The sequence below is a fragment of the Lontra canadensis genome, unplaced genomic scaffold (assembly GCF_010015895.1).
Source record: "Lontra canadensis isolate GAN:19392208 unplaced genomic scaffold, GSC_riverotter_1.0 scaffold5, whole genome shotgun sequence".
NCBI classification, from domain to species: domain Eukaryota; kingdom Metazoa; phylum Chordata; class Mammalia; order Carnivora; family Mustelidae; genus Lontra; species Lontra canadensis.
Window position 1 is genome coordinate 5105979 of NW_022630999.1, and position 252401 is coordinate 5358379.

Sequence of the window (252401 nt, forward strand, 5' to 3'; positions counted from 1 at the left end):
TGGGTGGCTGGCCATCAGGGCAGAAGGAGGCATGTGGGACAGTAGCTGGGACTGGGACTGGCCGATCGTCTTGAGTCTGGTATGCATGTGAATCAGACTTTCAGCTCCAAAGCTCCTTGTCTCCAGAGTCCCAGAGACTCTGCTGCTCCTTGTTGACTTTCCCACCAGCTTGCCCTTTGAGATCTGGTTTCCTCTATGACTGGCTCAACAGGGTAACAATATTCACCTAGCTCCTAGCCACTAATGAATGAGTTTTACACGTAGCAGTCTGTGAATGAGTCCCTAGTCTCTGTACCACTCCCCTCAGTTTATAAGTACTATCCCCTGACTTCCACTCCTAACCCTTGTCATGCAGGTACCATGCTATATCTTGTCTGAGTGACATTCCTTCTTTTTTACCTATCTATTACCTGTCCAACTTCTAAGACTCAAATGGAATTTCTTTTCATCTCTATTCTTAGAAAGAACAATTCAACACCCAAAAATGGTCAGGTTCCCCCACGTTAATTTATAAATAAAAATACCTAAAACAAATACCAAATACCAAAAAGTTTTTTCACAATGGAGCTACATAAGTTGATAGTAAAATTAGAAAAACGAAATAAGAAAAGATATAAGAGGATTAAGGCTATTAAAACATATTATAAATCCTCTATAATTCAAACAGTATGGTACTGCTGTGTAAACAGACAGGTAAATGAGAAAGGAATAGAAAAAAAAACTAGACCCAAGTACCGATGGAAAATTAGTGTATGAAAAAGGGTAGTATTTTATTTAATTTTTTAAAAATTTTTAATCATTTTATTTATTTATTTGACAGAGATCACAAGTAGGCAGAGAGGCAGGCAGAGAGAGAGGGAAGCAGGCCCCCAGTGAGCAGGAAGTCCGATGTGGGGCTCGATGTGGGGCTTGATTCCAGGACCCTGAGATCATGACCTGAGCTGAAGGCAGAGGCTTTAACCCACTGAGCCAACCAGGCACCCCAAAGGGTAGTATTTTAAATCAGTACACAAAGATGAGTGTTTTAATGAAGCTGTGAGACAAACTGGATAGCCATTTGGTAAAGGATAAAACTAGACTCATATCTCATGTCATAAATAAGAAAACATCAATGAATCAGAGACAAAAATGAAAAAAATGAAACCACACAGATGGGAGAAGAATACGTGGGTGAATTCTCTATAATTTTGGTGTAAGGAAAGACTTTTGACTGTGACTTAAAATTCTGAGGCAAAGAAGATTTAAAAATTTACAAAAAAATGTTGCATGGGAAAAAAAACCCTTTATAAACAAAGTCAACCAAGACAAACTGGAAGCATTTTGCATATATGTTATAAATAAAGAGTTAATATCCCTAATCCATAAAATATTCATTTAAAAATCACAGAAGGAGATCTGGTAGGCCTGACTAAAACAGAACAACAATAAAAACAAGCAAAAGACATAAACAGAATACGCACATAGTCATATCTGAACACCTCTTGAACATATGAAGAGAAATAAAATTTTAAAAGACTGAGGTACTATTTCTCACCTATGTGATTGGCAAAATTTTTAAAGTTTGACACTATATTTTGTGGGTAAAGTTTTGGGGAAACAGGAATACTCAATACCTTGCTGGGGAGAATGAAAATTGGTACAACCTTTAGGAGGAGAGTGTTACAGTATTGAAAAACATACGTGTTTACCTTTTGACTCAGCCATCCCATATCCTGGAACTTAATTTAAAGATACACCTCTGGAAACATGCAAATATACATACAAAACGCTACTCATGAAGCATTGTTTGTGACTGTAAATATTGGAAATGTAGCCAAGTCATTAAATCAGCTATGTTTTAGCCACATGATGGAGTACTACACAGCCATAAAAATAACTGAGGGTGATATTTGTGAATCACATTTTTTAAACTGAAAAGAGAAAAATATAAGAGGATATCGACATGGTGCTGCCTTTTCTACAAAAGTGGAGAAAATAAGAAAATACACATGTCTCTCCTTAAAAAACAAAGGATACTCAGAGATACAAGAGATAAATGTGAAGGTAGAAGAAACAAGAGGTGGGGAGGGACACTTCTCTGAGTATTTTTGTATGGCTTTGACTTTTGGAATTATGTTTATATACTCAAAACAATTATGCAATAATGAAGTTTTTATAAAGGGGGGAAAACAAAACCTAAAATGGAATGCAAACAAAAACAAATAAACTTAACTGTATTTCAAATCAATGACATAATCTCAGCAAAGGAGGGGGAAAAACCAACCCAAGTAATTTTTGAACACAGTATCATATACCCTCAGACTAAATATAACAAGAACTATAAATAAATATGAACTCAAGTTAGATGAATTTGCCACAGTTTGTCACAGTCATATGGGTCAGTAATTTTAAAACTGCTTTCAGTACAGTAAATACATTACAAAATGTACATTACATACAAAGTAAATACATTGAGGATAATGGGGCCAGATTTCTCATTGTCAGAGAAGGTTGTATTGGATTAGAATTGGTATTTTCAGATGGCCTCATGGTTTATTTTATATCTATACAATACAGATACATATTTTACTTCTGTATCTTTGTAGGTATATAGACATCGATGTTATATCTACACCTATGTAGACACAGGTGTGTGTACACATATATCCATTTTTGTGTCCACTGGGAAGACCCAGAAGCCATTGCACTCCAGTAGCAATGAACACTACTATGCCCAGATTTAGTTTCTGAATTTCAAACCATTCTCCACTAAAAGAAAACAGAGTCACTTGGAGATATGGCTGTTTTCACAGCCAGCACAGGAAAAGTTCAAGATGAATCTGCAGTATCTTCTTTTATAACAAATTAAGGAAATTCTCCAAGAATAAGAGCACAGAAGGAAGTCAGAAGGGGTTCCCACTGCCAAATCTGGGATAATATGGGCATCAAAATAAATAATACTTACAGATTATCTATTGAATAAAATAGGAATCCATAAGTTCATACTGATATGAATGAATGAAGTAGGAAAAGCTATTCCCTATCATATATTGCCACAAAATAAATAGAGAAGAAATAAAAGAGTTTTAAAAATCATTTCACAAATATCCTTGTAATAACCTATTCAGCAAGAATCATCAATAGATGTTAAAACTAGTGGGTGAAAGTTTGATAAGAAATGGTATAACTACACAATGGGATACCACCTTACACCACGGAGAATGGCAAATATTAACAAGACAGTAAACAAAATGTGTTGGCGAGGCCAAAATCAATAAAGAACTATAAAGGTCTATAAAGAACTTCTCAAACTCAACACCCGAGAAACAAATAATCCAGTCAAGAAAGGGGCAGAAGACATGAACAGACACTTCTCCAAAGAAGACATACAAATGGCTAACAGACACATGAAAAAACGTTCAACATCACTAGCCATCAGGGAAAACAAAACAAAACCACAATGCGATACCACCTGACACTCATTAGAATGGCAAAAGTTAACAAGACAGGAAATAACAAGTGTTGGTGAGGCCAAGATCTACAAAGAACTTATCAAACTCAACACCTAAAAAACAAATAATCTAAGAAATGGTATATCTACATTGTCTCAAAGTATCTTCTCACAAAATACATATTAATGACAAGGAGAAATGGCAAATTTAAAGAAATGAACCTGGTGAACACCTTCTGACCCTTGTAATCCAATTTAATATTGCCAGTAATGGGACACATTGATATCATGTATCTACTGGTGTGATGCACTAAGAAGGTCACATCTGTGGGGCTCCTGCCAAAAATGCATAAACTTACTCTCATCATGAATGAACATTATGGACACTGAAGTCAGAGCTTCCTCTTTGGTTCATATTTCTCTGCAAAGATTTCCATCATGCATTTATCACATGCATTGCAAATATGCAAACAAAGTTATTTGTCTCTGAATCCTTCTACGTATGTTGCCTTCTTATGCACAACTCAATAATCACATTTATTATACTATATTTCAAAACTCCTTTGCCTGGTTTTCTCTCTCATTTTAGTAAGAAAACCTAACTAGTAATGGCTTAAATAAGACAAGCAGTTGATTGCCTTATAGAAAATTACATCTAGATGCAAGTTGGGTCAGCAGTTTAATGATTTTATGGGGTTTCATGAGCATCTCTCTGATTCGACTGGCCTTTCCTTCAATTTCAAGATGGCCATTACTGCTTTATACTTCATGGTCTTGGGAACAGGGCACCAAGAAGTAAGAAAGTAGGTGGTTGGCAGGCCTTTTATGAGGAGGAAAATGCTTCTCTAAGTCCCTGGTAGATTTCCCTTGAAGTTTCATTCACATGCTAACCCCTAGATAAATTACAAGTCATCCTCTTTGGCCAAACACATGTTACTATCTGAACAAAATGGGGGGTCTGTTAAGAAGAAAGAACAAGGAGATCTACTGAGTGGGCAACATTAGTGCCTGCCATATTCATTCACTAAACTATAAGTTCTCTGATGGCAGAAACTGATTCTTACTCATTTTTCTTTATTTATTTTTTACCTCCAGGGTATAGCATAGCTCCTGGCAGCAGATGCTCAATAAATGTTTGCTGAAAGAACGAAGATGACCAAGCACGGATAGAGTAAGAAAATACCAAACATGGGGAAGTAACAAAGTTACAGAAATGTACAAAATCTTATAATCCTGGACTAGGGCCTCAAATTCTCAACTCCCTTCACAGAAGGTGACTCGAAGAAAGGAACGAATCATAAACATGTTTCATGTCTCTGGGTGGTTGATCTTGCATAAGTATGAGGGGAAGTAGGAAGCTTCTAGGCAGAGAGGCTGGTCTATCTGTGGAGCTGGTTCGTGTTGAAAAATGGACAGCTGAGACTGCACGTAACGAGAAATGCAGGAGAAGGGCAGGCTCCATGCACCCCCCACAAGGAATGGTTGTGGGAGGTTCCGCCATCACACCCAGAAGCCGCACACCCCAAAGAGGCAAAGATGGACGCTTCGGCATTTTAGGCCCAAAGAAACCTTTGCCAAAAGGCCCACAGTAGACCTCTTGTCCTCACACTTCTTTGAAAAGAACATGGCCACGTACCCATTCCTAAACCAGTCCCCAGAAGGGGGAACGGAATCAGTGCGACTGACTTAGGTTCTTCGTTCAGGGTGGGGTGGAGGCCGACGAGAAAATCTGCATGGAGGCTCTTCCGGTTGAGAAGTCATTGCCACCGTGTAGCTTAAGGAATTCCAAAAGTCTGAACTTGTTTTATTTATTGTGGGTAAAAATAGTTATGAAAGTAGGATGGAAGAGACATTTGCAAGAGAGGACAATCATCCACTGAACACGGAGGGAAGGGCAAGCGAGAGGGGGAAATCAAAGAGGTTCTGACATTGAATTTCTCCTCAAACTTGATCTACAGCAACAACCGAGAGATAGGGAGCCACTTACTATTTCCAGAAACTTGGAAACTATTCCCAGACTGAAAGTTCACTTGTGGTTAACAGGGAACAAACAAACAAAACCCAAAGCGACTCTCAGAATGCGGGGTTCAGAGCACTTCGTTATGTGGCAGGACAGGGGTCAGGTCAGCTAAGAACAGCGCAGGCAATAAATTCTTCATGTGGCTCATGACCACTTCACCTCCCAGATGGTTGAAAAAGTGAGAAGGAGACACATTCTTCTGCTCCAAATTTTGATCAGCTGGGACAAATTAGGTAAGAAGAACAACTCGGCAGAAAGTAGCCGCTCTCAGTTTGGGAAAGCACGGAGGAAAAGCATTAGCTCGCTCAGACGGAGGCCTTCAACATTGGGAGGGTGGATGCTCAGAGTTCAGAGAAAGCTAGGAGGTTAGAGACTCGCATGAAGACATTCTGACTACAGTTCCATCTGGTATGGATGGCGTAGGACTGGGAGGGGAGCCACAAGACATTTTGTGGCTTCCCAAGGTGCTTTCTGATGATCCCCGATTTTCAAAGAGTATCTATTAAAAGATGGAAGGAATTATCATCCCAGAATGGCTAAAACCTTGACCATGGCGTTAGACAGAATATGGGGTAAATCCTGCACTGACTCTTAGTCGCTGTGTGGCCTCAGACAAGTTGTGCAACTGCTCTCTGCCTTCATTTCCTTATCTTTAAACCGCAGGTAAGAAGTCCTTCCCAACTGGGTCATTTAGGATAAAGAAGATCATGTATGTAGAGCACCTTATCATGATACCCGGCACAATGTAACTGATATGTTACATTTCATGTATCATATGTATCTGTATTCTACAGATTATAGAATCCACAATGTAGATTGTAGAAACTATGGTAATAAAAAAGTAATTAAAAAGTCAGAAACATTTTCTACGATTCTATTTTCTAGAGGAGTCTCTTCAGCATGCCCAGAGAATTCAATCAGTAGACAAAAACGCCAAAGAAAAAAAATGGAAACTCTTTGCCCGCAACAAGCCTGCTGAGCTCCCCTCTCCAAACGTAACCACTGCTAACAGTTTCTTATGATTACTTCTAGAAAACATTCCAAAACAAGTTTTATTTTTGATTAAATGCCACATAAATGCAAAAAGAAAAAAAAGAAGTTGGTCAAATACGGTGTGTGGTGAAATATAAATTAGCAGTAGAAGCGAAAAAAAACACATGTCCAATTTGCCTCCGCATCCTCCTTCCCTCCCTCTCCCCTTCTCCTCTTTTCTCCCTTCTCCTCATCTCTTCCTGTCCTTCCTTCTCTTTTCTCCATGCCAAGTAGGTAGACTGGAGCCCAGTGGCCTGAGACAATGGAAGATCCAGCCAAGAGAGGAGGCCGCCATGTGCCTGGCAGAGCCACACGAGGTCAGCAGGGGGGCCTTGGTGATGTATCTCCAGGAGCTGGGAGGACCCGGGGAAAAAAGGATGGAAGCGCTGCTGCGAGCATGTGAGGAACTTTGGTGACAGGAGAATGGGCTCCCAAATCTCAAAGTACATCAAAGTGGATGCCCCCAGTAGTCTAGTAGATGAGTCACGTCAGCACAGAACCTGAGCACCCTCTAGAATGGGTCGGTAAAGGAGATGTGAGCAACTGGGAAAGGAGATGTAGAAAGCCCAAAATGGACCCAACACCTTCTCTTCTCTGACTGGTTCACTAGACCTAGAATCTACAGGGAATGTTGGAGACACAGTGGATCTGGGTGTCACGAGGCAGTAGACCAAGTTGGGAAAGTAGAGAGTGTGATCTGGGGATAAAGACATTCATGTGGCTTCCTAATTAGCTGGGGCCACCAGAGGTGAAGGATGCTGAGGAGGGGACCTGACAGGTGGCAGCCAGGAAACCATCCACATCATCCTACCCAGCAAGCCCATGGTTGGCAGGAGACCTTAGCCTTATCTGATATCCTTTTTTTTTTTTAAAGGAGACTGTGCTTTAATGTTACATGTATAAATCAAAATGAAGTTCTAATTTTTAAAAATATTTTAGTAATAAAATGTTTTACTATAACTTTATAATAAAATTTCATTATTAAAAGAACATAATAAAATATCCTTTTGGTGTTTCCCCACCTCTCTCTAGGGAAACTCCAAACGTCTAAGTTCCTTGTGCCTAAATGATGGCAAAAATGGCTAGAATTATGCCCCCGTTCCTATATAGCCATACTTTGCACCAAGACCTTGCAGCATCTTCCATCAAGAGCTGTCCCTGTTCCTCGAATGGCCGGGTTAGTGACTTGCTCTGGCTAATAAAATGGAAAAGGGTGGTAGGACAGACCCATTCTGAAAGAACTGTGCTGTTCATTCCACAGGCTCACAAATGGGAACCCTCTGCCCGATTTATCCCCCTCCTCCCTCACCCGTCCTTCATCTAGCATGATTCCTCCTCATCCCTGGACACTCATCTCAGGCACCACCTTTGCCAGGCAGCTTTCCCAGGGCTCCCTTCTCCAAGGCTCATACCCTCCTTAATGTCCAAAACCCAACCACCCTCTCCCTCCCCACTCCCCCTGGCAACCCCCCCCACTCCCCCCACTCCTTCTTTGTGCCGATGGTCCTCATGGTGCCTCCAGCCCAAGCCATCCTCCTGGGTTACAGCGTCTCTGCATTCAGCTTTCCGTTCTCACTTCACTGTGAATTTGCTGCAGGTAGAAATTGTGTCCTTGTCTGTTACCTCAACAACGACTTCAATTCCTTATGCTCTCAAAGTGTCTGTTCCACGGTATGACTAAGTGTACAAACAAACCCAAAACTAAAGAGAGTGTATTTAGTTTTGAAAAGAGAAGATATAAAGGATATTAATAGTATCAGTTTAGTAAATATGCCAGGGACTTGGGAATAGCTACAGGTTACCAGTCAGATCTTCAAGGTCCAGGGTAAACCAGCTGATACAGTTTCGAACTTTTAGCCCTCCACCCCTGGCAGGCAAAACACATGTTCCCCAATGCAGAGGTCACCACTGATGAAAACCACCCTATCTATAAGGGGCCCCTGAAAATATCCCGTGAAATCCGTCTTTTAGTTGGGGATCAAGGTCATGCAGCCCCATGTCTGGGAAGCCTAGCTTCCATCCACAACCAAGTTGCTGTTCCCATCACTTTGAGGAATCAGGGAAAGGCAATCCTCCGCACCATATGATGAGTGCACAGACAGCACTTACTGGTTCCCCAAGGAAAGGACTCCAAAGTAACATGGTAACTTTCTTCAAAGAATTTTTGAAGGGTCATCGTATGGAAGAGGAATTCTCTATCTAGGATCCTAACAAAGCAGAGTGAGGACCAGTGGAGGTTGAAGTCAGATAATGTGCACGGGCTGGTCTCCTGGTCATTCAATTTGTTTTGTTGGTTTTTTAAAAATTTTTTATTAACATATAATGTATTATTTGCCCTAGGGGTACAGGTCTGTGAATCATCAGGCTTATACAATTCAAAGCACTCACCATAGCACATACCCTCCCTAATGTCCAAAACCCAACCACCCTCTCCTTCCCCACTCCCTCTGGCAACCCTCAGTTTGCTTTGTGAGATTAATAAGAGTCTCTTATGGTTTGACTCTCTCCCTATCTCATCTTGATTCATTTTTTCCTTCCCTACCCCCGGAGCCCTCCACTTGCCTCTCAGATTCCTCATATCAGAGAGATCATATGATAATTGTCTTTCCCTGATTGATTTATTTTGCTCAGCGTAATACCCTTTATTTCCGTCCGCGCTGGGGCAAATGGCAAGATTTCATTTCTTTTGATGGCTGCGTAGTATTCCATTATATATATGTACCACATCTTCTTTATCTATTCATCTGTTGATGGACATCTAGGCTCCTTCCATAGTTTAGCTATTGTGGACATTGCTGCTATAAACATTCGGGTACACATGCCCCTTCAGATCATTACATTTGTATCTTTAGGGTAAATACCCAGTAGTGCGATTGCTGGGTCATAGGGTAGTTCTGTTTTCAACTTTTTGAGGAACCTCCATGCTGTTTTCCAGAGTGGCTGCACCAGCTTGCATTCCCACCAATAGTGCAGGAGGGTTCCCCTTTCTCCGCATCCTCGCCAGCATCTGTTGCTTCCTGACTTGTTGATTTTAGCCATTCTGACTCGTGTGAGACACATGAAAAAGTGCTCCACATCAATGTTTTAAAATGGAGTGAACAACGCTTAAGAAACAGTGCCTTTGTTGGTCCTTGGAGATGTCCACAGAGAAACTGGCTGACAGCCTATCAGCAAAGTTGCAAGAAAGTTTCATGCTAGGGAGTCCCCTCTGCTGGGTGATTCAGCAAAAGATAGCGCTATTTGGGAACTACCACGTGCCCGCTTCCCGCAGACTCTCTGCCCTGATGACAAGTACCTGCCCAGGCGTGGTAAGCACACGAGATGACAGCGGCCCAACTCTGAGACTCTCTTTTCACACAAACAGCGTCTCAGCCTCAATCATATCTACAGAGCACACCATCCTCCCGCCAGCCGTCACGGCCGGGGGTGGACACGTGACCCATTCAGCGATGGGAATTTGGGTGTTGTGAGGCAACTGCCTTCGGACATGCCCATCGCAGGACACAAGCTGCTCTTGCTGAGAAGTACACAAATAAGTGCTGACCCAGCGAATGCTATGTGCCAGGCACTGTGTGCTAGGCGTGGGCAAGCCTGCAGGAAACAAACCAGATAAAATCCCTGCTTTCATGAAACTCGCATTTGCTACAGGGCCAGGAAACAGAGATAAGAGGCAGAGAGAGAGCGAGAGCAAAGGAACAAGGCCTGAGTTTCCTGGCAGGCCCCTGAGATCTGCCTGTGGGTTCTATGAGAAACCCCAATGGTCCTCCAGTAAACTCCCTGCTGGCTTATGCTGACTGGAGCTGGTTTCTGTCCTTTGCAACCCCGAGGGTCTTGAACTAAGATTCCATATGAAATGCATTTAGCTTCACACATGTCCTCTTCACAAGCACTTGGGGGCAGGTGAGCAGAGGATCTTAGTGGGTCAGAAGCTAATGGAAGAGAATAAGAAAACTTTTCTGACCATCCTTCCACCTACCCGTTCTTGAATTTAGGGGCTCTGGCTCTCTACTTTCCATCAGAAGGAAGACTGAGGGAAGCGGCTTCCCAGATATTCAGGATGGCAGAGCAAGGGTTACACGGACGGCAGAGTTTCACGCACCCCCCCATCCACGTATTATTGTTATTCAATATTCCTACAGAAGTGTGTGATAAGCAAGGAAGTACATTCTCCACCCAGGCTTACAATAATAAATAAAATCATTCCAAAACAAGGGGAATAAAAAGTTCATTCCCCCAAGAGCTTACAGGGGGAGAGGCAAGTCAAATAATACAGGACAGCAATGTGCCCTGAGATGTGTTCAGGAAGTTTTCAATAGACCGTGTCCCAGCGTGGTCAGGTTTCCAGGGACTTTCTGAAAGAGCTGAGGGAGAGCTGTGTGGATGGCCCGGGGCTGGCATGCTTATGGGGGAAAGTGGGGTGCAGGTCCTAGGACCGTGTGTCCCCCTCCTCCAAGGAGCCTCTGGTCCTCAGGCTTTAAGTTTTGGAATCTTTAATTTATTAAGAAAGAGGGTAGGAGATTTAAACATTTTTTTTTTTTAAAGCACCTTCTCAGTTTACCAAAACCTGCTCTTATTTTAATGACTCTGAGATGCGGATCTTCTTTCAATATTCTGCTTGCTGATTAATTTCCTGTTGACTCTGAAGGTAACTAAAAACCTTTTGGATGAAGCAGAAATTGCCCTAATGCAAGTGATTCTTAGTAATGAGACTGAGTCACTTGGGACCGCCTTTGGGGGCTTCCTCCAAGCTCCATGTGAGTGGGTGGTTTCTGGCACTTGACAATTTACAATGTGTCCACTCATAAACATGTTCAACATAAAATCATTCCCCTCTCTCTTTCAGCGTCCTGGGAGGGTCCAGCTTATGTTCAATTCTGGAGGAGCAGCCCTCATCCAAGTTGTGAAATCAGCTCTGTCTGCCCGAATCCACCTCCCCGGCCCACATTTCTTTGACCTTTCCCATCAGTCTTGACACTTACCTCTCTCTCCACGTCCAGGTTCCTCTTTTTTCTGTATTCACCCCATATCACAACCTGCAGAAAGAAAACACTTTTATATCAGTCATGTACACTTGAGTATGAACTTAAGTTGATTACTTCTCCTGGAGGCACCCCCATATATCCTTGCATTTGAAGGGCAGGGAGGTTTAAGGGAAAAAACAGGAGGATGGTTTTTCAAAGATTCCAAACGCCCTTCAGCTGGGTTTCCTGGGCCCGGCACTTCACTTCTTAGCCTTGACTTATTTTAATTCTATACTATCAGATGTTTAACTGGATAATTTCTAATCACAGGGGGAGAGGGATATTTGAGGAGGGCTGCAGCCTTCCCAGGTCTAAGAGCCAATCACACTGTGTTCAGCCTCTTCCATCTAAATGCCAAGGGATCCGGAGTGGCTGGGTGGCTCAGTGGGTTGAGGCCTCTGCCTTCGGCTCAGGTCATGATGTCGGGGTCCTGGGATCGAGCCCCGCGTCGAGCTCTCTGCTCAGCGGGGAGCCTGCTTCCTCCTCTCTCTCTGCCTGCCTCTCTGCCTGCTTGTGATCTCTGTCTGTCAAATAAATAAATAAAATCTTTAACAAAAGAATAAAAAAAATAAATGCCAAGAGATCCGAAGGCACCTTCCAGCAGCTGAGATCCAATGTCTGCAGATTTTCTGTCTGGGAAATTTCCGGCCAGGATTTTATGCAGGGAAAGCCACGTTTATTATTCTGGATATTTACTCACACCTAAAGTTCCTAATACTAACTTCCTCACGCTACCTAAAACAGCGTGAGCACCATGAAGTCAGTTTACAACTAAGAAATGTCGGAGCACACACGCCCAGAGCTCTCCACGGAACTGCCAGGCACCTCTTGGCACCACACGGGTGCTTCCCACATGGCTCTGCAGACGGGATGGCGGTTCCCAACCTTGGTCGCCCATAAATCCCCCGAGGAACATTTAAAAGAAGTGCGGTGCCCAGGTCACCTCCTGGACCAGCTTCGTCAACGTTTCTCTCTGCAGTGAGGCCAGACAACCATATCTGAAAATCTTCATAGTTCCAGTTTTCCTCAGAATCCAGGACCCCTTTCAGGACCCATGCAGGACCCAGAGATCCATCCGCTGCGCAGCTGAAGGAGCTACTCTACCTCACCTTTCTTCTTTTTCTCAAAATCTATGTAGATAAAGGAGTCTCCACTTTATGACCTTGTTTCACTGGGGAAATCAGACTTTGCATGTACCTTCTTCAATCCCAACTTCATTTTACCTCGAATAACCTGTGTGTCAGCCTTTGGGCCATCCCAGTCCCTCAGACTCTGGGGTCTTCCTGTCCTTTAAGTTGCTCAATTAAATTTCTTTAAGTGTTTGCCCAATATATCTGAGGATTCCTAGGGATCTGCCTTTCTGTCCACACCTCTTCTTGCCTTCCATGAACTGTCTCTCTCTACTCTCTGTGTTACCTCCTGCTGCCATCATCCATTTTTTCCCATTGTTCTCCACGGTCAACATACTCCCTATTCCTTCATTTTTTCAAAGCACGATTCAGGAAACACTGCATGTGTAACAGGTTTTATGGATAGTTTAGTGCTAATAAAGGGCATTAGCACATAGGACAGCACAGGCATCAATCTAAAATTGAACATCAGACTTCATCATCCTAAGATCCAGAAGCCATGGAAAATTCCAGTCACATAGAAGTATTTTTTTTTTTTTGGCCACACCCACACAAGAGACTTTGTCATCCCTTCTCTTGCTATTAGACTCTGTTCCTCCAAATTCCGGATCACTTTTTTTTTAAGATTTCATTTATTTTCACAGAGAGAGATCACAAGTAGGCAGAGAGGCAGGCAGAGAGAGAGGGGGAGAGCAGGCTTCCCGCCAAGCAGAGAGCCCTATGCGGGGCTCGATCCCAGGACCCCGAGATCATGACCCAAGCCGAAGGCAGAGGCTCAACCCACTGAGCCACCCAGGCGCCTCCCCTGATCATTTTTTAATGCAAGGAAATTCACCTTTCAAGATCTTAGGCTAACCTAGTGTCTGCTGACCTTAACACATCTCTCTGCTCATTTGCTTGGCAAAAGAGAGGGCCAAAAGCATAAAGGAATGCACGGTGATTAACATAACATTTTCCTTCTAGCCTGCACTGTTCTGAGCAGAGACAGCCAGTTGCCAATGTCATGGCTTCCATAGGTCCGCTCTCCTAGTTCTACGGCACCCGTTCTGGTCTGATCTTGGTTCCCTGATATAGCCATCACCCCAGGACTGAGCAGCAACTTGGCAGTCTCTGCTAGGGGCTGGTGGGGCCAGCAGAACACCAAAGCTGGGCTGGGGGGCTCAAGGAGAGTCCAGCTCCTCCACTCAGGGATGAATAAAATCAGGAACAGCCCGGCATCAGCCTAGGACAGTGGAGTGGCTCGTGGAGGGCACTCGGGGCTCCTGGATTCACATGCAGATACACAGCAGTGTGGCCTTGGATGAACTCTGTGTGTTATTATTAGCTTTGAGGCTAATAATAGAGTGCATCTCATCGTGCCAATAGGATAAATGAACTATTGCATGCAAACGCGCTGGGAATAGTATTTGGATACGGCACATGCTCAGTCTTCTTATGACCTAAGTTCCCACAGCCAGTGAGGAAAGAAAAGAACGAGAATCCAAGCCTTTTGACCTCCTGCCCCCCACCACCGTGCCTTCTACCCTGCCAGGTAATAAAAGATAACACATAGGCGAGTTCACAAAATCCTACCAACTAGCTGGGTGAACAAAACCAAAACATCTAAAACAGTCAGGGGCGACCATTAAGAAATGACTGTTGGAATAAAGCAGTGATTCCTAATAATACATCTCTTTATACGCATGCACACATGCACACACACCCCGTAAGTTCTGTTCCTCCTGAGAACCTGGACTAATGGGGTCCCTCATGTACCTCCCTATTTCCTAACTCTCTTTCTTCTCTCCTGCAGGAGGGGTTCTGGGGGAACCAGAGCCTGGGGCACAGAGCATTTACCAAGTTGTACCTTTGGTGTCCACAGCTGGGAAAAGGACTTCATTAGGGGCCAGGCTGGACCCTTCTGGAGCCTTCCCTCACTGACACAGCACAACGATCCAGGGAGGCTGGTTCTATGAGACCTGCCTTATGGAGCTGGAAACCCAAAGCTTGGAGGATGAAATGACTTGGCCAAAGTGACACAGATAATGTTCTTGGAGCTGAGACTTAGGCTTAGGCCTTCAGACCCAGAGCCCAGGGGAGCAGACCATGACTCCCTCTCACTGCTCTGCCCCCGGAAGCATCCTTTCTCAGAAACGCTTCTCTCTGCTGCCACCCACCTTCTGCAGGCAGAACATTTCCCACTTTGTTGCCCTACCTCTACCCTCTTTGGCACCGTGACCCAAACACTGGTGTAGAAGATAGAGTTCTGCTTTTGCCTTTCCTTCACTCCCTCCCCAAGACAGACCAGCTACCCCCTCTCCCTGTCACAGATACTTATACAGCCTTTTTCTTGCTAATTCCCAGGTTAGTTTCCTTTCTACTTCTAGTTGCTTTTCTATCGGGACTGCTGAACTCCCAGCCTTCTTTACAGCCGCCCAGCCTACTCCTACGGAAAGTATTCAGCACAGTGTAGGCAAACCTTTGTCCTCGGCTGCTGTGTTTCCATCCCCAGTCGTCCAGAGTATAATTCTCTCAGTCTGAAAAGCCTTCACCAAAAGAGCATGCTTGCATTTTCTTTTCCTTTCTAAGGCTAAATTTCTTACTATAGATGTATTAATTATCTACTGCTGGGTAACAGTACTACAGCAAAATTACTGGCTTAAAACAGCACACATTAATTACCTCGTGGTTTCTATTTGTTAAGAGCCCAGGAACAACTCAGATGGGCCCCCTGGTCAGGGTCTCACAAGGCTCGAATTGAGGTGTGGATTGTGGCTGCAGTCTCATACAAGGCTTGACTGGGGAAGGATCCAGGGGGAAAGAACGCTGTGGCTGCAGCGTTCAATGCCTTACAGCTGAAGGAGTGAGCACTTTGGGTTCCTGTTGGCTACTGGCCAGAGGCTGCCCTCAGCTCCTTGTGGTAACATACCCTCTGCAGACTGGTCACAGCAATGGCAGTTTTCTTCTTCAAAGGCAGCAAAGGAGGGGGTCTCCTTGTACTGGGATCACCTACAGATAATCATAGTCCAATTACCTTTCCTGTGTCCTACCAGTTAGAAGGAAGCCACAGAGTCTGTCCACACTCAAGGGAAGGGATAAGGGCATGCAAGGCCAGGAGGCAAAGATCATGAAGATAAGCTTCCTGAGGCCTCCTCTGCTACAATGGAGTGTGAGCACCTCACCCCCTCCCTGCTCCTTCTGAGGGTTCTCTCTTCTTTCCACGTGTCCACTTCCTGCCTCCTGGTCTTTGCCCAGATTGCCCCAAATTTGGAGGGCAAGGGAAGTAAAATTTCTTCCACCCCCAATGCTTACTCTAAGGGCAGGAAAGGTATTTATTTGAGAAGAAGCCATTGTCAGTTAAGATAATAAAATTTGGCAATGTAATCCAGGGTAAAAAGGGGCCAAATTCTGCCCAACCTAAAAGAGATCAGCACAAATTTACATGAAATAGAGTCGAATGTATGTAGATGAGAGGAATATGAGTTTTTCATGCTAATCCAGTGGCTATAGTTGGAAAGAAATGAATGCTGTTATAATGAGGTGAGTTTAGTTTTTGGAGATTAGAAGAGGGAATAAACCACAAGTAGAGTGGGAGCCCTTCCACTCTTCCCCACTGGTCCAAATCCCCCCTATATACACACTGCCCCTCTCCAGGCCTGTCATCTCAGAGACCAGGATTCACTCTTTCTGCGGCTGAGCCAGCAGAAGTTAGGCTGAGGGAAAAGGCCATCACAGAGGATGCAAAAAACAAGAAAGGACCAAATGGTATAGGGCTTGATTATCTCTCTAGGGAGTGGTGAGTTTTACCTTGGGGGAAAAAGGTATCTGAGAGTGCAAACCAGAATTAGTTTCAGCTGTAAAAACCACAACATTCCCAGATAAGAATGACTTAAACAAAAACAAAGGTTGTCTGTCTCTCGCCTTCAAGAAGTCTGGAGATAGCCAGAGCGGGTTGGTAAATAATCCCCGGGGGCAGAGAAGCAGACTCCTCCCTCCATACTGCCATGCCCAGGGCAACCTCCATTCCCAGGTAACTGCCAGAGCCCCCTTCTCTTACTCCATGTAGGGACACCGTGTAGAAGCTATACACGCAGACTTCCATTAACATCGCCCTGGTCAAAAGCAAGTCATATAGTCACACCCGGCCGATAGGGTGGCTGGAAGCTGGAGTCTTTATTCTGGTCAGCTAAGTCTCTAGATAAAAATCATTCACTTCGTGGGGTGCCTGGGTGGCTCAGTGGGTGAAAGCCTCTGCCTTCAGCTCAGGTCATGATCTCAGGGTCCTGGGATCAAGCCCCACATCGGGCTCTCTGCTCAGCAGGGAGCCTGCTTCCCTCTCTCTCTCTGCCTTCCTCTCTGCCTACTTGTGATCTCTGTCAAATAAATAAATAAAATCTCAAAAAAAAAAATTCACTTCGAAGGAGGTCAGTAAATGCCTGCTGGTAGACATCAAGCATCCTCTTGCCCAGGTATGGTGACTGAAGACGCAGCCCCTGCCTGCCCCTGCCAGGGAGGATGCACTGCCTCCCTCCTGGGGCTGCCATCAGCTCAGGTCCCTGCAGGTCTGCCTCAGCTGCAGGGAGATGCCCGACCCAAGGACTTGTCCACAGCGAGCAGCTGAGATGCAGGCATGGAGACTGGCCCTTTAGCCAGGTGTGGGTCAACTCAGACAGGCCATTGTAGCTCCAGAGCCCCTGTGGGCTCGGCTAAGGTTGCCGTTGGGGAACTTGGAGGTTCTACTTCTCTTTTATCTCAATCCTGCTCCCACTTCCTCCTTTTCCCAGCTGTGGACACCAGGGGTACCACTTAACAGACACTTTGTGCTCCAGGCTCCGGTTCCCAGAGACCCCACCTGCAAGATCAGGGGGAAGAGGATTTAAAGAGAAAGGACCACAGGAAGTAAAGTGAGAAGAGAGAGAGTTAGGAAATGGGGAGGTTCGTGAGGGACCCCATTAGTCCGGGTTCTCCGGAGGAACAGAACTTACAGGGGGTGTGTGCTTATGTGTATAAATACAAAGTGATTTATTATAAAGAACTGGTTCGCACAAATTCAGGTGGTGATGAATCTCAAATCTGCCACGGGGCTGGCAGGCTCAAGACGCAGGACAGCCAATGGTGCAGATGAAGCCCAAAGGCAGTCTGGAGAATTCCCTCTCACTCGGGGAGGCTCGTGAGGTCCTCCGAGCCTGTTTAGACCTTCAACTGATTGGATGAGGCCCGCTCACCTTATGCAGAGTAATCTGCTTACTCAAAGTTCCCAAATTTAAATGCTAAACTCATCCAAAAACACCCTCCAAGTTGACCTGTAAGATCGAGACCCAGGAAGCTTCCTTCTGGAAACTCCACGGTCCTCCCTTCATCCCCCAACACACACACATACATGTACCAGGCCAAGGTGGTGGACATGGGCACCTTGGGTGGCTCAACCGAGCCAGACCCCTGATTCCAGCATCCCCTCTGCTGCCCTGAAAGGCTGTCAGACTTCCCAGAAAGCCTAGGGAAGGAACATTCCAGGTACGCATACTAGCTTCAGGAAAGGTCACAGGGGTTGGGATCTAAAAATACAAAACGGAGAGTGTCTCCCTCCATCCAGGGCAGAGACGGCCACAGCTAGAGGGGTCACGGAGCATTAATGTACAAACACTAACCGAGCCGCCAAAGCCCCTTCGGCCCTGCTTTCCATGCCCCGGTGGGAACAGAAAAGAAGAGGCCACCAGGAAAATTCAGCAAGTGTCTCAGCTGATGCCCATCACATCCCCCCAGCTCAGGGCTGGCCTGACACCTGTCAGGTTTCCCTGCCCAGCTCCAGCCCTTCCTTACCCTCCTCCGACTCTCTGTCCTCTTCCAACTCCTTTTTGTTCTGTTGGAGCTAAGTATGTATTGTGGTCATTTTTGTCTTTCCTGTTAGAGGATGGGCAACCCAACTACAATGATGATGTCCACTCTTTCGTAGGTACTTACAAGAGCCAAGGATGATTTTGCTTCTCGTGTGCACTCAAAAAGGTCAGGACCAAGACCTTGTCGTTAGGAATGCAGGGTACATCAGAAAGGGTGCCGGTCCTACGTTACCATGTCTTTCCTGACCCCACCCCCCGCACAAAAGTGTATATACTCTATAAATGATAGCGGGAGGTATAGAAAAAAACAATTACTTGGCCTCCTTTTCTTTGTTAGGATATATCTAAGATACAAGAAAAGAAACTTAGAAGACACAGAAGAGAGTTTAAAGCAGGGCGGCTTGTCCTGATTAAAAAGCCCCAGCCCTCCTGGGAACTGAAACGGAGCAATAACATGATTTGTTCATCGTCAGCTCGTTAGTTGTGGAGCTCGGTTTTTAACACAAGTCTTAACTGCCATGATATGCTATAAACGGTACTCAGGTTTCTTGGCTTCTTATTTCCATTCAATAAACCCATCATTTTCACAAAAGCAGTATTGCGTGCCAGTGGGACTTTCCGGTGTTTGCTGATGGACTGGCAGATGGTACACAGACCCTCACTGAACGCTGACTCTTCTTCCCATCACGTCCACAGCAGGGTCCCCAGGACCCTTGCCGGGCACAGGGCAGGGAGAGGATCCTACTAATGCTTCCCAGTAGTGGCCCCAATAGCCCCAGTCTTTAGGGATTTGCAACACCTGGCATTTTATTGGATTACAGAATAGTCATCTCCTCCCCACCCCAACCTCCGTCTGTGATCAGACACATCCAAACAACTTAAAAAAAAAAAAAAAAAGATGGTTAGTATGCCTCCTTGAGACAAACACAGCTATACCCCTGGTGTTGCAAACGAAGGCCCTCGCAGCCCCTCCCTCCAGGAAAATTAATAATACATGAGGATTTTCAGGAATTGCTAGAAGTGTGACACCCCCTTTCCAGATTTCCTGGAAGAATCATTTGTTTCTGACAAATAAGTTCATTTGAGCATGTAATGAAATTTGATTTGATTTTTAGACCTTTGCAAAGGTTTCATGTCCATCAAACTGGGCATCAGAACAAATAACTCTGCGTTGGACCTTGTGGGGGCTCCAACCCAGTATAAAGAATGAACTAGAGCAGGAGAAAGCAGCCTGAGCCCCTCCACATGCAGGTCTGGTCTCCAGCTCTGTACCCCCATTCTGGCACCCAGGGCACGGACCACAGGAAGGCAAACACCTACATTCCCATCTGGCACCCAACCATGGGGAGCTTGCTGCTCTCTTCCCGCAAAGCAAATTTCACTTGGCCTTTTGCAAAAGATGAATGTGACTCATTTTCCCTGCAGAGGGCTATGTGATGACCAGCCATGAGCCACACATTCAACTGAGTCATGAGTGCTGACATGCCAGTCGTGCCCACTCAATCACATTTAATGCTCAGACGTTCTGTAAAAGCCCTAAACCCACAAAAGCAACTTGATGGCAGGGCTCAGACCAGATCAGCTGTGGGGGGCAGGGAGACACTCACTGCTGTTCCCTCAGCCATTTTCCCCTGAGCCCCGCCCAGACCCCTCCCCATCCTTCCCTCTCTCTCCACGCCTGCATCTCCAGGCTGGTCAAATCTGGGTTTAAATGCACCAGCATGATTTACCCTTTCTTGAGGAGGAGGCTGCTGCCAGTTTCTGGCTGCAGGACCGGGGACCTCACCAACAATCCTCAGCCAGAGCTCACTGTGCTCCCAACCTTTCTTCCTGTCACCTTCCGATTCATTTCCTGTACACCATGACCCCTTCTGGGGAACATTAATTAGCCACCATGTTTTTCATTATCAGAATTCTAGGAAAGTGACATCTGTATGACTCACACTTCTGCAGTGTAAAAAGTATTTACTATAGTTGATTGAGGCAGATACGTTTTGTGCTAGATACGTACTATACGGATTTATGACCGTCTGTAACCATTTTGGGAAAGGGAAAAAAATCAGCACTATTAGCTGTGAAGAAGGCTTCACTGTATCACTAAAACTAAGTGAAAACATATGGGATGAAATATCTCTAAATGATCTCATAAATGTCTTTACTTAGAAATACAACAGACTTCCTCTATAATGCTAGTTTCCAGAATAAAGTTAACACCGCCCTTAGTCATCATATTCTACCACTCGTGGCTCGATAGGATAAGAGGATGATTTTACAACCTCTACTGTCATCTAGCTAAAGGGTTTTACAATCCATACAGTTGTGAGCTTGTAAAATAAACTATGCAGATTTATGTGGACCAGGGTCTAAATTAATTCAGGTCTAAATAAATCAAACCCTAGCTAGACCGTGATTTAATTAAAAATTGAAAATATGACTCATGGCACTTAAGTCTGCTGGTGTGTCCTCTGCCAGAAGAGGCATCCTTGCTGTAAGAGACACAAATGCTGGGAGGGCTGGCAGATTCTTAAAGGTCTAAATAGAGGGGGGTGGGGGGCATCCAGATAAACGTGGCATTCTGAGAGTTCTGTAATTGCTCAGATCGATGTCTCGAGGGCCATTTCAGAACAAGGAAGCTCACAGTGTCATCCGGCAAATACGCATTTTTATTGTCAGTTTCTCTCCCTCTGCTTTTGGGTTTTTATGGTTCTCCATACCTTCTTGTGAATATGTATATATTTTTTTCAAACTTGATCTTTGTTCCGTTTTAAGTTTGTATATGATTATTATCAACTCTCTTCTCCCTTTCTATTTTCCAAAATAGCTTCCCTGCCCGCAGTGCCCCTACTGTGTCCCAGGGGCTTGGACAAATCTGACTGTTTAGGAGGCTTCCCTCCCTGGCTGGGCTCCTTCTTCAGCCCGGTGCTCCCAACAAGGACCTGTGACCACCGTTGGGTGACCCTGGGCATAAAGCAGATTTCGGGGAAGGGCATGTGGGCCAGGGATGTCTGCACCCCAACCAGGACACAGGGGCAGACCGGTACGTGTGAGCCTATAAAGATCCTGGGACAGTCTCTGAAACCTTGGTTCTCCTGGAAACCTTGGAGCACACAGTTCCCACGTCCCCGATGGTGCAGGTGGAGAGGAAGCTACCCCACTCAGGACTGGCTCCTCCCCGGAGGGCTCTCTGGGCAGTGCCATCTTGCAATAGATTCTTCTTCCAACGTTTCCAATTAAAAGCTTGCCATCACATTGGTGCTTTGAGAAGAGTCTTTCATGCCTTCAGGCAAAAGGGTCAGGAATTTGGAAGTCTGGGGTCTCTGGTAGGGTGAGAAAGGGGATTCTCGTTGAAGTCAAAAGGTATATGGGTGTCCACCAGACCAGACAGGGCTTCTGGACCTGTGTTGTACCTTGTCTCCCCAGCCTCCACCCCACACCCCTAAGCAGGGCCTTCCATTCCTCTGCATAAGGGCTGGCTCGGAGGGCTGCTCAGATTGGGAAAGGTTATCCCGTGGAGGCTGGGAAACACTGGGCTCACAGGGGAGGACAAGGGTCGGGATTTCCCCACATGCTGACCTTGCTCGGAGAAGGCAAGGGAGCTGATGCAAACCTCTGAATTACTGTCCCTTCCTTTGGTCCTGCTTCCCAAGCTCCTGAACAAACTTTGAGAGACTCAGAGAGAAACAGGGCTTTTGGGATCAAGTTGAAGATGCCCCAGAATTTTCCTCAAGAATAGCCAAAACCGAGGGCCTAGACACCCCATCACTGCCAGCTGTGACCAACCAGGCAGAGGAAGGGGGAAATAAAGAGTTCCTAAAACGACAGAGGCCAAAGCCTTGGCAAATGAATCTCACCTCCTGTCAGCTGATTGATGGCCCTGATGAACTCCCAAGGAAAAGTGCTGAAGCGGAAGCCTCCTTCTTCTCTTCCTTGCACCATCCCACAGAAGGTGGCTAACCGGGGAGCGGAGGAAGGCCCATCCATGAGCCTGTGGCGCCACCTAGCAGAAACCAGAAGGTACTGGAGAAATGCCGACCTGGGAGGTTTTTGGGTTTTGTTTTGGTTGTTTTTCCACCATCAGAAAAAGGGGGTTTCCATTTCATTCACGGAGTTCTGGGAAATGGAATTTGTATAAAACCTTTCTTGCACATGATGGAAAACATGTATTAGCATCTAATGAGAGAACTTGGCCCAAAGGCAATTATAATCAAAACATGAGGATAAGAGTTTAGTTCTCTAAACTTGCATTTTTTCCCCCCAGTGACAGCTGTGACTCTGCAGTTTTTGCTTCCAGAAGAACTGGATTCTGTCTTAAGTATACATTTTGGAAACTTACAGAGCTACCATTTCTCCTGTTTTCTTTTCTTTTCCTTTTTTTGCTTTTTCCTCCTATTCTCTCCCAGATCAGAGTTACTTCTGAGTGATGCCTGTAAGTCCTGCAGGGAACACAGGCTCAACAAGGACAGATTCCACAGGCAAGTTTAGGTACTGTTCAGTCGAGGGGACATTCTGACAATTTTATGATGTCACTGTGCCCCTCTGGGTTCAGGGGACAGAGATGAAGTTGCCTCTGTTTCCACAAACCCAGTCCCATAAGGAAACACTTGCCATGCATCATGAAACCAGAGCTTATCAAGGGATACAGGTACACCTGAACCGTAAATGGACATGGCCTGGCACAGAAAGCTGCAGCGGCCTCCCATCAGAGCTGCCCAAGGCTCCAGAGGAAAACAGAGACTCAAAAGAGGCCGCTCAGCATCCAGCCAAAAGCTCTTGACAACCACATTGGGAAGAGGCGAGTCATTGCCTTTGAAAGGGTCAGGAGAGCATAGAGGTTGTGACTACAGACTCTGGAGCCAAATACCCAAGGTCCATGTTTGCTTCTTTTAATTTAAGCCTCACCTCAATTCTCTAAACCAAAAAAAAAAAAAAAAAAAAAAGGTCATTCTAGTACCTAATGTTTCCACCAGGTGAAGTTTCACAGGGTGAAGATTAAATGAGATAAACCATATAAAATGCTTAATTAGGATAAGGCCTGGCACATGGCAGTTGCTTCATAAATGTTAACTAGTGTTCCGTTATCTCAGAGTTTAAAGAAACACACCTGAATTCCCTTGCACTCTAATAAATCATTCGTGGTTTTCTTTTGCATCCGAAGGTTTTCATTACCTAGCATGGCCAACTGTTTGTGCAGCACACCCCCCTCCTTCAGGGGAAAATTTTCTGGATATTCCCACACTGGCAGCAGAAACAGGAGGAAATAAGCAGCCTTAAAAAATTCTTTTAGGAGGAAGCATGCAAAAAAATTTGAAGACCACCAATCTATCTCAAATGGATGTTCGATTAATGCCATTAGGGGATTGCCAGTCAGCGCGGTTTCTTTTCTTTATGATGTTCTGCAAACCCCAACACTGTCCCTGGTTGATTCAGTGAACATTCCTCAACAGTCCAACCACAGTAAGTCTTTCTTTCAGGCTTATCTATTAGATTTGATGTTTCCCAAGTGCAAGGATCCTACTTAGCCATTCCATGCCCGAAGTGACTAGAAACTGTTTTGTGCTTTTGGGTTAAACACCTAGACAACTGGAAAAGTGGTGATTTGGAGGCGGAGAATCCTTGTCCACTGAATTGATTCTACAGCCAAATGGAAGTAAGCCTTAACTTTCAGAGCATCTCTGTGGGGTCTGACTCTGTGTGCTGTCCTTGAACCTGGTCCAGTATCATCGTCTGTGGGTGCCTCTCAAGAATCAGATTACAGCACAACATTACAGACAGCCCATTTCATAGGAAGTGGCAAACTGATGGCATTTCCCGCAAGGTGGGGGCCTGAAGAATTTACCAGAAAGCCTTTGACAAAAGTGAATAATGCCAATGAAACAGCACTTAATCTTTAGAAGTCATGGGATACACATCCACATACAAGACTTTTCAAGCTGAAGCCAGAGTGTAGTGCGTCCTCGAGTTTCACTGACTAAGACAAATGAGGTTGTGCTCGGGCACTGGTGGTGGGGAAAATGGCATGACAAGTTTCAGAGGTCTCCTATCTTAGGCTTCACGTGGCTTTTTAATGCAACTCTAATTGAACTGCAAAGCAAAGATTATGAATATTGATTTGATCTAGCAACAGGGTCTACCTTCTTCCTATTTTTTACGCTCATCCCGCTGCTCTGTTGCACGATCACACATTCTCATCTGAATCAGGTCAACAGTCCTTGATGAAAAAGTCTCACAAACTCTTTAAGGTGGGGAAGACATGGACAGATGGAAAAGGCTTTCTTGCCTACTATGTTATTTAGCATCTGCTTCCAAGTCTAGATGCAGGGTTCATGCGAGGCATACCCAGAAATACCCTCTTCACCCATTATATTGGCATACTTGTGTAAAAGCAGTTATAATGCTTGAGGTCTTCTGGCTTAGGAAACAGCTCTTTATATGTGAAAACTCTGTCCATGCTGAGTTAAGCACAGGATCTCCTTCTGTGTCATTACCTTATAGTGAAATACTGCAGCCAGGAAAGAGATATGGGCTTCATGTACCTTCTTACCAAACCAACCCCCTGCCTCTGATATGCCCCAGGATCTAAAGAGGTATAATGCTGTACAAATGAACTGTTTGCAAGATAGATCAGTTGCAAAATATGGTTAAGTTCATATGCACATACACTTGAAGATATACGACTTTCTGAATTCAATAGAATTCCAATCAAAATTCCCCTGGGCTTTTGGGGAAACTTGCAAGCTGATTCCAAAATGTGTATGAAAGAGCAAAGAGCCAAGAATAGGCAAGACACTCAAAAAGAAGAGAACTTGACTTCCAGATATTAAAATTATTATTAAAATTATTCTAGGGCTAAAGCAATTGAGATAGCATTGTACTGGTGGGGAGAAGTGTAGATGGACTAGGACAACAGAATATAGAGCTCAGAAACAAGTCTACATTTGCATAGAAATGGGACCCATTTTTTCTAGAGCTGACATTGCAGATGCCTGGGGGAAAGATTTTTTCAGTATATGGGTATGGGGAAAACAAATTACCCATATGTTTAAAAAATAAAATTGAAACCCTCACATTAAAATTTCTGGTGTATTAAGAACTCAAATGTAAAAGTAGAACTATAAAACTTATCAAAGATTAATATACTGGTATAACTTTATGTTTTTCTGGTTTGTAAATATTTCTTTGAAAAAAATATGTACTATAAATGATTCTTAAGATGAGATCAACTATATTAAAATTAAGAGTATATTTCCTTAAAAGACACAACAAACAAAGTAAAAGGATAAGGCAGAAACAGGAAGAAGGTATTTGTAACACAAAGGATTAATCTCCAGAATATATACAGAATCCCCATAAACCAGTAAGGGAAAGACAACTTAACTGATAAATGGGGCAAAAGTGTTAAATGTGTATTTCTCAGGAGAAGAGAAAGAAATAGGTAATAATGTATTATTTTGAGCAATTTTATTAGATATTATAAAAGAAAATTAAAACCACAGTGATCAGATACCATACACACAAGCAGTAAGAATCCTGATTATAACCAACATCACTGAGAACGCACAGCCAAAGTTCCACTTTGGAAGATAATCTGGGACTATCTTCTAAGTCAGAAAAGTGGATGAACTCTCTGACTTGGGGTCATTCCACCCCAAGGTATAATCCCTTGGGAAATTCGTGCAGTGTGGACTAGCAGACATTTGGAAGAATGTTTCATAGCAGCACTGTTTGTTTGTAATTGGGGAAAGAACTCTGATAACAGACCGAATGTTAATAAACAAAAGAATGGATAAATAAACCGCGGCATATTCACAATGAATACATCAATGAACAAATCAAAAAACTGCACTCATTATGGACGGAATTCGAAAAGAAAACTCGCTGAGTGTTAAAGCAAGTAGCAGAATATAGGCAGAATGACTTCATTTACGTAACATTTGAGAACATGCAAAACTAAACAGTATGTTCTGTGGGGATGTAAGTATACGAGATAAAGCTGTAGAGAAAAGCAAAGGGGTGATGAATAGAAAAATCCAGATAGCAGTTCTCTCTGCCAGAGAGTCAGGAAGGATCCCATGGAGGTTTGCAAATAATGGTAATGATCTTTCTTGAGCTGGGCCATTGGTAATGGACTCCTATTGCATGTTTATTATTTAAACTTCCCACATTTAAAAAATATTTTTATTTTGAAATTTTAATTGAAATATCTTGAAATTTATTTATTTATTTATTAGGGGGAAGCAGGCTCCCTGCTGAGCAGAGAGCCCGATGTGGGGCTCAATCCCAGGACCCTGAGACCATGACCTGAGCAGAAGGCAGAGGCTTAACCCACTGAGCCACCCAGGCACCCCAAATATATTTAAAAATATATTTTTAAAAATATATTTTTATATTCACATAGAAATCTTCAAAAGAGCAAAGTGAACTCCCATGAATCCTCCAGTGATTAGTGTAGTTCAATGACCAAAACCAGAAAGTTGACCTTGGTGCCACACGATTAACTAAACTGCAGACCTTATTCAGATTTCACTGTTTTTCACGTGGACTCTTTGTGCGTGTGTGTGTGCATGTGTGTGTGTGTGTGTGTGTGTGTGTGTGTATACTTCCAGGAAGTTTTATTGCAGGTTTAGATTCCCGGAACGGCCACCGCAGTCAAGATACAGAACTTCTCCATCATCACAAATAAACTTGATGGTCACATCCTCCCCCCCAGCCCTAATCCCTAGCAACTGTTTGTCTGTTCTTATTACTGTCATTTTGCTACCCTGTTTATTTTTTTAAATGTTCTTTTGTATTTCTTTAAATAGTTAAAAAATAAATAAATAAAACAAAACCTCAAATTCAAAAGGGAGGAATGCTTAGCTCATGGACCGGAGATCCCCACCATCTGCCTTAGCCTATGCAGTGTGGTTTGCTGAGTCCCCAGGCGCCTTGTGGTCCCGGCAACTCACCTTCCTGGCCGCCTAAGAGGCCATGCGTAAAGATAAAGTACCTGTCCGTACCACCCTGTCTTCCCCAGCTGGCCCCTCCCCCTTGACCTCTGGCCCCTGTCAGCGGGTAGCAGCAGCTCCTGACAGTTTCTGTTCCAGAGCGTGAAGTTAGCCCCGCATCGGAACGCTCACCACACAAATGAGACACAGACAGTGATGGTACAGGTGCCCTTTGAGTCACGTGACTGACTGACAGCTCAACACCCAAGTCTTATTTTCAGTGTCCATCCCTGCGCCCGGCGGCGGGCTGGGTCCTGCTCACGCAGCGTCCCTGCAAGATCTCAGGCGGCTCCAGACCCAACCAGTTTAGGTTGAAGCGAAAATGTTTCCATCCATTTGAACCCCAGCCTCCTGGCGCTTGCCTGCCCCACTGCCCCACCTGCTCGATAATGTGCCTCCTTCTCCTCCAACGAGCCTCTCGGGGATGGAGCCTTCCCCTGCTCTGTGCCTTTTTACTTAAAAACAAAATTGTATCTCATTTGTGCTCCTGTAATTCCCGTGAGGTTTACTGCCGTCTTCCAAACCTGGTTCACAACAGCCTCCCCCTCCTCCCTTCTGTTTTTCCCTCTTTCTAGTTGAGGTGTGTTTTGTTTTGTTTCCATTTTATAGTGCTCAGGCAGGCATGTGTAGGCAGACCCTGTCTTCGCCACCATCGATCAGTTCTTGGAATCCTTCTCATAAGAGGAATCACATTTCCTTCTAAGAACAATGCCATAATTGGAGATTGCATTCCTGAAGAAAGTCCAATCACAATTAAATAAGCTTATTAAAGTGTATTCCTTAAGAGAGCAACACGTGATTTGAGAAAGGGGTTGTAGACAAATAAATCTGGGAAATATTGGATTTAACAAAGTTAACCCCTGACCCGTGTCACTGGGAGAATGCTCAGATCTTTCTGTGACCCACAGACCTTTTGGGGGTTAGAAAGGGGAGTTTTCTATGGACCACTTGAATGTAGAACCACCACCAAATTAAAGCATATATATGACAAATATGTATCATTTCTTAAAAAGCAAAAAGACCTGAAGAGACTATTTTCCAACTCATGTAAAAAGGAGCACAAGCACGTTCCCTGCGCTGACGACACCCCTGCTTGCTCTCCAGACCTTCCCTCCACCTCGCCATCTCCCCACCCTGGCGAAGATATGAATGGCTCCCCTGCCCCTCACTCAGGTCTTGTCTACAAGCTTTGATCCCAGGAGCACTTCCCAGAAAAGGCGTTCCAGAGGCCTCAACCACAGACAAGAGTCAAATTGCTCTACCGATCTCATGAGAAGACTCAGCTCCTCCCTTTTCATTTCTGTTTTCCAGAGGCAAGTAGTTCCGGCTCCCTTGATATATTTTTTGCATATCTGTGAAAAAAATACTTATGTTGCTATTTTTTAATAATTCCGTTCTCGGTATTACCTATCAGATTTCTTCCCTGGAGATAGGATATTGCTCTCTTTCTCGCACACGCACACACACACGTACACACGCGCACGCACGCGCGTGCACACAGTGCACACTTCTCATCCACCTATGATGTCGGTAAAGTTGGAATCAATACTCAAGGTCACCTGAGAGGCTCAGTCAGGTAAGTGTCTGCCTTCTGCTCAGGTCGGCTCAGGTCCTGATCTCAGATCTTAGGGTCCTGGGATCAAGCCCCGCATCCAGGTTCCCCGCTCAACAGGCAATCTGCTTCTCCCTCTCCCTCTGCTCCTCCCCACTGTTCTCTCTCTCACTCTCTTTCAAGTAAATAAATAGAAGCTTTAAAAAATCAATACTCAATAAACATTATTATGACTATACATAAATGATAAATAAAGTTAGCAGTGTAATATAACATGACTTGCTTTTTTCCACTCACATTTCCTTTCCTAAATTTCCTAAAGTTAGTGTGTCTTGCTTTCCATTTGCTCAATTTTCAATATATTTATTATTTATTTATTTCCAAATCCTTCCCCTCTGGATAAATCTCCTCTTGATAAATACAAATAAAGCAACATTCCATCCACTTCATCTTCTTGAAGATATCTCTCTTAGAGACTCTGGCCTGCAGTTACCTGATTGGGTTGACGTGTAGTTCTGTCCCCTGTTTTCTTGGTCTCCTTCCCCGTCACTTCCAGGACTTCCTTCACATCTGTCTTGCATTGGATCTACTCTTTTCCTCTCCACAGTTTACTTCCCTGTTTTGATGGATCACACCATTCAGTAGTTTCCTTAGCAACAATATATGGGAAGTCAAGTTTTTGAGATCTTGTTTGTCTCAAAAATGACTCATTTTACCTTTGTACTTTGCTGACTCAGGATGGTAGCAGGTCTAATGCCTCCTCCTTCTCTAAGCATTTGTCTTTGGCAAAAATCTCTTCTCCCCTCTATGGTTTCTCTATCTCCTTAGGTATCCATGCAAAAGGAATCTTGAACCAAGACCTCAGTTTATAAGTTAAACATGTCCTCAGGAGAAGAACTTGATTTTCATACCATAGTCAAATACCAGTTAGGTTATGTGAAGAACCAATTATTTTTTAAAGTCAAGTTCACTTTTACTTAATGGTTTAAGCTTAGATGTCCAATTTCAAATATTTTCATTCCTCAAGAAAGCCTATATTTCATTATCATTGATATTAATGAAAAAATATAAATTCCCTCCTGAAACACAGAGGTCTTAGTGATCCTACAAAAAGCATGAAAAGCTAAAGAAGTGCCAAAGTAAGACTTTTCATATTAGGATAAATATACAGAAAAACAGTTATATCAGACATTACTGCATTTTATTATTTGTATATATGTATTTGTATGTATATGCATATTATACACACATACATATGCATATTATACATATATATGTATATATGTGTAATACACACACACACATACTTGATCCTCGAACAACATGAGTTTGAACTGTACAGGTTCACTTTTATCAGATCTTTTTGATAAATATAGTACAATACTATAAATGTATTTTTTCTTCCTTAGGATTCTTAATAACATTTCCTTTTTCTCTAGGTTACTTTATTGTAGGAATAGAGTATATAATATAGATAGCATACAACATATGTGTTAATCGACTGCTTTGTCAACCAGGAGGCTGTCAGTAGTTAAGTTTTGAGGGAGTCAAAAGTTATAAGAAAGGGTCATGTATGTCTGGTTGGGGGGGCGTTGTTCAAGGTTTAACTGTATGTATGTAGCTAATGCATCTACATCATTCAAAAGTCAAGGGGTTCTAAGAGTACACAATGAACGGTTTTTTTCCCACCCAGTTTCCTAGCCCATAGAAACCATTACTTGTTTCTTGTGTATCCTTCCAGATATATTTAATGTACTTGAATATTAGAAAATACATTAATAACTTGAAAGAAGTGTAACAAATACATTATTCAAAAAGGTATGAACAAGGTAAGAGGAAATGACAATCTTCCCATGATTTCTTCAGAGCCCACCCGGGCCAGTGTTCCCCAAGGGACTGTTACAAACCAATGGTTGTGCACAATACAGTTTAAGGTGAGGCAGGGATGAATGTTCATAATTTGAAAATTTTTTGAAAGAATGGCAAACTACACAGAAAATTTATTGCTACATAGAGAAGAATATTTTTTTCCCTGAGCCATTAGGTAAATGGCTAAACTAAAGCCCCATTACCACCAAATTCTTTAGTATTTTTCCTACAAACAAGGGCATTTTCCCAATACAACCACCAAAGTCAGGATACGTTGTTACCATTCAGTCCTCAGACTTTTGAAAAACCTAATTCCCAATGTGATGATATTAGGAGGAGGGACTTCTGGGAGAGGATTGGGTCATGAGGGTGGAGCCTTGTTAGTGAGATTAGTGCCCTTATAAAAGGTGCCCCAGAGAGCTTCCTTGTCCCTTCTGCCATGGGAGGTTTGGGTGAGTATACAGTCATCTAATGAAACAGAGAGTTTGATCCTGAACCTACCAACATCTTGATCTGGAATTTTCCAGCCTCCAGAACTGTGAGAAATAAAGTTCTGTGGTTTATAAGCCACTTAGTCTATGGTATTCTGTTATAACAGCCTGAACAGACCACAACAATTACGTATATCAGGGATGCCTGGGTGGCTCAGTGGGTTAAGCCACTGCCTTTGGCTCAGGTCATGATCCCAGGGTCCTGGGATGGAGTCCTGTATCAGGCCAGCAGGGAGCCTGCTTATCCCTCTGCCTCTGCCTGCTTCTCTGCCTGCTTGTGTTCTCTCTCTCTGACAAATAAATAAATAAATAATCTTTTTTAAAAAATCTTAAAAAAAAAAAAAGAATTACATATAGCAGAAGGCATATGGGGTTAGAGCAACCAGGCTAGGCGAAAAAGATTCAGAAAGCAGTTCTAAGAAAACATATTTCTTCATTGTAAAGGCACATGTCAACTTCTTAGTTCCTGACAGGCTATTGCAAAAAGGGCCAAATAATTGTAAAGAAAAACAAGAAAGAAGTACCACATGGCAGTGAAAGTTTGGTGTTGTTGTTGATGATTTATTGAACGAAAGGGCGAGCAAGCCACCGCCGCTTAGAGCTAAAATGGAACCTCTCCAACACACACCACTCTCCTCTTTTCAATAAGCCACTTTGTTACAATATTAAATGTCTTGGGATTTAAGTCTTGGACACTTGTCAGAGAGGCAGCGATAGACTAATACAGCAACTGAGGCCGAAGTCTGAGCGCCAGCAGGTGAAACCACTTTGAAAATGTTTTCTTTCTGTACAAAGAAAGAATGAAGCTCAAAGGAAATTCTAACACAGACACTATGAAAAACAGTTTTGTAAAGATAAATAATTCTCCAGAAAATTATTCAAGAGCAGTAACAAGAAGCATTTAACAAGCTGACAGCTGAGCAGAATGTGAAAATCTCGTTTTTAATTTATTTAAAATATACAGAATTGAACTGTTCCAATTAAAGTGAGTAGCTAAAGTGACAGGCCCAGTGACAGATTTTATAGATTAATGCCTCTGTGGTTAACACATCCTGACACCCAGAGAGGACTATTTATTGTAGTTATTTGAAAACTTTGTAAGCTGTGTCCTACGCCAAGAAATAACTGAATGTTCTCTTTAATAGAAATGTATACATTGCACTTAGTTAATATATGATATTGGATTTTTTAAGTATCTGTATCTTTTAGAGATGAGATCTTTATAGATGAAATGATAGGATGTTTCAGATTTGCTTCAAAATTGCCCCGTGGAATGAAGGAAAGGAGATAACTATACAGATGGTGGAACATTGGCCAGGAATATATCATTGTTTAAGTTGAGTGATGACTATGTGGGCTCCTTATACTACCTTTTGTTACTTCTGCATAGGTTTGAAATTTTTCATAATACGAAGTTTAAAAAAAAAAAAAAGATTAGATCCCTTAAGTAAGAGTCTAGGGAGTTGTGGTGGTTTCAATGGTCATAGTTTCTAGAGGGCTGAGCATAGACTATTTCTCTTGGTCTCCAGACACGGCCTGTGGGGTACCTCCTCATGCTGATGCAGCTCTCAGGGCCACCTGCAAAGATGAACATGGCCCCCATATTGTTGAATAACTGCCAGTTTGCAAAACAAAGTCATCTTTCTGGTGGGTGACACATTCAATCCTTGGAAAGATTAAAAAAAAATAGGGGGTGCCTGGGTGGCTCAGTGGGCTAAAGCCTCTGCCTTTGGCTCAGGTCATGGTCCCGGGGTCCTGGGATCGAGCCCCACATTGGGCTCTCTGCTCAGCAGAGAGTCTGCTTCCCCTCCTTCTCTCTCTGCCTGCCTCTCTGCCTGCTTGTGATCTCTGTCAAAAAAATAAATAAAAATCTTTAAAAAAAAAAAAGAAAGAAAGAAAGATAAAGAAATAAAATTTGGGTGCATATTAAGGGGTCTTTAACCCACTTATATTTACTCTTGACTCACACTAAGGCCAGGGCTGTGGGTCTCCCATGACTCCGTTTTCCTAGGCATGGGCTGTTCTTACCTCCAAGACAGGCATTTTCTTGACTCAGAAGCTTCCCACCAGCCTTTACTGGGGATTCTGCTAAAATATAGAATTGCTTCAGGCAAAACCATGAAGCCTTCAGAATAAGTTCTTTTTGAATAATCTGTTAAAAAAATAGATATATTCCTTTTAAACGTTGACTTCTTCCGAATCAGTCTTCCTATTCCAAGCTTCCTTGATTCCCTCTGTCTCTCCCCATGTTTTCATGTCAGTCCATCTGACTGACAGAATCTAAAATATGTCGGGAGTCCTAGCTGCAGGGAAGGTTAGCATAGGTAACTCTAGCTTTCCAGCCTTTACAACCTAGAAGGAGGCTGTAATGGGACTTGAGTGAGTCATTTCACTTTTTCTAATAGACCACTGAGAGGAGGGGGAGTTCAGGGAGGAAAATGAAAAGATGAAGCCAGAGAGAACTGGGAGAACCTGGGGTCATAGAAATGATGGCAAGATGGCGCATGAAGAAGTAAATTGTTAATCACTTAGATGATGCAGAAGACCACCATATACAAGTGTAAAGAAGCTATTGAAGTGGGCAATAACCAGAGCCCCACAAACATTGGTATGGTGAAAAGATAAGGTAGAAACAATGAGGCCTAAAATAGTCCTCTTTCCAGAAACTTTGGTTGGGAAGGGGAGGGGAAGGATGTGGTTACCATCCATGGGTTCTGTGTAATAGTGAATCATTCCTCACTAAGGGATTCGTAAATTTGGTCTGCCCTGAATTGACTAGAAAGTCTTAATTTATCTCTTCCTTGCCATTTTTTTTTTTTTTAACTTGTTTTCTCCTTGTTTCCTGAATCAAGGATGTTCTTCTTGGGTCTCCCAAGTCTTCTTGTGAGTCAACAGAAATCACTCTCAGATTCCCTGTGCATTTACTTATTGTCAAATGATCACAGCCCACAGCTGTGGGAAAAGTCCCTGAATTTGCTGCCATCGCTATGTCTGTGCTCCCCTTACTCCCCGGCCCACACAGTCTGCATCTCATTATCTCCTGGCCAGGGCCTTCTCTCCTACTCACTTTCTTTGTCCTACAACTCACACTAACTCTCACGTTGTGCTCACAGAGCTCCGGCCTCACAGTCTTCCAAGTCAAACCACGGCCTCAGGGCGTTGGTACACACAGCAAATTATTTCCCAATATCCATCTCCCCTTCTTCCTCACCTCTAGACTGTTAAATGAGTAGGAGATAAATGCAGGTTTTAAGTAAATCATAAAGTTTGTTTTAGACTGTACCTTACATAATACAAGGACCACAAGACAAATCGCTCACCTTGGTGACAATGGCTGTGTGGTCCAGCTGCCACACAACATGTAGGATTGGCTTCACAATGACTCCTGTGTCTTCTGAACCAACCTCCATGATTTGTTCTCTGCCTCTTATCGGTCTCCTCTGACTAGAACAACATCTAAAGATGTTTCACATCTATTATGACATTTGGAGATTTGGGGGCAAGAATGAACAGTAATTGGTAAGATTCTTCTGGAAGCTCTGTCCCCTTGGAAACAATATACACACGGCCCACGATATTCTGGTGTTGGTGTCAGTTAGCTTGCAACGATTCCAGGCTCTACCATTTAATAGTAATGCTATCTAACCTTTTTGTGTCTCAGTTATAAAATAGAGATTATTATCACCGTCCCTGTCTCCAAAAATGGCTACAACAATAGTTTGAAGTGAATACAGTTATATTACCTTACTTTTGCACGTTTTAGGACAAAATATGACCATTTGGACCTCTCCCTGGATCTTGGAAAATTCTGCGCCATTATCTTCACAGTAAACTGATCTCTGTCTACCCTCTAGGGTCATTCCAGGGTGACACAAGATGGACCCGGGGCCACTAGCACCTAACACACACTTTGACCCCCCAGACTGACACAGACAGAGCTTGACTGACAGCCGAGTGTGGCTAGATTTCAGCCCTCGCTCTTCCCCCTTGGCTGGAGCCTTCAGCTTTGCAAAACTTCAGGCCGCTGACACAGTGTGAGGTGGGTGCGCGCCACCAACGGGTCCAGCCGACTGGGTGGAGTGGGTGGGAGCTAAACTCAAGTCCCCTCCTCTCACCAGCTTGTGTGACTCAGCACGCAGGTATGCATGCCTGGGAAGAAGGCATTTTTGGCTTAACACAACGGCTGTGTCTCCTGCACCCACTTTTCGCTAATGAGCACAGAAGCACCTTAGAGTTGCGGGTGGCCCAGTAAATGACACAGGGTCCTGTGGCAATCCTGATGATTGGTTCACACGCCACCCTCTGCTCTTCCGGGCCCCCTAGTCTTTCTTCCCAGGGTATCCTTCTCCTTACTTGTTCAATCCTGTAGAACTCAAGGCCATTTCAAAGGTTAATTTGCGCATTTCCAAGGAAGATGGAAACCTAAGTTGCTCCAGGGTGTTGCTTTACGAGTGTGTCCCTGGGCTGCATGGAAGGTCTACAAAAGACACGGCTCTGGGGGATGCGGCCGGCTTCCATGGCTATCTGCACTGGCACACTGCTGGGAAGGAATGCTGGGCTGCGCCACCTGGGGAACACCCTGACCTCATTCATGGCCAAGTTGAGCCGAAGGGCTGTTCCTGGCCAGTACCAGAGTCTGGGGGTGGAGAGTGGGGGAACAAGCATCAGGATCCTGTTAGGTCAGACTTGGCTTTTAGCGCCAAGGTGGGAAGACAGCCAAAATTCCTAAAAGAGCCTGTTCTCTAGACAGCTGGTGGCCACTAGAGGGCTCTACAGTATCTCTCTCTCTCTCTCTCTCTCTCTTCCCAGCTTGTCCTGCTATGAGCTGAGAGGTTGACTGAGCTGCTTTGGATCTTACCAGGTCGGCTAAGGGATTAAGAGGGATAGCTATATTTTACAGATTAAGTTATGAAAAAGAGTAGAGGCCTGGCTCACCCCTCCCCACCACCAACTTTATTTCAGCTGAGGGAGTTACCCTGAGGCAAAGGTGCTTCTTAGAAGCTCAATCTCTCCAAAGTAAACATGTATTTAATGACCAACTTATACTTCTACCAACAACATTTGAGAATTAACTGTTGTCCCATGCTCTCATTAACATTGGACATGATCAATCTTGTAAATTTTCCAACACAATGGATTAAAACTACACATTGAGCAAATTTCCTTGTTCTTGTATTTGTCTTATTTCTATTCTCTCAATGTTCTTTGCCCTATAATTAAAAATAAGTAAATAATTAAAAATTATTTTACTAATAAAATAATTAAAGATAATTAAAAATATTAATGATAATTAAAATAGTAAAATAATTAAAGATAATTAAAAATGATATCTATTTTTTAATGCACAAAATATCCCCACACAAAGGAAAAATGACTTTCATGTAGCCCTTTCCTACCAAGATATCCAAGCATTTTGGCCTAGCCCTCATTCTCTCCCTAACACACTGTGGCTGTCTTTCTACAAGGACAATGTTCACCGTGTGGACTGCTTTGTTCTCATAGTTTTGTGACTGAGCCTGTCAATATGTGAACTGTCCGCTTTAGATTAAAACCGCCTAAAGGGCAGACCTGGTTTGCTGATTTGCTCTGTTCAGCCAAATGTATCCTTTCAGTAAGCGTTGCAACTGCCAAAGACAGGTTTCAAACTTGGCTTCTCCTTCCCAACACAATAAATCTAATATGCGATTTTGGCCACAGTTAATGTGTAAAACAGGGGATTTGGTTAGCATCTATGCCAAGAGGAAAAATAAGCACTAAAGCAGAGTGCCGCCCTCTGCTGATTAAAGGGGAAAAAAAAGGCTTACTAGCATAAGTTCAAATTCATAGTCTGTAGCAACTTATAAAGGAATGTGAAGTGTTAGCTCTGGTTTCAGATGCTCTGAGGATTTCTTCTCTACTATGAAAAAAAAAAGTTCTGTTTTTTAGATTATACATATTTCTTTTCAAAGAAATATATGATCACTGGAGAAAATCAGCCATTTCTTCAGAAGTATAAAAAATGACTTATAACCATGTAAAGATAACCACAAATAACATATTTTATATTTCCTTCTCCTCTGTATAAGCATGCATACTCATATATAAATACTATGTTTTCCAAAGTTAGTAAGATTCAGTATCTAGCTCTTTGCCCTGAACACTGGCATTTTCCTGTCATTAAATACTCTTCAAAACCTGATTTTTCATGGCTGTTTCACTTTAAAGGTGTATCGGTAATTTGTTAACCAAATTCTTCCCATGCCCAGACGTCTTCATGCCTCTCTGCTTCTGCTTCCTCTTCTTCCCGTCTTCAGAAGCCAAATCTGAACACAGGATGCTTCCATATCCCAGCCTCTCTTGCGGGTCTGTTGGGACCATGTGACCAAGGCCCAGCCAATGGAATATGGGGAAAAGTGGCCCCGGCCTTCCAGCCAATCTGCGCCATCCTCCCGCCCTCTCTTTTGCTACTGCAGCAGCTCCAGCAGTCTTGCCTTCAAGAGGCTCAGCTATCCCTTGGAAGCAGCCTTCCAGCCACTTGGAAGGGGGCTGCCTGGAACAAGGGACCGCTCTGCCCCATGGGAGGATCTGTGCCCCAACCCAGGCCCCTGGGGCTTAGGGACTTTCCTTCGCCCAGCTCTGTGAGGCCAAGTTCTAAAACAGGCATCGGGGGCCAGGAGACACATTCTCAGACTCCTGTTGCACAGCCTGGGTCTCAACACAGACTACTTGGAATCTCAGGTCTGTCTGTTCGTGATGAATAAAGCCCACAGTTGCCAATCTGGGCCCATTTACACACTACATTCAGATAAGTGCGTCCCATTGGGGAGGGGCGTGTCGTCATAGCATTTTAAATTTTAATTTTTCCAACCAAATATATTTACGTATACAAAATTTCAAAAGATACAAAAGGGTAGAGTTAAAGCTCTCCCCTCTGCTCCTCAGTCACCTAGTTCTCTTCCCCAGAGGCAATTTTCATTTCTTCTATGTCCTCAGAGGGATTCTAATTGATTATAACTTCTAAAAACCAAACTAAATAAATGTGGTCCCTTCTCAATCAAGTAGGGCATTCTTTGATTTTTAAAATTATTACCTTTTATGGTGGACATTGCTGCTATGAACGTTGGGGTGCGGGTGCCCCTTCTTTTCACTACATCTGTACCTTTGGGGTAAATACCCAGTAGGGCAATTGCTGGGTCATGGGGTAGCTCTATTTTCACCTTCTTGAGGAACCTCCATACTATTTTCCAGAGTGGCTACACCAACTTGCATTCCTGCCAACAGTGTAGGAGGTTGCTCTTTCTCCACATCCTTGCCAATGTTTATTGTTCCTTGTATTGTGTAGCCATTCTGACTGGTGTGAGGTTGTATCTCATTGTGGTTTTGATTTGTATTTCCCTGATGCCAAGTGATGTGCAGCATTTTGTCATGCATCTGTTGGCCGTTTGTATGTCTTTTTTGGAGAAGTGTCTATTCATGTCTTCTGCCCATTTCTTGACTGGATTATTTGGAGGGGGTTATGCTGAGTGAAATAAGTCAATCAGAGAAAGACAATTATTATATGGTTTCACTCATATGTAGAATACAAGAAATAGCTCAGAGGATCAGAGGGGAAGGGAGGGAAAACTGAATGGGAAGAAATCAGAGAGGGAGCCAAACTGATTGACTCCGGAAAACAAACTGGGTGTTGTGGAAAGGGAGGTGGGTGGGGGGATGGGGTAACTGGGTGATGGGCATTGAGGAAAGCACAGGATGTGATGAGCACTGAGTGTTATATGCAGCTAATGAATCATTGAGCACTACACCAAAAACTAATGATGTACTATTTGTTGGCTGAGTTTAAATAAATAAATAAATAGAATTACTACTTTTAAAAGGTGACAAAAATCCAGTCTACACAGCCAGGTCTAAAATGAAAGAACAAGCCTCCCTTACACACCATACCTCATTCTTAGACCTTCTCCCCAAGAACCACCACAGTTACCAATTTCTTGTAATCCTAATCAAGACAATCCTATGTATCTATAAACATCAACAAATTAAATAGGTGCATGGACATACCAAACGCACATTTCTGACTCTTATTTTTTTCACTTAAGTATATATCTTGGGTGTTATTTCCATAGCAGTACGTACAGATAATCTTTCTCTTGAAAGATTAAATCATAAAGTTTCCTATCTTCTGTTGGAACCTCTTTAGGCTTTTGCTACTAAGCAAAAAATGCCCTTTTCTCCCACCCTTGTATCCCCCCATTTTTCCCACAATGTTTTTCTAATGAGTGCTGGGGTGTGATGTTTGTGTGTGTGTATTACAATTTTACCACTATGAACATTTGTAAGCCTAAATTTCCAGTCACATAGAATATTCTCTCTTCCTAAGAACAGGGGAGAGTTTCAGAAGAAATTGTCTATTATCATTATTTTTCAGAAAGTTTACAACTTCATCTTTAGGCATCATTTTCCAAAAATTTTGAGGAAGACAAGTTCTTATAATTATTTTTGCTACAAGGTTTAATAACATTGACTGAATAACATTTCTGTCCTTTTGGGCTGTTTCATCTTATTCTAGTTTAGTTCAATTATTTTGTATTGAATTTCTGCGAATATTTCTCCTAAAATGCCTTGGGTGTGAGGAAACTACCTGATCATTATTCCAAAGTGACTAAGCATCATCTGATATTTGGTAATGGACAAAATAATTGCTGTTGTGTTAGAATTGGATGAAGATGGTGACATTTGAGAAGCTGACAAAACCTAATACAAAAGTGAATGTCTTTGTGAAGTTTTCATTTCAATCTGGGTGAAATTAATTTGGTTTTGGCTTTTGAACAAAGTTCAGAGGAAATACAAAGGTAAGTCTGTTAAGCAACTTTGTTGCTTAAAACTCTTTCCTTCCTGTTATAGTGCTATTGAGATGTATAAATCTTCATTCTAAAGTGATGCTTAACACAATGGATTGACCTTATTGATTCCACCTGTTTTCATCAATTTCCAGATTGAAGTCAGAGGCAAGTATATTTCAATCTTTTGAAAAACTGGTTTGTTTCCAGAAAATTTTATGGGAAAGAAATCTAACCTAGCAAAGGAAAGGCGTTGACACCACTTTCCCTTAACAAGCTAGTCACTTAGCAGGTGAAAACACAGCTAGAGACGTGCCACTTCTAGTCATCGATAGGTAACTCCTTCTTAAACTGACCTCCTTCACATAACAATATAAAGGACTAGAAAAAACACTTCTTAAAATTTTTTTAAAATTTATTTATTTGACAGAGCGAGAGTGGGAACGCAAGCAAGAGGAGTGGGAGAGGGAGAAGCAGGCTTCCCACTGAGCAGGGAACCTGATGCAGGGCTAGATCCCAGGACCCCAGGATCATGACCTGAACGGGAGGCAGATGCTTAGCCTTCTAAGATGCTTAGCCTGGCCACCCAGGCACCCCTCTTAAAATTTTTAAGAAAAAAATAGCTTTAAAAAACCCACATCCAAATGAAATGGAAAATAACCAACAGTAGAAATAATTTTTTGTTGGGGGAAGGGGAGCATCAACACTTGGAGGAAGGGAGAGTCAGTTTCCTACATTTTATAACCTTTAGTCTGAGACCAGCCCAAGTCTGGATAGTGAGGGGGTGAGTAAAACTCTGTCAGAAAATACACAATATTTCTGGCTTAAAGAACCAGAGGTCAGAGTTTGGGGAAACCATACCACTTGGAAAATGAGGGGAAATTGCAGAAAAGAGAGAGCTAGAGAGGAAGAAGCTGTGTGTAAAGTCCATATCATGCATAATGTCTGAACCATCCTTATCCAAGACAAACTCAAAGCAGCCTAGCTGAGCCCCAAAACACTGAATTCAGGCTACAGCTATTATTAATGCAAGCAACGTCAAGTTTGCAGCTTGAGTCTAACCATGAGAATTGTCCATTTAAAAAGAAAATCAGGGTGCCTGGGTGGCTCTGTGGGTTAAAGCCTCTGCCTTCAGCTCGGGTCATGATCTCAGGGACCTGGGATCGAGCCCCGCGTCAGGCTCTCTGCTCAGCAGGGAGCCTGCTTCCCCCTCTCTCTCTCTGCCTGCCTCTCTGCCTACTTGTGATCTCTCTCTCTGTCAAATAAATAAATAAATCTTTAAAAAAAAATAAAAAGAAAATCAGTACCATTGACAGAACATAACAGAATCCAGTCTTCATAACATTATATTTACAATGCCCACGTTATAATCCAAAATTACTAGAAAACACTAAACAAATAAACAAACAAATAAACAACCAGAAAATTGTGATCTGTTCTCATAATAGAAACAATCAGTGGAGACTGACTCCACCATTATCTAAATACTGGAACAATCAAGCAATGCTTTAAAAAGGAGCAATTATAACTATGATCAATGAAGTAAAAGAATATGCCCGTAATGAACTAAAAAATAGGAAGTATCAGTAAGGAAATGTAAAATATTAACAAAAGAATAAATAAATAAAAATTCTAGAATTGGAATATACATCTTTTAAACAAAATTTGCTGGATCGATTTAATAGGGGAATGAAGATGGTGGGAGAGAAGTCAGCAAACTTAAAGATAACTCAATAGAAATTATCTAGTGTGAAAAACACAGAGGGAAAAGATTTAAAACAATAGAGGGGCACCTGGTTGGCTCAGTTGATAGAGCATGTGACTCTTGATCTCAGGGTCATGAGTTCAAGCCCCATACTGGGTGTGGAGCTCACTTTAAAAAGTTAATAGAGCCACATGGGTATTTGGGACTATATGAAGAGGTCTAGCATATTTGTAACTGAGTCTCAGAAAGATATGAGAAAGATAATGAGGCAGAAAAAAACATTTCAAGAAGTACTGAAAATTGCTCACATAAAGAACAAATTTGCAAATTCAAGAAGCTTAGCAAATGCTAGGCAGGATGAATAATGACAAACAGCACATTATAAATACAGTGATCTGAATGACTGATGATTTATCAGAAACAATGAAGGCCAGAAGATCATAGAACAATGTCTTTAAATAGTTGAATTAAGGGGCGCCTGGGTGGTTCAGTGGGTTAAAGCCTCTGCCTTCGGCTTGGGTCATGATCTCAGGGTCCTGGGATGGAGCCCGCATTGGGCTCTCTGCTCAGCAGGGAGTCTGCTTCCCTTCCTCTCTCTCTGCCTGCCTCTCTGCCTACTTGTGATCTCTGTCAAATAAATAAGTAAAATCTTTAAAAAAAAATCGTCAACCCAAAATTCTGTATCCAACAAAAGTATCCCTTAATAATGAAATGAAATAACGACATTTTAAAATGAAACCAAGAGAATGTACTCTAATGGGCCTGCACTAAAATACTAACGCTAAAGGCAGTTCTTCAAGAAATGTCAGCAGGTGGAAATGCAGATCTTTGAGAGGGACTGAAGAATACTAAGGTAAATATATGGGTAAATATAAAAGACTATTTCTCCTCTTAATTTCTTTTAAATATATATCACATTGCAGATTTTATTGTGTTATAGATATATTTTACAACTGTAAGGTCAAGGACAGGTCGTGTGGGTAAATGCACCTATTAAGTGACAGAGTACAATATTATCTCAAGTAGACACTGAAAATTAGGCTATATATTGTAATTCACAGAGCAAACACTAAAGAATCATGCAAAGGCAAATTAAAATAGAATTCTAAAAAATATTCCCATAATGTAAGAGGACAGAAAATGACAAATACAGAGACAAAAACAAGAGGGAACAAAGAAGAAAACATATAGTAAAATGGTAGGCTAAACCCAACCATATCTATAAATGTCTTAAACATAAGATTACTACTACGCACTCTCTATCATATTAAAATAGAGAGACTATCAGACTGAACTTATTATTCTGTTTTATTTATTTATTTTTAGATTTTATTTATTTATTTGACAGAGGTCACAAGTAGGCAGAGAGGCAGGCAGAGAGAGAGGAAGGGAAGCAGGCTCCACGCTGAGCAGAGAGTCCGATGCGGGGCTCAATCCCAGGACCGGGGGATCCCAGGACCCCGGGATCATGACCTGAGTCGAAGGCAAAGGCTTTAACCTACTGAGCCACTCAGGTGCCCCAGACTGAATTTTTTAAAAAGTCCCAACTACATACTGTCTGTAAGAGACGCTATTTAAAATATAGATAGGACTATAGATTTAGTTTAGATTAAGTTTGGCAAACAGCTTTCAAAAGTCCCAAAAGTTCCCACTGAATTCTCTCCAAGTTCTACTCCTATTTTAATGATCTAGCCTTTAACATTAACTACCTCACTCATATTTATTAATTCTCATCAACACAGTCCAAGAAAATAAAGGAGCAATCTGAACAAACACATATACATCATTCTCCCTAAGCCCATGGGGAAAAAAAAGTAAGAGATTCAGAAAAGCTCTTCCACTGTCTGGTTTCTGATGATTTCTAGGACACAGTATGAACATAATTACAATATCTAGGAGAGAACAGATTGTGTAAAATCGATCAATTAATCCAACAATCAATCTTCAAGTAGTATTTAGTTCAAAAAAAACTTTTAGAACTATTAAGGATAATATTATCCTTCACTGAAATTCATTTCACAGGTATCGAAAGGAATGCAATTCATAATTAAGTAACAATAAAGAATTACCTGAAATTACAAAATATAAACATTCCATGTGATTCCAACACTCAACATCTTGCTTCATCATTGCTGGCAAAATTTTATATCTATATAGTTGGAAGTGACAGCTATCTCTTAACTAACCAAGCTTTATGATATATCAGACTAAAAATTTTTCTGAAGGCCTACTTAGTTTTTCACAAGAATACATGCACATAACATCATTTTCATCTCCACTGAGTTTTCTTAGAAATAATGCTGGTATCGCCCACAATCATACTTCAAGCAGTGGCATCACATACTTTAGGCATACTTTAAGACCTAAAAGTGAATCTTTAAAATAGCAAATGGGGTGTGTGATATATTGTCTCCCAAATAGATAATTCTTATCCACAAGGCCAATTACAGATCAGCATCTCCTACTTACCTGATGACACCACTTGCTTCAGAAAACTCCCAGCTTCTTCCAGCTCCATCAGTGTGGTTACAAACACTGCCAAATATGTAATTTTAGATATTTGTAGTAGTTGAAAAAAGAGAATCATGATTATATCTCACAATTTACATAACTGATTTCATATATCTCTATGTATATCTATACCCATACCCAGATCTAAGCTAGTGTCCCTGATAATTACGGAACTGTTTTTCCTCTAAGGAGTTGGCTAGGATAAGGATACATCCCACTCATGCCTTTATAATTGTTACACAAATGAGACCTTCTGGTGGATGATAGATGACGAGGATCATTTCCCAAGTCTTTTGACTTAGTGTCTACAGTCTTGGCCATTCACTTAATCTAACAGAATCATGTGGGGATAAGTGAAGAGTTTGAACTTGGGCATATTGATTTTGATGTACAAATAAAGTGGCCTGGAATTCAGATGAAATAATTGCAATCAAAGATTTGGGGTCATCAGTGCACAAGTGATCATTGAATTCAGGAGCATGGATGCATTCACTTGGGAGACTGGGGATCAGAGAAGAATGTCAAGGATGGAGCCCCGGACACAACAATGTCTAAAGGAGAACAAGAAGACCAAGAAGGTGATGGGGAAGAAAATCAGGGAGAGCGGGGAAGTGGAGAGAGTTGTGCTACTGAATTCAACAGGAAGAGAGAAGAGTGGGCAGGAGGGCAGATGGAGAATGAATATGTATTTTCCCAGCATAATCTTGTGGACGCTAAACAAGGAATGGTATTTCAGCTCTTAGCTTAATGCCTTTGGTATTTTTATCTTTTTCATTTCAGTTATTTTCGGGCTAATTTTTAATACTAACCTTCAGAACACGTATGTCATGCATGCTTATGTATCAGCTTGCTAGGCCTGCTATAACAAATTACCACAAATTAAAATACTTTGTTCTCTCATAGTTCTAGAGCCCAGAAGTCTGAAATCAAGGGGTTGGCAAGGTGAGTTCCTTTTTAGTGAGTAAGGAAAGGGTTAAAGCACAGGCAGGGAGAGACAGGAGGCCCCTGACTAGGCTCTGAAACTATTCCTGGCTCAGACAGAGCAGAAGAAGAGATAAGCAAATAGGATGGTTTAAGGGTCTTTGGCTCAGTTCACAATCTCCATCTTGGGGTTTTGAGATTGATCCCAGTGTCAGGCTCCCCGCTCCCTGCTTCTGCCTCTCCCCAGACTCTCCTCCTGCCTCTCCTGCTGCTCATGCACTTTCTCTGTCAAATAAATAAAGAGTATCATTTAAAAATATATTTAAAAAGAGAGAGAGAGAGAGAGAGAGAGAGCGCTAAGGGAACAAACCAGACCAGCCAGCCCTGGATGTTAGCAGGGTTTTTTGTTTTTTTGCAACTACATTTTAACCACAGAAAATGACCAGACCCCAAAGAAAAAGTAAGCCATTAGGGATATTATCAATAGTTTTGCTCAAAGAAAGAAGGCACAAGAAGAATCTCACGGCCACAAGCTTCCTAGTCAGTTGTCAATAAAAGACCGTCAGTAAAAGCCCACAGTGGCAACCCACTCAGGACCCCTCTCACTCCAGAAAGCGTTTTTTTCCTTCCTTTCTGTTCTCACCTTCGCTTAATAAACGTTCACGTCACCCTTTTGTGTCTGCAAGGTTCATTCTTCGACTCCGACGAGAACCCTGTGATGCTGCAACAGTAGGGGCTCAGAGGGAGACTGTTCTATAACTTTCTCCTGGCTTTTGCGAATGGCCAGCAGTTCTTGGCATTCTTTGGCTTGAGACAAGGGAACTCCAATCTCTGCCTCAGTATTCAGATGGCATTCTTCCCACGTGTGTGCGTCCATATTTCCCTCTTCCTATAAGGACACCAATCATTGGATTAATACGGTAGGACCTCATCTTCCCTTAATTAAATCTACAGACACATTTCCAAATAGGGTCATATTCTGAGGTTCTGGCCCAACATGAATTTTTGGAGGATACTATTCAACTAGTAGAATCACAAATTTACAGATACTATAGCTACTAGACTCTAGAAAGAGGGATACATTTAAGTTATTAGAATGGTACACAAAATAAAGGAATTTTATGTGGGCACCTGCTGCAGGAGGTCATTGAGAGGACATGACCTCCCGTTGACTTATGGACCGGACCTGGGGAAGCAGAGGCTCCTTACCGCCTTCTCTGTCCTTGGATGTAAATTCTGCCCACGGGAAGACCCTGCAAGGACTCTGCCTTACGAGAGTAACGTGTTACTGAGACCATTAGGACTCTACACGGACTGAACCCAGTAAGGCTTCTACATAAACTCTTAAGACTCTGGCGGGCGGATGCAGAGATCTACTCACCTTGCAGCGGCCCAAGACAAGCCTCGTATGTGAACTCCCTTATTAAACCCTACGGGTACTAAGCTGGAGTGGTCTGCCTCTTTCTTTGGCCTTGCCTTCCCTTCCAGTATGGGGTCAGTTTTGAAATTCATAGCAGGGCACTGGCCCAAGATTAAAACCAACAGCCTGGAATTTTTTGCAGCTTAGTTTCCTTCCTTTGTAGGAGGAGCTCAAAGTAAGTTTAGACTCGGGTTGCAGAAATTCTTCACACTCAATATTTTTTAATTTGGCATCACATCTGCCCTAAGAGACATCCCTCAGAACTCTTCCTATAAAGAAGAAATTAAAGTTGTTGTTGTTTTTTTTTTTTTTTTCCACTCACTAAAATATAGACTCAGAAAGCTTTTCCAACCCTTTGGGATCTGGTCAAGTAGTTTCCATAGCTGAGCAGATGACTAAACTAATGGACACTTTAAAACTCTGGAAGTAATGAGGTGTGGCAAAGGACCACATGTTTGTTTAGACAAAAGTACCTTCTCTTCATTTTCATCAAATATTTACGCTGCACCCTGGTCTTTGTGGCACCATTAGGTAGTAAATGTATCAAAGACTAAAACAAAACTCTCTCCTTGGGGGGGACACTGGGAGGAGCAAAAACTGCACAACCCAGAAGTAACGTTTGGGCTGATTCTGACATATTTTGAGCCATTGGGTCAATTCCAGAAGTGATCCTAAGATAGGATTCATCATGAGCAATCCTTCTTAATCACTCCTGGGTTCCTTCCTCTCCTACAGTGCTTGGCATTCATGATCCTGCCCAGGTCCCCAGACTGGACCAGAACAGGTCTAGCAAAGCTCCATGAACAATCCTCCATCAGCCACCCCAGTCCTCCAGACACTAGAACACACTGCTCTCTTCTCCGGGTCCCAGCAGGCCACAGAAGCATGGTGAACCACCCCCCTCCCGGGAGCTTCCCACCTGCAGTCTGAAACTGGCCAGTACTTGGAGGGCAGGCAGCGACCAAAGAGAGACACTGGCCCCTCCCCGGTGGTAGATGCAGATCTTATAAGCAAAGGGAACTTAGGCAGGAGGCTCATCTGGAGTGCCAACAAGATGAACGGATCCTGGCATCCCTCAGCCAAACCTTACAAGCTGATGCAGAGGCCTGAACCAGGTCTGGTCAGGTATATCCTGTAGGTGTTCTGGCCTCACTACCTCAAGGGCGTGTGCATGGAGCAGCTCCTGGCTGCCCAACTGGCAAGCAGAACCCACTTTCCAAGAACAGGGGAAGGGGCAAGGAGCCTCGGGTTGTCCAGGTGCAGCTCAAGGGTCAAGTGGAGGTCATGTCCCTTCCATGACCTCCCCCAACAGGGCAATACTAGGATGGTCTCCATTCCAGCTCAAGTTCACAGGGCTCGCCATAGTCCAACACATAATTATGAAAGAGGCGTCAACAGGTACTTCAAAGGCCCTGTATTTAAAATACGCGTTTCAAAGACTGGATGGCATTTTTAAGAGGAAAAGCAAGTTGTAATATACACGGCTCTTTTGGGAAACAAAGGCTTTAGGACTGTGGCTCTGGATGAAACTTGATCGGAGGCGTTTCGAGATAGAGAGGACAATCAGGTTCCTAGAACTGTCCAAACACATTTTTTTTTTTTTTTTTAATCGCTCTGGGCGCCTAATGGACACACAGTTTGGTTGGAGCTCTTGCCTTCTGCCTGAAGATTTTCTGCCGGGACCCCAGGGTTCTGTATCTCGCTTGGAGTAAGAAGTGGCCGCACGTGGTCGCCCCGGCTCCTGGGTCCCTCGGCTGCTCTCAGCGTCCCGCCGCCGCAGGGCCCGCTGGCCCTGGCCAGAGAGGCCTGCGCGCGATGCCTCTCCGGGCCCCACAGAGACTTCGGTTCCACTTCTTTCCAGGCCTCTCCCACTTCCTTTCCCACCACTCCCCGCCGGCCGCCCGCCAAGCCCCGGACCGCACCTCCGCGGGGTCTCGCCCGCCTCCCGCAGGGTCCCAGCCGCTTCCCCCGGGACCCAAAGGGGAAGAATTCCTGTGGGTCCCAGTAGTGCCAAGAGTGCGCAGCAGGACGGGAAATTGCAAAAGTTCTCAGCCCTCTGCCCTCCCCCGCGGTTTTCCCGTAATTCCCGCCCCTCGGCGCTCGCCCCGCAGCTGATTCATAGCCCGGGCGCGGGGCCGCCCCTGCACGTCCATACCGGCGTCCGCACCCGCGGCCCCGCGCCGCCCAGGACCCGGCCCGGCCCGCGGAGCCCTCCGCCCGCGCGGGGTGAGTACCCCCGCCGCCCGCTCTCTCCGCGCCCCGCGGCAGCCTTCCCCGCGCCCCGCCAGCTTTTCCCGCGGGCGGCCCCGGCGCGGCGCCCGGCGGACCCGACAGCTTCGCAGCCCCTTCCCGGTGTCTGCCCGGCCGGCCGCGACCCAGTCGCGGCCGCCAGCCCGCCCTGTCCGGCGTCGCCCCTGCCCCGCGTCGGCTTCGGCTGGCGCTTCGACCTGCTCCGGGACGGTGCTCGGAGGGGTCCCCTCCTCTGGCCCGCCCGCCCGGCTGCTGCGTGTGTCCTTCTCTCCCGAGCGCACGCTGCCGGCGCCCCCGCGGCGTCTCCCCCCTGCTGGAAGTTCACGGTCCCGTCACTTCTTTCTCAGTAGTCGGGGATGTTTATTGAGTTAAAATCCCCAAGCAACCCACTTTCGCGTCTCTCCCAACACATCGCCCCGGGAGTTCATTGTCCCCAACCACCCCCGCGCCCCCCGAGCTCCCCCCGAACATTCCCTCTTCTCCGCGCGGTCGGCGATGCCCCTCCTCCCCGGCTGTGTTTACACCTGGGAGTGGGCGGTGCTCACACCCGGCGGCGCGCGGAGATCCCGGGGGCGCGGTGCGCGGGCGGGCGCCTGGCCTCCTCCGCCACGTGAATGGAGGGGCCACCGAGCTGGCAGGTTGAGCAGCGGCGGGCTTGGAAATGCCAGCGCTCCACCCCTCGCCCGCGGAGAGGGGTTCAGGAACTTGTCCAAGACCATAGAGCGGGCCGCGGTGACTCCGAAAACTCCTCGTAGCCCTGGGGCACTGGCGCTGACACCGGGGGTCCCTTCTTGCTGGTCCCGGGCGGGCACTTCCTCAGCCGGTCCGTGCCTGCTTGCGTGCGGCCGCCTGCCTGCCCAGTGGTGGCAGGCACGCTCTTGGGTGCCACGGAGGACAGGCAGGCTCGAAGACACTTTGCGTGCGAAAAAGCTTATTCTCTGACTCCAGAGGGGTCCACTGTAGGGGATCGGATCCACGTGAGTGTAGTATATTTGATGTGAGCTGGAGGGAAAGAAGCTTGGGTCGTATGCCCAAGTCTAATGCTGACTGTGGGACTGGGCTGGAGTTACTCATCCGATCAGCCTCGGGTTTCTCCCGTGCAGAATAATGGTGGTTCGTACTTACTGTGGATCAGGCACCGTGCTAGGCACTCTACGTATGCCAGCTCCCTTAAGTTTCACCAATGAGCTAGGTAGTAGTTTTGTCATTCTCTTTTTATCAGTGAGGACACCAAGGCCTAGAGAAGTTCAGTAACTTGTCTGGGGTCACACAGCGAACAGGTGAGAGTCAGGAATTGGCTTTGGCCGCTGCTTATAAGCACTACGGTGTGCCTTCCAACTCTCGGACCCTCTTTGGAGTGGTCCTGGTTGTGGTGCTTCCTTACTGCTCTTCTTTGTCTCTTTCCTGGGCTGCTTTAAAAGGACACCTTTTGTGTCAGACACCTTTGAGGCTGAAGGGCTCCAGACTGAGCTGAGCCTCAGAATCAATCTTGGGTCTTTTTAAAGCCCTGGAATCCCACTTACCTATTTAGAATCTTCAGGTTATGCTCAGGTTGTGTCTGCCCTGGTAGCATTCAGAAGTATTAGATGCCAATAGTGACGGGGAGCTCACCACCTAATATTTGATTGCTGGACAAAGTGAATTCTCAGCTGTAACTTGCCTCCTGGTAAATTACATCTTGGTCCCAGTTCTGCCTCTTGTTGGCCCCACAAATGTGTCTGAGCATTTTGTATCAAAGGTCAGTTTGATAGTGTCCAACAGGACTCTGGCCATATGGGGCAGAATACTTTTTGCACACTGGGTCTCTCCTTCTACCCCTTTCTTTAACCTGGAAGACCAGGAGCACCTACAGAGGTTCGTGGAGGTGTTCCAGACTCTCTGATATTCCTTGTAACCCTTTTGTCCTGAAAAAGGAACCAAGTCAGGAAAGCTACTATGGTTTTGAAAGAGAGATCAGTGGTAATAGTTTCCACAAGAGGAAGGAGTATGTTTTCCTTGTGGGAACTGGGCTGGGGCGTTGTTATCTCCCGTAGAAAAAAATCTGAGCAAGTGTCATCTTGCTCACTTACAGAACAGTGAGACCTGGCACTCCTTTCCCTGAAGAGGGAAGCCCTTCTCGATTTAAAAAAAAAAAAAAAAAAAGAAAGAAAGAAAAAAAAATTAAATGGGGAAAAAATAAAACACAAACAGTATTGCTCCCAGCAGGCTTCTTTGTAGTTACAAATGCTCATAAAATGAGTGTTTTTTTCCCAGCAACTGTGTTCTGGGCTTCACAACCTTCCTTCCCTTTTCATTTTAGTTTCTGCAGTTGGCCCTGGAGCAATGCGGGGTCTAGGGGTGCCCAAAAATCTGCATGTAAATTTGGTCTCCCCAAAACTTAACTACTAGTAGCCTATTGTTGACCAGAAGCCTTACTGATAACATGGCTGATGAGTGTATCTTGTATGTTACATGCATGATATACTCTGTGTTTTCTATGAAGTAAGCTAGAGAAGGAGAGATGTTATTAAGAGCATCATAAGGAAGAGAAAATACACTTATAACTCCGTATTGTATTTATTGAAAAAAAATCTGTGTATAAGTGGACCTGTTCAGTTTAAACCCACATTGTTCAGGAGTCAGCCGTACAGGTTTTTCAGCATTTATTTATTCCAGGTTGTCAAAATTTCATTTTTATGTTTTAAAAATAATACAAGTAATAACTAAGTATGTTCTCATTCAAAAAATAGAGAAGTATATGGAATGAAATGTAGAACTACCATGTAGAACTCCTACTCCCACTCAGAAGTGGGAAGATGAAGTTTGGTAAATACCATTCTGAGATTTTATTTTGTTTTCTATGCATTTGCATAATAATGTGTTTATACATATATCTTCATATATGTAAATGAGATCTTACTATACATTATGCAGCTTACTTTTTCATTTTCCAAGTCCTAGAGATTTTCCCATGGCAGTACAAATCACTTTTGCTAAAGGCTACATGTTATTCTAAATTAGAGATATAATTCATCCATTTTTCTCATATTAGTGGACATTTGGATGGTTTAAAATTAGTCAGCATTAGCAACAGTACTTCAGGAAAGACGGTGCATTCGTCTTTGTGTGTCAGCCTGAATATTTCTATTCAATAGAGTTCTAGGGTCAAAGGGTTCATTCATGTTTCCACTTGATAGACACAGTCCTTTAAATGATAGCACTGCCCCACCCCAGGTACTAATTTAAAATCTGCATGAGATTCTGTTTCCGTCATCTTTCCTACCATCAGCCATTATCTTTTTTTTTTATTTAGATTTTCAAATCTGAAACCCAATATGGCATTTTAATTTGCATTTTACTGATTACTACTGCAGTTTAATGTCTCTTAATGTTTATGGGTCATGCAATGTCTTCTGTTAACTACTTGTTCCTGTCTTTTGCTCATTTTTCTATTGAGTTGCCTTTTCCGATTCCTGTTTACTGCAGATGCTCTGTACCGAGTCAGGATCTTAATTCTTTGTCTGTTATAGATGATTTAAATATTTCTTCTGCTGCGATGCTCTTTTTTCCCCCACTATTTTTTTTTTGTGGTAAAATACATAATATAAAATTTGCCATCTTAATCATTTTTAAGTGCACAGGTCAGTGTTATTAAATACACTCCGTACTGGGCAACCGTTGCCAGCATTCATCTCTAGAACTCTTTCCATCTTGCAAAACTGACACTCTGGGCCCATTCTCCCGAACCCCTGCCAACTAGCATTCTGCTTTCCGGCTCTGTGAACTTGACTACTCCAGGTGCCTCATATGCATGGTGGAATCATAGAGCACTTGTCTTTTTGTGACTGACCTGTTTCACTTAACAACATGTCCTTAAGACCTTCCATGTTGTGGCAGGTGTCAACATTTTTCCTTTTCGAGAATGAATAATATTTCATGGTTTGCATATACATATTTTGCTTATCCATTCATAATGTTTTCGTTTTAACTATCTTCTGCTTCATGGATGTTATAAATATTTGTGTAATCAACTCTGCAATCTTATTTTTTTAAAGGTTTTATTTCTTTGTTTTTCTTTGAGAGAGAGAGAGAGAGAGCTAGAGCGAGCAGTGGGAGGGGCAGAGGGGGAAGGGGAGAATCTCAAGTCAGATGCTGTGCTGAGCTCAGAGCCCTCCATGGGGCTCGATCTCATGACCCTGAGATCGTGACCTGAACCGAAACCAAGAATCGGTCGCTTAACTGACTGAACCACCTAGGCACCCCTGCAGTCTTGATTTTTGTGCTTCGTCCGGCTTGGGGAGATCTTTTTCACCGAAAAATTATTTTTTAAATTATCTTATTTTCTTCTAAAACTTGAATTATTTTGATATGTACAGTTAGCTCTTTGTAATACCAGATTTTTGTATGAAGTAAGAAGTAAGGATATAACTTAATTTCTTTCTACAATTTTAGGCAGCTCACCCGACACCATTTCTTTAAGTATTTGTCTTTTTTCCAACTCACTTGAAATTCTGTTTTTATAGTAAAATAAGGTCCTATTCATACACGAGTCTATTTCAGGACTCTCTTCTGTTCCATGGATCTGTTTTCTCTCTTCTTCTTCTTCTTCTTTTTTTTTTTTTTTAAAGATTTTATTTATTTATTTGGCAGAGAGAGATCACAAGTAGGCAGAGAAGCAGGATCCCGGCTGAGCAGAGAGCCCGATGTGGGGCTCAATCCCAGGAACCTGAGATCATGACCTGAGCCGAAGGCAGCGGCTTAACCCACTGAGCCACCCAGGCGCCCCTGTTTTCTCTCTTCTTATGCCAGTACCACCCTGTGTGACGTGCTACAGCTTTGTTCTTATATCTAGTCATATATATTTGTATTTTTTTTCCAAAAAAATTCTTTTGAAATGATTCTGGTACATTTTCTCTTTTTATAAATTTCATAAATAGCTTGTCAAGTTTTAAAAAATCCTGTTCGAATTTTTGTTAGGCTTTCTTGGGTTTATAATTGTTAATAATTCTTTATGCCTTGGAACCCATCCTGGTATGGGCTCCAAGGATGGAGGAAGCAGTGTGAGGTGGGAAAGTGCTGTGCTCTGGGGAATGACTCACCTGATTTCAAGTTCTGGATTAACTCTGTCAACCTGTACCAAAGTCACTTTACCTCCTTAGCCTTCATTTCCTCATCTGTGTGTGAGGTTAATAATAGAATTTCTTCCGTAAGACTCGTGTGAGGATTCAGTTAATAAATTCATGTAAATCACATCCCAAAGCCCCTGGCAGAGAGTTAACATCCAATTCGTACTAGCTAGGATTGTTTTCATAGTTACTTCATGTCTTACTATGAGCCTCTGCAGAGCCACATCATGGAAGGCACTGGTAGATCTTTCCTTTATGTATCAATAGTATCCTAAGACACAAAAATATGCAATAGATATTGAAAGTGGTGCTTCTCAAACTTTAGTGTTCCTTTGAAATCACCTAGGGATCTTGTTTAAATGCATACTTTTATTCAGTAGATCAAATGTGTGATCTCAGGTTTTGCATTTCTAGCAATTTCTTGGGTGATGTTTTCATCCACGCTTTGAGTGTCTGGTCTTTGACTGGTATTTAAAACCGTGCTGCTAGGGATACCACTTCCTGTTGGGTTAAATGTGGTTGACAGAACTTGTAAAGTGCTTTCTTTTAATAATACATGCTAAAGAACTAAATTATAGTTGTGTTGTTTCCTTCCTCCTCCACTTCTTCCTCCTTCTTTTCAGAGGAAAGAGGGTTTGAGAGCGCTAAATATGATACCAAGTTCTAGTCTTAGATCTGAAATCACTAAGGCAATTAATTCTCTGGATTATTTAAAACTTGTTTTAAGATGAAGTCAGCTACCTAAAATCTACCCAATCGGAGTATAAAATCTAAAGCCAACTAAAAGAAAAGCCATAATTTCAAATGTCTTACCAAATGGAAATGTGTAAGGTATAAGGAAGCACTTGGAAAAATGTAAGACAAAAAGCACTCTTGGAAAACATGGAATCTGGTCCCACCGTGTGAGAACATAGTGTGTGGCAAGTCTTGAGAAGTGGTACACAAGCAGAAGCTCTGCTACCGTGAGTAAATGTTTCACACAGAGATCATGTGATCTCTTGCTCGCCTCTTTCTACTACCAGGCTTCCCAGTGGGGGACTTTGAACAAGGTAGCTTCGTGTACCTTAGTACGCTGGTCTATCAGGAGGGAATGACAGTATATTTTTTTACCCAGGACTCTGATTACTTTCTGTGTTTGAAAATGCCTTTTTTTTTTTTTTTTTTTTTTTGCAGGGGAGGTTGGGGAGAGCAGAGGGAGAGGGAGGGAATCTTAAGCAGGCTCCATACCTAGTGCAGAGCCCGATGGGGGCTCGATCTCATGACCCTGAGATCACAACATGAGCTGAAACCAAGAGTTGGAGGCTAAACTAGCTGAGCCACCCACATGCCCCTGAAAATGCATTTTTAAAGTGCCCGTACTCTCTCGGGAGAGATCACATTTTTGTACAGAAACACATGACGTGCTCATAGGCTGATCCAGTACCTAAAAAATTCCAACCGTTTTTTAGGCCTGTCGGACAGCTCTGCATTGGTTTTGAATCACAAAATACCATCAGCTAGTTTAGCCCTGTTGGGATATATGGTTCAAATATGAAAATAATGGAATTGCAACTACTTGCATTCATAAATATATGTAAAACACACGCACATTTTGAAGAATGCTTTATGTGGCCGAATTACATAATGTGAGAGAGTTGACCACAGTGTCCCTCATCCTGCTCACCTCCCTTACCCCATCCCAACTCTAAATTTATAAGTGTTCATTGTTGGGTGTGTCTTTGGGGGCCAGTTTGGGTCCTTGAAGTAGAAGACAGCAAGGCAGAAATAGATGTGCAAGAGATCTGGGGGGAGAGCTCTGGGGAGGGATGCAGGGACAAGGGAGCAGGAGGAGACAGCCCCAAGGCAAGGTGACGGAACAGGGAAGCCTGGAAGGAAGAGCTTCCCCCTGCAATGCAGTTGTGAGAATGTTTGCCCAAGCCAATGGGAGACTTCGATCAAATGTTGCCTGTTAGAGGAGTCCCATGTTGGGCAGAAAAGGTTTGGTTTGCTCACTGCCTGGGAGCAGCCTGCAGGAACCGTGGGCTCGGGTGTGAATGTGCGTGGATCCCGATGTACAACAGGGGAAGCTGTCAGGCATCTACATTCCTGCAGCAGATCCTTCTAAAGAGAGTACCAAGTGGCACGGTTGCACACCCCTCTCCCAGAGGTGTTTGTGTGCACACGCTGTTCTGCAGCTTGCTTTTTCACTCAGTATTTTTGGGCTATTCTTCTATAGCAGCCCGTAGATCTGTTTCATTCTTTTGACAGTTTCATAGTTTTCCTTTGCAGAAATGCACCGTAATTAATTTTTTGGGTCCTTTTTCACAATTAGTTGGGTTGTTTTCATTTTTCCTAAATATTAATAATACTACAATGAACATTCTTTAAAATATATAACTTTTTTTAAAGATTTTATTCATTTATTTGACAGAGAGAGATCACAAGTAGGCAGAGAGAGAGGGAAGCGGGCTCCCTGCTGAGCAGAGACCCCCCGATGTGGGGCTCGATCCCAGGATCCTGGGATCGTGACCTGAGCCAAAGGCAGAGGCTTTAACCCACTGAGCCACACAGGTGCCCCTAAAATACATAATTTTTGTGTACAGACACACATATATAAGGATGCTATCTGTAGGACAAAATTCCAGAAATAGGATTTCTGGATCAAAGGGAAGGCACCCTGAAATTTTAATAGGTAGTGCCAAAATGACCTTGATAAAGTTATGCTTTTTGACCATCATTGAGTAGCAATACTTACTTCTTCAAACTCTTACCAGTACTAGATGGTAAAACCTTTTTAGGCTTTGCCAGTTGGACACCACACAGACACACACACAGACATACAACTACTATTATAATTTGCATTCATATAATTACTAGTGATATTGTCTAGTTTTTCCTTATTCCCTTTTGGTTATTGGCATTTCCTTTCTTGTGAATTACATATTCATATCATCTGCCGGGTTTTCTACAGGGTTGCTTGTATGTTTTTGATTGATTTCTAATTTCTAAGATCTCTTGGTATTGTAGGGGACAGTAACCCTTTGCCATCAGTATTGAAACTATTGTTCCCAGTTTCTTATTGGGCCTGACTGTAGCACTAAAATTTTTTGCAATGTTTATTTAATCGTTGTACAATCTTTATTGCTTCTAGGATTCATATCATGCTAAAACGGATTATACATGACCTTTGGCTCAGGTCATGATCCCAGGGTTCTGGGATCGAGTCCTGCATTGGGCTCCCTGCTCAGCATTCTTTAAAGTATTCCTTTCTCTCTCTCTGACAAATAAATAAATAAAATCTTTAAAAAAAAAAAGTGTTCAAAAAAATAAAAAAACAATAATTGGATTTTCTGTATATAGGTTCTCATAATCTCATGTAATCCTCATGCCAATCCTATGAGGTAGGTTCTTTATCCTCATTTTACAGGAAAAGAAACTGAAGCTTAAACGGATAAAGTACCTTGTCTCTGGTGAGACGATTCCTAAGTGTCCGAGCAGTGATCTGACCGTCAGCAGTCTTCACATCTGAGTCCGTGTACTGGACTGTTACTACCTCCTTTACCCACAAATGTCCAGGTTATTGTTCCAGTACAACGTGGGGGGAGAAATCTGTCTCTTCTTTAGTGATTTAAAAGACTGTCGTTAGCATATGCTAAATCCCTACGTATTCTTTGGGTCCGGAATATTCCTTGGATCGAGGTTTTCTCTTCCTTTCTTTGGTTTCCCTGACCATCTGGGGACTCAGCTTGAATGCTAGCTGGAGTCCCAAGGCCCAGGAATCCTCACCTGAATACGGCTTAAGAAAAAGAAAATCAGCCGTGCATAAGCCAGTTCAGTCTCCTAAATAAGGGATGACCTCACTAAACTGCTAGAAACACTTAGCCAGGTAGGTTTAGACAGAGGGGAAGGTGTGCTTGAACCTTTCTTTAGGAGGAAGAGGGTGGAAGGAGGGTTGAGGGGAAGGCTTACAGGTGATCTGCCCCATGCTATAATGGCAGTGCCCCTTGGAGGGGGTCCCCAATATGAAAGAAGTAAAGATAGATGGATCTGGGAAATGTGGAGACCATGCCGCCAGCCCTTCATACTGCCACACAGAACTCTCTAACAGGGAGCACACACCCAGCACACGTCCCAGATGAACAGCTTCTTTCTTGAAACTGGGATTTGCATATGACGTCAGGAGGCACCCGGCCAATTCCGCTGTCTTTGGCAACACACCCATGTTCTTGGGAAGCAAATGACTGGTCATGTTGCTTCTCAAGGAGTTATTTACGGTGAGGAAACTTCCCAGGAATAAATATTTTAGTAATGACGGAAAAAAATGCTAGCGAAGAAGGGCAGGCTTCTACCCCTGGCATAAGTTGTGTTTCGTTGCACAGGTAGAGTTTGTCCTGGGGGACAGTCGAAGGTGGCTTCTTTTTGCCCAGAGATGAGATTTGAATGGGAAGTTCTGCACAATGAGTGGGTAATTTTTCTTTGCTCTCCCTTTTCCTCCCCAGAGAAGACATGTCAATGAAAGACTATGAATTAGGCAATATTTGGCACTAGAAAAAGTGGAAGGGCCTGAAAAGAAATCTGTTTACTAAAATAAAATTGAAAGCAAAGAAGAACAACTGTGAGAACATCGCTACAGATATTTATTCATTCACAAGATATTTCCTGGGGAACAGCTGTGGCCTGGGACTATGATGGACAATGGGGACTGAGACCCAGGCCTGTCCTCAAGCAGCTCAGTCTGGTTGGGAATGGCGGGGATCTGAAAAATAGAAATAAAGAACCAGGTTGAGCGCAGTGTGGGTGAGGCGGGAATGTGGGTTTTGCCTTTCTGAATGCTGCCCCTTCATCCTTCCCTGACTTCCTTTTCCTACGACGCAGTAGTAGCCATGCTCCTCGCAGACAGTTGTGTGGGGAGGGAGGGCCTGACGAGAGAAGGAGAGGGCACGGTGGCCTTCTCCTGCCCGAGGCAGACCTCTCTTTTCTATGTGCGCTGCCTCTCCAGGCCATCATCCAGCCCCCGCGGTTTAAAGACCGTCTGTATACACCCAGGATGACTGAGCCCCCTGCCAGGTCCCCTCCCAGGGATTCCAAAGTGGTTGTCCGGCTAACTCGCTCCCTTGGACATCAAATCAGCAACTCAAATTGAGCATGCTGCCACCAGAGCCCTTGCTAGAGCCCATGACATCTGTGCTTCTACCTCTGTGAACGGTAATTTCCGTTCTGCCAAGGGCTCTGGCCATTAAGGGGGCTGTCCCTGATGTCTTCGTCTGTCACCCCCGGCACGTCCTGCCTGCTTTGTCAAGTCTCTCCCAAATCCCACCACTGTACCCACTTCCAATGCCTTCATCCCAGCCTGAGCCCGCACCATTGTCCCAGCCTATTGCATAACCTCCTAGCTGCCGTCCCTCCCACTACTCCTGTCAGTGGCCATTTACGCCTTTCCCAGAGCCCCCGGTGGCTCCCACCTGGCTCAGGGTAGAAGCCACAGCTGGAGAAATGTTTCCCGGGCTTCTCTCCATCCGGGGCCCTCTGCACCTCCTGCCTCTCACCTCCTTGCCCCCTGCAACACCGGCTCCTGTGGTTCCTTGAATAAGCCCAGCACAACTCGCTCCCTCGCCCCCAGATCTGTCGCCATGCTAGCGGGGAGCTCACCAGCAAACAAACAGCTGGTACCCTCCGAATAGGGCACAGGGTAACTAGAGGCAGATTTACGGGGGAGGGGAGGAGGGAGTCCTTGTGGGCCGTGCGGTCAGTCTCCTGGGGCTTGGAAGCAGCTGGCTCGGGGTCCTCAGTGGCCGTGTTCTTCCCGCAGCATGAGGCTCTGGCGCTTCGGGAGAACTGTTCATGCAGCATTTCCCAACGGCTGACATGCATGTCTCCGGAATGTTCTTCCAGTGGCCGACTCTCATTCTGAAGCTAACCTCCTCAGGTTCACAACCTGCCGCGTGGGAGGAGGTGGGGAAGGGCGGGACTTGCAGACGAGACTGTCCCCACGCTTCTCAAGAGTCCAAGAAGTCTCGTCTGGAAGTCAATATTCCTGTGATCCCCAGACCGTAGATACAAGTCCTTTGTAAAGACTCCTAGTTTTCGGTTTTGTTACATGACCACTTTTATTCTTTAATTTCTGATTACCCTTAATTCATAGGTGGCTACTAACTTGCCATTTCAAGTTTCTCTGTCTTAAGTTTCTCTGTTAAACACAAATTTGTTTAAATTCTGTGACATGTGAGATATTTGATTCATCAGAACTCCAAAATTTGAAAATAAAAAGAAACATTTTAAGTAGCCCTTTCCTACAGAGAACACAAAGCAACCTACATCACTCCCAGAATCGCCTGGTTTTCAATGTACGGGATGAGATTTCCTCACAGAGAGAGGCACCTTGCGCTCCTCAGGGTAGGCCGGCCTTAGGATAGGCTCCTGCGCCCATGGACTAGGACTGGAAGGATGGGTCTGTTGCGCGCAGAGTGTCACACACTTCATGCTGGCATTTTCCTTCAGTGCTGAGCAGAAACAACTTCCTCTTGAATTCCTTTTCTCCCTGGCTTTGATATTTAGTTGTAATAGGAGCCTCTCTGACGTGGTAAGTAGAGATTTTAGAGAGGCGTGAGTGACCTGTTTGCCAAAACTAGAAGTAGCAGAGAATAGGCCTAAAGGACTATGAGGAAAAGCTGTTGTTCGCAGACTTTCTGCTGGGGATTGGGTCCGTCTGTAAGCGGATGTGACTACCCTAGAATAATTTAAGGGCTGGCTGTATTCTTTTTCTGTTGTCACTGTTGTTCCTATTTAGTGGTGGGCAGTGAAAGGGAATGGTCTGGTTCGCTGAGTTTCTGGATTTGATGAAGTCTGCGTGGCTAGACCGAGGTGAAGGGGACTCTGAACGGTTTCGTTGCCCGTCAGTGGGGTGAGTCAGGCTTTGAAGTAGAAAAGTGAAACTCAGGGCTTCCCTTGACTAACACTATTACTATTAAATTAAGAACAAATTAGCCTCCTTGAGGTCATCAGTGTTCACTCTCTGTGCCCTCAGCTTGTCCTGTGGTCAGAGGACCCGATGAATCAGTGAAGCTCTTTGACCTTCCCTTTACAACCCTCCTCTAAAGCGAGGAAAACCGGAAATTATCTTGAACAATGAAACACAATGAAACATCTCTTCAGGTGGAATGTGCTGGGTTTTCTTTGGTGAAATTGTAACAAGGGAGACAAGGAAGAGTGAAGATGACTCCTCTCTAAGTAGCTCACTCAGATATAGCTCTTCTGAGACCATGGTCCACTTTTTTACGTTTCACTTCTGTTTCTTTGTTTTACCTTTCTTCACGAGCCTTCTCTGGGTTTGAAGAAATTGGTAGGCCACTTCTCTCTTGCCACACGGCCTCCGTGGCACGCGGCAGTGAGCATTCCTGGCTCCCGCATCTGGGACCAGTCACTCTTGGCCAGCGGCTGGCTGACCTGGGCTGATGCCGGTGAGGATGGGGGGCAGCCATGATGACTCAGTGCCCCCCCCATTGCTCCTCCTCCTCCTGGGTCCAAGAGGGTAGCCCAGAAGGGCTCTTTTCTTGCCAAAGGTGGAAGCACAGAAAAGCAAGCAGAATGACACAGGGGTTTTGAGGCTCACCATGGCTTCGGCCTCCGCAAGTCACCTGGAGCAGGGAAATAAACTCTTACTTTGGAAGGCAGGGGGTACTCCAAACTCTCATGACAAGAGGCATGGATGGATGAAAGGAGAGAAGAATGGGAACCTTTAATACCATCATCTACCACAATGAGGTCAAAGACACCTACTCAGAGCCAAAATTAAATGAAATTTTTCTCCTGTAATTTATCTTTTTCAGAAATCCAGAACCTATGGCTCTCTCTTCAGTCTCTCAGACAGCATTCCTCTTGGCATTGCTGTCCTTGAGGACTTACCAGAGTGAAGGTGAGTAGTGGGAAGAACAGTAAAGAAAAAAAAAAAAAAAACGCAGAGAAAAAGAACAAGGTAACTGGTACTTTGGAGGAAAGTTGCACAGGTCTTTTCTTTGGGAATTACTTGGAACTGGTGAGTAGCAATGGTTTCCTTAGTTTGGATTTCTTGATAGCTCATGGTAATAAAGCCACACCTTAGCCCTCATTTCCTAGCCAGTGCTCTGGTCATCCGGGCACTTGTGAGTGGATCTAATCCCACAGAACTCGTGGTAGATACACTGTAAGTGACATCTCCAAAGGAGTTGCCTTGTCCTGTGGGGCTGAGGTTCAACCAGACCAGTGCAGGCCACTGGCTTAGAACAAGTTGCGATGTCCTTGAGTGACATTCATTGAGAAACTATTTGCCGCAAGATAATATGCTAAGTACTGAAATGCTGTTTATGGGAAAAAGAAACAGCATTTTTCACTTAGCTACTCTCCCAGTGAGGGTATTTTTCAATAAACCAACTTTGTGAATAGTGTCAATAAGGGCACTTGTAAAATGTTCATAATGACTTTGGCTAGTACTTTGAACCAGGGGGAAGGTACTCAGGCTCGAGTCTGTTGCCTGTGTTTAACAAAGCTTTGCGCTTTCCTCATCCTGTGTTTACTCTTTGCTGTCCTCCCTTTGTAACAGAGAGCACAGATGTACGGCCTTGTAATTATTCACACAGCCCCCTCCATGGATTCCTGAAGTGATGTTTCCAGGAAACACCCACAGAAGGTTTCTATTTTCCCTAACACTCTGTGAGAAGATATTTGGAAAGAAAAAGATTTTGTTCTGATAAGAGCTCAGTTCTCTGCCGGGTGTTCTGCAAGTCTGGGTCTCTATCTTTCAGGTTCAGGGCACATGAGATGCTGCTGCTTTTTTGGCTTTTTAAAATTCATAGCTTATTGATAACCTTCCATAATCTGGAGCTGAAAGTTGGGAATTAGGACTTCTCATTCTCACCCTATCTATCTTACTTGCTAAATGTGAACAGCCGGGCTGAGGGGGTGGTCCATACCATAGGAAGGTTGGGTCCAGCTAGAGCCTCTGATTCTCAGACAGACCCATGCCCCCGGTTGCAGGCTCTCCAGAAAGTCCTACGCATTTAATCCCAAATTTTTGGCCCAGTTCCCTTCCCTAGTGAAGTCTCATTATCTGATCCAATGACGACTGTCTAGGTACCTTCTACGTGCAAGGCACTGTTCTCAGAAGAAATTCCAGGGAAGAATGGACCTTTTCTGCTTCTTTCATTTACAACAGACGTTCATTACCCATGTCTCTCTCCACCAGTCTTTGTTTCTGCGTCCAGCTTTCTCCGCTAAGCATGCCTGCCTTGCCACATAATCCTGTCTTTGTCCTAACACCACTTGGGTTTCTCATCTCAGTTTTTGCCGCCTCTGCCAGGTACCTGCTAAACATCCACTCAGATGAGTGGGCCTCCCACGTGATGGCCCAGCCAGGCTCAGAGCTGAGACTTGAGTTCTGAAGTCCTAGCTTCTCCCAACCCATGAGACAGAGCCCAGACTCACTTCCACTTGTTGCTGGGCCCGTATCTGCTTCAGTCAGAGATCGTGACTATAGCATTTGGTTTATTTTCTCCCATTCTCTTGTGTAAGTACCATATAGACCAAGACAGAGATGTAAAAATGCAGATTTTTTTTTTGTAGAAGTGAAATTACACTATATATGCTGGGAATATTTATACTATGTATGGACTTTTTAAACTCTATATAAAGTATGTATGTTGTATCTAGTGTAAATATATATACTGGGAAATTATACTATAATATGTAAATATAAGTAACATATAAAAATATATGCAGGTAAAGTATATATATTTTAGTATGTGTACTTCAGTATATGCTTTTTAAAACAATACAACATACAATGAGGCTTTTTAGCTTTGATCTCAAATGTTCTTTTAGCAATAACATTCTGTTTAATGGCTGTGTGATGTCCCAAGTTATAAATGAACCATGGTTTATTTTCTTTAGTAGTGTCGGGGCCAGACAAAGAGCCTGGTTGAGAGAAGTGGGAGAAGAGTCTGTGATTAAACCCAGGGCTGTCTGATCACCCACTCCTCACTGTAAAAAGAGAGCTGGGCTCAGGGCCAAGAACCCTGGGTTCGGGTCTAGTTGGGTGTTCTTGGGAAGTCACTTCCCTTTTTTTAAAACTCAGTTTCCTCATTGGAAAATAATGGGTTTGGATTTAAGAGTCTGCACAGTCCCTTAATCTCTCTGACTTTACCTTGACATCTCCCACTGTTTCCCAAGGAAGTCCTCAATTGCTTTTGACCCGAATTATTTCTGACTGATGTCTCTCCCAACTGCTTGAGTCACTCAGCACTCACAGATTGCTCACGTCAATATAGTGTTCCTCTTTTTTTTTTTTTAAAGATTTTATTTATTTGTTAGAGAGAGAGAGCACGTGGGAGCACAGGCAGACAGAGTATCAGGCAGAGGCAGAGGGAGAAGCAGGCTCCCTGCTGAGCAAGGAGCCCGATGTGGGACTCGATCCCAGGATGCTGGCATCATGACCTGAGCCGAAGGCAGCTGCTTAACCAATTGAGCCACCCAGGCGTCCCTAGTGTTCCTCTTTTACCTAAAGCATCACACAGTAGCTTTCTTGAGCCTCCAGAAGTAAAGTTGATACTGGTCGTTGACTCATCCTTTAGCAAGGAGTCACTGGGTGTCCACACTGTGACAGGTGTGTGATTGGACTTGGTTTCACTGAGCTGAGTAAGACTTAGTCCCGCCCTTGTCAAGCTCACAGTCCTTGGGGAGACACCGGGAGACACACTGTGATCAGTGCTCAAACAAGGGCTTAGAAAAGCAGCCCTGGGGAGAAGAGAATGCCACGGATGAGGAGAGACAAGCTGTTGCTTGTTGTGCTCTTGAGAACTTGTGGAGATCCTGAGTCCCTGTGATTTGAGATCAACATCCGCTGTGGGGAAGAGGTTGTGCCGAATGCTGGGGACAAGAGTCCATTCAAAGATGTCTCTGCTTTGGCCTCTGCCTTCCAGGAAGTTTGCATCTAGAGTGTGAGACTGAGAGCAACAAATTACTACCCAGACAAAATGGAATGAGGGCTAGGGGAGCTGGGATGATTTTGCAGACATCCAGCCTTCTCCGTGCTATTGGTTATTATTAATTATTAAAAATATTTCCTCCTATTCCCTAAGGGATCTGCTCTTTTGTCCCCCTAAACCTCCTTTTACTTAGCTTACATCTTAGGCTTGGAAGACTCACCCAACTGGCTGGTTTAAGGAGAGGATGAATAATGGCTATTGGCTTTAACTAAAGAGAAATTTTATTCACAAAGGAGAAAAAAAAATCTCTAACCAAATAATAATAGAAAGTGGCCATCATGTTTTGGGCTTCGAGTGTTCAGAAATTCCAGCTGACTTCATTTAACTTTGTATGTATGGAGTCTGATAAATGACTCACTCTGCCAAAGCTCATTGAGAATCAGAATGCAAAAAAAAAAAAAAAAAAGACTCAAAATGCCAATTCATTAAGTTGCAGTGGGAAGTAAAACTGGAAAAATGACTGGTGCCTAGCCTTTTGGCGCAGATTGACCCAGAGGACTAAATTCTGCATCCTGAAGTATCATCACAGTGGAGTGAACTAGGTGTCTTAGAAGACTAGTTCTTGTAAAATCTAGCGTATTACAGGGTCTGAAAGTAACGCATGCTTCTAAAGAACATTTACAAAATACAAAAAAAGCATAAAAAAGTAAAATCACTCTGCCTCGTCATCCAAAAATAATGAGTAGTAGCATTATAGCTTTACTTCTCTTTATAGCTTTCTGAAAAATAACCTAAGCACTTTAAAAAATATAAAATGGAATGCACAGTCTTATGTGTTTTTGAGTGTATGGGAAAGGTCGAGAAAAGCATATGATTTAAACATGGCAATAGAGTGGAGTTGGTAGGACGGTAGGGTCTCAATCTCTGTATCATTTGAACGTTTTGATCATGATCACGTATATGTAAAAAAAACTTTTATTGAAGGGAAATTCACATAACTTAAAATTAACCATTTTGCGGTTAAAATGAACAAATCAGTGACATTTGGTACATTCAAAAATACGCAACCGGCACTTCTGTGTAGTTCCAAAACATTTTTATCACCTCAAAAGGAGACCCTGTAATCATGGAGCACTTACTCTCAACTGCTCCCGTCCTCAGCCCCCAGCGATCACCAGTCTTCTATATTCTTCTATGGATTTACTTATTCTGAGCGCCTGTGTCTCTCCAGCTGGGGTCCTTCCTTGAGCTATGAACATCATCACAATTATTTTATTCCACACAAGTGCCTTGCTGGTCTTATCCACAGAGTTCAGTAAATTCTTTCCAGCAGTGTTTTAAGTGTAGTGCATTGAGATCTAAGCAATCATGTCTAGAGATAGGGTATGCTCCCACTTCAGTGTTATTTAATAATCTATGAAGTACTGATTTTCAAACAGAAAACTCATTTTTTATTTCCAGGAATATGAAATTTATAGCCAAGATACCTCTTTATATAGCCTTTCATTTATCTAGGCTTTAATTTCTTTATTTACAAATGATTTCCAAATTCCCTTGCAGACTTTCAAGATGGCTAATTCTAAGAGGCACCTGAGAGCATTATTTTCCAAAACTGGACGGTGGTGATACTGACCAGTTTATTATCTGTGACTCTTCAACTGTGTTCCTATTAAATGTTATTTCATATCTTATTTTTGACCTTTCAGTCTTGTCTGAGCCTTTGCCATGGGACCCTGAATCCCTGAAGGTTTCCGTCAATTCTACATGTCAGTGTTTGCATTTACAATGGACTGTCCACAAACTTGATCATCATCAGGAATTCAAAATGGTTTTTCAAATAGAAATCAGTAGAATTAAAACATCTAATGTCATCTGGGTGGTAAGTACTTTTTTTTTTTGGCTCAACATTTTAACAATCCTTTTCTGACCAAGATCTTTCTCTTATAACATCCACAAAAATCCCAATACAGAAACATTTTAGCGACTCAGCATGGTTTTCCAAAACAATTACATTTCTGTATTTTTAGTTAAGAGGCTATGGAACCAAATAACATGACAGCTTTGGTTCAGTAAGCTGGATACAATATGTTATGGAAACAGATCATTTCCTCATTTCTGCTCTATCTCCTAAGCAGGCTAGTGGGCCCATTCTTGAGTCCTAGATTCCAAAAATCCATGAACACCAACCTTCTTTTTTCTCTTCCCTCTTTCTTTCCTGTCCACCAGACATTTTCCTCAATTAGATGTAATTGTTTGGCAGCATTCTTCTTACTAGTGTGGCTTCCTGTCTGTTGCTTCTCTCCTACTGTGCTGAAATACAAGAAATGATGAGTCCAAGCACTGTGTGTTCTCTCCAGCAAAGAGGTTCTTCCTGGACCCACCATGTTGGAGAGTAACTTAAGATGTCCTTTGTTCCCTCACTTGTGGCTTTTTCTACAGCAAATCAAGTGATGAAAATCCTTCATTTCATGATCATTTTGCCTTTGAATTATGTGGGATTTGTCACTTGTCTTGGTGCAGATCATGGTTGGCCCATTTAGCTGACACTTCTCCATCTCGTGCATTAAGATACTGTGGTGGTTTCTTTCAGTTTCCGTTTTATGGTCTGGGGACCCTTAATGATCTACCCACACAGCGTGCTCATTCATTATCAGAGGATGCTGAAGGACAATGCAACGGAATGTTGTCTCCCTGAACAGGAACAGAGAATTTGCCTGGCGTGAAGGGAAACGCAGGGATGTGTCACGGCTGGGGATCTCTATTTGCTCAGCCAGAGGCTACTCTTATCTCAGGCATTGGAAGTGTGGGCGCAGGGATTTGGAATGGTTAGTTCGTTTAGGAAAGTGTAAATGTTACTCGTTTTGAAGCCTCCAGTTACTTTCCATATTCATGCATTTGAGATCTGGATGAGAGGTCTTAAGTATAACTTGGACTCTGTCAACCTAGATTGATAGCAGTCTGCCATTCCACGCCGCCAAGAGTCGTTTCCCACAGTGAGAGTTGTTTAGTGTTCTGATTTTTTTTTTAAAGATTTTATTTTTATTTATTTGTCAGAGAGAGAGAGAGAGAGCGCACACACAGGCAGGCAGAGGCAGAGGGAGAAGCAGGCTCCCTGCCGAGCAAGGAGCCCGATGTGGGACTCGATTCCAGGACACTAGGCTCATGACCCGAGCTGAAGGCAGCCCCCCAACTGACTGAGCCACCCAGGCATCCCTAGTGTTCCGATTTTAAGCAAAAGCATTGTGTGTTACAGCTACTCACTTTCCACCATCAGCATATCTGCCCACTGGACCTCATACTAATTGTTTTTGTACTTTGATTTATATATGTATGTATGTATTTTTTTTTTTTTAAGAGAGGAGAGAGACAAAGAGAGTGCATGCAAGTGAGCAGGGGAGGGACGAAGGGAGAAAGAGAATCCCAAGCAGGCTACATTCCCAGTGTGGAGCCTGATGTGGGGCTCGATCTCATGACCCTGAGATCTCGACCTGAGCCGAAATCAAGAGTCACACGCTTAACCAACTGAACCACCCAGGCGCCCCCATAGTTTTGTACTTTTGAGGGTTGCACTCATTGGTTGTCGATTTAGACCCAGTAAAATATTGCACAAAGGTCATATTGAGGCTACTTGTCTAAGAAAAGGAAGTTTGAGAGAAATGCTGGAAGAATTCATGGAAAACTAGTACTTAACACCATGAGAAGAAGTAATGCTAACCATAGACCAAGTGGATCCCGTTTTTTATTTTCCTAACAGGCACTTGTTCATTTCTGTTTTCACCTTTGATTGGTCTGAGAGCTCTTTTTTTCTGGGGAGAGCAGCTTGTCAAACCTGCTTCTGCAAACTACTAAGGCTCGAGATCTTCACGACCAGAGTTCTGCCTCGTCCAATATCTGGTCCCCATTATCACTCAGCTCAGCCCAACAGGGGAGAGGAGAGTGGTGTGTTGTGCCAGGCAGCTCCCCGAGCCAGGACGGTATCCTCCTTCAGCCACATGCCCAGACAGGGGTGACAGCCACGGGCACGCCCCAGGTAATCAGTGGCCAGAACAGACAATACCACATACCAATACCATACCTCCCAGAACAGACAATACCACAACAAGCCTTTGTCTGACCCTTCCAGACCTAAAGTCAAGGAGAGACATGAGATCCCCCTGCAGCTGAGGGGAAGAAAGCCAGCCGAGGGAACTGCTTCTGAAAAGAGCGCCGTCTCCTTTTTCGTAAGGTGGTTCCTCGTAAGGCAAGGCTGGCAGCTCGCTTTCCTGCATGCGGAGAAAGGACAGCTTTCAGGACTCCTGCCTCCGGCGGTCGTGTGCCTAACCAAGCCAAGGAGGACCGTCCTGGTCCAAGTGCTTGCAGCCGGGCTGGGGACCCTGGGCTGCCTCCCGGATGGTGCGGGCCACGCAGAGGCCTGCTGGCAGCCAGCTGCCTGCCCGCACCACACGGCCTCCCCTGGGCCTGCTCCTGCCCTCGGCCTGTCCGGCCGCTGGCCTTCTGGTTGGGTCAGTGGCCAGGGAAGGCGGTGTGGAGTCCTAGCACAGGCCCAGAAGGAGGCCGGGGGCTGAGTCTGCCAGGGATCTGCGCTTGCCTCAGGAACGAGTCTGTGACCTCAATTGGACTCCTGGAGAGATGAATGTGCCAACTTCTTGCGATTTACTAGTGTCTGCCAAATTAAACTTGCCACTTCAGTGAATGAAAACAGCCCCAGCACAATTCATCACATTAAAAAAAAAAATCACTGAATTGATGCATTCAAGGAAAGTTTTATCTCCTCCATGACAAGGCTGTGAGCAGCACAAAGCACAAGTTTGTGGTTAGACAGAATCCGCACAAGTAGCGTCTGAGGAAAACAGAGTCCACACTGCCTGTTAATGATGCAGTCACTGGGCGCATGGTTGGGAGACTGGGAGCCGGGATCCAGCCATTATTCAAGGCGTAGGTCTGTCGGGGCTGAGCAGGAATGAGGAGAAAAAACACATAGACCAGAGTGTCCTAAATGTGGGACGTGCAGTGCTGGCGGCTGACAAGGTGCTGTGGGGTTGTGACAAGGCCTGACCTTCTCCAGCAACTTGAAAGAAGGACTTTTTGAACCAAAATAAGGAAGAGGATTAGAAGCTAATTTAGAAGGGAGGGTGGAAAAGAATATTCTGGGAAGAGCCCACAGGTGTGAGCTGAGGCCCTGAGGGGAGGGCTGTGAGCTCCCAGGCCTGAAAGCTTGGAACACAGAGGGGCAGGCGTGGCCCCGGGTGGACCACACAGGACACTGGAGGTCGTGCTCAGTTTTCCTGTTTTATCCTGAGAGCCACGAAAAGAAGAGGAGTGAGGGGATCTGGCTGGAAGTGTTTGACATGTCTGCTCTGGCTCACGGCAGAGAACAGGTGGGGCAGTTGGAGAAGCCAAAGCACTACCCGTATGAAGGGGGCTGTGCAGTGGGCCCAGGGGAGAGGTGCCTGGAGTGACCGGTGACAGTCTGGGATGATGACAAAAGTGGCTTAATTCCAAAGGGATGCAGGAGGAAAAACCCAGACTGTGGCTTGTGGACAGCAAGGTCGCCATTATTGATACAGTTTCTGGGTTGGTTTTTTGGTATTTGCTCTTAAACAAGATTTAATCAAAATGGACTCAAGATTGCTTGTATTAAATAGGAAAAGTTGTGATCAGGACCTCAAATCTTGTATTTAAAACGTGTATTTTGTAGTTTAGGAGTAAAGCAACACGATAAACCAAAAGAGAAACATTTTGTAACTTAGTGTCCCACATGGAGGGTGAGGGCTGTGCACTGCGAGGTGGGCGGAGGTGCTCTCCCCCGAGGGCTGCACCAGCTTCGGCCCAGGCTCCGCTGCAGCCCAGAAGCCTGGAAAGGGGGGAAGGAGAAAGTGGAGGGAAGACCTCAGAGTCTGTCAGCTCTGGCTGTGTGTGACACGCACGTCACCCCCATCCTCATGACTATAGGGTTTTCGATTGGCCTTTAGAAATGGGGCTGCAGACTCAGTTTTCCCCAGGAAGTGCAAGCATTTGATGTTCCCATCATCCAGCGGTGGGGGCAGAAAGCAAGTGTCCTGGAGGGGCCCACTGGGGAGCTTGAGTGCCCGGAGCCTTGCGGGACGGGAAGAAGAATAAAACCCTGTGTCCGTTCTCTTGGGGCCATGCTCCAGCCAGGGACACAACCCAACCACAGATGAAATGCCAGTGACTATACCCAGTGTGCAGGAAGGCTTCTGGGGGGGGGGGTAGGGGTGGGTGTAGCCTAGACTAATTTCCAGTGCAGAGGGGGCATGGGGACCCTAAACCAGGGACGCTGGTTGAGCAGACACTGAGGTGTAAAAGTACAAAGCTATTCCCCAAGTGCAAGGTAGACCACTGTGTCCAGAGAGGAGGTCCCTGTGAGGGAGAGGCAGGTTGGAATCAGCATGTAGATGGCTGAGAGGGTAAGGTGTAAAGGAACCATTGAAGCCCATTGAATGAGAGAAAGAAGACACCAGAATTCTAGAAAGATCAAGATGAAAGGCTGTGTGGAGGGGCACCTGGGTGGCTCAGGTGGTTAAGCATCGGATTCTTGATTTAGGCTTCGGTCATGATCTCAGGTCGTGAGATCGAGCCCCACATCGGGCTCCACACTGAGCGTGGAGCCTGCTAAAGATACTCTTTCTCCATCTGCCCTTCCCCCACTCACGCACACTGTCTCTAAAGTAAATAAATAAATCTTAAAAAAAAAAAAAAGACTACGTGGGAAAGCAGTTGCAGTTCAACTTGAACAAGCTTCCCAAGAGCACAGTGTAAGACATCTTGTGTGCTTGACCTCCCTGGGGACTGAAGATTCTAACGGGCAGAGCTCAGAGAAGAGGACATGGCCCCTTGGCCACCATATCTGCAAAGACAAGTAGACAAATGAAACAAAACAGAAAACAGACAAAAAAAGCCCAAAGGCCTCACGAGAGCCTCCTACTGGCTTTGGAGAGCCGTCAGTACTCCTGGGTACCATGAAGGCCTGCCCTCTCTACAGAGATTTGGCCAACTTGATCTGGCCGTGGCTAAAAAAAATTATTAAGAAAATACTCCTCGGTCTTGCTTATTTTTAAAGAATGACTCAATTAGTTCTCTAGTTTGCAAAAATTTTCTTAGCAGCCTCTGTGCGACGAGTCCCGTGCCAACCTTCTAACTCTGACCTCTCCCCCCAAGACTTGAGTACGTTCAGCTTTCTTTCACTTGTGCCCCATGAGCCCCCTGGAATCAGAGAGCCATTGGGGGTGGGAGATGAGCTCTCAAAAGGCAGGAGGCTGTGACAGGTTCTGCTGTGACGTCGGAGTGGGGGAGCGGGCTGCTTAGGGATGGACCACTCTTGCGTGTATCTGGGAGCTGCACTGAGCTCCTGGCTGCGTGCTTGGGGGTAACTCTAATCAGGCCATTTTCCGGGACAGCATGGATCCACGTTTCCAAATTTTTCCCTTTCTTTCTAGGAGAACTACACCACCACTGTGAAGTGGAACCAGGTTCTGCACTGGAGCTGGGAATCCAAGCTCCCCTTGGAATGTGCGAAACATTTTATAAGAATGAGGAGTGCGGTAGATACTGCCAAGACCCCCGGGCCAAGGGTCTGGAGCGGCTGGAGTTCGTGGGAGGAAGCAGATGGTAAGAAGGGAGGTGGTAAAAGAATTAAAAGCTCGAATATTTAATATTACTTAGGAATCAATAGCCAAATAGTAGAAGTCTCTTTTGAGGAGACCGAGTAGAAACCAACATTATTTTTCTTTGTCTTCCCTTGGAATGAAGAAGTGCGGGTATGAACCGTGCCACCAGGAGATAGACCTCTACGGTTTTGCCTCACAATTTATTCTCAGCGATAATTACGCAAGTTCAGACAATTTCGTATTTATTTTCCAAACGTGGGACCCGTGTTTACTACAACTACTAAGAGAACAAAGCAGGACATAAATTGTACATATGCTTTTATTAGAAGACAAAATGTGTCTGCACCTAGAGCAGAGGTTAGGAAGCTTTTGTGTAAAGGGCAAGATAGGAACTATTTTAGGCTGTACAGACCCTATTGGTCTCAGCCATGACTCTGAGACATGTAATTGTAATGGGAAATCCATCTTAAGCAATATGTAAACAAATGAGAATTGTTGTTTTCTAATGAAACTTTATTTACAAAAACAGATGGCAAGCTAGAATTGGTCCATGGGCCCTAGCCTGCCAACCCGTAAGGTAGAGAGAAGCAGTGAAATATGGAAACAATGAAATCAAGTCTTCATTTGAATAATGAGGTTATGGAGAAATATGTTGTATGTATCTCCTAATTTTGATAATTTAATTTTGTTATCATTAAAATCTAGAGTGGATTTTACCACAGCTTATTATGCTTCATTTAAACTATAAGCTGGTTCTAAAGCAATGCCATTTGGCTCTCTCAACGTATACCATTTGCCAGATAATCTGGAATTCCTGCCCATAGAACCATTCCTTTGTTAAGTGTTTATACAAATCTATTAAAGTCAAACTGATAGCAAACATTAACCCATAAGTAGCCTCATTATTAGTTTAATACTGCTAATAGAATTAAATCTGCATTTTAGTCATGTTCTGAGCACTCTCCATATTAATTTAGCCCTCAAATCAGCCCTTTGGAATATGTATTGTTCTTATCCCCACTTCACAGATGAGGAAACTGGTCACAATTAGCTTAAAGAGCCCATGTGAGGTCATCAAGCCCGTAAGTGGTAGAGTTGGAATTCCAGCCCAGACCAACCTAGCTCCAGAGCCCACCCTCCCACCCCACCCCCGTTCACATTACATCCTACTGCTGACAGATGGACACAGAAAAAAAACAGACTGAAAAGATAGTAAGAGACAGGACAACATTATAAACAGCTTTGATAAAATGGGCTAGATTTCTCAAAGCTGTAACTTCTGGTCTAAGTCAAGGATGAATGAAAAACCTGACTGTGTATTCTAGCCCCCAAACACTGGTTCTCAGCCGTGGTTGCCCATGAGACTCGCCTGGAACCTTTAAAAAAGCTCCCCTGCACAGGCCACACAGCAGGGTGAGGTCAGTGGTGGCGGTTTCCGTGGCTATGGTGGGCTGACTGAGTGGGAGCCACGGAGCCAAGCAGTCAGAGCAGGCAGCCCCTTTGGGGGTTGCGACGGGGGGAGCGGGGCTGAGGGGGCGGGAAGGAGGCATGGGGAGGGTGGCGAGTTGGCTTGAAATGGGAGACACCTGAGGATTTTCACACACTGATGGTCGTACAGAAGGAGAGATGGTGGAAAAGGAGCTATTTGAGTGACCGGCATTTCCGAGAAGGTGGGCAGAGATGTGGTCAGTAGTACAGTGTAGATAGAGATTAAGAGGGATACGTGGGGGCGCCTGGCTGGCTCAGTCAGTTGAGCGTCCGAAGCTTGATTTCAGCTCAGATCATGATCTCAGGGTTGTGGGATCGAGTCCCGTGTGGGGCTCTGCACTCAGCATAGAGTCTGCTTGGGATTATCTCTCTCCCTCTCCTTTTGTCCCTCCTGCTCACGTTCTTTTTCTTGCTTAATTTCTCTAAAACAAATACATAAAACCATAAAAAGGGGGTATGGGGGAGACATGTGGCTATGGAGATGGGCAGGCCTGGCAGATGTGAATGTGGTCTTGCCACCTGCTGGGTGAGTGAACTTGGGCTCCGTGGATCCTACCTGTGCTGGTGGTAAGAGATATCCTCCGTCCCACCTAATGCAGAACCTCCCTCGGGGCTGTGGCCCGTAGAGGGCAGCCGTGGCTGTCACAAGCAAAGCTGGCAGGGACACCTGATCCCAGGGCCGAGGGATGCACTGTCTTTGCAGTAGGAACGTCAGCAACATTTTGCCTAACAGTAGGAGCCCTTGTAAGAAGGAGTGTTTGCGCAGCCCTGAACTTTTCTAGGTTTGCCCAGAGGTTTAGGCTCGGCTTTTCCCCAGCAGGTAGAAGAGGCTAAAGCTGTCGTTGTTTGTTTCAAACCAGAGGGGCTGGTTTGAAACTTGAGTGATGTTCTAACCGATCGGCCTTTTTTTCTCTTGCAGTACAGAATTCTCTTGGACAGGACCCGCTGTTCGTTTTCCCTAAAGATAAGCTCGTGGAAGAAGGCTCCAATGTCACCATTTGTTACGTTTCCAAAAGCCATCAGAATAACATATCCTGTTATTTGGAAGGCGTACGGATGCAGGGAGAACAGCTCAATCCAAATGTGTCCGTGTTCAACTTGAATCATGTTGCTTTCATTAGGGAAACCGGGACAAATATCTATTGTAAGCCGGGCCAAGGAGACGGGATAAAGGGCACCGTTCTCTTTGTGTCAAGTAAGTGTGTACATGCTCTGTGCTCTTCTTTCCTGTTTCCTAGAATAGATGGAATTTCCTTTCCCAGAAGGCAAGTAAACATTTTCACCCGCGGTCTGGATGTTCTTTTGTCTCCCCAGTCTTCTAGGAGAGATTCTGAAAAAGATCTTGAAGGGTTTCCTGTTGTTATCGTGGCCTTATTGACGGTTTTATTCCTAGAGACCAAGATTATTCAAGGGGAGAAAGTTCGGGCCATTTCCTGGACCACCGGGAAGGGCCCTGCCTGCCTCAGCCATGCGGCAGGACTGCAACATGGCGGGGGACCGGGGGGTGGAGTGGGAGAGATGGCAGGGCACCGACTCCAGGGAGGCAGCCAGTGTTGCACCCAGAAGACCTGGGTTCAAATCATCTTCCTGTGCCTGGGTGTGCCACCTTGGCCAAGTTTCCCCACCTCTCTGAGCCAGTTTCCCTCTCTGTGAAGTGAGCCCAGGACTGGTTGTTTGAGGGTGAATGAACACAGACAGGCCTGGCTCCCAACGCTGTAGCCGAGGAATCCAGAGGAACCCGCTCTGAAGTGGGTGTGGAAAACGTCAGGTGCCTCCGTGGCTGGCAACAGGGAAGGGGGAGCACTGTGCATTTCACAGAGGTCTGTGTGCACGTGCCCAGGGGCCTCCTGCATTTGGTCAGGAGACCTCCCTTCCCTGCACTGGCGGTGGGACAAAATCTGAGCCTGCTCCCTCCTGCTTCTCGGGCCCAAGGCGTGCTCCAGGCTCCCGGGCACCCACCTCCACTGTCTCCCAGGGCCAGGCTTCTGAGAGCTGCAGGGATGTGGAGGGGCCCCGGGGGAGGAGGGGAGGAGGGGACGACTTGGAGGTACTGCATTTGACCTTGGAACTCTCAGCGCCCTGCTGTCCAGCTTAGCAGTCCTCCAAATCGGACTTGCTGGCATCCCAAGCCTAACAGCCCCAAGGCTATCTGCGAGCCCCAGCTTCCAGGGGAGGCAACACTGACTTCATTCATTCATTCATTCATTCATTCATTCATTCATTCATTCATTCTTCCGCTCACTCCAGCTGTCTGACAGTCAGTGGTAGGTGTTGAGAGCCTCCTAGCAGGCCCTGGGGGCCTGCAGATCCCGGCACAACTCCCACCACTGGTCCCCGGTGATGCCTCAAAGAAGAACAAGGGAAGGGAGAAGGGGCCCAGATGAGGTGCCTGAACTGTGACTTTCTAGAGGTGCGGGTGGGGTGTGATGCTTTTATCATTCAGAGTGATTCTGTGGCCTGAGACCCAAAAGGACCTCTCCGTTTTCCTTGTCTTTCATGAAAGGGATTTAACTAGGCCTTTCATCTGTTTTTTCCTTTGTACGGACAGAAGTCCTCGAGGAGCCCAAGGACTTTTCTTGTGAAACCCAGGACCTCACGACATTGAACTGTACTTGGGATCCGGGGAGTGACACCGGCTTGCTCAAACAGCTTTCCCAGAGCTACACTTTATTTGAATCGTAAGTTATCTCCCATGGCATTCTTGACAAGAGTCCTCCTTGTTTAAGGCGCTTGTGACAGCAACAAGAGCCACGTTCAGATGTTGAGGAAAATGTGAACAGATAGTTTACAACCATCCTGCCAGAGTGAGGAAGAAGCCTTCAGTGGTGTGTGATACTTTCCACCTGAGTTTCGAGAAAGGAAACTGTCACATAGAAATGATAAGAAAACCTGTTAGTGGTGAATCTTGATGTGAACATAGTTCCATCTGGTGTTCTGGGTCTACCTAATTTCTAACTTTTTAAGAATATTTAAAATACATTAAGGAGTCGTCTCATCCTCCATGTTGGTGGAGGGGGGCGGTCAGTGGTTCATGGTCATTACACATTTCACCACAGAAGTCGAATTTGTTGAAACGTTTTCACTTTTGACATTTGTTGATGGCGGGAGATCGACACTGTCATGTGGAACATAATTTGAAGGCCACTGAGTGTGCCCTGAGTGTAGGGATATATCTCTGTGTTGACAAAAGTGTAAACCCTGAAATTGTCGTTTTGTGTGTGTGTGTGTGTGTTTTTTTTAAGATTTTCCGGGAAAAAGACCCTTTGTAAACACAAAAGCTGGTGTCTTTGGCAAGTGGCTCCAGAGTCCCAAGACATGTATAACTTCACACTCACAGCTGAAAACTACTTACGAAAGAGAAGTGTTCACCTTCTTTTTAACCTGACTCATCGAGGTGAGACCAGTATCAGAACCCGCTATGGCGTTGTGTGACACGCTCTGTGATCAAGGAAATGTTGTTGATTTTTGCCTAATTCACATCCTAAGTGAAATTTTTAATTTAGGGGCACCTGGGTGGCTCAGTCAGTTAAGTGTCTGCCTTCAGCTTAGGTTATGATCCAGGGGTCCCAGGATTGAGCCCTGCATCAGGCTCTGTGCTCAGCAGAGAGTCTGCTTCTCCCTCTCCCTCTGCCCCTTCCCCTCCCCTGCTCATGCACGCATGTGCTCTCTCTCTCTCTCTCTCCACCTCTCTCAAATAAATAAGTCTTTTTAAAAAAAAGTTTTCATTTATAACTCTTGTTGAAACCACACTTCTCTTCATGGAAGCATGCATGGCCCACAGTCCCTGGTTATTTGTTTTGATAATGTAATAGGCACGTGCATGCTTACTACTCACTTTCAGACTAGAACTCTGACGGGAACTCACTGCCTCTCCCATCCCCCAGCCCCCCACCCGGCTCCTTCCGCCAAGATAAGTACAGATTTAAATCTCGAATGTGTCTATGTTTGTATAGGTGTATGTATTCTCATTTCTAATGTCCTAAAAATGTTATGTTTTTATTTTGATTGGTTTTAATGTATATATAAATATAAATATATAAATAAATATGATGTATATATAAATATAAAAGGCATCAAGCCACATGTGATAATTTAGTAATTACTGCTTGTGTGATAGTAAATTACTGATATTGACCCGTATTATTGTGTTATAGTGTTATAGTCTGTTGGTATTCACTGCCGTGAAGTATTTCATTGCATAAATCTATGGTATTTTGGTCAGGCATGTCCTCTAATGGTTTTTCAGGTTGTATCAAGGTTTTTATTCTCAAGGATGGTGCTACTATGAGCATTATGGATGTAGGACTGGCCTCCTTTTGTTTTCTTTAAATTATTTTTTATTTATTTGACAGACAGAGATTATAAGTAGGCAGAGAGATGGGCAGATAGAGAGAGAGAGAGGAGGAAGCAGGCTCCCCGATGAGCAGAGAGCTCGATCCCAGGACCCTGAGATCATGACTTGAGCCGAAGGCAGAGGCTTAACCCACTGAGCCACCCAGGTGCTCCCTCCTTTTGTTTTCTTGAGTGTATACCCCAAAGTGGAATCGGTGAGGACATAGAGAATGTGAATGAGCAACTTCAGATACAAAGCCAAGTGGTTTTCCAAAGGGGCTGCCCTGGTCATACCCTGGCCCTTGAACTCATACAGCCTCTCCACACTGGGGTGGTTGCCCTTTCCATTGTGTCAGTTTCCTGGGTATACATACCCTGGTGTCTGTCATGGTTTTGAGTACAGATCCTGAAGGTTGGGAATCTCTTCCTATGTTTTGACCACATGTTTTCTCTCTTATGAAATGCAGAATCTTCACCTGTGTTCCTTTTTTCTAGAATGCTCATCCCTTACTTTTTACTTTCTTAATTCCTCCATATCTTCTAGATTTTAGCTTAATCACCAGTCAGCCAGATAATGACAGAGTGCCTCTAGTATAGCTGGCACTGGGGACTTGGCAGTGAACAAAACAAGGTGACTGCCGCATGTGAACTTGGGTGTGAGAGTGCGTTGGGGGAGGGGATGAGAGTGGGGAGTGGACACATACAGTATTTTGAGTATCGCTACACACTGTGGAGAACGTCAGCTCAGGTCATGCAGTAGAGAATGCCTGATGCCACTTCAGTTAGGATGAGGCCGCCAAAGAATGAGACAGAAACAGAAAACATCTAGGGAAAGAGCATTAGAAGCAAAAAGAATAGGATTTGAGAAGGTCATAGGATGGGAACAAGCTCTGGGTTGTTTGAGAGACAGAAAGAATGTTCTTGTGCCCATACTATGAGAGAGAGGAGATCGGAGTGTCCTGGTTACGCAGTGACTATGGGATGAATGGGGTAGTCTTACCAGCTGTATTAGAAGGTGTCCATCAGGACAGGTCAGTGACTTACACTGTAAGAAAAGTTCATGCAGGTGGGGCTGTCAGAGGTGAGGGCGGAGAAAGGAGCTGGATGGGAGGCTTTTGCAGTCATCAGGCAGAGTCTTTGCACCAGGTGGCATGATGAAGTTGGTGGGATGTGGTCATATTCTGAATTTACTTTGGGATTGAGTTGGTAGGACTTACTTAGGGAAGGCAGGGGAAGAGGAATTTAAGATGATTCCTAGGGTTTTGGCCTAAACAACTGAGCTAATACTGGAACTATTTCCTGAAATGGGGAGGGTACTGTAGAGGAGCAACTCTGAGCAGGAGGGTAGAGTTTTGTCTTTGTCTTGTTGAGTTTGAGGTGTCTTTTAGACATGGATGTATTGAGGAGGCAGCTGGATATAATTTGGAAAGCATAGCAGAAGTCTGGGATGGCGAATTAGAATTGTGAGTCATGAGCCTGTGGATAATGAGATAAAGACAAAGGCTCAGGATAGGGGCTTCTAGAACTCCATCTTTTAAGTCAAAAGGCCTTTAACACTTTCACTGTGGTCACCCCACTTTCAATGTCACATTTGGTTTTGTGGTTATTGATTCATGTTTGCTTCCCTGTTGCACTTTGAAGGCAGGTCCATGACTGGTTTCAATTTCTCTCCCACCTGATAATTTGCCTTTTAATCAGTATGTTTGGAATATTTATATTTGACATAATTATTAATATGGTTGGACTCAATCTGGCATTTTATTATTTATTTTCTATTTGTTCCCTCTGTTTTTTTTTGTTCCTCTACTCTTCCCAGCCTGCCCCCTTTGGGATTATTTGAATATTTTTTTTAGTATTCCACTTCACTTTGTCTACTCACTTTCTCCTACATCTCTTTGTATTTCTGTTTTTTCCCTCTGGAGATTATGTTACTAATATTTCACAGTTTTCTTAGAGTTAATATTTTCCACTTTACGTAAAATATAGAAGCTTTACAACCCATGTCTTCCTTTACCCCCCACTACCGGCACAGTGATATTTCACATTCTAGTCTTCTCCAATCTGCCTGTTGCTGTCTACCTTTAAGAGTTCTCAAATAGAATATTTGAGAATGCTCCATGCACTGTTTTGACTGGATTCAGGAAGAGACAGGATGGGAGGTGCTTACTTTGTCTTTTTAAAACCTGAGCCTTATCCAGTCCATTTTTCATTTCAGATATTATATTTTTTAGTTCTGAATTCCCATTTGATTTTTTTAAAAAAGTTTATATTTTTCTGCTAAGAAGCGTTTTCCTCTATTCATTTCAAACTTGTTTACTGTTATGACATAGGTCTCTCTTAAAGTCTGTAATAATTGTAGCCATGTGGGCCATCTTAAGGTTGGCATCTGTTGATTATCTTTTCCTTTGGAAATTGGTGACATATTCTGTTTTTGTATGTAGAATACGTATGAATTGTATCTTTGACATTGTTGATGTTATTTTGTTTAGACTCTGGGTTCTGTTATACTCTCCCAATGAGCCACTTCTCCAAGTTTTGATCCTCTTTCACAATCTGCCTGCTTAATTTTAGGAGTCCTAGGTAATTTCTTCTAATGTTTTGTTCAGAATTTCTAATATAATTGATGAGAGAGAAAGGCTGTAGTTGGCTTACTCCATCTTGGCTGTAAGTCTGGTTTTGTTTGCTATTTTTTCAAAAGCAAACAACAAAAAAATACCAGTGAATAAATAAATGTAGACATGAACTGCTGTTTACCAAAGTCTTTTTGGATTTATGCTTGAGTTTTTTTTTTTACTTTGTTTTCTTTCTTTTTTTTTTTTTTTTTTTTTTTTTTGGCAGTGCACCCAATGGCTCCTTTCAATGTATTATTTAAAAATGTAAGTGCCACAAATGCCACCATGACCTGGAAGGTACACTCCATTGGGAAGTATTATACACTGTTGTGCCAAGTTGAACTCTACGGGGAAGGAAAAGTGACACAAGTAAGAATGCTGCTGAATTTCCTATTTTCAAAAATCCCTTTATGTTCTGAACAGAGAGCCTTATGAATAAAACCTCTTTAAAATCTTATTTCTGGGGGAGGTGGGTGCGGAGAGGGATAATTGGGTGATGAGCATTAAGGAGGACATTTGATATAATGAGCACTGGGTGTTATATGCAACTGATGAAGCACTAAATTCTACCTCTGAAACTAATACATTAATTAATTAAAAATATAATCTTGGGACACCTGGGTGGCTCAGTGGGTTAAGCCTCTGCCTTAGGCCCAGGTCATGGTCTCAGGGTCCTGGGATCGATCCCCGCATCGGGCTCTCTGCTCAGCAGGGAGCCTGCTTCCCCCTCTCTCTCTCTGCCTGCCTCTCTGCCTGCTTATGATCTCTCTCTCTGTGTCAAATAAATAAATAAGATCTTTAAAAATAAATAGATAAAATCTTATTCCTGTGTGGGTTCAGATGGCAAGGGTAATCTGTTTAATTAAAAAGTTCATGAAATTGGGCGCCTGGGTGGCTCAGTGGGTTAAGCCTCTGCCTTCGGCTCAGGTCATGATCTCAGGGTCCTGGGATCGAGGCCCGCATCGGGCTCTCTGCTCAGCAGGGAGCCTGCTTTCTCCTCTCTCTCTCTATGCCTGCCTCTCTGCATACTTGTGATCTCTCTCTCTGTTTCAAATAAATAAAATCTTAAAAAAAAAAAAGTTCATGAAATTAATCACAAACTTTAGAGTTGGGCAGAGGGCTTTAGAGATTTTCTTTTCCCAAAGAAGTAGTTTTACCCCAAATCTGATTGAACCATGCTATGATATGACTTTGCAGTGAAGTATGCTCACCACTACACCTGTCTCCTCTATTCCTTCTTCTGCTTCTTTCTTCTTGTTTCCTTTTTTTCTTTTCATTCTGTTTCTTCTTTTCCTTCCTTCTTTCCTCCCTTCCTTTCTTTGAAACAGCACAACGTTTCCGTCAAGGTGGATGGTGCGCACCTCTTCAGTGGCCTGGAGCCGGACACGGAGTACGTGGCCCAGGTGCGCTGTGCTAACGGCAACCACTTCTGGAAATGGAGTGAGTGGACACAGCGGAACTTCACCACAGCCGAAGCTGGTATGTTAAGCTCCCCGCAGTGTCACTCAAGGATCTCAGCTGACTCGTGGGAGATGGGTTAGGGTTTCCCTCAGAGCTTTTGACTGTACCCAGACCTGAGGGGAACATATTGCAACAGAGGCTGAATACTCTTTTTAAAAAGAACCGGATTAAATGCTTAACTGCGTGTGAGTGGGAAGCCATCCACCTCAAACATGGGTCAGTCAGTGTTCTTTCTTTTATACGTTTTCTCTCTCGTCTTTGATTTTGCGAAATGGTTTCTAAGCTAGTATAGCTGGGTCCCCATTGGATTTTGCGAAATGGTTTCTTTTTTTTTTTTAAGATTTTATTTATTTATTTGACAGACAGAGATCACAAGTAGGCAGAGAGGCAGGCAGAGAGAGAGGAGGAAGCAGGCTCCCCGCTGAGCAGAGAGCCCGATGTGGGGCTCGATCCCAGGACCCTGAGATTATGACCTGAGCCGAAGGCAGAGGCTTTGACCCACGGAGCCACCCAGGCGCCCGCGAAATGGTTTCTAAGCTAGTATTTCTGGGTCCCCATTGGATCTGGAGCTATGTAAGTCAGTGTAGACTTTTCAAATTAAGGGCTAAGGACAAACAGTAGTGTCCATGCTAAGGAACACTTTGTTCTCATACCAAACAACTTCAGGCTATGTGTGGAAATGTGATGATATTTGGAAACTGAATTTTTAGTGACACGTCATTCATTCAGCAGCAGCGAGCTGTGAGTTTTCTCGATCATTCTTGCAGTGGGACTTTCCTCACCCCGACTGAACCACGAGTCTTTCTGACAGATAACTACGGCTTGTGGTGCCTTCCAATAGGGCCTCCAGAGATGAGCTGGCCCCGCCCTGCTTTCATCTCCTTCCCACTCAAAACGACAAATCATCGTTGTTGCCCAGAGACAGAGGAGGCAAATTCTGCCTGTAGATTCCTGGTTTGTGGAGTTACTGAGATGTAGCAATCGTGACAGTTAGGGCAGCTGGCCCTTACGGAGCGCCCCACAGATCTCCAGCGCTTGCTGGGTTTTTCTCCTATTCCTCATACCAGGCAGGAGACATGATGGGTAACCATTCTTGCTGTGTAGGTGAGGGCCCCGAGGTGCACAGAGGAGCAGTGATTTAATTGGCCTCACCAGGGAGTGACAGAGCTGTTGACTGTGACCCAGACCCCCGCCCTCTGACTCCAGAGCTCTACCCTCACCTAGAACTCAATTCTGTGTGTTTGGTCTCTTGATGCTGTTATTACAGCCTCCAGATCTTGTCGATTCAAGTCCTGGCTCTTTTACTGCCAAAGGAAGGAGTATATGTATTTATTTGATCCCAACTTCTTTTCCTCTGTGTGTGTGTGTAGGCATGTGTGTGTGTGTGTAGGCTGGCGGGGTTCTTTCTGTTTCTCCACAGGAGGACCATTTTAAAGTAGTGACTGGAGCTGAGGGCTGACGAGGACAGCTCTTCTAAGCCTACACTTGCGTTGGTCACTGGTGGTCCTCAGCAGCCTTCCTCTCCTTGTCTGGTGTTCCTGCCCCACCTCCCACCACTTCCCCCTCCCAACCCGCTCTCCCACCCTCCTGGGGGACTCCAGTAATTTTTTTCTAGAGGCATAGACTCCTCAAGAATCCCTGCTGTAGAAAAGCCCTGTTCCTGACAGTAATGTGGTATCCCCCTCAGCTGTGTTTGATTAAAGAATTTTTACTTTAATGGTAGTGCTCTGCTTTGGTTTTTTTTTTTCTTCCAAATTTATTCCAACATTATAACCAAAATTGAGTATAAAAGGACAGTGGCAAAAGGGTAGAGTTTTTAGTAAATTGTATTTCTTTAGTGCAAAAAATCTGAAAATAATAAATTTTGCTTTTGATAATAACAAGAGAATGAGATGAAGCTACTGGTAGTGAATCTGTGTGTTATGTATCTATCTATTTATATCTGTATCTACATTTTTTTAACCTCTGACAACACTTTGCTTGATGCTGGAAAGGTCGATGTTTATGTGTAGTAGAACCATGCTGCAGTGTAATCGTAGTGAGCAGACGGCACCAGTAGAAATACAGCAGAAACTATATTGACCCAAACAGAGCACTGTCAGCTGTGCTGCGGGTGCTGTTCTCACAAAGACTGACTTACCAGCCCGCTGAAGATTTTGCATTGAGCTTAGAGTCCTGTGTCGTTTCTGAGTATTTTAGTAAGTTTTTGCTTGCGTATTGGCTTCTCCAGGGGATTATTTAGCAAAATGAAATCTGCTTCAGGGCGCCTGGGTGGCTCAGATGGTTAAGTGTCTGCCTTTGGCTCAGGTCATGGTCTCCAGGTCCTGGGATCCAGCCCCAGGTCAGGCTCCCAGCTCAGCGAGGAGTCTGCTTCTCCCTCTTCCTCTGCCTTTCCCCCTACTTGTCCTCTCCCTCTCTCTCTCAAATGAATAAATAAAATCTTTTAAAGAAATAAAAATAAAATAAAATCTGCCTTAATACATCTTTAAAAATACACAGTCATCTTTAAGTTGAGAAAGTGTCAGCAACTAAAAAAGGGACTTATTTAAGTTTCAATTATTAGGCACAGTAAACTATATTTTTATAAAACAGCTAAATCTTTGTGTTATGCTCCAAAACAATTCTTCTTGCACTGAGATGTTTAGAATCAAATCACAAATCATTGTCCTACAATTTGCTGGTGATAAATAAAGACTTTTCTAGAACAGTATAGTAAGGGAGTGAGCGGGTGCCCTGAGTGTCCAGCTGGCAGGCAGCTTCCCCAGGCAGGCCGGGAGCTGGCAGAGAAAGAAGCGTGGGGAGGAGGGAGTGTGGGGATCAAGGAGGGGTGCCAAGGCCAGGCGAGAGGACCACTGAGAGGACCAGCCGCTGTGAAATCATGAACACGCATCAGAGAACCACCAGCCCCTAGGGCTCCCCATTAGGGCACCTCCATTGCAACCTTCGCAGATGAAGCAAGGAAGTAGCAATGGTCTGCTGCTCTTAGAAATTCAGCAAATGAGAAATTTACCTAACTAACCTCCTACAATTGGTCTAACTGATGAATGATTCCAAAATTTTCTGGTGACTTCGAGAAACTTAGGCTTGATGTTCATAAGAGCTTTCAGTTTGATGCAGCAGACCTTTTGTGAAGCACCTACTATGTGCACTTAGTGAGGTGTAAACAGTTGGCTGTGGACAAGCGGGTAGAAGTCACAGAGAATGAAGAAAGTGAGGAGCAAGCCTCAGGTAGGCAGGCTGTCCTCACTTCTTCTGACCGAACTAGAAACAGGTTGTATTGTTCTGTATACATATAACAGGACACACGATCTTTCCTTTGGTTCCTTTCAGCTCCCTCAGAGGCTCCTGATGTCTGGAGAAATGTGAAAACAGTGCAGGGACGTTGTGTTGTGACTCTATTCTGGAAGGTAAGACATACAGATTTCACAAGATAGGTTTGCTTGTCACTGTCTTCGGGGTGACACCAGATACTGGTGCCATCTTTGTTGAGGGAAGGGGGGACCTTAATGTGAGCCCAGTAGAACTAGAACGTCTTACCCAGGGGAGGAGTCCCCGCCCACCCCCATTTCCCTAATGCTGGGACTGTTCCTCCTTGACATCCTGTTCTACAGATGGCCAGTCCTGAACCTCTAAAACTTCTCTTCCCACCTCCTCTAACTTTTGCAGGGCTCAAGGCATAAGTGTAAGTGGAGAAGCGTATACCATATTTAAACGTTATAAATATTAAATACAATATTTACATACAGGAGTTATGCGTCAAGCTGAAAAACTTTAATGTAAATATATTTGGGGGAAAAAAATAAAATCTATTTTGACATTCTCCCTTGCCCATTAAAGCCTGGCAACCTGGAAGCCCAGGTTTGTGTTCAGAACTCTCAGACCCTCAGATCATGTTTTCATAAGGAACACAACAGTCCTAGGAGAGTTGGCTCCAAGCCATGCCCTTACCCCCCCCCACCCCTGCCCCTGCTCTCCTTCCCACCTCCAGGCTGGCTCTCTATGCAGGGAGCCTGGCACTCACATGGGCAGTCTCTGTGTCCAGGCTCTGGCCACACCTGGGTAAACAGCTGCTCACAGTCCATTTTCAGGGCTAGGGGTGTACATACCAGGGCCACCGTCTGCCCTTGAAAAGGCAGACTAGAGGGACAGGCCCTGGCAGTGAGCTTGGGACGGTGTGGGCAGGGAATTCTCTTGAACCTGGACGATGGTCTGGAGGGGGCTATGTGCTCCATGAATGGCTCAGGGCACAACTGTGCAGGGAGAAGATGGCTGAAGGGAGAGGGGAGGCCAGAGGCCAGGCCCTTCCTGCCAGGATCTGCTCGTGTCTTCCCCCCCCCCTCAGCACACACTGACTCCTTTCTTATCCAGGCTGAAGAGAAGCCCTTCCTCTCTGGACACGTTGGCCCCTCTTCTCTGGACACGTTGTGCTCTTGAGGAGCTCAAATGGTCCCCTTTTCTACTTAACTTCAGTTAGAGTGGAATGCCTGATTTTAAGCTTGGTTTAGAGTGTTATTTTCTCAATTAAACTGTTTTTTAATTTGCTGGTGTGTGTGGGGGGGCAATGGAGGGACAGAAAAGATTAAAAAAAAGGAATTATGCAAATTCCTTTCAAAGGAAGGCCCATTTTGAAACGGTGATCCGTATTTTTTTCAGCCACTATCAAAAGTGCAGGCCCACGGGAAGATTCTGTCCTATAACATAGTCGTAGACTATCTAGACCGAACATCCGTCTCCGAGCTCCTCTCCATTCCCGCTCCGGCCAATGGTACAGAACTACCTCTGAGCCAGTGTTCATCCCAAATCCGCATCACGGCTAATAACAGTGTGGGCACGTCCCCTGCTTCGGTCATCGTAGTCTCCCGAGAGCCTGGAAACGGTGAGTTTTGTTTTGTCTCATTTTGATTCTCTGGTAAAGCGTCAGTGATGTAATGAAGCAGGAATGGGCCAATTGGAAAGGCAATAAATAGCTCAGGGAGACAAAATGTCTAGCTGCCAAACACTGTCCGTCCTTTTCTTTCGGGCTCAGGCCGGCTGCGGGCTCTCTGGGACAGGCCTGCCGCATGCGGGAAGAATGTCCGCGCCGCCGCAGCCCCGCGCGCGGCTGCCCTGGGATTCCTCAACAAATTCAGAGAGTTCCCTCACGTTTACCCAAGTATATGCAACACCAACGAGCAGCCTCCCCTGAGCGCTGTCAGCGTGCTTTGTAGCTGATGAAATATGGGTCGCGTTTCTTGTAGAATATTTTGTCAGTCTCTGTCACCCGGAAAGAGCCCATGAGCGCGGCCAGAGGTGATGGAAGGAGAACTGACTGGCATCAGCTTTCCAGAGGGCTTTGCAGAAGCTGCGGAATGAAAGATGGTAACTGGCTAGTCTCGTAGCCCGTGAGAGACCGGACGAGGCGGAAATGACCTTACATGTACAGGCGGTAGCCTCGTGAATGACCCGGTTGGGACAGCGTGGGGAGAGGCTTGACGCATTATCCCTTTGCCACCTGCACGCACATGCGCTCGTACACGGGAGCGCACTGTGCGAGTGCGCATGCTCGGGCAGACCGTCCTCCGCATCCCGCACTGGGTCCTGCACCTGCCCTGATCGGGCTTTGCTTCCTGCAGCGCCGCCTTCCAGCTCCGGCTCCAGAGGCTGCGGCAGGCTGGGTTATACTAGTCGTCCAGGTTAGGCTTCCCTTTGGGTTACGTAGGCTAGATCGGAGGACGGTGGTGCCTTATTTGTTTTTAGAACTATCCAGTGTGTCAAGGAAGAAAAAGAAATCCGGTTTGTGGCACCGAAGGAAAACTAAGAGTTTCTTCACATGATCTTTGCTTGTCAAAAGCTGCATTAGAAAAGAAAGTGAACTAATAGTACACCGTATGTTGAATAACTGAATTTAAATAAAAAATGAGTTACTTAAAAAGTTAGTAATAATAATAGAAGAAAATGAAAAGTTATATTCTATCTTCTTTAGGACAAGATGAAGAAAAGTGGGCATTTTAATCACTCTGGGGACCTGATAAAGACAGCCTTGTGTGAGGCCCAGTTCAAACAACACTGCAGAGCACTTGGTTGTTGGGGACCTTCTACTGTACCTTCCTTCCCCATACCCAGCCCTCAGATCCCCCCTCATACTTTCCCTTGTGAGTCTCTATCCAGCCTTCCTTAAGTGGCCCACATTCTTAAATCACCACAGTAGATAAAGTCACTGATGCGCTATGAGGCCAACTGTTAACATTAAACCAATTCATACTAGAGTGTGAATGATTGAAGGAAAAGATTTTCTTTCTCCTTCCCTCCTTTATCTCTGCTTCTCAAAACATACTTGGAATTTTCAAAAAGCAGCTTGATAATGGTTATGGTTCGGAGTGTGGGATGAAATTTTAGCCAGTGTGAATAAGTCAAGTGAAAAATGGCAGCTTTGATGTGAGAGAGATTTATTTCTCTAATGGAAGAAGACAAGAAAGCCATGTAAGTGGTATATACAAAGACCTTCACAGAGAACCCTTTGTCTTATACCTAGAGCTACATGTTCCTTTGGGTATCCCCTAGTTATTGTCTAGAACAATTAAGAGCACTGTGCTTTCACACCAATGTCCAGCTGTAATTAGGAGTGCCAAAGGAAATACAGGAGGCCCAGTTAAATTCAAGTTGTAGGTGAGTAATGAGTAAATGTCTAGTTAAGTCTGGACCATGCAATATTTGCTCTTCATTGATTGCTTTTCTGAGCGGCTGCCTACAGGCCCACTCACTCCTCGGTCTGGGTCTTCTCTCACGTGAGCGACCAGCTGGGACCCCTGCCCTATGAGCAGTGGTAGGCTATAAGGGCAGCCTGGGGAAATAGGAGAAATTCTCATCCCCCAAGGTGACTCTGCTTGAAATCAGTAGAACCGGGAGTCCATTGAGATCCTGTCACTTGTTTCCGGTTGAAAACTCCCCTGGCATATGAAATAGGTTGAGATGAGAGCCTGATCATGAGGACTGTGCACATCCCTGCAGAATCCAACTTAGTACATAGCCGAACTTGTTTACTTCTGTCGTTCTCACTCAATTTCTACCCCAACATCAAAGAAGTAGTAGTTCGTCCAGGAGCAGTCAGCATTACTTGGGGGAAGTAAGACACATTACTCATTTGGCCAACAGAGATTTTTTGTAAGTATTAAGCACCAGACATGGTGTCAGCAATTTGTTGGGGAAAGGGAAAGATAGTAAATATTTTAGACTTCACAGGACATACAGCCCCTGTTCTATATCCTATATTCTTTGTTTTTTTGCAACTCCTTAAAAATCTTTTCTTAAATATTATTTATTTATTTATTTATTAGAGAGAGAGAGAGGGAGAAAATGAGAGAGAGCATGATGAGAGGGGACAGGTCAGAGGGAGAACAGATGCCCCGCTGAGCAGGGAGCCCGATGTGGGACTCGATCCCGGGACTCCAGGATCATGACCTGAGCCAAAGGCAGTTGCTTAACCCACTGAGCCACCCAGGCGCCCCCGTTAAAAATCTTAAACCCCTGCTTAGCTCAAGGGTCATAAAGCAGGCTCTGGAGGCTAGATTTGTCCTGCTGGCAGTAGTCTGCTGACCCTTGTTTTAGGGACTGAAGTCTGGTTGGGTCTCAAGATTAGGACAAGAGGCATCCAAAGGGCAGAAGTGAATATTTGCTGGGAAGTGAGAGGCAGGAAAACATTACCTTGTCCCCAAGCTTCTGTAGCCACCACAGTGACAGGGCTCTTCACTGTCAGAGACAGTGTATGCTCAATTTGATTTTCTTCTTTAAAAACTTTTTTTTTTTTAAAAAAACATGATTAATTCTGTCTGAAGCATGGCTCTATTTGTAATGTAGAAGAAGTTGAAGAAGAAAGAGTTAAAGGCATGGAGGATGGATTCCCTCTGTCTTGGAAACCCCAACCCAGACACGTCACAGGCTACCTTGTGGAGTGGTGTGAGCATCCCCAGGACCCGCCCTGTGATCTCCAGTGGAAAAACCTGGGTCCCAATGTCACAAGCACAGTTGTGAGCTCAGGTAAGAAGAACCCTGCATGTTGCCATCTTTTTCCATCCGCCTCGCAGCAAGTTCAACTAGGACCTCTGGACCATCTCTCAGCTAGTTGGTGCTAAACTAGTCATTTTGAGATGACAAATCCAGCATGGGTGCTCAGAGCTCAGATTTTACAACGAGGTAGCCTAAGATTTGGCCTTCAATCTACTTTTACACAGATAATCTGGACCTAAGGCTGGGATAGGTTTTCATGACTTTTATGAACTTATGCCTCGAAATCAGTGGTCTCAAGTGAATGGCAAAGGGACATTATAACCCTGCCTCTCTAGAGAGCTTTTACAAAAGCAAAGAAATGTAGGGTTTGGGGAAGGACACAGAGTTGTAGGAATCAATCGTCAACTCCTTCACTTTCAGTGGAAAATGTAGAACTTGACGTCCTACCTTCCACATTGGAGTTGTAATTTCAAGATTGCCAGTTTAGCAGTCAAAGAAGCCTGGGTTCATGGCTGCAGTGGTGGGGTCAGCAGCGCCATCTGCTGGGCTCAAGATACAGATGTGGGACTTGTCAGCGTCCAGAGCGTGCCAGAGGCCAGGGAGGACATTCAGTTGCTGCTGGGTAGTGAGGAGGTGAGGCTGCCCTGGGCTTGAGCAGGGCGGCGGCGGCGGTGGCGGCGGCGTGGCTGGTGTTGAACGTGGACTGCAGAGCTGCAGGTGTGAGGGCAAAGTGAGGAGGTGCTGGCAAAGCCTTCCAGATGCTCAGCTTTCACGGGGGCGAGAGAAGACAAGTCTTCCTGGGGGGACTTGGAGTCACAAGAGACTTTAAAATGGTTTTCTGTGTCTGGTTAAATTCCGCACCCCTTCCGCATTGAATTTCATGCACGTGGACTGGAGGGCGTTGAAGAGCTCTTGTTGGAGAGGACGGTGTAGAGGACAGGCCCTGCACGCTTCGCCGGACCCAGTGGAGGACTCCAAGGCCAAGGGAAACGGGGAAGATGGTGGAGATGAAGTGCAGGAATTCTAAGGAGGAAATTATTTAGGAGCCAAGTCATTTTTCATTCTCTTCCTTTTCAGAAATAAAGAGACTGTTACTCTGTGTTACTGACGATCTGCTGACCTTTCTTCTCTAGATGCTTTCAGACCGGGGGTTCGATACAACTTCAGAATTTATGGGATTTCTACAGAACGGGTTCCCTATTTATTAGCGAGAAAAACAGGATACTCCCAGGAACTGGGTAAGTTGACAGCGTGTAATGTGTCCGTGGGCTCACTTGTTCGGAACCATCTAGAGAGCCCAGCCATGAGTTTAGGAATATTTCAACACCTTTCCTAATTTTCAGTGTCATTTATTCTGGTAATTCGGTCTTAACAATATTATGAATCATAAACTATAAACCATTTTCATTAAAGGCCATTTATAAAATATTATACAAAAGAAGAAAACAAACTCATTGCTAATTTTACCACCCAAACACAAATATCCAGTTAATATTTGATGTATATCCAGGTATTGCTTTCTCTGTGCAGATACACATTTTTAAATAAAAATGGGATCTTACTCCATGCAATTTTTTTACTCCTCTCACTCAGTATTCTCTAACTACATCATTGCAAAGTGTTCAGTTGTTTGCTTTTGTCAAACCACCCGTTGGTGGGCATGTAGGATGATTACAGTGTTTTTCAACTAGAAACTGTAAAATTCATCTTCAGGTGTCTTTCCGTATGCAGTGCTCAGTCCCTTTTCTCGCTAGCCCAGTCTCTTAAGACCTCTGAGTCCCCATCATTTTAGCGATATCTTTTCATTCATATCTACAATAATGGTTTTTAAATGAAGTCTTAGAATACTTGAGTCAAAGGCTTAACTTTAGTTTCTTTTCTTTTACAATTTTCAAGAATTTTGACACATATTGCGAAATCACCCCCTAGAAGTTTCACTGTGATTCCACCAGCAATGGAAAGCAATTTGATGTCACTGAAATCTGGGCACCCAGGACCTCCCCTGCCTTGCACTCATCAGGTCACGTCTCCCACAGCTCCGTTTGTAGGAGCCGTCTGTGACGCGCCGTGCGGGTGTGTTGCTGGTGCACGTGTCTCTGTGCACAGATGTGTGTGGGAAGCAGGCCCAGGAGGCTTCCAGAATGAGCACTCGCTTGGAGTATTTCAGTGACACTTGGATGGCTTGGCATTGTCACCCGGGGACTAGAGTTCCTCAAATGCCCCCGTCAGCCCGTTCTCTGGCAGGGTCTTCTGTCAAATGCTATTTAGAATTCAAGAGCACAGTGAAGTCTAAGAAACCCTTTATTCTCTTTCCTACTGTGTGACCTCGTGCAAGCTGGTGAGTGTCTCTGGCTGTCCCTTTCTTCACCCATGAAAGGCCAGGTTTGGATAGGAAAATGGCTCAACTCCTCCCAGCCCTCACAAACCGTGTCAAGGCATGAATCCCCTAGAGAAAGAGAGAAAACCCCTGAACTTGGCAGAAGTGCCTACAGCCTCCAGACTTGGCTGTGGCTCGACTTTTAGTTTATGTGTGTGCTCGCAGAATATTTCCAGTGATGACTTTCTTACCCCAGCTTCCTTTTCTAGCTCCTTCAGACAACCCTCAAGTGGTTATGACTAACCTGACCTCCCACTCCTTCACTCTGAGTTGGAAGAATTACTCCACTGAATCCCAACCCAGTTTTATACAAGGGTACCACGTCTACCTGAAATCCAAGGCGGGGTGGTGCCACTCAGGATCTGAGAAGGCCCTTCTTTCAGGTGACATTTTTGGTTTGTTTACTCTTTCAAGATCTCACTCTGCAAGGCCATTTGAAAGGCGGCCAGGGGTGCCTGGGTGGCTCAGTCAGTCAAGTGTCTGCCTTCAGCTCAGGTCATGATCCCAGGGTCCTGGGATGGAGCCCTGCGTCGGGCTCCCTGCTCAACGTGGAACCTGCTTCTCCCTCTCCCTTGCTTATACTTTGTCGAATAAGTAAAAACTTTAATAATTAAAAAAAAAAAAAAAAAGGAAGGTGGCCATGTGTGACCGTGGCCAGGCTGAACCCTCTTCTTGCATGCGTTTATGGTCCAAGGTGCTCTTCAACAGATTAGTGGGCAAGAGGGCAGGGGTCAGTATTGTAACTGACTCAAAACAAAGTGCCTGGTATTTTTGACTCATTTGAGTACCATCAGCTCCTTAACCTGCCAATTATGAAACTTTCTTGCTCCCTTTTCTTTTTTTTCTTTGACCTTGTTAAAGGTTATTACAATGTATTTTTAAGTCTCAAGCTCTTACTGTGTCTGGAAGATTCGTGTGCTCTTTCTGGATCGCCAGCACCCCTTGTCTCCTTTGCTTTGCTTGCCATCTCCTAAATATTTTACCAGTGACCCAGAGTGATGGACTCATGCTTCAGTTCTTGATTGGTTTAGGATGCTGACCGTGTCAAGTCAACAAGAGTATTGGTACCCAGCCCTGTCACAAGATCTCTAATAATTATTTTTCCTGATTTTTTTTTTTAATTACAGATGATGCAGTGTGTTGCAAATACAAAATTGACAACCCAGAACAAAAGACATTTGTCGTGGAAAACCTACAGCCGGAATCCTTCTATGAGTTTTTGGTCACCCCGTACACCAGTGTTGGCGAAGGCCCCCATGATGCTTTCGCAAAGGTCACAACTCCTGATGAATACTGTGAGTTTTCCTGAATCAACTCTTCCCTTAGGTGTTGCTGGGAAGCTAACAGATAACACGCACAGGGACATTGGCTTTGTTGAGATTAGGAGTTTTTAAATTTTCTGTCTCTCGCTCTCTAGATGAGATTCTGTTTCAGAAAAAAATGTCCATAACCCCACTATATTAACCAGAAAACAGTGGGGCCAGTCTGACTGTCAAGACCTGGAGCCTTCCTCTGGCCTGTCTCGGTGGCCCTGAGGCAGTCTCTGGAACTCAGTCCCAAAATGGTTTGAAAATCCCACAAGGCATGGTTTCGTGTCCAGTTCGGAAGCGCTCCAGGCCTTCTGTCTGGAGGAGGGTGGGTGTTTTCTGCAGCCGGCCTTCTGGCTGGTTTCCCTCAGTCGTGAACCAGCTGCTTCCTGACTTGGCCTTTCTGGGGGCAGTTGAGAGAGGTAGGGTGGTTGTTGGCTACAGATCGGGCAGCGGCTGGAAGTGTTCCCTCAGGAGCCTGGTGTTTGCTGACGGGGGGGTGGGGTTGTGGGATAAAGAGATCCGCTTTTCCAAAATGCATTTGTTCTGGAAGGAGAAAGAAGAGGGTGGGGAGAACAGCAGGCCCCAGTTGCCAGGAAAGGCAGACCTCAGGCCAACAGGAAGGTGGTGTGGGAAGAAGGGGAGAAGCAGGTATCCCACAGTGGATGGTGGGAGACACTCCTCCCTGAGGAACAGACTGACAGAAGAGACTGCCTGCAGGGACCCGTGGTCCTTGGGCCTCGTGCAGGGTCCCTTTGACGGCAGCGGAGCTGTAGAGACAGGATGGCCGCGGCAGGTAGAGCTGCTGTCCGGGTGCGCTGTCCGGGGCTGAAGACACCTGCAACTCTGCCGCAGGCTGGGGCCCTCCGTGCTGCTCAGCCCTCAGGTTTCCAAGGCAAAGGTCAGAACTCTCAGAGTCGGATTAAGATTCCAGTCAATGATTTCCATTATTTGAGCATTCTTGCTGTTTGAGGGTAAATTTTAAAATTTTAAATTTATTTCTAGGCTATTTTTATCCCAGCTTTGGTATTCCATTTAGGTGGTAGGTGTATGTGTGTGTGTGTGTGTGTGCACGCGCGTGCGAGAGAGAGAGAGAGAGAGAGAGAAACAACACAAATAATTATCTTTCCCTCAAGTACATTTTCTAGCTTTCATTTATCTCCCTTACTCATGCTAAGCCTCCCTTAGCCTTCGCTGCGACTCTCTATTGATGATATCGGTTATTACTAAAGAAGAAGCAATTATGCAGCAATGACAGTGACACTCCGCGGTCACACTAATAACGGGGGCGAATCTCACAAATGCCATGCCACGTGGCGCGGTGGAAGCCAGACCCGACTCCTGCTGCAGGGTGTCGTGACACAAAGAGGCAGACGCCGTTTGTGTTCTTAGCGGACAAGATAGTGGTTACCTTGGCAGGGGATCCTGGTTGGATGCGGACCCCAGGCGGGCTCTCTGGGGAGCCGAGCATGGTCTTTCTCTTGACCGGGATGCTGATCACATGGCTATTTTCAGACTGTGAGATTCCTCGAGCTTACTGTGTGAGCACTTTTCTGAATGCAAGGATTCCATTTCAATAGAAGTTTAGCCAAAACGGCCTGAAACTTGGAAGCTATCATGGTTAGGCCCCCAGGCTTGTTCTCAAATAAGTTTTAAGTCCATAACGTAACTAAATCTTAAAACCAATTATAGTTGTCAAAAGTATGGATCTGAGAGCAAACTGTTCCCTAGTGGGGTCGTGAGGAGGGTTTCCTTCCCCTCCCCGCTGCCATAACTGAGAGCCAGGTGCTAGCGGCTTGCTTTGCGTCCTGCTCCCTTCAGATAGGAACTGTCCTTGCCTCCAGGCCCCCGTGCTGCCCCATCGCACTGGGTCGGGCATCTCCCCAGGCCTGCCCTCCCTGACAGAAGGCCAACATTATCCACCGCATCCCATCCCCAAATCAAACCGCACTCCTGTGCAGGGGCACTTAAAGCAGGTACTAGGATTACAACTACTAACAGCCCATCGGCCAAACACAGTCATGCTGCTGAGCCCCCAGTGAGGGGTAGAGAAGTACACTCCACCCACCAGGAAGCTTTGGCAAAGGCAGGGAGTATAATTCTAATAGGAGGAAGGAGTGAAGAATTGGAAGTAGTGATCCAATTTGTCAGAAGAGAAAACGAGGGATACCCGGGTAGCTCAGCCCATTAAGCATCTGCTTTTAGCTCAGGTCATGATCCCAGCCAGGGTCCTGGGTTCCAGGCCCACATCAGGCTCCTGGCTCAGCAGGAAGCCTGCTTCTCCCTTTCCCTCTTCCCCTCCCCGCCGACTCATGCTCTTACTCTCTCTCGCCCTGTGACCCTCCCTCCTGCTTGTGCTCTTGGTTGTGCTCTCTCAAATGAATAAACTTAAAAATCTGGGGGAAAAAAAAAAAAAAGAGGGAAAGAATCCAAGTCACAAGGTGCTGACAGCAGATGTTCCCTGTGTTGGTTGGTTGGATAGAACTCCCACCCCGTCAGCCAGAAATCACATTGAATCTTGCATAAATAGATTTTTGAAGAATAATAACTGAAATTAATTTCAATTTTAACTTAATTTTGTTCCTTTGAGGAGGGAAAAGTACTTGTTAAGAACACCACTTTCTTGTTTTCTTCTCCAGCCCCTACACTGATACGTATCATACTCCCTATGGTTCTCTGCATTTTGCTCATCATGATCACATGCTACTTGAAAAGTCAGTGGTAAGTGTGTGGGGAAGAACTTTATCCAAGAAGTCAGAGAAAAAAAAAATCTTAGAAACCTAGAAAGGAGTTTCAGAAGCTGAAAATCATATTAAATAATGAGAGAAGGTGCTGAAAAAGCAAAGGACAGAGACTTAGATGAAAATATGAAAATTTTTAAACACTTTTGCTTTCCAGGTCGATACATAAGGAAGACGATAGCTATCTGAAAAGACTGCAGAGCCTGTTCAATAACATAGTTAATACTGGTACTGCACACCTACTTGGCAATATTCTAAGTGCTTTACACACAGCTCATTCAGTCCTCGCACCACCGTGAACAGAATTACCTCCACTGAATCAATGAGTAGATGTGAGCATAGCCTGCCCAAGGTCACACAGTTAAGTGATAGAGCCAGGTTTGGAACCCAGGAATCTGCCTCCAGAGTTCTCTTAACTAGTCACTAATTGTAAAATTCAGTCCAATTTTTCACTGTTTTCTAGGATGAAGGAGAAGTGTTATCCGGACATTCCAGATCCTTACAAGAGCAGTGTTCTGTCATTAATAAAATCCAAGGTAAATGGTGGGAAATTGTATGTGTGCCATATATCTACTAAAGACCAATTTAGGGTCGGGACTGTAGTCATACTTTTCTAGACCTCCTCAGGAAGATATAACAAAGCAACAGCCACCTTGGCTCCCGTAGCCATGAAATGGGTGAATGGAACTTTGAGATTTCTTCCATTGGGAAAATCCTTTGGTTTGCAACACCACCTCCAGTTAACCTGTGGCTAGGATGAAACACACACACAGAACTGAAGATCTAATTGCATTTCACATACTTTAGCATTTCACATACTTTATATACTCGGACACACATACACACATTTTTTTTTTTTTAAGATTTTATTTATTTATTTGACAGAGAGATCACAAGCAGGCAGAGAGGCAGGCAGAGAGAGGAGGAAGCAGGCTCCCTGCTGAGCAGAGAGCCCCATGCGGGGCTCGATCCCAGGACTCCGAGATCATGACCCGAGCCGAAGGCAGTGGCTTAACCCACTGAGCCACCCAGGCGCCCCTTACACACACACATTTCATATTCGCATGTTGTTTGTTTGTTCCAGGAGAATCCTCACCTAACAATAATGAATATCAAGGACTGTGTTCCCGACTCTATTGAAGTTCTAAACAAGCAGGAAGGCACTAGGAAGTCACTCACCGAAACGGAGTCTACCAAGCCCACCTACCTTTACCTCCTTCCAACAGAGAAGAGATACTCCAGCCCTGGACCCTGCATCTGTTTTGAGAACTTTACCTATAATCAGGCAGCTTCTGACTCTGCTTCTTGTGGCCATGTCCCAGCACCCCCTAATGCCCCACCGAGTCAGCTGGGACTGTTGACATCACCTGAAAATTTACTAAAGGCACTAGAACAAAACTACATGAACTCCCTGGGAGAAATTCCAGCTGGAGAAACTAGTCTAAATTATGTGTCCCAGTTGGCTTCACCCACGTCTGGAGACAAGTCCAATCTCCCCACAAATCCACCAGAGCCAGCACTCTGTTCAGAATATAAAATGCAGATGGCCATACCCTTGGGTCTTGCCTCTCCTCCCTCGAGTGGGAGTAGCAGCCTCTCTTCCATTACCCTTTTAGATGAAGGTGAACACTACCACTGATCAGTATACCCATTTCATGCCTTTATGCTACATAGACGCAAAAAAGGAGCATCGCCAGCACCATTCCATCACCCGATGCCTCGGCACCTGTTTCCAGTGAGCAGTCCCAGTTGGCACATGAGACCACTAGAGTCTGGCTTGGTTTCAAAGGTCAGAAACTATGGAACTTAACATCTCTCCTTGGAGCAGGCTTGCCGTAGAAATGGGATCATGGGAATAGGCTTACATTGCTGCTGTGTGTTTCAGGCTCACCTTTGGAAGAGCAGACCTGGCACTAGGCACGGGGATAGACCCTGCCCACTCAGTATTGGACAGGGTGGCTGTGGTTCTGGAAGTTCAGTTTTTAGAAAGGAAATATTTCCATTAAGTTTTACCCCATGTCCAGTATCTTAAGGGTAAAGAAACTAGATTTAAGGTTTTAGCGAAGGCCACAGAAGATTCGTTACTAGACCATAGGATGCCCAGATTAATTTATTCTGGGTGTGTTTACTAAGAGAGTCACAGATGTTTGAGAATAAAACGAGATTTGAGACTTGCCTTTAAGTGAGAACAATTTGTAGTTCATTGATGGCAGTAAAATGAACTCTTCTGGGCCCATAGACCTTATCTGAAAGGTAAGAAATGTGAATATAAACTAAGATCCCCACAACTGCCTTTCCATTTAGCTTACTACAGTTAAAGAATGGGATTGGCAAGGAACTTAGTGTCAAGACAACAGCACTCCTACTTGGTAGACATCAGTCTTTGGCCATAATTTTTGACAACTACCTCAGAATAGAAAAAAAATGTTATTATTAATTCCATTCACACTTTATGGTTCCTCTTTTTTTTTTTTTTTTTTTTTTAAAGAACTACTATATATAAAGACCTGTTTTCATTTAGTACCCTTTGGTCCCTGCAATTGTCTGGGTCAGGAAAACACCCTGTCTCATTTATATTCTTATTATGCTAACAGTGAATAAACAGAAATGTCATTTTTGGGCATGGTTTCGACAGAATTGTAAAAAGCTATATAGAGTGGGAAGTTCTGTATTCGCTCAGCAGCAGCTTTGTCTCCTTGAATCAATATATACAAATGCACCAGATGCTTAACAGGTGTTCGGTATGTGCCTGTTCCTTTCTCTTCCTTCTACCCATCAATGCTTCCTGTTTACTTATCACATTTCTAAGCAAGCCTGATCAGGAGTTCCTTGTTTGCTGTGCTGGAAATGACACCATCTAGACCTCTGGCACCAAATGCCCTGCAGTGTGTCATCAACACGACACAACCAAGAGTGAGAGCAAAAGATCCGCATCTGCGAGTGAGGGGACTGCCAACTGGCTTGAATATACCAGCACAAACCAGGGCTTCTGTTCAGGCTTTTCAACTTTTTTCTTATGTAGAACTAAACCTTTTGTTGGAAAAGCTGATTATGTACTACTAACACAGTCCAAACGACTATCTCGATTAGTCTGATAGTTTCGAGACGACTTCGGGGGCCAGTATTGTCATCATTTAGCCTCTTTATTGCTTTCTCATGGTGAACAATTACAAAAGAAAGGTCAATGGCAGTGAAGACGGATTTGTAAATACTATCTTTCATATAGATTTTCCTTTAAAAATAACCCATGAAAGCTTGAAGTCATTTTTGTCGCAAAAAGTCTTAATTAAAATAGTTCACCACTGCATTTTGTATTTTCTCTACCTCAATGAAATAAGAATCTAACAGTGAATGTAGTTAATAAATCACCTTGTGAGCTTACTAAGAATGTACATTTCTGGGTACCACTCCACACCTCCTCATCAGAAATCTCTATGGTATGAGGCCTGAAGTCTATATATTTCATCAGCTCCCTCCCAGGCATTTGGACACACACTCAACTTTGAGACGCACTGTCCTAAGTCAAATCATGTCTTTCTGAAATAATAGCAACACACCAACAGGAAATGTTGGGCTATGTAACTTTATGCTTCCAATATCACCGTGACTACACTTCTGGCTATAAACATCCCTCACCCGTGCCCATCACATCAAATACATTCATATTTAAAACCTTAATGTCAATACTATGTGCCATCTTAACAGCATTGCTTTAAGAAGTGTTCTTCAGAAACTCTGAAATTTGTATTCATGTCAGTAAAATCAGGATTAAAAAAATACTCCTGGAAAATTTCAAATGACACAAAAGTATAATAGTTTAACAAACCCTTATGTATATCATCAGCTCCAACAGCTACTAACCCATGGCTGTTTCAGCCCATCCAGGTCCTTTTTCACTCTCCCTCCTGACAGTATTTGGAAGCAAATCATACAATTTCACCTGCAAATATTTGTTTCTCTAAGCCCTATTTTTCCTAACATAACCATAATATACCTTAAAAAATTTTTTACCTAGGGTCACCTAAATGTCCAACCCTTGATTTCAGGTCAGGTCTCAATCTCAGGGTCATGAGTTTAAGCCCCACCTTGGGCTCCACGCTGGGCATGGAGCCTACTTAAAAGCAAACAAAACAAAGTACCTAAAGCCAAATTAGTAACAGCGCTTTAAAAATATCAAGGTATTTTGATGGTGTGCAGGACTGGCATTAATGACCTATAAATATCACATCAACCTGGAGAGTGGTCCTCAGCTGCGTGGGTACCGCGATCACGCAGAGCAAGGACTTAGCCACACAGCAGAACCACGCACTTGCCAAAGGAGCTTGCTCACATTCTAGCATCTACCTGACTCACCGCTGATTCTAGCAAAACGGACTCTCCACCAGAATGTGTATTTATTGAGAAAATCAAGTTAAATTAGACAACTAGTATTTCTCCTAAGAGCTCTGTCGAAAGAAAACTGGCTTTCATCTCAAAGAATCTACAAAACGTATTTAACATTTTCCCTTAAGTAGAACTTTAGAAACCCCCGAAGAGATACAACAGGAGAAAAACCCTTCAGAATTAGTACTTAAAAGATTTACAACACAGTAACTAAATATATTCAATTTAAAGTACGAAGCAAATGCAGTTGACTTAATCCTCTAGGATAAGCACTAAAGAGACAAAGTTTTAGAGTATTTTGCTTTTTTTGAAATCATGCTATGATCTCAATGACAGTCCCCCTCAATATATGATGAAATCCTAGCCCCCAAAGATGATAGTATTAGGAGATGGGGCCTTTGGAAGGTAATTAGGTCACAGGGCTGGAGCCCTCACGTACTTGGGATTAATGCTCTTAGGATACCCTGCAAGGCTCCTATTCCTTCTGTCATGTAGGGACACAACAAGCACTCTGGAAGAGGGCCCTCCCTCAACTGTGCCAGCCCTCTGGCCTCAGACTTCCAGCCTCCAGAATGGCAGAAACAGATTTCTGTTGTTTGTAAGCTACCCAGGCTGTGGTGGTGTTCTAGCAGCCTGAATGGACTAAGACGATACTTTATTTTTGAGAACTTTTAGGTACCAGAGAATCGGGTTTTTTCAAATGAAACAAACTTTCTGAAGTTTAGGTCCACACTTTCCAAAGATCAGCTGTCTAATGATTATTAAGTCTGCTTTTAGTTTATTTTGGGGCCAACTCTGTTTTTGTTGACCAACAAACGTACACAGAAGGCGATGGGAAAATGATATACAGAAATGTGCCTAAAGACCAATCTATCCAAACAAATCTATTTCTGAAAGTGAGACATATATTTTACCACATTTAGAAAACTGTAAACTAGCTTTGACCTGGCTTTGACACTGAATTTTATTTTCCAGCCTTGGTAATTTCCCTTGTGGTATTTTCTTTTGCCACTAGGTGGCTGTACTGATAGCCCATCTGATCAGGATAGTTTTCTGCCTGAGAAATCAAGTACCTTCCACAGAAACGTCATCATCAAACTCATCGTCTTTACTGTATATTATTTCCTCAAAAAATTCAGAACTATTCTGGCTAAAGATAGATCCATTTTTTCAAACACTCCACAATGATTTCAAGTTAAAAATAAAACCTGTAAAGTTATTTGTTTGATTAGATTATGAAGAATGTTTAAAGTGTAGATATCTCAAAACATCTGGATGAGCCACTAATGTATTACTGAACTAGACTCTTATCTGTGGTACCTAAAAATCATTTTTACTGGGAGTCACACGTGTCAGCCTCTATGGTACATAATTAAATCAACACTGATTGTTTAAAATTTCAAACAGAACAACACAAGTTTTAAGAATTTTAAGTACATTTTATTAACAATGTATCCCTTTAATAAGATTATGCTTCAGGAGGCTTTTAATGCCCTTGACATAAACTGTACACATTATACAAAAACAAGAAAACCACACACACAAAAAAAATCAAGGTGAGCAAAACCATTTGGGGACAAACCTTCTTTAAATTATACAGAACTCAATGAAATATTCTTACGGAAAATATATAAATACTTTTCTTTCTATGTTACAGTTATACAATATAAATCAGATTTCAATGTCTGTTCAGTGACCTACAAACACCAGAACCTCCAAATATGTAGCAGCTTATTACTAAATAAAAAAAGGATATCATGTGGCTAGGGAGCAGTAAGTCTGAGATTTTTTTTCACAATCCCTTACCACTTTTCAAAACTAATTTACACCATTTGTTTTACAATGCAGCTTCAGGGTTTCTGTCAGGCCAGTAATGGAGCATTTTTCAACTATTATCTATGAAAAATTTTTATCTCTCCCCCGCTCTGACCCAAGTCTTTGTATTTTGTGCTAAATCAACCTATTTAGTGGCAAAATTACAAAGTATACTTTTTGGCATAAATTATATTTTTCAAATTAAATATTTTGTAAAGAAAAACAAGATGTGCAATTAAAGCATGCTGTCGCATAGCTATCCACCTACATTATAAAAATACTCCAGTGCGGGGGGAGCCACATCCTGTGTGAGTCATAAAAACCTACTATGAATGAGAAATACTTTGGGAACCTGGAACTTAAAGAAAAAAGAATGTTCCTAGAAAGATTCTCACAGATTTCAATATTGTCTGATAAGCACTGCTATCCATTTCACTAGCACGCTATTATAATGACACTCTCACTGTAGTGAAACTCTTGAAATTAAGCTTGTGATAATGGATTTCCTGAATGGGGAGCCAAGGGAGGCCTTTCCCAACTTACATTTTGGAAAACCTGAAATGTTCTTTTATTTCATCAGTTCTTCTCATAAAACTCTGTTAACTCTACCTTTTCTTTTTTCCCAAGTTTAATGGACTGTGAATTTGAGACAACACTGGAAGCATAAAACAAAAGGGGGAAAACCTTAACTCCAAAGGACTTTTTCCCAAGGTAGTTTTACAAAGCTAATCTCACACAAAATTAGCACCTCACTCTTACCATGCAAAAACAATTGCAGTTATAATTTGGATGACAATTTGATTAGTTTTTATTGCTCAATGATCTGTGCTTTAATGTGGGGATAAAAGGCATCCTCTGAATGGAATGAAAAAAAAATTATAAAGAGCAGTAGACAAATCTAAATAAGCATTGACACCTCACTGTTGAACATTTTAATATGCCCTGAAAAACTCAGCTTTAATTATCTCAAGCTCTGGATAAAAGAGCTAAAAAAGCTACCATTTCAAAAGACCTTGTACACATGATGTTAGAATAACTAGTATAAGAATGTATATCCCTCCAAAGAGCCTCTTTTAATGTCGCTGTCTTACAGAATGTACTTATGCTACTAATCTTTATTAGAAAAATTTTTATTAGGGAGACTTACCCCCTTCAAATCTACCTAGGCATAAATAGGAAATAAAAGTATAAGAAATTTTAGACCATATTTAATTATTAATACTAATTTCTAATTTCCTTATTATTTATCAGTATTTACTTAGTATGTGAAGCTGTAATCTGTTCTTGAAAAAAATTTTCAATTAGAAATGACAGTTCACTTTACAATTAGATATTCACAGTTTACAACCAGCACAACTGCCCAAATTCCTCCAAATTGTTCAATAATTACCAATAGTACAAATTTATAGGACTAAGATTAATTCTAAAATCTTGAAAAACTACAGTATTTGACATTATTTTGGTATTTTATAGTCTGGTAGTATCTATTATTTATAGATGATCTTCTCGATTATTTCTATTATCACTGACACCATTCCTAATCTTTTCTGCTATAATTTAATATTTTTAAACACTAAGTTAATCACTTGGCACTGCATGTGAGCATTTTTCATCATAAAAGTCTACCTTTATACAGATGAGTACTTGAAAACGTATTAGACCTGTCAGTGAAATATGGATAAACCAAATAGCACTATGCATTTAAGTACAGACATTTTTTCTTAGATTATTGATAACCACAAAACTCTTGTCTCTCCAAACTAAGTGCTACAGGCAATTATTATAATGTATACATACATGTCTTTCAAAGTAATAGTCAAACTGTTCAGGCTAATAGTAACAGAGACTTCATTTCAAGATGGTTGAGTGAAGTGGGGTCCAGGATGGGGACAGTTGTGTGCATGTGTGTGTGTGTATGTGTGTGTGTGGACAAAGAATAATTACTGTTAACTTTTGAGGGATTAAACCACAGATTTTATATTCTATATTAACTGAGGTAGTGTTTAAAATGAATGTCTAAAATATGTCAACCCCATTATGAATAAGATTACTAAATTACCTCCTCTGGAGTTTTTAACCACTATTTGGTCTAGTAACTCTGACATTTGGTTCTCTGGAAGGCATTTTAGTCATCCAAGACCAAAGACCAAGGTGACAGGCAACGTTCTTAATAGTACTGTTAACATTTAAATAAACACTTGGGTTCAGTGATAAATTAAAGTTAAAAAAAATATTTTATTTTCACTTGGATTTTATGAGAGAAAATCTGAAGAACCACTTTTTAACATAAGCAGCAGCTTACAGCCCTTATCTGCTTTGTTATAAATGTAAGTTGCTACACAGTGCATGTAAGAACAATTCACTGAAGTGCAGTCGAAGAGGTGTTACGAAGTGAGATGAAATGTTTCATCCCAGTTGGAACTTTCAGTGCCAGTAAATTAAAAAGAAACAAAAACAAACAAACAAAAAAAAAACTATCTCTGTGAGTTATGTTTTCTAGTTCACAGGGTTCTTTACAGAGATCTCAAAGAACAAGCCTGTTATAAAAAGGATCTGTACTATGGGAAAATATTACTCAAGGTACTAGGACTGTGTCAAAGCTGATGTGTTAACTGTAAAAATGGTATAAACAAATGAATTAAAAAAAAGGGTCCTAATCAGTCCAGCTGGATTTTTTTCTATTTATATATAGACCTCAAAAAAGATAATCCTTTCATTTACAAGCATTCTACTGGTGATGGCCATGCTATTTTTATATACAAATTTGCATATATGTTTAATTCCTGTAAAGATTTCCAAATATCTTTAGACATATACAAATTAAACACACAAATAAACAAAACCTTGCCCTCATCAACTTAATAACTTCACAAATATGATAAAGGCAATGACTGTACTGATAAACTCACCTATCACTGCATTCAGTTTGTGCAAAACAAGAACACTGATAGAAAAAAATTAAATTACTGCTGCTTTAAAATTTGGTACTTAAGGCTTTTCACTACAATTTTTAATCATAATTCAAGTTGCATTTATGATTTTTTTAAAAGGAAATATGGCTCTTCTTTTCCCATGGAATGTGTAAACCAGAGGCAAACTTCTCTGTCAAGAGATCCAAAGTGTTAGTTACTGCTTTCTTTTGTTTTAGGTCTCAATTAATAGCGCTTGTTCAAGTTCCTGTTTCAAATGGTGACATGGGAAGTTGATGAAAATGAGGAGTCCACTGAAAACATTTACAACTGGGAAATACTTTGAATTATAAAATGACATTCTGATTTGAATCAAGAACTGTAGTGAAAAACCTTAATTGGTTCAAATAACCTATACTAACACATTGCCACAAAACTGAAGAGACAGAAAACAAAACTGTTTGCAAGTCTAGTAACATAAAAATAACTTACAAGTCCTGGGTTGTTGAGGCTCTTCTTTTGCTTTGAGGTTACAAACCTCTGAAGTAGTGTTACAAATATTAAGAAAAATGTGGAAGGGCCAAAGTTCCCCCTCTAATACCAGCAGTTACAGCACACCCCACTGTGGGACAGGGTGTAGCCTCAGAGACACTGATTCCTGGTTTCCAGGAGTTAGTTAACAAACAAGGCATCTTTATATTTATCCTAAAAAAAGAATTCAGAAATAACTGCATGAAGGGTGCTTCTGGATATCCTATTATTGTTCCACTGTTATTATGCTCTTAAAATGAAAAAATAGAAAACACTTATGTAGGTATTCAGTGCTTGGCTCTTGCATATTATGGAAACTAAAACTCGTAAAACTGTGGTAATGAGCAATGAACCCCCAGAGGGTTCAACAGGGAAAAGAGGAAGTTGTTTTGGTTAGGGAAGTCTGCAGTTCCAACTGTGCGTGTACCAGTAATGGCTGGAACAGAAGATACTCCTGTCTTTGCTGCCCAGTCAGCCAGCATTTTCTGAGGCTTTTAGGAAATCCACAAATATGAATATATATAGCATTCACAATCTATATACATCATAACCATGAGGTCAGGATTCAGCAGATGTATCAACTAAAGGTTGCTTTGGTGATGTTGCCAGCACAGCCTCTGCTTCTTCATGCATCTAGGAAAGAAGTGGTAAAATGATTACTGTGAATGACCTTCTAGTGTTATCGAAAGATAGAATCTCTCTCTTAACCCCAAACACAGAATTATTCTTGAAAGTTAAATTTCAGAAATACAAATCTTACTTACTTGTAAAAACTGTACATCTTGAAATAATTCTTGTATGAACCTCCGACATGGAAGTCTAAATGTGCAGTGTGAGAGCAAATGGGAAACCTCAGAGTAAAGGCAGATGTCATCAAATGTTTGAGGATACTTCTCTTTAATTCTAAAACCAAAGAAAAGACGATGGTGTGATTAAAAACCATTAATAATGACTTACTATTTTTCCTTCCAAAATACCACTTTTAAAATATTTTTTTCCTCCAGACATTGATCAGATGGCATATTTGGAATGATGGCATAAGAATATAAAATATTAAATATTTCTACCTCAAACTTCAAATAGATATTTTAAGTTTGGGGTTATTTCTTAAGATGATTGAAAGAGTCAGAAATATTCTTTTTCACTAGCATGAGAAATGGCAAAACTTATTTATCAGCCTAAGATGACTAAACTATTTTCAAAATTAAGTTTGAAATATCCTTGACTGGCCTCTTTGTATCTATCTACCTTCTAACAGTGGCTTTTAGCTAAGATAGCATCGCAGAAGCGGGGGTGGGGTGGCACTGGGGTAACACACAGGCTAAGGACCCACTACTGTTGGAGCATCTGGCCAGGAGGTCTGCAGGGGGACCCCGGCATCTGTGTTACAGTTCTTTTAAAAGGTCCACAGGAGACTCTGAGCTGCATTTCTTCGGAGGACCGCACTACTTTTAATAGCACAGATCAATGATGGTCATAGTTCAATGTGAATTTTCCTTTATCGTGTTGCTATGATTTAGGGGAGAAAAATTAAAATCTTGCAACTTTTATTACAAGAAAAGAGGAAAATTAGGGAAAAAATTAAACCAAGAAAATATCACTTGTTTTTGTGTAGGCCGCCTTTCTCAAACTGTTCAGTCTCAGGATTCGCATACTTTCTTAAAAATTAAAGAAGACCCCCAAAAGCTTATTTTTTGTGGGCTTTGGCCATTGCTAATTACCATATTAGAAATTAAAATTGAGAAAACTTCAAAATATGCTTTAATTCATTTATAAAACAAACCCATTACTTGTTAACATAAATATATACTTTTTTTTTTTTTTGAGAGAGTGAGCAAGCAGGGGTGGGGGTGTTTGGGTTGTGGGGGGGCAGGAAGAAGGTAGATCCCAAGCAGACTGCCCTGAGTGTAGAGCCCAAAATGGGGTTAAATCTCGTGACCTGAGCCAAAATGAAGAGTCGGATGCCTAACTGACTGAGCCACCCAGGTACCCCATAAATATTTACATTTTAATAAAAAATAATTTTTTAAAACCAAAAAAGTGAGAGGAGTGGTATTTTACATTTTTACAGATCTCTTTAAAGTCCAGCTTAATAGAGGATAGCTGGATTCACATACCTATTTCTGTGTTCAATCTCTGACCATACGTTATTTTGGTTGAAGTATGTGAAGAAAATCTAGCCTCACACAGATATACCATGCAGAACTACGGATGTAAGCTAATTAATCTAACTTTTGAAGTATTTCAAGGATCTTTTCACCCTAAAAAGCAGAACAAAGAATAGCCATGTTTATAGTTTACTTACGTTAAAAGCCCAGTTTCATGACATTTTGTTGATACTGAACTACTCAAATTAATGACTAATCTCAAGACTTCTTTGCGAAGGAGTATACGGCACATTGGTGTATCATCTGGAATTGTTTTAACACCTAAAGAAAAGATGAAAATATTCTATCTTTATCACAATAGAAAATGATTGCAACTTGTGAGATTCTTTAAATCTTACCTAAAGATCTCAAACGGAGATAAACTGCACCTAATCTGTCAATCATTTTGGGATCAAAATTCTAATGGAAGAGGAAGGCTAAGAGGATACACAACAGTAGCTCCAACAGTTGGCTAAGTACACCTGAATAAAACTGACTTGTAGTTTTGAGATAATTTCCATTACTTATCAACAACAACAACAAAACTAAGTATGGTTTTATTAACAATGCTTGGATGTAAATCTGCAAACTAACCTAGTAGCAGTTCTGTGCTTTTGGTGCTGCTGGCTGAGCCTTCTTGAGACACTCCATCACTGCATCCAGAAATCCCCGAAAACTTAGAAGGAACCACTTCTAAGGGATTATGGATCGTCTGCTCACACCAATCAGAATATGGAATGTCTTGAAGGTCTGAAGAAAAAAAAAGTTATTTCTATTAAAGTATCATAATGGTTTAATTCCTATGCTTCATTATATACCAAAGAGATGATTTCTTATGATTTCTTTCCAGTTTTCAACAATTATTTTCCATGATGATCTTCAAAGTAAATTTGTACTGCTCAGATAGTGAAATCTGTTGAATTCTAGAGACATTTATACATGAAATTTTATTTTCCTAAATTACAAAATATATGAATATATGATTAAAGAATTCAAATGAAAGCTGTACATAGAGTGAAACAGATATGTATCTTACCTACCCCATCCCATATTCCCACCCCCAAAATAAATACTTCTCCAAAGGGAAATATAGTTCGAAGTTTGACACACACATATGTGCGTGTGTGTGTATTTTTTAAGGTTTTATTTATTTACTTGAGACAGAGAGAACACAGAAGGAGAGAGAGAAAGGCTGACTCCCTGATGAGCAGAGAGCCCAATGTAGGGCTTGATCCCAGGACTCTGAAATCATGAACTGAGCTGAAGATAGACATTTAACCAATGAGCCACCCACGCACCCCCGACATATATATCTTTTAAGATCTTTTGCTACTTTAACTTTGTTTTTCTGGTTCTTCGGGTGTGTAAGTGGGATTATGTTTTATTTCTTATTCTGTGACTTGCTTTTCTCCCCATTTAATAATTACCAATATAAGAATTACACTTCCCTGAGCTTATCAGTTCTTTCCTTACTACACTACCCATGCATTGCTAAGGTACTCCTAGATGGGATTTTGAAGTCAACCAAATATCTCAGTATTGCTAAACTGACATTAACTTTTTTGATTTAAAATTCTCCTGAGCTCTTACAATGATTAGAGCAAATGGACATCATCAGGAAGTCTTTGGCTGTTCTTGTAGAGAGTAACACTGGGCAACCTATAAAATCATACAACCTTGGTACTATAAGAAATACTAGAAATTAATTGAAGTTTTCATCTCATGAAAGAAGAAAGATTCAGAGAGAGGAGATACAACTCAGCCAGAAGGTAAGAGCTTTTGACAAATGGTCCAGTACTCTTTCTACTATAGCATGTTGTCACAGTAGAGAACAAAAAAGCTCTATTTTTAAAACCCAGGAAACCAAACCAATGTCAATCTCTCCCAATGCTGTTTTCTTTTGAAGAGATATGACCCTTTCACCTCACCTCTAAACACTTCCTAAGATGACAATTTATAAAATACTAAGTAGAAAATGCTTTGGTTCCTTGGAATAGATGATCTATAAATTTAGCATAGTTTTAAAATTTTGCTTATTAAGGAAATCATGTGCCTTTCAGGCACTTAAAAGTAACACATGCTATTTAATCATTCATTGATTTAAAAAATAAAACTTGTGCCAAAAATCTGAGAACTGAAGATATATTTTTTAAAAAACAGTAATGCAGGCGCCTGGGTAGCTCAGTGGGTTAAAGCCTCTGCCTTCGGCTTGGGTCATGATCCCAGGATCCTGGGATCAAGCCCCACATTGGGCTCTCTGCTCAGCAGGGAGCCTGCTTCCCCTCCTCTCTCTCTCTCTGCCTGCCTCTCTGCCTACTTGTGTGATCTCTGTCAAATAAATAAAATCTTTAAAAAAAATAATAAAAAACAGTAATGCTGAATAACTAGGTAAGAGATGAATATATTATTTTAGAATCAGTAGATATGCTACCCAGGGACTATGATGACAAAGTATTTCAGCACAAGGAACAATAAGAAAGTTCATTCATTCAGTCAACACGTTTCTGGAAAGTTACAAACTTTTTCCACCTCACCTTTAACCTATGATGACTCCTAGCATTTCTAACCTGTCAGAATCAGGTCCTATCTCTGAACATGTCAAGCATTCTCAGTAAGAAAAAAAAAAAAAAAACATTCCTCTAAGCACACTAGAACCATACAATGCATAAAAATCTGTGAAGGTGGCAGATGCAGACTAAAACGTTACCAGATATCTTATTCCAATAGCCTTTCCTCTGAGCATTAAACTTTTGAACCATTACCACCAGACCAGAAGTTTTAGACAAAGAAATGTCTTATGTTCAAGTCTAGATGTTCCTTTAAAATGATCATTAAATAGCACAGGGATTATTTTTTAGTCATCTGCCATGGACAATATGAAGTCTTCTTCCTGATATACAAAATCCTCAATATGGCCTACAGGAATGCTTCTCAAACTTTATTATGCACATGAACAACCTGGGAGTCTCGTGGGAGTGCAGATTCTGATTCTGCGCATAGCGTGGAGTTGGAGATTCTGCATTTCTGACAAGCTCTCAGGTGATGCTGATGCTGCTGGTATGCCGACCACACTCTACGTAGCAAGAGTTCTGCAGGACCTGCTCGCTGCCCATCTCTCCAGGCTGATCATATACCTGCTTCCCTCTTACTGTCTAGGTTTTAGTTTACACAGATGTCTTTTTGGTCCCTACTATTCTCCATGCATGCTCTCATGAGAGAAGACCGTTGCTTAGGTTGTTCACTCTGTCTTTAAACTTTCTATATTCCATCTTCACCTTTTTTAGCTTCTATTCATTCTTTAGATCATAGCTCAATAGTAACTTCCTCAGAAGTCTCTTTTTTGACCTGCCTGCTTGGTTATATTCCTTTGCTGATACCATGTACCTATTCTTGATGGCACTTGTTACAAATGCAGTACTATATGCACACATTCGATTCACATATATTCACATACTCGATTGATCAAGTGATCAATCAATCCATTCACCCATTTCTTTCCCCACTGAATGCTCAAAGAGTGCAAGAACAGTGTTTATGTGTTTTGTTTTTTACTTTTCCCTCTCACAAATTTTTCTCTGGCATCTAGTTTAATGCCTGACCCGTGGTAGTAGCATAATAAATATTATGTTGAGGGCATGAATGAATGAATGAAGGTTTGGCAACTTTTTAACCATCTGGCCTTCCTCCCTTCACACTTCTAAGATGGGTATCAGTAGTAAACTGTAATCATTTCCCAATTCAGAGCTATTCTTCCCCTGCTGCTTCTTACTCTAACACATCTTATCACTAGCCAACCAGCTGAGAGGCTCTGATGGCTGCCAAGGTGAGTGCCTTTCCGCCTGCAGCAGGTCTTTCGCAAGTCCCAAACCTCATGATGCTCTGCCTGATCACTCTCCCCACGACAGGTCACAAATGGATTACAATAGAATTAGCTATCTTGTGACTAGGTACATGAGAGGTGGTTTCCCTATTTCTTATTTGATAAAGTAAGTAGAAAACAGTAAAGTCGAGTCCATAGTAAGTACTTCCTAAGTAGCTGATGAGTAAGTATACAAATGAAGCAGAACTTGCAGAAACTAAAAATATCATAAATGATGGAGCCAAAATGACTTAAAACACATTATTTTTTACAGTGCGCGATACATCAGAACAATACTGCCCAAACTTCTCACTCGCAGGAAATGACAATAATTACAACATTCCGGAGCCCTGGACAGGGGCCGTTCACAGTGTAAAATGCCTAGTCCAAGGGTCTGTCCAAACCCAGGCCCCAGAGGCATGGAAACATTGAGGGAATTAATGATCTCAGTACACCCATATCCTATCTGCGGTGCATCAGCATGCTAAAACCCATCAGTTGGAAAGCTCTTAATCAGAACACCAAGGAAAAATTTAGAAGAGTGACTCAGAGAATGTGATATCACTAGGTTTTTCTGAGCATGGCTAAGTGATACTCACCAAGAAAAGGTACCCATGGAAACACTTTAAACACATATATAAACACCTATTAGTTGGAAGTTGCTAATATACATGTTGCCCAACTTATGATGGTAGGACTTTACAATGGTGCAAAAATGATACACGTTCAGTAGAAACTCTATTGCTTCAAATTTTGAATTTGGAAATTTTCCTGGATAGTCATGTATGGTATGATCCTCCCTTGTGACAGTGGACAGTGACAGTGATCCACAGCTCCCAATCAGCCATACGATCATGAGGGTAAACAGCCAATACACTATAACCGTTCTGTTCCCAAACACCTATTCTGTTTTTCACTTTCAGTACAGTATTTAATCAATTACATGAGAGAGTCAACACTTTATAAAATAAATTTTGTGTTGATGATTTTGCCCACCTATAGGCTAATGAAAATGTTCTGAGCAGGTTTAAGATAGACTAACCTATAATGTTTGGTAGCTTATGTATATTAAATGCATTTTAAAATTATTTTATTAACATATAATGTATTATTTGCCCCAGGGGTACAGGTCTGCAAATCATGAGGCTTACACATTTCACAGCACATACCCTCCCTAATGTCCATAACCCATCCACTCTCTCCCTACCCTCCTACCCCGCAGCAACCCTGCTTATTTTGTGAGATTAAGAGTCTCTTACGGTTTGTCTCCCTCCCAATCCCATCTTGTTTCATTTTTTCCTTCCCTACCTCCCAAACTCCTTGCCCTGCCTCTCAAATTCCTCATATCAGTGAGATCATGATAACTGTCTTTCTCTGAATGATTTATTTCACTCAGCATAATACCCTCTAGTTCCATCCACGTCATTGCAAATGGCAAGATTTCATTTCTTTTTATGGCTGCATAGTATTCCAGTGTGTGTGTGTGTGTGTGTGTGTGTGTGTACACACACACACACCACATCTTCTTTATCCATTCATCTGTTGATGGACGTCTAGGCTCCTTCCGTAGTTTGGCTATTGCAGACACTGCTGTTATAAACATTTGGGTGCACGTGCCCCTTCAGATCATTTTATCTTTAAGGTAAATACCCAGTAGTGCGATTGCTAGGTCATAAGTTAGCTCTATTTTTAGTTTTTTGAGGAACCTTCCATGCTGTTTTCCAGAATGGCTGCACCAGTTGCATTCCCACCAACATTTCTCTGCACCCTCACCAACATCTGCTGTTTCCTGACTTTTTTTTTAAAGATTTTATTTATTTATTTGACAGAGAGAGATCACAAATAGATGGAGAGGCAGGCAGAGAGAGAGAGAGACAGACAGAGAGGGAAGCAGGCTCCCTGCTGAGCAGAGAGCCCGATGTGGGACTCAATCCCAGGACCCTGAGATCATGACCTGAGCCGAAGGCAGTGGCTTAACCCACTGAGCCACCCAGGCGCCCCTGTTTCCTGACTTTTAAATGCATTTTGACTTACGATTTTTTTCAACTTAGGATGGGTTTATCAGGATGTAACTCCATCATGAGTTGGGGAAGATCTGCATATGGCATTTGTTGTATCATATAAGATAGCTGAATCTGGGTCTGCTCTCACCAAAAACATGTCTACTACAAAGTGGTATGCAGCTAGGTATTAGAAATATAAAAATGAAAAGACATGACAGTCCATACACTGAAAGAACTTAATGAGTGGAAGGGGAAAAAAATAATGACCAATATTGATTATAAGAGATCCATGTACAAAGGACAATGAGAGTAAAGATGAAGGAATGGGAACATCTGACTTAGAGAGTGAGGGACAGCTTCATGTGTAAAATACTGACATTCAGGGTGAGGTGGACCAGCCAAAGGGACTGTCTGTATGTTAGTTTCTGTATGGGGGCCGGGGAAGAGGGAATAGCAGGGAAAACACATTTTTCATGCCCGGAATTATGAAATACAAGGAAATCTGTTGCATTCCTATACACTACTAATGAGGTAGGAGAAAGAGAAATTAAGAAAACAATTCCATTTACGACTGTACCAAAAATAAGAAAATATCTGGAGAAAAACTTAACGAACGAGGAAAAGACCTATATTCTGAAAACTTCAAAACACTGATGAAAGAAACTGAAGATGACACAAACAAAAGGAGAGATAATCTATGTTCATGGATTAGAAGAACCACTACTGATAACATACCCATACTACCCAAAACAACCTTCAGATTTAATGCAATCCTATCAAAACAGCAACAGTATTTTTCACAGAACAAGAGTAATACTAAAATTTATATGGAATGGTGAAATACCTCAAATAGCCAAGTAATCCTGAAAATTTCAAGATATAGTACAAAGCTGAAGTAATCAAAACAGTATGGTACTGGCACAAAAACAGACTCATAGATCACTGGTACAGAGCAGAGAGAGGCCTGAAATAAACCCACACTTATTTGGTCAATGAACCTAAGACAAATTATACAAGGAAGCCAGATTGTACAAGGGGGAAAGATAATTTCTTTAACAGATGGTGCTGGAAATACTGGACAGCTACATGCAAAAGAATGAAACTGGACCACTTTCATTCCACTTTCACACCATACACAAAAGTAAATTCAAAATGGATTAAAGACCTGAAACCATAGAACCCTTAGAGAAAATAACAGGTACTAATTTCTTTGACATTAGCTATGGGAACATTTCTCCAGATATGTCTCCTAAGGCAAGGGAAACAAAAGGGAAACAAAAATTTAAAAATTACTGGGACTACACTAAAATAAAAAGACTTTGCACAGCAAAGAAAACCATCAACAAAACAGTAAGTTAACCTACGGAATGGGAGAAGACATTTGCAAATGACATATGCAATAATGGCTTAAAATCCAAAATATATAAAGAACTTATACAACTCAAAACCAAAAAACCAAATAATCCAATTAAAAATGAGCAGAGGACCTGTACATTTTTACAAAGAAGGCATATAGATGGCCAACAGACACATGAAAAGATGCTCAACATCATTCATCATCAGGGAAATGCAAATCAAAACCACAACGAGATACCATTTCACATCTTAGAATGGCTAAAATCAAAACACAAAAAATAACAACTGCTGGTGAGGATGTGGAGAAAAAGGAACCCTCATGCGCTGCTGATGGGAATGCCCTTTACAGTACAGCCACTGTAGAAAACAGTATGGAAATTCCTGAAAAAAAGATTAAAAATGGAAATACCACATGATCCAGTTATACTGGGAATTTACCCAAAGAAAACGAAAACACTAATTTGAAAAGATATATACATTCCTATGTTTACTGCAGCATTACTTACAATAGCCAAGATATGGAATACCCAAGTGAGTTTTCATAGTGAATGGCTAAAGATGTGGTATAGAAATGCAATAGAGTATTACTTGGCCATAAAAAAGAATGATATTTTGCCATTTGCAACAGCACCGGATGGATGGACCTAGAGAAAATAGTACTAACTGAAGTCATCAGAAAAGACAAATACCCTATGATTTCACTCATATGTAGAATTTAATAAAACAAGCAAACAAAGAAAAGAAACACAAATAAAAGAGACTCTAGAACACAGCAAACAAAACGGTGACTGCCAGAAGAGAGGTGGGTAGGGCCATGGGTGAAAGAGATAAAGAGGATCAAGAACACATTTATCTTGATGAATATACAGAATTAATGACTCACTATACTGTATACCTGAAACTAATATAACACTGTATGTTAATTATGTTGGAATTAAAAAATAAAGAGAAGAAAAACAGAATTGCTGAATCATCATACTGTACATCTGAAATTAATGTAACATTTTATGTTAATAATAGTCCAACGGGAAAAAAAAAAGACAATATATCACACAAAGAATCTTGTGTGATCTTGTGTGGTGGGCATGAATAGCCAGTAAAGAACTGTCAACAGACTAATCCCAGGGAAGACTATGAAAGATGAATCGGAAGGGGCCAAAACTGTAGACAAAACACTAACCTCCAACCTTCCAATAGGGAAATGCTGAGTGACCGAACTAAGGCTGAAGTTGTAAGAACCGAATTAAGAGGGATGGTCAACAGAAGTGGGACATGGCTTGTGACTGGAGCACATTCAAATTAGGTAGAGAAGGACATAATCACTTACCTGAATGACTGCATATTGCACTTAGTTGATTACTGGGCTGGAAACCCAGAATTTCGATACAGACACAATAAAGGCAGTTATCATCTGTATGCTCCTGTAATCCAGTGTCTTCTGTACTTTCTAAAAACAGAGAAGCATCTGAATGGATTGAATTCATTATTTCCGTAAGACTCATCTGCTGTCGTAGCAAGTGAAAAGAGTTTTTTACAAGACCTCCAGTTCCAGATGGAAGACCTGTGCATAAGTAAATATGAATCAAAATCTGATAAAGATAGTATCAATAACACCTCTTTTCAAGATGTCTCAAACTACATGAATTTTTAAAGAAGGAATATAAGTGAAGAAAACCAGAACTCTTTTTATGACTCAAAATCTTAACTTTAACTAGGGAGAAAAAAAGAGTGATTTGCTTAAAATTAGGAAAATAAAGTTAGCAGATAAGCTTATATTACTTTAATATAAAATTTTAAATGAAAATGGAAAACTAAAGTCATACAATTAAGACATAATTTCAATTATTCAGTAATTCTATAAAGAAATGTAATAATTCTGAGTCTAAAGAGGTACTAAAAAAAAATCAAGATTATGAAGCTTTAAACCTATGGCTAACATGCATATATTCGTTATAATCTTATTGTTCATTATAAAGAGAATCATGTAATATTTAAGCACATTTTTCTCTCTCTCCTTTCCCCAAACACCTTTGAGAATCAGAATCACAAATTTTTCATGCATTAGTTTTTAAAAACAGAATCAAATGATCTAGTTTTTGTCTTCTTGAGAGGCTGGGTAGAACGGTTACAGTCCCTCACAAAAATATATTGTGGTTTAGTTTTAAATTGACTCAAACAATTATTTTGGCATAATTTTTAAGTTGATCCAAAAGTAAGTATATCTGAATTTTTAATGTCAACCTACTGAAAAAATTTTCTTTTTCATCAACTTTGTTTTAAAAAGAATTTTCTTTTTAATACAAAGAGGAGTCTCATGAAAACAAAAACCATGCATTACCTCCTGCCTCATGAGCAAACACTCTGGCACCTCGATCATCGTATGGAGGTATGTTTTTTGTCTGAAAATAGGGAATATCCTTTACCTAAAACACATCAATTATGAAGAAGTTCACTTTATGAATATTAGCAAAATTAAACAAAATGCAATTTAAATAGAATTACTACAGCACATGAACTTACAACAAAAAGTTCACTAAAGAAGGTTAAATTCCAAAACTTGATAAAATAACAAATAATCCTTAAAGTTTTCATCTACTCTTAGTAATTTAAATAAATATTAAAATAATTGCTTTTAGAATTTATCTAAAATGGTTTTAGACTCCTGAACAAATGTGGATTCTTTAGTGCTGTATCATGTAGGTATTTATGAGTATCTCGTGGGATTAGGACAACTTTATATTACTGGACACATTTGGCTGTCCTATGTAGGATAAACAGGTTCATGGATTAAAAAACAAAAAACAAGGAATATACTGTATACCTCGAACTTACACAACTTTGTGTTCAATGTCAAAAAACAAAAAGACAGAAACACAAGGATAAATCAAATGTGATTAAAAAGCAAAGTAAGAATTCACTAAACTTCTATAGAGAATATACTGGTAAAGAAATCAAACAAGATGCTGTTTTACTATGGGAAGAGAAGGAAGTATAATGTTCTGGGGACTTGGAATGGTGTATACCACCAAATGGTATACACCTCAAAAAAGTACAGAACAGTTGAGAAACGTGAAATAATTTTCATCACAAAATGTTTTTAAGCAAAACTGCCTTAAAAATAATTATCTTCTCCCAAAATAGTAATCACTTAAATTGTAATTTCTAGTAAGCAGTTACACAATATGAAATAATAAGAATATAGAAGTCATGATACCTGGAATATATCATTGATGTCTACTGGAAGAGCAAGACCAATATAGTCATCGGAACTACCATATGTTGCACTGGATACCATGGACCTCACTGAGGAGGATCGCTGCAGGGTATTTTGATTAATAGGACTTAATAAATCTTCTTTATCTAATGAAGCATAACTTAAAGCTTTCATGAACCTGTAAAACCATAAAAAAAAAACCATTTGCATTAGTTTCTTGATTTATAGTATTTATCATATAGAGAAATTATAGTTTGTGTAACTTTTTAGCTAGCCAAGTACTAAACATTGGTACCTTTTTTATTAGGAGCGTATAAACACTTGAAATCATTTAGCTGTTAAAAATGATATACAAAAGACCATCCGTAATGGGGCTGTTATGAAAAACAACTACAATGGCCTCCTGGGTTAAAGTGAAAAGGTGGGCAATTAAGATAACTTTCAATATCTAGAATTTAAAAAAAAAAAAAAAATGACCCCAGAAGTCACAGGTATGATCCAAGCACTATCTTCACAATCATTTCAAACTAGTAAATTTGCTATCATACAACCAAGGGCATGTCTATTAACTCCATTTAACATTATTTTTATGAAAAATAAGAACAATTATCATCCTTTGTATGATTATTAATTTAATGGCTATAGGAACAAGATTTATGTAACACAGCAGAAAGACACAAAACAGCAATTATGTTATCATTTGTAAATATTACAAGGTACTTTTATTTAAAGCACTGATATTTCCTCAATGCACTCCTTGCTAGTGACTCCATAATAAATATGGTATACTAATATTTCCATAAGATACAGATTTCTTATTCATGCAACATACATGCTAAAATATTTACTAGGCACTTGCTTCATATACACAAGGCACTACACAAGGCTCCAGTTAATGAACATTGGCATTGAGAAACCCAAGTCATTTAAAATGTAACAATGTAGCCTGATATTTAAAAAGGAATTATTTAATAATGCACACAAAAGAAATCCTTCAAAATTCTAACTATTAAGATTATCATAGTGGGGACGCCCGGGTGGCTCAGCGGGTTAAGTGTCTGCCTTTAGTTCAGGTCAGATCCCAGGGTCCCACACAGAGCTCCTTGCTCAGCGCAGTCTGCTTCTCCCTCAGCTTGTGTTTCTCTCTCTCTCTGACAAATAAAAAAAAATCTTAAAAAAAAAATAGTAAAAACCACTAACTGAAATTGACAAACTTCATAAAACTCTTTCTTTAAAGGAGTACTGAGGGTGAAAGTAGGAATTATTGGATTACTTGCCCTCCCAATCCCTACTTCAACTGACTAGCTCCGTTTTAATCTATTCTGCAAACTGGGTTTTCACAGAAATGCTTTTGTGAAGAAAGAGATTCTCTAGTTAAAAAGCAGTATTTGAAAAGCTTAAAACCACTGATCTAGTCCAAATTCTATTAGATGAGGCAACTAAGGTCTAGATATTTCAAAATTCATGAACCTTCCCACACAGATTCATAACAGGGAGCAACTGAGGTCTGCCTAGTTTTGCTCTGGGCTGATGGAAGTGCTGCAAAGCTGTTGAAGTCTAGGCAGATGAGACATTACAGCATAGTTTATGAAACATTGTTTCAAGTTCATTCACTCAGTGCCAGGATTAGTTAGGATTAAGAACTCCTACTTCAGTGTTTGTTTTACCATGTCCCAAGGAAATAGCTGAGTGAGATAGGATTTTTAAGACTGCTGTGTCAGGCTCTCCATTATACCACAGGCATCTGCATGCCTACCCTTTTAATTTTATAAGAAAACAAAACAAGTAACAATAGTCCTTCTTTGCCTGGATTCCAAACTGTTATCTTAAAGTAAATTTGTAGTTAGCTTCCATCACTTTCATTTTCTCTGAACTAACCAAAGGTAAGAAGTAGGAATAGAAACACTAATGCCAACACGCCTTTTTTCCTCCATGGAACCTGGTACACACACAACAGGTACTAAATACAATTTGAAAAACAAACAAAAGATTTGATAAACATAAGGTTCTGCTATGCCGTCATGCCTCTGTACAAGCTGTTCCTGTCTCCTGTTTTTTGTTTTTATTTTTTTTCCCTCCCAATAAAAACATCCATTCATCTTTAATCCAGGAGTAAAATTTCCAAATAACTTTCTCCTGGTCTAACAGAGAATACAGGAAATAAGATTCTAAGAACCCAGACTGGTTAAGATATAAGTGACTGGGGGTAGCTGTCTTTTCTGGTCTATTCTTCAGAATATTTAAACAGTGCATCTCTCTTTATGCCTTCAACAATTTGGGCAGAAATGCCTGCTTTGACGGGATATAATCAACCTAACTGAATGGTTCAGGGTTAACAGCACCTTGGTTATTTTACTGAGCCGTATGACAATACTACTTCTACTGCTTATTTTGCTGTGCTAGGTTACTTACTGGCCCTGGCTGTGCAGTGACCTCTTGAGTTTTTAAATTTTTTGTTGTACTACAAAAGCTTCCTTCTTTGCTACCAATTTTATCAGCTGTCCTTTCCCGTTATAGTGTTCCTACCAATCAGAAGCTTCTAATTGTTGCTCCTATAGGCCTGAAAACCTGATATCCAAGCTTGTTAGAATAAATATCAACTTTGACTATGTATGTGTCAGAGGTACCTCTTCTGAATACAATTCATGAACCTTACTGATAGATTTAGACTAGTGAGCTATTAAGAGATCTGCCTTTGTTCTGAATTGGTGAGGCTGTCAAAGATGGGTGAGTTTCTGTATGAGACATTATTGCATAATTTATAAAATTCTATCAAACAGGGTATAATTTATTATCTGCTACAAAGGAACCCCTTCTACTAAGTGCATTAGCATTACTGAAATATTAAGAATATTGTTAATATTATTATTACTATTAATATTATTAAGAATTTGGTTCTATAAAACCCAAATGGGTTACATAAAGAAATAACTACCCATAATGCCAATGATGATGATGATGATATGTGTCAAGCACTATTCTCGGTATTTCACAAATACTAATCCACTTAAATAAATGGGAATTAATAACCAAAAATGAACTAAATTTTTTTAAGTATTTGGCCCAACAAAAACAAAAAAAACAGGGGTGCTGGGCAGCTCAGTCGTTAAGCACCTGCTTTTGGCTCAGGTCATGATGCCAGGGTCCTGGGATAGAGCCCTGCATTGGGCTCCCTGCTCAGCAGGAAGCCTGCTTCTCCCTCACCCACTCCTCCCTGCTTGTGTTCACTCTCTCTCGCTATGTCTCTCTCTGTCAAATAAATAAATAAATAAAATCTTTAAAAAAAAATAGGTACAGAAATCTTTGCAACAAATTTTTCATTTCATATATTTTAAAGGTAAAATCAAATTATTTATTTTGATCGACTTGGTCACAGTCTTTAGACATGGCACAGAAATTCCCTAATAACAGTTCTTGAGCATAGACAAACTGCTACTGCTGAATTCTGAGGGCCAAGTAATTCATGTAATGTTCGTTAGGTTCCTACTAAATAATCACAGCTACTTAAGACAAACTGAGAATTTTACTAAAATTTGTAGTTAGAAAATATAGTAAAAATAAAGGTCAACTTTTGGAGCCTTAAATTGACCTACCTGAAAAAGTTGTTTGTTATTGTAGGTCTTAAGCTCCTGATTCCCCCGACATGCTTCTTTTTAAAATCGATCCTTGCAGAAGCGAGAAATAAAAAAAAGCTTGTGACTTGTGTGTCCTTGCAAACCATGTATGTTTATTTTCAGGGCCTAAAAGAATTTCTTTTCCCCCCTCGCAGCTGCAAGAATCCATTTCAAATCATATCGGGTAACTAGGAGCTTATAGCCTACCATAGTAAGCAATTATAATTGGTCAGTTCTGAGGCTTATGTTGATGTAAAACCTGTCTACTAATGCTTTCCATTTAAGTCTGTTAAAATGCAACCATAATTGTTCATTAAATGTGTATCTGCTCACCTGCTTGGTGTTAACCTGGACTCAAAACTGTTGGCCTTCATGGTGATGGTATCAGTAAATAGCACGTCTTTTGCTGGAGATGCCAAAGCTTCAGAATGAGATAAGGATGGATGCATTCTTTGTTGCTGTAGTCTTTTCAGCGTAGCGTAGCCAAAGGCATCTCTAGAACTCGTGTAACTAAAGTTACAATCTGCTAGACTTTTAATCGTAGCAATTGAGGGTGCTTTAAGGGACTGTGCTCTTCTAGGAAGTGTATGAGAAGAACCTGGAGGCACCAGGGACACTGAGTTTGATTTGGAGAGAGACAGATGGTTAGACTGTGGCGTCAAATAGTGGCTTGTCTTAACAGTTTTAGTACTTACCACAGTACTCATACTTCCACAGTCTGTGTCCACAGTTGTAGCATCAACACCTACTGTCTCTCGTGAAGGACTTGAACTCATTGAACTTATGCCACTTGTTGTAGTGTCTGTATTAAAACTTTGGCTACGTATCTTCATTTGTGAGCTTGTTGAACTTTCTACAACTAATCTCTCTCGGCTTGTGTTTTCTCTGTGATTCTCTGTACCAAGACTCTTGGTGAATTTTAAGTCATTCTCTCCAATACTTGGAGTACTACCAGTGTCTTCAATGTGCTTATTCCCAACGAATGAAGTTTCTAATTGTAATGTTTTCTGTACTGTGGATATGGGTGTGAAATCATCACTATGATTAAAGTCAACACTGGGCTCCGTAAGCGTTCTGATCCTCCTGTTGTTTGTCTTATTTTCAGATGACAGTTTCCCTCCTTTCGGATCACTGCTACTTCGATGTTTTTTATTAGGCAAAGTAAGTGAATTTAAGATACGATTCTTCACAAGTTTACTAGAAGCAAAGAAAGGGAATGAATTTTTATCCTTTATCGGTCCAGGTCGATCATAAAATGCTGGTTCTGTATCTTCATTGATGTCAAGAAAGAATGTACTGGTAGAGCTGCTGCCAAACCGGTCATCCTCCATCATGAACATACCTATGATCAAAAGATTGTTAATACAAGCACATCAAAAATGACAAAACAAAATCATGGCAACTGTTTGTGACATATTTCAATAATTCTTTGTCGAATAGTCATCTGGGGAAAAAATGTTCAAAAATAAAGGGTTAAACTGCTGAGGAGCCACATTTAAAAAAAAAAAAAGAACTTCTTGAGACCAACTGTTTGAACTTAAATAAAAATGTGATATTATGTCATTGTGAGGAACTTCTGTTATTTCCCAAGAAAAACTACAGGATTCCTTACAGCACAGTTTACATGAAGTGGTTTTTTGCTTGCTGTTTTAATGGCACGGAGTTTCCAAAACCTCCAAATATTCGGGATAAAATTAAAGGAAAAAGGAGATTTGACCATGGATGTTCACTCAGTTGGCAGAGATTCCCGTTAGCTTATTTTTCAAATCATAATAGGTGGGAGATATTAATCTTACAAGAAGTGGATTCTTCCTATTAAAATATACTTATAATGAACCAAGTCACAGCATTTTAAATTCATGTTTAAATCAGTTAGGCTTATTTATTTTCCTTTAGGTACTAAGGATCTCATCTAAATTCAGTGTCTAATAAAAAAGAAAAAAGACTCAATCTGGGTGCCCAATGACATCTACTTGAAGTTTATTTTGAAAGAAAGCAAAATAAAATCCCAAATAAACTTGCAAAATGTATTTTCAGATTTTGTCAATTCTAAGATACACATTTTTCCACAGATAATATTTCTAAAATCAGAATGCATCTTGTAATCAGTGGTATGTCCTAGTTTAATAGGCAGTATTTTTTTCTTCTTTTTTAGTGGTCCATAAAATACTGGTGCATCTTATAATTCATAGCATCTTAGGCCTGGTGAAATACGGTTTGAAAAATGTTGCACTATCTTTTTAAAAAGAACTATGTCTTAAATTTTGTACAACTAACAATATTTTTAGCACAAGGCTTAAAACCACAAACTTTTTTATTTAGTTGATTTTTTGATACTCTATCTTTTAAGAGTTTCAATATTTAGTTTTAAAAATTTAGCTCTTCTCTCAAAAATGAATTATGTAAATTTAGTATCTTAACAAATACATTCTGGTTCAACAATCTCTATCTGAAAAATGAGTGAAAAAATTATGTAAATGAAAAAGGTAAGCAAATAAACATTCACTTTTTAGATTTTATGATAAGCAAAAATGGGAATGGTTCTTTTGGCACATGGCTTATTTTTTAACTCTGTCAGTAAGCTTTTCCAAAGACTATTTAGCAAAGCAAGGAGAGAACAATGGAGTCTGTTGGCTATCACTCTCTGTTGTGAAAAGATAACGTATTTTCCAAGACCCCATGACTGCCAAAGTATCTTAGAAAAAAAGTACATTAGGAATATAACAAATACATTTACATTATGATATTAACAAACACAAATGTTAACTATAGCTAACTGTACATGACCTTGTCAAGAATACTCACTTGATGGTGCAGATTCACTTTCACTATTATGTCTAGAGCTGGTTGACTCTGAGTTCAAACTCAGGGTGCTTGGGATAGATGAAAGTTCATTACATAGTTGTTCTACATCATCTGGAACCACTGGCCACAGATGTTTGCGACTGTGCCTTACAGAATCCCAGTTGTGACATTTCAGAATATCACAGCCCTGTTTGGTTTTGGCTATGAGCCCAAGCACATATACACAGGTCCTATATGTAAAAGATGTAGTAATGACAGTTTATAATTCCAAACTGAGATTTCTAAAAGCAACCAAAATGCTATATGTACATTTGAAATTTTTTTAAAGTCATTAAAAATTACTTAGCTTGTAGAAAAATGTATTAAAATGAGTTAGGAGTAACTTCGAAGCCGTAAGTAACATGAACACCTTCTTAACATAGACAGTAATTACAAAGAAGTAATTTAAAAGAACATAATGAAATCTTAGAGGAAAATGGCATATACAAACTTTTCTGGGATAAATGTGAAATATAAGGGCTATTGGAATACTGCATATACACTATACTTTCACTGTTTGCCAGTTACTAAACTTCAAAATTATAATGATAAAAATGAAATGGTAACATTAAACAAGGAGCTCCTTAAGATGTTAAACAGTGAATTTAAAAATCTTTTTTTTTTTTTTTTTAAGTAAACTCAACTCCCAATGTGGGGCTCAAACTCATGACCCCAAAATCAAGAGTCGCATGCTCTACTGACTGAGCCAGCCAGATGCACAACCCACCCACAACCTTTTCTTTTTAAATCTTGCATCATTAGGATTTTCAGTGAATAGTTCTAATGGACTACACTGAATCATAGAATACTCTTCCCTCACAGCTACTTGTGAACAAGAATATATATACCAGAAAAATTTATGAGTGAAATAACATACCCTCTAATTGAAAGAACCTCACATTGCTTTGCAAGTTTTAGTATATCTGGAATCACATTTTCCTCCTGTAGTAAATTGAGACCCCAATTTGATGAGCCAATATTTCCCTGAAAGAAAAATCACTTATATCAAATATATTTAGAAGAGTAACTCTTTCAAGAAATTTGGAGAGCTAAGAAGAAATTTAACCCCATCTGTGAGAGAGAAAAAAAAAATGTGAAAAGAAACCTTAAATACAGAACTTGAGAAATTAATGCTTCATTTGTCTTAGCAAGAAAACTAATAGCTTAATCATCTACTTTCCAGTCTAAAAATATTTAAAATGGGCAGAAACAATTTTGGTCCTAGAATATTAATCTGAGAACAAGTTCTAAATAAAATGATTTTTATTTATTATTAATGGGAAAATTTTAAAAATCTAAAAATGATGAAGATCTTATAGAAGTTTATTACAAACCAAGGCCCAAAGAGATGCTTTCAGTTTTTTAATTTCTTCCCATTTATCCAAATCTGGACTACGAACATTGTGACAGAGTTCAGTAATAATATTCTGGAGAAAGAAAAAAAAAAAAAAACATGAGTAACAATATGTTTTCAAAGATTAATCTTAAAATCAAATTTTTAAGGTTTGCATTTAACTTTTATGTATTTAAAATTCTAAAATAATTTTATGTAAACTTTAATTTTATGTAAACTTTTTAAGCAGCATTAATGCGGGGGTTCTAAATTCATATTCTACAGAGAGCACTTATGAGCTATGTGGTTTTGAGCAAGTGAGTTAATCCCCCATGCCTTGATTTCCAATCTCTAAAAGAGAGATCTGTTTCATATGGTGTAATGACTTAAGCATTACACAGCAAGTCCTTAACAAAGCACTTGGTACCTCGTATTATAAAAATGTTAGTCATAATTATCAGTTTTTTAAATAGAACCTAATACTAGTGAATAAAAAAAAAATACTGTAAAGATATGTGCTCCAAAGTCTTCATAGACTTAATATAAAAATAGGACACTATAGAGTACATTTATGTAAAACTTTTGTTCCTGGGATAAATACTGATACAAAAATGAACTAAACTGCCAGATTACTATTGTTCAAAAGACACACATGCAAATACTTCTGTATCTATTTCTAAAATAAGAAAAAGGTTGCATTTATTGAAAACACTTAATAGCCAAGACATATTCACAGCCATAAATTGGTGTGCATATAATCAAAGAATAACTGCTTGACACAAAGCCTGTTATATTCCAAAAAGTATATGAGAATAGGGAGGTACAAACAAACAGCAATTAATATTTCCAGTTTGTTGCTCACCAAAGATTCAGGTTCAGTTTAACTTCCCCACAAGAACAATGAAGAAATTCAGTTTTTCAGTATGTTTCTACAAAAGAGATGAACTTTCCAACAAACTACAAAGGACAGAACTCAGAATTTAAGTGGCTTACTTACTCTACGTTAACATATTAGCTATGCAAAAGGTGACAGGCAAGTCAGGGAAAGGCATGCAAACCAGTGCTACATCTAAGGATTACAAACACCAAGTCAGTTGTAAGATAGAAGGCTTTAAAAGCATTATTAATGCTGCTAACTTTAAGGCTTTTGAGAAGTTTTTGCAAAGGTACTACACTTTAGCAATATCAAGATTTTTTCTATGATTGTAGCTATTTAAAACAAGTAAATTGTGTTTTTACCTGTACTTCCAACAAATGACAGCCTGTTTTGTGGTGTACCAGTTGTCCATAGAGGTGTACAGGCAGGTAGACATGAGGACGCTGTAATCTGGTATAAATAAAGATGATTGATATACCTGTTGCCTCATTTACAATATGCTAATTAAAACAAGGACTACTAATAAAGTAGATAAAGATATAATAAAGATATAATATATATCTTTTGGCATAATATAGATATAATCTCTTATATCTATAATATAATATAGATAAAGATATAATCTCTTGGCATACATAAAAATACGAAAGTGGAAAAGCATGAGGATTTCTCTAGAAAAGTAACAGATTAGCTGGCCTCAAAGTAATGAGTAATGGTAAGAGAGCTGAGACCAGAAAAACAGACTAGGGTAAGAGCATGGAAGATATATAAATTATATTAGTAAGGGTATTCAGCATGTTATGAGTGCCACTGGAATTCTTGAGCAGTCAATGCTATGCTTTAAGATTTTTTTCTTATGTCAGTGAAGGAAATAAAATTTCCAAGTACTCAGAAAATTTTAAAAAATAAAGAAATATTATGAACTGGGTTTGAATTTTATATTAGAGGACCAGTAATAAATTATTCCATTAACTAGACTGTACCTTTGGTTACTCCGACGAACATAGTTATCACCGTCAATTGGCTTTCGATAAGTAGTAAGTGCTTCATTAAGTTGTTCCTCAATCAAGTCAACATATTTTGAATTATATTCCTGGAAGATAATATTGTTTTAGTTATACAGAGTATCATATTATTCACTAAATTTATAACATGTTAGGTACATGCCAAATCTTAAAAGCATAAATGAGAAAAATGAACACAAATTTAAGAGTTTTTTAAAATGGTAGAACACTGTATTATAAATGCAAATGTTCTATCAAATCTAAAAGCTTTCTGCTTATACTCTTATTCCCATCTTCAATTAGTATTTTAGAGTCCATATAAGTAAGTTACTAGTTTTGTTTTTCATCTTATTTAAATCCCTTCCCCATTAAATACAAACAAAAACTGGCCTCTTATTATTAAACCATAAGCATATTCACTAGAAATCTTAAAAAGAAAATTAAATGAATTGTATCATTTTAGCATCTTTTGGTAAAAACTAGTATGGCTTTCCCCACTGATTTAAATCAAGTCAAATGTAAAAAATGTTGCCAACTAAAACTTGAAAAACTTTTGAATTCTTTAAATTGAAAATCAGTCATACTTCCATCTTTATTGCAAAAGATCTCTACTTTATTTTTTCCTTTTTTAAACTATTTTTTAATTTAAATTCAATTAGTTAACATATAACATATTATTGGTTTCAGAGGTACAGGCCTGTGATTCATTGGTCTTATATAACACCCAGTGCTCATTACATGCCCCTCTTAATATCTATCACCCAGTTACCCCATTCCACCCCTCCAGCAACCCTCAGTTTGGTTCCTATGATTAAGAGTCTCTTGAGGTGCCTGGGTGGCTCAGTTATTAAGCATCTGCCTTCGGCTCAGGTCATAATCCCAGAGTTCTGGGATCGAGTCCTGCATCAGACTCCCTGCTCAGCAGGAAGACTGATTCTTCCTCTCCCACTCCCCCTACTTGTGTTCCCTTTCTTGCTCTCTCTCTCTGTCCAAAAAAAAAAGTCTCTTATGGTTTGTCTCCCTCTCTGGTTTCATCTTGTTTTATCTTTTTCCTCTCTTCCCCTATGATCCTGTTTTATTCCTTAATATGAGATCATATGATAACTGTCTCTCTCTGATTGACTTATTTCGCTTACTGTAATACCCTCTAATTCCATCCACATCATTGCAAATGGTAAGATTTCGGTTTTTTGATGGCTGCGTAATATTCCTGTGTGTGCACATATACCACATCTTCTTTATCCCAGCTGTCAATGGGACATCTGGGGTTTTTCCATAGTTTGGCTACTGTGGACATTGCTGTTCTAAACACTGGTACGGGTGTCCTTTCAAATCACTACATTTGTATCTTTAGGGTAAATGTTAAAAGATCTCTAAACGGCTCAGGAGGAATTGGCAGAACCTCTCTGGAAAGCAATTTGGCAGTATGTATCAAAAATGTTACTTCACATACTTTTTGACTCAACTACACTTTTAGAAATTTATCCTACAGAAATATATGTACAAGCATGCAAAGGCATACAGAAGAATATCCAGCAAACATGGTTTACAAAACAAAAAAAGTTGTAAACAATGTCAATACAGGAGTGGTTATAAAAGCTAAGGTACATTTGACGACGCAGCCATTAAAAAGAACAAGCTAGATTTAAATGTACAGCTCTGAACAGAACCCTCAAATATGCTGCTAAATGAAAAACTTATTCTTATCTACTCTTGAAAACAGAACACATTTGTATTTTTAAATAAAGAGTATATACTTATAGATGGATAGAACATCTCTGAATGCACACAAAATAAACTATTACAGACATTACCTTCAGAAGACAGAATAAGCGCACAGGGAAACATTTTTTCATTCAAAACCATTTCAGACAACTTGAATTTGGTGAGTTACCTTAATTCCCTAATTAAAGCCTTTAAAAATGTACTTTTCCTATTTTTCCTTTGGGTTCCATATTTACTTTGTAATAGTAATAGAAGGTTTTAATACTATGAGCATACCATAATTATTACTACCGCTACTATTACCACTACACTACTACCAAACTTTCCTCTACATATGAAAATCTTAGGGGCACCTGGGTGGCTCAGTGGGTTAAGCCTCTGCCTTCGGCCCAGGTCATGATCTCAGGGTCCTGGGATGGAGCCCCGCATCGGGCTCTCTGCTCAGCAGGGAGCCTGCTTCCCCCTCTCTCTCTGCCTGCTGCTCTGCCTACTTGTGATCTCTCGCAGTCAAATGAATAAATTAAAAAAATCTTTTAAAAAATATTTTTATGAAAATCTTAGTGCAAAAAAAGGCAGATATTCTGAGCTTTGCACAGGAGTAGTTACATTCCTGTGGTTAATCTTTTGACCAAAGGCATTCATTTGGAAAACACTAGCCAAAGGTCGGGGTATGGTTTATAGTTGTGAAATATACTGAGTTTCTTATGTGGGTCATCCTGAGGATTCTGCCCAAAAGGAGCAATCTGGAGGGGCAAGAAAATCCCAACTGAGGGGTGGACCTGTACCTACCAGGAGGTAATGTAAGTATGCAGGCAGAAGAGGAGCCCTTGACTGCCCTAGTGGTGCACAGTGGTGAGGTCTTGAAAGTAATGCTCAAGTAGAAGAATTAACATCTGAAATCTGCCACACTCAAAGCTAAACAGCCCAGATAAAAATTGTACCAAATAAGTCAGTCTGTTCTTAGCCCCATGCATCTTCTTCCTCCTCCTGCTCTAAAGATGAAAAGGCCCTAAACTGGCAGACAGCTGGTAAATGGAGAGGAGAAGGAGCACAAAGAGTGATGAGATAAACTGTAAACTCCACTGTAGTGTTTCTAAGTCTATGTCTGGATGCTAGGGTGAAGTTTTAAATTGAATGAGTGAGTTTTTAATATTGTACTGGCCTGGATGTTTTATTACCTTGAAACAGAGACAGTCTCAGTCCATGTTGGCATGCCATAAGCTACTGGGAGGAAATCGAATACAGTGAACATGGGCTTTGGAATCAAAAAGCATTCCTGTTCTGCTATTTTTAAGTTCTGTGACCTAGGATAAATTACTCCTCTAGGATAAAGTTTACTCTTTTTAGCCTCCAAATTTTCATTCACAACATAGAAATAACAGAATGTATTTCACAGGACTGCCCTGAAGATTAAATGAAATAAGACTTGAAATGGTAGGCAATCAGTAAGTTCTTTCCCTTTCTCCTTTTCTCTAATTAATTTGAGAGGATTATGTTTTTATTTTTACACTTTCCATTTACTGCTTAACTAACTGTAACTGCGATTCAGCATGTTTGTAACTTTCTACTAAAAATGCTCTAGCAAAATTCACCAATGACCAAACTGTCAAATTCAACAGCTATTTTCTATTGTTCATCTTATTTGACCTCTTTATCAAATATCTATCACTGGCCTCTCCTTCCTGAAGCATCCTTTAGGGACACCATTCTCTTTGGCAATTTTCTCAGTGTCTTTGTCCTTCTCTTCCCCTCATTAAACCAGAACGTTCTTTAGGGAGCAATTTCCAGTCTGTTTCTCTCCTTCTTTCCCTCCTTCCTTCCTTCCTTCCTTCTTCCTTTCTTTCTTTCTTTTTGTTCTTTATATCTTCCCTGGTGATCTCACTCATTTCAGGTTTCAACTACTACTATATGCTGAAGACTCCCAAATTCCGATCTTCCAGCACATACCTGAGCTCTAGATCCACAATTTCAAATATTTTCTGGATACCATCTTTGGTCATCCCAGAGCAATATAATTCAACATACTCAAAATTCATTATCCTCAACCTGCATACCATTTTTTGTGATCACAATCTCCTTTTTGAGGATTTTTAAAAATTTATTTGAGATAGAACAGAGTGAACACCAAGTTGGGGGGAGGGGCAAAAGGAAAGGGAAAAGCAGACTCCCCACTGCCCAGGGAGTGTGACCTGGGGCTCAATCCCAGGATGCTGGGATCATGACCGGAACCAAAGGCAGATCCTTAACTGACTGAGCCACCCAGGCACCCCTGTAATCGCAATCTCTTCGTGGTGGTTCACTGCATGCTCAGTCACGGAGATTAGAAACCTGAAGAGTCAAGATGGACTCTTCATTCATTATATCCAAACTGTCTACAAATCCTGTTCATCTTAGTTCAAAGATGTCCAGAAAATGTATCCCTGCCTATCCAATCTCAGCACCACTGAAGTTCACATTCTTTTTTTTTTTTTTAAGATTTTATTTATTTGGTAGAGAGAGAGATCACAAGTAGGCAGAGAGGCAGGCAGAGAGAGAGGGGGAAGCAGGCTCCCTGCTGAGCAGAGCACCCGATGCGGGGCTCCATCCCAGGACCTTGAGATCATGACCTGGGCCGAAGGCAGTGGCTTAACCCACTGAGCCACCAGGCGCCCCTGAAGTTCACATTCTTATCAAAACTTTCTTCTTAACTGGTCTCAATATTCCTAGGCTTTACCTTTGATAATCAAATATGAACTCCTACACTGCGACCTGTCATGTTTCTAAAGCACAGCTGTGATTATGACTACTCTTTAAACACCTATGATTCCCCCACTTCCAATTAAATTGAAATACATTAATGACATAATGTGGTTTATAAGGCCTTCTATAATCTAGTTCTAATTTACCATTCTAGCCTTATCTTGCCACTCCTCGCTTAGCCTCACCGCAGCCACAGTGGAATATAGCATTCTTCACAGGTCTGAAGTTCCAATAGTCTATACAGATTTATTATTCTGCACCCTCGGCCTTGAATACCCTTCATCCAACTTATTTACCTACTCCTCAAGGCCATTTCAAATATCATATCCTTTCCTGAGCCCACCCAACATTTCTTTTGCTAATTCTAATCCCTACGGCAGAATCATTAACCCTTCCTTTGTGTTTCCTTATATGCACAGGCCTTTGTTACAGTAGTTTTATTTTGTACCTACTATTTGAAAGTACTATACTAGATAAGCTAAGCAATTTCCTAATACTATAAATCGTATAATAGGTGACCGATTTTACTATGGTAATTTGTTTAAATAACTTCTATTTATGAAATAAAACTATCACATCTTATTTCAATTCTCCAATTCATTAATTATTGAAAGACTTAATCCCTAAATCACTTTTTTGTTTTTAAAGATTTTACTTATTTATTTCAGAGAGAGAGAAAGCAAGCACAAGCAGGGGGAGAGGCAGAGGGAGAACCAGGCTCCCCACTGAGCAGGGAACCGAACATGGGGCTCGATCATTGGGATAACGACCTGAGCCGAAGGCAGATGCTTAACCAACTGAGCCACCCAGACACTCTGCCTAGTTTTATAATTACAATATTTTTTTAAAATGAGAATTTCTTGTGAAATATGGTTCAATATAGACAATGATTGAAATTATGAAAAACCTAAAAATTATTTACATTAGCATTGGTTATCCATGGGTTTCTAAGATGTTTTGACAATTAAGAATCCTTCAAACAAAATAAAATCACGATGATGACCAACTAAAGAAAAGCTAAGTTACTAATAACAAGAAGTACATTCTCAGATTTATGTCAATTAGCATCCTAAAATAAAGTTTAATTAGATTATTGTATTTGCTTGGTAGAATCATTTTATAATCTTCCTTTATTTAAGAAAATTGTTTTAGGTATAGCTTAAAACGGCTATCAAAAGGGACCCAAGAATAAAAGAAATGATAGGTTAAAAAATTAAACCAGTAGACTGTAGCAATTAAACTGAAAGAAAAATTACAATAGAATAGACACAAAATCAGTAGGTTTGCTATAAAACAAGGTGGTTTAAAAAATGGATAAATATAAACACAAATAATTACATAGAATTTAAGATGACTTCATATGAATGTTTAAATTTTGTTGTTGTTGTTGTTTTGTTTTATTAATTTCTTTTCAGCATAGCAGAATTCATTGTTTATGCACCACACCCAGTGCTCCATGCCATACGTGCCCTCCATAATACCCACCAACTGGCTCCCCCAACCTCCCATATGAATGTTTAAATATTTGACCTCTTAAGCTTCAAAACACGGATATAAAAAAATCGTCTAAATTCATAGATCTATTTCCTTAGATATAAACTGAAGCTTACTCAACAGAAAATTACCTTGTGCCACTTTTCCAACTGTTTTGCTACATAACCCCTTTCATTCAGATAGGAAAATCCTTTTGGGATGGAAAGAAATCTGTAAATTAAAACAATAGTTTAACACAGAGCCTGACCACAAGTGTTTAAGGAGCAAAAATATCTTAAGCAATACCATGTTTAAAGAGCTAAAAGAGTTTAGAAATAGCTTCATCCTGACAGTAACAGGTCAACTATTATTTACTATAATTTCAAATATAAATAAATTTTCATAATCTTGCAAAACACATGAATTCAACCACAGTAAAGAAAATGTCATGAAAATCATGAGGAGACATAGAAATGTAAAAGAAACATTAAGGAAAACAATGAAAAGACAGAGTTTCAGTATTAAAGGATATCTAAGATTCTAAAATAGACCTCTTTCAGAAGTTAACACTAAACTCTTTAAAGTGTTTCCTGTTTGGATTGAATCCAGCTTTGAAATACACTGCTAAAGAGAACACAACAAAAAAAACTACAAGAAAAATTTACTTAACATTTACCTCAGGAGAAGCAGCAAACCCTTGTCTCCAAGGTGGGATAAAGCTGGCTTCATCTGAATAAGAGCATGAAGATTGGCCTAAAGAAAGTAATTTATCAGGCAAATTAACAACTGCAAAAGGATAGTAAATTGTTTCCAAAACACCTATATTAAGTACATTATAATTTCACATAACTGTCTATTAAAATTCAGTACTTTAATAAAGTTTAATAATTAAAATAACAATAAAAATCATGTCCAAGTATTTTATTATAAAGTAATAAACCTTCACCTTGTCTTCACATGCTTCATCAAGAATATCAAGAGCTTCAGAAGAAATCGTTTTGTTTTTATCATGTAGCTGGGTAACTAGTAATTCAATGCCCCAATTATTGAAGAATTCAACATTAGCTCTCAATAATACTCTTAAATGTTTTGTTGCATACAGCCTGCAGGCCTACAAAGATAAATGAAAATATAAAAACAAACAAACAAACCCAAACTTCATGGATAGTCTATTTGGACATTGTTTTGGGACAGTTTTGCTATTTGAAAAGAGCAGAAAAATTGTAATTGAGGGTCTAGCCCCTGATATATTTTCTTAGTACTAGGTAAATAAAATATTTGCTTCAATCTAGCTGCTTCTTCCCCTTTAGAGAAAGAAATGGGTACTGTATATGGTTCCTTGGAGGAACTACTGTTTTATTTTTATTATTATTTTTAAAGGTTTTATTTACTTATTTGACAGAGAGAGAGCAGGAGAGCACAGGGAGAAGGAAGTGGCAGAGGGAAAGGGATAAGCAGGTTCCCCCGCACTAGCAGGGAACTTGATATGGGGCTTGATCCCAGGACCCTGGGATCCTGATCTGAGCTAAAGGCAGTCGATTGCCTGACTGAGCCACCCAGGCAGGTGCCCCATGGAGGAACTACTATTTTAAAGTAAACTCAAATCCCATACCCTATTCTTAGAATTAGTAATTAATTTTGCTTGGCTAAATTTTATGAAGTAAAATAAAAAAATACAGCTATAAAAAAATACAGTTCTGTTAATGTTATACTCACATCAGTGGCTGCAGTAAGGATTTTGGAAAGGATAACTCTTGCTAATCCATCTCTGCTGTAGTCCAAGCTAGAAACGGTCAGTTTCAGTAAGTGATCTTGGTTTTTCAAGGAACAGAGATTAAGGAGACTTTAAAAAAAAAAGGGGGGGGGACGAAAATATAAACAAGCATTTCTAGAAGAAAGCATTTAATGATAAATATCACATAAAAAAGAGTAACAAAGCATCAAGATAACTCTAATTTTTTTTGGATTTTAACAGAATTTACCAAATATATATGTACACGGAATAAGAAGCATGCTACTTCTAACTACATTAAAGATTAAGTTCAGGAATATATTGAAACAACTACCATTGAAATACGCTGCATTTTTCCAGCATTTTGACTCCATGAGGGTGGCAAGAAAGTGTTCCAATAAATAAAAAGTAGTGTTGACTAAGGGTAGTCAATAAACCATTATTTTGAAGACTTCTTTCAGGTTTCATTCCAGATGAAGCATTGAGCCACTGAACAATATCTTTTACCAGATCTTCTAAGTATCCTTGCCCATCCTAAAAGCAAATACATTGTGATATTATTGGAAAAGCACTTAGTGACTATAATTAGAAAATTAACTTTAATCAAATCCAAGAAATGTAATGATAATGATAAAGTTACTAATAATGGATACCAACCACCAAGTATGTTCTTTTAAATTTCATTCAACACAATCCTGCATGAAGATGATATTATCTCCCATTTTACAAAGAGAACACCAGGTCTTCTATAAGGCACATAAGCTGTCTAAAGTCACATAGCTAATGATAGAGTCAGGATTCAAATCTAGATCTGAGCTCATTCCTTATGTTTCTAAATACAACTTATACATACTCAGAAATAAAAGGGAGAGGGCAAATTTAGTGAAAAACATTTGCTCTGGAAAATACTCAAAATGCTTATTACCTCTTCGGACTCAAGAAGAAATTCTGTAAACTGGCAACCCACAACTGTGAGCTGCTTGGACTTGGCAAAATCCAGATCCAGGTTGGCATATAATTTACTGCTGGGCTTATAAAAGTAAAGTAGTCTTCGTACAAACCTAAGAGCAAAATAAAATTAGCAAAAAAGAAACGAAAATTACTTTAAAATCTTAACCAAAGCTTAAGATAATAATAAAGTCTTGAATATGTCTTGGGTTTAAACCACTGGAGTAAATGGCAAGGAATAAAAACATTTGGTACACTACACCCACAAGCACACATGCAAAAACAACAAAATACTAAAAAACCCGCCTTAATTGTGAAGAATAGTTTGTAAAATAAGAATTTTATGGTGAGATGCCTCAAAGAAATATCAGAGAACAAAGACACTAGCTGACTAAATACAGATGTAACAACAGCCTAGAAGATAGGCTTGGATAATACAAAGAAGACACATGAACATAAACTTTCTTCTACTGTATTTTGTGACAATCTTTGTCCCATGACTCTGTAAAATAATCCTACACTGGATAATTGTAAGTAAAATAAATCATACTACAATTCTGTCTGTTTTCACCATTAGGCAAAAAAACAAGCACAGAAGCTGCAGGTAAAATTTAAGAAACTGAATTTATGAAGCAATGAACATAATTTATATTTCAATGTTATAACTTTCAACATTACAAGCTAAGCTTCTATTTAACTCAGTTCAATTTAATTTCATGCATTACAATCCAATCCAATAATGGTGCCAATTCCAGAATGTGGAGAAACAAAGCTGAAAGAGACTTAATCCCTGTTTTCAACCAGTATGGAAAGTTGAGGCTAAGCTTCTTTATTCTAAGTTTATATATGTTTTGTATAAACTGAATATAGATATTAAGTTAAATATCATGAGTAGATGAATATAACCAAATAAGAAAATTAAGGACATAAATTTTTCAGAAACATGAAGTAAAGGCTCTCTATCGAATGAGACCATTAATGGTAGTGGATTAGTCTAACCTCACTCAGAATGAGTAAAAAATGCAAGGGGTTACTAGGGAACAGCACAGTAGCTTGAAGTACTGTGTATGCCATGAACATTAGTATGTTTTATGAAAGGTGTGGAAAACATTAACTTGGTTAAGGGGAATGAATGTAAAGAGGAGGACAAATGGCTAACCCTCCAAAGTCAGATGCAAATGCAAGTAGAGGCAGAATAGTAAAAATGGCCATCATTTTAGGAGGGTAACACGATGTCCTTATTATGTCATCCTCATGCCTTAGGGCTAAGATTACAACATTGTTGAAATTACCCCCATTTGAGAAACTTTCATCTTAAGTACTTCATATGTTCCAAAAGTAAAACCAGAATATAAATACTAGAAAAAGAATTAGCTGATGCTTTTGGGTTGTTAGAGTATACACAAAAATGTATACATGTACCTACTGAATACCGACTATTAAAATGTATGTATGTGTCCTTTTTTTTTTTTAAGACTTTTAAAATTTATTTATTTGACAGACAGAGATCACAAGTAGGCAGAGAGGCAGGCAGAGAGAGAGGGCAGGGGAAGCAGGCTCCCTGCTAAGAAGAGAGCCCGATGTGGGGATCGATCCCAGGACCCTGAGATCATGACCTGAGCTGAAGGTAGAGGCTTTAACCCACTGAGCCACCCAGGTGCTCCTGTATGTATCTTTAAAACACCAATTATTACTTTTCATGGGTATCAGGTATAATATAATTCAAATATAAGTTCTTTCAATTTAAATGCAAAACAGTTGTTACATACCTGTGCAACTGTTCATCTTTATAGTTTCTTAGATTTACATTTGGCCACTAGAAAAACACAACATGTTATATCATATATGTATTTATCAATTCCCAAAATATAATTTATGATGAATTACAATGAATAATACAATGAAGCCATAACCAAGAAGTAGTCTGTCCTACCTTAAGAATGGTCCCTATAAGATTCCAATTCCATTCAAGATTCTCTTTATGTTGAAGGACTTGGCTATCTCTAAGGTTCATTAGAAGGGCTTCCTCTGTATCCTAACATCATCAGAAAGTAATAAGGAAAATTAAGGCAAATTATCTTCACATTCAGAAAACGAAGTTCAAATTTTTAAAATTCAATTTCAATTTAAATTTCATTTAAGGATGAATTATCAAGGCTTTTTAACTTTAAAAAGTTATAAAAACATAGCTCTAAACAGCCTAGTCATTATAAAACTAGAAAGCCATTTGAAATTCCATAAGCATGAGTAAAACTGCTAACTTAAGCAAGTATATGCATATTAAAATCCATCAGTTAAAAATTAAGAAACTAAGTCAAAAACTGCGACATTTCACGTCAGTACCTTAAGAACAAATATATCTTTCTGAACTCGGAGATACTGATCCCGTTTCTGGTGGGTTGCTATTGCTTTCTGAATAATGTGATCTAAATGAAGGCTGTAAGGTTTAGGTCCTCGTTTCTTCATTTCATGGAAGCGTTTTAAACAGTTCAAGGCTGCACTGGCTCGCCTAATTAAAAAAAAATGAATTAATTCTGTAGCAAAGCTAGCATAATTTTAGAGATCACTTTGGTAAATTAGTAAAATATTTAAATTCAAGGCTAGAGATTGTTACTAAAAAGTAAATTATTTAATCAAATTTGAACCACAAAGAAAAAAATCAAGAACACTGCTGATTTGTATGAAGAAACACTACGTAGACCCAACTAAATATGTATTTATTAATCTTTTCTTCTGTGGTTGTGGGCACTTTTTGTATACTGGTTTTAAGAACTCCTAAAAGGAACCCAGTTTTCTCTCTTTTCTTAGAGAAGTTTAAAATTTGCTTTTCACATTTAAATCCTTAATCCACCTGAAAGGAATTTTTGCTTATGGTAAAAGGCTGGAATATTTCATTTCCCCCCATCGTGTGGATAACTGATGATTCCAGTATCAGTTTGTATGGTCTCTATTTTCCCACACTGATCTGCAACTGTTAATGGTATCCTTCTAAACATCATTTTTAATTCCTTGTTTGTGGCTCATAAAAGCACAGTTTTCAAGAATCTGGTAGCAATCAAGTCTCAACTCCAGAACTTCTGGTAAAAACAAATCAGATTTAAAATTTTAAAACCTTGAGATGTGCTCAGATTGGGAACTATTGAAGGTAAAGAAAGCTTGCTGAGCTACAAACAAACAAAAAAACCTGTTATAAGACTATTATTACTGAAATTTTGAAGGTAATTTGAATTCCTGATGAACCCTGAAATTCATGGCCATAATCTGACCTAGAGAGGTTAGCTCTACCAGGCTTTGGGAAACACATTCTTCCATCATGAAACTACTATCCATCATGAAACTGAAAGGGGCTTCTGGCTGGCTCAGTCAGTAGGGCATTCAGCTCTTGATCTTGGGTTTATCAGTTTGAGCCCCACACTAAATACAGAGATAGATTGCTTGAATAAATAAACTTAAAAAAAAAAAAAAAAAGCCCTGAAAGCTACCATTACTTATGGAAGCCTAGAGTTAAAACCGAGATAATCCCTAGTTAACTCTCAGTTTATAATACAAGTTCATTCTATTCATTCTATTAAATAATAAATTTATTTAATTTTATTAAATAATAAATTTAATAAATTCACTGGCAGAGATAAAATTAAAAGAATGTTATTTATTTATAGTGAGGCCCACATATGTACTTCTGAATTAATAAAGCTAACTAAACTTTTAAGAATTGTGTTAACTGTCAATAAAATTCACAGTTCTGAACTGCTAATGAACGATATTTCACTTAATACTACAAAAAAGTCTAAATATATAGATTTTTCTAATAATAGGTAGAATTAAAGAAAAAAAAAAGAAAGGAAGGAAGGAAGGAAGGACAGAAGGAAGTCAGACTCCTGGCTTAGACATAATCTTAACCAAATGAAAAAGATTCCTACTAGCACTTTCTAATCAAGCTTCTCCATCTTTACCCTTTAAATTATATTTTATTATTAGCACTGAAATTCCAGCAGACCTACGGCTGTATTAGCACACTTTCATTTATAAATTGTTTGCAGTATCTCTTTCAGATTTAAAAGTTTAGCTTACTTCAGTGCCTATAGTATGGGTTACTAAATTCCAAAATTTTTAACCACACATACAAATGAATACATTGCTATTCTTTGTGCTTTATTAAGTACTTTAGACATTAAAGAGCCCGAGTTGCTACTCAAAACATAAAATAGTCCAAAAAATTCTCAAACACCACTTTTAACGATGTGGTAGAGTTTATGTCCTGGTCCAGAAACATGCTAGAAAAATTTGATTTTATTTTACTAAGCTATAATACTTTGTAGGCTACATTAAATAATACTATCAATTTTCCTCTCATCTGGAAGGCATCCCAAAAGAATTCCACCCCTCCCCCCACAAAAAGCATTTCCAAGCAAACTCTACACATATACATAGATACAGAATTTTAAAAAGAAGAGAAGGTCATCTAAATGGGTATTAAATATACCAGGCACAGTCTTTGCTAGAGCTCTGATACTTACAGTCTCTTTTCCTTGGGAATATCAAAAGATGCAGCCATATTCATTAGGGTTGGCAGGCAGTGCAAATGATGGCTATGTGAATGAGGAAGTATTGTATTTGCCTAAAAAATGAAACACTATTTTTTAGGAGGTGACAAATATGAATATTTTATATAATAGATTATCCACAGATAAAATAAAGCTTTTACTCATGAAATGAACTTAATGATTCACTTTCCAATACATACTTATTTATAATTTATCTTATCTACTTTCAGTAAGGATGAGACTGAATGAAGATACAGACTCATACAACATTAATAAAACTCTGAATTTTATAGATCCTTTATTATAACATTAAGTGGTAACTTAAAATGAATTTAGTTACAATTAAACTCAATTCTTAAATGATCTGAAAGGATTACATATCAAAACTTAGATCCAGTGCTATTAATGTTACATTAATCCTGCTTTCCAAACAAAACTCACCAGACAATCTGCTTTCCACCAGTGAAGATAAGCAAATTAATCAAATGTGGAAGCCAGAAAATGTAAGCATAACAAGCAATGAACTAATACCACTATATTCAAAATGAACAGCTTTTTTATTTCAAGGGAATCTAGAATTCTGGTCATGGAGGAAGGAAAAAATGAAATTTATAAAAAAGATTCCTTCATAAAGAACAAGTAATTCTAAATATTGATAATCTTACAGGAAATGATATATTAAGAACTAAAATAAAAGGGACGCCTGGGTGGTTCAGTCGGTTAAGCATCTGCATTCAGCTCAGGTGGTAATCCCAGGGTCCTGGGATGAGTCCGGCATCGGGCTCCTTGCTTGGCGGGGAGCCTGCTTCTCCCTCTGCCTGCTTCTCTCTCTGCTTGTGCTTGTGTGCATGCATGCTCTCTCTGACAAATAAATAAAAATCTTTAAAAAATTTAATCAATTAAAAAAATAAAAAGCAGATCTGAAGGGATGCCTGGGTGGCTCAGTCAGTCAAGCGTCTGCCTTTGGTTCAGGTCATAAAGGGTCCTCGGATCGAGTTCTGCACTGGGCTCCTTGCTCAGCAGAGCCTGCTTCTCCCTCTGCCTGCTGCTCTCCCTGCTTGTGCTCTCTTTCTCTAACAAGTAAATAAAATCTGAAGAAACAAAAAAATCAGATCTGAAAACCTGCAGAATTACTTATTCTTCCATGGATGGACTGAAGGAGAACAGAGCATGTGGCTAAACAATTCGTTGGTAAATAAAATAGTTATCATTAAACTCTGTTTAATTCTCTTTACCTCACTCACAGAACCCAGCTATGATGTGGAAAAAAACAAAACAAAATACTAGAGGTGGGGAGGACTGAAACAACAAAAACAAAAAAGTACTTTGCCAATATGAGACGATCATAACGTAATTTTAAAAGATCTGCTACAAGGTTACTTCTTCCTTAACCAGTTAAAATGGTTTTTATTTAGTATTCTATTAACAAACAGGTGACCTAGAAATAGGAATTCTATCTTGCAAACAATCAGTTCTCCCATTGCTTGATTTGCTGGGAGTAGAGAATGGTTGGATCACTTCCTAAGCGCCTTGTTTCCAGAAGTTACTGACGTCATAATCAAGGCAAACCACTCCCCAAACAAACAAACAAACAAAAAAACACAAAAAACTCACCTTCTAAGCCTCAACTCACAAGTTTGCAGAGAATGTTTTCAAACAAAGGAATTATACTTAGAATTTTTTTCAGTTTTCTAAAATTCAGGCACTAATTGCTACATCAATTCCACTGCTGCCTGACTGAAGTAATATCTAGTTTTATAATTTCTTGCTTATTAGGCAACAAATCTTTTTGAGATACATTAAGATTTATAAGACTCAAAATGTTAACATCAAAAGTGGGTATAAAAATCAATATTCAGTACTTTTTATTTTTACATGTTCCATTTATAAAACTAGCCTATACTATATATACACATTATACACACATACACACACACACACATACACACGCACACACACGTATGTATAGATAGATACAAGGCATCAAGGGTTCTTCGCACCATAAAGACAAACACTCAAAAAAAGCAAACTTACTTTTTGAGATACTACAAAGTAACATTATTTTATAAATTAAAACATTAATGGTATGAAACATAATCAGAAGTTGTTCAACTTACCATATGTAAAAGCTCTCCTAAAAGGATGGTAGCTCTAACTGAGATATGGTCATCGCTGTTTGTTATCACTTCAACCAAACCCTTTGAAAATATAAGGAAAATATTACTGTTGCAGAACAGTACATAGGAACACATTTAAGCATCACATATGCTTATTGCTCTGAAAGAACTCTGTCAGAGAAAATTTAAAAATAAAATAGAATAAAATAAGGTTTGTAAGTCTTACCTCTAGAAGCCCATTACGAATGAACGCAGAGAGTATCAGTGCCAAATAATTATCCATAAGGTCTGGCCTAGAAATAAACATAGCACAGAAACAGTTTAAAAACTGCTCAGTATATTATATCATTTACCAAAAAAACAGTAATTATAATAAATTTGAACTATTTCCCTAAATTCTACCTGGATCTGGCTCGATGAGGAAGAATAGTTTTTGCCTCAGCTGCTACAAAGCCATCTGAAAGCCTCCAACTGTCTTGGAATCTGCCTGGATCTAAAATAGTTAAAATTAGGTAGTTACAAGAAAGTGAGAAATCACTAAAACACATCAGTTAACCATTGGCTAGTCAGGCTATAAAGAATGCTGTAAAATGGTTAAAAAAACAAAATTGGTTAAAAAAACAGACTGAGGGGCACCTAGGTGGCTCAGTTGGTTTAATCCAACTCTCGATTTTGGCTCAGGTCATGATCTAGGGGTTGTGGGAATGAGCCCCACATGGGGCTCTGGGCTTAGCAAGGAGTCTGCTGGACATTCTCTCCTTCTCTGCTGCCCCTGCCCACTGAAATACATAACTAAATCTTTAAAAAATGTTAAAAAAAAAATAAATGAAAAGGCATACAGCAAATAAATGATTTATTGATATACACAGATCTAAACTTCTTTCATTTTGGGACTTCGGAGTCATTTGGGTAAAACACAACTATAGCAAGGATTAAATAATCTAATTTGAGAACTACATCATTTTCTTATCTCTGATCTTTCTTTCTTTGTTCATTTTTCTATGAATTTCACTGCTCATTTGCAATATCTAGGGTGATGGTAAAGAAATTAACATTTCATATTTTTTGAAATTTATTTAAGGTTTTATTTTTATATTAATTTATTATGCTATGATGATGCAGTAAGAAAATGGTATTCAATATTTAGTTCAGTATTTTGCCTTTGAGGGACTCTGTGTATTAGATAAACCATTTTAAAAATCACAGTATATGAACAGATACAAATGGACTTCAATACTTACCTACACTGAGCAATGCTTCTATGAATTCTTCAGTCACAACAGGTAGAGGAAGACGAAATATATCATAGAGCACTTCAAGCAGACCTCGCTGCAAGTGCAAATAAATACAGTTCATTTACTTTTATGGAAGGATCTTCATTTAAATTTAAAAATTTAAAACAGATGTTTTAAATGTCCTATTCACAGAGAAAAAAACAGATAGAGAACTCCTTATTTTAGAATACTGCCATCTTAGGTCTATACTAGAGAAGAAATAACTATGATGTGCTTACTACATACATGACTTAATCTTTTCAATTAATCTTTTATTATCCCCATTGTAGTACATATGGAAAAAATAGATTTAAATGTAATTTGCCCAAGGTCACGGAACTATAAAGACTAAAATAAGGATTCAAATCTCAGTGGGCCAAACTCCAAAAACCATGTTCTTTCACCACCTGCAAAGCAAGCCATCATGTGAACTGGCCCCACCCTTTAGTTCCCTGCTTATAGATCTTTCCATCTAAAATCATATCCTTCCATTTCCATGGTCTAACGGCTTCTCAGTTCACATTTTAAGCAGGGAACCCCTAGCTAACATCTTCTAATGTTTTTCAACTCCAGGTTTGGCTCATATAAAGAAAAACAAGAAAAAGGCAAATTTTATTCTTTTGAGCACAATTAAAAACATTTAAGTAGAAAAGGAAGAATCACCAAAGAGTTCATATTTTCCCCTCCAATTTCAATTTCTTTTAGCTGTTTGGTATAAATTACAATGCACTAATAATTTAGGAATATAACTAATAAATAAGCATATAAATATTAACGATCCAATTTTTATGAAAACCACCATTCATTTTATAAAAACATAAGTTAGAAGGCATAAAATGCATAAATACTGTATTTACTTTTTACTAAATATATTTCTGTATGGCTTGAACCTTTTACAATGAGAATGCCCTCCTCTGTCTGCATTTCTAAATGAATAAAGCATAATTAATTTTGTATTTTTAATCCAGTTTTTAATTCAGTCATAGTTCCTAACAACATCACTATTTCAAATTATTTGCATTAGCCTCAGGGTTCAACTTTATTCAAGTATTTTTTTCAATGCTCTATTATACAGACGAACAATTCATGAGGAAAAAGCAACACCTGAAATAAGTTTTTTTATAATTAATTTCCTCTATTAAAAGTCTGGGAATGAAATAGTAAGAGTAACTTTTGCCTACCCTTATTTCCATATTTGGTATACAAAGTACTCCAATTAGAGACTGGATCCCAGAGTTTCCAGGTTTACACAAATTAATAATACCTAAAGAGGATAAAAAAGAAAAAAAAAAATCACTGATTTAAATTTCAAAAAATACATAGAGCAATGTATTCATAATATAAAATCTGTGATATTTTTCCAGATAACTTCAAAATTATGCTACTATTTGGTTATCATAAGTAACATTTCCCTACTGACTAGAGATTATCAATAATTTTATCATTTAAATTTTATCTTATCATTTAAATTTAAATATTTGTTGCATACTCAAAAAAGTTCATCAATCTGACTGCCTAGTACTCCTCCTGTTTGCTGATGAGTGAGTCCCAGAGTCAGAATACTAGAGAGAGTAGAACAATGTTCTGTCTCTTACCTAATACTTCCTTAACCTAAAGTGAAATGAAAAAAATTTGCTTGGCATTTGTCTTTTAAAAGCATAATTCTAGGGGCGCCTGGGTTGCTTAGTGGGTTAAGCCTCTGCCTTCAGCTCAGGTCATGATCTCTGGGTCCTGGGATGGAGCCCTGCGTCGGGCTCTCTGCTCAGCAAGGAGCCTGCTTCCCCGCCTTCTCTCTCTGCCTGTCTCTCTGCCTACTTGTGATCTCTGTCAAATAAATAAAATCTTAAAAACAAAAAAAAAGTATAATTTTAAAATCTATTGAATGCACAAAAAAACTATAATTGGCAGAATTCAAAAATCTGTATAGATTGACATTTTAAGTGGGAGAATTAAGTCAAACAATTTAAAGCACATTAGTATGTCACAAAGGAAGTGAATAGCCAATAAACTCATACAAAATATTAGTATCATTAGTCACTATGGAAATCTAAGTAACATTCACAATTAGATACCATGACACATCCACTAGTATGGCTAAAATGTAAGACAATGTGAAATGCTGGAAAGGATGCAAGCAACTGGAACTTGTACAATGTGATGTAGGAGTATAAAATAGTTTAAGTATTTTTGAGAAAAAGTCTGGCAGTTTCTTATAAAACTAAACATATATCCACCTTGTGACTCAGCAATTCCATTTGGGTATTTACCTAAGGCAAATGGAAAGCTCATGTCCACAACAAGACTTTTTAATCAACCGGGTAATCATTAGCACACAGACTTACAAATAGTCAATTTTAGTAATTTTGTACAAATCCCTAATAATAACATACAAAGTTAAGACCAGGTTAACATTTAAATTAGATGCTGCAATAGTAATTTAACATTTGAAAAAATGAATCAAGTTTTTCTTATTAAGCAGCACAAGTAACTTACCTGCCCATGACCGGAATGTTGCTATGATTCCCATTTTACTGGCTAGAAACCTCGCTTCTCTGTCTTCTCTGAGAGAAGGTGGGTGCAGGGCGCAAAAAATTAAATGTTAAAATAAAAAGTGAGATTTCCCTCTACTATATCAGGAAAAAAAACTATCATTAGTTAACATTTAAATATTTACACAGGAAATAAAACATGTTTAAAAAAAAAAAAGGTCAGATCTACCTCAAAGAAAATTACCCAATTATATATTGACCACCCCCCCAATTTAAAACTCCCAACATAGTTTAAAGTAAGTTATAAATTCCACTTTTCAATTTGGTTCTACTTTTCCTGCTCTTCCTGAAAATTATTCTTAGATACCTCATTAATACCTCTAATTGAGCACTACAGACAGCACCACCCTATTTATTTAATAAGCATCCCTGTCAAAAGGCTACCCCTTAGTAAAGAAAATTACCTCTTACTTTTACCATGTTTTCTTTTTTTTAAAAGTTTGTTATTTAAGTACATATATGTATGTATGTAATCTCTACACCCAATGTAGGGCTCGAACTCATGACCTCAAGATCAAGAGTCACATTCTCTTCTCACTAAGCCAACCAGATGCCCTACCACATGTATTCTCTTCACTTGAAAATTCTTGCCCCAAACTTATTTCAGCATTTCTTTACTTTTCTATTTTAGCATTTCTAACATGCAAGCTCAACAACCCATATACTCACTGATATGAAATAACTAGATATTATTAATATCACAGCTATTTTCTTCTAATTGAGTATTCAAGTATCATACTGTTTTCTTATGCAATAGTTTTGACCATTAATCAAGCAACAGAACTATTATATTCATTAAATATTTTCCACATATGACTTATGGCCGGTTTCAATACTTAATAGCAATCTTCCACTATTTATGCCATGTCAACCACCTCTATTTTCCCAACTGTCTGTGGTTTTTTTTGGTGCTTTTTGTCTTCCCTAAGGTCCTTAACAGTTTTGAGAATACAGAAATCTGAGAACTGGGAAAGAAAAAATAGAGGGGTTGGATTTAAAAAAAAAAAAAGAAAATCAAGTTAAAGAACAGTGAGCAGTCTGCGAAAGAGAAATGAAACACTTAAAAAAGATACACAAACGAGCCACACTAAGCTCTGCAGCATCAAATACATGAGAATGTAACAGAAACTAAAATGAGAAGATAGGGTGGTGGAAGAAATGAAAATTGGACAATTATGGAATAAAGTTTTCACAGCTCCTTCTTGTAAAGATGTTAGTGACAGGGGCACCTGGGTGGCTCGGATGGTTGGGCATCTGCCTTCGGTTTGAATCATAATCTCCAGGTCCTGGGACAGAGCCCCATGTAGGGCTCCCAGCTCAGTGGGGAGTCTGCTTCTCCCTCTCCCTCCCCCTTTCCCCCAGCTTGTACTCTCTCAAATAAATGAATACATCTTAAAAAAAAATGTTAGTGACAGGAGTGCCTGGGTGACTCAGTCAATTAAGCATCCAACTCTTGATTTAGGCTCAGGTCATGATCTAGGGTCATGAGATGGAGCTCCGCATCAGGATTCAGGTTGAGCGAGCGAGGAGCCTGCTTAAGATTCTCAGTCTTTCTCTCTCCTTCTGCCCCTCCCACCTGCTCACACTTGCTCTCTCTTCAAAAGAAAAGAAAATGTTAATGACATACCTACAGTGACTGCCTAGTAATCCATCTCTAACCTACTCAATAAATTTGTAATATTAAAAAAAAAAAAATCACTCCATTTTCCCTTGTTCCCTGGCCATAATGTACCAATGCTCCGGAAACCACCCATAGTCCAGGAACTAAATCAAAGTAAAGCACAGAACCAAAAAGGTAAGAAAGGATTTTGGTAGAATGTACCTTATCCCTCCAACTCTAAAAAACAGCCAGGCTCATCTCTCACTCATCCCGGTAGGCAGAATTCTGAAAATGTCTACCATGCCCTCAAGATTCCACGCCCTATGCCTGGATCCTGTGAATATGGTATCATTGCTATGACTGTGACTAATTTAACCTTATACAGCCTGGCAGATCTTAAAAGACAGGGAGATAATCTGGTAGGCTTGATCTAACTGGAGCTTTCACTAGCTAATGGCAGAAGAGAAAGAGAGATTCAAAGCAAAGGATTCCAGGAATTTCTGCTCTGTTTGAAGACAGAGGGAGCCAAGTGCCAAAGAACAAGGGTAGCCTCTGGAAACTGAGAGTAGGCCCCAGCTGACAGCAAGGAAACAGAGATCTCAGTTTTACAAAAGCAAGGAAGTAAATTCTGCCAACAACGTGAATGAGCTTGGAAACGGATTTTTCATCAGAACTTCCAGATAAAAGCTATGCCAGCTCTTATCTGACTGACCTCTTCTGACCTACTGAACTGTGAGCTAATAAATTGATTTATTTAAGCTGCTACATTCATAGTAATTTGTCAGTTAACAGTGGAAAGTGCATTTCTGCCATCAATAAGGAGAATATTAAATGTCATCAGGAAAAGCCAGGAGAGGAGCCTAAGAATCCCAATTCACAACTCAGCAGGAGGAAGATTTGAGAAGTCTTAAACAAAGAACATCTATTTTGATTTCTTAGCTCAGGTCATGAAATATTAGGGTGTGATCAGTCCATAGTTATAGAAGTAATTAAAGACATAAAACCACTCACTATCTTCCATAAAAATGAAAAACAATGAAAAATGAAAAACAATAAAAATATCCCATTTCACAATATTCTAAAACTTAAGAATTTTAAGTTATATTCTATCTATTAAGTAAGTGCTTATGTCTGTCATTCAATAATCCTACTAGAAAAACACTTCATATCACATTTATTATCATCGCACCATCTGCAAAATCTTTACAGATAATATGGTAATACACTGATCTCTAAATCAACTTATAGTTATCCCAAAATACCTCACAAACATGGGCTTTTCTCTCCAAAATGATGTTGAAAATTACCCTACCTCATTCATAGAAAACAACCTTTAATCTCCTTTCACTTTGCCATTAACCTTACTTTCAAAATTCTACAGAGTATCTTTCTGCTCAGTCCGTTTGTTAAGGCGGCTCTTCATTCTATTCCCTGTTGTTTCATTCTCTTAAGTCTCCTAATATAATTATGCTAAAAATACGTACAATAGAAAAATAATTAAAGATCTAGGTTTTTATTGCAATCTATCTTACATTATTTTAAATAAGAAATTCGGGGTCTTTAAATTTCTCATAACTTTTTAATTTTTTAAACCTCAACGAATTATGAGAACCACAACATAAATTTCCTATTAGTGAAAATTTCCTTAAGCTCTCATTGAGGAAATTTACTTAAACTCTCATTGCTCTAATTCTACATGCAATCAGACAAACCTAAAAGCTTTAACAGCAACATACACACTACCTTATAAATTACTAGAAACAAATGGTACTTACTTGAGTTGTCCTTCAGCTGTATCTGGACTGTGTCTGTAGTGAAAATCAGTATAGGGTGCTAAAATTCGCTAATAAAAAAAAAAAAAAGAAGACAAAATTTAGTGTTTATTATAAAACACATCCTTCCTGTAACAAGCTAAAATTAATTTCACTTCTCTGTATCTTTATTGGGTATGCTTTTTGAGAAACTTGATTCTTCAAACTCATCATTAAGGAATGTATGCGTGATTTTTAATTTTATTTTAAGATGTTATTTATCTGACAGAGCAAGAGAGCATGAGCAGGGGGAAGAGCAATGGGAGATGGAGAAGCAGGCTCCCTGCAGGGAGCCAGATGTGGCCTCAATCCCAGGACCCTGGGATCATGGCCTGAGCAGAAGGCAGACTAGACTGAGCCACCTAGGTGCCCAATTTGAGTATTTTTAATGTACCAATTAAATTTCGATGCACAACCCATGAATCTAAGGTTTGGTGTATTTTCTCAAACTAAGTCCATCCCTCTAACTAGCACCAAATGAAGACGACATTAGAATCCTTAAAGCCTCCTTATTCCTAAATTCAGTCACCACCTAACCCAAAATTATTATCCTGACTTTTAAAACCATGACTTAGTTTTGCTTATTTTTGAACATTATTAAGTGGTCTATTACACCCTCTTTTGGGTACTAGTATAAAAAAAATCCAAGTTATTTGGTGTATTATCCTTGTATTTAGCAATCTTGCTAAAGTCACTTATTTTAAACTTTTAACCACTATATCTCATTTATCAACTCTCTCACCAGGCCTACTGCATTACTGTGGTCTAACTTTTAATGTTAAATATAACTTAAAATACATAAGACATTATTAAAATTGCTTTCAACAATCAGTATTCTTTTATATTTAGTCATACATATGCCTTTTCTGTCACTACTCTTTTCTTCCTAAATTTCTTCATTTGTCTTAGATCATTTTCCCCTTGAGGACTCCCTTTACTCTTTTATTCTCTGTGTGTGTCATTTTTTTTTTTGTAATCTATTTATTTGTTTGACAGAGAGAGAGAGAGATCACAAATAGGCAGAGAGGCAGGCGGAGAGAGAGGAGGAAGGAGGCTCCCCGCCGAGCAGAGAGCCTGATGCAGGGCTCGATCCCAGGACCCTGAGACCATGACCTGAGCCGAAGGCAGACGCTTTAACCCACTGAGCCACCCAGGTGCCCCGTGTGTGTCATTTTTTAAGCAACAATAAATATTTATTATCTCATATGGTTCCTGGGAGACAGCCGTCTATGACAGGCTTAGCTATGCAGTTATGGTTTGGGGTCCTCATTAAGATTGCAGTCAAAATACTGGTCAGGCTACAGTCACCTGAAGCCTTGACTGGAGCTGGAGGACCTGTTTCAAGAGGGCTCATGCACAATGTGCTAATTGACAGCGACAGAGAATCCAAGAAAGAGTAGTGTTTCTTTACATTCTATTTGGTCTTCTCTTATTTTTAGTCTCAAAAAATCTTTTATTTTACCTTTGTTTTTGAAAGAAATTTTCTTTGGGTTAGGCTGGCATATTCTCCTTTCGGTGCTCTAAAGATGCCATTTGACTGTCTTCTAGTTTTCAAGAGTTCTGTTGGGAATCAGCTATCAGACATGTTCCTTTGAAAGTAACATGTTTTTTTTTTTTTTTTTTTTCCTTCCCCTTAAGCTGTTTTCAAGATTTTTATTTATCTTGGTTTTCAACAATCTTACCATGATGTGCCTACATGTTTTCTTTGTATTATCTTATTCGGAGTTTTGTGAGCTTTGTGAGCATAAAGCTTCATCAGTTTCAGAAACAGAAGTCCTGGCCATTGTCTCTTTGGATATTTGCTTCTGCCCATTTTCTCTTTCTTCTCCAAAGACAAAATTATATCTTATCACTTCTGTGTGTTCTATTCATTTCTTTCTTTTTCCTCTCTATGCTTTACCCTGGATATTTTTATTGACTTTTCCTCTAGTTTACTAATATCTTCTTGTCCAAAATGCATTTTTCATTGAGTTCAGAATTTCAAGTATTTTTCAGTACTACAACTTCCACTGAAATCATTTATGTATTTCAATTATCTGTTCAAATTCACCATTATTTCATCATTTTCTTCCTTTTTTCTTAATTTTCCTGAACAAATTACACATGGTTGTTTTATTTATTTTTAAGACTGCTTTGAGAGACAGCAAAAAAGAGAACGTGAGAGTGAGCACGGAATGGGAGAAGCAGAGAGAGTGAGATAGTCTTAAGCAGGCGCTGTGCTGTGAGGCTGGATCTCACAACCCTGAGATCATGACCTGAGCCAAAACCAAGAGTCGGACCCTTAACCGTCACCCATCCTGGGTGTTGTTTTAAAATAACATCCATGGTTGTTTTAAACTCTTTCCCTCTAACTGCACTATCTGGATCACCTGTGGGTATGGTTCTGTAGAATGTTTTTCTTTTGGGTGTTTAGTCAAATGGTCGTATCTTTTTGCATGACTGTTGATTGACATTCAATCAAATTAGTAAGTGAATGTCAGACACTGTGAATATTCCAAATGATGTTACCTCCATCAGAAATGGTTTATCCTTTCCTCTGTTAGGTAGAGTAAGGTGGGGGGCTGATCACCTTATCTTTATCACCAACTGTGTTAAATTGAGACTACACTGTAATTTTGAGAAGACTGAGGATACCTTTGGTTTTCCCTCGTTCCTCAAGTATGGTCTTCCAGGATTTTCAATAGAGAACTTAGCAAATATTTTTCTCCTTAGCAATAAAGACTGGGAATCTTTTCTACGTATTTCTTAAGTTTTGAACTTAAATCTTTAGCTACCCAACCAGAAAAGCATCTGTAGATCTTCAGGGCAACTCAAAGAATCTTCCCTCTCACAAATTCCACTCTTTCTGGCTCTTACTGCTTTCATAGCTCTATGCTGCTTTAAATATATGACTTTCATAATTATTCCAGTTTTGTAGTTTCCATAGCAGATGCTATGAGTGATCGAATTTATTCTACTCTGAAGTGTAACTTTAAAAGATAAAGTTTTTAAAAATTACTATAAAAAATTACAATTGATTTACAACCCTTATAGACTGTCTATATTATATACATTATATACATTATATTAAATCCACACATTTTTCTGTCTGAGGTCAAAACATATCACAGATAGCAGAAATTAAAGCGAGAATAAATTTAAAAAGGGATTTTTAAGAGGAAGACAGACCTGAGCCTAACAACAGAGACAGCAGCACTGAAAATAGTTCCTTTGTATGGAGAAATGGAAATCAAAGTATCAATTTAGAATCAAATTTTGTAAAATATAATTAATAAAAATGAGGATAATATTCTCTTAGTGAGATGATGATATTAAAGTTGATGATGAAGAATGATATCTAAGGTAAACAGTATTTGTTGAATATTTACTATGTGCTAGGTACTGAAGTACAAAGATCAGAATTTTATGCAGATTAGAATTAATATATGTAAAGTACCTGGAAATACGAACTCATTATAAGCATTACATGAGTGTTAGCTGGTGTTATTACAACTACTATTATTATGACAGTATTTATTGTTCACAATAATTCTTTAAAATGAAAACCATGACCTTCCTTTTACCTAAGAAAAAAAAAGAGAGGCTCATAACTTGTCCAAGTCATAAAGCTAGTAGATTACAGGAGCAAAAAAGTCAAAACCAGATCTGTATAGTCCAAAGTCTATGCTCTAAATCACTATGCTATTTTGGGGAAATCTTATTAGAGGAGTAAAGAACAAACATTTGTGGTTTTAAAGAAATAGATACATAAGCAAAGACACTCCTGTACTTAAATGTCTACCATATTCTTTTGAGGTTTTTTTTTTTTAATTTAATAAAGGCTTGGCTAATTTGTTTTATAATTACATAGGAATAAAAAAACAGGCCTTTATTATAATCATCTCACCAATCCTAAAATTCTAGTTCTACCTGATTAAAAAAAATTCAGGCTAAACATACTATAAAACATCAAAAATGCTAGTTTATTCCCAATGGACTTCCATGAATAATGAATGTATTTGAAATCACTTATTGAGAAGAAAATTTTACTTATTTATTAGTTAATGATAAAAGCTGTCACTTTTATAATCTCAAATACTTCTACTGGCCTTAATAAAACCAGAACTGTAAGACTGAAGACAAATTCCATATAATGATTTAGAAAAACATGCTAGAGAACAATTTATCTTTTATACGTTGCATAATTTCTTACCCAAATATAAACAAATCCTTAGTTTAATCTTACTCTGAATGGTATCTACAATGGACAACAATGTAGTGCATTCACACAGATAAACTATAAGATCAGTTTGCAGTAATTCTGTTCCAACCTCCACTACACACTTTATTATAAAAAAGAGTACAAAGCAGTCTTATTATTTTAGACTAACTGCAAAAAAAACACTGAAATACTAAAAAAATTAAATTGCACTATATTTTAAAAAGAAAAGATTCGTATTCTTTTTCTTTCAAGTATATATGGTCATTAGTTGCTAACAAGTACCTCTAAGTTCAAAGAATTTCAGCATGGGTTAATAAATAAATAGTGTATAATTAGAAGGAGCTATTCACACAGTTAACATACTAAAGTTCTTAAAAAGAAACGTTCTCTTAAATAAGCAGGTAAATGTATATGCAACTTTACTTGTGCTATAATTGGCTTAATAAAGTTTTCACAGATAATAAAAAAATAAACTTCACTTTATATATTGATGAAATATTCTTGAGAATAGTATTTCCAAATCAGTCCACATGGAATGAACTATAAAATACTGCTGAGGAAAAGTCAGTCTTAATTTATGTTTGGTAATTAACTTAGTGCTGCATCTATTAACTTTAAAAATTTCAAAGCAAGAGTACGTATGTATTTAAAGTCATATTATAAAACTAGAAAAGGATATTAAAGTTCCTACCTCCAACTCTACATCAGCTCGCACATATTGTCGGGTCTTTGGATGATTAAGGAGGTGCAAAATTGTAGTAATTAGGGCCTCATTTATTCGACTTAATTGACAGTCGATCACATTTTTCAGGATGGTGTTTAGTCCACCTCGAAGGGCCACCACCTCTGGATTCTGAAGTGCTAAAATAAAAAAGAAAAACTTAATAAAGTATGTAGTGGATATATAATAAAAAGTAATCAGAAATCTGGAATTTTATGGTGAAACAACTTCCTTTCTGACTTGAAAAACTTTCTAGTCAAAGACATTTAATAATGAATAAATATGTATCTAATAAGTGTCACTGAATATACTCTTCCCAAAACCCTGATTTTTTTTTAATGTCTCTGAATTGCTTTTTTATATTCTTTGTCCATATTTTACTGGAACGGTTTTTCTTTCCTATCAATTGCAAGAAGTTGTTCATTTAATGGGAATATATTAGCTTTTCATCTATTTCAAATCTTTCATCTGCTTTGCAATTTAACTGGATTTTAATCTTAGATTTTAAACTCAGAAACTCCTCCCTTACTTCAAAGATCAGGCCTTTTCTGATCATGCCCACACATACATCTATGTGTTTTAAATGAGTTCATGATTAACATTCCAGCTTTCAATCTCAGGAAACTGAGCTTTGCTTAAGACTGATAAACTCAATCTTTTTCCAAACGTTTAATCAATTATCCTAGCATGCTTCACAAACTGATTTTTATTCTTCTGATATACTAATTCCCTATATACCATAGTCTGTAACTCAATTTCTTTTCATTTTTCTCTCTTAATCACCTAGCTTAATAAGTTTTTATAAAAAAAAAAAAACAAACAAAACCCTTTCCCTTCCCTTCATTATTGTTTCTCAAAAATGTTCTCATGGTTGGATATCTCATATTTATTCTAGCCTTATTTTAGAATTAGGCTGTTTCTATTTTTTTTCTACATTGAGGTATGTATAATTACACAGAGTAAAATTCACAGATTTTAACAGAACAGTTCAATAAATTTTGAATTTTTATATTCTTATAACCAATATCCAATCAAGATACAGAAATTTCATCATCCTAGAAAGTTCCCTCATACCACTTTTCAATCAGTATCCCCTCTACTACACAACCAATGTTCTCATTTCTACATTATTAAGAATTAACTTGACAAATTCAAATGTAAAAAGTATCCCCCCAAACAGAGGCACAAGTCATACATTTCTTACTAAGTTTTGTGATACATAGTTTTCTTTTCTACTCTGGAAATAGTATTTTTTTCTAATATATTTACTAATTTTATCATGAAACACAAAATAAATCTATCAGTATTTTCACATTTCTACTGTCTTGAATTAGTTAAGTTCTGTTTTTCAGCTGATTCAGAGTTTTCTAGATACATCATCTACAACACGTAAACATCCTTTATTATTTTAATTTACTAACCTGCTGAAAGTTTTTAGCAATACTAATTTAATTATGAATTAAAAGTTTATAGTACTTACAGAGATTTACCATTAAGAGTAATACAGTACTGATCTGAAATATTCTAGAATGTTAACAAAAAAGATTTTAATTATTTTATATATGTGTATAGGTGTGGGTATATGTATATCTATGTGTATATGCACATAAAATGATAGTTTCATTAAAAAACTGGTAGGTTTCCATATTTTAATACTTTCAGTTAGCTTACATTATATAAGAAGTCTGTTCCTTGGAACAATTTTTTAAAGACAAAACTACCTGAATAAGTCTTTTTGAAGGCAATTATTTCATCAAGTACTTCTATGGTTTTTATCTTATTATGTTTTCTACTTTTTGAGTTAACTGGAAATAAAATTTCCTCCAAAAACCCATTCATTTCAATAAGATTTTCAAATATTTATAAAAATTATTTCATAATTTAAAAAAATTCCTATTTCTTTCTTCCTCATTTGTATATTCATCCTGTGTTTCTCTGCCTTCCATGTTTTTCAAGCATTAGTGAATCTTTGGGTACCCATGTATGTTTCTCTCCAACTAACAGATTATTTTAAATTATCAATCTTGTTCTCTAATTAGGACTCTTAATTTCATTGTTGCTTTCCTCCTGCTTACCTTAAAGCTGATTTTCTTTCCTTTTTTTTTATTTCTTGGGCTCATGCACTTATTTTCATTGCTTTTTGCTTAATTATAGAAGCGTTTTATGTAAGTTAACTCTGAATACAGCTTTCCAAGCATCGCATATACTGACATTTCAAATTTTTATTATTTTCAAAATGTCCTTGATTAACTTTCTGACTTTAGTAAGTCTTTAAATAAGTATATACTGTGAATGGAAGTTTTAAATCTTCAATAATAGGGTTTGATTCTCTTAAATTTAGTTTATGATTTTGTTATTAACTTTATTATACCAAGAGGGAATGCAACCTACACGAGCTCTACTTTTGGTGGGAAAAATCATCTCTTATCATTTAAAAGTGTATTTTTTGGTTTTAAGTGAGGTTGAACTTTTTAAATATGTTGATTAGTCATGTTTCTTCAAGAATTATTTATTTTTCTTACTGATCTGCATATAAATAAGTTACTCACCTATCATGTTTGTAACATTTATTTTTTGTTTGCTCCAGCACTGAGCGTTTTTTTGTTTGTTTCCTTTTAACAAAATCTATAGCTGCTGAAATCTGTTTATTTCTTTTGATAACTCAAGACTCCTTTTCTTTACAATCATCAGTTAAATGCTCATCCATTTTTTTCTGTTTTTCCCAACGTCACTCTTTGTTTTGCATTTAGATTTTTTTTAATGTATAATAGATTGTTTTTTAACCCACATCAAAATAAATATAGTGTGGTTAACTAATGTCAGAGAACCAATTTTATTCTCAACACTGGAATCTGGACAATTCTTTTATTCCTATGAACTAAATTTTTCATATCTTTGTAGCAATAACTAAGAATTCATGTATGAAAGGCATTTTAAAATGTCATATCTTATATTCTTATATTTGTTCTAAAACACTTTATTTTTATTACTTGGAGAAAATCTGACCCAGTTCACATTAAAAAATGTTACATTCATATATATATATATATATATATATATATATATATATTCCTAAAATGCTTCATTTTCATGACTTGAAGAGAATTCTGACCTAGTTCACAGATAATAGCAATGCATGCTCGGACCATTCTGTCTCTTTCTTGAAGTCCGTCATTTCCAACTGCTATTAATGAGTTGGCCACAGAGCTAGGAAACAAGGAAGCATTCACAGTAATCATCTGTAACAGGGAGGAATCAGAAAAAGAAGTTATTTACTTCATAACACAAGTTTAAACCCTATTCTGTTCAGAGCAAGGTGTTTATAACCACAGAACATTTATAAGATCCAGACATCAGTTTTAATCTTCTTCATAAGAACATTTCTAAGGGTTACTAATTGATGCAATAAATGTTAATAATTATAATCATGGGAAAATGTTGGCTATTTTCCCCTAATAATTCAGACTATAAATCAATTAAATGACAATATTTAACGTTTCTGAGATTCTAAGTTCTCTCAAATAGGAACTATATTTAATACAACTTTACAGTACCTAGACACAGGAAGTCAGTGGTAACAACAGCTGTTAACACACTACTGTACTACTCCATTCCTAAGTCTTCCCCATATATAGCCACCAAGTCCTGTCCTACCAATTTATTCACTATCCATATTCTCTCTCCCAGCAAACTCTAATTTGGGCCCTCATTCTTCCTCACTTTACTGCAACAGATGTCTAATAATCTCCCTCTAACCATCACTTGTTGCTATGCCAAAAGGTAAAATTAGTAATCCATAATCTAGGTTTAATATTTCAAAAAGCATGATGCAAATAGTATGTTTCTGGTGACAAAACTTTGGATAAATCTTACTTTAAATGAAAAGTTTAATTGGTAATAATATATTTGTAACAGTGAAAATAGATAACATTATCTTCAGTTTGGAAATTAGAAAGAAAACAAATTATGTAGTTAATGACTGTTTAATAAACAAAGCCTGGTAGGTGAACAATTTCCAAAATCATAGGTCTCTGAGTAGGGATAATTGATCTGTATTAGATGTTATTGGATTTATAAACCTATATATCAAGGGCAAATAATTCCCTAAATGAATCCCCTTCAACTGTAAAAAAATATGTGCTATGTTAATCTCTTACTATATGAATAAAGAAATAATATATAAGGAAAATTGATGGCTTAAATTAGGCAGGCAGTGAATAGAATTTCAAGGGGATAAAGAGTAGTAACAGCTGAAAAGTGGGAAAATTATACAGAAGAAGAGAAAGAGAAAAACCAGGAGAGATTCTCTGGACTGGAGAGAAAGGGGGGGAAAAAAAAATCGAAGACACAGAAAATGAGCATGGAAACAAAAAATCTTCCAAATGAATGAGACAAGTGAAGATAGGTGAAAAGGGAAGAAAAACCCATGAATATTCCTTAATTACTCATGGAAAAGTTATCCTAAAGCAACAAATGTTTCTACCTTTTCTTTAAAATAAAGAAAATTAATACTTACATAGAAAACTTTAAAACTTTTTAAATGCATACAAAAAAACCATCGTGACCTAGCCATTATAACATTAACATTAATTTCTACTAGCTCTTGCCAAAATGTTGCTGAAAAAAAGAAATATGTGCTTTGGTTGTTAAAAAAATACTACTGAGGAGCGTCTGGGTGGCTCAATCATTAAGCATCTGCCTTTGGCTCAGGTCATGATCCCAGGGTCCTGAGATCGAGTGCCCCATAGGGCTCCCTGCTCACTCTGGACCCTGCTTCTCCCTCTCACACTCCCCCTGCTTGTGTTTCCTCTCTCGCTGTCTCTCTCTGTAAATAAATAAATAAAATCTTAAAAAAAAATACTACAAAAATTATAGTTCCTCTAACCAATAGAGGTCACTATTCATTCAGCAAGTATGCTTCCTCTTAATTCTATCTTCTTTTAGCTAAACCAAGGAGGAACCCTGCACCACAATTCTTCCTCTGAGTCTACATCCTACCATCAGGTATAAGCAATTTTCCTTTCCTGTCTTTGGATTCACAAATGTTATCTGCCTCAAATTAATCTGTGTTTTAGAAGATAACAGAAGAAAATATTTTTGCAATAGCATTATTAAATTGTCAAGGGTCTATTTACTTCTACTGGGCTGTTTACAAACTAAATTGTAATGTGCCAAAACATTTTACAAGGGGTGCCTGGGTGGCTCAGTGGGTTAAGCCTCTGCCTTCAGCTCAGGTCATGATCTCAGGGTCCTGGGATCAAACCCCCCTTCGGGCTCTCTGCTCAGCAGGGAGCCTGCTTCCCCCCCTCTCTCTCTGCCTGCCTCTCTGCCAATTTGTGATCTCTCTATGTCAAATAAATAAATAAAATCTTAGAAACAAAAAATTTGAGGAGTGAAATCATAGCCTCAATATGACACTTTACCCACTGACAGAAATACTGTAATCTATTTTCAATATTACTCTTATTAGAATTATAAATTTCTTTTAAGCCATTCATCCATTTACCTCTTCCTTACTATGCTCACTATACTATACTGGGTATTACTACTAACCCCAAGCTGGACAATTGAAATAAAAGGGAAAAAGAGGAGATCTAGTTAATGTACAAATTCAACACTCTACCATTCTGAAGGATGCACTGAATTCAAAGGGGAGTAAAGAGAAGGGTTAAAAATTTTATTTTTTTAAATAATTTAAATAATTTTTGATGTTTTTACATTAAAGCAACCATATACTGCATAAGTCTCATAAATGTTTAGGATGAAACAGGATACTTAGGATGAAACATGAAAAAATTCATACACAACTGTCCTTACCAAGTTAACTGTTAGTTCAGCATTTTGCCCTGAGGGTATCACATTAATTAACAACAAAAAATTCCTTGAAAACCTCTCAATAGAAGCATTATGGGTTATCCTTACCACGCTCTAATGCAGAATTTAGATTCTGACCTATCCTGTAAAATGGTCTGAACTGCTTATTGAAACTGCTACGGACTCTACCTAAATTTGACCCCAAAACCAGCTTGTAACGCTCTGTGACATTCTTTTAATGGTTTTAACTCCAAGCATACAAGTAAGAGAAAAGTAGAGTGGGAAACAAGTAATCCTCTTTCTCCATCACTACATCAAAAAAGCAGTAATTTCATTTACGTGTCTACTAAGGAAGAAATACAGTAGTTCTTCCCCACTATCTTATCCACGCGGGATATGTTTCAAGACCCCCAAGTGGATACTGAAACCACAGACAGTACTGAACTCTATATACAAACTATAGTAAAAGTCTACTGTTGACTGAAAGCCTTACTGATAACATAAACAGTTAACACATATTCTGTATGTTTTATAGACTATGTTCTTACAATAAAGGAAGCTAAAGAAAATGTTAAGAAAATCATAAGAGATAATACATTTACAGTTCTATATTTATAGAAAAAAATTTACATAAGTAGACCCATGAAGTTCAAAAGTCAAGTATACTATTTTTTTTACTGTACATACATATCTACAATAAGTTTAACTCATAAATTAGGCACAGCAAGAGATTAGTAACAATAACAATAAAATAGAACTGTAATATAATAAAATTTCTATGAATAGGGTCTCTATCTCTCTCAAAATAGATTATTGTACTGTATTCACCCTTCTTGTGGTGATGTGAGATGATAAAATTCCTATGTGATGGGATGAGTGAGGTGAAGATGTAAGTATTGTGACGTAACATTAGTCTACTACAGACCTTCTAACCATATGGCAGAAGGAACACCACGGTTGACCTAAGGTAACTGAAACTCCAGATAATGGGAGCGGGATGGGGTGGGGGAACAACTCTATTCCTTACAGTGAATATTTTATTAAAAAATATTGTCCTAGCTGGGGCGCCTGGGTGGCTCAGTGGGTTAAGCCTCTGCCTTCAGCTCAGGTCATGATCCCAGGGTCCTGGGATCGAGCCCCACATCGGGCTCTCTGCTCAGCAGGGAGCCTGCTTCCCCCTCTCTCTCTGCCTGTTGCTCTGCCTACTTGTGATCTCTGTCTGTCAAATAAATAAATAAATAAATAATCTTAAAAAAAAAAAAATATTGTCCTAGCTGTACCCAATCACACAGAATAATTACACAAAATATTTATGCTTAACTCTAACAGGCCTATTCACCTCATATAATTTTAACAAAAATGTTTAATGTTTAATTTTAATATAAAGATTTCACAAAATAGTCTAAATCTAAAAATGTAAAATACTTAACGTAAACACCAAAAATCTGCCTTCTCTCTCAGACATAGAGCATACCTTTCTGACTAATCGAAGTGCTTGGGTCCTCTCTACCTCGTTGCTCTGCTGTATGTCAATGCACCTAAATAATAAACAAAATATTTAATTATTGATAAAAATCTTATTAAAGAATTTTTTATAATACCACCAGATCAGACCCATCTTCATAATGTTAACATGGTATTTTAAAATTTTAACATGATTTTAAAACTAGCAGACATTTATTTTCTTAACTTACATTCAGTTCTCTTGTGATAAATATTTGTTATAATAAGGCATTTCAAAATTATTTCATTTAAAACTCCAGAAAAGACTACAGTAAATAATTTACAGAATTATATACATCAAAAATAGAGAAACAATAAACATACATATAAAACAAAGTATCAGAAATCTACTGAAAAAGCAATTCACCTATTTTTGATAAAAATTCCTAATTTTATAAAAATTGTGAAGAAAAAACATTTCCACTTTGTTTTAATTGAAATGTGATTTTTTAGGGGCATATGGGTGTATCTGTCGGATGAGCAACGGACTCTTGATCTCAGCTCAGGTCTTGATCTCAGGGTTGTGAATTTAAGCCGTGTTGGGCTCCACACTGAGCGTAGAGCCATTTTTTTTTTTTTTAAAGTGATTTTAACCAGGACCTACATTTTATATATTATGATGTTAAAAGTCTTATATAGTAGCCACAATAATTCTATTTTACCAAATATAATTTTATAAATGCACTTCAAAAATTAGTGGTTAATCACATATCATTTAACTAACACTTCTCTGTAGAATTTATTAAATTACTCAATTTTTAAGAGTTTTTGGTTTATGTAGCCAAATAATTTTTACTTATGGTAGTTCACTATTCTAATCAATACATATAGTTTGCTTCTCAAAGAAGAATTTCTTCTATCTGAATGCAATAAAATCTAAAAACAATTTTATAAAGAAATAAGTAACAGAATTCGATTTATGGCCACAACAGAGAGGCTGGATCAGACCATCCCTCTAGCCAAAGACAACTGTAAAGGGTAAACAAAATACTTGTGAAAACTGTTAAAAGGGCAATGGATCCCTGGAAAGACATGCACAAGCTCCACATCCAACCAGGCTTTGTCCCTAGGGGTGCCTGTCAATCCCGTTTTAGAGGAATAGAGTCTTGGCAGAAAGCAAAAATCTTTCTAGACTGGAGAGACAGAATGAACTTTAATGCAGCCAATGTGGCCATGACTGGACGGAAAAAAATCCCAAAGAAAAGAAAACATAGGAAAGTGAATGCAAATCTTCATGCAATCTCCTCTCCAAGGCACTTGCAAATCTCTATGCTGTGCAAAACAGATATGTGGAGAATGTGAAACCCTCCTACACTGTTGGTAGGAATGTGAGCTCATGCAGCCACTCTGGAAAACAGTATAGAGGTTCCTCAAAAAGTTGAAAATAGAACTGCCCTACGACCCAGCAACTGTACTACTGGGTATTTACCCAAAGATAAAACTGTAGTAATCTGATGTGGCACACGCACCCCAATGTTTATGGCAGCAATGTCCACAATACTCAAACTATGGAAAGAGCCTAGATGTCCATCAACAGATGAGTAGACAAAGAAGATGTGGTGTGTACACACACGTGTACACACACACACACACACACAGGAATACTATGCAGCCATCAAAAAAAGAAATCTTGCCATTTGTAATGATGTGGACGGAACTATTATGCTAACCGAAATAAGTTAATCAGAGAAAGACAATTATCATATGATCTCACTGATATGAGGAATCTGAGATACAAGACAGAGGATCATAGGGGGAAAGGAGGGAAAAATGAAACAAGATGAAATCAGTGAGGGAGATATAATCTCAGGAAATAAACTGAGGGTTGCTAGAGGGGAGAAAGGTGGGAGGGATGGGGTAGCTGGGTGATGTGGGAGGGTATGTGCTATGGTGAAAATAAATAATAAATAAATAAATAAATATAGTATCAAGATGGGTGGAAAAAAACAAAAACAAAAAGAAATCCAAGGATCCAAACAAAAAGCTACTCCTAGGAAGTTAAGGAAGTAAGCAGAAATTTGAGCAGGTACGTAACACTCCAGATAGAGATTTTAGCTTAAGGCTGGTCAAGGTGAAGAGGTTCTGTTCAACATCACCAATTGTCATTTGAGGTCCCAAACAGCCATTCCTTAGATCAAAGAGAAAGCTAAAACTAAACAAAATCAGTTATAAGCCAATATTATAGAATAAAGCTTAACTCTCTTAAGAGGAAAACAGCATGATCCAGAGTAAAATATTCTGAATATGCAATGTTCACATCCAATCATGTAATAACATGAGGTATGCTTTAAAATAAAGGGCCAAGTCATCAAAAGAAATGAAATCTTGCCATTTGCGATGACATGGATGGAACTAGAGGTTATTATGCTTAGCGAAATAAGTCAATTGGAGAAAGACAACTATCATATGATCTCCCTGATATGAGGAAGTGGAGATGCAATGTGGGGAGTTTGGGGAGTAGGAAAAGAAAAAATGAAAGAAGATGGGACTGGGAGGGAGACAAACCATAAAAGACTCAATCTCAAAAAACAGACTGAGGGTTGCTGGGGGGAGGAGGGAGCGGAGAGGGTGGTGGGGATATGGACATTGGGGAGGGTATGTGCTATGATGAGTGCTGTGAAATGTGTAAACCTGGCGATTCACAGACCTGTACCCCTGGGGATAAAAATACGTTATATGTTTATTTAAAAAAATAAATAAATAAATTTTAAAAAATAATAATAAAGGGCCAAGTAACTAAAAACCAAGAAAAGAGAACAGCAACAGAAATAGAACATAGGTGAGTCACATATTGGTGTTGTCCTAAGAAGGCTATAAATCACTATGAGAAATATGATCAAGTAAATAGAAGGAAACATGGAAAAAGAAAGCAGCGACCTGGAATCTTTAAAATAAGAGTAAAACAAACGATAGAAATACAGTAACTGAAATTAAAACTTGAAGAGACCGATTTAATAGCAGGATGGAGGAAAAAACAGGTGAGTAGAAAGTAAACACATTGAAGCCAAAAATTAACAATAAAAACTGAAAATAACATCAGAGACATGTGAGACAGTGAATAGATTCAATACTATATAACTGGAGTATGAGAGGATGAGGATATGAGAGAAGAATGAATGACTAAAACAGAAGAAAACCTTTAAAGTAGCCAGAAGAAGCAGTAAGAAGAGACTACTTGCTGTTCACCAGGTAAAAAAAAAAAAAAAAAAAAACCTAGAAGATAATAACTTATATAAAGCATAAAAAATAGGAACCAATCATAAAAATAGCTTTCAAATATCAAGGCAAAATAGAGGCATTTACAGACAAAAAAAAAAAAAAAAAAAAAAAAAAGAAAGAATTTATCTTGAGTAGACCTGCCCTAAAAGGAACAGTAAAGGAAACTTATCAAACAGAAATGATGTAAGATGAATGAAAATGTACAATGGCCAGAAGGAAGGATACTGGAATGCATAAATAATATAGGTAAATGTCTAAAGTTACAGTTTAGGGACACCTCAACAGGTTTAAGCATCCGACTCTTGGTTTCAGCTCAGGTCATGATCTCATGGGTTGTGAGATGGAGCCCTGCATTGGGCTCCACACTCAGCAAGGAGCCTGCTTAAAATTCTCTCCCTCTGCCCCTCCCCCCATGCTCTCTCTCTCTCAAATAAATAATCTTTAAAAATATGTATCAATAGGGGCGCCTGGGTGGCTCAGTTGGTTAAGCAACTGCCTTTGGCTAGGGTCGTGATCCCAGGGTCCTAGCATGGAGCCCCGTATCAGGTTCCCTGCTCAGCAGGAGGCCTCTGTCTCCCACTCTCACTCCCCCTGCTTGTGTTCCCTCTGTCACTGTCTGTCAAATAAATAAATAAAATCTTAAAAAATATATATATGTATGTATCAATAGTTCCAGTTTAAAACAACAACAAAACTATCTTGTAAGGTTAAAAATATATGTAGAAATAAAAGCAACAGCAATAATATAAAAAGCAGAAGGAAGATGATATAAACTGTAAGAGGTTTCCTGCACTGTTCTGGTTGTAATAAAATACTAAACCTTAATATCAACTGCTAAAAGAAGAAAATATTTTATAACCAAGGTATTAATAGAGGAGGAAAAGAAAATCTTGACAATTCCAAAAGAAACAGAAAAGGAGAAACATAAGGACAAAGAACAGATGTGACAAATTTCAAGACAGCAAATAAACTCAAGTATATGAGAAAATTAACAAGATGAAAAAACTCATAAACATACATAAAATTACAGTGCATAAAGCCCACAGAACATACATATAAAAATCCACTAGACACAGTCTACATATTCCAATTAGAAGACAAATTAGATAGTCAAACTAGATTTAAAAATGAACAACAAAAAAATCTATATGATGTTTATAGGCCAGAAACTTAAACGTAAGGACATAAACAATAGAAAGTAAAAGGATGGTAAAAGATATATCCTGCAAGCCCTAAATCAAAGTGAGTATAGCCATTTTAATATAACATGTATACTCATAAGAGAAGTATTACCAGGAATAAAAAGGGACATTTCATAACTATAAAAAGATTAATCCAATGTAAAGGTTTAACAATTATAAATATGAATGTAGTAACATAGCTTCAAAATGACTAACAAAAGGAGAAAATCTGAATAGTACTGTATCTGCTGAAGAAATGGAATCCATAATCTTAAAACTTCCTTAAAAAGGGAGGCCTGGGTGGCTGGATAGGTTTAATCGGCTGCCTTGGGCTCAGGTCATTAACCTAGGGTCCTGGGATAGAGCCCCCACACTGGGCTCCTTGCTCAACGGGGAGCCCGCTTCTTCCTCTGTCTGCTGTTCCCCCTGCTTGTATGCTCTCTCTGCCAAATAAATAATAAAATCTTAAAAAACAAAACAAAAATACTTCCTGAGAAAGAAAGCCCTATGCCCAGACAGATTCACTGGTGAATTTTACTAACTATGTAGGAAAAAATAATAAAACCCATCTTATATACATTCTTCCAGAAAATATAAAAATAGGATAACATTTCCCCAGTTGGTTTTACAAAGGAAAAAAAAAAAAAATTCTGATACCACACCTAAACAAGGACATTAGAAGAAGGAAAAAATATAGGCCAATACCACCTCTCATGAACTTAGCTACAAAAATCTTCCAAAAACTATTAACAAACTGAAGTCAGTTAATATTTAAAAAGGACAAAACACACAGTGAACATGTGGTGTTTACTTCAGGAATGCAAACAAGGAATATAAAAAAATCCACAAAAAGCCTACAGCAAGTATCATAAGTAACAGCAAAATACTGAGTACTTTTAACCTGAGTTCAGGAGGAAAACAAAGTTGTCCACTATCACTATTTCTAATCACTGCAATATTAACCAGTGCAATAAGGCAAGAAAAAGAAAGATACAAGGACTGGAAAGGAAAAAATAAGAGTCATCATTTGCAATTAATGCTACGTATACAGAAACTCTAAAACAATTAGAATTAAAAGTGAATCCAGCAAGATCAACAGGTAAGTTTAGTATCCAAACCCACAACCAAAACCAAAAACTCACAATTATTCAGCAAAAAATATGAAAAAGAAAAATTTAGCTTACATTAAAACTATCATAAAAAAATACCTTAGAATGGAACCAGAAAAGACCTCGAATAGCCAAAGGAATATTGAAAAAGAAAGCCAAAGTTGGTGGCATCACAATTAAAGACTTCAAGCTCTATTACAAAGCTGTCATCATCAAGACAGTATGGTACTGGCACAAAAACAGACACATAGATCAGTGGAACAGAATAGAGAGCCCAGAAATAGACCCTCAACTCTATGGTCAACTAATCTTCGACAAAGCAGGAAAGAATGTCCAATGGAAAAAGACAGCCTCTTCAACAAATGCTGTTGAAAAACTGGACAGCCACATGAAGAAAAATGAAATTGGACCATTTCCTTACACCACACATGAAAAGAGACTGAAAATGGATGAAGGACCTCAATGTGAGAAAGGAATCCATCAAAATCCTTGAGGAGAACACAGGCAGCAACCTCTTTGACCTCAGCCACAGCAACTTCTTCCTAGGAACATCGCCAAAGGCAAGGGAAGCAAGGGCAAAAATGAACTACTGGGATTTCATCAAGATCAAAAGCTTTTGCACAGCAAAGGAAACAGTTAACAAAACCAAAAGACAACTGACAGAATGGGAAAAGATATTTGCAAATGACAGATCAGAAAAAAGGCTAGTATCCAAAATCTATAAAGAGCTTAGCAAACTCAACACCCAAAGAACAAATAATCCAATCAAGAAATGGGAAGAGGACATGAACAGATATTTCTGCAAAGAAGACATCCAGATGGCCAACAGACACATGAAAAAATGCTCCACATCACTCAGCATCAGGGAAATACAAATCAAAACCACAATGAGATACCACCTCACACCAGTCAGAATGGCTAAAATTCACAAGTCAGGAAATGACTGATGCTGGCAAGGATGTGGAGAAAGGGGAACCCTCTTACACTGTTGGTGGGAATGCAAGCTGGTGCAACCACTCTGGAAAACAGCATGGAGGTTCCTCAAAAAGTTGAAAATAGAGCTACCCTATGACCCAGCAATTGCACTACTGGGTACTTACCCTAAAGATACAAACATAGTGATCCAAAGGGGCACGTGCACCTGAATGTTTATAGCAGCAATGTCTACAATAGCCAAACTACGGAAAGAACCTAGATGTCCATCCACAGATGAATGGATAAAGAAGATGTGGTATATATATACAATGGAATACTATGCAGCCATCAAAAGAAATGAAATCTTGCTATTTGTGACGACGTGGATGGAACTAGAGGGTATTATGCTTAGCGAAATAAGTCAACCAGAGAAAGACAACTATCAAATGATCTCCCTGATATGAGGAAGTGGAGATGCAACGTAGGGGGCTGGGGGGGTAGGAAAAGAATAAATGAAACAAGATGGGATCGGGAGGGACCAAACCATAAGTGACTCTTAATCTCGCGAACAAACGAGAGATTGTTGGGGGTCGGGAGAGGGTAGTGGGGTTATGGACATTGGGGGGCGTGTGTGCTGTGGTGAGTGCTGTGAAGTGTGTAAACCTGGTGATTTACAGACCTGTACCCCTGGGGCTAAAAATACATTATATGTTTATTTAAAAATTTAAAAATTAAAAAAAAAATACCTTAGAATGAGCATAGCAAGTAATGTGCAAGGTCTCTGCATAAAAAACTACAAAATACTGTTGAAATTAAAGTTCCAAATAAATAAAGACTTAGAATAGTCAATGTTATTAAGATATCAATTCAGCCCAAAATAATCCAGCGCTTCAATGCAATTACTACTAAAATCCTAGAATGTTTTAAGGAAATGGACAAGCTGATTCTAAAATTCATACGAAAATGTAGAACATAAAATAGCCAACAGTCTTAAGGAAGAAAAACTGGAAGACTTATACCAACAGATATTAACATTTACTATCAAGCTTCAGTCATTAAAATAGTCAGAAACGGGCAAGAATAGACAAACTAAAAAGAAAAGGGAATGCAAAAACAGATCCATACTTACCAGGTACATGGTTTACAACAGAATTGTCACTAACCTAGACACCAGAGGATAATCTTTTAAATAAATCCTGCTAAAATGTACTTCATTATTCATAAAAATAAAAATGAATTATGACCTGACACCTAATTAAACGTATAGAGGAATAAAACCTTTTAGAAGAAAACAAAGAATAGTATCTTCCAAAGAGCCCAAGAGCATTAACTATAAAACTGGATTTTACTAATTGGGAAGAGAGAAAAGGCAAACAGACGAAATTGGAGAAGACATTGTCAAAACATATACCTGAAAGGAATCCTATCCAGAACATCAAGAACTCCTATATAATGAGATAGACAGATAATCCAATTTACAAATGAGCAGAAGATAAGGAGGATGTTCAAACAGCCAACAAACAAATGAAAGGTGCTTAACATCACTACTCATTAGGGAAATGTAAATTAAAACCACAATGAAACTCATAAAAATAATGCAGCAGAAAGTCTACAATTAAAAACTAAAAGCAAATACTGATGAGAATATAGAGACTGGAGCTCTCAAACGTTGTTGGCAGGAATATAAATCGGTATAATCATTATGGAAAACTGGCAGAATGCAGTAAAGCTAAACAGACATAAACCTATGACCCAGCAGTTCGTTCCACTCTCACATATATATCTAAGAAAAATGAGTGCATATGTCTACCTATAAGAATATTCAGGGCAACTTTATCCAGAAGAGCAAAAATCTGAAAGCAACCCAGAAAACCACCAATAGAATGGAATAAATTATAGTCTATTCATTACATGATATATTATATAGCCTTTAAAAAAAACAAACAAACCAACACAGATACATCTGACAAATAACATTAAGGAAAGAGTAACTATGTATTTTTCCAACATATGATGCTCAAGAACAGGAAATACTGGTTTACAATGAGAAAAGGCAGAATAATGTTTACTATTGGTTGGAGACACATGGGAACTTAACTGGGATGAAGAAAATATCTTATTCAGGATAATGGGGTACTTGGTTGTATATATCTCTAAAAATTATCAGGCTTTACCCTAAAAATCTGTATACTTCGTGATATGTATGTTGAAACTTAATACATAATTTTAAAAACATAGACAGCTCTAGGAAAATTACCTTGCTATTAAATAGTCCACTTTCAGTTTTAGCACCTTCTGCAGAATACTGGAGTCTTGGATGAGATATCGAAGAGCTCGCAGCCCTGCTGCCCGCACTTCTTTTGCTTCATTCAATAAAGCTAACCGCAAACTGCATAAAAACAAAAAGTTTTGCTGCATGAACTCCAAATACACATAAAATTATGGTACCAAATTCTTCCTCAGTTAAAATAAGCAAAACTACTAGTGATTTTCTATCTATGTATATAAATCATTCACTGTAAGCCATGGAACTTCACTAATACTGTTATTTTTTAATCTGTGGTGCCTTAGCATATTCTTACTCAAGAAAACGTTATTTTGTTCTACCTTCTGTACTTTTTTTTCTATAAAGAATGGGAAATTAAATATGCCTTTTTCAAGGTGTATCACATATGTCTCTATAATCTATTTCCCTCTGCCTACCTACTTCCACTCCTCTCAGAAAATCATTGGTTTAAATCAATTAATACTTTCTCACAGTAGGCACAGACAATATAAATTTTAATTCCCAAACACACCAAAAAGATGGCTATAAAATTAGAACATTATATCTCTGTTGATAGACTTGAGAAAATAGTTTGCCATAAGCACACTTTGTCTCAAGTGACGTCTAGAGATAATCATACAGGTTCATCTTGTTCCTAGGAAAATTTAAGAACTTTTGTTCTGTGAATTTCATGTTTAATTTAGAAGTTTAAATTATAGAAATCCAGGTTTTTCTCATCATTAGCTTTGATTCTTTAATTACAAAGCATCAGTAAGAACAACAGGATAACCAAAAATATTGGCAATCTTGAATTTTTCTAATGTTCAAACAACTGTTTCTACAAAATCAAATATAATGTGTTATACTATCCTTTTAGTTTAAAATGACTAGAATTGAAATTACTAAAACCTAGAAAGGTGAGGGAGGGAATTAAACTATACTTACCAAATTATGATATCCTCATAGTTAAAACCCAATTTTTCCTCACTATGGCCAATATCACAAAGGAGCTGTCAGAAAAACAAAAGGATGTGAATATGTGTTAACTATTTTTATCTATTTATATTTACATTACTTTTTAGACTGAAAAATGAGGCATTTTTCTTTAACAAAATTCTAGAAAATATATCTACTGTTCAAATACACATATTCCTATCACCTTACTGGTTTTTTATTTGACCTGCCAGTTTTAGATTTAACCCTCCTTTTTGCTTTCATTTGAAGCAACCAATTATTTTTTTTTTTTTCTTAAAGATTTTATTTATTTATCTGACAGGCAGAGATCACAAGTAGGCAGAGAGGCAGGCAGAGAGAGTGGAGGAAGCAGGCTCCCTGTCCAGCAGAGAGCCCGATGCGGGGCTCGATCCCAGGGTCCCGGGACCATGACCCGAGCGGAAGGCAGCGGCTTCAACCCTCTGAGCCACCCAGGCGCCCAACCAATTACTTTTTATTGTTCTATTTTCCCCCTCAATAAGTTTACTATTTTAAGTGGTTACCACTGAGCTTACAACATGCACTATTAATTCATCACAGTCTAAAGAGAAACTATTACCATGTCCTCAACAATGCTAGACTCTTGACACTTGAACTTCATTACATGCCTCACCTTTCACTTTACTGATGTTTTTTCTTTCAAGCCCCATAATATGTTACTGTTATTTTTATTTTCAGTTAATATTTAGTCAGTATCAATTTTTATTTACCCACAAATTCACTTTTCCATTATTCCTCATGTCAGTTGTATCTTAATGGGATATTCTTCCTTCTGTCTAGAGAATCCTCAGTTTCTTGATTTGTTTTATTGGTGTTTTCATTTACTTAATTTTTAGCCAAGGTTGCTGGTAACAGATTCTTTTGACTTTTGTTTGCCTGGAAATTTCTTTTTCTCTTCTGTTTTTAAAGGTTATCTTGCTGGATTTATAGGTTTTTAGGCTAGCTGCTATTTTCTGAAAAGCTTCAGAATGGTTCCCATTGTCTCTGTTGAAAAGTCTGATTATCAGTCTTACTATTGGCTCCTTTGAAGGTCAGATCCTTTTTCTCAGACTCCTTTTAAGATTTTTTTCCTGTTATCTTTGGTTTTCAGCAATCTTACCATTCAGGTGTGATTTTCTTTTTATCTATCCTGCTTAGGAAAAACAAATTCCCGGATCTCTGGGTTGATATATTTTATTAGTTTTTAGAAAATTCTGTACATTATCTCTTCAAAATTACTTCTGTCCAATTTCCTCTCTTCTCTCTTTCTGGTAATTCAAGTATCAGATCTTTTTGTGTATACTGCAAATCTCTAAAACCTCTTCTCTATTTACTCCTTTCTCTTTTATCTTAGTGCTCTGGCTGGACATTTTCGATTTATCGGTCTTCCAGTACAGCTAATCTTGAGTTTCATTATAGATACTGTCTTTCCCTTCTTGCATTTTCATTTAACTACACAATTCCAGTAATAAAAAAAAAAAATCTTCTTTTTCACCTACGTTCTCCATAGATCCTCTATTTTCTTGACATATAAGTCATATTTTAAATATTTAAAGTGCTAATGAATGTGAATGATGTAGACCATCTCTGGATCTGTTTTTCCTTTTGCTATAGTCATGTAGTCCTGCCTTTGGTGGATCCTGTAATCTCTGTATATAAAAACTTGCAGAGATTCCTGATGTTATCTCTCCATTGAGGGTTTATCCTTCTCTTTGTTAGGTCACTGGACAATACTAAGTACAGACAAATTGCTGCTCTGGTAAGACTCAGTCTATCTCCCCTTTTTCCTTTTCCTCCTTGCTCCCCATGTTTCAACTGAAAGCTTGTTTGTTGTTGAGGGGATTAGTCCTAAGACGATGGCATACCTAATTTTTGTCTTTCGAAAACACTACAAGCTCCACCTTTACTTTCAAATATTTTTTGTTTAGATTTTAAAGTGAACCATCTCAGATAGTTTCAGGATTCAACAAATGTGTAGAGACAACAATCTCCTTCTACTAGATCTCCCCTAGATCTCCACCAAAAGGTCTGTGCTGTCTTTTTCGTTTTTTTGTCTTTTAGCAACAGTACTCCTGGGCCTAAAGTCTGAGTCCTAGTTTTCTGCCCATACTCTACACTAGCCAGTATCTCTTGGCAAAAGTTGTTGGAGAAGTAAAGTTCACCTCCACAAGACTGTCCCTTCTCCAAAGCTCTGGCTCCTACGTTTCTTGTCCACTGAGCAGTTTCCTGCTACCTTCTTTCTTGTTTTCATTAAGAACGCTGATCTAATACTAGCGTTACTTCCCTCCCACCTGGATGACTATATACCACTTTAGTCTGAGTTTTGAAAAATAAGTTATATAAGTTTCTCAAGTTATTTAATGGGCCTAACTGAAATGGATGAAAGAGACGACTGACCATTTAAGTAACCTGCAGAAGGGATTCCAAACGCTATTATTCGTCAGTATGAAGTTATGAACATGTTAACAAGATAGAATAAACCAACCAAAGGGCTCTTACATTTGTCTGTGCAAAGAACGGACCCAAGAATATATTTCAAAGGGCACAATAGTACAGGGTTAAAAAAAAAAAAAAGCTAATCCTATCCTATTGGTAGGCTCCTTATAAAATGTCCTATCCAGTTTCTTCTTTAGAAGCAAAAGAAAAAAGAAATGTTCCAAATAGAATAGGTTAAGGGGATCAGAACAGAGTAGCTCTCAGATACTACAATATTTCATAGCAGAAAAGGAGACTATACAAATGATCACTTTGTGAGGTCAGAAAATGCTGTGTAAATAAGCAAACAGGCAAAACAAGGTAAAAAGCTTTTGTTCACAGGTCTTTATCCAAAATGGTAATACTGGTATACCTCTAAAATCCTCAAAGTTCTGAAACATGACAAAGAAGCTTTAGACTAAACTTTCAAATGGCATGAAAAATTTTGTTATTTCTATTGCATTTTGTTGCACAATGTTTTAAGTACTTAAAAATGGAGGATGAGGATTTTTTAGATATACAGATTTAAAATAAAACATAAGATTTCCTGTTTTGAGACAAAAGAGGAAAGTTTATGTGTATCTAAAAAACCAATTGCATACCTAAAATTAAAAGTTTATTAACATATTAGTCAAAAATATTGCAAAATTATGATAACCAAAGGTTACAGCCCGATATTAGTTTGCTGGGGCTGCTGTAACACATACCACAAACCAAGTAGCTGAAACGTAGAAATTTATTTTCTCATGATTCTGGAAGCTAGAACATCAACGTATTTTGACAGAGATTCTTTGCTTTGGGGTCGGTCCTCTCTCCTGGGTTCTCTCAAGTCTTTACATGCTCATTTCTCTGTGTATATCTGTATACTAATCTCCTTTTCTTATCAGGACACCAGTCACATTGGATTAGGGATCACCCAAATGACCTAATTTCACCTTAACTGCCTATGAGGAGCCTATCTCCACATACAAACTCATACTGAGGCACTGCAGGTGAAGGCTTCAACAAATCAATTAGGGGGACACAATTCAGCCCCTAACATTAGACCCTCACATAGCAAAGTAGGGCCTACAATGAGTAGGCACTTACAATGTGAAAGGCCCAAAGAAATTAGGGAGAGATTACTGAGAAGAGGACAAGAAAATGTACAAAGAGTTTAATGAAGAACAAAACTGATAAATAAACATGACATACTTCCTACGTCCTAAAATCTGAACCAAAAACAATGAAAAATATCATTGGAAATAAAGCTTACCAAAATGCCATAAATTGCTTTTTTAACATGATAATACCAAATAAGACAAAATATTGTCAGTGGGATTATAAACCGAAAACATTTCGTAAAAAAAATTAGAAAAATGCTCTAGGGTAGGGATCTACTTTTGGTGATTTATATTAACAAAATAATCTAAATATAGAGTGGGTTGTAACACTATTACAATGGTAAGGAACTGGAAGGAAAATGTTCAAAAAGGAGCAAACGCCTGTAGCTATCAATATTATATAATATTTAAACAGGAGGAAAAACAGACATAATATACTGGTAAGACAAAGAAAAAAATTCTAAAAGATATATATATATATTTTTTTTAAAGGTACATTTTTTAAAAGTCTATACATCAAAATTTTGACACCAAAAATGAAAGTGCGGTCAAGGTGATTTATTTTCCTCTCTGTGCTTTTCTGTATTTTGGAAATGTTTATAATGAATCAGTATTATATAACCTGGGGACAGTTATCCATATATAAAATTCATGAATAGTAATGGAAGTAACATTTATTCACTATTAATCTTGCTAATCCTAGAAAATAATATTTTTAGAAATGAAGACAAATGAGTTTTAGACATAGTAGATAATATGACTTCTCAATGCCAAAAAGCTAGTAAGTGATAAAACCAGAAATCAGACCAAACTAGTCTGAGTCCAGAGTCCACTATGAAAAATATTACTACAATTCTGTATTAGAATTATTTACACAGGGGCAAAGGGAGAGGGGAGATTTGATATAAAAAATAAATAACTGAACATTACCATCTTTATTTCATTTCTCCAGCCTCAAAAATGGTATGATTCAAAAGTCTGGAGAACTGTACTATGGTTATATATGAGTAAGTGAAATTATTTTTTCCAAAACAGTTAATTAGAAACACACATAACAAAAACTGCCCATTTTAAAGGACAGAACACACACAAAAACTATTAACTACTGACACTATTAAACATAATTTAGCATTTATTTGAGATTTCCAGATATTTAAGATTACTAGCATTGTTATTGTATGGTACATTACTTAAAAAAAAAAAAAAGAACTGCTTATGATGCATCATGATCACTTAGACCTTGGACACATTCCAACTCAAATTTAATAGAAAAGTGAAGCTTAGAATTTGTTTGTATCAACATATAAAATATTGTGTTTTGGGATGCCTCGATGGCTCAGCCGGTTAAGTGACCAACTCTAAATTTCAACTCAGGCTGTGATCTCAGGGTGGTGGGATAGAGCCCTGTATCTGGCTCCATGCTCAGTGTGAAGTCCACTTGAGATTCTCTCTCTCCTTCTCCCTCTGCCCCTCCCCCAAAATCTTTAAAAATAAATATATTGTGTTTTTAAAATGGGAAAAAATGTTACTTCCTGAAACAATGATTTACGTATCAACTCAAGTTCTAAAAAGGCAGTATTTCCGGTTTTTTGTTACAGTAGCAATGCATGTTAATAAAACAAAATGCTCTGAAATCCTAGAAATAAAGTAAATAAAGTCTTGTCCTGTCAAGGGTTGGTTTCTCCCCTAAATGTGTACTTGATTCTCATTTTTGTACCATCTTTTTCACATGTGCCAGATACTTGTAGAAAACTGTAGATTCAGGGAAACATAGTTTCCAAATTACCCACCCTCCTAGACACAAAATATAGGACTGTCCACGATTTAACATTTGTTAGAGTTAGCAGTTTTGATGAAAAGCTAAAAGAAACCCTCAAAGTTATTATTATGGTCTTCAAAAATCACAACGTGGCTCAGCGGGTTAAAGCCTCTGCCTTCGGCTCGGGTCGTGATCTCAGGGTCCTGGGATCGAGCCCCGCATCGGGCTCTCCTCGGCAGGGGGCCTGCTTCCTCCTCTCTCTCTCTGCCTGCCTCTCTACTTGTGATCTCTGTATATCAAATAAATAAAAATAAATAAAATTTTTAAAAAAATCACATTTTGAAAAGTATTTTGAAAAGAATATAATTTCCCTCCTTTGTCTCAAAGCTTAGGAAATCTTCCATTCTACTTTAAATCTATATGTATGTATAAAAAATCCTCATCCTCCATTTTGAAAAAGAAAAAACGATGCAAGAGAAACGTTTCAACTGCAAGAAACACTTCTGAAAAAAATGCCCACTCAGTTGGAAATGAAGATCACAGTAACAACTAAAAAGATCAATTTATGACAAAACATAGCATGTTTGTCATAATTGTTGTCTATTTTCCAGGGATAGTAACAGATGTAAGGGCTATGTTGTCAATGGTGGTTAATAATTATTGCTTTTAAGTTGTTTTAAGTTATTAAAATGTTAACACTGCCTGCCCTATCACATAAGTGTGTTATATTCAGAACCAAATCATGGGTTACGTTCAGAAATCAGTAAAGACCTTTCAAAACGTTAGAATGAGCATCCTAACAGTCACTTAATATGTAAAATTATTAGATATCACATTTTTCATTGGGTTTCTGTTGCTCCCATCCCATTTGTTTTTATGACTATCAGTCACAATGCCTAGCTGAACATGACCAAAATGATAGTTCATGTAGAAGATGGTAAGAGAGGGCTACCCTCTGCTTTTATGATTAAAAACTGTAAGGACGATGTTATCTTAGCTAAATGGAAAGTGTTTCAGAATGAAGCTAACTTTAAAAAAAAAAAGGCAAGCCAGCTAAGAAATGGAAAGACAGAATACAATTAACATTTTTTCAACCCTTGGGTTATTTTATCTGAAATTAGGACCCAACATATATTTTTTCTCATCATGAGAGCAAATAACTTCTTCTTACTTTAGTTCAGTTTAATTAAGTTTGTTGAATTTTTTTATATGACTTTCTTATAAAAACTAAAATATGTAATAGAAGCAATCAACAATAGCATAATCTTACAAAGGTTAAGACAGAAGTCTAAACTACTTCTAGGTAATAAAAATGCCTGAGATGCTTATTAGGATTATTATTTTTTTTTTTAATATAATGATCGGGGCGCCTGGGTGGCTCAGTGGGTTAAGCCTCTGCCTTCAGCTCAGGTCATGATCTCAGGGTCCTGGGATCGAGCCTTGCATCGGGCTCTCTGCTCAGCGGGGAACCTGCTTCCCCCTCCCTCTCAGCCTGCCTCTCTGCCTACTTGTGATCTCTCTTTCTCTATCAAATAAATAAATATAATCTCTTTTAAAAATATATAACGATCAATTAAAACAGGACAATTAATTGATATTCACATTTTACTCATATTGTTCTGAAGGTTAAATGAATAGTTCTCACAAATAAGAACAGAGAGAATAACCCAAACTTAAAAAAAAAAATCTTATCACAGATAAGAATTCCACAACATGGGTCTTTTCAGAGTGCATTTTAGAAGCAGGTTTTAAAATAAAAAGTGAAAATGCTTTTTTTTTACTTTTTTTAGAAATCACACTTCTAAATCCTATTCTGAATAAGAAAGTACACAAAAGGTTATTATACATTATTTAAAATAGCAAAAAGAACTAGAAAAAACATTTTTTAATGGTGGACTAAGTTACAGTATACGTATGTATGCATATGTACAAATATGTATATATTCATAAACATACACAAATATATATGTGGATACATCTACACACATATATCTAACCACACACATACATGCAGCTTTAAAAAAGTAGATCTGTATTTACAGTAAAGGAAGGATCCTATGATATATTAGAAAGCAGAAAAGTGCAAACTATTAATCAATATATGTCATGATCTCATTAAAAAAACCAGGGCGCCTGGGTGGCTCCGTGAGTTAAAGCCTCTGCCTTCAGCTCAAGTCATGATCCCAGGGTCCTGGGATTGAGCCCAGCATTGGGCTCTCTGCTCAGCAGGGAGCCTGCTTCCCTTCCTCTCTCTCTGCCTGCCTCTCTGCCTACTCGTGATCTCTGTCAAATAAATAAATAAAATCTTTAAAAACAAAAATAAACAAAAAAAAACCTTTGTGCACATGTAATAAATGGTAAATAAATTCAGTAATCTATTAAGCACACATTTTCGTTTAGCTCATTTAATTCTCACAACTCAGTGAAACAAACACACACACACAATCATACCAGAGAAGGATAAATACTTCCTGGTGGTTACCTCTAGAGAATGGTACTTTTGTCATAGTGGGGAGGAGGATGGGAAGGGTATGTGAGAAAGGACTTTCACATTTTACTGCAAATTATTCTGTGCTGTTTTAATTTTTTATATTTAGCTTATACTATTTTTGAAGTTTTTTCAATATAAAACAAAATAAAGATTCTTTTGGAGCTTTCAGTATAGAATATAGGAGATTAAACACAGGAAAAAAGAACTTTTAGAATGTAAAAAGCTGAAATATTTTCATGTTAAAAAAAAAACAGGTCATTAGATTATAAGCATGTTGTCAGTTTTAAAAATAGGATACTAAGATTATATTCATCAGTAGTCTGTTATACACATTACTTTATCTAGTGAAATGATGTCAGAAGGCAAGCATGGGTGTGTGACATTCACATGGTTATAGGATCACATCACTAGCACCCTCTCTTCATACTTTAAAAGGAAGTTTAATTCTGCAGAAGAGGTCTACCCTATACAACATTTTAGCCCCATTGATCTACAAATTAAGTTTATCCTAACAGCAGGCTTATATTAAAAAGACAAAACAAATAGTAGTACAGCCAAAACTCATATTTAAAATACAAAATCTTGGGACGCCTGGGTGGCTCAGTTGGTTAAGCGGCTGCCTTCGGCTCAGGTCATGATCCCGGCGTCCTGGGATCGAGTCCCACATTGGGCTCCTTGCTCGTCAGGGAGCCTGCTTCTCCCTCTGCCTCTGCCTGCCATTCTGTCTGCCTGTGCTCGCTCTCTCTCCCTCTCTCTCTCTCTGACAAATAAATAAATAAAAAATCTTAAAAAAAAAAAAAAAAGAGTTTTAAAATACAAAATCTTCTCGATATAATATAAAACCTTTAATTAAATACTTGTTATATACCAGACTTTGGAGTAAAAGGGAATATAAGAGCAGAAGAAGAAATACTACAGGTTTCTTATGTTTAAGAAACTCAATTTATTTACTTTTTTCTTTTTTTCTAAACATATAATGTATTATTAGCCCCAGGGGTACAGGTCTGTGAATCACCAGGTTTACACACTTCACAGCACTCACCATAGCACATACCCTCCCCAATGTCCATAACCCCACCCCCCCCCAACCCTCCCCAACCCTGTTTGTTCTGCGAGATTAAGAGTCTCATGGTTTGTCTCCCTCCAGATCCCATCTTGTTTCATTTATTCTTTTCCTACCCCCCTAAACTCCCCACATTGCATCTCCACTTCCTCATATCAGGGAGATCATAGGATAGTTGTCTTTCTCTGATAAGAAACTCAATTTAATAAGATAGTAACCCAAAACAAACAGTAATAACAAAACAATAAAATTTAGTAGACACACATAATCTGTTACAGGAACAAAAAGAAGGGTGGCCAACTAATTCCTAACTAGTCTAACTAAGTGACATCAATTATTTTTCTTATTTTCTTATTCTATAGAGATATATATATTCTATAAAGATTTCTTATTCTATAGGGATATTCATAGAGATTTCTGAGACTTTCTAATTTTACTCTGTAAGAACATGAAATACCAGCTATGTAAATGTTTATGAACCTAGCTCTCCACCACAATGGAATTCAAAGATATTATATTATGATTAAATTTGCTAAGCATTTATTTTGCACTAGGTATCTGAAGAAATTTTATAATAAAATCTACTGACACTTATTTACAGGAATGGTTCTTACCCAGGGGCAATTCTGCCTCCAGGAAACATCTGGCAATGTCTGGAGACATTTTTGCTTATCACAACTGGTGGAGGTATGCTACTGGAATCTAGGGGGTAGAAGCAGGGATGCTATAAAATATACTACAAATCAGAAGACAGCTTCCTAAGACAATAATTAGCTAGTCCATTACGGCAGAATTACTGAGGTTGAAAAACCCTGTTATAGTAACAGCTTACTACTCTGCAACTTGAATTATTAAGCAGATTCATGTCCTTAGAATCAGCCAAAAAAACCAGAAAAATGGCAAAAAATATTAAAGCAAACAAAAACAAATCCCAGGTTAAAATGTGCTATGTTATCTGTTATGAAGTACCTACTATATGCCAGGTATTATAATGACCTTGCCTTTTAACAGCATCAAGATTACCTGAGTAAAGAAATCTGCCCAAGACTGCCTTGCTAGTTATCGTCAGAGCTGGACTGTAAAAGTCTCCATCTACTTGATCTAAAGCCCATGCTTTTCCCATTGTTATCACCAGGCAGCCAAACCGATTTTATCAAGTCCAGTGTTCGTGGACTTCACTAATGAGAGAGCCCCTCAGACCCTGACTCAAGTTTTAGTCCCGTATATTGTGGACAAATCCTAGTAAGTCTGGTTTTCTGGTTTTTAAATCCATAAATAATTTATAATAGCAAATAAAAGAGCTGCTATAGGCTGGTATGAGGGCCAGAGGGAAATGTGAAAATTACAGTGAGAGGATAAAGCAAAATAAAAAACAAACAAGAATACAAAAAGCCCCAAAGCCCAGGGCCTTTATTAAGGAGATAAATCATTCTGTACTCTACAGGACTACGATGGGAGAAGAGGAGGAGAGAGGGAACAGAGAAAGGAGGGAGAAATAAGGAAGGAGAGAAAGGGAAGAGGTTAGAGAAAGGTGAAGAGAGAGGAGATGAAGAAGAAGGGAGAAAGAAATAGCAGAGAAGGAGAGAGTGAAGGGAAGGAGAAGGGGGAGAAAAGAATAGGAGAACACAAATCAAGGAAAGACCAAGTAAACAACTTAGTGAAATACTGTGGGAAAAATTCAAACAATGACAGAGCAACAAGGAAAATGGAAAAGGGAAAAAGGGAGACAGCACCCGACCCTAATCCAAAAGAAGCAGGGATGGAGACAGAAATAAACGGAGAATATAGAAGGGAAAAAGAAAAGTGTCCAACAGATTCCCAGAAATAAATGTTAAAACTACTTCTATTCCAAAGTCTCTCTCTATGTATGTATTGTCCATTATGGTTGGTATCTACTAGGCACAGGATGCTATGAGCACTGTTAATGTGGCTATTCTGAATTGATACGCACTATAAGCATAATATACACACTTGATTCCAAAGATTTAGTATAAAAAATGTTAAATATTTCATTAATATTTTATACAAATCACATCAAATTATAATAATTGTAATATACTGGATTAAAGAAAGCAGTTTTATTAAAAATAATTTCACATGCTTCCTTTTCCTTTTTTAATGTGGTACTAGAAAATTTAAAATTATATTTGCAGTTCACATTATATTTCTACTGGAAGGTGCTGCTTTAGATTTTTAATATTGCTTTAGGATCCATACTAGTGCCACAGTAATATTTAAAAAAAATCAGTCATCCTTACATCCATCCCCAACTTTCAGAATCCTAGCTGGCAAAAGATGTGGAACTACATATCTAGATATCAACCTGATTATGATAGGAACCATGAGTTCAAACAGGACATAAACCTATATTAAGTTGTTTTTAATGGTTAAATCTAGGCAAGTGATAATAGAGTTGAGTGAAGAATAGTGAGATAAAATTGGAAAATTTAATAGAAGGGAGTAAAATGAGGATATACAATTTACAGTCATGAAAGAATTCTGGGTCTCAAAGACTTGACATTATCTGACAAGCACACTGAAACATGCACTTGGAAGATTTTCATTACATTCATTAAAAAATGCCAATATACCTAGGGATATTTTTGAAAACTCTTTCTCAAGCACCTATTCAATTTTTTTTTCAGGTCATTTAAAATATCATTTTCTTGTCCCTCATAGATGCCAGAATATTCCAAAACTTCACTAAAGAAAAATACATTCTTCAAATATGAAAAAAAAAAACCAATCTATTTTATATTTATTGTTTGTCACCATACTGAAAAAACTGTTTTGTTACATAGTGACTATATTTTCATCTCCTTTTACTTCTATGAAGTAAAACAAACTCAAAGCCATAGTCTAATTATTAGTTAGCAAAGAATTAAACATTTTGGAAGGATTAAAATAGCGCCACTCAAACTTTAATGTACATACAAATTCACCTGACTATCTTAATTAAAATGTAGATTCTGATTCAGTAGGTCTGGGGTAGGGCCAACATAGTACATTTCAAACAAGCTCCAAGGTGACAGCAATGCTGCGGGTCTATGGGTCACACTTTTAAGGTGTTAAACATATAATTAATCCCAAATTTAAATGCAGCAGAACAATGTATATGGAGGAAATTAAAAAAGAAAAAAAATTTTCCCAAAGGAACCATTCTGTTTCCTATTTATGGCATCATCTCAAAAAACAGGCATTTTTAGTGTTTCCAAGAGTTGGCTGTCCAGCATTACCAAGCTCAAAAACATATCAATCCATCTATCAAAGTCAAGAATTCCTGGCTTCTAATAAAGATCAAGTCAATACTTATTTGGGACAAGGGCCCTTCATTTATCCTGGGCTCTAATAAAAATTAGAATTATAGTATCAGGGTAACAGAGAGGAAGTTTTAATATTTCTCTGAGAATAATGGTTATGCCTATGAAATGCAAAACACACACGTACTTATGTACCAACATTTATCATACATTATCACATAAAAATGAGTATTAAAAAGGTAAAAGTAATATACCATGTGAAAAACAGTGAAGACCCAATAATGGACTTCTTAGTGACCTTTTTTTCTTCACTTTCTGAACCTACCAAATTTCCTGCAACAAGCACACACTTCCATTATTCAAATACACTGAAATTAATAACACATGACAAAATCCATGAAAAGCAGCAGAGGAAAGCACTAATATATTAGGTGACTACTCAAGAATTTCTTGTTAATTTCTTGTTAATGATAGTTAAAAGGCATCTGAGATAAGTACAATAAGGAATAACAAATTTTAGATGAGTTACTTACTTACCTTAGTAAAGTTATTCAGATGGCCTAGTTTTCTCATATTTGATACTCCTTGCAATTTGGCCACATTTTGGAGAATCTCCCTTAAGTTGTCAGAAGGTTCTAGAAGAAAAGACAAGACAAATTAACATAATTTTAGAAGAGTACTTTCCTAACCAAACACATAAAACATGCAGTTATTTAAGCTCCACACTTTGGTCTTGGTTTAAAATCTTACTCTCTATCTCAAATCCATCTACTTAGGTGACGTCAAAGTCCATATGAATGACCTTCGCACCTCTGCTCCACTCATACCTATGGTCCAACTCGTGTATCATCACCTGGAATTATTTAACTACTAAACCTTAAATTTCAACATTCCAACTATACTTCTTGCTACTATATACAAAAGGCACCAAAAATACTGTCCAATATATTTGAATCAATCAAAAAACAGGACAAAATATATGAAACCCTTGTTCTCAAAACACAGGACCTCAGTAAAGAACAGTGATCCCTGAGAGGTGAGAAACACACAACTGTACCCTAGAACTGCCCCCAGCTAACTGTCTTAAGAAAGTTTCCAGGTGTTGGTGCCAACAGGTAAAAATCCAGGCAAACAGTCCAAGATTTAAAGACAGAACTCAGAGTCCAAGAAAACCAAGAAGAATTAGAAAAGAGAGAGAATGCTGAAGATCTGCAAAGGGACCCCTCTGGTAGTCTGTACAGCAATGACTAGTCCAAGCGTGTGAGAAAGTTAACTACTTGAAAGAAGTAAAAAGGAAAGTACCCTCTGTTCACACAGGACAGGGGGCAGTGCCTGTTCCTAAGAGCCAGATTGAAAATCTGTACAATTCACATGGATTGGTTAGAGTCAGAGTAAGACTAAACACTTCTTTTATCCCACCTAACAAATCTTCAAAGCAAAACTTGAAAGAATTAAAGTAATCCCAAGTAACTAAACTGTGTCTCAGACCAATGGTCAAAATTTATACGAAATAAAAAAAAAATGAAGCACCTAACAAGGCAAAAATTACAATGTTTAACAGCCAGTCAAAATTTATCAGATATGCAAAGAAGCAGGAAAATAGACTTATAAAAAGCAGAAAAATTAATCAACCAAAATGACCCAGAACTAACAAAGATGTTAGAATTAACAGATAAGAACATTAAAAGCCAGTATGTGCAAAAACTTTGGGAGAGGCATGAAAGGTATACAAATCATTCAAATTGAATTCCTGGAGATGAAAACTAGTTCTAAATGAAAATATACCGGATGGGAATAAATGCATAATTACTTTTATAGAAAGTAAGAACTGTGAACTTGAAGACAAAGCAATTTAAATTATCCAAAATATAATACAGAGAGAAAAAAGAAATAAATGAAAAGAACATCAATGAACTGAAGGACTTCAAGTAGCCTAACACAATGACAATGTATAACTGGAATCCTCAAAGGAAAGAAATGGAGGATAAAAAAATTATTTGAAGAAATAATGGATGAAAACTTTCCAAATTTGATGAAAATAACCCAATAAACCCTGGAAGTTCAAACAATCCCAAATACAGAAACATAAAGAAAACTAGACCAAAGCACATAATCACATTAATGTACTCAAAACTACTGGCAGAGAAAACCTTAAAAGGAACCATACTAAAAAAGACAAGTTATGTGGAGAGGGGCAAAGAAAAGATTGACAGGAGACTTCTCATGAGAAACAAGGCAAATGAGAAGAAAGTAGAGCAACAACTTTCAAAATATTGAAAGGAAAAAAAAAAGCTTCAAAAACATAAAAAAAAACAATCTTAGCTCACTTGCTCTACAAAAATGGGTAACAGCCAGATATGGCCCTGTGGTCAGCAGCCCACCAACTCCCCTGGAATAGAGTGTCAATTTCCTCAGGTTGCTGCAAGCTATTTTACTTTTCATATATTCAGCATCCATTTGTTTAAACAAAACAAAAGCACAAGCTAAAGAAGAAAAAAAGAGTATCATCACATGGCTGATATTTTAATCTAAGAGCCATTATGACTTTAAGAATTTTATCTGTTAACACAAAATCAAAGAACTATTTGTTTTGAATTACTGTTTTCCTCAGCAAATGAAACTGCATTGTCCTATTTTACATTTAGCTTGCATCTGCCTATTTTCCTCCATTCTGTTTTACTGGGTGTTAGCCATGACAACCACAAATTGGTTAGTGCCAAACCACTAAGCACACTACATACCCCAGCTATTTCCAAGTACTTTAAAATTGCTATACTCTGAGATCATTCACAGCATCTCCCACAAATTCTGGATTTTTTAAATCCCAATGTAACTCAATCTAATTTTAAATGGCTCAGTATATGTCTTTATAATGACTCTGAAGTCTTCTTAAAAGTGGAATGAGGGGCGCCTGGGTGGCTCAGTGGTTAAAGCCTCTGCCTTCCGCTCAGGTCATGATCTCAGGGTCCTGGGATCAAGTCCCACATCGGGCTCTCTGCTCAGCGGGGAGCCTGCCTCCTCCTCCTGTCTCTCTCTGCCTGCCTCTCTGCCTACTTGTGATCTGTCTGTCAAATTAAAAAAAAAAAAAAAAAAAGTGGAATGAAAGCAGTTCATCACTGGGTAGAATCAGATTCCACCAAAAAGAACTGCGAGGTTAAATCAATGTTATTATTTAGTAATACCTTTTCACTATTATAAATGGTATCTGAAGAGATTGAAGAAGAAAATATTAAGTAAACCAATGGTGTCAAAATGGTTTAACTGTATTTCAGAACTTTATATTAATTTTATAACAGCCTTCAAGGTAATTCAGAACCTATATAGCTTTTGCAAAATAAGAGTTAAAATCACTAAAGCCAGTTGAGAAATTCACCTAATGGAAACATATAACCTAACCAGTTCACATCAACTTATAATTAGGTTTTCAGGCACCAAAGCTTCACTGAAGTGATCATACAGTTACTATTATGTAATGTTCTGATAGGACCAACAGTTAAAATCATTAGTCTGGAAATATTTATTCTTCACAAAGGTTTGTGGATTTCTAACTATTGCCTATTATCTAGGTACAAACTGATTGTAGACATTTTTGAAAAACCACAATCTTACTACAAAAATAAAATCTCGTATCTGAGTTCATTCACTCAACAAATAATATTTAAACATCTATTACAGGCAAGTACTATTTTAGGTAGTGGAAATAAATCAATGAGCAGGAGACATCCTTCTTTAATAGACCCTACATACAAGTAGAAGAAAACTGACAACAGCAATAAAAAAATCTCCCTGCACACAATCTGAAAATTGACAGGTGGTGAGAAGTCAACATTGGATCAAACGTTTGCCTCATGAATAATAATACAAAATGAACCGAACACTAAAAATACAGGTGTTACAGTTGTCAATCTAAATCAAAATGAACTAGCCTTTCTCCTTCCTTCCCCTCCTCACCTCCTTTCTCTTTTACGTAATTAATTCCCAGGAACCCCCAACTAAGGACAACTTTCAAAGTTTCTTCATAACATACTTGCTGAAAAAACAAGCTGTTTCCTTCCAGAAGCTACTTCCTAGACCAACTCAAAATAATATGAGAGCCATTTTAGATGAAATACTATGTAATGCTCATGTCCTACAATGTTCCCATGGAAATAACAGGTTAAAGTTCCTGGAAAAGAAATGAGAAATCCCTGGTTTCTTCCTTACCTGCTACATCAAGAGTCTGCAAACTTTTTCTGTAAAGATCCAGACAGTAAGTATTTTAAACTTTGAAGGACATAAAGTCTGTTTTAACTACTACACTCTGCTGTTTTACCAAGAAAGCAACTGTAGAAAATACATAAATGAATGAACGTGGCTTTATTTCAATAAAGCGGACTTGGCTCACATAGTTTGGCTCTATAGTCTGTCAACTCCTGTACTAGTCAGAACTTACACTTGGATGAGTAGCAGGGAAACTGAGCTCAATGTGGTTTTTACTGGGGGTTGGTAAGATGGCAAGAAGCAAAAAGAAATTCAGGAAAAAGTTTACCTCTTTTTATTTCTTCCTACTTTCACTTAATGTTTCCAACTTAGTATCTCCAAAACTATCTACTGATAACAGTGCTATGTGAGAAGTATAACGCACAAATGAGATAGTCAGGATATTCCCAGAAGCCTTGATGTTTAGGAAACGCACAGATGCCTAGGGGAAGAAAAATTTCGGCTAGCTGGCTATGATGGCAAACCATTCAAAAGCAAGGAAGCAAAACACAAAAGAACTAGAGTGGCTCTTTTCCTCTTATTGTGTAACTTGTGAGTCCTGAGTGTTCCTGATGAGTCTCTCTGAGGGTAATGAAATAAACAGCCAACTCTAAATATCTAGCAATTTAATATTATATAAACACATATGCATATACATACACATACATGCAGAAAAACACCAAGAGAAAACTACAGTAGACAAACCTTTTATCTAGATCTATATATGTACAGACACATACATATACATTCATTCCCCTCCAGCTCAAGTCTCCCTATAGGCACACATGCACACAAATACACACAGGTACATAGTATATGTCATATTTGTGTGAGTAAACATGCATTTAATTTAAAATGTTTTTAATATTTACTTCTTTGTAACATGCTGCAATAACCTTTATAGAAATATTTTTATCTGTTAATAAATACAAAACATAAAATTGATTTTTAAATAAATTTAGGTTCAAGTACATGTAGTAGATTAATGACCAAAAACTACTGGCATACAGCTATTCGGGAGTACTGTAAAGAACTATGAAATGATAAAGAACTGGATTCAAATCTAGTTTATTCACCTATAAAAAAACCACACAGCCCTGTCTAAGTCAATCTCGTGGGCATACACTTTCTCCTATCTATAGTGAAAATACTAATTACTTACTTTGAAAGCACTGTTAAAAGATGTGAGGTGCTTAGCACAGTGCCTAAACCATAACACCCAATAAATAGTAGCAACTATAGTTAAAAGTTATTTTTTAGTAAATACAATTTTTATGAATCGTGAAAATTATGTGTTTAGTCCAAGCAAATGCTTAATGTCCACGTTAATATGGTTTTTTCTGTTTTTTGTTTTTTAAGATTTTGTCAGAGGGAGGAGAGAGAGAGAGAAACAGAGCACCAGCAGGGGGAGCCACAGGCAGAAGGAGAAGCAGGCTCCCTGATGAGCAAGGAGCCTGATGTGGAACTCAATCCCATGATCTGAGCTGAAAGGCAGGCGGTTAACCAACTGAGCCACCCAGGCATCCCTATTAATGTGTTTAATGAATTTTTGTTTCATGTTTTAGAACATTATTTTATGATCCAAGATTTGCTCATTTTTAAATTTTTTTTAAGGTTTACTCATTTTTTTAAAAAGATTTTATTTATTTATTTGACAGCACAAGCAGCGGAGCAGCAGGCAGAGGGAAAGGAAGAAGCAGGTTCCCTGCTTAGCAAGGAGCCTGATGCAGGGCTTGATCCCAGGACCCTGGGATCATGACCTGAGCCGAAGGCAGATGCTTAACTGACTGAGCCACCCAGGTACCCCAAGATTTGCTCATTTTTAAAATAGAAACTGTTATCATCTCATCTGCCTTCTTGAAAATTTCAAAGAGGAATTACAAGTGGGAGCAGAGCTGAACAATATTTTCTGTGATTTACTTGTGAATATATGTGAAAAAATGCTAATAAAGCAACAAGCTAGTAAAGTAGGGTGCATTAAAAACTTAATGTAACAAAATTAAATATGACTACATAAATCTGATATGACTTAGTGAGATCTTTAATATCATCTATTAGATACTATCTATTAGATAGATTTAAATGATTAAAAGCATATGGGAATTACTATAGTTGGTATTACCTTTGCAAAAGCCAGCAGCAAATCTGTCCCCCTCTACTAGCAAACATACCGGGAATATATCTTCCCACCCTTATCCACAGATCCAAATGTTGAGGAAGAACTGCTTCAAGCTCTAACTTAATTTCCTGAAATTCTCTAACAATTATTAATATCAAAGAGATATAATTCAGTAGGGAAATGATATATCCCATTGATTGCACCCTGGAAAAAGGACCTTCCTTTTACCTCTAATGCAGAGGAACTCAGAACTTGCAGGAGAGCCTGTTTCAACCTTCGGATCGCATGGTAAGATACCTTTTCTTATACCAATGACAAAATATGCTCCTTTCTAACTTTCATCCATTTGTTCTGGTGTAACCATATGGAATGCAAAACAAGTATTATCTTTCCTCACATACTGAAAATATTCATGTTTCCTCTCCATAGCAGGTAATCATCTTCTTTTAATCATTGACATATTTTAAATATAAATACTATAGTAGAGATGTGCAAGGAAAATCTGTTACTACTGATAGCAAATCAGTTTAATTATAATCTTCTTAAATGTTAGGTTTATCATACTAAAAACTGCAAGTTTTCATAGGGCTGTTTTAGAAGAATGATGGGACATAAAGCACCTCTTGAGACGGAATGATGTGGTAAGAGGCAGGGCTACATGGTCAGCAAGATGACAGTAGGTTTCTTTAGCCTGGCCTGCCCTCTGTCTAGCCAACTTGGGGAAAAATACTTCTCATTCTTGAAGTCTGGCTCAGATGTATAAAGGTTTTTCCTAACCTACAAGCCCCCCTCTTTATGTTCCCATGACATATCCTTCATACCACTACTGCAGCAGTTATGACAATGATTCTATCTCATCTGCCTGGCTTCAAATTTATATCTGTTGTTTCACTATAATTATTAATACCACCTCCTTTCACTCTGCAAAGTATCCCACATTGTATTATAAATGATATTACTGTAAGTATAGTTAAACTTCAACTATTATTAATAAGATTTTCTTAAACACGGGGCACCTGGGGTCTTGGTCAGTTAAGCATCTGACTCTTGGTTTCAGCTCATGATCTCAGAGTCCCATGTTGGGCTTCCTGCTCAGCGGGGAATCTGCTTGAAATTCTCTCTCCCTCTGCCCCTCCACCTGCTTGTGCAAATTCTCTCTCTCTCTAATAAGTAAATTGTAAAAAAAAAAAAAAAAAAGAAAAAAAAAGAAAAAGAAAAAAAAAGAAAAAGATTTTCTTATAACTAGGTCTGCATTCTATTTCTTTTTCCCAGAGAGAATAGTTTTTCTCAGAAGAGAATAGTTTTGCTGGGTTCTTGTTCCCATGTCCTACTTGAATAATAACGATGGCAGGAAAAAGTGAAGTGACTTTTGCTGATCTGTAACATTTTGAGACTGTCTTTCCAATGACCCAAAGGTTCAGATCTCTTTCCCTCCACTTCAATTTTGGATGTCAAAGTTACCTCAGAGAAAAGTTACCTTTTCTCTATTCATTCAAAAATACATCTTCCTTTCTATAATTCCAAAGAAGTGCTGATTTTGAATGATTTCAAGGGGAAAAAATTTATATACTAATATGGGGGGGGATCCTAGTTGAAGGTTATCATTTTGTAACTGATTGGATAAATTAAATAAGTGACATCTACCAGTTCACTAATGTGATTGGTTTACAATGGTACGAACAAAAATCGTGTCTTTTAATTGGCTTATTACAAGCATGTCATAATATATTATAACTGTAAGATACAGGCCAAGATCAAGGTACAGAACATGAAACATAAGAGTCAGCTGGAAATAGGTAAATGACTCATCTGAACAGAACCTCTATTAAAAGAGGTATGCATACCTCTGAAACTAATAATACAGTATATATTAAATTGAATTTAAATAAGATTTTTTAAATTAAAAGATGTATGAATATATAATCTTAATAATTAGAATTATATATTCTGTAATCTTTATTTCAAATCATAATTTTGAATAAATCCTTAAAAAACTGGGGCACCTGGGTAGCTTAGTCGCTTAAGCACCCACTCTTCATTTGACTCAAGTCAGGTCATGAGATCAAGTCCCAAGTCGGGCTCTGTGCTGTGTGTGAGGCCTGCTTGAGATTCTCATTCTCTCTCTCACTCCCTCCCACTCTTCCCCTCCCCTGCTCACATTCTCTAAAAAAAATTTTTTAATTAAAAAAATTAAAATAAATGACTTAAAATATTTAAAATATTTTTAAATTTAACCTTTAAATGACAGAATATTCTTCCCAAAGTTCCTAAAGAAAAAAAAATGTAACATTAAGATTATATAATGGGAATAATATAGTCAGAACACAGGTTTCCCCACTAGACTGAACACAGCCATTTTACTACTTACATAATTAAAAATATAAATGTATTCTATAAAGGGCAGTTCTGACTTATCCTGGAAGTAGCTCTGGATTTAGATTTCCAACTTTTATTCAAATACACTTCAGTGATCACTCTATGCCACGTACTGTGCCAAATGCTAGGCGAGAAATATTAATAAACGTAAAATACGGTCTCAGCCCTGGAGATCAAAATTAAATGAGAAAAGAGAAGCACATTATCACTTAATAATATATGACAGAGAGGTTGGCAATAAATATTATGGGAACAAAAAAAAAGAAGGGTGCCTGATAGACTTCTCTAGACAATAAGACAAGTGAGAACAGGAAACCTATCTTTTTCATACATGCAACCCTGGCCTCTGATACAATACCAAGCACATGGTGGGTTCTCAATAAATACCCACTGAAAGAAAGACTGAAAAGGGGAGACATAAGATAGAAAAGAGTAGTATGTGAACAAAGACACATGAAAAAAAATGCTATTTTCCTCAAGGAACAGCAAGAAATTATATATTCCCAGAAACAAGGTGATCAAGAAGAATAAAGGAAAAGGAAGATGTATTACAATGGTCTTATATACTAAGAAACTCAGGTCATCTTTGAGCAAAGGGTAATTACTAGGGAAAACACTTATGCAAGTAGATGGCATAATCAGCTGTGTTTTAGAAAGACAACTTTGGAAAACAGACTGTTGGGAGGACAAAGGGAGGTATAAATAGATGTTACAAAATCTTCCATGCAATGTGCGCCTGGGTGGCTCAGTGGGTTAAAGCCTCTGCCTTCGGCTCAGGTCATGATCTCAGGGTCCTGGGATCCAGCCCCGCATCAGGCTCTCTGCCCGGCAGGGAGCCTGCTTCCTCCTCTCTCTCTCTGCCTGCCTCTCTGCCTGCTTGTGATCTCTGTCAAATAAATAAATAAATAAAACTTTTAAAAAAATTGCTTTGGCAATTTGGGATCTTTAAAAAAACAAAACAAAAAAAAAACAACAACAAAAAAATCTTCCATGTGAGAAACCGTCAGTAATGAATCAGAGGCAAAAAGAAAGGTATAGGATTAGAGAAAAGGTAGAGGGAGGAATCAAAAATAAATCCAGGTTTCTCAATTGGCTAATCTGACATATGATACTATTTACTAATACAGAATCCTAGAGCCAAGTACAGATTTATGGATTTTTTTAACCATTTGTAGTAATAAGAATATGTACCAAAAACAGTAACAGCAAAAAACACCTCATAGTGTTATACGTTAAAATGATGGGACAAAATAACTGAGTATTTGGCCTACGTACAAAAGAGACTTAAAGAGGCGCCAGGGTGGCTCAGTCATTAAGTGTCTGCCGTCAGTTCAGGTCATGATCCTGGGATCAAGTCCCACATCAGGCTCCCCACTCAGCAGGAAGTCTGCTTCCCCCTCTCCCACTCACCCTATTTGTGTTCTCTATGTCTCTGTCAAATAAATAAAAATAAAATCTTTAAAAAAAAAAAATATATATATATATATAAAACGCAAGAGACTTACAGCCCAGTGGTTTTCAAACTTGTGTTCCTAAGAAATACATGAGTTATTATAAGAAATATTGATTACAGAGCTAAGTATGGCTAGAAAGGGACCCACTGTAATGTGCATTTACAGGAGATACCCCAGTGATCCTTATCCACACTTAAAATTTTTTTTAAGGTATTTATTTATTTTAAAGAGAGAGAGAGAACAAGCACTCCATGCATGAGTGGAGGAGGGGCAGAGGGAAAAAAATCTTCAGTCTTCATGCTGAGCAGGGAGCCCCAACTCAAGGGCTCAATCTCAAGACTCTGAGATCATAACCTGATGCAAAACCATGGGTGGGACACTTAACTTACTGAGCCACTCAGGTGCCCCAAAACACACTAAAATTTGAAACATGCTATAAAGACTACCAGAATATTATGTAACTAGATTCTGATATCCCTTTGGATTATTTGATCTGAACTCTAGAAGAGATAAGAAGCTACTTTATGAAGTATGCTTCTGTATCATTTTCAAATAAAATGATACAATATCAAACAATACCCAGAAGACAAAATAAATTACTAATACATATAATCTACATTATACTAATTTTTTGCATAAATAATCTTTTAATGTCCACACCAACCATATAAAGTATGTTACTATTACCATCTTCATTTAAGAAATGAGTTGTAAGAGACATTATTTTCCTAAAGTCACGTAAATACCAGAATTTGAACCTAAGCAATCTGATTCTAGTATCTACCCTTATTCCCCAGTATAAAATCACTCTACAGTCTACCACATTATACTGCCTTTCACAGCGCAGAGAACATGTTTAGTATACACAGCAGATTGTAATTACATTTATTCATGTGACTGATATTTTTCTCCTCACACTCTAAGTCTGTTTCAGTTCACCACTGTATCATCCTATAACTAGAAAAATGAACACAGTATTCACTTAGAAAAAAATTACTGAACATACTATTCAGAAAAAAATTCATAAAAACTTTAAAGTATCCCAAACTCTGTTTCTTGAAATAGGTGCTGGGTTCACGGGTGTGTCAATCTGTGAAAATTCACTGAGCAATACACATATATTACATTCAGTTCTCTTTCAGTATATTACAGATATTACAGAAACTTGTGACTTTAACTTGACTTTTCACAATCCAGCATTTGTAATGAAAGGAGTCCCCACCTCAGACCTCTGAATATTAAAATACAAGAATTTATAAGATAATACTCTTATGATTAATTATAATAAGAGCTATAGTACAAATTATGTAAAGCAGGAGCAAATAAAGAAGATCATGTTACATTTATTTTACAACTCTGAGGACCAAAAAAAAGTATCCCCCTAACCCTAACCAAACTGATCTTGCTATTGCTTTGGAAAGGAATCTAAGAACTTACTTCATACAATTAACAGGTAACTATCTTTGTCCACTCAAATTGGTCAAATTTTTATAAAATGTTTTAAATGAAAGCACTTAGGAAAAGAAAAAGGTAGAAATTCAAATTATCTACCTTAAAAATCACCTTCATAATCTTTCTCTGCTCCTCTCCTCACACTTCGAAGCACTGTATTTATATTCATAGCAGTGCTACAAGCCATGTTGCAACAGATGGAAAAAGAACCAAAGCCTAACTATTTACCTTACCTAATAATCTTCTAATCATTCCAACATTATTTATTTTACATTGTAAATGATCTGTGAATTTATAAATATTTTCTGGTAAAAAGATGATTCAGGTTGAGTTAAAAAATGAAGAGCAGCTCGATAGGAAAGAATAAGTAGGAATTGCTTTCTTAGAATTCATCTCTTGGGGCGCCTGGGTGGCTCAGTGGGTTAAAGCCTCTGCCTTCGGCTCAGGTCATGATCCCAGGGTCCTGGGATCAAGCCCCGCATAGGGCTCTTTGCTTAGCGGGGAGCCTGCTTCCTCCGCGCTCTCTCTCTGCCTGCTTCTCTGCCTACTTGTGATCTCTGTCAAATAAATGGATAAAATCTTTAAAAAAAAAAAAAAAAGAATTCATCTCTTTTCCTTTCTCATAATGAAATCAGAAATCAGTGGATTACTTGGGCTTATACTACAGTTATGGGACAACTGTGGTAGAGAACTCTACCCAAATTTACAAAGCACTTTTACTTTGTGCACAAGTACAAAGTATATGCAGTACACAGAAGACATGCACCAGTCTACGGAAATGGCTGTCATTCAAGTATCTATTTGTCATGACATTTATTTTACTGTCATTTTTTGGAGAGAAACCCAATATGAAAAATACTGTCTGCAACTAGAGCATTTTCCTTTTTTTTTTTAATTTATTTTTTCAGTGTTCAAGATTCACTGTTTATGCACCATACCCAGTGCTCCATGTAATACCTGCCCTCCTTAATATCCACTACCAGGTTCACCCATCCCCCCCTACCCCCCTCCCCTCCAAAACCCTCAGTTTGTTTCTCAGAGTCCACAGTCTCTCATGCTTCCTCTTCCCTTCCAGTTTCCCCCAATTCACTTTTCCTTCCCTTCTCCTAATGTCCTCCATGTTATTCCTTATGCTCCGTAAGTAAGTGAAACCATATAATCGACTCTCTCTGCTTGACTTATTTCATTCAGCATAATCTCCTCCAGTCCCATCCACATTGATAGAAAAGTTGGATATTCATTCTTTCTGATGGCTTAACACTCCATTGTATATATGGACCATATCTTCTTTATCCATTCGTCTGTTGAAGTGCATCTTGGCTCTTTCCACAGTCTGGCTATTGTGGCCATTGCTGCTATGAACATTGGGGTACAGATGGCCCTTCTTTTCACTACATCTTTGGGGTAGTGCAAATGCAGGGTCAAGGGGTAGCTCTATTTTTAATTTCTTAAGGAATCTCCACACTGTTTTCCAAAGTGGATGCACCAACTTACATTCCTACCAACACTGTAAGAGGGTTCCCCCTTCTCCACATCCTCTTCAACTTGTTAAATACTGTCTTGTTAATTTTGGCCATTCTAACTGGTGTAAGGTGGTATCTCAATGTGGTTTTGATTTGAATCTCCCCAATGGCTAATGATGATGAAGATTTTTTCATGTGTCTGTTAGCCATATGTATGTCTTCTTTGGAGAAGAATCTGCTCATGTCTTCTGCCCATTTTTTGACATGATTATCTGTTTTTTGAGTGTTAAGTTTGAGGAGTTCCTTATAGATCTTCAATATCAGCTCTTCGTCTGCAGTGTCATTTGTGAATATCTTCTCCCATTCTGTGGGTTGCCTCTTTGTTTTGTTGGACTGTTTCCTTTGCTGTGCAGAAGCTTTTGAGCTTGATGAAGTCCCAAAAGTTCATTTTTGCTTTTGTTTCCTTTGCCTTTGGAGACATGTCTTGAAAGAAGTTGCTGTGGCCGATGTTGAGGAGGTTATTGCCTATTTTCTCCCCTAGGATTTTATAGATTCCTGCTTCATGTAGAGGTCTTATCCATTTTGAGTTTATCTTTGTGTATGGTGTAAAAGAATGGTTAAGTTTCCTTCTTCTATATGTAGTGTCCAATTTTCCCAGCACCTTTTAATGAAGAGACTGTCTTTTTTCCACTGGATATTTTTTTCCTGCTTTGTCGAAGATTATTTGAGCATAGAGTTGCAGGTCCATATCTGGACTCTACTCTGTTCTACTGGTCTATGTGTCTGTTTCTGTGCCAGTACTACGCCCTCTGTGATCACAGCTTTGGAGTAAAAAAGCTTGGAATCAGGCAACGTGATGCCCCCAGTTTTGTTTTTCTTTTTCAACATTTCCTTAGCAATTTGGGATCTTTTCTGGTTCCATACAAATTTTAGGATTTGTTCCAGCACTTTGAAAAATGCCGGTGGAATTTTGATTGGGATGGCATTAAAAGTATAGATTGCTCTGGGCAGCACAGACATCTTAACAATATTTATTCTTCCAATCCAGGAGCATGGAATGCTTTTCCATCTTTTTGTGTCTTCTTCAACTTCTTTCATGAGTGTTCTATAGTTCCTTGAGTACAGATCCTTTACCTCTTTGGTTAGGCTTATTCCCAGTTATCTTATGGTCCTTGGTGCTATAGCAAATGGAATCAATTCTCTAATTTCCCTTTCTATATTTTCATTGTTAGTGTTTAAGAAAGCAACTGATTTCTGTGCACTGATTTTGTATCCTGCCACATTACTGAATTGCTATATGAGTTCTAGTAGTTTGGGGGTGGAGTCTTTTGGGTTTTCCATATAAGATATCACATCATTCGAGAAGAGAGAGAGTTTGACTTCTTCTTCACCAATTTGAATACCTTCTATTTCTTTTTATTTTCTGATTACTGTTGCTAGGACTTCTAGTACTATGTTGAACAACAGTGGCAAGAGTGAGCATCCTTGTCATGTTCCTCATCTCAAAGGGAAGGCTGTCAGCTTTTCCCCACTGAGAATGATATTCGTTGTGGGTTTTTCATAGACAAATTTTATGAAGTTGAGGAATGTTCCCTCTATCCCTATACTTTAAAAAGTTTTAATCAGGAACAGATGCTGTATTTTGTCAAATGCTTTTTCTGCATCAATTGAGAGGACCATGTGGTTTTTCTCTCCTCTTATTGATTTGTTTTATCACACTGATTTATTTGCAAATGTTGAACCACCCTTGCATTCCAGGGATAAATCCCACCAGGTCATGGTGGATAACTTTTTAATGTACTGTTGGATACGATTAGCTAGGATCTTGTTGAGAATCTTGACATCCATATTCATCAAGGATATTGGTCTGAAATTCTTTTAGATGGGGTCTTTGCCTGGTTTGGGGATCAGGGTAATGCTGGCTTCAGAGAAAGAGTCAAAGTTTTCTTCTGAAACAGCTTCAGGGAGAATAGGTATTATTTCTACTTTGAATGTTTGGTATAATTCCCCAGGAAATCCATCAGGTCCTGTTGTAAATTTCTTTCTGTTTCAGTCTTGGAAGTTTACAGGTTTCCAGGAATGCATCCATTTCTTCTACGTTGCTTAACTTATTGGCATATAACTGTTGATAATAATTTCTGATGATTGTTTCTATTTCCTTGGTGTTAGTCGTGAACTCTGGAAGTTTGCAGGTTTCCAGGAATGCATCCATTTCTTCCAGGTTGCTTAATTTATTGGCATATAACTGCTGATAATAATTTCTGATGACTGTTTCTATTTCCTTGGTGTTAGTCGTGAACTCTCCCCTTTCATTCATAATTTTATTAATTTGGGTCCTCTCTCTTCTCTTTTGGATTAGTTTGGCCAGTGCTTTATTGATCTTATTAATTCTTTCAAAGAACCAGCTTCTAATTTCGTTGAGGTGTTCTACTGCCTCTAGGACATGAACTCTGTCCCATTCCCCAGACTGGGGAGATTTTCATCCAGAATTTGTTCAACTATATCTTCTAGTCTTCTCTCTTTCTCCACCCCCTCAGGGATCCCAATAATTCTGACACTGGAATGTTTCATGGCATCATTTATTTCCCTAATTCTGTTTCATGGCTTCTAACTGTTTTAGGCCTCCTCCTGATCCTTCTATCAGTTTGTCTTCTAGATCACTAATTCTATCTTCTGCCTTGGTTACTGTAGTTGTTAGGGTATTTAGATTAGATTGGACCTCACTGATAGCATTTTTAACTTCTGCCAGATCGGCTCTCACTTCTACCTTTAGAGATTCTATGTTGTCACTATTGGTTTTCTCCAACCTAGCCATTGCCTGGATAATTGTTACTCTGAATTCCCTTTCCAACACACTGTTTATATCCATATCCAATAGTTTTGTGGGGGGAGCATTTTCTAAGACAGTAAAATTAACTAAAAGCAATTACTATATAAAGATTTTTTTTTTTAAGATATATTTATTTGACAGGGAGAAAGAGAACACAGGTAGGGGAGAGTGGCAGAGAGAGGGAGAAGCAGATTCCCTGCTAAGCAGGGAGTCTGAGGTAGGACTTGATCCCAGGGTAGTGGGATCATGACCTGAGTTGAAGGCAGATGCTTAACTGACTGAACCACCCAGGCACTCCTTATATAGATTATAATCACTGGATGCTGTGCAAAAATTTCTGTGTCTTAATCTATCATACTTACAAAGACACCTATAAAATTATTAGATTTACACAGTCCCCTAAGTAGGAAACTTTTATTATATGAGAAAAATCCTGTTTGCCTCTGAAACAATTCACTATATAAATGAAACCTGTGAAATAGAACAGCTGAGTCTAAAGGCTGAGATAACTGTGATATACACCCAATCTATTAGAATTATTTAGAAGTTAGTTGTACATTTTGCTTGTACAGCTACTTTCATGTTTCTATTTTTCTCTATGAAACATGACTATTTATAGTTCAGATCACTTGTCTGACAGGTGGCTTCTATGAATGTAATGAAGGGCTTACCTCTTTGAAACTAATAAAGGAGCAAAAGGGTACAAATTCACTTTGGCAGCAGGACATTTACTTTAGCATGGGTTAGAAATGTTATTATCTAATATCTCCCATTTGTATTCTTGTTCTACAATTTATTTCATTCTAAGATTTCTATCATTAGTTATTCACTATTTCTCATTCATCTCTCTTCACTAGCTCTTTTATCTATCTTAAAAAAAAAAAAAAAAAAGCTTCAGGGTACCTGGGTGGTGCAGTTGGTTGGGCATTAGACTTCAGCTCAGGTCATGATCTCGGGGTCCTGGGATGGAGCCCTTCGTTGGGCTCCCTACTCACCAGGGAGTCTGCTTCTCCCTCTCCCTGCTGCTCCCCCTGCTTGTGCTTTCTGACAAATGAATAAATAAAATCTTTAATTAAAAAAAATGCTCCTGCCACTGTTTTCCATTTTTGAAGTGACATTACTTCTTTTACCAAATCTCTCTGGGATTCAAATTAATTAATTCCTACCTCATCATCTCCTAAACTTGACCAATCTAGGCCACTGTTCCAGTAAACCTGTTTTCAAGTTTACTACTTGTCTAATTCAAGAGCTTTTTCTCACTTTTCAAACTCCCTGACTTTTCCATTATAGTACTGGCCAATGATAGCCAAATCCACCTTCTCTCCCTTGGTGTCTGTAATTATACTGCTTTAGTCTTCTTTCCTATTTCTCAGGTTTCTCTTCTCATTGTCTCCATAACTCTAACAAATCTGATTTTAATTTTTAAGTGAACAATGCCTCAAAATCTCAATTCTGGACTTAATCTTCAAATAAAGCACCATAGCTCACTCTTGTGTTTGGTCTACCTCAAATTCATCATGTCCAATAATCTCATTCATCCTTAACAAAAAAAAGTTTCCAAAATGTCCTTTTTGAGACAACAGTAACTCTGTCTGAAATAGAAAATTACATCCAGGTCGTTATCAAATATCCCTGAGACTTCTTAGTGTATCTATCTTAAGCACTACTTCTTTTTTTTTTCTTTATCATCCTCACCATTTTTTTTTCATTATTATGTTGTTAGCCAACATATAGTACATCATTAGTTTTTGATGTAGTGTTCAACAATTCTTTAGTTGTATATAACACCCAGTGGTCATCACCACACATGCCCTCCTTAATACCCATCACTGGATTACCCCATTCCCTCACTCCCCTCCCTTCTGTAACCTTCAGTTTGGTTCCCAGAGTCCAGAGTCTCTCATGGTTTGTCTCCCTCTCTGATTTCTTCCCATTCAGTTTTCAGTTTTCCCTCCCTTCCCCTGTGGTCCTCCACGCTATTTCTTATGCTCCACATATGAATGAAACCATATGATAATTATCTTTCTCTGCTTGACTTATTTCACTTAGCATAATACCCTCCAGTTCCATCCTTGTCGATGCAAATGGTTGGTATTCATCCTTTCTGATGGCTGAGTAATATTCCATTATATATAAAAACCACACCTTCTTTATCTATTCTGCTGAAGAACATCTCGGCTCCTTTCAGTTTGGCTATTGTGGACATTGCTGCTATGAACATTGGGATGCATGTGCCCCTTCTTTTCACTTACCTAGTAGTGCAACTGTTAGGTACTAGGGTAGCTTTATGTTCAAATTTTGAGGAACCTCCATACTGTTTTCCAGAGTGGCTGTACCATCTTGCATTCCCACCAACAGTATAAGATGGTTCCCCTTTCTCCACATCCTCGTCAACATTTGTTGTTTCCTGTCATGTTAATTTTTGCCATTCTAACTGGTGTAAAGTGGTATTTCATTGTGGTTTTAATTTGTATTTCCCTGATGACTTAGTGATGTTGAACATTTTTTCATGTGTCTGTTAGCCATTTGTATGTCTTCTTTGGGTAAGTGCCTGTTCATATCTTCTGCCCATTTCTTGACTGGATTATTTGTTTTCTGGGTGTTGAGTTTGAGAAATTCTTTATAAATCTTGGATACCAGCACTTTATCCATATGTCATTTGCAAATATGTTCTCCCCATCTGTGGGTTGTCTCTTAGCTTTGTTGACTGTTGTCTGACTTAGCTTTTGTTTCCTAGCCTTTAGAGACATGACTTAAAAGAAGTTGATGTGGCCGATATTGAAGAGGTTACTGCCTATGTTCTCCTCCAGGACTTTGATGGATTCCTGTTTCACACTGAAGTCTTTCATCCATTTTGAGTTTATCTTTGTTTATGGCATAAGAAAATTCTCAATGGGGAAAAAAAGAGAGCTTTTCCCTTAAGGTCAGGAACACAAACGGATGCCCGCTCTCGCCATTATTTTTCAACATAGTACTAGAAGTCCTAGCCTCAGCAGTCAGACAATGAAAAGAAATAAAAGGCATTCAAACTGGCAAAGAAGAAGTCAAACTCTCTCTTAGCAAATGACATGACACTTCGTGTGAAAAACCCAAAAGACTCTACCCCCAAACTATTAGAACTCACAAAGCAATTCAGCACCATGACAGGATACAAAATAAATGCACAGAAATCAGTTGTGTTTCTACACATAAACAATGTGACTAAAGAAAGAGAAATTAAGGAATCAATTCCATTTACAATAGCATCAAAAATCGTAAGATACCTAGGACTAAACCTCACCGAAGAGATAAAAGATCTATACTCTAGAAACTACAGAACACTTATAAAAGTAATGGAGGAAGACAAGAAAAGATGGAAAAACATTCCATGTTCATGGATTAGAAGAATAAATATTGTGAAAATGTCTATGCTGCCCAGAGCAATCTACACTTTCAATGCAATCCCTATCAAAATACCATCGACATTTTTCACAGAGCTGGAACAAACAATCCTAAAATTTGTATGGAACCAGAAAAGACCCCAAATTGCCAGAGGATTGTTGAAAAAGAAAACTCAAACTGTGGGCATCACAATGCCTAACTTCAAGCTATATTACAAATCTATGATCATCAAGACAGCATGGTAATGGCACAAAAACAGGCACATAGATCAATGGAACACAATAGAGACCCCAGAAATGGACCCCTGACTCTACGGTCAACTAATCTTTGACAAATCAGGAAAGAATATCCAATCGAAAAAAGACAAGTCTCTTCAATAAATGTTGCTGGGAAAATTTGGACAGCCTCATGCAGAAGAATGAAACTGGGCCATTCTCTTGAGCATTCTTATACCACACTACTACAGTATTATCATGTTTTTATATATTACTAAATTCTGAATCAATGATTTGCAGATATTACCATATTTAGCATTATGTTTTTATGTTTAAGTAAAATCATTTCTATACACCAAATAAGACAAAACTCACCTAAAATTATCAAAAGAAAAACATACTAGCTAATCTGGAGTCCCATGCATCAAAGTAAAAAATGAGAAGTTAAGCTTTTTTATCAACATTGGACAATGATGATCATAATCAGGTAAAAAAACAGTAATGCACAATTAAGTTGTGTAATACAAGTATAAACAGATCCTCTAATTACAAGCTTACTACTTGTTATTCTTCCTCACATTTCACTTAGTCATGCATAAATAATTGCATTAACACCAATAATCAAAATCTAAAAGCATATTTATAAATTCTCTTTGAATTAACCTTCAAAAGCTATGAATTACTACAAATGAAACCAGTATAATGCATTTCTTAGGTTACATCTTGCATGAACAGGAGGTTTGAATATGATCCACTAATTGCTAATATTTTTATATTTCTTTATGCATTTTGATAATACTTTTGGGACATATTTGTTTTCCATATTTCCACTAAAGGACCATGATGCTTCATGTGAAAACCTGGGGTCAGATAGGGTTAGGAATTCAAATATATTTATTTCAAAATGTAGTATTTACCACAGATGCACCATACCCAGAAGGGTTTGAGGCAGCACTGCATATTCACCCACAAGAATATTTTTTAGGTAAAAGCTAGGAGTAGACACACTGAGATAGTACAAATGCTGGTCAGGTTTTTTTGCCAAATGAATTTAGGTCAGGTTAGGTTTTCTCAGGTCAAGTTATTCATGAAAATAGTTTTCATTTTCAGAGTTCTTGGGTTTTCAAGTTGTGGGTAAGAGACTGTAGGACTGTACAATTAATACTACCAACATTCTAGACCTTGTACCCTTTTCTGTAACAGTCACTAAAACTGTCTTTTTTTCCATGTTCCCAATGACACAGAATTATGGAAATACTGAGGTATAAATTTAGATCTCTTTATTCAAGTTTGATAGTTTAGTAAGAAATAAACTACATCACTCCAGAAATAACTACTGGTTGTCCACACAGAGAATTTAACCATCAACAAAAAAATTTTCCCACTATTCAAAATAAAAACATGTCATTTAGAATAAAAAACACTTAATAGAAAGGACGACTTCAAGCTTTCAGAGTAACTACCTGGCTACCAAAGTACATTTGAAATCTACCAACATGGGTACTACTTGAATGTGATTAGAAATGCCAAATGTTGGGCCCTCCTATACCTACTGAATCTGACTCTTCATTAAAACAAAATCCTCAGGTGCTTCATTTGTACATTTAGCCAGAAAAATTTAATAGCAGGCCTAACTGCTTTTCCTTTAAAAGGTCTGCTCAATGGGTTAAGGGGTGCCTGGGTGGCTCAGTTGGTTAAGCGTCTGCCACTGGCTAAGGTAATGATCCCAGAGTCCTAGGATCAAGCCCCACGTCGGGCTCTCTGCTCAGCAGAGAGTCTGCTTCTCTCTCTCCCTGTGCCTCTCTCCATCACTGATGCTTTCTCTCCTTCTCAAACAAATAAGTAAAATCTTTAAATTGGGAAAAAAAAAAAAAAAAAAAAAAAAAGTCTGCTTAACTTACAAGGTTGGCCCTTGGCTGGAATCTAGAAACAAATCTGGGGAGGGTTTCCACCACATTATCTGATGAGAGTGGCTCACTGGGCCTAAACTATTTACACAAACAATATGGTTTATGCTGAATACCAGCTTTTCTTCTGTGAGTCTGGAATTTTGTTACCTGCCAGATGAAAGGTACCTACTTGACAAATCCTCAATAAAAACCCTGGGGACTGAGATTCTAACAAAATCCCTGTTGTAAAATATTTCACTTGTTCTCACAATCTGTTGCTGGAGAGGAATGACCCCACAGGTCATTCCTGTGGAATGGAGAAGACACTAGAAGCTTACACCTGGTTTCCCTCATTTTACCAAATGTACCTTTTTCCCTAAGCTGATTTTGCTTTGTAATCTTTTGCCATAATGAGCCCTCAAATTATCAAACCTGGGGTGATCTTGGGGCTCTCCAGTACAACATTAAAGTTTGAGAAACACTGCTCTAGAGCTTAAATGTAGGACTTAAAGACTACAGCTCATCCCTGGACAAGTACAAGACAAGAAATCGATCTTGTACAGGGCGACTGGGTAGCTCAGTCATTTAAGTGTCTGCCTTTGGCTCAGGTCATGATCCAAAGTCCTGGGAATGAGCCCCTTGTCAGGCTCTCTGGTCAGCAGGGAGTCTGCTCCCTCTGCCCCTCCCCCGTTTGTGTGCATGCTCGAGCTCCCTCTCTCTCAAATAAATAAAATCTTAAAAAAAAAAAAAAAAGAAAGAAATCCATCTTGTACAAAATCAGACCTTAAGAAAAGACTACTCTCCCAGGAAAAAGTGTGAATTGGAAGCACATGCATCAGACAGATGTAGATAGCAAAGAAGGGTACTTCTGGGTAAAGCTGAAAACAAAACGAATAAAGACTTCCCTGAGATTTTTTGAAGCCACTGTACAAGGCTTTGGAACTTAGATGTATGTACTCTTTTGCATGGTCCAAAAAAATCCAACATGAGAATTTTAATTTAAAGTAGCCCCTTGCTGAATATAAGTCTCTTCAACAAATGTGCTGGGAAGATTAGAGAGCTACATGTGAAGAACGAAAATGAACCACTTTGTTTCACCACACACAAAAATAAAGTAAAAATGGATTAAAGATCTAAATGTGAGACCTGAAATCATAAAACTCCTTGAAAAGAGTACAGGCAGTAACGTCTCTGACATTTGCCATAGCAGTATTTTTGTAGATATATCTTCTGAGGCAAGGGAAATAAAAGCAAAATAAACTATTGGGGCTACATCAAAATAAAATGTTTCTAGGGGTGTCTGGGTAGTGCAACTGGTTAAGCATCTGACTCTTGGGTGAGCTCAGATCATGATCCTGGGGTTGTGGATCAAGCCCCACATTGGACTCAGCATTCAGCATGGCATCTGCTTAAGACTCTCTCTCTCCCTCCGTCCCTCCTTTCTCCCATTCTCTCTCTTTACATATATACATAAATATTTTTTTAAAAGTGTTCCTACACAGTGAAGGAAACAATCAATAAAGCTGAAAGGAACCTACTGAATGGGAGAATATATTTGCAAATGGCATATCCAATAAAGAGGTAGTGTCCAAAATAAATAAATAACTGATACAACTCAACACCAAAAAAACAAATAATCCAATAAAAATAGAAGACATGAACAGTCATTTCTTTGAAAACACACACATGAAAAGATGCTCAAAATCACTTAGGGAACTGCAAATCAAAACTACAATGAGATCACCTCACACCTGTCAAAATGCATAAAATCAGCAACATAAGAAAAAAAGTGGTGGAAAGGATGTGAAGATGAAACCCTCTTACATTGTTAGTGGGAATGCAAACTGGTGCATCCACTACGGAAAACAGTACAGAGGTTCCTCAAAAAAATTAAAAATAGTACTACCCTATGATCCAGTAATCACACTATTGGGTATTTACTCAGAAAATGCAAAAACACTAATTCAAAGGGATACGTAACAACCCGATGTTTATTACAGCATTATTTACAATAGCCAAACTATGGAAGCAGCCCAAGTACCTATCAATAAGTGAATGGAAGAAGATGTGGTGTGTGTATGTGTGTATAATGGAATAAATATGTATATATAATGGAATATTACTCAGCCATAAAAAATGAATTTTTGCCATTTGCAACATGGATAGAGCTAGAAAGTATAATGCTAAGCAAAATAAAAGAAAGAAAAATAGTATGTGATCTCACTTATATGCAGAATTCATTTAAAATATTTTATTTATTTATTTGACAGAGAGAGAACACAAACAGGAGTGGAAGGCAGAGGGAGAGAGAGAAGCAGGTTCAATCCCAGGACCCTGGGGCCGTGACCTGAGCTGAAAGCAGACACCCAACTGACTGAGCCACTCAGGCACCCCTCGTATGTAGAATTTAAGAAATAAATAAACAAAAACAAACAAAAGAGAGAGAGAGAGAAGAGAGAGACAAACTAAGAAAGAGACTCTTAATTATAGAGAACAAACTGATGGTTGCCAGAGGGGAAGTTGGATGGGATGATGGTGATTAAAGAATACACTTACCATGATTAAAAAAATAAAATTTTTTTAATTTTTAAAAAAAGTAGCCCCTGGTCTACCATACTCCCAGGCAGTAGAAAAAGCAAACTCAATCATCAACTAGCCCCCATAACCCACTCACCCAACCAGGTACCTACACTTAGCCTGGGTAACCTAACAAATTTAAGTGCACAAGCAAAAATCATAAACACAGAAGGAAACATGAAAATAAGACATTATAAACAGAAACAATAAACAACAAAACAATCTACAAAGGCTTGAAATACTAGAGTTATCATATATATATATATATATATATATAAACAATAAAATAATAATGTTTTATATATCTAAGGCAGCGGGGGTTGGGGGAGGTAGGACCATATTGGCAAACTTATGCCACAAAGGGTGAGATTGTCAGTATTTTAAGCTTTGAAGGCCATTCGATCTCTGTCACAACTACTTAACTCGGCAGCTACAGCATCAAAGCTGTCATAGACAATGCTCAGATAAGCATGGCTATGTCGTGCAGCATTTGCAAGCTGTATCTGTGAGATTTGGAAACTACAACTTAACAAACCTCCAATTCAAAGAAAAAGGACTGAAAATAAAAGATTCAAGAGAGCACTTATTTAAAAAATTACAAACATCCCAGCATAATTTCTTTAAATAATTATCATGATTAAAATAAAAACTGGGTGGGGGGGATAAACCAGATAAACACAGCTAAGAAGAGAATTAATAATTAACTGAAAGACACAACTGAAGTTTTATACAGAATGTGGCCCACAAGAAAAGGAGATGAAATACATGAAAGAGCTTAAAAAAACAAGAAAGATAATGGGAAAGCCTAACATACATTTAACAAGAATTTCTAATGGAAAGAAAAATGCAGAAGATGCAATACTTAAAAAGTCAAATACTAAGAATTTTTTGAATTGTTCAAAGACATGAAATACTTAGAATCAGGATGCCCAATAAATCCCAAAGTAGGATGCGAATAAACATGTAAACTTATTTTACTAAAAATGTTTAAAACCGAAGCAAAAATTGTTCTTACAGAAAGAAGACAAATTATCCAGAAATAAAAGCAATTTGATGGACAGTTTGCTTTTTTTATTTTACATACTAAGAAAATAAAAATAATCAAAAGTGTAAGAATCTTGTATGAATCCTGACTCAAAATGGTATCTGTTAAAGAAAAAGAAATCTGTAAGACAGTCAGGAAAATCTGAGCATTAGATGAGATAAAGAAATTATTGTTAATTTACTTGTGTTAATGGTATTGTAGTTATTAGATTTTAAAAGTCCATATCCCTTAGAGATATATCCCTTAGAATCTTTATCCCTTAGTTATAGATTTTAAAATCCTATCCCTTAGAGATACAACTGATGTTATCTACAAATGAAATTATTAGATGCCTGGCATTTGTTTTAAAATTATCCATGAGGTGGAGAGGAGGATAAACAGCTGAAATAAGATTTTCCTATATGTTTATAATAGTTGAAGTAGGGTGAACAATACATGAGGGTTCCTATACTTTTTTCTCTACTTAAGTCTATGTTTAATAATTTTCATAATACAGTATTTTTAATAAAAGCTGATAATCCCAAGTGTTGACAAAAGTATGATTCTGGAGCAAGTCTTAGATATTGCTCCTATGAGGATATAGATACAGGAGATATACAGCCATATACAGATATATAAATATATATAATATAAGCAGTGATTCTACTATACCAAGTTACATAACCTAGAGAAATTTAGGTAGGAGTATCACAATTCACATATAAGACCATGTAGAAAATCATTGTTTATAATTATTTATAATAACAAGAAACTACAAACAACCCAAATGTCCATGATCAAAAGAATGGATAAATAACTATTATTTATTTAATAACATCTTCCCTCTGGATTTTTACCTAAGCATTTGCCAGATACAATGCTAACTTATTTAAACAAGTTTCCTCATTTAGTATTTATAATCTTGCAAAATGCACAATATTATATCCCTTCCCACATATAAGAAAAGTTAGGCTCAGAAAATTAAATAGTATGTCAGATATTTCCCTGCAATATTATGGCAAGAATTTGAATCTAGATCTCCCCTACTACAAACAGTTTTCATTTCACGGTAATAATTAGGAATGTATATTTTCAAAAAAGAAACAATTTGTTAACCTTATAGGCAAAATAACTTAAATTGGTATTATAAGAAAAATACAGTGCTATAAAAGTAAACAGTAGTTCATTCAGACCTGTACAAATTACCAACAAGGTTGGAAATAATTTGCAATTCCTATTTTATGTGTTTAAATGTATGTAAACATATAATAAAGACAACGGGGGTCATTTCTAACCAGTTTATCTCAAACAACTTGCTTAATATTGTCTAAGTCTCCTCAAAGTACAGTAATAGTTGCAACCTTGTTAGTATGTACAGAGCCCTTTTCTTTTTTAAAAAAGTCTCACTACATTAAGTCATCTCTAAAGTGTCTGCCAACTAACTCTAGTTGCTTATTCAGCTTCAGCTTTAAGCTTCCACACCAGTAAACTTCAACAACACTAGTTCATAAACCAAGAAACCCTTCTTTAGTGCAAAGCTTGGCTTATTAAAAATGCTCAGTTCAGATCAAGGGAGAAATATCAAATGAAGAAATAACATTATCAGTTAAGAATCACATGCATGCGGGGCGCCTAGGTGGCTCAGAGGGTTAAAGCCTCTGCCTTGGGTCAGGTCATGGTCTCAGGGCAGTGGGCTCTCTGCTCAGCGGGGAGCCTGTTTCCTCCTCTCTCTCTGCCTGCCTCTCTAAATACTTGTGATCTGTCAAATAAATAAATAAAAATTCTTAAAAAAAAAAAAAATCACATGCATGCTACTTTTAGCGATTAATCTTCCATAGCATGAGAGTGTTCAATTTGAGTGTTAATTAGGATTCCACTCAAATACTTTTACCTACTAAGTATTTTTTAAAAGCAGATCACTAATCAAAATATTTCGTAGTATTTCTCTTATTTATTTTAGGCTATTACAACGTCCTTGCTGCACTTAACTAATACTTTCCCCAGGAAATGCTAACAGTAAAAAACAATAATACAACTTAACTGCTCCTTCTTTATTTGCTAAAAGTGCAAAACATCCCTCGATTAACAAACCAAAACCCAGACATTATACAACTATATTTGTTATAGTAAAACAGGTTTCTAGTCTAGTGTCACCCCTAACACTGCCAGAAATCCTACACTGAGGATTATGAAGCCTCAGTGATGCTCAGGGGAAAGAATGCCATGATCCCTGGGCACCCCTGCAGAGCACACATACTCATAATCAGGACCTCGAACATTGTCTGGCAAATAAAAAATATCAACTAAATAAATGTTCACCCACAGAGGGACCTGCATGGCTCATTCAGGAAAGCATGCAACTCTTGACCTTGAGGTTATGAATGCAAGCCCCACACTGGATGTAAAGAGTACTATAAAATAATAATAATTATCATCATCATGCACAGATGTGCACAGAATCAACAAGCAAAATTTGGTAAAAAATAAAAATTTTCAGCTTAACCAGCTGAAACAGCTGAAAGTCTACATGGTAAAAGAGAACACATTGCAAGGATCTCATTCACTTTAAAAAGGAAGTACAATTTTAAAAATACATAAGTAGAAGTTGTGATATTAAGATTTTCCCAAAAATCTGCCTGTAAGCTATTCTGCTTAGAGCTCATATTCAGAATAAAAAATTTAAAAATATTAAAGAGAATAAAGGTAAAATTAATTTCTCCCACAAATAAAATAAACTGCTCCCATTCCTGTACTTTCCCTATTTCTTTATACTTTCAATGATAGATTCAATATCTAAATGAAAGAAGCATCTAACAACAACAGCAGGAAAGTGAAATGAACAGAATCTTATTTTACAAAGGTCAGGGAAGGCTAGTAACTCCCTTCTTGGTCTCCTGATTTGTCAATCAAGTTTAGCTAACCAACCAGTCTACATTTTCTGAATGACAAGTAACTAATTTTTAAAAGCAAGGTCTGATTTATCTTGTAACCTCAACCTTGAAACTTCAGAAAACTTAACAGAATACTCTGGCTATGGTATATAGTCAGTAATTAACTGAATAAATAAATGAATGAATACAGGGAGACAGCATTTCCACTCATGGTCACAAAGAATTGTCATTAATGACAACTCAAACATTATTTGCTAACTCAAAATACTAAGGTGATTAGGGTTAGACACACGTAGCACAATTTTAATGCAACCATCCTTTCTACAATGTTGGTTTTGTGGCTTTCTCCTCTTGAATACTGAAGTCTCATGTGATTCAAAGTGGATATAAAGTGAAAGGATTAATTCATTCACTTATTCATTCAATTAACATTGATTTAGTGACATGTGCCATTACAGGTTTCTCCAGGGGCCTCAGTCCACTATCCACAGACCAATCAAGAGTTAGCTTTCTAAATAATCAGATAATGTCACTCCCCTGCTTAATCTTCTAATAGCTTCCCTTTGCAAGCATACCACAATCTCTAGTCTCATTCTCTCTTCTCCCTCTGGTTCATTGAGCACTAACCACTATTTGTTCTTATCTCTGGGCTTTTCTACCATGTTCTTTTACTAGGAAGAAGTAAGTAGACCCCCCCCCCCATATCTTCACTTTATGCCTCCTCATTAGTCCTGAATCAAAAGTATCACTGCCTCTAAGAAGTTTTCTCTGATAATCCCAACTACCACTCAACTCCCTTTCAGATACCTAAGTGCACACTATTCAGAGCATCAGTCCTTAACTTTCTGTTTTCACATGTTTTTTGTCTGCATTCTCCCCCACTAGAATATAATCTCCTCACCCACAGAGAGACAATCTTTTTCACCACTGAATCACCAAGAAAGGAATGGTAACCTGCATATAGCAAAGGTCCATAAATGTTTTTCAACTATGCCTGAGGAAGGCAGACATGGACAAATTATCACAATGTTTTAAGAGAGGTAACACAGAAAGTTTTATATAGTATAAAAGCCCAAAGAAGGAAGATATTGAACCTGCTGGGGATATTAAGATTAATTTATGTGGAAACCTTATTGCTAGCTACAATAAAGATTGGGAGAAGACAGGACTAGAATGGATAGAGTAGTTAAGAAGCCAATGCTCTCATCCAGGAAAAATAAATGGTAGCTCAAATAAAGGCACAGTAGCAGAAATAAAAATAATTAGGATGCCTGGGTGGCTCAGTCTGCTGAGTATTTACTCTTGGTTTTGGCTCAGGTCCTGACCCTGAGATGGAGCCCCTGTCAGGGTCCACACTCAGTACAGAGTCTGCCTGAGGTTCTTTGCCCTTTCCTTCCCCTCTCCCTCTCCCTCCCCTTCTGCTGCCCCCACCATGCACTCTCTCTAAATAAATAAAATCTTAAAAAATAGTAATAAAATTAACAGATTTAACTTTTCAGAGATAAAATCATTATCATCAGACTGGTAGCAGATTTGATGTGTAGAATAAGGATAAGGAATGAGGCCAGGATGTCTCCTGGGTTCCTGCTTTGGCCCCATTAAAGTACTGCTCTTAGCCCAGATGAAATATATAGAAAGATTTTTAGAACAATAATCATTAAGTCTGAGACATAGATACGTTGACATAAGTGACTATACGGTCAAGATGTTAAGTAAGCAATCTGGAGCCCTCACACTAAAACAAACTTCACAGACATTTATTCCAGCAATAAATACATAATCAAGTACATACAATGTGCTGGGGCTGTTCTAGGCACTGAGGATACAATGGTGAACACACAAAAAAGTGTTTGTCCTCATAAAACTTACATTCTTTGGAGACAATAAACAATACTGTAATAGCAATAGTGACAAGGACTATGGAAGAAAAAACAATATAAAAGAATGGAAAGTGAGGGAGATAAGGGCTACTTCAGATAGAACAATCAGAGAAGGCCTCACTGATAAACTGAGAGTTGAACAGAGAATTACACAAACTGAGGAAGGAAGCCTCCAAATATGGGGGAAGAACAATTCAGACAGGATTTAACAAAGGTACAAAGGTTCTGGCTCTGAAAAAAGACTATGGGTAGGAATGAATGGCAAGGAGGAGGTTTTGCCAAATAAAGTGAATAAGAGGAAAAGAGTTAGGCAATGAGATTATTGTAGAAGTAGCCAGGGACTAGATTACAATGGGAGTCATCACATATAGTGGCAGCTTATTTCTTAGAAAAATCATCTTGTCATACACATCCCAGTTTTTAATACGGTGCTGAGAATATACCAGGTGCTCAATGAATTCTTTTCAAATTAGTAAGTGAATAAATCCATGAATTAATGAATCCCCATTATATTTGACCACAATTTATATTTGACCAGTTCCTGAACTCCAATTCATCCCCAAAGGAAAAATCAAACAGCAATTTAAAGGGCTGTATTATAAGCTTTAGCAATCTTCAGAAGCAGAATTTTTAAAATCTTTCTAACAGGGACATCACCACTAGAAAGTACATATCCTTCCAAGGGGACTGCTTAAAGGAAACATATACTTCAAAGGATATAATTTCCAGACTGTCTGCTAAAACAACACATCATTCGATAAACCCTTCACAAAATAATCAAAATATCATTTTAGACCAACCTCTGATCACGTTGGACAGCCAAGAGTTTACTACTTCAGCACTATTCTAGGAAAAATCATTTAAAATAGTTGGGGGGAAATATGATGTACTGGTGTGTACAAGAGCAGTAAGTAATATAATCCTGAAAAACATGGTGCAAAATATAGATTTACTGCATTTTGTCATTCCTAATACTATTAAACAAACATTCACTCAAATTCACCACTAAAACGAAGCATTTTTTGATAGCTAATAATCCATACTCAATGAACTAAATAGTCTAGACAGAATAAGCAAGGATTTTTGAAGGTTATTACTATGTTCCCACCTTCAGGGAATTCCAAATTTATTGTTTCCCATATTCGCAGAGTAGATACATGAACATTTTAAACATTCTGAATATTTAAAACAAAGTGAATACTAATATTTTTTAAAATATCAACATTTAAAAAATGCACTTCATCAGAAGTTTCTTTACCTTCAGTAGAGTGAATACTTGTTTCACTTTCACATTTACTCTTGCTCTTGCATACTGAAATAAGTAAAATGTTCTTTATTCTACTAATCTATGCTAAGCACATAGTGCTATGTTGCTTTCAAGTATTCTATCTTATGCAATACTATACCAATTTCCTATGCAATACTCAGTTCTAATTTCTTGGGGACAAGTACCAAGAGATGAGCAATGGAATCTTTTTCTATTAAAGCACCACCAACTCAGGGAGAAAGAAAAGCCCTAAAATCCAATGACCAAGTAAAAGCAAAAACAAAAAAACCTTCAACAATTAAAATTTATTTTAAATTAAGGAACATAAAACATTATCAAGTACAGCAAAAGACAAATGTCCATTTCTATATCACGTCCTATTATATTAAAGTCACAAGAAGAAAAACTAGAAATAAAGAAACAGAAACCAATGAGAGAAATTGAGAAATACAGGGAAAGAGAGAAAAACAATCACTTAAAGACACTTTATAACTATCAATGAGGTCTTCAGCACTCTCACTTAACCTCATAAAGTTCCACTATGTCTCCTAAAAAAATCAATTGCATTACTTTACGACTCTCTCATATGTTGAAACCTAAAGCAGGATTAGACAAGTGTTCTAATGGCCCCTTTTGAGCTCTTAAGAAAAAGAATCATAAAAGACGTTTAAACATTTATGCTCCTTCAAGGAGAAGCATCTTTATTTTATACTCTAACAACTTTTCAACTTTGATTAATACTTAAAACTGTATGTTATAAATCTAAAATATTAACACACTGATATTTCTGTATTAACATATCATTTTAAGTGAAGACCAAGAAATGTTTATCATCCTCCCTTTTTTTCCTATAGAAATACCAATTTCAGTAATCATTCCACCAATTTTATTAGGTCAACACAAAACTTTAATTGCACTGGAATTCTAAATTTTTCCAATCTTCTTTCTAACCTGTAGCTTTGAGTTTATTGAGTTCTGATTATACTTTTTCTTTCTTTTTTTAAGATTTTATTTATTTATTTGACAGAGAGAGATCACAAGTAGGCAGAGAGGCAGGCAGAGAGAGAGGGGGAAGCAGGCTCCCCACTGAGCAGAGAGCCCAACGTGGGACTCGATCCCAGGACCCTGAGACCATGACTTGAGCCGAAGGCAGAGGCTCAACACACTGAGCCACCCAGAAGCCCCTATACTTTTTCTTTAAACAACCATTAAGAAAAAAAAATTCACCTATCTAATGTATTGACTACAACTTATTAAAGCAAAAGATCAGGCTAAGGAGGCAAAAGACTAAGATATTCAGAAAATGATTTAAAATTTTTAAATAAAGTTGGAATTAACATCATTATTCCAAACTCTATCCACTCATTCAAATCCACTGCCCATTCAAAAGGAAAGAATATATCCCTATCATCACATACCTGATAGATATAAGCAGACCTGGATTAAAATAACTTGAACTCTACACACAACATGGTGATTCAACATAACATTGGGCAAATGAAACCAGATACAAAAGAGTACATACTGTATGAGTATATCACAGCAAGTTCAAAAACAGGCCAAACTAATCTATGGTATTAGAAGTCAAAATAGTGGCATCTTTCATGTTGGAAAGTAGTGCCTCCAAAGAGACAGAATGGGAGCTTCTGAGGTATTGCAGCATTCTGATTCTTGATCCGGGTTCTGCTTATTCATGTGTTCAATTTATTAAAATGTATAGGACTATACAATTATGACAAACATTTTTTGGATCTGTTTTCTTTAAATAAAAAGTAACTGAACATTTACTGCTCTCTGACAACATTATGTATTTTAACATGTAAAAAGAGAAAAGCATCTAATATCTCAGTTTTCAAGGCCCTCAGAAACTTACCCCCACCTTACAATGAATCCAATATGAATACTAAAATTCTATATCCTTATTATTACTCTCTCAATAAAATGTTTAATGCATTTACGCTCAATTTCTCTTGACTTAACAACATCCTGTTCTTTCAAAGCTGTAACAATGCCCTACTTTCTTTTATTCCCCCCCCACACTTATCTTTCCCTTCTCTCATTTCTGTTGTTTTAAATGACCACTAAAAGACACCTCATATATATAGGTATTAGGTACAGATATTGCCAAACTGTGCCAAAATTGTAATAAATATTTTACATTTTATTCACTACTCAAGTGTTATTTTTAGCAGAGATGAGAAAACATGCTCAGAAAAGGCAACTTGTCCAAACTCAAAAAACTTCTAAGAGGCAGGGTCAAGATTCAAATCCAGATCTGACTCTAAAGGCCATGCTTTCAGCTACAGAGAGAGTTAGACTATCTCTATCTTATGCAATTAGCATATTATTTAATGTTATTTTGTCCCTATTAGTCATATTTTGTACCTTAATATCTATCTATATATAATCCTACAGTCCATGTTGTATACATATATACTAACTCTATCAACTCATACCTCGCCTACCTTGAACTATATGCTATGAGGCCATGCTATCTGGAAAACAACCAGGACGTAAAAGTAAGCACACCAAAAAACGGCAATAAAGATTCAAAGTATGTATCATCACCAAGTTTATTCACTACAGGTAACATATATTATTGACAGCAGGGGACCTTAATTCTACATAATCACAACCTACTGATATTTATTTTCCATCTAATATTACCAAGTCCAGTTATATAGTTTCTATTTTATAGCACAGTAAAAGTAAAAAAAGAACTGCTAAATATAGGAATGAGTTGCAATGTAAAGTGATAGCTGAGTATAAGAAAATAGCACATAAGATCAAAAAGAGTAGTCCAATGTCACACATGGTAGTAATAAATTGTTCTGCCCCCACCTCCAACAAAATAATCGACATTCATGATGGCCCCAGCCAAAGAGAAAAAGTTAAAATGTAGTTGATATATTCTTCTTAACAAAGGAGAGAAATATGTAATAGTTATAGAAATAATTATATCAATAATGACTAAAATGTATATTTCAGAGCTCAACCAGTAACTTTCTTCTTGAGGGCTCCAAATGAACATTACTATAATATACAGCATACTAATTTAATCACTAATTATTCCAGCAATGATTTATTTTCTACTGTACTTGTTTTTAGAAAGATTATAAAAGGTTAAGTGTATGGGTTTTAGAATCAAAAACAGTGAATGGGATCTGAATCCTTCCTCTCTCTTCTATTGCCAGTATGACCTTGGGCTACTTAGGCTCCCTCTGGGCCCTACTTTCTTCACCAGTTATATAAGGATATTAAAACATATTTTCTAGAAATGTAGGAAGACTAAATTAGATAATTTAAGTAATATTTTTAACAGTTTCCAACATATAATGAAGTTCAAAATATGGTAACTGCTATTTTTTGTAATCAAAGACAATGTCTTAAACATCTAACAACCTGAACAATGCTGGAAACATAAGTAGTACTCAGTAAGTAGTTGGGGACTGGCCTGTATGAGAAGAAAAGGTAAGACTCTCTAACAGCACATAGCAGTGTCCAACATGAGTAAACCTATTACTTTTATTTGTGAATATTTACAAAATAAAAATATGAAAGAACTAGGATCAATTACTGAAAAATGATTTATTAAATTTTGGTTAATTTGATATAAGAATTTCATTAACAAACTTAGCTGCTCAGCAAAGAAACAACTTAGAATAAGCTACCTATCAATGAAAGGTTTGAGTGATGGTGGATGACATCAAAGATTCGTTTTGAATGGGGGAGCTAATAAAATAATTTCTGAAGTTTCCAAATATGCTTAAAAATAAACATAATATGTAGATGCACACATACCTCCCCCATCCATTCATATTCAAAGTATCCTAAGTGAACATTTACTTGCAATATAACTACTTATGTTAAAAAGAACTGTACTTATTCTCTACAGTACCTTTAATATAGAAACAATTACTGATGTAAGTGAAAAATTCTTCCTAGGATTCAAAAGTAAGTCTAAACTTTTTTTAAATAAAATAAAATAACTATCAAAAGAAACAGCAGCATAGTAAAAGGCAATACAACAGCTTATCCGAATTTCTTAATCTTCTTTTTTATCTCCTTTTAAAGAATGATTAGCATCTTTTTAAATGTCTTCCATTTCACTAGGTAAAACAATTATATTTCCGTATTCAAAACAATGGTGCAACATGAACACATCTCCCATGACAAAGGAGAAAAAGGTTATTGTAAGGTTCTTATTAAAATATACAAAGTGATTTAAACATTTTTAAGGCTATGCTAATCTAAAATTTAACTCATTAAAAAGTTGTAAAAACTTATGTTGAGAATTATTCTTACATGACATATGAAATCTTATATAATAATCTGACCTGCTTTGTACCAAGTTATGCCATTCAAAAATAACATTAGAAATCCCAAACTACATCAATAAAATAAAAACACAAGTCATTCTAAATAAAGCAGAAAATAGCTATTTGTATTCAAATGTTCCATTATCATGATTTTATGCTAATCATATAATAGACACAATTAAAAATTTTCCACAATACATATAAATAAAACGTTTCACAATATTCCACTAGCCACCCGGTCACACACACAGAAACTGCCATATAACTAAATGTTAAGAGTTCACAGCTCACCTACCTCCAACCACTGGAGTCTTCTCACTCTTTCTGCAACTCTATTCCCTTCAGTTTTTCTTTTTCTTTTTTCTTTTTTTTTTTTTCTTGGGGTAAGGGGGTTGGTGGTGATGGTGGTGGTGTGGTGAATGTTAGGGAGTATATTATACAGAATTATGAGCAGAGAAAGAAACAGGGCAATTAAAAGTTTTAGTATATGAGGGATGAACATTAAGCATGGAAGAATAGCAATACTACCTTAAGATGTGATTTCTCGAAGTATGAGACTATGAGACTACAGATAAATATATTTATGTGCACACATCTAAAAGCAGTTAAATACACTTTTATCTGGCAAGTTGCTCCTTCTTAGTAACTAAAAGTAAATTACTTGGCAGTCTTCTTTGTTTACAGCTTCTGTGTCTCTTCACTCTTTATTCATTTTAAAAAACACATGAAATTACACTGGATTCTGAACAAGATCACTAAAATCCCTGCAAGTGGCAATTCAACTCTCATTCTGCCGCTTTAATAAAAGCAATAATTTCCCCAGTATACCATTTACCCAAATAATTAGAGGGCTGGGTAGGTTGTCTGGATTTAGCAATGAAACATTCCATGTTTTTCAGAATGATCTTAATTTCAAATATTCTATCTCACCATGAGGCCACGTGTTTAAATTCCGAGGTCAGCAAATATGGTCATTTCAGTGTGGAAAGTAACAAAAACACTACCCATCTCATATATAATCTCTATTTCCAAATTACATAAATCTCGAAGTAAGTTTGATAACAAATTTATAGAGCCCTTTGAACATGCAGTATTAATGAAGGAGAAAGGAAACACATATACTACAAAACAATGGAAGAAAAAAAGTCATTTATACTTGGATTTGGAATAACAGCCAAGCATTTATATACTCATAGTCACAAGCACACAATTATTTCACAGTATGCCTAAAAGCTCTCAGTCCAGTACTGCACTACCTTTAAAGGCCAGAAGAGCCCTACTTTAGAGATATAATTAATCTTCAATAATTATGAGAATTATATAGTCACCAACTTTTCCTCAACATTACCTTCAAGTATGGAATAATATGCCAGAAATGTTCATAAAATTAAGTTGCAATTTTTTAAAACACTGACCCAAAGTTCTACCTATGCAAATGCTACCGTTTAATGCAAAAAAGTCTGACAGTCTGACCGGTGTCAAGACTTCTATGAGGTCTTCCCTCTAAGCTATTCCTTACCTATCTCCCATTTTTTAAATTTTCTGAATACCTCCAGCTTTTGATTCCTTTATAAGGACAACTAACAGGTTCTTCAAATACTACTGTCTTATACTATGCCTTGATATAGGTATATCCCAACTATAATATAAACTTGAAACCAAGAATTGTGCCTTCCTGATTCATGATACACACTTACTAACTCAATTATATAATATATGGATCAAAAATATGCTGACTGGCATTAACAAACCACTATAAATTCTAATCTTCAAACCACTGGAGCAGAAAAAAAAAGGCAAAGTAATTGAAAGAGTTAAATTCTTGAAAATGCAGGTAATTAAAAAACGGTCTTCTGTATTTCTTACAAAACTCAACTGAACTTCATAAATAGGATATGTTTGAAGTTCTGGCACACCCCAATTTTATATAAATTTCATCACTACCAGGTACGCTGCTCGGTTTATGCAATCTGCCTGGCTCAAAGACTTTGTAAAAGGGATTTGAAGAATGTACTTAAGTTTTAGGTCTCTTTCAATCCTATGACTTGGGACATATGTTATATTTATCTAGTTTTACACAATTATCTTCATTTTAGTTTGGCATCTGTATAATTTTAGAAGTATATTCAGATAAAATTTTAAAGTAGCTATTCAGCTTTAACCTGGCCACACCAACAAAAAAGCACAGATAATACAAAACAATGGATGATCCAAAAAGCATTAACAGTCAACTCTCAAATATTCGCATGTGGTTCACCTAATATACATTTTTCACCTATTTATGTTTGCTCTTCTAATAGTATTTGCTCAGGAAATAAAAATTGATACTAATAATTCACATAAAAAAAAAAGACACATCAATCTATTGTAGGGGAGGAAAGAATGTAAAATCTTCCCAAGCCACAGACAAGTAATGCTATTTAGATTATGTAATTTAGCACTCTTCCGTCATTATTCACCTTTTTTAAGTGCAGGTAAATGAGAGTGGACTGTATTTAGCTTGGTGACAGTCAGAGATACAGACACGCAGGCATGCAAACCATTCACTCACCCCACTGTGCTTTTCACAGCCCTATTTTCAGTAGCCTGAGACCTGGGAGGGGGAGGAGGCAGCAAGTCACTGCAGATGATCACTTAAAAGGAAATTGAGAGTTGACTATAATTTACATTTAAAGTGCTATGAAATACCATCACTCCTACATGTAATCATTACTGTTTATGGGACTACTTCTTACAGTGATTTAACGAGGCTGTAATGTTTTCTTTTTAACCTTTCAATATCCCAGAAACACGGAGATATCTGAGGATCACAAAGACAGAAGGTGACAGTGCTACACGTGTAATGTAGTATGTATTTCAGAGATACAGGGAACTGAAACCCAGAGAGATTAAATAGTATGCCAACATCATCCTTATATTAAGGAAGAGTAGAACGGAATTCTCCAGACACCAACTTCAATGCTACAGTCTTGCAGTCTCTTCAACCAAAACTCCCCTCTTGTCTTCTGAGATCATAGTCTTGCTAGTTTTCTTCTCTTGGCCACCTTCTTCTCATTTTTTGATTAAGCTATGACACTCTCCTCAGCTTATCCTCTTAACACTTCAATCTTTCGCTTTCTCCATTTACATTCTCCCGTCTCAACGCCCCATGCAGAGAACAATCAGATCACAAGTTTAGAACCAAGCCAGTATTTGCAGCTACCTTTTATATATGATTGACTTAATCGCCTAATTCAAAGTACAAAGCTTAACTCATTATCATCCCTCCAAAATGGATTTCTTCATTTCATAGCACCATCAATCTCAATGTCCCTCAGGACTGCAAACCTAAAATGTTCTTTCACTTCTACTCTCCCTAATGCTGTACTATTCCATTTCCTATCTCTCTCTCCATTCTGACATTCAATAAAATGCTTCAGTCATTATTGTATCATAGATGCTGGGGAAGCTTAAGATACAATAACGGAAAAACAACAGGACAAAGAACGTAAGGCAAGGAGAAGTGATATTTTTAAAAGGAACAAACAAAACGTAGAAAAGCAGAGGAGGAAGCAATCCCAGTGAATTCCCACTCGGATGATTTCTAGACGTTGCAAGTAACCTAGACCTTAAAGAATTAGGATTTCAACAAAGAGTACTGAAAATGAAATTCTAGGCAGAGGAAACCACCTGCACAAGGTCAAGTAAATAGAAACCACATGCCATATGCAAGGAATAAATCATTTTTTCTAAAGCCGATTCTCAACCAGGGGTATAACACAATCTCCAAGGGGAAAGAACAAATATGGGGAGGTAAGTGCTTTGGACTTGCTAACTTTCCCCATCCCCGCTGAAACGCGCTGTGTGTAAAGAAGGAAGAGAGTGTCTTACACAAGTAAACTCTGCACAGAGGCTGACAGAATAGTATGATTAAGACAGTACAGAAGATAATAATTCTGGAATAAATCATAAAAGGCCTTCAATGCCAAGTTAAGAAATCTGGACTTTATTCTGTGAGCAACAACATGCCAGAGAAGTGTGAGTGTTCTGGGTTTTGTTTTTGTTTTTTTTTTTTTTTTTTAATTTAAGGGATTGATAAGATCAGATCTACATTTCAGGATAATAATCCTGGCAATCATATAGCAGAGAGAGTGAAGAAAAGGTGAGAGAAAAGATTTTACATCATCCAAATGAGATAATAAAGATGTGAACAAGACCAATGACAATGTTATAGGAAAGAACAGATTTCCTTAGATATTTCACCAGCAATCTGAAGGAACATGGCATAATAATCAACATAGCTTGATTATTACAAAGGATGGTGGTGGTAACTAGAAAGTAAAAAGAATATGCTTTGGGATGCAAAGTTTTACACATTAGGCCTTTTAGATGAGTAGTAGACACTTAATACTATTATGTTTTGTAAGCTTAAAAGAAAGAGTCTGAATAAAATGTAATTATCATAATTATCTCAGCACATGGATTTTTTTTTTCCCCCCAATTCATGGATTTTTGAAGCTCTCAATATAAAGGCTGTTCAGGGACATAGCACCTAGCACTGTAGGAAAGAAGAGATAAAGGACAGAACCTTAAGGTTCACTTGCTTAAGTAGCTGGAAGACTAGTCAGGGAACACAGAAGGGGCAGCATGAGAGGCAGGAAAAGAAGCAGGAGAGTATTTCACAGAAATCAAGTGAAATAGTTGCAAGAATAGCAATAATGTAGTGCCTACAAATGCATGATCTGCAGTCGCTCACTAATCCTATGACCCTGGCTGAATTACTTAACCTGAATTTCAGACCTTTACAATTTTAAAGCCTATATCCTCAACTGTAAAATAGGGATAAAAAGAGTACCTCAGTTATTAAAGATTAAGTGAGATAACATATTTTAGAGCCTGGAACAAAACTATTAATACAGCAGTAGTTCTAAAATAGAATAGGGAATTTAAAAATGCCAATGAATTTTACATGAGATTACCAGCATCCTTTAAAAAACTATTTTCAGTACACGGGGAAAGCTGTGCTTAGAAGACTAGAGTGGTTAAGGAAGAAAGCTCTAGAGTGAGGATGAACTATTCTTTCTGTAGAGTCGATGGAAAAACAGGTATTTTGTAATCTTTGTCTTTATCTTTCCACACCTCCCAGCATCATCCGATGCCTGGTTTAGTACCTGATCCATATGAAGGATGTAACAAATGATGACTGAACATAAGAAAACTTCCAATAGGAAGGAAGAAATGAAGAAGAAAGGGATCTCAGTTCTACAAAGAATCTTAAAGGAAACAGTATTAAAAGAATAAAATTCCTTTCCAGGTTAGCCTTGAAAGGGAACCGAGATGCTTTATTCCAAAGGGAAGGAGTCAAGGGAATTCACATTAGACAGCTTCGACCTTCTTAATAAAATAAGTTCTCTGCACAGTGTAGTCAGTTTGAAATCTGAAGAAAACAAATTAGTTGATTACTCCATTTCAATATATATTGACCTTCATTTCTAACTCCAACATCCTAGTCTAGTTCACCACCATTTCTTAGATTACATCAGTGGAGCTTCCTAGGCAGCTCCTTTTCCTGCTGACTTTTACCTTTCAGAAGGTGTGGTACAATCTCTTGGAACCATGTTTCCTTTCATGATGTCCACCACTATTCTTATGAGAAGTCAAACATTCTGTGAAGCATTCTCTGATCCTCTACCTGCCAAAGAATTCATCACTTTCTCCTCTAGGTTATTTCTGGTCCTTGTACAGTTTGGTTACTTAATTTATAGTTCCATATTACAATCGCTTAATCTGTTCCAGTAAACACCTAAAAAGGGGAATAACATCTTCCTTATCTTCATTCCTCCAGCACTTAATTCAGCATTTAGTAAATAACAAGCATTCAGTCGTTTGTTTTGTCTAACTCAAGTCAGCAATTAAACAACATGAGTAATCTATCTGCTCACTAGAAAAAAATCATAAAACAAAAAGTAGTATTCAAATCTGCATCACTCAGTTAACCTTCCTATCTAAGTATGAAACAGCAACTAAGCCAATTTTTGTATTCTTTCTAACAGAAAAGTAAAAGAATTGGATAATCAAGAAATAAAACTCAATACTATTACATAAATTCTATTCTAAAAGATTTCAATACAGGTTTGTCCATGTCCTGAAAATTCACTTTGAACACAATGATTAAATTACCGTACAGTAAGAAGAACTTACACAGGAAGAATACCCTGTGTCTTTTCACGTTATTCAGTACCACAAATGTACTATGAGACTGATAAAAAAAGCCAGGCTATCCTTGCAGTGGAAGTGACTAAGGGAAGCATTTTGGTTTCAAAATAGATATTGGCATGCAAAACAGAGAGAGTATTTAAATTATATCAATAACAACTATCAGGGACTTTCATAAAATTAAGTAGTTGTTTGAACAAAACTGAAAGCAGCAATCACCAGTAAGTTTACTGTGAGATCTACTGCAATTAAGTTCCTAAACTAGATCAAAATTAGTCCACCAACAATTTTTAACTGAAGTACACTATGTATGAACTAACTACCAAAACCAAAGCACCTAGAACTCTCCTGGGCCTTAAGAAGCTTGCAAGGCTAGACAAATCATTATTACTAAGAAATTTCTGGAGTCAGAGAAAAATTCTAAGCTTCTATAAAATAAAATACTACATTTTATCTTAAGTACATATGATACTCTTTGCTTAGACCTAATTACTGGTAATCTCACAGAATATTCCTTTACAGTTGTTATATTCAAGAACTCTACTTCAGACAAGCTATACCCAATTAACAGTATGTCTCAAAAAAATGAAAGCCTTGATACCATAATTCCTTTTAAGTTTATAATGTTCGAAACAACTTTGAAATATTTTAAGTGCGATATAAATAATCACAACTGATTTCATAGTGTGGGAAAACAACTAACGTTTAGTTAACATCACTCACAAAAGTATCAGCTCCTGTACTGAGTATTTTAAGCATTAGTTCATTCACTTCTCACATTCTTAATAGCCCTTTGAAGTTATCTCTCTTTGAGCTGAAGAAAACAAGAGTTAAACAAGGTCAAATAACTTGCCCCACATCACCTATTAAGTATGCCCGCTGAGATTAAAACCCAGAACTATTTGACTGTACAGTCTGATCTCTTTTCACTATACACTGAGGGTTCCTTTAGGAATTACAATGACCATGACCTCTGTTTAACAATGAACTCTGTGAGACAGCTACACAATGAATTTCTCAAAGGTTATATAAAAACAATTAAAATGAGATCAAACACTGCCTTCACATTAAAAACATGTAGTTTTGGTTACCCAAACTTTATCTAAAATGTACTGTAATTCAATGCACCTTTCAGCAGCAATCAGACTGCCCTAGAGCTCAAAAACTATTACTAAAGAGTAATTCCTCATGAGGTTTCTTGAGGTTAGATCCACAAGACTTTAGATTCACAAACCTTTCAACAATGAAATGTCTGTCTGAATAGCAGTCTCTTGAACAACAGCTTCCCTATATAATAAATTATTTTTATTCTCATATAGCTTCTCTTACTTGCATACGCCTTTTGCCATCAATTTCAATTGGTTGTGTATATTCCAAACTAAACTATATTTTATCAGGGCAAGTAGAAATAGCATTTTTTACTTGTTGCATTATCCTAAAAACATCTACTGACAATAGTGTTCACGAAGTGTGCAGGAACTATAACATTTTAAATAGTAAACATACACTTATCTGTGCACTTGAGTAAGTTTGAAGTAAATCAAAGGTATCAAAACAAATTTGTACATTTTTTTACAAACCAGAATTTTGATACCAATCACAAAAACTGCTACATACAGCTCAGCAAACTCAACCTAAAGCACAAATATAACATTTCTAGCACCACATCCAAACAAGCTTTTAAGGAGAAAATTAAGACAGAAGACCTATCTAATAAGTTCCCTTTTCACCATCTAAATACATATGCCCATGAAGAAATTAAATCACTAATAAAGTACATCTGTTACAGAACACAAATGTTAATTTTGGACCCTGTGGGAATTTTGTTTTTGTTAGGAAATTTACTAGATTACCACATACATCTCATACAGATTATTCGTGTCTGTGTTTTAAAGTCAAGTTTCCAAACTGTTACACAAAAGTCAAAGCTTTACATCTTTCTACACTAATGTTCGTGAAAAAAATGAACACTAATGAAAAAAAGTTTGTTTAGTGCATTAGTAGAAACCCATCTATCTGCCTATTAACACCAGCATCTAGCTCGCCCAAAACAAAGTCCCTGAACTTTCAGAATAAAATATTCGTACAAAAATGTACTCTTGTAGCTAAACAAAAAGCAGCCGTTTAGTTTGTAACAGTTATCTTACACTGTGAAATATAAAATACAACAGATAATGCACTATGCTTTAAATACCAGAGATGAGCCTCAACAATGAGCCCGCGTCTGACAAATACTTTAGATAACAGTCATTACGTCAAGTAGAACACGGGTTAAATTTTTTAAGTTTTTAATGAAATGTTTACGACTTTAACTTCCTAAAGTGTTTTTCAGATCTCGGAAAAGAAACTCATTCTATACAGCTGAACCAGCTTACACTCTAGCCGGTGTGAAATACGACTTCTTCGGAATCAGTAGACCAAATCCTGTTTACCGTGGAAGAAAAAAAAAAAAAAAAAAAAAAAAAAAAGAAAGACCTTGTATACAACTACTGTATCTTCAGCGAGATATTGTCGAATAAACTCCATTACGGTGACTAGTATAAGATTCACCGGCCAGTAGCTGGATTAAATCCTTAAAAACACAACCGCGGGGTTCGCCCAGTTCCCTAGGTGTAAACAAACCCGTCGCCACTGCAGAAGGTAAACAATGAACCTGCAGCGAGGGTGAGGGGGGCGGTCTCTGCCAACTACACTCCCAGCCACCGGGGAAAGGGAAACGGGAATGAACTACAGCGTAAACCAGACACTTAACCATAGTCCCCGATTCTAGGTTTCACTACCGAGTTATCAATGCTGCGGGTCCCCCAGGGCGGTGAGCAAACAGTAAAGCAGTCACGCAGGAAAGCAAGAACCCAGCAGGTCCGGCTTCTGCTCTGGGGGACGGGGAGGGCAGGATGTGGTCGCTCTTCCCTCAGACATCCTCCGGCAACCTAAATAACAGCCTCTACCTCCCGCCGGCCGCCTCCAGGCGAATGGCTGCACGAGCTCCGGGATGGGAGTTAAACGCTCCCTCGGGGGTCCAGAACACCCAGACGATCGCCGGCTCCGCTGAGTCCCGCCTGGCGTTCCGCGGCACCCGCCGCACCCAGAGGCCCGGAGAAAGGCGCGGGGCCAGGGAAGCGGGCACCGGGAAGGGGGATGGGTCCCGGGAGGCTGCCCCGGGCTTGGCTCCCGCGAGCCAGCAGGCGGGGCTCGGACTCTGCCTCCCGCACCCCCGCCGGTCCCGTGCGGGGCCCGCCCCTGCCCCCCGGCCCCCGGCCCCCAGCTCCTCCCCAGCAGCGCGCCCTCGCCGGCGCCCGCGCGCCCCGCGTTACCTCGGGTCAGATCCAGCGGGACGTTCTCCTCGCCGCTGTCATTCCGCCCTGTGCGAAACAGACACACAGCTCCAATTAGGATTCGCTCGCAGGCCAGCGGCGGCAACCCTGGCTCCGGCCAGAGCCCCTAATCGCTCCCCCAGCCCAGGGCCAGGGGGAGGCAAGGGCCAGGGGTCGCGGGCCCCAGGCGGTGGGGAGCGAGGGTTGCAGCGGGCTTACCTCGTATTCGAAGGTTCTTCAGCGAGCGGCCGCGGCCGATCGCCGCCATATTGACGGGTTTCAGTCACAACACCGGAAACCTCGCCCAATCGCGCGAGAACCCCTTCCCCTCCCCGCGCGCCGCGCCCGCCCCCCGCGGCATCTCCCCCGCCCCTCCGTGGCGGCAGGCGGCGGGTGGTGCCGGTTCTCGCCCGGGCCTGGAGGGAACGCGGTGGCGACCCAGGGTTTCCGTGGGGCTCGCGACGTGCGCACCCGTCCGCCCGCCTGGGAGCCCGAGGTCGCGGCTACATGCCCGGCCCTCCTGAGTGCAAGTCTGCCGGGAGGCGGCATTTCCCACGAGGGGAATCCCATTGATGGGAGTTCGCGGCGTGGAGGATGCCTCCCCTCCAGCGCCGCGGAAACTGTAATCAGAGCCGAGGAGGCCGGGATGCGGCCGCACGCCACCTGCGAAAACCATCCTGCCCCGTTCTCCGTCTGGCTTTCAAGCCCTCCCTTCCTTCTTCATCAGTGAAAACGATGTTTATTCAAAAACAAAGCTGCGCACGGTTTTAACGTAACTCAGATCCCTTCCCGGAGTCGCTCTGCTCCAACCAAGTTAACATGTAACAAAGTTTGTTTTCCACCCTCGTTGTGACCACCGGACTAAGCAGCCTTGCACTTGATCTTCAAGACCACATTTAGCGGGAGAACTTCTCTAAGAGGAAGTGGTCGGGTGGACGTTTTGTTTTTCACCGCCTGGCGCAGGCCGGGAGAAGTGAATTCGGAAGCGGGCAGCGCGGGGTGGTGGTCCCGGGCGGTGGGGGAGATGGTTCCCGCGCACGCGCGGGCGCCGGGAGGCCCGGGGAGAGGGTTTCCTCTGCCTGGAAGGGAGCGCACGCAGCTGAGGGCTGAGTCGGGTTTTCTGTCTGTGTAGCTCTTGAGCAAGGGCTAATGCAGAGGTTGTGGTGTGGGTTCATATTTTTTATGCATAAACCTGGTAACTATTAACTGTAGAGATTTCAATTCTAGAAACTGTTTTGCCTAATTAATATATATACACCTGGCCTCTGACCCAGCAACTTTCTCGTAACTTTAAAGAGAGGGTGAGGGTTCTGCCGCCTCCCATCCTCGACTTGTTTATTACGTGAGACTGGTAGTTCAACAGTGGAGAGCTTGGTTTAACCACCTCTCTTCTCCCAGTTAACGCAGTATAAAGGATAAATAAATGTTCAATAAATAATCGGTTCGATGAGTAAGTGCCTTGGAGTCCTTTATTCCAATGCTCTCTTTGGTGTTTAAAAAAAAAAAAACAATATTTGAGCTATAACTGCAGTTGTTAATAATAGTGAACAATTGGAAGCACAGATGACCAAAAGTAGGGATTATGCAAATTATTACAACCATCAAAAACGGTGTAGGTCTTATATATTTATAGAAAATAAGGTTCATGATTTTAAGTCGAGCAACAGATTTCAAAATTCCCCCTTTTTATACACGTTTAAAATACGTATAAATTAAAATTAGGCGTTATAAAATATTTTACATATCTCTACATAGAAAAGAGTCTGAGAAGATATAGATCGAAATGTTAACTTATTTTTTTTCTCTTCAGTTGTGTCATTACACATACGGTTTTTGTTCCTGTTTGCTGTTTGTACTCTAAATGTCCTGTAATAAATATATATCTAGTATAAAACAAGCAAAATAAAAGCAGCATACAGTAGCATCATCAGAATAAAAGAGGAATACTGCTTCCTTAGGAGACAATCCTCATCCAGACATTCCACATCCTTTTCTTATTAGGTCTACGGTCGGATATCTGTTCCTGATATTGCCCTTGTATTCATTGATGCAACACAATTAGAGCACTTTTTAAAAATGTCTCCTGACATAACCACTAATAATTTTGATAACAACAAACTTTACTCTTGCTCTTGTAGCTTTTAGGTCTTGGTGTAAATTTATTGATTCTAGTTGCAACCTAAGGCAAAAATCACATTTGAGGTCTGGTTTGGACATTTAAAATTTGCATTTCATCCTTCCATGTATCACATTTCACCATTTTAGAAAAGTAGAAATCTAACAATGGAAAGTCTACCAGATTCTTAGAATTGTTCCAATTTTCAACCAACCCTTTTTATCCTATTTTTTGTCCCTATTTATTCTAAAGTAATTCCTTCCTAATACAATTTAACTTCATTTCTCTTTCATTTTTCCATGAAAGTTGAGTACAACTGATCCACTTTTAAATTACTTAAGGTACATGAAAGCCTGAAGCTAATAACCTTTCATCTTTGTAACTATACATTCCTATTTAAAGATCATTATTCAATTATTTTCTCTTTCATGAGAAAAAAAAAATCATCTTTCCCCAATCTTACAATGAGACTGACTAGTTTTTCTTCTATTTCCGTCTCAGTCATTTAAGTGGTTATGTTCTTCACATTTGTTGTTAAGGTGAACAGTAGGATTTCTGGTAAAAAGAACAAGTTATTAGTGTTTGCAAGTGACACGCAACTGGGAAGTAGGATTTTAGGTAAATTTTAGTAAAGAATACATTTCACAATGTTGTGTTTGCTTTTCAAACAATATATTATTGATTCTAGTCAGCCTGTTACTTGTTAGAATCTCTAAGTTATCTTCTATACTTGCCAAAAACTAGCTATTCCTCTTTTGAAACTTGTTTTTCTTCCTTGTTTATTTTAGCCCACCCCTATGTTTTACTCATTCTGTTTACTTGTTACTACTTCTCCAATTTTCCAGGTCATTTTGATTCTAATCTGGTCATTGAGAATGTGACTTCCTCTTCTTAGTTTTCATTTCCCAAGTAGGTTTCATTTGCTGTGTGAATGAAATGTCTTTTCTCATAGTATTAGTCACTGATAAAAAATGTTATATGAGATTGGGTCCAGGACCACACCTCTGAGAGATAACTGCTTGATTCTGAAGATAAATGACTCAATTGATGATCACTATCTGGGTTCTATCCTCTATCCTATTACACAAAGTTAATAATTCTAGTTTATAAACCAAATATTATCAGTTTCGGGTACAGAGATAATGTTGAACAGAAACAAAGCCTTGCCAAAATCTTAGTTCCCTTTATCTATCTGCCTTACTGCATAGGCCATATGAAGATAAAGCAAGTAAAAAAACCACAACATTTGATGGTCTGTTTTTTGGTAATTTTTCTTCATAGTTAAACCACACGTTTAAAATCTAGATAAAGAACATTAAAATGACAGGCAATGGACTAAAATCAAACAAATGTTGTATTCTTGTATAGTGTTGATTATGAAGATTCAGCCTTGGTCTTGTTTGCCTCTTAGAATTGTTCCTTCAATTTTAATCTCTGTCTTAAAATAGCAGGAAGGAGTCTCTTACTATTGTTCCTTTAAATGTTAACTTCTGTTCCAAAAATTTCTTATAAATTTCATTTTAGAAAAATTCTGCAAGGTATAAAGACACTCTACAAAAACAGTTTTAAATACGGTATGAGCCCTTGTTTTGTGAAAGAAGGATACATACATTCAGAAAATAAAATTTGGAAGGGTATGCACTAAAATTTCAGCAGTGATTATCTCTGGTTGGTAGAATTTTGAATGGTTTTTATCATTTTTATTTTAACTTTCCTAAATCATGTTTTTACTTATATAATTTTTTTAAGAAAAATAATTTGAGAGAAATTTTTCTGACTATTCTAAATCATAATGATAAACATCTCATTATAATAACGTGCTAAGCAATGGACCTACCAAATTATTTCTCTGTGCATCTCATCATTTTAAAAAGAACACTTGTGCACACACTCCAATAACTTATGTATTTACTCATTTTTTAAAAAGATTTTATTTTTAAAGTAATCTCTACACCCAACATGGGGCTCAAACTACAACCCTGAGATCAAGACTTGTATGATCCACTGACTGATCCCCTACTTTTTTTTAATTAAATAAGACTTAAAACATAAAGATGAAATAAAAATGGTTAAAGGTACATTTTAATGTTAGTTTATTAATGACACTAATAACAACAATGGGACTGAATATCCTTTATTATTTTTTAAATTTCTTGTTAAATACTTTATGGTATAGCAATCCGAAGTCCAACTCTAAGAAGAGTTTACTTGGATGTTGGGTTTTAGTAGCTGAAATCTCACAATATGCCAAGTTGTTGTTGTTGTTGTTGTTGTTTTAATGGAAGAACTACTCTACTGGCTGAAGTTTCTAAACCATAACGCTTGTTTTTTAATTCCACCATTGTTTATACAAGGTTTTCTTATGTAATTTGGCTAATAAATGTCCATCTTTCCTAATGTCAATTCATTTTCATAGCAAACTGGAAGACAGAACATTTAGAAATGTTTAGCAAATGATTTTAAAATGGTTTCAAAACTCTTCATCTGAAAGATATTAAGCAGAAAACTGTTTCCATGGTTTTTAAGTGTGTAGATATAAAAAATTATATAAATAACAGATTTATATTTTCAAGTATTTTTAGGAAAAAAATCACAAAACTGTGGAAACGTTTCCAAATACTTGTTTTCTAAATGCTCCCTCCTAGCACAAATTTCTTTTGAAAAGTAGTAAGATTTGCAGTGCCTGGGTGGCTAAGTCGGTTAAGGGTCTGTCTTTGGCTCGGTCATGATCCCAGAGTCCTGGGATCAAGCCCCACATCGGGCTCTCTGCTCAGCGGGGAACCTGCTTTCCCCCCTCTCTCTCTGCCTCCTTCTCTGCCTACTTGTGATCTCTGTCAAATAAATAAATAAAATCTTTAAAAAAAAATCGAATCTAATCTTTCCCTTTGAGGTAATTGTGATAACAGTAACTAAGAACCTTACTACTTTTTTTTCCTTTAAAGATTTTTTTTATCTGAGAGAGAGAGAGAGAAAGAGGGGGAGGAGCAGAGGCTTAACCCACTGAGCCACCCAGGCACCCCAAGATTCAATATTTTTTAAAACATCTGATAGATAACATGGTACTAGAAGTCACCAGTCATTATGAAATACTTGGTTTTTCAATTTAGACTAAATTAGGAAAAATTTAGTTTACCACTAAATAAGTATCAAATATTCTCATGGTACAAAAGATTTTCATGTCACTTCCTTTCTCTTTTCAAGGTGTATGAAAATTAAGCTATATTTTAGAGATCTTAATTATATAAAATTATCTCTACTGTGAATACCTTTTAAATTTTCATTTATAGAAACTACTTCATCAATTTTTCATAAAATATTGTCTTTATTAAGGTAGTTGTTTACTGATAAGGACACACATTCTTTGATACATCTTTGCTTTAGTGGCTAAGAAAAAGCATACGGATTTGTGTATTTTCATTACTGAATAGAATTCAGCAATACCATAAACTAAGCAAGTGTAGAAGCATCGATGCTTCTATCCATTGCACAGCAAAGTTTCCATAATGCATTTTGTTCAAATATCTTTTTCTTCAAGTCTTCAGACATTTTGGTCTTTTTTTTTTTTTCAACTTTTTCTGTCTTGGTTGACCAATGGGACTGCATTTTAGTTTGTCAGCAAATTTTCTTCTTCTTTTTTTTTTTTTTCCCAGTTATTTTTTTACCATAGGAAATACAGAAAATTATCTTCATATTCTGAATGTTTATTTTTATATATTTTACAAAACACATAGCTTTATGCTATCATTAGTGAACATCTCAAAGAATATACACTTAGACTTAAATAATAGTAAAGGATAATCTACATAAATTCATATTTCACATGACTGTAATTTCCATTTTAAAAAATTGCGGCTGATATTGTGACATCCGACTTCATTGTCATTGTTTTTTTCTTGTAATGATGTTGATAAAAAGTTAACATCAGGAGTAAAGTTACCAGAGCTTCCATATTTTCAAACTGTGCTTTTATTACTTACAAAGTATGTAACTTTTGTTACATACCACAGTTTCTTTGCAATATCCTTTTTTTTTTTTAAGATTTTATTTATTCATGAGAGACAGAGAGAGAGAGAGAGAGAGAGCGTGAGCAAGGCAGAGGCATAGGGAGAAGCAGGCTCCCCAAAGAACAGGGAGCCGGATGTGAGACTCATTCCCAGGACCCCCAGGATCATGACCTGAGCCGAAGGGAGATGCATAACCATCTGAGCCACCCAGGTGCCTTGCAATATTCTTTTAAGCCAAGTTTCCACTTGATAAAGGGTAGTTTAAAATATGTCCCCTAAAATATGGATAGTTAAGCTATGCCTCTTGGCCATGCACACAAGTGGAAAAATTTTTCAGGAAAATGTTGTCACTCCTCTGAGTTGCAGAACTCCCAATCTTCCCTCAGAATACCTTCTATGACTCATGCTAATTTATCTACAAAAGCTGACCAAATGACAGCTCTGTTGTTAAATCTGAATAATATATACCAATAGTTTATTTTTTTCTTTTCTTCTTCTTCTTTTTTTTTAGCTAAAATCTCCAAAATTCCTCCACCAGAAAACAAAAACAAAACAGTATACTAAAATTAAAAGAACAGTGTGAAAACAGAAAACTGGAAAAGCGGATTTATCTAGAGGGCACATGCCAGTTGCATACCCACGATCTACCAGAGGCAGAAAAGCAGAACTTGAGACCTCGGTGTTAAGCCCAGGATCCTAGGAGGGAAACAAAGTGGACCCGGGTTGTAGTGCCCCCTGGCTTCCGGCAGTAGCAATTACAAATCCTTTCTGCAGAAAAGGCAGGACGTGAGCTCTTAGACTCTTTACAAATTGAGATCGAACAAATAAAAGTTCATACTCAAAGATCATCAAACTCATAGGAAAAAGTCACTATAAGGAAGAATCGTTAGAAATTAAAACTATAACTCACGGACTTCAGATATTGATGATCAGAAACCTAATATAAAGGAACTGTATGTGAAATGATTATTATTTTTTTTAATTTTATTTATTTTTATTTATTTGATATACAGAGATCACAAGTAGGAGAGGCAGGCAGAGAGAGAGAGAGAGGAGGAAGCAGGCTCCCTGCCGAGCAGAGAGCCTGATGCGGGGCTTGATCCCAGGACCCTGAGATCATGACCCGAGCCGAAGCCAGAGGCTTTAACCCGCTGAGCCACCCAGGCGCCCCTGAAATGATTATTTTAAATGAAGAGTTCCTGATTTCATCAGGAATTGAATGGGTATCCAATTCACTTTCCTATAATAAACAACTGTACATTTAGACAAAATATGTGAACAACTGTTTTAGGCATGGGACAACAGGTAATGTGGCACTGTAACCTTGAGATAAAAGAAACAAGGGGAACTCCACATTCTTTCTGGCTTTCTGCCTGGGGACACCTTTCAGAACACAACGCAAAACTATGGAAACCAAATGGAGAACAGCTGTGTCGTAGGATGGAAGGAAGAAAGATTGAAGTTCAGACATAAGGAGGCAATTGAAATTTGAGGAGCCGAATACCAGAGAGGAGGAACATGTAGAGTAGGAGCTCCAGAAATTTGTATATGAATCCTCTTGATTAGTTAGCTGAAATTTAAGCTGCACAAGTAGAGGGTGAGATTCTGGGAGGCCTGTCAGAGAGCAGCTCTGGGGGGCTCCAAACTAACGGAAGGTTCCAGAGGTTGGTGGAAGATCGCAAAGACAATAGAGTTCTAACCAGCGAGTAAAGAGACTTTGTTAGACACCCTGAGCATTCAGTTAAGAACACCCAGAAAGCTATAATTTAGAGAAAGGTTTGAATGGAGACCCCCAAAAAGCCATAACTTAGGGAAAAAGCTACACTAGCCTAAAATAAATGCTGCTATAGACATATCGAATCAAAACCTAAAATCAAGTCTCAACAGTATCAAGCTGATCTTCCAGTAAATTAATGAAGAGGGAAACCCCCCAAAACTTGTTAAAAGGAAAACAGCAATAGCCAAACTCTAAAACACATAGCCTGTACAATGTAAAGCATATAATAAAAATTGTATTAGACGTGAAAAATCAGAAAAATGTGATTCATCATCATGAGAAAAAATAGCCATTGAATACAGACCAAGAAATAACACAGACATCAAAATTAGCAAAATTTTAGAAATATGATTAGAGATTTAAGGGAAAAGCTGGATGTAAGTAGTGACCAAATGGGAGCTTTTTCTAGAGAAATGCTTACTATAGAAAAGAACCGTGTGAAAATTGTAGAAATAAAAAATACAATATAAAAAATGTAAAAATCCACGAGATGGTGACATATTGGACACACAAAAAGGGGGAGTGGCCAGTAGATTGAAACAGACCAATAGAAAGAATGAAGAAGAAAAAGACTGAAAAAAAACAAAAGAGCCATATTTTTAAAAAAATCAGTCTGAAATATGTGAATTGGACTCCCAAGAGAAGTGGAGTGAGAGATTACAGCAGAAAAGAAGACTTGAAGAAACAATGGCTGAAATGTTCCAAATTTGATAAAAAATAACAAGACAGATCCAAAAAGCTGAATGAGTCAGAAATAACACAAAGAAAAACATTCCTAAACATATTATAGTCAAAATTGCCAAATACCAAAAATAAAGAGAAACAACTTTAAAGTGATCAGAGAATAAAGACAAATCAACTGTGGGCGATAATAGTAAGAAATACTGATGACATCTAGTCAGAAACAGTGCAAGCCAGAACTCAATCAAATGACAATTTTAAAGTGAAAAAGGAAAGCAATATCTATAATCTAGAATTCTATATCTGATAAGATCAATCCTCAAAAATGAAAAAAAAAATTTCAGATTTTAAAAAACTGAAATAAATTGTCATAAACAGATGAGTTTTAAAATAAATTTTAAGGGGCGCCTGGGTGGCTCAGTGGGTTAAGCCGCTGCCTTCAGCTCAGGTCATGATCTCAGGGTCCTGGATCGAGTCCTGCATCGGGCTCCCTGCTCAGCAGGGAGCCTGCTTTCCTCTCTCTCTCTCTCTGTCTACTTGTGATCTCTCTGTGTCAAATAAATAAATAAAATCTTTAAAAAAATAAATAAAATAAAATAAAATAAATTTAAGGTTCAGCAGACCAAAAGGGAAATAATAGCAGATGGAAGTGCAGATCTACATGAATAGACAAAAAAATGCAGAAAGTGGTTTATATATAAGTCAATAAATTATTAGATAATTTCTCATTTAAAGCAAAGGCAATGCGGTGTATTGTGTGTTTAAATTATAGAAGTAAAAATCAGACTGTTAAAAGGTTCTCATATTCTATATGAAATAGTACAATGTTAGTTCAACATATGCAATGATTAGTTAAAAAAATATGCAAATAAATTGTTACCTAGGAAATTTCTAGGAAATTCTTACATCAATTGCCATGTTAAAAGTGAATAAATTATACACTTCCTGATTTTAAAATTTACTAAAAATTGTAGTAATTAAGACAGTCTGATATTGGCATAAGGATAGACAAAAACAAGAAGCAGATAGATAAACAGAAGACCTGAGTAATGTTATCAACAACTTTATGTAATTGACATTTATAGACACTCAAGAACAGCAGTATACCCATTCTTTTTTTTTTTTTTTAAGATTTTATTTATTTGACAGAGAGAGAAATCACAGGTAGGCAGAGAGGCAGGCAGAGAGAGAGGGGGAAGCAAGCCCCTTGATGAACAGAGAGCCCGAAGTGGGGTTTGATCCCAGGACCCTGAGATCTTGACCTGAGCCAACGGCAGAGGCTTAACCCACGGAGCCACCCAGGTGCCCCAGAATACCCATTCTTTTAGAGTAGATGAAATATTCACCAAGATAGACCACAATCTGGGACACAAAACAAATTTTAACAAATTTGAAAAATTGAAATCGTAGATAGCATGTGTTTGGACCATAACAAAACTAAACTAGAAATCAATAACACAAAAAGATCTAGAATGGTCCCAAATATTTAGAAATTGAACAGCAAAAGGTGCACTCATAATTCACCCATAGAATAAAGTAGAAATCGAAAGGTAAAGGAAAATATTTTGCATTCTATAGAAATGAAAATATACCAAAATGTTTGGCATGGAGATAAGTCAGAGAAATGAATAGCATCAAATTCCTAAATGTAGGTCTCAAAACAGTGGTTTATGTTTCTACCTTAAGAAGCTAGGAAAAGAACAGCCAATTCAATCCAAAGCAAGTAAAGGGAAGTCAATGAAAAAAAAAAGAAATAAAAAGCTGTTTCTTTGAAATAACTAATTGATGAATCTCTAGCCAAACTAATCAAAAGGAAAGAAAAAAGCTACAAATCACAAATATCAAAAGAGAAAGTTAGGATATTACTATGGAACCCAACAGATATTGAAAGGACAAATGGATAAATTCCTTTAAAGGTATAAAATACTAAAGCTTATTTAAGAAGTTATTTTGTAGGTATTAACAAAATGATTCTAAAGTTGATATGGAAAGATAAAAAGTATAGAATAACCAACACAATACTGAGGAAGAATGAAGTAGGCGGACCCACAGTATTTATTGTTAGGATTTACTGTAAAGCTATGGAGAAGTCAGGGTAATTTTAGACGTAAATGAATTGAACAGAAATAAAGAGCTCAGATCTATCTCTCCACACCTGTATCTATATCATCTGTATCTCTATCTATAGCTATATCTTCAATTAATTTTTGACAAAGCTACAAAGGCAATTCAATGGAGAAAGCATAGTCTTTCAATAAATGGTGTTAGATCACTTGGGTAGCCTTATAATAAATAATGAGCCCTGATCTACACCTCACTCTAAATAAACATTAACTCAAAATGGATCGTAGATCTAAATACAAAACTCAAAACCACAAGACTTCTAGAAGACAGCAGGAAAAAAATCTGTGATCTTGGGTGAGGTGAAGATTTCTTAGATAGGACACCGGGAGCGTGGTCAATATGAGAGAAAAATGGATAGACTGGATTTCATCAAAAGGAAGAAGTTTTGGGGGCACCTGGGTGGCTCAGTGGGTTAAGCCTCTGCCTTCAGCTAAGGTCCTGGTCTCAGGGTCCTGGGATCGAGCCCCGCATCGGGCTCCCTGCTCAGTGGAGAGCCTGCTTTCCCCCTCTCTTTGTCTGCCTCTCTGCTGACTTGTGATCTCTCTCTCTGTCAAATAAATAAATAAAATATTAAAAAAAAAGAAGAAGAAGTTTTGTTCTTGGGAAGACAATTTTAAGAGAATAAAAAGACAAAATACAGATTGAGAAATTTTCTAAATTGAGGTATACTTGACAAAAGGATTTCTACCATCAAGCTGACTAACACCACCTCCCTTACCTCACGCATTTACCATTAGAGTTGCTGTTACTGCTGTTGAGAGCACTTAAGTTCTATTGTTTTAGCGAATTTCAATTACAGAATGAGGGATTATCACTATAGTCATCATATTATACATTAGTTTCTCAGACCTTGTTCCTCTTTTTTAAAATTTAATTAATTTATTTAAAATAACCTCTACACCCAACGTGGGGCTCAAACTCACCACCATAAGATCAAAAGTCACATGCTCCACGGACTGAGCCAGTCAGGTGCCCCAGACATTATTCCTCTTCTAAATAGAGGCTGGTAGCCTTTCACCAGACTCTCTCTGTTTCCCTCACCCTCCAGTTCCTGGCAATCACCAACCTACTCTCTGTTTCTATGGGTTTGGTTTTTAGATTCCACATGTAAGTGGGATCTTGCAGTATTTGTTTTTCTCTGTCTGGCTTATTTCACTTAGCATAATGCTCTCCAATTTCATTCATGTTGTTGCAAATGGCAGGATTTTCTTCTTTTTAAAGGCTGAATGATACATGATAAATATTATTAGATGTAGAAAGAAACTTACATTGTTTTTATACCTTGGTTATTGAGCATAATGTTGCATGAACATGAGAGCACAGGTATCTCTTTAAGATAATGAATTGTTTCCTTTGGATATATACCCGTAAATGAAATTGCTGGATCATATGGTAGTTTTATTTTTAATTTCTTGAGGAACTTGCATATTGTTTTCCATCTTGGCTATACCAGTTTATGATCCCATCAACAGCATGCGAATTTCTTTTTTCTTCATATCCTCGCCAGTATTTCTTATCTCTTGTCCTTTTGATAATAAACATCCTAACAGGTGTGAGGTAATAGTCCATTGTGTTTTTCATTTACTTTTCCTGATGATTAGTGATGTTGAGCATCTTTTCATGTACTTGATCGCCATTTGTATGTCTTCTTAGGAAAAATGTCTTTGGACATCCTTTGCTCATTTTTAAATTGGATTATTTATTTTTTATTTTTTGGTTCTGTTTTGGGTTTGAGTTGGTTTCTTTTGTTTATTTGCTAATGAGCAGTATGAGTTCCTTGTACTTTTTGGATATTAACTTCTTATTAGATATGTAGTTTGCAAATATTTGCTCCCATTTTATAGGTTGCCTTTCCATTTTGTTGATGGTTTCTTTTGCTGTGTAGAAGCTTTTAATTTTGATGTAGTCCTAATTGTATATTTTCCTTTTGTTGACTTTACTTTTGATTAATGACAAATTGGCACAGGGAAATTTTTAGAATGATGAAATGGCTCTGTTTTTTATTTAGAGTGGTGGTTCTGTGACACTGTGTGTTTGTTAAACTTATAGAACTATGTATTTAAAGGGTCAAATTGACCTGTACATAATTTCTACATCAGTAAAAAAATGAAAATAACAAAATCATTATTCCAAGGGATAGAAAGTATAGGGGGTGTAGTATGAGAATGTCTAACATACTTTATTTTTTTTTAAGATTTTATTTATTTATATACAGACAGAGATCACAAGTAGGCAGGGAAGCGGGGGTGGGGGGAAGCAGGCTCCCTGCTGAGCAGAGAGCCCGATATGGGGCTAGATCCCAGGACCCTGAGATGACAACCCGAGCCGAAGCCAGAAGCTTTAACCCACTGAGCCACCCAGGCGCCCCTCTAACATACTTTAATAGGTTTCCCAGAAGGAAATAATGGAGAGGATAAAAAAGATGCAATATTTAAAGAGATTATAGCTTATGTTTTCTAGGATCTGTGAAAGACAAAATTAGCAAATATGGGAGGGAAAATATATGCCAATCAGGACAAATAAAAGGAAATCCACACCTAGACACTATGTAGTGAAGACAAAGACAAATCTTAAAAGCAGTTGCAGAAGAAAGACAACCCACAAGAATTACAATTGGAATAATTATAGACTCCTTTGCAGATAAAATAGATGCCAGGAGATAGAAAAGTTATCTTTAAAGTGGTAACAAAGTGGTACCAAGTGGTAAACAACTGTCAACCAAAATTTCTGTACCTAAAAAAAAAATAAATCTGACTTTAAATAATATGAAAAATTAAGACATTTTTAGATAATCACAAAATGGCAGTGTTTACCTCCAAAAGACATGACTATTAAAGCTTTCATTATATATATTTCAAGAAGAAGAAAATGGCCCTGGAAAGATAGTCTAAAATATAAGAAACAGTGATGAGTAAAGAAATTGGTTAATCACATAGACATATTTATGTAAATATAGTCTGTATTTATAATAATATTTAAACATTGGGGATTAAAAGGAAAAAAAATACTTGACGGTATTAGCTTGCCATTAAGGAGTGGGTGATCTTTTTTTTTTTTTTTTTAAAGATTTTATTTATTTATTTGACCAAGAGAGAGGTCCCAAGTAGGCAGAGTGGCAGGTAGGGAGAGAGGGGAAAGCAGGCTCCCTGCTGAGCAAAGAGCCCAATGCGGGGCTCCATTCCAGGACCCCGAGACCATGACCTGAGCCGAATGCAGAGGCTTAACCCACTGAGCCACCCAGGCACCCCAAGGAGTGGGTAATCTTAGTTAAACAATTTAAAGCTCTCATGTTGTTTGAGAGAGGAGTTAAATAACTGATCAATATAAGACTTTGTATAGTATGCAGAAAAAAATATAAGGAGAAGCACTAAAAGAAGAGCAACAAAGTATAGAGTATAGAACATGCACATCAATGAAATGGGGTGAAGGGAATGCAGGCAGAACATCAAGAAAGGAAGAAATCAATCAGCCCCCAAAAAGGACAAAGAGGAGAACAAAGACACATAGAAAGAAACCTAACAAATAGAAAGAACAATGTGAAATAGGAAACAATTCTAAATATGTATACATGGATGGAATACTTACTTGTGAGTTTATCAGTTAAAAGGAAGAAATTGTTAGATTAATTTTAAAAATCCAACTATATGGTGTTTCCTAGAAATACACTAAAATAAAAAAAATTAAAAATGAAAAGATGGAAATTGTGTATAAGATAAAAGACAGCTCAGTATCTGTATTAATATCAGAGAAAACAGACTAGGTCAAAAACCTGTCGCAACATAGTGAAAAAGGCTTAATAAGGAAGACTTCAAATTACAAATTCATGTGTACTTAATAGTCTCAGTAAGTCATAGAAATTGAGAAATCAACTCGCTGGTCATCACGGTGGGAGATTCCAACACACTTCCTTAATTATTGTTGATTTAGGCACACTCCTGTCCTGATGAATACTATTCAAACTTGATTTTCTTATGAAGAGACGTATTGAAAAGAGCAAGCACAGAAGAGGAAGTAAGCAGGATTCCCTGGAAAAGAGTGTCCAAAAAGTAGTTGGCTTGTGTTTTTACTCACCATCAATGTAGAGATACATCTGTCAATTAAGAGAGGAGCTATGGGACCACGGCTGAGCCAATATTAAAAACAAAGGTCACAATCTGTGAGATTCCATGTTCTCAAAAGAAGGAAAAGTCATTACATGGTTGGTGCCAGTGGTTTTCATATCCTATTTTAGAATTTTCCTGAAGGTCCCACTATAACATATATTCATGAGAATCTTCCTTTAAGGAAGCAGTTTGTAAGTGGATTAACTATCTCAGACCGAAGTATCTGTTTCTATTCTAACAGTATCCTCTTTCTTTCCTCCTTTCCCCCTTCCCTCTTTCTTTCTTTTCCTTCCTTCCTTCCTTCCTTCCCTTTCCTTTCCTTTCCTTTCCTTTCCTTTCCTTTCCTTTCCTTTCCTTTCTCTCTTTCTTTCTTTCTAGATTTTATTTATTTATTTGACACAGGGAGAGATAGAGATAGAGATAGAGAGAGAGAGAGAGAGAGAGAGAATGAGCACAGGCAGGGGGAGCAGGAGAGGGAGGGGCAGATGCCCCTCTGAGCAGGGAGCCAGATTCTGGCAGGCCAGTTCCAGGACCCTGGGATCATGACCTGAGCCAAAGGCAGACGCTTAATGACTGAGCCATCCAGGCCCCCCTCATAGTACCCTCTTTCCAGATACACTTGGTAAACTGAGTAGGTAACCAGAAGGTACTTGGTCAACATGGAATCATATAAATGATTTTTTTTTTTTTTGGAAGAATATTTCGCTACTTTACGTTTTCACAAATTATGTCTAATATTCTGCATTAACTTTTCTGAACTTTTTTTTTTACTTTTACTAACTCTTTTTAATAGTAATTAATTTAAAAAGTGCTGCCACAATTACGAGAATTTAGAAATTATTATGAATCCTCTTTTAGTACTATACTGATGCTACTGAAGTCTGGACTTTCTGTAAAAAGTGCTCGAAGACTTGAAATTATCTGGTCAAATAGCGAGCAATGCTCAGCATGACCATACTGGAAATAAAGACAGTGGTGTGGTCCTAGGAGTGAGTCTCACAGCAGATGCAGGCATAAAGGGAACTTCGACGTTATGCTATGGAGCTGGCTTTGCATATTGTGCAGAAGGTGAGCCCAGTCAAAAAAATGGTTGGGAGGAACTGCTTCTCTGAGCAGAAAAAAGATTGACATTTCCAGATATGTTCAAAGAATTTAAAATGGAAGCAAAACTCGCAAACTTTTAGAAGAAAAGTAGAATATCTTCATGGGCTGGTAAAGGTAAGGAGTTTCTAAAATAAGACACAAAAAGCATCGGGGAGTATCTATTCAAGTGGAGCATCTGCATATTCTACCACTGAGCAGTTCTAATTTGGGGCATTTGCTGTAGAGAAACCCTCATATGGCTGGGGAAATTCCAACATGAATGTCCATAGCAACATTGTTTACAATAGCAGAGGCTGGAAACAACCTAACATGACTTTTTTTTTTTTTTAAGATTTTATTTATTTATTAGAGAGAGAGAGAGCACACAAGCAGGGGGAAGGGCAGAGGCAGAGGGAGAAGCAGACTCCTCTCTGAGCAGGGAGCCCCATGTGGGGCTAGTTCCCAGGATGCTGGAATTATGACCTGAGCCTAGGACAGATGCTTAATGGACTGAGCCACCCAGGCACCCGCTAACATGACCTTAGTAGAAAAACAGAGATATCTGTGTTTTTTTCATTTAGTAGAATGCTTGCTATGCTTTTCCCAAACAAAATGAGAAGTGTCAAAAGCACATGGCAGAAAAGCACAGACAGTATACCAGTCATATCAAATTTTAAGATAAAAAAAATAATACTTGAAACATTTTAAAATATATACCTATGTAAGGGAGTATAAACAAATACAAAGGAATCAGAAACACCAAAATCAGGTGCTGGCTTTCTCTGAGAACGAGGGAAGGAAGGAGTAAAATTGTGATGACATACACAGGGATCTTTTAATGTACTCATAGTATTCTATTTAATGAGACAATTCATGTTTGAAAGGTGACTGAGGGAAAATGCAAAACTTTTATATTAGTATTATAAACTGAAAAATTAAATATTCACTAAAATTTATCTTTAGATACTAAGAAAGTTTAGAGGGAACTTATGATGAGCATAGAATGGTCATTAATTGGTCATAACTCAATTTCACAAAGCATCGCCGTGTTTGTTCACTCACCTTATACACCAGATGGGGTTTTAGCTGGTTTTAAGCTGTTTGTAAAAATCAAATCCATTTTCAAAGGATAAACATTTATGATCTTTTGACAACAAAGAGACTACAAGTAAAATTTTCCTAAGTACTAAAGGCAAATTTGAAAGTGGAATTCCGTCTTTTCTGGAATAATAATAAATCCTATCCCCTGCAAACCAGTGAAATAAGTGTAGAGACTTATAATTGACTAGTTTGAAGGATGATACCACTGTGAATATGTAACTTCTGGTATGCTAGTTAAAGGGTCGATCATGATACATTGTTACCATTTTTTTCCCTGAAGTTATGATAGACTTCACAGCTCATATTCTCTAAATTTAACATTAATTAAATATATCTTTTAGTGTTATAAGTCTCTCTCTTGAAACTGGGTTCTGTACCTTATTCAACACTAACACTTCTGCTTGTCATCGACATGGTTATGAAAAAGAACCAACAATTTTCCTAAATCCTGGCTTCTTTGTATCTCACTAACAGTTTTCATTATCATTACTATTATTACTCGGGAGTGGGAGAAGTGTGTATCATACACATAGAAAACAGGATACCACAATAATAAGACCTTGAACATGTTCATGAAACTTGAGTAAAGCATATGCACATCTAAGTCTCATTTCCTTTGAGCCTGACTTGATAGAGTTGACAGAGGGTTTAAATAGAAAAAGGCTCATAACACTCAGCACAGTGCCTAGCATACAGTAAGTGCTCAACAGATGCTAATGGATGGTAAGAATGACAGTGACAAGGCAGCACATATATGGAATTGACTCAAATACTGAGATTGGATGATTTTACCTTTTGAATACATGAGTGAGATACATAGAATAATAACAAATAGACTTATAATGAACATTCATCTTTCAACTGCCTCTTAATGTACTTGCCAGTGTAAAATTTGGTGACTTAGGTGACATTGACGCTGAAATGATTCAGGACGCTTACAGGACCTTGACAAGCCGGGACAACCCCTTAATGATGTGAGGAAGGCCATCTTTAGTGTTTGGTCCATAAAATACAAGTGTTTATGTCCCTTCCTATTTGATGAGAGAGCCCACTATTTCTGCAGGAAATTTACTTCCGATCTACCCTTGGTAACTTTTACAGGCAGGTGCACCCATCCCTCAGCTGTTGTAAGAACTGGTTGCTGAAAGTCACAGCTGCACCTTCAGAGAATTTCTCTCAGCCCAGAGAGGCACAGGCAGACACAAGGAGACTGAGATTGGGGGAGGAAGCATCTGGTAACCAGTGACTGCTGATGAAAAGATACAAAGCCCAGCTCCCTTGCCTCAGGGCAGCTGACTCAATGGAGCCCTTCTTCCTTCTCCTTCTTTTTCTTTTTCCCCAATAGTGATGTATCTTGTTTTATGAACATTTAAAAACAGAAATATTTGTCCCTTAGTCCAAAATTTTGTCGCAATAGAATCTTAGGATAATTTTCAGCTCCCAGATTTAGTCCTCAACTGATCATCTTCTTTCTTTCTAATTCAATCTTTTTTTGAAAAAATTAAATTCAGTTAGAAAACATAGTACATCATTAATTTCAGATGTAGTGTTCAATAATTCATCAGTTGCATGTAACACGCTGTGCTCATTACATCGTGTGCCTTCGGGGGATGGGGTAATTCGATGGAGCCCCTCTTGCTCCAACTTTTTGTTCCGAAATCAGGCTAAGCATGGGCTGCAGATAGATCCACATCTTAGCCCAATTTCTTCCCTTGTGCTATCCTGCTTCCTCATTCTTACAGATTTTTTTTCCCCCTGCAGAGCCCCCTCAACATATCGCTCACACAAGAATTCCAGTCTCAACCTTGGCTTTTGGGAGGACCCAACTTAAGATACCTCCTAAGTATGTCTATTTCTACAGTTATGTTACCAATAGGAGAGATTTTTTTTCTGTTATTTCTCTTCTAGACAAATGCACAAAAATTTTTAATACCTTGTGGTTTTGGTTTTCTAGTCCCGTACTCTTATTTAGATCTTGGAGGTTAGTAACCACGAGACCTTACTGCACCTCTCTTAGATCTATACATACTAAAGACAAGAAACCAAAAACAGAACAACACAAAAACAAAAATTAAAAAACCGCAAAAAACACAAACCTCCAGTCCCCTGGGGCATGTGGGTGGCAACAGCATTTCAGTTTCTTTCTTAACACAGCTTTTCCCATATAGGGCAAAGCTCTAACAAGCATATCATATTAATTCGAGAACAATAACCCAAATTTCATCCTACCTTAAAAAGTCTTACCTCTAGTACCACTCCCAGAGAGGTGATGGAGAGTCAAGCTTCCATATCTGATGGCATGTGTAAGGTCATGAGTTTGAAAGGGAAGAGATAGTTTACATGCCTGAATATAATTCTTCATCAACTTAACTGAACGTTTTGAAAAATATTACATCATTTCAAACATCTGTTTCTAAGAACTGAGATAAGGTGGCGACAGGAGGTATTTCCGTCTTCTTTGCTACTAAGAACCTGTCCACAAATAGCCTTGTATTAGCTATTGAATATTATTCTCAGCTGGGCAAATCCCCAACCATGATTTGACTTTAAATTTCTATTCCAGGCCGTGCTATTTGCATCCCATCAGATGCCGAGGAGTTCGTGTGCAGCAGCCTTAGTTTTTTATGATCCTATTCCTGTTAGACCTTTCAGGGGCATTTGGCGCTTCTAACATAAATGCAATCTGGCTGTCCTAGACAATAACTGAGGTTTGTCCATCACTCACCTCCACGAAAATGCCCCTCGTTATTGGCAAGTTGGAGAGCTATAGTGTGGTCCGTGCTTCATCTGATTTATTTCCCATCATAAGTGGCTGATGTTGCAAAAAAGTGGAAAAATGTATGTGTGAGAGGAAATGGGGAGGGAGCCAGGGAAAGTCGGGGGAGCCATCAGAGAGCAATGGGAGTCTGACCCTAATGAAGAGGGGAGGGAGGAATGTTGGGAAGAAGCATCTCAGAGTACTATGCAGGGTAAGGAAGTTTCCACTAGGTAGTCGGAGAGATTTCAAACCACAGGCTGCCACCTGAGGGCTTCTGTACCTTTCAAGAACAGGACTGCCATGCTTGGTCATTGGCTGGGAGCAGTCTGTGGGAAGCCTGGTGTTGGCACAGCTGTGGAAATGGGTTTCAGAGTGTAAAAGGCAGGACCTTTGGTGAGTTAAACCTCTCATAGTTGGGGGTCTGTGAGGCCAGTATTCTCCTGGTTGTCGAATGCACCCTACTGTTTTCAGACAATGGGATGAGAAAATGAAGATAGAAGATAGAAATTGGTTGTAGTTGATGTAGAGATGTTTGGATTCAAGGCAAAGTTTTCTTTTGTTTTTTGAATGAGAAGAACTTCAGTACCTTTGTAAGTCCAGAGGAGGAAATCTGCACAATGGAAGAAGTTAAAGAAGAGGAAGAGAGGAAGAGAAAGGAGGAAAAGTTGGGCAGGGTCTTTGTGTGTGAGAGAGAATTAGTTAATTGTGAAGGAAGAAGACTTCAGAGAAGGAAAGAAGAAACTGGATAAAGTTTATGGCTTTGAGGAGTGATATCTTATTCCCTGGGATAATGTCTGAACATGGGTTGAGGTTGAACATTGTTGGAAGTTGAAGGGACTTGTTTTGTTTTGTTTTGTTTTCAATTTCATTCAAAATAGGAAGAAAAGCATCAGGCACACTACTGGAAGGTTTATTCTTAAACAGGAGGTACTCCATCTTCTGAGGCTGAAGCAAAAACAGGAATGATTGGGCTTAAAGAAAGCCTGCAGATGTGGGATCAAATTACGGGAGAGAAAGGTTGAGGACCTCAATTCCCTGATGAAGCAGGCAGCAAAGTTATCTGCTAAAGGTATTATTTATTTGTAGCTCTTCTCACATGACAAAATTCTATACATTAAACTACAGCAGAAATAATACTTAATATATTAAAATTAAAATGTCAAATATGTCTTTTATACTAAGATTATTATCTATTATATAAATCTTTTGTAGGCATTGTATGTGTCTGTTTCTTGGTGTATAACCCAAAAGTCTAAAATAGTCTCCTGGTTTAATTTGGAATTTTAAAAACTGATATTGTATTGAATTTATGTTATTTTCAATGAGAAAAAAAATAACTGGAGATATACTGTCAGTGTATTATGTATATTTGCTACCAAATTTAACAAAAACAAAACACTTTTGAAACATGTAATTGATCTATTAAAATAATTTCATCATATGAGCATATACTGGTTTATCCTATCAAAAAGTAGACATCAAAGTATTTCATAATTGGAGGGGGACTTGGACATCATTGGTTTCTAATGTGGAGCCTCAGACTTCCTGACTCTATAAATTGAACAATAAAGGCTGATGGCCTTTTCTCTTTCTTTCTTTCTTTCTTTCTTTCTTTCTTTCTTTCTTTCTTTCTTTCTTTCTTTCTTTCTTTCTTTTTCTTTCTTTCTCTCTCTCTTTCTTTCTCTTTCTTTCTCTTTCTTTCTTTCTTTCTTTCTTTCTTTTTCTTTCTTTCTCTCTCCTTCTTTCCCTTCCTTCCTTCCTTCCTTCCTTTCTTTCCTTCCTTCTGCCCTGTCTTTGTGTTTGTCTTTCTTTCTGATCTATTTTCAAATTTTAACACCCCATATGGAAATTACCCATATGAAGGCTGAGGTTACAATGATTTGAAATTATTTCAATTCAGTGGGGCCACTCTTCAGAAGCTCCAATGAGACTTTGAAATATTAAAATACAGAAAATGCATTAATCATCATTTAATCAGTGAGTTTTAAAAATACACAAAGGCTTCTGAAATACAGGATTTGGGGTTGGGGAGGATTATAAAAGTTTGAGATAACTGGTCATAAAATTGTTGGGAAAAACTGATTTTGTCTAATCCTGTAATTTGCAGACAAAACTAGTTCACCAAATATATCACATCATGGTTCATTGGCAGTAGAGCCAGCTTTAGGATTTGCCTATTTTGGAAGTTGAGAAAAAATTACCTAACATGCTATTTTCTTGGGTGTTAGGAGTCTTGCATTTTGTAGATCTTGTTTAGTGTTCTTAGCATTTGGAATCCAAATGCTTCACATTTTGTTTGGAGGTGCTTTGGGAAAGAGTATGTATGAGTAGGAAACATTCTAGTCCAAACACTAGGCCAACTTTCCAGTAAAGTGGTTTA

At 38.9% G+C, this 252401-nt stretch overlaps 2 protein-coding genes across 13 annotated transcripts; one reads left to right on the plus strand and one right to left on the minus strand.

Annotated features, from left to right (window-relative positions):
• Positions 1 to 48741: 48741 nt before the first annotated feature.
• On the plus strand, positions 48742 to 100243 carry OSMR (oncostatin M receptor). Its single transcript, XM_032851356.1, has 18 exons — positions 48742 to 48944; positions 61879 to 61964; positions 66714 to 66886; positions 72465 to 72636; positions 75043 to 75318; positions 76672 to 76801; positions 77366 to 77517; positions 81294 to 81436; positions 82396 to 82546; positions 85859 to 85935; positions 87182 to 87404; positions 90362 to 90541; positions 91645 to 91749; positions 93098 to 93271; positions 94016 to 94183; positions 96835 to 96916; positions 97400 to 97472; positions 98021 to 100243. The coding sequence occupies exons 2-18, from the start codon at positions 61892 to 61894 to the stop codon at positions 98573 to 98575; spliced, it is 2907 nt and encodes a 968-aa protein (XP_032707247.1). The 5' UTR covers positions 48742 to 48944; positions 61879 to 61891; the 3' UTR covers positions 98576 to 100243.
• Positions 100244 to 102737: 2494 nt separating this feature from the next.
• Positions 102738 to 230573, minus strand: RICTOR (RPTOR independent companion of MTOR complex 2). Of its 12 annotated transcripts, none has more exons than XM_032851359.1 (40): positions 230494 to 230573; positions 230275 to 230322; positions 185927 to 186024; positions 173212 to 173276; positions 172258 to 172389; positions 163548 to 163611; positions 162902 to 162933; positions 159372 to 159466; positions 156230 to 156399; positions 151302 to 151369; positions 147871 to 147938; positions 146559 to 146641; positions 145345 to 145432; positions 144506 to 144596; positions 144330 to 144396; positions 144104 to 144184; positions 141960 to 142060; positions 139786 to 139951; positions 139376 to 139477; positions 139212 to 139258; positions 137420 to 137555; positions 136829 to 137028; positions 136479 to 136605; positions 135709 to 135873; positions 135439 to 135515; positions 134915 to 134993; positions 128805 to 128914; positions 128184 to 128271; positions 126946 to 127038; positions 126489 to 126595; positions 125573 to 125802; positions 123101 to 124109; positions 122747 to 122818; positions 119154 to 119331; positions 118278 to 118362; positions 117267 to 117500; positions 109316 to 109471; positions 108880 to 109003; positions 107339 to 107477; positions 102738 to 107207 (listed from the first exon to the last, which is right to left on the minus strand). In XM_032851359.1, exons 1-40 carry the CDS (start codon positions 230540 to 230542, stop codon positions 107133 to 107135), a joined length of 5199 nt encoding a protein of 1732 aa, XP_032707250.1. In that variant the 5' UTR covers positions 230543 to 230573; the 3' UTR covers positions 102738 to 107132. The 12 variants fall into 12 exon arrangements, with proteins under 12 accessions (XP_032707250.1, XP_032707253.1, XP_032707256.1 ...); XM_032851362.1 differs by lacking the exon at positions 162902 to 162933 and adding an exon at positions 223317 to 223358 and having other exon boundaries at positions 159372 to 159498; positions 230494 to 230544; XM_032851365.1 differs by lacking the exon at positions 162902 to 162933 and having other exon boundaries at positions 125573 to 125640; positions 159372 to 159498.
• Positions 230574 to 252401: the final 21828 nt, after the last annotated feature.

What these genes read in the sequence shown, in the direction of transcription:
- OSMR (XM_032851356.1), top strand. Translation starts at nt 61,892, where the DNA reads ATGGCTCTCTCTTCAGTCTCTCAGACAGCATTCCTCTTGGCATTGCTG. An exon ending in TTGTGACTCTATTCTGGAAG is followed by an intron (nt 85,936 to 87,181) that starts GTAAGACATACA and finishes TATTTTTTTCAG; the next exon opens with CCACTATCAAAAGTGCAGGC. An exon ending in CTCCCGAGAGCCTGGAAACG is followed by an intron (nt 87,405 to 90,361) that starts GTGAGTTTTGTT and finishes TTTGTAATGTAG; the next exon opens with AAGAAGTTGAAGAAGAAAGA.
- RICTOR (XM_032851357.1), bottom strand. Translation starts at nt 230,542, where the DNA reads ATGGCGGCGATCGGCCGCGGCCGCTCGCTGAAGAACCTTCGAATACGA. An exon ending in TTCTTCTTGAGTCCGAAGAG is followed by an intron (nt 137,029 to 137,419) that starts GTAATAAGCATT and finishes ATTTGCTTTTAG; the next exon opens with GATGGGCAAGGATACTTAGA. An exon ending in GTTCGTCGGAGTAACCAAAG is followed by an intron (nt 128,272 to 128,804) that starts GTACAGTCTAGT and finishes TATTTATACCAG; the next exon opens with ATTACAGCGTCCTCATGTCT.